Source organism: Ovis canadensis, chromosome 2 (assembly GCF_042477335.2).
Source record: "Ovis canadensis isolate MfBH-ARS-UI-01 breed Bighorn chromosome 2, ARS-UI_OviCan_v2, whole genome shotgun sequence".
Lineage (NCBI taxonomy): Eukaryota > Metazoa > Chordata > Mammalia > Artiodactyla > Bovidae > Ovis > Ovis canadensis.
In genome coordinates this window covers 113,109,283-113,397,640 of record NC_091246.1, presented here as the reverse complement: position 1 = coordinate 113,397,640, position 288,358 = coordinate 113,109,283, and the positions used below count along the sequence as shown (strand labels likewise).

At 41.6% G+C, this 288,358-nt stretch overlaps 2 protein-coding genes, 1 non-coding gene and 4 pseudogenes across 4 annotated transcripts; 4 read left to right on the top strand and 3 right to left on the bottom strand.

Moving 5' to 3' along the window:
* The first annotated feature begins 1,104 nt into the window (after positions 1–1,104).
* LOC138432410 (dentin sialophosphoprotein-like) lies at positions 1,105–6,059 on the top strand. Its single transcript, XM_069573751.1, has 4 exons — positions 1,105–1,309; positions 1,396–1,615; positions 2,997–3,222; positions 5,475–6,059. Exons 1-4 carry the CDS (start codon positions 1,105–1,107, stop codon positions 6,057–6,059), a joined length of 1,236 nt encoding a protein of 411 aa, XP_069429852.1.
* A 60,735-nt stretch (positions 6,060–66,794) lies between these two features.
* LOC138434643 (aminoacyl tRNA synthase complex-interacting multifunctional protein 1 pseudogene) lies at positions 66,795–67,807 on the bottom strand (annotated as a pseudogene).
* Positions 67,808–99,669: 31,862 nt separating this feature from the next.
* LOC138432409 (olfactory receptor 10AG1-like) lies at positions 99,670–100,631 on the bottom strand (annotated as a pseudogene).
* A 12,488-nt stretch (positions 100,632–113,119) lies between these two features.
* On the bottom strand, positions 113,120–114,025 carry LOC138434642 (olfactory receptor 10AG1-like; annotated as a pseudogene).
* A 9,773-nt stretch (positions 114,026–123,798) lies between these two features.
* TRNAR-ACG (transfer RNA arginine (anticodon ACG)) lies at positions 123,799–123,870 on the top strand. Its single transcript has one exon. It is a non-coding gene; the product is annotated as a tRNA-Arg (tRNA).
* Positions 123,871–138,954: 15,084 nt separating this feature from the next.
* Positions 138,955–257,640, top strand: MFSD14B (major facilitator superfamily domain containing 14B). Of its 2 annotated transcripts, none has more exons than XM_069576802.1 (12): positions 138,955–139,457; positions 185,615–185,710; positions 212,461–212,523; positions 227,645–227,772; positions 230,022–230,136; positions 233,985–234,203; positions 235,073–235,186; positions 239,767–239,838; positions 251,598–251,710; positions 253,172–253,269; positions 255,030–255,172; positions 255,891–257,640. In XM_069576802.1, the coding sequence occupies exons 1-12, from the start codon at positions 139,359–139,361 to the stop codon at positions 256,140–256,142; spliced, it is 1,512 nt and encodes a 503-aa protein (XP_069432903.1). In that variant the 5' UTR covers positions 138,955–139,358; the 3' UTR covers positions 256,143–257,640. The 2 variants fall into 2 exon arrangements, with proteins under 2 accessions (XP_069432903.1, XP_069432904.1); XM_069576803.1 differs by lacking the exon at positions 138,955–139,457 and adding an exon at positions 139,768–139,957.
* A 10,318-nt stretch (positions 257,641–267,958) lies between these two features.
* LOC138432408 (coenzyme Q-binding protein COQ10 homolog B, mitochondrial pseudogene) lies at positions 267,959–268,530 on the top strand (annotated as a pseudogene).
* The last annotated feature ends 19,828 nt before the right edge of the window (positions 268,531–288,358 follow it).

Sequence of the window (288,358 nt, the reverse complement as noted above, 5' to 3'; positions counted from 1 at the left end):
CCCCTGAAACACCAGTGGAATCCAGGTAAAAGTGGCACCTGTGACACCAGTGGCACCCAGGACAATAGTGGCAACAGAGACAACAGCCACACTCATGATACTCATGGCAATAGCGGCACGCATGTTAGGAGCTGCAACCAAGACATCAGCAGCACCCAGGGCAAGAGCAGCACCCGAGCCACAAGTGGCACCCAGGAAAAGACTGGTACAAGAGACAACAGCCACACCCATGACACTTGTGGAAAGAATGGCACCCATGGCAAGAATGGCACCCAGGACAAGAGGAGCACCCAAGACACCAGGGCACTCTACATAAAAGTGGCAACCAAGACCCCAGCAGCACCCAGGACACCAGCCACACACGTGGCACTCATGGCAAGAGTGGCACCCATGGCAAGAACAGGACCTATGACAATAGATATACGTGGAGCCCAGTGGCACCAAAGAAACAAGGGAGAGAAATGGCAACAGTGACACTGAGGACACCAGTGGCACTCATGAGAGAGTGACACCCGAGAGAGCAGTGGCACCCAAGAAAAGAGAGGCACCCAAGACACCAGCCTCACCCATGACACTTGCGGCAAGAAAGGCATACATGGCAAGAATGACACCCACGGCAAGAATGGCACCCACGACAAGAGCAGCACCCAAGACACTGGAGCACCCTGAACAAGATGGCTCCCGAGACACAGCAGCACACATGACTCCAGCAGCACCCGTGACATCAGAGGCCCCTGTGATACCAGCAAAACCAGTGGCACTCATGACACCCGAGACATCAGCAGCACTTACAACACCCACAGTAAGGGCAGCACCCATGTCAAGAGCAGGACCCGAGACACCAGCTGCACCCGTGACACTCACGGCAAGAGTGGCACCCTTGACAAGAGTGGCACCCATGGCAAGAGTGGCACCTGAAACACCACCAGCACCTGGGACACCAGTGGCAACAAAGATTCCAGGTACAGCCATGACAAGAGTGACACCTGGGACATCACTGGCACCTGTGGCAAGAGTGATGCCTGAAACATCAGCAGCACCCTAGACAAGAGTGGCACCTGAATCACCAGCTGCACTCCTGACACCCGTGGCAAGCCAGCACCCATGGCCAAAGTGGCACCCAAACACCAGCGACTCCCAAAACAAGAGCGGCACCAGAGACACCAATGCACCCGTGACACTTGGGGCAAAAGCAGCACCCATGGCAACAATGGCAGCCAGGACAAGAACAACACCCGAGACACCAAGGGCACCAAGGACAAGAGTGGCACCCGAGATAACAGTGGCATCCATGACACCAGCAGCACCCGTGAGAGTCGTGGCAAGTGCTGTAAACCCATGCCAGTAGAGGCAACCAAGACACCAGTGGAAACCAGGACAAGAGTGGCACCCTAGACACCAGTGGCACCCAGGCCAAGAGCCACACCAGGGACACCAGCTGCACCTTTGAAGCTTGGGGCAAAAATGGCACCCATGGCAAGAATGGCAGGCAGGACATGAACAACGCCCATGACACCAAGGGCATCCAGGACAAGAGTGGCACCCGAGATACCAGGGGCACCCATGACACTAGCAGCACCCATGATATCAGTGTCACCTGTAACACCAGAGACCAGTAGCACCCTTGACACCCGAAACACCAAGGGCGCTTATGACACCCACAGTAAGAGCATCACCCATGGCAACAGTGGCAACCAGAGACACCAGCCACACCCGTGACACTCGCAGCAAGAGTGGCACACATGCAAGAGCAGCATGCGAGACACCACTGGCACTCTGGACACCTGAGACCCCACCGGCACCCGTGACACCCGATCAACATCAGCACGCAAAGCAAGAGTGGCACCCGAGACACCAGTGGCATCTGTGACAAGAGTGACACCAATGATACTATTGGCACCTATGGCACTCACCCCGACAGCAGCACCCAGGACAAGAGCGGCAACTGAGACACCAGTGGCACCCATTACAAGAGTGGCACCTGACACCAGCAGCAGCCAGGGAAAGAGCAGCACATGAGACACCAGCCGAACCTATGACACTTGACGCAAGAATGGAAACCATGGCACGAACAGAACCCAGGACAAGAGGAGCACCTGAGACACCAGGAAAACCTGGATAAGAGTGCCCTCCGAGAACCCATCAGCACCCATGACATCAGCAGAACCCGTGAGACTTGCAGCAAGAGCTGTATACCCATGGCAATAGAGGCAACCAAGATACCAGCAGCACCGAGGACAATAGTGGCACCTGAGACACCAGCAGCAGCCAGGAAGAGAGTGACACCCGAGACACCAGTGGCACCAAGGACATAAGTGGCAACCGAGACACCAGTGGCAACCAGGAAAAGAGCAGCACCAGAGACATCAGCAGCACCCAGCTCAAGAGCAGCACCCAAGCTACCAGCCACACCAGTGACACTCATGGCTAGAGCGGCATCCATGGCAAGAGTGGCACCCAAGACACCAGTGGCACCCAGGACAGCATCAGCAGAGTTACCAGTGGACCTAGGACAGGAGCGGCAACAGAGACATCAGCTGCACTGTGACTCTTGCGGTAATGTTGGGACCTAACAAATGCCATGATAGGCTTCAGGGACTAAGGTAGGATTCACGGGAAAGGCTGAGTCATTGCCCAGTGAGGTCATCCCCATGGATGCCAGGACTTGGCTAATCAGCATACTCCCCATAACCTGGTTTGAGTTTATCAGGATGTAAAAGACATCCCTCTGCAGCCAATAAAGATTAGCCAATTAGTAAATACCAGGAAACCCCTGCAGCCAATAAAGATTAGCCAATTAGTAAATACTAGGACACTCCTGCAGCTAATCAGCCCTTGCCAACTCTCTGTTCTAAAACCTACAAATACTGCTGTAAATCTGGGCTCGGGGATCCTTGCTCCACTCAGCTGCATTGGATGTGGCAGGAGCCCTAGCTTGAGCTAGAAATAAAACCCCTTCATGCTTTTGCATTGCTATGGATGTCTTATTCTCTCAGTTTTGTGGACTCGGACTCTGGGCATAACAGCAAGTGTGGCACCCAGAGCAAGGGCGTCACCCAAGACACCAATGTCACCCAGGACAAGAGCAGAAGCCAAGATACCAGTGGCACACAGGACAAGAGCGGCACCCGAGACACCAGCGACACCGGGGACAAGAGTGGCACCAGAGACACCAGCCACAAACTTGACACTTGGGGCATGAGTGGCACCCATGGCAAGAATGCGCTCTGAGACACCAGCAGCACCCCGCACAAAAGCAGCACTAGAGGAGGCAGCTGCACCCATGACACTCACGGCAAGGTTTGCACCTGAGATACCAGTTGCACCCAGGACAAGAGCGGCACGAGACACAACAGCCACACCCGTGACACTCGTGGAAAGAGCTGCACCCAAGGCACCTGCAGCACCCATGGCACTGGTGGCAAGAGCAGCAACTGTGGCAAGAGCAGCACCTGCTGGGAGCCAGCATGTGGAATCCCGCCCATTGCAACGGTCATGAGGAAGAGGGCTGACAGGCAAAGGCGAGATCAGGCCTAGAGGGAACCCCCCTGGACCTTCTCGAGCATCCACCCCAAAAATAGAGTCTGTCCGCTTTATTACATTATGCCTTTCACCAACTCCTCTGACAGTAACAGGGGGCTGTCCCCTCACCACCTTTTTCTGGAAAAAGTTAATTTAGAGCTTCGGATAATAAGTCTCCTGGGCATAATAAGAGTGTTTCAATCCAAAAACCCCTCTGATGGCTTTCTAGCCTACCTGACAGCTTCTATCCAGACTCTTACAGCTATGCATGTGATTGTTTACATCCTCCTGACCACGAGAGGAACAGGAAGCTTAAAAAACATCCTAGGAATGTAGGGCCTTCTGAGGAGTCAAAATCATTAGAATAGGACTGATTAAGGGTTTCATTGTTGAGCCAATACTTGCTGCCAAGTTTTCATATCTTTTATTTGTTGACATAGTTGGTATGTAGAAAAAAACAGGTAGTAGCCCTGGCATTAGCAACATTAGATCTTTGAGTTAAGTACTTTCTTTGTTATAACCCACTGCACCTTTGTTCTACAGGAATGTAACCTTATTTAGTACTTTGAGGGTGATGGGGAAAATGAGTTTTCTGGTTGATAGACATTTATCTAGGAAGAGAGCCATAAAAATGTTAACAAGCCTCTTGGCCAGAAGATAATGTAAATCACCGGAGACCTTTTGTCTACGGGAAGGTATGCAAAAAAGAAAGCCTGGTCTCAATAAGGGCCAGGACTGCTGTCCTTGCATAATTCTGCGTATTCCATTATTTCTTTATGTACAGCTTGGGTTATATAAGCTGCCTTTGAAAATAAAGTTGTGGGTCTTGCTCCAATGCTTGGCTCCCCCATGTCGTTCTTTTCTTATTCTCCCTTTTCAGGCTGAATTCTCATCTGGGGCATAGAGGCTCACTGTGTCTATTTATTTGCCTGGGCTTCTAAGACCACGTGAGAGGGAGCCCAAGGTGGGACACCCTCTGCTATTCAAGTGGGCACCTGTGGCCTACACAGATGGTGCAAGTTCCTTGTCTTGAGGCTTTATTGGCTTTCTATGTAAACCAAGGAATTTCAGCTTATTTTCTCCTCTATTTTCTCCACTACACTATTCTTTCTTAATCTGTTTATATCTCTAATTAAATAATTCTTTCCTAATTGCTGACGCTGTCTCCCCTTCGAATTCCCTGGATCCACCGTGGCTGGATCCCAGCAAGCACCTGTGACATCAGATACACCCGGGACACCAGGGGCACCAAAGAAACCAGGGGAGTCATGATAGCAGTGACACCCAGGACACCAGTGGCACCCATGAGACAGTGACACCCGAGATGCCAGCGGCACCCAGGGAAAGAGCGGCACCCGAGACACCAGTAGCTCTTGGCACTCTTACCCATGGCAAGAGTGGTATGTGAGACACAGTGGCACCTGTGGCACTTGTGGCAGGAGAAGCACCCATGGCAAGAGCTGCACCCAAGAAACCAGCGGCTTCTTTGGCATCGTCACAAGAGTAGCAACCATGGCAAGAGCAGCACCTGAGACAACAGAAACAACCGGGACACCAGGGACACCAAAGACACCAGGGACAGCCAGGACAAAAGTGACACCCGTGAGAGAGTAACATCCAACACAAGTGGCAACCAGAACAAGAGCGGCAACAGATTCACAGCTGCACCTGGGACACTCATGGCAAGAGCAGCACCCATGGCAAGAGTGACACCCGAGAACTCAGTGACACCCAGAACAAGAGCGGCATCCCTGGACACCAGTAGCACCCAGGAAAGGAGTGGCACCTGAGACACCAGCTGCACCAATGACACTTGTGGCAAGAGGGGCACCCACGGCAAGAGTGGCACCCAAGAAACCAGTGGCCCCCAGGACAAGAGCAGCACCAGAATTATCAGCAGCACTCATGACACCCACGTCAAGAGTGGCACATGAGACACCAGTGGCACCCAGGACAAGAGCAGCACCAAAGACACCAGCCACACCCATAACACACGCAGCAAGAGAGGCACCCATCACAGCAGCGGTACCCAGGTCAAGAGCAGCACCCGAGACACCAGCAGTACCCAGGACAAGAGTGGCACCCGAGACACCAGCACTACCCATAACACTTGCAGCAGAAGAGGCATCCATGACAAGAGCGGCACCCGAGACACCAAGGGCACCCACGATAAGAATGGCACCCAAGACACCATCTGTACCCAGGTCAAGAGTGGCTCCCAAGCCACCAGTGGCACCCAGGACAAGAGCAGTACCAGAGACACCAGCCACACCCGTGACACTCGCAGAAAGCATGGCACCCATGGCAAGAGCATCACCCGAGACAGCAGCAGCACCCAGGACAAGAGCGGATCCCGAATCACCACTAGCACTCATGACACCCACGGCAATAGCAGAACCCATGGCCAGAGGGGAACCCGAGACACCAGCAGCAACCAGGAAAAGAGTGGCACCCATGACACTTGCGGCAAGAACAGCACCCATGGCAAGAATGGCAGCCAGGAAAAGAGCAGCACTCAAGACACCAAGGGCACCTAGGACAAGAGTGGCACCCAAGACATCAGTGGCACCCAGGTCAAGAGTGGCACCCAAGACACCAGCGGCACCACTGGCACCCAAGTCACCAGCAACACCTGGAACAAGAGTGCACCCAACACAAAAGTGGCACCTGTGACGCTTGAGGAAAGAGTGGCACCCAGAACAAGAGCAAAACCAAAGACACCAGTTGCACATGTGACACCCGAGACCCAGTGGCACCTGTGACACCTGAGCAATGGCAGCACGATGGCAAGAGTGGCAACTGAGACACCAGTGGCACCCAGGACAAGAGCAGCACCCGACACAACAGTGGCACCCAGGACAAGACCGGCACCTGAGACACCAGTGGCATCTAAGTCAAGAGCGGCACCAAAGACACAAGCCATACCCATGACACTCACGTTAAGAGTGGTACCCATGGCAAGAACGGCCTTGGAGACACCAGCAGCACCCCACACAAGAGCAGCACCTGAGGTAGCTGCCGCACACATGACATGGCAAGAGTGGCACCCGAGACACCAGTGGCACCAAGATAAAATCAGTTCCCAGGACACGAGTGGCACCCAGGACAGGAGCGGCATCTGAGACGCCAGCTGCACCCGGGACACTCATGGCAAAATTGGCATATGGGGCAAGAGCAGAAACAGAGACACCAGCAGCACCCAGGACAAGAGCAGCAACAGAGACACAAGCGGAACCTGGGACACCAGTGGCAAGAAAGACTCCAGGGGCAGCAATGACAATAGAGGCACCCAAGACACCAGCGGCACCCAGGACAAGAGTGGTACCTGAGACATCAACGGCACCCGTAAGGGAGCAACAACTGAGACACCAGTGGAACCCAGGACAAGAGCAGCACCCAGGACACCAGTGGCTCGCAGGACAAAAGCTGCACCAGAGAGACCAGCTGCATGCATGACACTCGCGGCAAGAGTGACACCCATGGAAAGAGCGGCACCCAAGACACCAGCGGCACCTAGGAAAAAGCAGCAGCCGAGACACCAATGGTACCCAGGACAGGAGCGGCAACAAAGCCATCAGCTGCACCCATGACACTTGCGGCAAGCATTGCACCCAAGGCAAGAGCGTCACCCGAGACACCAACGGTACTCAGGACAAAGGCGACACCCAAGACACCAGCGACACCAGGGACAAGTGTGGAAGAAGTGACACTAGCCGCACCCATAACACTCACAGTAAGAGCTGCACCCATGGCAAGAAAGGCCTCCGAGACACCAGCAGTATCCCAAACAAGAGCAGAACTCGAGGTAGCAGCTGCTCCTGTGACACTCATGGCAAGAGCGGCACCCGAGACACCAGTGGCAACGAGGACAAAAGCGGCACCGGAAACAACAGCCGCACCTGTGACACTAGCAGCAATAGTGGCACACATGGCAGGAGCTTCACCAAGACACCAGCGGTAACCATGGCACCCGTGACAAGAGAGGCATCCATGGAAAGAACAGCAGCTTTGACACCAGATACACCTGGGACACCAGTGGCACCAAAGACACCAGAGAGAGCCATGACGAGAGTAACACACAGGAAACCAGTGGCACCCATGAGAGTGACACCTGAGACACCAGCAGCACCCAGGAAAAAAGTAGCACCCGAGACACCAGCAGCCCTCTTGACACAGGGCAAGAGCAGCACCCACAGCAAGAGAGGCCTCCGAGACAAAGTGACACCACTGGCACTTGTGGCAAGTGCAGCAACCATGGCATGAGCAGCACCAGTGACACCAGAGATACCCAGGACACCAGTAGCACCAAAGAAACCAGGGACAGCCATGACATGTGTGACATCTGGGACACCAGTGGCACCCTTGAGACAGTGACACGCAACACACCAGTGGCACCCAGGACAAGAGAGGCAGCAGAGGCACCAGTGGCAGCCAGGCAAACAGCGGCAACAGAGGCAGCAGCCACACCTGAGACTCTTGTGCCAAGAATGACACCCATGGCAGGAATGACACCCGAGACAAGAGGAGCACTCGAGTCACCAGGAAAACCTGGATAAGAGTGGCCTCTGAGACCACTATCAGTGATTATATGCCAATAAAATGGACAATGTGGAAGAAATGGAAAATTCTTAGACAAGTACAACTTCCCAAAACTGAACCAGGAAGAAATAGAAAATTTTAACAGATCCATCACAAGCACGGAAATTGAAACTGTAATCAGAAATCTTCCAGCAAACAAAGCCCAGGTCCAGACAGCTTCACAGCTGAATTCTACCAAAAGTTTACACAATAGCTAACACCTATCCTACTGAAACTCTTCCAGAAAATTGCAGAGGAAGGTAAACTTCCAATCTCATTCTATGAGGCCACCATCACCCTAATACCAAAACCTGACAAAGATGCCACAAAAAAAGAAAACTACCGGCCAATATCACTGATGAACATAGATGTAAAAATTCTCAACAAAATTCTAGCAATCAGAATCCAACAACACATTGAAAAGATCATACACCATGACCAAGTCGGCTTTATCCCAGGGATGCAAGGATTCTTCAATATCTGCAAATCAATCAATGTAATTCACCACATTAACAAATTGAAAAATAAAAACCATATGATTATCTCAATAGATGAAGAGAAGGCCTTTGACAAAATTCAACATCCATTTATGATAAAAAAAAAAAACTCTCCAGAAAGCAGGAATAGAAGGAACATACCTCAACATATTAAAAGCTATATATGACAAACCCACAGCAAACATTATCCTCAATGGTGAAAAATTGAAAGCATTTCCCCTAAAGTCAGGAACAAGACAAGGGTGCCCACTTTCACCGCTACTATTCAACATAGTTCTGGAAGTTTTGGCCACAGCAATCAGAGCAGAAAAAGAAATAAAAGGAATCCAAATTGGAAAAGAAGAAGTAAAACTCTCACTGTTTGCAGATGACATGATCCTCTACATGGAAAACCCTAAAGACTCCACCAGAAAATTACTAGAGCTAATCAATGAATATAGTAAAGTTGCAGGATATAAAATCAACACACAGAAATCCCTTGCATTCCTATACACTAATAATGAGAAAGTAGAAAAAGAAATTAAGGAAACAATTCCATTCACCATTGCAAAGAATAAAATACTTAGAAATATACCTACCTAAAGAAACTAAAGACCTATATATTGAAAACTATAAAACACTGATGAAAGAAATCAAAGAGTACACTAATAGATGGAGAAATATACCATGTTCATGGATCAGAAGAATCAATATAGTGAAAATGAGTATACTACGCAAAGCAATCTACAGATTCAATGCAATCCCTATCAAGCTACCAGGGGTATTTTTCACAGAACTAGAACAAATAATTTCAAGATTTGTATGGAAATACAAAAAACATCGAATAGCCAAAGCAATCTTGAGAAAGAAGAATGGAACTGTAAGAATCAACGTGCCTGACTTCAGGCTCTACTACAAAGCCACAGTCATTAAGACAGTATGGTACTGGCACAAGGACAGAAATATAGATCAACGGAACAAAATAGAAAGCCTAGAGATAAATCCACACACCTATGGACACCTTATCTTTGACAAAGGAGGCAAGAATATACAATGGAGTAAAGACAATCTCTTTAAAAAGTGGTGCTGGGAAAACTGGTCAACCACTTGTAAAAGAATGAAACTGGAACACTTTCTAACACCACACACAAAAATAAACTCAAAATGGATTAAAGATCTAAATGTAAGACCAGAAACCATAAAACTCCTAGAGGAGAACATCGGCAAAACACTCTCCCACATACATCCCAGCAGGATCCTCTATGATCCACCTCCCAGAATACTGGAAATAAAAGCAAAAATAAACAAATGGGATCTAATTAAAATTAAAAGCTCCTGCACAACAAAGGAAACTATAAGTAAGGTGAAAAGACAGGCTTCTGAATGGGAGAAAACAATAGCAAATGAAGCAACTGACAAACAACTAATCTCAAAAATATGCAAGCAACTTACGCAGCTCAATTCCAGAAAAATAAACGACCCAATCAAAAACTGGGCCAAAGAACTAAATAGGCACTTCTCCAAAGAAGACATATGGATGGCTAACAAACCCATGAAAAGATGCTCAACATCACTCATTATTAGAGAAATGCAAATCAAGACCACAATGAGGTACCATTTCACACCAGTCAGAATGGCTGCGATCCAAATGCCTACAAGCAATAAATGCTGGAGAGGATGTGGAGAAAAGGGAACCCTCTTACACTGTTGGTGGGAATGCAAACTAGTACAGCCACTATGGAGAACAGTGTGGAGATTCCTTAAAATATTGCAAATAGGACTGCCTTATGACCCAGCAATCCCATGCTGGGCATACACACCGAGGAAACCAGAATTGAAAGAGACACATGTACCCCAATGTTCATCGCAGCACTGTTTATAATAGCCAGGACATGGAAACAACCTAGATGTCCATCAGCAGATGAATGGATAAGAAAGATATACACAATGGAGTATTACTCAGCCATTAAAAAGAACACATTTGAATCATTTCTAATGAGATGGATGAAACTGGAGCCGATTATACAGAGTGAAGTAAGCCAGAAAGAAGAACACCAATACAGTATACTGACATATATATATATATATATATATATATATATATATATATATGGAATTTAGAAAAATGGTAATATGACCCTGTATGCGAGACAGCAAAAGAGACACAGATGTATAGAACGGACTTTTGGACTCTGAGGGAGAGGGAGAGGGTGGGATGATTTGGGAGAATGGCATTGAAACATGCATACTATCATGTAAGAAACGAAGTGCCAGTCTATGTTCTATACAGGATACAGGATGCTTGGGGCTGGTGCATGGGGATGATCCAGAGAGATGCTATGGGGTGGAAGGTGGGAGGGGGATTCAGGATTGGGAGCTTGTATACACCCGTGGTGGATTCATGTTAATGTATGGCAAGACCAATACAGTATTGTAAAGTAAAATAAAGTTAAAATTTAAAAAAAAGAAGAGTGGCCTCTGAGACCCCAGCAACACCCATGACATCAGCCACACCCGTGACACTTGTGGTAAGAAACACACCCATGGCAAGAATGGCACCCAGGACAAGAGCAGCACCCGAGACACTGGGGCACCTTGGACAAGATGGCACACGAGAACCCAGTGGCACCCATGACACCAGCGGCACCTGTGACATCAATGGCACCTGTGATACCAGAGACACCAGCGGCACTCATGAAAACCAAGACACCAGCAGCACTTATGACACCCAAGGTAAAAGGTGCACCCATGGCAAGAGTGAGACCCGAGACATCACTGGCATCCAGGACAAAGCAGAAGCCGAGAAACCAGTGGCACCCACGACAAGAGCAGCACCAGAGACACCAGCCACAACCGTGACACTCGTGGCAAGGGTGGGGCCCATGGCAAGAGCATCACCTGAGTCAACATCAGCACCCAGCACAAAAGCAGCACCCGAGTTACCAGCCGCACCCACAACACTCCCAGCAACAGCGGCACCCGAGACACTAGTGGAACCCAGGACAGGAGCAGCAACTGAGACACAAGCTGCACCCATGTCACTCACGCTAAAGGGGCACCCACAACACCAGCAGCACCCGGGAACAGAGCGGCACCCAAGACACCAGCAGCACTCATGACACCCACAGCAAGAGCAGCACACATGGCAATAGCTGTACCTAAAACACCAAGGGCACCTGTGGCACTTGTGGCAAGAGTGGTAACCATCGAAAGAGCACCTGTGACACAGAGACACCTGGGAGACTAGTAGAAACAAAGACACCAAAGAGAGACATGACAAGAGTGACACCTGGGATGCCAGTGGAACCCATGAGAGTGTGACACCCAAGACAAGAGCAGTACCAGAGACAAAAGCCACACTCGTGAAACTCATGGCAAGCACGGCACCAGTGGCAAGAGCATCACCCAAAACACCAGCAGCACCCAGAAAAGAGTGGAACCCGAATTACCAGCAGCACTCATGACACCCATGGCAATAGCAGCACCCACGGCCAGAGCAGAACCCGAGACACCAGTGGCAACCAGGACAAGAGTGGCTCCAGAGACACCAGCCACTCGCCTGACACTCTTGGAAAGAGTGGCTTCCATGGCAAGAGTGCCACATGAGACACCAGCGGCACCCAACACAATAGTTGCACCTGCCACACCAGTGGCACACAGGACAAGCATGGTCACAGAGACACCAGTGGCAGCCAGGCAAAGAGCAGCAACAGAGACACCAGCCACACCCGAGACACTTGTGGCAAGAATGGCACCAATGGCAAGAATGGCACCCAGGACAGAGGAGCACACCACTCACTGGGAAAACCTGGATAAGAGTGGCCCCCAAGATCCCAGTGGAACCCATGACACCAGCCCCACCTGTGACACTTGCCATAAGAACAGCTCCCATGGCAAGAATGGCCCCCAGGACAAGAGCAGCACCCAAGACACTGGGGAATGCTGGACAAGATGGCACCCAAGAACCCAGTGGCACCCATGACACTACCAGGACCCGTGACATCAGTGGCACCTGTGATACCAGAGACACCACCAGCACTTATGAAACCCACGGTAAGAGGTGCACCCTTGTCAAGAGCAGGACCAGAAATAACAGCTGCACTCCTGACACTCGTGAAAAGAGTGGCACCCATGGAAACAGGGGCACCCGAGTCACCAGTGGCACCCGGGACAAGAGCAGCACCTGAGACACCAGCAGCACTAGGGACACCAATGACACCAAAGTCTCCAGGGACAGCCATGACAAGAGTGACAACTGGGACAACACTGGCACCTGTGACAAGAGTGATACCCGAAACACCAGTGGCACCCAGGAGAAGAGCAGCATCCGATTCACTAGTTGCACTCATGACACCCACAATAAGTCAGCACCCATTGCAAGAGTGGAACCAGAACACCAGCAGCACCCAGGACAAGAGCGGCACAAGAGACACCAGCAGGACCTGTGACACTACCAGCAAGAGCTGCAAACCATGGCAAGGGGGGCACCCAAGAGACCAGCGGCACCCAGGAAGAGAGTGACTCCCGAGATACCAGTGAAACTGGGGACAAGTACGGCACAGAGACACCAGCCTCACCCTTGACACTCAGGGCAAGAGCTGCACACATGGCAAGAACAGCCCCGAGACACCAGAAGCACCCCACACAAGAGTGGCACTAAAGGTAGCAGCCGCTTCTGTGACACTCATGGCAAGACTGGCCCCCGAGACACTAGTGGCACCCAGAACAAGAGTGGCACCAGAGACAACAGCTACACTCGTGAAAATTGCAGCATTAGTGGCACACATGGCAGGAGCTGCACCAGAGACAACAGCAGCACCCAGGGCAAGAGCAGTACCAGAAAAAAACAGCCACACCATGACATGTGTGGCAAGAACAGCACCCATGGCAAGAATGGCATCCAGGACTATAGGAGCACCCGAGACACCAGGGCACCCTGGACAAGAGTGGAACCAGACACCAGTGGCACGCAGGAAATGAGCAGCACCTGAGATACCAGCTGCACCCATGACACTTGCAGCAAGAAAGGCACCCAGGATAAGGGCAGAACCCAAGACACCAGGGCACCCTGGACAAGATGGCACCCAAGAACCCAGCGGCACCCATGACACCAGCAGCAACTGTGACATCAATGGCACCTATGATACCAGAGACACCAGCGGCACTCATGAAAACCAAGACACCAGCGGCACTTATGACACCCAAGGTAAGAGCTGCAACAATGGCAAGATTGGGACCTGAGAAAAGAGCTGCACCCATTACACTCATGGCAAGAGTGGCAGCCAAGACATAACTGGCACCCAGGACAAAATGACATCCAAGACACCAGTGGCAACCAGGACAAAAGCGGCACCAGAGACACCAGTCAAAACCATGACACTGCCACAACCGTGATTCCCCCTTCAATGCAAATGGAGGCCTGATTCCCCTGCTGTGACTCCAGAGCAATCCCATACTCCCCCTGCAACTCGAATGGAGACTTGACTTCCCTGAGGTAACACAAGAGGATTCCTGTGCACCCCGTGGTAACTGGAGAGGAATCCCAAGCCTCCCTCAGCAACTGGAGCAAAATCAGGTGACTCTCCCATCAACGTGAGATGAGGCCCTTTTTTTCCTGCAGTGCCTGGAGAGCAATCCCAAGTTCCCTCCCAGAACTCGAGAGGAGGCTTGACTCCCTCCACGCAACTCAAGGGGGCCCAGAGGTCCCGTCACAACTTGAGATGAAACCCGAGTTTCCTGCCACAACTCTAGAAGAGCCCTGGGTTTCCCATCTTCACTGGAGAAGAGGGCCCATTCCATACTTCAACTCGAGAGGAATCCCAACTTCTCCTCACACCACAAGAGGGGGCCTGTCTCACCTATTGAATCTCGAGTGGAAGCCCGCGGATCCTGCTACAAGGAAGGGCACTGTCTTCCCCCTCAGCTCGAGAGAAGTCTTGATTCCCCTGCACCGGCACCAATGGAACACCGAGTATCCCTTCACAATATGATGGGAGGCCTGACTCCACTGCTGATCCTCTTGAAAAAGCCTAAATTCCGGCCTGAAATCGACAAGAGGCCTCACATGCCTTTTAACTCTAGAGGAAAGCGGAGTTGCATGCCTCAACACCAGACGAGGCCTGACTCCCTAGTTGAACCTTGACAGGAAGCCCGAGATCCCTGTTGCTGCTGGAGAGGAACACTGAGTCTCCCACCGAACTCTAGACACGGCCCTATTTGCTGGCAGCAACTTGAGAGCAATCCCAAAGTGCCCCTCACACCTTGAAAAGAGACCTGACTTCTCGGTGGCAACACGAGAGGGTCCCTGATGTCCCCGTCACAACTCGAGAGGAACTCCAAACTTCCCACCGCAACTCGAGAAAAACCACGAGATTCTCCCCTCAACAAGAGATGAGGCCCTTTTCCAGAGCAGGTTCTGGAGAGAAATCCCACGTTCCCTCTTGAAACGCGAAAGGGGACTTGACACCCTTTATGCAACTCAAGAAGGTCCCCAAGATACTCGTCCCCACTCAAGAGGAATACCGAGTTTCATGCCCCAACTCAAGAAGAGCCTCGTGTTCCCCCTCCTCAACTCGAGATGAGGGTCAATTCCTGTCCTTCGTCAGGAAAGAAATCCTGATGTTCCTGTTGCATGTCAAGAGGAGGCCGGTCTCACCTTGAAAGTTGAGAACATCCCCGGGAGTTGGGCCTCAATTTGAAAAGACCCCAATTTCCCCATCCACTCCAGATAAGCCTGATTCCCCTGCACCAACTCGACTGTAACCCCGAGGATCAACTCAAAACACGAAGGGAGGTGTGACAGCCCTTTGGCCCCTGGAGATAAAGCTCCAGATCCCTATGTCACCTCGACAGGAGACCTGACACCCCTTTCACACCTAGATAGGAGAGCGGACTTCCATGTCTCAACACATGATGAGGCCTGACTCCCATGTTGAAACTCCATAGGAACCCCGTAATCCATGTCCAAACTGGAGAAGAACCCTGAGGTTCTTGCCTCAACTCAAGATGAGGCCCTATGCCACTGCAATGACTGGAAAGGAATCCTGAGAGGCCCCTCGCATCTCAAATGGTGCTTGACTTTCCTGAAGCAACACAAGTAGGTCCCTGAGGTCCCCATCGAAACTCGTGAGCAACCCTGCTTTTCCTGCCGCAACTAGAAAAAAGTAAGGAGATTGTCCCCTCAGTGCGGGATGAGGCCTTTTTCTGCTTCAGTGTCTCGAGAGAAATCCCCCCTTCCCTCTTGAGCCTCGAGAGGGTACTTGACACCCTGTATGCAACTCAAGAATTTCCCCACCATGCCCGTCTGCACTCTACAGGAACACTGAGTTTCCCGCCACAACTCAAGAAGAACCCCGTTTTCCACTCCTCATCTCGAGATGGGGAGTCCATTCCCCTGCTTCGTGTGGAAAGGAATCCTGACATTTCTGTCGCACCCCAAGAGGAGGCCGGTCTCACCTTGAAACTCGAGAGGAACTCCAGGGGTCATCCCACAATTCGAAAAGACCCTGATGTCACCATCGACTACAGATAAGCCTGCTTCCCCTGCAACAACTCGAATGTAACCCCGAGTATCAACTCACAACATGAAGGGAAGACTGAGAGCCCCGTGGCACCTCTAGAAATAGCCCCAGATCCCTACCTCAGCTCGACAGGAGGCCTGACACCCCTTTTACACCTCAAGGAGAAAGCAAAGTTCCATGCCTCAACACAAGACGTCGTCAGACTCCCCAGTTGAATATCCATAGGAACACTGAGATCCCTGTCAGAACTGGAGAGAAACTCTGAGTTTCCCGTCTCAACTCGAGATGAGGCCCTAGTCCCCTGCACCAACTTGAGAGGAATCCCGAGAGGCCCCACACAATGTGAAAGGATTCCTGACTTCCCAGAGACAACATGAGAGGCTCTCTTGGGACCTCGTCGCAACTCGAGGGAACCCAAACTTCCTGCTGCAACTCGAGAAATACCTTGAGATTCCCCCTTCAATGAGAATGGAGGCCTGATTCCCCTGCTGTGACTCCAGGCAATCCCACACTCCTCTTGTAAGTCGAATGGAGACTTGACTTCCCTGAGGTAACACGAGAGGCTCCCTGATTACCCCATGGTAACTGGAGAGAAATCCCAAGACTCCCTCAGCAACTCGAGCAAAACCGTGTGATTCCCCCATCAATGCGAGTTGAGGCCCTTGTTTTCCTGCAACGCCTAGAGAGCGATCCTGAGTTCCCTCTCAGAACTCAAGAGGAGGTTTGAATCCCTTCATGCAACTCAAGAGGGCCCAGAGGTCCCCATCACAACACGAGATGAAACCCGAGATTCCTGCCACAACTCGAGAAGAGCCATGGGTTTAGCATCTCCGTTGGAGAAGAGGGCCCATTCCATGCTTCAACTCAAGAGGAAACCCAACTGCCCCTCGAACTACAAGAGGAGGCCTGTCTCACCTATTGAATCTCGAGTGGAAGCCCGCGGATCCTGCTGCAAGGAAGAAGGACACCATCTTCCCCCTCAGCTCAAGAGAAGTCTTGATTCCCCTGCACCGGCACCAATGGAACACTAAGTATCCCCTCACAACATGATGGGAGGCCTGACTCCACTGCTGATCCTCTTGAAAAAGCCCAAATTCCAGCCTGAAACTGACAGGAGGATTCACACGCTTTTTAACTCGAGAGGAAAGCAGAGTTGCATACCTCAACACCAGACGAGGCTTGACTCCCTAGTTGAACCTTGACAGGAAGCCCAAAATCCCTATCGCCACTGGAGAGGAACACTGAGTCTCCCGACTGAACTCTAGACATGGCCCTCTTCACGGGCAGCGAGTCAAGAGGAATGCCAATATGCCCTTCACACCTCGAGAAGAGATCTGACTTCTCGGTGGCAACATGAGCAGGCCCCTGAGGTCCCCATCGCAACTCGAGAGGAACCCTAAGCTTCCCGCCACAACTCGAGAAAAAACACAAGATTCTCCTCTCAACGAGAGATGAGGCCCTTTTCCAGAGCAGGGTCTCGAGAGAAATCCCACGTTCCCACTTAGAACGTGAAAGGGTTCTTGACATCCTTTATGCAACTCTGGAAGGTCCCCGAGATACTCGTCCCCACTAAAGAGGAACACCGAGTTTCATGCCCCAAGTCAAGAAGAGCCCCGTATTCTCCCTCCTCAAATCGAGATGAGGGTCGATTCCCATCCTTCGTCGAGAAAGGAATCCCCACGTTTCTGTCGCACATCTAGAGGAGGCTGATCTCACCTTGAAATTCGAGTGCATCGCAGTGAGTTGTGCCTCAATTCGAAAAGACCTGGATTTCCCCATCTACTCCAGATAAGCCTGATTCCCCTGCACTGAATCGACTGTAACCCTGAGGATCGACTCAAAACACGAAGGGAGGTGTGACAGCCCTGTGGCACCTGGAGAAAAAGCCCCAGATCCCTACGTCAACTCAACAGGAAGCCTGACTTTGACACCTCGAGAGGAAAGCAGAGTTCCATGTCTCAACACGAGACAAGGCCTGACTCGCATGTTGAAACTCCAAAGGAACCCCGTGATCCATGTCTGAACTGGAGAACTCTGAGGTTCTGGCCTCAACTCGAGATGAAGGCCTATGCCACTGCAACAACTGGAGAAGAATTCCGAGAGGCCCTTCACATCTCGAATGGTGGCTTGACTTTCCTGAAGCAACACGAGTGGGTTGTGAGAACCCCGTCTTAACTTGAGAGGAACCCCATGTTTCCTACCGCAACTCGAGAAAAACCAGGAGACTCTCCCCTCAACGCGAGATGAGGCCCTTGTCCACTTGCAGTGTCTCGAGGGAAATCCCACCTTCCCACTTAAGCCTCGAAATGGTACTTGACACCCTTTATGCAACTCAAGAAGTTCCCTGACATACCTGTCTGCACTCTAGAGGAACACCGAGTTTCCTGCCGCAACTCAAGAAGAGCCCCATTTTCCCCTCCTCATCTCGAGATGAGGGTCCATTCCCATGCTTCGTCTGGAAAGGAATCCCGACGTACCCATTGCACCTCAAGAGGAGGCTGGTCTCACCTTGAAACTGGAAAGAACTCCAGGAATTGTATCTCCCTCTCTCTGTGTATGCCTCCCTGTTTGTGTGTGTTCTGTGTGCGTGTTTGTGTGTGTGCACTAGTGTCTGTCTCCCTCTCCCCATCTTTGAGTCTCTCTCTGAACTTCCGTCTCTTTCTGGCTCTGTGTCTCTTGAAACCGAGCCTCCCTTCCCTTCCTCTGGCCCTGGACTCTCACAGGTGCTGAATCTGGCTCTGGTTGACGAACTTGCTCTGGCTGGCTGTCTCACATGCGGTGGGTGCATGCGAGTGACTGTCCGTGTTCCTGCATGTTGCTCATCTGCTCTCTCAATAAGGCCCTGCACTTTTCAGGCAGCGTGGGGCAAGGGGGGCCTTGGTAGGGCAACAGGGTTGGGCTGATGCTCTCCAGTCGACCACTCTGGTGGCTCCCTGTTTGTTGGGCAGTGTGCAGATGCCAGGCAGGATGGGCGCTCAGGGTCCTGGCTGGGCTGCATCTCTGCCCACAGGAGGCTCAGAGGATCAGGGGCCTCAGGCAGCTATGGGTTTCCAAGACAGACACCTTGGGGGCCAAGTGGCCCTGAGCAGTGAATGGATGGGGGGGGGGGAAGAGTCACCTAGCGGGGACAGGCCTGGAGAGGCCCAGGCTGGGAGAGCAGGAGAACTCAGGACCCCTCACCCAAACCCCGAGCTCCTGCAAGAAAGCCCGGCTGCCTGCTCTGGGTCCCAGAAGCCTTCTGGGTCCAGGTGCTGGACAGGGGTGGTGGTGTGCAGAGGTGGATTGGCTTCAGCTGGTGGGTCCTGTAGGTGCAGATAGGGAGAAATGCACCCAGCTCTCCTGACCAGCAGGCATGTCAGAGCGAAACGGAGATGCAATGCAGGGCTTTCAGGGCACCTGGTGGCAGCCGCCTCTCTCTACAACCATACCACCCTGAACAGGCCTGATCTCATCTGATCTCAGAAGCTAAGCAGGGTCGGGCCTGGTTAACACTTGGCCGTGAGACCATTTGGCAATACCAGGTACTGTCGTCTTTTTGCCTCCCCTCTCCTTTTGCCCCAGGGCCCCAGGCATGGTTGGCACCACAAAACCCACTTGCCCCTGACCCCTGGAACCCCACCATGCTCAGAGCTGAAGCCTGCCTTTAGATTGGCCAGCTGGCTGGTCAGTCAGCCAGCCAGCCAGCAGGCCTGGCAGGTACTGGCATCTCTACTGTTTGGTCCCTAAAGCACTAGCCCCTCCCTGGGTGGGTGGCATGGGCTCTGGCTCCTGACACAGACCTGGGTTGCCTCTGCGTGGCCCACGAGCCCCTCCGCATTCATCTCCCAGCAACCCGTATGACCATCCTGTCTCTGTCTGAGGCTCCCTTGGCAAGCCTCAGGCAATCCCAGAGGCTGCCCCATCACTAGCCACATCCCTATCCCTAGCCCCATCCTCACACACTGTGTGTGCTTGTGGGCCCGTGCACAGGCACACACCCACAGAGACAGACAGACGCAAATACACACAAACACACCCTGCCTCCGAGATGGGTCAAGAGCCAGAAACCCCAGGTATCAGAGACGGAGAAAGAGAGAGCAAGGGGCATCAAGAGGATCACACAGGCTTCCCATCCCCCGACCTCCACACCCACACCCCATTCTGGGTATCCACCTGGATCTCGTCGACCTGACCACACCCTCGCCCACCGACACACTCACACACACACTCTCACTCACCCTCTGGCCTGGGGATGGGGTCTGGGTCTTGCCTAAGGTAGCCAAGCTGAAGGGGACCTTTGAGACCTCAGCTATGAAGAAGTCTTGGGGACCCTGTGGGTGACTGCCAGGCCCAGGGCACCGCATCCAGCCAGGGTTCGGCCCAAGGCTGATGCCCCCTCCCTTGGGGAAGCTGCTACTTCCCCATGGCCTCTCTCTGAGATGTGTCACGGTCTGTGCCAGCATGTCTGTTTCAGATCTGATACCATCCTCTCTCCCGTCTGTCTCCCATTTCCCTTCAGTCACTGGCTCTGTGTCTCCCTCTCTCTGTCTATGCCTCCCTGTGTGTGTGTGTGTCTGTGTGGGTGGGTGTGTGCGCATGACTGCGGGTCTCCCTCTCGCCATCTTCAAGTCTGTCTCTGAACCTTCTTCTCTTTCTGGCTCTGTGTCTCCTGAAACTGGGCCTCCTGTCCCTTCCTTCAGCCCTGGCCTCTCACAGGTGCTATGATTCTGGCTCTGGCTGATGAAATTGTGCTGGCCGGCTGTCTCACTTGGTGTGGGTGCGTGCAAGTGACTGTCCGTGTGCCTGCATGCCACTCGTCTATTCTCTCAGTAAGGCCCTGTGCTTGGATGGGGCTTGGGGTAAGGGGGGCCTCTGTAGGGTGAAGGGGCAGGGCTGATGTTCTCCAGTCGACCATGCTGGTGGCTCCTGGAATGTTTAGGCACCAGGGAGGTGCCAGGCAGGATGGGCACTCCAGGCTGGGCTGGGCTGGGCTTTGGCTCACAGCAGGCTCATAGGACCTCGGTTTACAGGCAGGTGCAGTCCACCAAGCCAGACACCTCCAGGGCCACGTGGCCCTGAGCAGTGAATGGGATGGTGGGGGTTAGAACAGCCTATCGGGGACGGGTATGGAGAGGCCCAGGCTGGGAGAGTGCGGAGACCTCCAGGCCCCTCACCCAACCCCCACCCCCCAGCCCCTGCCTTCTCTGGGTCCCAGAAGTCTTCCAGGCCCAGGTGATGGCCAGGGGTGGTAGTGTGTGGGGGTGGGGTGGCTTCAGCCGGCCTCTGGGCTGCTGGCCCTGGCTGGCTGGGGTTCGGTGGTGGGTCCTTTGGCTCATGTACAGATTGCGGTAAGGGGAGAAGTGTGCCCAGCTCTCCTGAACAGCAGACAGGTCAGAGCAAAATGGAGATGCAGCACAGGGCTTTCAGGGTGCCTGGTGGCAGCTGCCTCTGTCTACAACCTACCACCCTGAACAGACCCGATGTCATCTGATCTTGGAAGCTAAGCAAGGTCAGGCCTAGTTAGTACTTGGATGTGAGACTGCTTGGGAATATCGGGTGCTGTGGTCCTTTTGCCTCCCCTCTCCTTTTGTCTGCAGGCTCCAGGCACAGCTGGCCCCGCAAAACCCACCTGCCCCTGATTTTCCCATTTCTTTGCCCAGAAAATGAAACTAACTACAATATACCTTCAACCACAATAAGCACCCAAACATCCAGGCTGCTTTCCAACTATACATACATGCTATGAGGACATGACCACTTTTCAGTACATGTAAAACACAAAATGACATGCTCATATCATTAGGTATTTTTAAAATTAGATTAGCACTATGCCCTTCTTTACACCTCAGTCATGATTCCTTATCTCAATAGCTAGTTTCTATTTTGTGCCAGGAAGTATCTGCTAAGACAGTCACTGCTCATATTATTCTCTTAAGTCTGTACAGTGATGGAAGCCAACTCCCTAGCCTGGAAGGATGGGGTCCTGGAGACCTTATCTGACTGTTGATAGTTGACCTTGCACTTTCAATAAGAGATAATGTGCCCTCGCTAAGAGACACTGAGTGATTGTCATCTGAGACAGAATCTATGGGACTGCAGCTTCTTCACACTAGAAAACCTAAGGGATAGTCAACGCTGTTTCCTTCTGTTCTTTAAGCTAGGGGATGCTTTCTGTGAAGCTTACATGGAAGTTACAAAAATAAAGACAGAAGAGAGCCTCCAGGAACTACCAGCGATCATGGATTGGAGTCTGAGAACGACTTCTCCTATCCATCCTTGCTTCTTGGTGAGGAACTGAGGCCCAGACACAGCTGGTAGGGAGACAAAGACATGTATGTCTCCCCACTGTCCCACTTCTCCCGATTCCAGACTGGCACACAGACCAGATGCCTGACAACACATAGCAGTCACTCTGGGGGATACCTCAGACTTTTCTAACTTAGCAGCATTTTAGTTCACATATGTGACAATGCACAGAAAAAGTAAAATGCATTCATGGTTTAAATCATACAGTGTATTGTTAACCTTCATTGAAAGTTCATTTCACTTGGATTAAAGCATGGTCTCCACCTGGGCCCCACAAGCCTCCTTTGGGCGTCTCTCCTGACGCTCTGCCCTCTGTGCCGTCCCCACCTGCTAAGCACACTCTGGCCACACTAGCCTTCCTGATGCCCGGTGCACACAGTCCTGCTCCCTCCAGGGGATCTGGGTGCGTGGGGATCTCTGCACACACACCCTCCCTCTCCCTGCTCCATAGAGCACCCCATTCCCTGTTGTTCTCTCCATAAAGTCGATCCTCAAACAAAATGCTATAGAATTCACTTGTTTGTCGACTTATTTCTCTATCTTACTTGACTAAATCAAACTCTATGAAGACAGATACTTTGCAGATTCTTTTCCTTGTGGACTCCCCAGCACCTAGAACAGTGCCTGACACACAGTAGATGTGTGAAATATTTGTTGAGTGTTGTGGGAGGGGACAAAAGGTGAGACCAAAGAATGATGAAACCATGGAAGCAAAGCTGGAGCCCCAGGAGAGTGGGCGCTGGGCAGGGCACAGGTCGCCATGCCATTGCTAGGGCTGCACCTAAGCTCAGGGTACATCTTTCAGAACAAAATCACTGAGAACAGCATGGCATAATCATTCACCAACAGGTATCACTGTGGCAACAATACTAACAAGCACCTTTAACACACAAGAGTTTTCCCAAATACTATATTTCACTAAGTTAATCAAAAGATTTGTCTCTTATACTGACAGATCTCTATTTTCAACTCAACACAAAACCTGGCCATTTTTGAAGAAAGATCTTTAACATCAAAGCGAGGACAGTTAATATTAAAGCAAATCCAGGCTCTAGAACACTTCTGCTTTCTGCTGGTTTTAGTCATCTTCAAATCCTCTGAAACACAACAGACTTGAGACGAGACCCTGGGGCTTTGTAGAAATGAAGACATTTTCTTTTCATTGTCTGTCTATGCAGGCAATGCAGGCAGAGCCCACAGGGTCTCCAGGGGAGTCACAAATAGCCTTTCCCTTAGAGACACATGCAGTGTTTCCCATTTGTTTGTTTTTTAAATAGTCCTAGGTCATGCAGTCTGCTCCAAAAAGCAAACATCTGGATTCTGATGGTAAAAAGGATATTACCACCTCACCAAAACAAAGAACTAGACAGTGTTATCAATATTCCACTGTTTTGAACACCTACATCTAAACTTCGATCTGAATTGAGTTCATCCTCTCACCCTCACCTCTTTCACTACTTCCTTGAATCAGTGAGTTATGATGCCTAGGAGAAATCTATACATCAAAATATTCTCTTCGAGATCATAAGCTAGAGCACAGGAGTTCTAGAGGGTCCAGATTTTAAGGAGAAAGAAATGCACAGAATAACTACAAAGTAAGGGCAGGGAATGAGAATAACCAAGAGAAGAAAGCAAAACAAACGTCGAGAAGGGAAACAGAAAGAATAAGAAGGAAAAAGAAGGAAGGGGAAGCAAAGGAGTAAAGGGAAGCATGAAAACACATAAAGGGCTGCCCACCGAGGGATGACAAAGGGCTGTCCACTGAGGGATGACACAGGCTGGGCTGTGCCCAGTGAAGGGCTTCTGAGCATCGGGCCATTCAGGAGCTGGTGGGCAGGTGGGGGAGAAACCCGCCATGTTCCAGTGTCCTCAGAGTGTGGACCCCTCATGCAAACTACCAGGGCACTGGCCTTCCACCCTTGCTCTCAGAATTGGGTAGCTTTTCATAACTGCCTTCTGTCAGCCCTGCACCCGTAGACAGTCCCTCTTCATCATCAGGACAGGTATTTTAGGAGTGACCCAGGGAGAGCACTCAAGAGCACATCTCAAACTGCCAACTCCTCCACCCACCCTTCCTAAGGATTAAGAAACTCAGTTTAGTTCAGTTCAGCCACTCAGTCAGGTCTGCTCTTTTCCACCCCATGGACTGCAGCATGCCAGGCTTCCCTGCCCATCATTAACTCCTGGGACTTTCTCAAACTCATGTCCTTTGAGTCAGTGAAGCCATCCAACTAGAAGTCTAAGAAACTGGTTTTAAAAAAACATTACTGTCTGAACTAGAGTGGGAGAAAGGACATTCCTAACAAAAATTTAAATGTTCCATTTAAAAAAAAAACTCACAAAAATATTTGGGTGCTCCACAATTCCAAATATGCTTTAAAAATGATCTCTTTATCATCACAAATAAGCCAGTGACTTACAAAACAAAACACACCTGGATGAGATTTACATTTGTAAAGAGGACAGGAAGAAAAAAGGTAGGATATGCCACTCTGCTAGGAATGGAACCTAAATCAAATACCCTTTAAAATACAGAAAATTCACCTTCTAAAAATGAACTCAGTAGTATCTCAAAACTTTTACATTTTAATGAAAAATCTGCTTACATAAAATTACTAAATTACAGCTTCTTTAATGATCAATTTGATTCAAATCTAATCAATTTGATTGAAAGAAAATACCATGACATGATTAGCAGCCTAACCAACGGTAGATGTCTTTAGTCTGGTATGCCATGTCCTTACACAAATGAAGATGGGGTCAAAAATGTAATTTCCCTATAAGGGGTCAACCCTGTATTCTGCTTATTTGATTATTTAGTAGTCTGGATCTGTCCCTCTTTGCCAACAAAGAATGTTCACACAGAGGCATTAGCCTGCATATCTGAGAGGAAACGCAAGCTGTTCATGGGGTTCTCAAGGCACGAATACTGAAGTGGTTTGCCATTCCCTTTTCCAGTGGACCACACTCTGTCAGAGCTCTCTACCATGTCCATCTTGGGTGGCCCCACAAGGCATGGCTTAGTTTCATTGAGTTAGACAAGGCTGTGGTCCATGTGATCAGATTGGCTAGTTGTCTGTGATTCCGGTTTCAGCCTGTCTGCCCTCTGATACCCTCTCTCAACACCTACAATTTTACTTGGGTTTCTCTTATCTTGGATGTGGGGTATCGCTTCACGGCTGCTCCAGCAAAGCACAGCTGCTACTCCTTACCTTGGACCTGGGGTAGCTCCTCTCAGCCACTGCCCCTGAACTTGGGCATGGGTGTGGCTCCTCTCAGCCATGCTTGTGTGCAGAATCGAGGTGAAATCAAGATTTCCAGGAGAAATATCAATAACTTGAGGTACACACATGACACCACCCTTACAGCAGAAAGTGAAGAACTAAAGAGCCTATTGATGAAAGTGAAAGAAGAAAGTGAAAAAGTTGGCTTACAAATAAACATTCAGAATACTATGATCATGGCATCCAGTCCCATCGCTTCACGGCAAATACATGGGGAAACAGTGGCTGACTTTATTTTTCTGGGCTCTTGAATCACTGCAGATGGTGACTGCAGCCATGAAATTAAAAGACGCTTACTCCTTGGAAGGAGTGTTATGATCCACCTAGACAGCATATTAAAAAGCAGAGACATTACTTTGTCAACAAAGGTCCATCTAGTCAAGGCTATGGTTTTTCCAGTGGTCATGTATGAATGTGAGAGTAAGACTATAAAGAAAGCTGAGTGCTGAAGCATTGATGCTTTTGAACTGTGGTGTTAGAGAAGACTCTTGAGAGTTCCTTGGACTGTAACGAGATCCAACCAGTCCATCCTAAAGTAGATCAGTCCTGGGCGTTCATTGGAAGGACTGATACTGAAGCTGAAACTCCAGTACTTTGGCCACCTGATTCAAAGTGCTGACTCATTGGAAAAGACGCTGATGCTGGAAAAGATTAAGGGCAGGAGGAGAAGGAGACGACAGAGGATGAGATGGTTGGATAGCATCACCTACTCAATGGACATGGGTTTGGGTGGACTTTGGGAGTTGGTTATGGACAAGGAGGCCTGGTGTGCTGCGGTTCATGGGGTCACAAAGAGTCTGACACAACTGAGTGACTGAACTGAACTGAACTGAATGCGAGCTGATTTAACAAAAACTGAACATGGAAAATCATCGCCAGGAGACATGGTTGATCTGCTTGAGAGCATTTTATTCCTGAGTCAGGTGGCAGGGTGAGAGATAACATCCCCTGGCCCCTTACAGAATCTCTGCTTTTCCTCAAGTGAACATGGATTCAAGCATTAGGGCAAACCTGGAAATCAGTTGAGAATGTACTTCACACTATGTTTCATCCCACAGAAGCTCCTTTATTTAGAAGCCATAGAAACACTTCTTTTGGATACTAGAGGACAGAAGAGTTGTCTTTCTGAGACTATTGCTTTTCATCTCACAGCCACAGGGCATGATCCAGCTGTGTTCCCACTTCCCTTTCTACCTTAAACCTGAGGAATAAATGTCAACCACCTTTAAAAATTGCAAGTTCTTCTGAAATTCATTTCAGCATGCTGATTCACCTCAGTGCTACACTCAATTCCTTTCAATTTAACCTATTTCACTCTATCATCTTTTTGTATACCCCACACATTCATAAGCTGCTTATATATATATTTTTGGAACCAAGGTGGATTACCATTCTTTCAGCCAGCAAGTAAACACAGGTCTTAGGATTCCTATCCAAAAAGTTTATCATTTGTCCACCAGCTATCCTTCTATATTTTCCTCCAGGATTCTCTGTGCCCAAATTGCTTTTCTAAAATCAGTCCTCTGTTCAATGTCTTGACCATTCACATTTTTAACGAAAGATAATGGACTTGGACTTCCCTGGTGGTTCAGTGGTTAAGAATCGACTTGCTAATGCTGGGAACAGGAGTTTGACCCCTGGTTCAGAAAGATCTCACATTCCAAGGGACAAGTAAGTCCAACAGTTCCAATGATTGAAGCCAGAGTATCTAGAGCCCATGCTCCACAACAAAAAACCACTGCAATGAGAAGCTCCAGCACCACAACTAGAGAAAGTCTGCACAAAGTTACAAAGACCCAGCCCAGCCAGAAATGAATAAATGAAATTAATTTTTTTTGGAAACCATATTGAAACAAAGAAAGAAAGGGACTTTCCTGGTGGTCCAGTGGCTAAGACTCCATGTTCCCAATGCAGGGGGCCCACGTTTGACCCCTGATTGAGGAACTAAAAATCTCACATGTAGCAATGAAGATCTTTTGTGCTAAGACAAAAGACCAGGAACTAAGACCAGGAACAGCCAAATAAACATATATACTTTAAAAAAAAAAAAAAGGAAGATAACGGCCTTGATTTTCCAAAGATGCACCAAGAATGATCAAGTCACTCTTCACACCTTGACCCTGTTCTCTACAAATTCAAAACTAAAATTAAGTCTCTCTTTTTGTAAATCTATCAAGTAACCTTTGAAGCTTGGTGAGGAGCCCTTAAAATGGTCCTCGGGCTCTTTCAGCACACACAGAATTCCATCAAATATAATACTTTCATTCATGTGCTAAGAAGATCTTTTGTTAATATTTATATCTTTTTCAACAAAAGATCTTCATTTATTCACTCAATATTCAATTATATACTGTATTCAAAGATCTTGAAATGTTAGGAGTCTACACAGAAGACAGATAGTAGATACCGATCAGATCTAAACCTAAGTAATTCACATGATAGAGATATGAATAAAATGCCAGGAGGCTCCAGAAAAACCACCGTGGTGGGGGTGGGTTGCATCAAATAAGTAAAGGGAAATGAAGAGAGAGAAGCTAAGGAGAAAAGATAACTGAAAACGATCTCTTCTTATTAACGTTTCTGCTACAAACTTCTGGAGCAAGCACATTACTCTCTAACTTCCTTTCCAGCCTGTCCTTCTGGATTTCACTCTACAGACTTCAGATGGTCAGCCTCAGCACCTCAGCACCTCAGACTTCTCTGGAGGCAACACAAACACTGTAGGAACCAAGGATCCCCAAGAACCCACAAACTCTGAGGCCTCACTGCAGCGTCTGCACCTAGATTCACATAGAGGAATGTCTGTTTCTTCACCAGTAGAAGAAGGTGGAGAAAGCCAGTTTCACAAAATGGATTGTGAAAAAACAGAAGTGCAGTCCTCGAGAAAGGCAGAAAAGGCAGCACCACGAATCTGAATTAGCCTGCCATGCGGATTAGTGGGGTTCTCAGGGAATGCAGGAGACAAGGAGACCACAGTTTAATTCTTGGGTTGGGGAGATGGAAATGGAAACCCACTCCAGTATTCTTGCCTGGAGAATCCCTTAGACAAGGAGACTGGGGGATACGGTCCATAAGTTCACAAAGAGTCAGACACGACTGAAATGACTTAGCATGCACACATGGGGATTAGTAACCAGTGTAAAGAACAGCCAAAAGGCAAAAGAAAATTCAAAGAAAAACCAAGTTGTCAATTTCTTAAGATAGAACCGTAAGTCTTTCTTCAGAAAGAAAGAAAAATAATCAGTGAGTTCTTCTACTTTAAAACAAAGCTGAAAGGGACAACATGCTGCAAACAGCAATTTTACCTATGAAGGGACTACACACAGATCATAGTCAAGTACACTGGAAATAGTTTATCACTATTAATAATCACATTATCAGTATTTGCAATTAATATCTATTTTTCAAAAAATGTAGGGTCTATGCATGGTTTTCACTGTGTTACTGACATCCTCACTTGCCTGCTTAAAGCAAGGATGGTGAATGGTCCCAGAATGAGAATGCCCTGCAGAATCCCACCGAATCACAGTAGAAAAAGTTTTAACAAGTGTCATTAGACCATTTTGGACAAAACAGTTACTGGGCTTTTGGGTTTATTAACAGATCAGCTGGAGAAAACTAAGTCACTACATTAAACTATTTTCTACTTATCTCCATCATCCTCTTTAAGAATACACATTTTAAAAGGAGACAAGTTGTTATATTAAAAATGGCTACTCTGGCATTTTGCAAGTTATATCGAATAACCAAGAAAAAAATAGCTTGCAAACGTCTCGGCCTCAATTCCAACTATCATCTCTTACCAAACTAAAATTCATATTATCACTAATTAACTTTCCGTCTAGCATTCCTCCAGTTTACAAAAAAATTCAGTAACATAAAATGTTTCATAACTTTTTAAAACTGCCCTCAAATTTTAGAGGATAATATAAATGTTTCAGTTAAAGTTGAGAAGTTCACCCTAGCGATGAAAACAATCAAAACATCACCCTAATCACCTGTGTATAACACAAGATATGAACAAAATTAAAATAACTCCATATGAAATTGATTGATTCTACTGTAGCTACACCTAGCTATTTCCTAACCAGAGATCAGCCCTGGGATTTCTTTGTAAGGAATGATGCTAAAGCTGAAACTCCAGTACTTTGGCCACCTCATGCAAAGAGTTGACTCATTGGAAAAGACTGATGCTGGGAGGGATGGGGGGCAGGAGGAGAAGGGGATGACAGAGGATGAGATGGCTGGATGGCATCACTGACTCGATGGACGTGAGTCTGAGTGAACTCCAGGAGTTGGTGATGGACAGGGAGGCCTGGTGTGCTGCAATTCATGGGGTTGCAAAGAGTCGGACACGACTAAGCAACTGAACTGAACTGAAGTAACTTCCAGAGTAACATCTACTTCTGCTTTATTGACTACACCAAAGCCTTTGACTGTGTAGATCACAACAAACTGTAGAAAATTCTTAAAGAAATTGAATACCAGAGTACCTTACTGCCTCCTGAGAAATCTGTATGCAGCTCAAGAAGCAATAGTTAGAATGGGACATGGAACAACAGACTGATTCCAAATTGGGAAAGGAATATGTCAGGGCTGTATATTGTAACCCTGCTTATTTAACTTATATGTAGAGTACATCATGTGAAATGTCAGGGTGCATGAAGCACAAGCTGGAATCAAGATTGCTGGGGAAAATATTAGTAACCTCAGATATGCAGATGACACCACCCTTATGGCAGAAAGAAAAAAAGAACTAAAGAGCCTCTTGATGAAAGTGAAAGAGAAGAGTGAAAAAGTTGGCTTAAAGCTCAACATTCAGAAAACGAAGATCATGGCATCCAGTCCCATCACTTCATGGCAAATAGATGGAGAAACAGTGGAAGCAGTGTCAGACTTTATTTTGGGGGGCTCCAAAATCACTGCAGATGGCTATTGCGGCCATGAAATTAAAAGACACTTACTCCTTGGAAGAAAAGTTATGACCAACCTAGATAGCATATTCAAAAGCAGAGACATTACTTTGCCAACTAAGGTCCATCTAATCAAGGCTATGGTTTTTCCAGTGGTCATGTATGGATGTGAGAGTTGGACTGTGAAGAAAGCTGAGCGCTGAAGAATTGATGCATTTGAAATGTGGTGTTGGAGAAGACTCTTGAGAGTCCCTTGGACTGCAAGGAGATCCAACCAGTCCATTCTGAAGGAGATCAGCCCTGGGGTTTCTTTGGAGGGAATGAATGTAAAACTGAAACTCCAGTACTTTGGCCACCTCATGCAAAGAGTTGACTCATTGGAAAAGACTCTGATGCTGGGAGGGATTGGGGGCAGGAGGAGAAGGGGACGACAAAGGATGAGATGGCTGGATGGCATCACTGACTCGATGGATGTAAATATGAGTGAACTCTGGGAGTTGGTGATGGACAGGGAGGCCTGGGATGCTGCGATTCATGGGGTTGCAAAGAGTCAGACATGACTGAGTGACTGAACTGAACTGAACTGAATATGAAGATTATAATTTAAGAAATACTTGGAAGAGAAACCCAGAGTCACTACTCAGCAGGTGTTTCATGGATATTTGATGTTACTTTCAGAACATACACTCTTTCCACGGGCCTAACTGTGTCAGCATCTGCTGGGGTCCAGCTCTGGTGGATCCATGTTAATTCGAAAGGGAGACGGAATTGGCATCTTAGAAAAGAATTATTTAATTAGAAATATAAGATTAGGGAAAAAATAGTATAGTAGGAAAATTTAGTGGAGAAAAGAGGCTAAATAACTTGGTTTATGCGGAGAGCTAATAAAACCTCGAGACAAGAGTTTTGCACCATCTACGTAGGCCACCAGCGCCCGCTTGAATAGTGGAGGGTGCCCAGCCTTGGGTTCCCTCTCACGTGGGTCTTAGAAGCCAGGGCAAGTAATTATACATGGTGAGCCTCCACGCCCCAGATGAGAATTCAGCCAGAAAAGAGAAGGAGAAAAGACCACACAGGGGAAACCAGTCTTCCCAGTGACTGGCCCCTCCTTTATTGTTCAGGAAAGCTTTTTATACTTTTGGTTGTACACAGAGATCAACGGATAATACAAAGTTATGCAGCAACAGCAGCTCTGACTCTTATTGAGACCAGGCTTTCTCTCTGCATACCTAGCTGTATACACAAGTCTTAGGTGATTTACATCTTCTGGCCAGAAGGCCTATTAGCATTTTATGGCCCTTTTCTGATAAGGGTCTGTCAACCAGAAAACTTATTTAACAGTGTTGTTCTTCCCAAAGTCTGGTGCCACTCTCAGAAAGCACTAAATAAAGTTACAGTCCTACATAGCAAGGACACAACAATTTATAACAAGGAAAGAGGAGTACAGTGATTTATAACAGAGAAAATTAATTAACTCAAAAGTCTAGTGTTGCTAACATCAAAACTACTATATTCCTTTTTCTATATCCCGATTACATTGATTAATATCCTCCAGGTGCCTAAAAGATAAAGAATATGGAGGTCTGGCAGCAGTCATTGACTCAAAAATGAAACCCATCACCAATATAATTTTTAGCTTTTAGAAAAGGCTCTATATCTTTAAGATGCTTTAAGCTTCGTGCTTCTCACGGTTGGGGGGGCCATAAACAATTCACAAGTGTAGTTAAAACTGTCAGGCAAGTTAGAGAGCCATCAGAGGGATTTGAGCTGAAACATTCTTTTCATATGCAGGAGACTAATTGGAGCTCTAAGTTAACTTTTTCCAGAAAAAGGTGGTGACAGACAGCCCCTGTTAATTTCAGAAGAGTGGAAAGCACAGTACAATAAGGCAGGCAGACTCTTGTTTCAGGGGGTAGATGCTCAGGAAAATCCAGGAGAACCCCTGAAGCCAGATCATGCCTTTGAGTATGTCAGGCTTCCTTCCTCATGACCTTTACCACGGGCAGGATTCCTCACGCTGGCTCCCGGCAAGCATCCATAGGCCTGTGTTCTTCATCAGGAGGTTTAAATGGTGACCAAGCAGCTGGGACTCTTCTGGGAAACTTCCCTTCGATATAATCCAGTGAGTGTGTGGGTTGACTAACTGCAGACCAGGGGTAAAGTTGATCTTGCTATACTAAAAAAAAAAAATTAAGCTATTTTAATTCAATCATGAAAATGGAGTCTTCTTAATTGATACTTGCAACACCATTTCTATCATAAATATGTGTGGTAGGCATATATATAGATGCAAACATACATAAAACAGGAAACAGAATTTTATACTATTCAATGTAGATTCATCACATAAACTTTCTTTCATACATTTTGTTTTCATAACTATATGTGATTCAACTTCTATGGTAAAATTTAAGTCTCTTTCTTTGGAAGTCCAAGGCCATGTGGGTCTGCATGGAATTACAAGGTCAGAAAATCAACCCAATCACAGAGTCCCCTAACTGAGCATCTTCAATGCACTGGAATATGATGTCCCTTTGAAATCTGTGTAAACACTTGTGGCAAAATCAGAGAACAGGCATGGCTGGGCACTCACGGACAATAAACAGCTTCCTCGCCTTCAACAACAGAAAGCCCAGGAAACTAAATATCTTCAATCCAGGTCGGGAACAGTTTGGGAGAGGAACTATAATAAAGTAAGTGAACTTACCAAGAAAAAAATAACTGGACAGGAATCTGGCAAAGAAAGCTTTTCCCAGCTGGAGACCAACAGAATCTAGACAGAATGAGAAACAGGCTCATAGCTACACCTCGTGCCAGGAAGCCAAGTGGGAACCTTAGAAAGGAGGCCACTCTGAGGCTGTAGACACCCTCGGAAACTGCCCGCTAAGATTTCAGGGTAACAGGTGCTTCAGGATGCAGGCACCAATGTACACAAGCCCTGAGTTCTCTTCATGACATCCTCCTTAGTTCGGTTCAGTTCAGTCGCTCAGTCATGTCTCACTCTTTGCGACCCCTTGAATCACAGCACGCCAGGGCTCCTTGTCCACCACCAACTCCCAGAGTTCTCAGACTCATGTCCATCGTGTCAGTGATGCCATCCAGCCATCTCATCCTCTGTCGTCCCCTTCTCCTCCTGCCCCCAATTCCTCCCAGCATTAGGTCTTCTCCAATGAGTCAACACTTCACATGAAGTGGCCAAAGTGCTGGAGTTTCAGCTTTAGCATCATTCCTTCCAAAGAAATCCCAGGGCTGATCTGCTTCAGAATGGATAGGTTGGATCTCCTTGCAGTCCAAGGGATGCTCAAGAGTCTTCTCCAACACCACAGTTCAAAAGCATCAATTCTTCGGCACTCAGCTTTCTTCACGGTCCAACTCTCACATCCATACATGACTACTGGAAAAAACATAGCCTTGACTAGATGGACGTTAGTCAGCAAAATAATGTCTCTGCTTTTGAATATGCTATCTAGGTTGGTCATAACTTTACTTCCAAGGAGTAAGTGTCTTTTAATTTCATGGCTGCAGTCACCATCTACAGTGATTTTGGAGCCCAAAGAAATAAAGTCTGACACTGTTTCCACTGTTTCCACATCTATTTCCCATAGAGTGATGGGACCGGATGTCATGATCTTCGTTTTCTGAATATTGAGCTTTAAGCCAACTTTTTCACTCTTCTCTTTCACTTTCATCAAGAGTCTTTTTAGGTCCTCTTCACTTTCTGCCATAAGGGTGGTGTCATCTGCATATCTGAGGTTATTGATATTTCTCCCATCAATCTTCATTCCAGCTTGTTTCTTACAGCCCAGCGTTTCTCATGATGTACTCTGCATAGAAGTTAAATAAGCAGGGTGACAATATACAGCCTTGACGTACTCCTTTTCCTATTTGGAACCAGTCTGTTGTTCCATGTCCAGTTCTCACTGTTGCTTCCTGACCTGCATACAGATTTCTCAAGAGGCAGGTCAGGTGGTCTGGTATTCCCATCTCTCTCAGAATCCTCCACAGCTTATTGTGATCCACACAGCCAAAGGCTTTGGCATGGTTAATAAAGCAGAAATAGATGTTTTTCTGGAACTCTCTTGCTTTTTCCATGATCCAGCGGATGTTGGCAATTTGATCTCTGGTTCCTCTGCCTTTTCTAAAACCAGCTTGAACATCAAGAAGTTCACTGAACAAGTATTTGCTGAAGCCTGGCTTGGAGAATTTTGAGCATTACTTTACTAGCGTGTGAGATAAGTGCAATTGTGTGGTAGTTTGAGCATTCTTTGGCATTGCCTTTCTTTGGGATTGGAATAAAAACTGACTTTTCCAGTCCTGTGGCCACTGCTGAGTTTTCCAAATTTGCTGGCATATTGAGTGCAGCAGTTTCACAGCATCATCTTTCAGGATTTGAAATAGCTCCACTGGAATCCCATCACCTCCACTAGCTTTGTTCATAGTGATGCTTTCTAAGGCCCACTTGACTTCACATTCCAGGATGTCTGGCTCTAGAATTGTGATCACATCATCCTGATTATCCGGGTCGTGAAGATCTGTTTTGTACAGTTCTGTGTATTCTTGCCACCTCTTCTTAATATCTTCTGCTTCTGTTAGGTCCAGACCATTTCTGTCCTTTATCAAACCCATCTTTGCATGAAATGTTCCCTTGGTATCTCTAATTTTCTTGAAGAGATCTCTAGTCTTTCCCATTCTGTTCTTTTCCTCTATTTCTGTGCATTGATTGCTGAAGAAGACTTTCTTATCTCTTCTTGCTATTCTTTGGAACTCTGCATTCAGATGCTTATATCTTTCCTTTTCTCCTTTGCTTTTCACTTCTCTTCTTTTCACAGCTATTAGTAGGGCCTCCCCAGACAGCCATTTTGCTTTTTTGCATTTCTTTTCCATGGGGATGGTCCTGATCCTTGTCTCCTGTACAATGTCACGAACCTCATTCCATAGTTCATCAGGCACTCTATCTATCAGATCTAGGCCCTTAAATCTATTACTCACTTCCACTGTATAATCATAAGGTATTTGATTTAGGTCATACCTGAGTGGTCTAGCAGTTTTCCCCACTTTCTTCAACTTAAGTCTGAATTTGGTAATAAGAAGTTCATGATCTAAGGCACAGTCACCTCCTGGTCTTGTTTTTGTTGACTGTATAGAGCTTCTCCATCTTTGGCTGCAAAGAATATAATCAATCTGATTTTGGTGTTGACCATCTGGTGATGTCCATGTGTAGAGTCTTCTCTTGTGTTGTTGGAAGAGGGTGTTTGCTATGACCAGTGCATTTTCTTGGCAAAACTCTATTAGGCTTTGCCCTGCTTCATTCCACATCCCTAGGCCAAATTTGCCTGTTACTCCAGGTGTTTCTTGACTTCCTACTTTTGCATTCCAGTCCCCTATAATGAAAATGAAATCTTTTTTGGGTGTGTGTTCTAAAAGGTCTTGTAGGTCTTCATAGAACCGTTCAACTTCAGCTTCTTCAGTGTTACTGGTTGGAGCATAGACTTGGATTACCGTGATATTGAATGGTTTGCCTTGGAGTCGAACAGAGATCATTCTGTTGTTTTTGAGATTGCATCCCAGTACTGCATTTCGGACTCTTTTGTTGACCATGATGGCCACTCCATTTCTTCTGAGGGATTCCTGCCTGCAGTAGTAGATATAATGGTCATCTGAGTTAAATTTACCCATTCCAGTCCATTTTAGTTCGCTGATTCCTAGAATGTCGACGTTCACCCTTGCCATCTCTTGTTTGACCACTTCCAATTTGCCTTGATTCATGGACCTGACATTCCAGGTTCCTATGCAATATTGCTGTTTACAGCATCGGACCTTGCTTCTATCACCAGTCACATCCACAGATGGGTATTGTTTTTGCTTTGGCTTCATCCCTTCATTCTTTCTAGAGTTATTTTTCCACTGATCTCCAGTAGCATATTGGGCACCTACTGATCTGGGGAGTTCCTCTTTCAGTATCCTATCATTTTGCCTTTTCACACTGTTCATGTGGTACTCAAGGCAAGAATACTGAAGTGGCTTGCCATTCCCTTCTCCAGTGGACCACATTCTGTCAGACCTCTCCACCATGACCTACCCATCTTGGGTTTCCCCACGGGCATGGCTTAGTTTCATTGAGTTAGACGAGGCTGTGGTCCTAGTGTGATTAGATTGACTAGTTTTCTGTGAGTATGGTCTCAGTCTGTCTGCCCTCTTATTCCCTCTTGCAACACCTACCATCTTACTTGGGTTTCTCTTACCTTGGGCGTGGGGTATCCCTTCATGGCTGCTCCAGCAAGGCACAGCCCCTGCTCCTTAGATGAGGGGTATCTCCTCACTGCCACCCTTCCAGACCTTCAACATGGGAGTCTTCTGCTATTCCCCATAAATTCAATTTCTGGTCGTTTGAGCTTGCCTCAGTTTACTTCCTTTATTAGGTTGACACTACAAATATGTAAGTGATGTGCCAATATCTGCATGTGATACTTTCCCAAGGACACATGTGGTCACTATGAAGTGGCCATGAACCCAACAGCAAGTGGGCATGATGGACTCACCTTCATGAGTCCATGCCCATAACCATCAGAGATAGATACTATTACCATACATGAGAAATCTTAACCTGTGAGCCTGGGTAACAGTCCCAACCTCTTCAGTTAGTAGAGGAGATGGATCAGAATCCACAGTCTAGGACTAGAGTCTGCTCTAACCACTCTTGGAGACAAGATTCCTGCATTCATCATAAACATAGGGACACAGTACTGCAACATCAGGAGGGCACATCCATGGAAGATTTAGTGTGCATTGGGGGCATGCAAAGTGAGCAGCCTATTGACACAGGTTAGGTCCTCTGAGTGGAGAAGGGAATGGCAACCTACTCCAATGTTCTTGCCTGGAGAATCCCAGGGACGGGGGAGCCTAGTGGGCTGCCGTCTATGGGGTCGCACAGAGTTGGACACAACTGAAGTGACTTAGCAGCAGCAGCAGCAGCAGCAGGTCCTCTGAGAGAGAAAACACAGACACTGATGGCAAAGGAAGGTGTCTGAGGAGTGACATCTTACTCTGAAAGAGAGCAAAATGAACTAGGAAGTAACAGTTCAGGAGCAGAAGCAGGAGCACTCACTCAACCCCAGGGACCGTCAGAAGAAAGAAGCACTTCTGCATGTGAAGAATGGGATATGGAAGAACAGTAATGGAGAAGGTCACAAGGTGGAGAAGCATGAGAATGTTGAAACAGGAGGCAGGTCATGGAGGTCCAAGGAATCTGGTTTCCACTCTGACAGAAAAATCCCTGAGAAGTTTTATGTAGGAAAGTGATACAGTCAAATGCACATCACAGGTCTCTCAACTGCTGACACTGGTACTGAATACTCTGTTGGAGGAGGCACCCTGAGAAGTGCTTGGCAGCATTCCTGTCTCCTCTCACTAGATGCCAGCTGCACCTCTCCCCACACTGTGGTGACCAAATGTCCTCAGACACTGCCAGTCATACACTGAACTGAGAACCACAGGGCTGCAGTGAGGAGCCAGGATTGAGGACCCAAGGCTAATCAATGAGGTGGATGTGATAAGTAAGCAAGTGACAGCTGAGCTGAAGGGTGATTTTTCCTGATTCCTCTCTTGTAATGTGGCTGCACAATCTAGGCATCCAGTTCCACACAGAATGCCCCAAGCACACCTTGTGCTAACTCCTCTCCATCTCTGAAGCCTGTATCACCCACCGGTGTCATCACCGACCCACCTCATTGTGGACCCCTGCTGACTTACTCAGCAGAGCCTTCGACTCTCAGCCCCTCAGCCCTGTGTCTGCTTCTCAGTACATACTTCTCCATCGTAGGGGCATTCAATCTCAGCCGACACCTGAGCACCTCACTTCTAATCTCTGCATGGACTGCACTTCAGAATCAAAAGGTCAGCTCCACCCCTCAGATTTCAAACAATATCCTCCAGCCAAGCCTCCAAGGAACCATTCCCCCAACTCCCTCTACACCTGCTCCTCACTGTACTCTCCACTTTGTCTTCACTTATGAGATGGATTGTTGTTGTTCAGTTGCTCAGTCATGTCTGACAATTTTCAATCCCATGGACTGCTGCATGCCAGGCTTCCCTGTCCTTTACTATTTCCTGGAGTTTGCTCAAACTATGTCCATTGAGCCTATCCAACCATCTCATCCTCTGTCCCCCTGCTTCTCCCCCTGCCCTCAACCCTTCCCAGCATCAGGGTCTTTTCTGAAGAGTTGGCTCTTCGCATCAGGTGACCAAAGTATTGGAGCTTCAGCTTCAGCATCAATCCTTCCAATGAATATTCAGGGTTGATTTCCTTTAGGATTGAGATGGATATGCCCACCTTTTTAGCATATAACCCACCGCCTATGCTAGTAACCCCAGTTCCTCTGACCTCCAGTAACTGCCCAATTCTACCATGTCCCAAAGAATCACAAATGCTAGGTGTGAAAAAAAAAAGATCATCCTGAGTTAAACCTGTTCCTGCTTTCATATTCTGACACTTCATAGAGAATCACCACCCATCCACAGATGTGGGTCAGAAATCAAGGAAATCATCCAACCAAACATCAAGTTCTGAGAACTGGGAATCCTGAAAATTCCCCACATCTATCCCTTTCTTCCCCACAGCCCCTGTTTCAGTTCAGGATTGTTACTCACTACCCAGGCACTGATTTTAAATTTCATCAATCCATTCTCCATTCTGCCATCAGAATAATTTTTATTGTAATAAATGCCAATCCATTTATGGCTTAACTACTCAAAATTATTTAAAAGCATCACCAGGATGACACAAATGTCCTTGTTTACACACCTGGACTCCTTTCTACCCATCAGTCCCCCAGCTACAGTCCAGAACCATCTGTTCTGGATGCATGGTCAACCTGCATCTCCATGCAGAGCATCCGCACACTTCTTTCACAGACAGTCAACTCCTCAGGGACCCTCAGGTCCTGCCCCAAGTATTATCTCCTGAGCTACAAGGAGACTCAGTCAACTCTCCCTCTTGCTCCTCCTACTGTGTATGCCTCCATGGGGACCACATATACAACAATTGCATATATCGAATATTTACACATTGTGCAAAATAGTTTACTTGTTTTCATGCTTTCTTTTTATTCAGAATACTATATTACTCCTCATTTTACGGAAGGAACAAACTGTGAGAAATTAAGCCATTTACACAGTAAAGTCTACATAGTTAAGTGGAAAATTCAGGGCTTAAATCTAGGACAGTCTGATTAGTGGTCACTTCAACCACTAAGCTCTAATAATTTGTTTCTATGTTTTACTTAAGTCAGTTCAAGTCAGTTGAGAATAGAGGATTTCTTTTAATCCGTGTGTCCCTAGTAACAAGGGGTGGGGTAAGAGAAAAAGGAGAAGCTGAGAAAACAAATGGAAGTCCTAGTTATATATCAAGACCCTGACCTAAATGAAGAGGATCCATGTATAAAATAAATAAGCTACAAGGATATAATTTTCAACACAAGGAATATAGCCAATACTTCATAATAACTATAAATGGAATATAATCTTTAAAAACTATACACCACTATGTTGTACACTTGAAATCTATATATCAATTATATCTCAATAAAAATTAATAAATTAGAAGAGAAAATCAGTAGTTATCTTGGTGTTCTTACAAATATGTCTTAGAAACAAAGACTTTTTTTCAGTTCTGGAGACTAAAAGTCCAAGATCAAGGTGCCAGCATGGGCTCCTTATCTGGTGAGAGCCCTCTTCTTCCTGAGTATTGGTTGGTGCCTTCTGCCTGAGTCCTCACACTAAGATACTAATCCCATTTGCAGCAACATAGATGGAGCTAGATATTGTCATTCTGTGTGAAATAAGTCAGACAGAGAAAGAGATATGTCACTTATATGCTAAATTTCAAAACAAATGAAACAAAACTTATTCACAAAACAGAAACAGAATCACAGACTGAGAGAATGAACTTGGGGTTATCACAGGGGATATATCACAGGAAGGGATAGTTAGGGAATTTGGAATTGACCTGTACACACACACACACACAGCTCACTTTCCTGCACCTCTGGAGATGTCTGTGCACCAGCCTTCCGTGTCTTTTGGTTTTGTGTCCATAATACCGCTGTTGGAGTTTAAACTTTTAGAGACACTCCCAACTGCTGGCTTTACGGAATGTCCCTAGAAGGGCTGGGCTTCCAATGACAAGGGTTACTTTTCTTTCTCAGCTGACAAACCAAGGGAAGGACATTTTCTGGGTCCCTGGGGACAGCAGGCACCCCGGAAGGGGCAGCCCCAAGTCCAAGCATGCAGGGTCCTGGTTGTTGCCACTCCCTCTTCCTCTCCCCCTGGAGGAGCCAGGGGCCCGGCCTGCCTTGGCCTCTGCATGGCCTTGGGTAGCCCTCACTGCTCACCCCAGGTTCACCCGCATTCAGCAGCAGACTCATTTGACCCCCACAACCTGGAAGGAAGCTGGGTAAAGTGTCATTTCTACTACCCAGAAGAGGAAACAGGTGACTGGCCCCAGGTCACATGGCCCATCCATGCCAGCACCCAAAGCCTGGTCTCCAGCTCTCATTCCTTGAAAGTCGTTCAGCTCCTCTAGTCAAGAAGGAGGACTCCCTGGAGGAGGGGGTGTTTGGGGAAGGGGCTGCCTTGTGTGCCCAGGCACTACGCTCAGCAGCAGACTAGCCCTTCACTGGGGATCTCAGAGCTGGCAGGCACTGTAGAGACTACCAGCTCCGGATCAGCGCCTCAAGAGGGCCAGGCTGGCCAGCGAGACCCAGCAGGCCGTGTCATTTCCAGCCCTTCTACCCGCCTGTTCGCTGTTCCCCGTGGGGAAGCCGGCCGGGTTCAATCCCCTGCTCCGCCAGCCCAAAGTCCGAGCACACCTCCGAAGCCTTGGCTTCTTCGGAGCCCTGAGCGCTGCGTGTGCAGAAGAGATCCCGGCTCTTCTTCCTGGAGGGGCGGGCTTTGCACGGGGCGTGCCGGCAGTTTTCCGCGTCCTGCGCTCTCCTGGGGAGAGCTCTTGCTCTGGACCCAAGATGCGCGCTTGCCAGCTCACTTCCCAGCTGCGTTTTGTGTGGTCTAGCCCCTCGGCAGGGAGAGCCGGCTTGACCCAGGGCACTCCACTCCCGGTCAGGCACACGCGGGAGGGGGCGGCCCAGCGGTTCGACAGGTTCGGAGCAGGAAGACTCTGTCCCCACAATGTCCCTCGGTGCAGCGACCGGTCTAGGGCGCGGGGCCAGAGGCCGGGATGGGGACCGAGGAGGCTCCATCCACAACGTCCCCGCCCGCAGGCCAATGTGAGGTGGCAGCCAGTGCAGCTGCGTGGGCGTGGCCCTCTGTAAGAGGCCAGGTGAGCCTACTTGCAACTCGGGAGGGGCACGAGGAGGTGCGGTGCAGATGGGATGTGCGGCGGTCTGGCGGCATGTCGGTCAGCAGGAAGAACTGGGCCACTCTGTCCAGGTGAGCCGGGGTCCTGACTGTTGTAGGGGCCACAGGATCGGGGCCACACCGCTCAGCCACCCGGGGTTCCAGCCTGCCTTACTCCTTGCGGATGCAGGTCCGAGCAGGCTGCCTGCAGAGGGCTGTCCAGCCCAGAGAGGCCGCTCTAGGATTTGGGGAGGCGTTCAAGAGGTAAACGGCCAAGTCTCAGCTTCTGACCCACCCCTGACTGCCTGTCTTTCTCTGGAGAGTCTGAGAGGCCCCTCCCAGGAGGAGGTGGCCACACTGCTTCGCAGGGGAGAGCTGGCAGGTGCCCTGTCGGGAATGAGGCTCAGGCTCTGGGTGCAGTGTTTTGGGGTGCTGTCAGGGCTGGGGAACCTCATGCTTGGTGCTCTCCCTCTCTGCACTTCAGTCTTCACTCACGAACAGGTCCTTCAAAGGGTCCAGGGACTTGGTGTCTCGTCCTTGTCTGCTGGACATCTAGTCAGAGTCAGAGAAGCCCGTGGGGTGGGTGTCCAGGAGGCAGCACCCTCATGCAACTCGTGACCCCTGAACTCCTCTTGGGGTCCCCCAAAAGCATCTCCTTACCACCCCCCACCCCACCCCCAGAAGACTGAAGCCCATGTAGTGGACTGGCAGGAGCTGGGTCCTTACTCCTTGACCCAAAGGCTCTCACTGGTAGAAATTGGCCCCAGGCGGGCGTTTGGGTGATGAGGCCAAGCTGCCTCTGCAGCTGTGGGCAGCCCCTCCCATCCGGACCTTGACCCTCCCCTCCCCTCTACTACCCAAGGGCCCCAAGCTCCAGGGACCACACCCCCCCATGGCAGCAACCCCACCCCCCAGTGCTGGGATCCCCCTGGACTCTCTGTCCTCACTGCTCTGCAGCAGAGGTCTGTGGGGTCTGGAGAGGGGAGGATATGCCCCAAGAAAGGAGACACTCGGTGCTCTGGACAGGGGCCCATCATCTCAGAGGCCAGTCACACCCAGGGAGGGAAGGTGGGGCTGGCAGTCAAGGTCTTGGACTCTGCGTATGGGTCTGATGCAGGAGAGTTGGTGTTTCCAGGCAGGGTCTATCTGTGTTCAGGTATATGTGCACATGTGTGTGGGCCTTGCATAGTGCGGAGAACTCTGGATGGTTGGGAGGTTCTGAGGTTGCCGTTTGGGCCTTGGGCATTTGCGTCTGCTCAGATATCCATTGAGGATGATGGTGCAGGTTCTAATCTTTGCTGGCCCTCTGCTCAAAGGCCCCGGGCTCCTGTGGCTGCAGGGGTGGGCTCAAGTGCCCTGGGGAAGCTGCCCTGCCTCCCCAGCACCCTGGGCAGCCGCAGCTGTTGCCAGGGCTCACCCAGGAGGCAGCCGGAGCCAGGACCCTCTGCCCCCCTCCCGGGAACAAGCCCCAGCTGGCAGAGGGAAGGGCTGTGAGTCACTGTCAACCGAGCTTCCCAGGCAAGGGTGGGGGACGCTGAGGGGCCCAGGAGCGTGGCTCCAGGCAGGGCCCAAGTGGGCAGTGGAGGGCCAATGGGTCCCCCCCCCTTGGCACCAGGTCAAAATGCAGACACCCAGCCCTCGATGGACAACTGGTGCCCACTCTCTCCTTCCTGTGAGGTGGGGCAGGCCTATCCACAGGGGGTGAGGGTGGGCCAGGTGCCTAGGACAGAGGGGAATGGAGATTAATCATTTTCCTACCTGGCCTCCCACAGCCCTGCCACCTCCTAAGCCACCCAGTTCTCCCTGGCACCTCTCCCTAGACCATCAGGGCCAAAGGGGACCTCACTGGCCACCCAGAGTGGCCCCTCACATGGGGAGGTCAGCTCCCCTTGCGCAGCACACTGGCCCGAGGTCACAGGGCCTGGTGTCAGGCCTGCACCCCTTCTTCCCCTCCCAAGGTTTGCACGTCCTGCTCTTTGAGCCTGGGCCTCCACAGAATGCCCAGGGCCTCCCTCCCCGTGGGGCCCCACCCTCGGCCTCCCTCCCCACAGGCCCAGCCTCTGGCCTCCAGGCCGTCCTGTCTCCCCTCTGAAGTCCAGCCCTTTCCCCCCCTGTGCAGAGCTGGGCTCACTTCCCTTTCGGTATTTGGCGGGTGGATCTGTGACCCCACAGTTCCCAGTGGGAGGCTGGCCCAGGTCGGTTCCTCAGAGATTCTTTGCTCTTTGGCTAGAATGGGGGTGAGGCGCTGGGGGGAAGAGGGTGTGTGGGCAGGTGGGTGAGGATGACTGGTGGGAGGCTGGGGCAGGGTGCTATAGGGACACAGGGCTGGAGGCGGGATGGTGGAAGGCAGGGTCCAGGGGGTGGCTATGGCTCAGAGAGTGACTATGAGTGACTGTGAGTGACTCTGGCTGGGAGAGTGACCGGTGTGAGAGTGACTGTGAGTGACTGGCTGGGAGAGTGACTGGTGTGAGTGACTGGTGTGAGTGACTGGTGCGAGTGACTGTGAGTGACCACCCAGTGGGGGCTCTGGTTTCTTCCTCCACTGGGGCTTCCTGCCAGCTGCTGACTCCCTCTGCATCTCCTAGTTCTGGGAGTTGGGACAGAGACTGAGCTCAGGCTGCTGCAGAGCCCCCGGCCTACCCCTTCCTGGGGGAGGACCCCAGGCCCCCCTCCTTTTGCCCTCTGACCCACAGGCTTCCCCACGGCTTTCCCACTTGCAGAGCATCTCCACTGTGCTCAGGGCTGTCCCTCTCCTGATGGGTCATTGCCGGGGGCCAGCGTGAGGAATTCCGCCCATGGCAAAGGTCATGAGGAAGGAGGCTTGGCATACGCAAAGGCGTGATCAAGCCTCAGGAAACCCCCTGTTCCCGAGCATCTAACCCCAAAACCAGAGTCTGTTTTATGCTCTCACCTACACCTCTGACTTTACGGGGGGCTCTCCCCCATAACCGTTTCTCTCGGAGAAGGAGTAAATGTGCAGCTCCAAGGCAATAAAAATTCTTGGGCGTGACAGGAGTGTTTCAGCTTACGGACTCCTCTGAAGGTTATCTAGCCCACCTGTATAGGTTTGTCCAGCCACATGTGATTGCTTGCAGCCTCCCAACCTGAGAGGCACAAGATGTTTTAGACTTACTAAAGGCAAATTATTTTGGGGAGTTAAAATTATTAGTATAGTTGGTTAGGAATTATATTGGTGAAGGGTCTCTTCATTTGTTGTGTCAATAATTGCTGCTAATTCCCTGCTCTGGGTGGGACAAGGATGTCTCAGGTCAAACCTCTCTGCTGACAGACTAGCTTGTGTGACAGGATTATCCTTACTGCCGCCACTAGGCACATGACTGTTTACTACCTCTCAACCATAAACAGCACAGAGAGTTTTGGAGTATTTTGAGAGTCTTAATTAGCGTAGGACTTTCTCTTCTTGTTGAGTCAATGATTGCCACCAGGCCTCCATATCCTTAGGCACCTGGGAATATATTAATCAATGTATTTGGAATATAGCAAAGGAAATATGGTAGTTTTTGATGTTAGCAATACTAGACTTTTTGAGTTAATGGATTTTCTCTTTTGTAATAGATCACTGTACTTTGTTATATATCACTGTGTCCTTGCTGTGTAAGAATGTAACTTTATCATATCTTAAGACTAAATAGATCTTAAGGGGAGCATTGGTGAAAGGATTTTCATTTGTTGGGTTGATGTTTGCTGCTAAATCTCCATGTTCCCTACCCTTATAATGAATATAACTAGCATATAGGAAGAAATAAGTATTAACCTTTAAGCATATAGGAGAAATAAGTATTAACCTTTAAGACTAATCATGTTAACCTTGGGTTGAATAAATTCCTTTCTTGATTGTAACTCACTACACCCTCACCCTATAGGAATGTAACTTTATTTGGAGGGTGGTGCCTGGTTTAAGAAAAAACACCCTTGGAAGAAATAAGTTTTTTTTGGTTATCAGAAAGAAAGGATCATAAAATGTAAGCAGGTCTCACTCATGGCCAGAAGATGATGTAATATTCCTAAGACCTTTTTTTTTTATACATTTATGTGAAGCACCTGATTTTGATAAAGGTCAGGACTGCTGACCCCCACGTGACTCTGTATTCATCCCTATGTGTAACAAAAGGTATATAAGCAAACCCAAAAACAAAGAAATCGGATCAGTTTCCGGAAAGACTGATTCCCCCATGTCGCTTCTTTCTTGCTCCCGTTTTTCTGGCTGAATTCCCATCTGGAGCATGGATGCTATTCCACGTAATCCAAGTTATTCAGCCTCTTTTTCTCCACTAATCTTCCTACTACACTATCCATTTCTAATCTCTCTCTATCTGTGATTAAATATGTATTTTTCCAAAGACGCCGACTCCGTCCCCACCTTCGAATCACCCTGGATCCACCGGGGCTGGACCCCGGCAGGTCATCCTACTACGAGAGGCCTGCAGGGAGACTGGGGGCAAAGGGGCGCATGTGGTACCTCTGGGCTCTGCTGTGCTGACTCCTGGGTCCTGCTGATCCACAGGTTGAGCAGTGACATCTTCACCCCTGAGAGCTGCAAGGTCTCCTGAGAAGAGAGCTCCTAACTTGGGGCTGGAATGGCATCTTTAGAAGGACCCCTCACCACATCCACATGGCCAGGCCACGGGACCCTCCCCCAGAGCTGTGTACACAGCTGGGCTGGGGGCTCAGCGACAGGCATACCTGGGCCCTCGAGTCCACCACACGGATGCAGGAAAGCACGGAGTTGTTCCGCAATGCCCAGGCTCCAGCTCTGCAGACCCCAGGCTCAGCAGCCTGAAGATGCCTGGCAGGTGAGAGCCACTCACCTTGTGGCTGGAGGCTGGGCCCTCTCGGCATTTGCCCACCAGCTCTTTCTGGAAGAGGTGGCCCTTGCTGGTGACATCCACAGGAGCCATGAGGAACTCAGTGCAGGGCAGGTTTGCACACTTGACAGACTCTGATCTCTGGGAGCGGAGAGCACGGGCCTCTGATCCTGGAGGGTGAGGCCCCTGGTATGTAAGCACACTCCAGGGACCAGCCTGCTCAGCTGTATGGCTGAGTGATATCACTCCAGCTTCGGGCCTAATTTGAGCAAGCTGGCCGGGAGCCTCACGCTGGTGCTGCAAGGCAGGAAGACAGGGTGAGAAAAAGCAGGTGAGGCCCTGCCTGCCCATGGGACACTGAGCCTGAACCTGTGCCCCACCTCACTCTGGCAAAGAGAAAGTGGCCTCCATATACAGACTGTGGGGGCTCCCTGTCCTCCCGAGACACAGTCCATCCAAGACAGCAGCAGCAACCAGGAAAAGAGAAGCACCCGAGATACCAGCAGCTCTCATGACAGCCACGGTAAGAACAGCACCCATGGCTAGGGCGGCACCCAAAACACAGTGGCACCCGTGGCACTTGTGGCAAGAATGGTAACCATGGCAAGAGCAGCAACTGGGACACCAGAGATACCCAGGACACCAGGTGCACCAAAGGCGCCAGGGACAGCAATGACAAGAGTGACACCCGGGACATGAGTGGCACCCGTGAGAAAGTGACAGCCAAGACACCAGTGGCACCCAGGACAAGAGCAGCAAAAGAGATACCAGCCGCACCCGTGACACATGCGGCAAAGCAGCACCCATGGCAAGAGTGGCACCCAAGAACCCAGCGGCACCCATGACAAGAGTGGCACCCGACACCAGTGGCACATAGGAAAAGAACAGTACCTGAGACACTAGCCACATCTGTGACACTTGTGGCAAGAAAGGCACCTATGGCAAGAATGGCACCCAGGACAAAAGCAGCACCCAAGACACCGGGGCACCCTGGACAAGATGGCACGTGAGAACCCAGCGGCACCCATGACACTGGCAGCACCTGTGACATCAGTGGCACCTGTGATACCAGACACCAGTGGCACTCATGACACCCATGGTAAGAGCTGCACCCATGGCAAGAGTGGGACCCGAGACACAACCCACACCCAGGACACCAGTGGCACCAAAGACTCCAGAGACAGCCAGGACAAGAGTGACACCCAGGACACCACTGGCACCTGTGACAAGAGTGATACCCAAAACACCAGCGGCACCCAGGACAAGAGTGGCACCCGAATCACCAGCTGCACTCATGACACCCATGGCAAGTCGGCACCCATGTCAAGAGCAGCACCTGAGCACCAGCAGCACCCAGGACAAGAGTGGAACAAGAGACCCCAGCGGGACCCATGACACTGACAGCAAGAGCTGCAAACATGGCAAGAGGGGCACCCGAGACACCAGCGGCACCCAGGACAATAGCTTCACCCAAGACTCCAGCCGCAACCAGGAAGAGAGCGACACCCAAGACACCAGCAGCACCCAGCTCAAGAGTGGCACCCAAGCTACCAGCCTCACCCATGACACTCGCAGCAAGAGCAGCACTCAAGGCAAGAGAGGCACCCAAGACACCAGCAGCACCCAGCTCAAGAGTGGCACCCAAGGTACAAGCCTCACCCATGACACTCGCAGCAAGAGCAGCACCCAAGGCAAGAGAGGCACCCAAGACACCAGCAGCACCCAGCTCAAGAGTAGCACCCAAGCTACCAGCGGCACCCGTGACACTCGTGGCAAGAGCAGCACCCAGGGCTAGAGTGGCAACCGAGCCACCAGTGGGACCCAGAACAAGAGCAGCACTCATGACGCCCACAGCTAGAGTGGCACCATGGCAATAGGGGCACTCATGACACCAGCAGCACCCAGGACAAGAGAGACACTGGAGACACAAGCAGTATCCAGGACAAGAGTGGCACATGAGACACCAGTGGCATCCAGAACAAGTGCAGCACCAGAGACACTAGCAGCACCTAGGACAAGTGCACCATCAGAGACACCAGTGGCACCAAGAATAAGAGTGGCATCAGAGACACCAGCATCACTCATGACACCCATGGCTAGAGTGACACCCAGGACAATAGTGGCACCAGAGACACCATGGTACCCAGAACAAGAGTGACACCAGAGACACCAGCAACACCTATGACACCCATGGCAAGAGCGGCACCAGGAAAGACAGGCACCCAAGACACCAATGGCACCCAAGACAAGAGCAGCACCTGAGACACCAGTGGCACCCAGAACAAGAGTGGCACCAAGAAACCAGCAGCACTCATGACACCCACAGCTAGAGTGGCACACAGGACAAGAGCAGCACCAAAGACACCAGTGGCACCCAGAACAAGAGTGGCACCAGAGACACTAGCCACAACCATGACACTCATAGCAAGAGCGGCACCCATGGCAAGAGCAGCTTCCAAGACATGAGTGGACAAGAACGACACCCGAGACACCAGCAGCACTCACGATACCCGCAGCTAGAGCGGCACCGAGGACAGGAGCAGCACCAGAGACACCAGCCACACCCAGGACAAGAGTAGCACCCGAGACACCAGCGGCACCCAGGACAAGAGTGGCACCAGAGACACCAGCGGCACCCATGACACTACAGCAAGAGCAGCAACCATGGTAAGGCGGCAACTGTGACACCAGTGACACCCGTGACACCAGTGGCACCAAAGACATCAGGGACAGACATGACAAGAGTGACATCTGGGACTCCAGGGGCACTCGTGATAGAGTAGCACCCAAGACAGCAGCAGCACCCAGGACAAGAGTGGCACCAGAGACAGAAGTGGCACCCAGGACAACAGCGGGACCCAAGACACCAGTGGCACCCAGGACAAAAGCGGTACCTGAGACAGCAGCTGCACCCATGACACTCGCGGCAAGAGCAGCATCTGAGACTCCAGTGGAACGAAGGACAAGAGCACCACCTGAGACACCAGCAGCACCAAGGACAGGAGTGGCCTCTAGTACAAGAGTGGCACCAGAGACAACAGCAGTACCCAGAACAAGAGCGGCACCCCAGACACCAGTGGCACCGAGGACTAGAGCAGCACCAGAGACACCAGCCACCCCCGTGACACTCATGGCAAACGCGACACTCATGGCAAGAGCATCGCCTGAGACACCAGCAGCACCCAGGACAAAAGCAGCACCCAGGGCTTGAGTGGCACCCGAGACCCCAGCGGGACCCATGACACCTGAGCAACAGCAGCACGCAAGGCAAAAGTGGCACCCGAGACCCCAGCGGCACCTGTGACACTCACGGCAAGAGCTGCAAACCCATGCCAATAGGGGCTCCCAAGACACCAGCAGCACCTGTGAAAGAGCAACACCAATGATACTATTGGCACCCATGATACTCACCCCAAGAGCAGAACCCAGGACACGAGTGGCAACAGAGACACCAGCTGCACCCATGACATTCATAGCAAAGCGGCACCCAAGGAAAAAGTGGGACCTGAGAACCCAGCGGCTCCCAGGACAAGAGCGGCCACCGAGACACCAGGGGCACCCACGACAAGGGCAGCACCTGATTCCAGCGGGACCCATGAAAAGAGTGGCAAACAAGATACCAGGCATACCCATGATACTAGACGCAAGAATGGCACCCATGGTAAGAACAGAACCCAGGACAAGAGGAGCACCTGAGACACTGGGGAACCCTGGAAAAGAGTGGCCTCTGAGACCCCAGCCACACACATGACACCAGCCACGCCCATGGCACTCATGGCGAGAGTGGCAAGCATGGCAAGAACAGGACCTGTGACACCAGATACACTCAGGACAACAGTGGCACCAAAGAAACCAGGGAGAGCCACGACAACAGTGACACCTGGGACACCAGTGGCACCTGTCAGAGAGTGACACCCAAGACAGCACCCAGGAAAAGAGCGGCACCCAAGAAACCAGCAGCACTCACGACACCCTCAGTAACATCAGCACCGATGGCAAGAGCGGCTCCCAAGAATAGTGGCACCCGTGGCACTTGTGGCGAGAGCGGCAATCATTGCCCAAGCAGCACCTGTGACAACAGAGACACCCGGGCCATCAGGGGCACCAAAGACACCAGGGACATCCATGACAAGACTGGCACCTGAGCCACCAGAGATGCCAGCCACACCCGTGACACTTGCAGCAAGCATGGCATCCATGGCAAGAGCATCACCTGAGACAAGAGCAACACCCAGGAGAAGAGTGGAACCCGGGATACAAGCAGGACCCAGGACAAGAGCGGCACCTGAGACACCAGCCACACACATGACACTCGCGGCAAGAGTGGAACCCGCGGCAAGAGCAGCACTCGAGACACCAGTGGCACCCAGAACAAGAATGGCTAAAGAGACAGCAGCTGCACCTGTGGCACTCACGACAAGTGTGTCACCCAGGACAAGAGCAGCACCTGAGACACCAGGGGCACCCAGGACAAGAGTGGCACTCGAGACACCAGGGGCACCCAGGACACCAGAGGCACCAGTGACATCAGTTTAACCTCTGACATCTGAGAAACCTGCGCCACGCATGACACCCAAGACACCAATGACACTTTTGACAACCATGGCAAGAGCAGCACCCATGGCAAGAGCAGCACCAGAGACACCAGCGGCACCTGTGGCACCCAAGACACCAGCGACATCTAGGACAAGAGTGGCACACGAGACACCTTCAGCACTCAAGACACCCAGGACAAGAGCAGCACCCATGGCAAGAGTGGCACCAAGGCACCAGCAGCTCCTGGGGCACCCAAGACACCAGCGGCACCCAGGACAAGAGTGGCACCCGAGACTCCCGCCGCACACAAGACAAGTGGGACACCCAAGACACCAGCGGCATCTGTGGCACCTGAAACACCAGCCGCACCCGTGACACTCACAGCAAGACCAGCACCCATGGCAAGAGTGGCACCTGAGACACAAATGGCACCCAGGACAAGAGCGGCAACTGAGACACCAGGGGCACCCAGGACAAGAGTGGCACTTGAGACACCAGCAGCACCCATGACACCAGAGGCACACAATGCTTTTAAGTAAATGTTAATGCTAGATATGGAAAATATTTTCCAAGTAGAAAATATTATACATGAGAAATTCATAATTTTATATTTGATGGAGAACTGACACTTCTGGAGGAACATACCCAGACATGGTGTTAAGGATCATTAAGAATTTCTACTTAAAGATTTAGCATCCTTACAACTCCTAGACTTACCTTCTTTCCTTGGGTGGACACAGGTGAGGTGCTAGCAGTTTGAAAGAGCTTTCTTATTTTTGATTATCTCAAATTAAGAGGTCTGTCTAGTCTAAAAAAAAAAAGAAGAAGAAGAAGAAGGCAGGGAGAGGAATCTGTGTTCCTTCTACTTTTAGAAGGAAAGTTTATCTTTCCAAACTTCTCAGAGGCAGAAATGTTTTAGACCCAAGCTTACTTGATTTCCCATCTGCCTTTTATTATCAGCTACTTCAGTCATCTGAAGAATATATCATTTAGATGGTTTTCCTAGTTGCAATCTTTATTACTAACCAATAAATGAAACTGCTTGGATTTCACAAGTAAAATCAACTAGTTGATATTTACAGGGTGAGGGTTTTAAAGAAAAATAAACCTTTAAAACTATGGTTTATTTTGCACTGAAGTTAGGGATCAGGGCACTAAAGTGCTTTTCTAAGCCTTTAGTAGTGGGGAAAGGTGGAGTCACTTTAGACTTGCAGGTTTCACACTGGGATTACTTCAGATCGGGTTTTACCAAGGGGAGCACTGGGGTAACAGAAAGTAGACCGAATGGGCTGAGCCATGCAGTGTGGCCAAGAAACAGGCTGAGGATGACAGACCTCCAACAAGTTGAAGCTGTCGCAGGTGCCCGCATATTCCAGCGCTCTGTATCTGCCAAACTTTACTTTATTGAAAATCTGGGATCTCCAAACGAGGGTCAGTTTTGCTGAGGAGCTCCGGAGTACAGCAGCACGGACCGTTGGGAAGCAGTGTCCTGGGTGTAGAATTTGAGGGCACCCACGCTTAGATCCCAGGGTTGCTACCTCCTGGTGGCTACACGGTGGCGGAGGCGGGCACGAGACAGACGCCTCTAACTCCCTGAAACAACAAGGATTCAGGATCCCTACCCACACCAAGTACATCTAATTTTTCCAGAGTTTTTACATAGAGACACATCTGAAGAAACCAGCCTACACCCAGAAAAGTTACGCATTCTAACCCCAACTGCTAGTTAGCATCCCTCAATAAGGCAGGAGAGATGAACCTAGAGCTTGAAATTACCCTGGCACGGGCACCCCAAAGCAGGCTTCCCAAAGCCCAGCGGAGACTGGAGGGCACCGGGAGAATGGGACAGAAACAAGATTTAAATAAATTCTTCGGAGCCTTGCTCCATCCCTAACTTTTAACAATGTTAGGGCTTCTCCAGTTGGCAACAGCTAAGATTTCACAGCCCACCCCACCACCAGGAAAAAATAGGATGGCCCGGAAGAGCCGCCCACTACCTTGCTACAGCGCCAGGTGGACAGGTCTCCGAGGCTGAAAAGCACACGACCGGAGGCCAGGCACTGCCTGCAGGAGAAGCGCAGAGGCGGGTAACCGAGGCCAGAGCTGCGGCTCTGGCCCCGCACCCTGGACGCCACGCCCCTTGGCCGCCCGCAAACCCTCGGGGCTCGGTGGCCGCAGCCGCAGCTCGGTCACCCCGGGACCCCAACGCCCGATGCATTGTGGGAAGCCGGAGCCCGCCGCCGAGCTTGCACTGACCCCTGGCAGGCGCGTCCGAGAACTAACCCAGGGCTGGCGGGGAACGTGTCCGGAAACCGGCCGAGGAAGGAGAGGCGGCCGGCGCTCAGGGGGAGCACAGGGAGCTAGCACTGGTTGCCTATTGCTCCACATCTCAAAGATGAAAATAAATGATGCTTTCAAAGTGAGTAGGGCCCCCTCCCGGGTAGTGATATAGGTGAAAACCTAAGCAACTGTCAGTCTCAGAAGAGCTTTTTAAGTTAGGAAAAGTAATTTTAAAATCATAAAACTAAGTGACATGAAGATTATGGAAAACCTGCACAGTTAGTTTTTAGTGCTGGTGAAACCACAGATCAGCTCAATCTGTCTAGAGAATAACGGTAATACAGAACATAGACTACAAAAGTGTCTAATCCAAGACTTTTTCTTCTTGGTATACACCTCAAGGAAACAGTCCAAGTGGGGTAAAAATAAATTATACAAAAATATTCACAGTGACAAATTATAAAGTAATAAACAGCTAAAAATACGTGAAAGGCATAAAAATAATACGTGTGTGTGTGTTAGTTGCTCACTTATTTAATAAAACAACCCAGGGATCGAACCAAGGTCTCCTGCATTGCAGGCAGATTCTTTGCCATCTGAGCTAATACCATCTTTTGAAAAAATAATATGTAGCTACTCAAATAAAAAATGAATATCATCACTAACTGGAAATATTTCTATCAAATAATGTTAAAAACACAGAACCCAAGAAAGCACATGGCCTGTGAGTCTATGTGAAATATGAAAATATACATGTTAACAAATGTGAAAAGAACCTTGGGAACAATGTATAGAGAGTTTATGTCTTCTGCTTTATTGACTATGCTAAAGCCTTTGACTGTGTGGATCACAATAAACTGGGGAAAATTCTGAAAGAGATGGGAATACCAGACCACCTGACCAGCCTCTTGAGAAACCTATATGGAGGTCAGGAAGCAACAGTTAGAACTGGATATGGAACAACAGACTGGTTCCAAATAGGAAAAGGAATGCATCAAGGCTGCATATTGTCACCCTGCTTATTTATACACAGAGTACATCATGAGAAATGCTGGGCTGAAAGAAGCACAAGCTGGAATCAAGATTGCCGGGAGAAATATCAATAATCGCAGAAATGCAGGTGACACCACCCTTATGGCAGAAAGTGAAGAGGAACTGAAGATCCTCTTGATGAAAATGAAAGAGGAGAGTGAAAAAGGTGGCTTAAAGCTCAACATTCAGAAAACGAAGATCATGGCATCTGGTCCCATCACTTCATGGGAAATAGAGGGGGAAACAGTGGCAGACTTTCTTTTGGGGGGGCTCCAAAATCACTGCAGATGGTGACTGCAGCCATGAAATTAAAAGACGCTTACTCCTTGGAAGGAAAATTATGACCAACCTGGATAGCATATTCAAAAGCAGAGACATTACTTTGCCAACAAAGGTCCGTCTAGTCAAGGCTATGGTTTTTCCAGTAGTCATGTATGGATGTGAGAGTTGGACTGTGAAGAAAGCTGAGTGCCAAAGAATTGATGCTTTTGAACTGTGGTGTTGGAGAAGACTTGAGAGTCCCTTGGACTGCAAGGAGATCCAACCAGTTCATTCTAAAGGAGATCAGTCCTGGGTGTTCTTTGGAAGGAGTGATGCTAAAGCTGAAACTCTAGTAGTTTGGCCACCTCATGCGAAGAGTTGACTCATTGGAAAAGACTCTGATGCTGGGAGGGACTAGGGGCAGGAGGAGAAGGGGATGACAGAGGATGAGATGGCTGGACGGCATCACCGACTCGATGGATGTGAGTTTGGGTGAACTCCGGGAGTTGGTGATGGACAGGAAGGCCTGGCATGCTGCAATTCATGGGGTCACAAAGAGATGGACACGACTGAGCGACTGAACTGAACTGAAGGCTTTCCTGGTGGCTCAGTGATAAGGAACATGCCTGCCAATGCAGGAGATGCAGGTTTGATCCCTGATAAGGAAGATCCCCTGGAGGAGGAAATGGCAATCCCCTCTAGTATTCTTGCCTGAAAAATCTCATGGACAGTGGAGTCTGACAGGCTATAGCCCATAGGGTCCCAACAAGTTGAAAGACTGAGCATGCATGCAAGTTGTTTTATCTTTACTAAATAACTTTTTAAACATTTCTAACTTGTGGGGGACTAGTTCTAATTTGGATGGAAGTGCAAAATTTTAGTTTCCCTTCACTTAACATGAAAAAGAAAAAATTCTGAGGTTTTAGTGAACCAAGATAGTTTTGCTTATTCTGCAAATTCTGATGTGGCACAAAAGAAAAGTAAATTTAGTAGGGCAGTGTATTAGTTTACTAGAGCTAAAACTACCACTGACTGGGCAACTTAAGCAACAGAATTTATTGTCTCACAGTTCTAAAGGCTGAAAATCTGAGATCAAGGAATTGGCAGGATTTCTTCCTTCTGGGAGCAGTGAGGGGTTTGTCATTCAGTCACCAAGTCATATCCAACCCTTTGCAACCCCATGGACGGCAGCACACCAGGCTTCCCTATCCTCCACTATCTCCTGGAGTTTGCTCAAACTCATGTCTATTGCGTCAGTGATGCTATCTAACCATCTCCTTCTCTGCTACCCTCTTCTCCTTTTGCCTTCAATCTTTCCCAGAATCAGGGTCCTTTCCAATGAGTTGGCCCTTCGCATAAGGTGGCCAAAGTATTGGACCTTCAGCATCAGTCATTCCAATGAATATTAAGGGTTGATGTCCTTTAGGACTGACCGGTTTGACCTCCTTGCTGTCCAAGGGATTCTCAAGAACTTCTCCAGCACCACAATTGAAAAGCGTCAATTCTTCTGCATTCAGTCTTTTTTATTTAGTAATCCTGTATACAGTCTCAAACATATCAAAACTCTGTCAACTTGAACCCAGTAAAACTAAACTGATTACAGCATTCTTCTTTCTGTCTTCTAACACCTTTCAGGCTTCCCCAGTGGAACCAAAGATATTAATGGAAGAAGACAGCCTTTAGCTTCACAGCTAGTAGATCAGATGTGTCTGACCTCCTGCAGGAAGGGTTTGGAGAAGGTGTGTCCATGTGCCCAGGGAGGAAGGTGCCATCTCTTGCATTTGTGCCTCAAGAACAAGGTCAGCGAGGCTGTGGGTGGAGAACTGTAAGTAGGATCTCATCACTGGAAAACACACACAAACACCCTCCTGTGAATAACTCAACTTTCGTTCAGGAGGCCAGTAAGAGCCTCAGCTTGGGGATGTCGACCAAAAAAGATGCACAACTTGAGAACTGTTGAGTTTTATTGGGGACAAAATTAGGACTGCAGCCAAAGAGGCAGCATCTCAGATAACTCTGGGAGGCTGCTCCAAAAAAGTAGTGGAAGGAGTTCAATATATAAGGTTTTGGTGAAGGGGGAGTTCAGTACCATTAAGCACTCATTTTACAAAAGGTTTTTTTGCTAGTCATGAGGATCTGAAGTCACCATAAAGGGATTTAGTGCTTCTCTAGATATGAGGAGATGCAAGGATTGAGATCATAAAATCTGTTCCTAAAATCATCCATCACTTCATGACAAATAGATGGGGAAAGAATGGAAACAGTTACAGACTTTATTTTCCTGGGCTTCAAAATCACTGCAGATGGTGACTGCAGCCATGAAATTAAAAGACACCTGCTCCTTGGAAGGAAAGCTATGACCAACCTAGACAGCATATTAAAAAGCAGAGACATTACTTTGCCAACCAGGTCCATCTAGTCAAAGCTATGGTTTTTCCAATAGTCATGTATAGATTCACGTAAGAGTTAACCATAAAGAAAGCTGAGTGCTGAAGAATTGATGCTTTTCAACTGTGGTGTTGAAGGAGACTCTTGGAGAGTCCCTTGGACTTCATGGAGATCAAACCAATTAATCCTAAAGGAAATCAGTCCTGAATATTCATTGGAAGTACAGTCTCCCTGAGCTGAGCCAGCCTCTCCCAATTCACCTCACTACATGGTTTTGACAAGAAGCTTAAAATCATTACTGAGTCCTGCCTCTTGCTTTTGGAGATGTTTGGGACCCAGAAGATCTCTGAAAGAACAAAGCCCTAACGTCTCCAGTTCCATCTATTTGTTTGTTAATTCTTCTAAAAGAACCAGAAGCCCAATTAAGAGGTATACTGATAGAAACAACTAATCCTCTAGAAAGAAAAGCTCTAATTCATGGTGTTTGCAGATGTAAATAAAACTGAGCAGAACCCTGTGGGGCTCCTGGGCATGGAAAACTTTCTGTGTCCTCCTTTCTTGTTTGTAGGAAATAGGTTTAAACCTTCATGAAAGTGAAAGTCGCTCAGTCGTGTCTGACTCTTTGCAACCCCATTCTCCAGACCAGAATACTGGAGCGGGTAGCCTTTCCCTTCTCCAGATGATCTTCCCAACCCAGGGATCGAACCCAGATCTCCCACATTGCACGCAGATTCTTTACCAGCTGAGCCATAAGGGAAGCCCAAGAATACTGGAGTGGGTAGCCTATCCCTTCTCCACCAGATCTTCCTGACCCAGGAATTGAACTGGGGTCTCCTGCATTCCAGGCAGATTCTTTACCAACTGAGCCACAAGGGAAGCCCTAGCCTCCATGACCTTCCCTGAATCCCATAGGGCAGGTTCAAATAGCTGCTAATCAGTGAAGGGAGAGGCTGCAGAGACAAGGGAGGAGAGGCCAAGAAACAATAGTGCAGGTTTGGTATAGAATCCTAGTTCCACCCTAAGGGATACACTTACCAATATCTTTGAGCTCTTCTGCAGAACTAGAAGATGTTCTCCTCAAACAAACAGGAGATGTTAACTACTTGAAGCACTCTTCATGCCAGAGAGAAGGTCACAGTTTGATAACCTCAGGAATCAAAAAGCTCATCAGGGGATCCTCTGAGGCCAGATCAAAGAACTTGGACCCTGCACAAAGCCTGATCCTTATCAACAACCCCGCCCTTGTATCATTGCTATAAAACTCCTCACCAAATCCTCCTGGGTAGGGACATACAGATTTTCAGGTCATGAGCCTGTTGTGTCCCCCTTTGACAGGTGAAGCAATAAAGCTATAATTTTCTAATTCACCCAAAACTCTGTCTCTGAGATTCTATTCAGCACCAGTGCTGAGTGGCTGAGTTTAGCATCATAAATACTTACATATGGCTGATTTCAAGCGACCAACAGGAGGTCATTGAATGCAGAGTTGGAGCACCAGCACGCCCAATACCAAGCCCAGGTAATTGGTTTCAGGGTCTCAAAGCTGGGAGGCTGCCAGGGAGCCGTTTCTGGGAGCAGACAGAAGGTAGGCCTTGTGGGTTTAGAGCAGAGCCTCCAACTGGGCAGCAATGCTAGTGGGGAGCCATGGGCAGTGGGGCAGCGCCATGAGAATCTGGGCCCCCACACAGCCTCCAGGGCAGTGAGGGTAGGGAAAGGGCAAGTGCCAGGGTCCTGCCCCGGTGGATCCAGGGAATTCGAAGGGTGGACGGTGTTGGCATGAGAAAAACTTATTTGTTTATTAATATAAGATTAGATTAAGAAGCCATAGTATAGTAGGAAAATTAAGTGGAGAGAAAGAGGGCTGAATAACTTGGGTTACATGGAAGACCAATAAAGTTCCAGACAAGGAGCTTGCACCATCTAGGTTAGGCCACCGGCGTCCGTTTCAATATCAGAGACTGCCCCGTCTTGGGCTCTCTCTCTTACGGATCATAGAAGCCGGGACAAATAAGTAGACATGATGAGCCTCCCTGCTGCAGATGGGAATTCAGCCGGAAAAAGAAAAGAATGACATGGGGAAGACCAGCATCGGTGCAAGACTCCAAAAACTATTTTTCAAAATCAGCTTATATACCCCAAGTTGTACAAAAAGAAATAGAGTTATGCAGGGGCAGCAGTCCTGACCCTCATTGAGACAAGGCTTTCTTTTTGCATACCCTCCCGTATACAAAAGGTCTCAGGTGGTTTACATTATCTTCTGGCCAAGAGGCTTGTTAACATTTTTATGGCTCTCTTCCTGGATAATTGTCCAGAAAACTCCTTTTCCCTAGAAGTGTTTTTTCTTTACTCTGCATCACCCTAAAATTACAAAAAAGTTACATTCCTATAGAACAAAGGTGCAGTGGGTTATAACAAAGAAAGTACTTAACTCAAAGATCTAGTGTTGCTAATACCAGGTCTACTACCTGTTTTTCTATATACCAACTATCCCTAAAATAAAAGATATGAAAATTTGGCAGCAAGTATTGGCTCAACAAATGAAACCTTTAATCGGTCCTATTCTAATGATTTTGACTCCTGGAAGCCTCGACAGTCTTAGGATGTTTTAAGCTTCCTGTGCCTCCCAAAGTCGGGAGGCCTCAAACAATCATGTGTGCAGCTGTACGAATCCTGCAGGCAGGCCAGAAAGCCATCAGAGGGGTTTTTGGATTGAAACACCCTTTCAAATGCAGAAGACTAAAGCCCTGAATTGACTTTTTCCACAGAATGTTAGAAGAGTGGAAAAGCAGGCAGATTCTTATTTTTTTTGGCGGGGGGGCGGGGGGGTGGATGCTCAGGAAATTCCAGGGGGAAAACCTGAGGTCTGATTAGCTTTGCCATCAGAGCTCTGCCACATGACCTTGTCATGGGTGGAATTCCTCACGCTGGCTCCCAGCAAGAAAGGAGACCAAACCTAGCAGGAGAAAGTGCATTCTTTCTGAGCTTAGATAGGCTCACTCAATCTGGGTAAGAGAAATAGAACAGGCACTAGTGAAACAATCAGAATGTTCTCAGCTTGAAGGAAAACACCCCTCTTTCATTTCCCTTCTTAGGGTGTTCACCCTGAGATGACCTTGGCAGGAAGAGGGACATTTAGGTAAGAGTTTCCAAGGCTCACCCAGATGTTGTGTCACTGGGCTTACATTCCACAAGGTTGTTCTCCCACTTGAGGGACTTGGTATGAGGCTGAGCCCTGTGCAGGACACACGTGGCTCCTGTTATAGCTGAAAAAGCTTGTGTGAAGGCGGGCAGAGTACATCATGAAAAATGTTAGGCTGAATAAAGCACAATCTGGAATCAAGATTGCTAGAAGAAAATATCAATAATTTCAGATATGCAGATGACACCACCCTTATGACAGAGAGTGAAGAACTAAAGGGCCTCTTGATGAAAGTGAAAGAGGAGAGTGAAAAAGTTGGCTTAAAGCTCAACATTCAGAAAACAAAGATCATGGCATACGGTCCCATCCTTTCATGGCAAATAGATGGAGAAACAGTGGAAACAGTGGCAGATTTTATTTTGGGGCGCTCCAAAATCACAGCAGATGGTGACTGCAGCCATGAAATTAAACAACGCTTACTCCTTTGAAGGAAAATTATGACCAACCTAGACAGCATATTAAAAAGCAGAGACATTACTTTGTCAACAAAGGTCCATCTAGTGAAGGCTATGATTTTTCCAGTAGTCAAGTATGGATATGAGAGTTGGACTATAAACCAAGCTAAGCACTGAAGAATTGATTCTTTTGAACTGTGGTGTTGGATAAGCCTCTTGAGGGTCCCTTGGACTGCAAGGAGATCTAACCAGTCTATCCTAAAGGAAATCAGTCCTGAATGCTCATTGGAAGGACTGATGTTGAAGCTGAGACTCTAATACTTTGGCCACCTGATGCCAAGAGCTGACTCATTTGAAAAGACTCTGATGCTGGGAAAGATTGAAGGCAGGAGAAAGGGGGATGACAGAGGATGAGATGGTTGGATGGCATCACCGACTCAATGGACATGAATCAGAGTAAGCTCCAGGAGTTGGTGATGGACAGGGAGGCCTGGCATGCTGCAGTCCATGGGGTGGCAAAGAATTAGACATGACTGAGTGACTGGACTAAACTGAAGGCGGATAAGACAACCAAGAGATACTGCTGGGTCTGCATCACTCCAGCTGGCTCTCAGGGGCTCTGTACCTGTTTACAGTGCAGACTAGGGGTGCACCTGCCCTCCAGCCTGACCCAGAGGTTGACTCTGCTATCAGTGTTTTCCTTTGTTAATTCAGTCGTTCATTTGGCCGCATCAGGGCTCAGTGGCGGCACGCAGGCTCTTTACTGCATCGTGCGGGGTCTTTTGTTGGGGCACATGGACTCCCCAGTTGTGTCACACAGGCTCCAAAGCACTTGGGCTTCAGTAGTTGTTGTGCACAGGGTTAGCTGCTTCTCCGCAGGTAGGATCATACTTCCCCGACCAGGGATGGCACCCGTTCCTCCTGCATTGAAAGGTGGATTCTTAGCCACTGGACCACCAGTGAAGTCCCCTTAATGGTGTTCTTGTACAATAATCCCCCACTCTTGCTGGGGTGATTTTTCCCATGAGCAAAGCTGATACGTGTATGTTCCTTTCTGCTTAAAAACCCTTCCCTGGGTTGGGTTGACTCTCTTTTGCACAAGACAGAGGCTTTTCCTTATCTGGCATCTACTCACCAGCTGTATCTGCCTCCCCACTCCTGGTAACTTCACTTTATCTAAGTTGCCATTCCCAAACAAGCCATGTTTGCTTGATTTTAGGCCTTAATACTTGTTTTTCCTGAGTTTTTACTCTTTTTCTGGCCCTATGGGTCTCTTCCCATGCCAGGAACCTTGAGTCACATCAATAGTTTTATTATTAAACTCCCAGGTTTGGGGTTTGTTCTTTTTACTATCTTTTATTGTGGCAAAAGACATGTAATATAAAATGTGCCATATGAACCATTTTTAAGTGTAGAATTTGGTGGCATTAGTGACAGTCTCAAATTATACAACCATTACCACTACTTTCATGACTTTTCATCACTCTAAACGGAAACTCTGAGCCTATTAAGCAATAATTTCCCACTTCCTACTTTACCCACTCTCCACTAACATCTAATGTCTAATTTACTCGGTCTCCAGGAGTTTGCTATTCTAGGTATTTTCTATAAATGCAATCATACAATAATTGCCCTTTTGTATCTGGTGTCTTCTATTTAGCTTATTCCAAGGTTCATCCATGTTGTGGTGTGTGTCAAAATTCTATTCCTTTTCGTGGCTGAATAATACTCCACTGTGTAAATATACCACATTTTGTTTATCCATTCATATGTTAATACACACCAGGGTTGTTTCCACCTTTGGGTTATTGTGAATAATTCTGCTCTGAACATTGGTTAACACGTCATGTTTTTGCCTCCACATAGTCAGATCTTATTATTCAGGTAGAACTGGCTAAGTGTCATTTATCTTACAGAATCATCTACAAGTGGAAAATGATGGAACAGGAGTTCAGGCTCAAACCTCTGGCCTATTTCCAGGATGTTTCCACTTTGACCCACTGAGTTACAGACTTTCTCAGATGGACTATCATGTGGAAGTGGGAGGACTGAAGAGAGCAGAGCCTGAAGAGGTTACTTAGGAGGCTCCAGTAAGCCTCCAGTTACACCTAGGGCTTTACCCAAGGGAGGTAAAAATGGGTCCACATTTGATGCCCATAAATGTTCATATGCAGTCATGCTCAGAAAGTAAAATGGTGTGGAGACTGCTGTGGGTATGTGGATATTAACTGGTTGAGAGAAGAGTGGAGAAGAATGGAAGATAAGATTTTTAAAAAAATTTTTAAGGGACTTCCCTGACAATCCAGTAATTAAGTCTGTGCCAATGCAGCAGGCACGAGTTCAATCCCTGGTCAAGGAACTAAGATTCTGCATGCCACTTGGTACAGCCAAAAAGATAATTAATAAATAAAATTTAAGAATGGGATATAAATGGAAAGAAGGGAGATTAGAGTAAGTGGTCATTTGTACTCAGCAAAGCTTTAGTCAAGCTACCAAATCACTACCATATAACACATTTAGTCCAATAAAGACAGAGTGGAATAGATGCCAACATGCAATCTTATTTCACATGCTTTTACATGACCTGAATACAAATAAGGGTATACAATGGGTCATGTGTAGAATGCCATGATCTAGCCTACATTTGGTCAAAACCAGCCCATTGCTGTTAACCTGCTTCCTAAGAAATAATCACTGAAAGCCTCTTTGATTTTCTCCCCCTGCCCCAAAGACTTGAGACCTCATACTGAATTTTGTCAGCATTTATGAGAAGTTGCAAGACACTCCAATTCATACACTCAGAAGCCCCTTTATGACCGTAATCCTGGGCCACTTCCAGGCAAAACTAGGAAGTAAAGAGCCAGGTGTCTTTCCTTTCCAGGCACCAGGTGTTAACAACAGGTATGAATCATCAAGGATAGGATTTTAGGCATGAGTAGGGAAGAAATTTTTTGAATGTGGGAACCCTGTGGGTGCTCCTCAAATCACACCATCAAGACACACCACATACTCAGCTTGGCTGAAGAGTTAGTCCTGCCTGGACAGATCCTCTCAAGACTGAGACTCTCTGACAGGAAGTGGGCTTTGAAAGAACATCCCACTTCCTGGAGTTGAGCATAACTGGGAACACTAGGCTACCTTGATGCAGTCCAAGTAAAAAAGGTTTGAGATGATGTGGCTTAAGGAAGGAAGCAAAAAAGGAACCTTGGGGAATAAGCCTGTAAATTAATTTTGTTTCCCTTCAATTTCATATACCTAGAGATCAAAACCACAACAAGTTCTAAGACAGACTGTATGGAGCCACTAGGTGGTCACTAGGTTGTTCCTGGGAGCCCTCATGTGTTCCTAGCTCCTGCTCCATATCCAGGTCCACACTCAGTACACAGCTACTGGTGAATTCACCTAAAAAGGAAAGCTCCTACACATTCAGGCACTATCAGACTTGAGCAGAAATCTTAAGGAGCACAAGGTGAAGGTGAAATCACTCAGTCGTGTCCGACTCTTTGTGACCCCATGGACTGTAGCCTACCAGGCTCCTCCATCCATGGGATTCTCCAGACAAGAATACTGGAGTGGGTTGCCATTTCCTTCTCCAGAAGGAGCACAAGATTTGCCTTTTACATCTGACTACCTCTCCTTTCTCTGTGTAGGGCTTCTATCTCCTTTCTCAGCTACTGACTCATCATCTCTTACAGCTTCTCCAGTTCCTTCCACATAGAATTGTCCATATCTGTTTACTGAAAGGAGCTTATACACTGACTTATACTAAGGTGTGAATGACTGAAAATGGCTTACTATCCTGCCTTTTGCAAGAGTGGTTACATTCTTCAAAGTAATAATTTCACTGGTGATAGATGTGATATAATAGTTTTTTTTTTAATCCAAGAAATGGAGAAAGATACACCTCATTAATACTAATCAAGATAATTAGTATTATACATACTAATAATATAATATATTCTTTTTAAGATTCTTTTTCCATTATATGTTATTACAAGATATTGAGTATAATTCCCTGTGCTATACAATAGATCCTTATTACCTATTTTATATACAATAGTTAATGATAATCTCAAACTCCTAATTTATCCCTCCCTCCCTTTCCCCTTTGGTACCATAAATTTGTTTTCTATGTCCATGAGTTTATTTCTGTTTTGTAAATAAGTTCTCTTGTATCATTTTTTTTTAGATTCCACATATAAGCAGTATCATACGATATTTGTCTTTGTCTGACTTACTTCACTTAGGATGATAATCTCTAGGTCCATTCACGTTGCTGCAAATGGCATTATTTCATTCTTTTTATGACTAAGTACTTAGCAGCAGCAGCAGCAGTATTCCATTGGGCATGTATATACCACATCTTCTTTACCCATTCATCTGTCAATGGACATAGGTGGCTTCCATGTCACAACTTAACAAATCTTTTTTTAAAAGAGAGAGAGAGGGAGAGAAACCAAAGTATGCTCTCAAACCACAGTGGAAATAAACTAGAAATCAATAACAAAAAGATTGCTGAAAAATTCTAAAATATTTGGAGACTAAACAATACACTTCTAAATACCACACGGGTCAAAGAAGTCTCAAGAGAAGATTTAAAAAATTTAAACTAATTGAAAATACAACTTATCGAAATTTATCATATACAGAGAAAGCAGTGCAAAAAGCGAAATTTATAGCATTTAATACATTTATTACAAAAGAAGAAAGATCTAAAACCAGTAACCTAAGCTTATACTGTGCATGCATGCGTGCTCAGTGACTTCAGTCGTGTCCAACTCTTTACGGCCCTATGGACTGTGGCCCATCAGGATTCTCTGTCCATGGGATTCTCCAGGCAAGAATACTGGAGTAGGTTGCCATGCCCTCCTCCAAGGGATCTTCCCGACCCAGGGATCAAACCCATATCTCTTAAGTTTCCTGCATTGGGAGGCAGATTGCAATTAGAATAGAAATAAATGAAATTGAAAGCAGGAAAGCAATAGAGAAAATCAGCAAAACCAAAAGCCAATTCTTTGAGAAGATCAATAAAATGGATACACCTCTGACCCAGCTAGTAAAGAGAAAAAGAGAGAAAATAGAAATTACTAATATCAGAAATGAAAGTGGGGCTATCACTACACCTCTCATGGATGTTGTGAGTAATAAAGGAATATAATGAACAAACCTATGCCTACAAATTTGATAACTTAGATGAAATGGGTCAATTCCTTGAAGATGCAGGTCTTTTTTTCCAAAACTCTTTTCAACCAAGACTCACACAAAGAGAATATATAACCTGTACAGGCTTTTCTCTATTAAAGGAAGTAAGTGGACAGATAATTAATAACCTTCTAAAACCGAAAGCATTAGGCTCAGATGGTTTCACTGATGACTTAAAAAAAAATTTAAGGAAGAAATTGTATCAATTCCCTTAGCATCTTTCCCAGAAAAGAGAGGCACAGGGAACACTTCCTAAGTCATTCTGTGAGGACAGCAGTATCTCAATACCAAAACCAAAGACTTCACAAGAAAATAAAATAAAACTAGTATTTCCCATGAACACAGAAGCAAAAATCTTTAAAGAATTATTAGTAAGTTGAAGCCAACACTATATGAAAAGAATTTTATACCATTCTTTTGTAATGGTATAAGTAATACCAAGTGGAATTTATCCCAGGTATACAAGGCTAGTTCAAAACTCTAGCCTTGCATACCCTCCAAAATCAATGAATGGAAGGAACCCAGCATATCAATCTAGAGAAGAAAAATCATATGAACATACTAATAGATACAGCAAAGGTACTTTACAAAATCCAACCCCCATTCATGATATATTTTATGCAAAATTAATAATAACAATTCTTCATAAATAGATAATTGTCAAGAACACTAAGAAGATTCATCTTTTAAAGTTTTTTTTTTAGCTATGAGTGGCAAATGTTATTTCTTCTTATTGTTTTCTCTAATGTATTTCAGAAACTGAAGTGTTTTATTTTATTCCACTGTTGGCCATAGGTTGAGCCCTACACACTCCCTTCCCTTTCACCTCAAAGGGAGGGCCTTTGTATGTAGCCATGCATACATCATTAGTGTAAAGATCAGGCTGGATCTGCTCCCAAATCTTCTTCTTAGGATTCAGCTCCTTGGGCTCTCCAGGGAAAGCATCAAAAGTAATTCTGTCCCCAGGAACAGATCCATCAGGAGGTACCAAGATTTCCACTTTCTCTGGTGAACTTGCACACATCACCATTGCCTGAGATACTACTCCCCTCATCTTTGCAGGTTTCAGGTTACAAAGTAAAACCACCATCCGATTTTGCATCTGTTCAAGAGGAACATGATTCACCAGGCCACTGACCACCGTTCTTGGGGCTGTTTCTCCAACATCTACTTCTTCTACATACAAAGAATCTGCATCAGGGTGTTTTCTGGCAGTGATGATACAACCAATTTGAAGATCCAGACGGGAAACATCAACAGGCTTAGAGTCAGCACTTCCCGCTACTGGTTGCTGTTTTTTCTCCTTTTTCTCTCCTTTCTTTTCAGCTTTCTCTTTCATCTTCTTTTCTTCTTCTCCTCCTCCTTTTACTTGCTCTTTCGCACCAGAAGATATGATTGTTATTGGTATAGATTGTATCTCATTTTCAAAAACTGTAGAATCCGTTTTTAGTGGAGTACCAGATGGAAATGGTATTTGTTTTACTCCATTTTGAATTTCTGCCTTAATTAGCTCTTGTTTCAATACCAATTTCTTTCTTCAATTTAGCATTTTCAACTCGAAGTTTCTTCTCTTCTCTCAAAGTTGCCTGCAAAATCGCTTTCTCCTTAAGAAGAGCAACTTGCTGCTTAAGATATTCAATAATTTGATCTGCTTCTGCACCCTTCTGCTCCAATCCCTTCAGAACAGCATCACCAGTTGCCATTTTTGCCAAGAAAAGGCAGAAAATCATGTATCGGTGGACTGAGGCACCTCAGCAGCTTCGGCCGGGAGCCTCATCTTGCTAAAGTTTTAAAACATGTTATAAATGGACAACCACCCAAAGGGATGAGATTAAAACACCATGAGAATTTCTGCAGTGAAGATAGATTTTGACCAAAACATCATGCTGCCAGCCAGGTGCTGCCTTTCCTCTATACCATCAGAATTCTCTTCAGGATCCAGACAGGCAAACATCAATTAAGAAAGAACCCTTTGCACTTTGCTGTTGGCAAAGGAAGTGGTGATCCCAGAATGCCAAGCCTCTGCTCTCAGTAGGATGATAAGATCTAGGGTGACAGTCAGGCTACTGCAGCTCAAAGTGAACAGAATCAATTCCATATTTAACCCATTTTTCCTTTGACATTTCTCTGGCAAAATTGGTCTTCAAAGCACAAAGATTTAGAAAATGAGAAGCATTTTCCAGAGACAAGAAAAAAGAAGAAGAAACCAAGAGCTATAAATAAGGGGAACAAAGAAGCTATGTCAGTACCCTTTCTGTGTCTAAGTGGCCTTTCATTCCTGGGTGTCAGGGTAACAAATCCACTCCACAAGCAAGGTCAATTATCCCCTCTTGCAGTGAAAGGGTGAAAGTCACACTCTGGCTAAAGCATGTCACTCACAATATGATTCAAAACTCTTGCTTAGAAAAGTGGAAAATTAAGCATTCAAATGCATTTACAATCCAGAATATCAGAGTTAGATGAACCCATAAAAATAAAAAAAATCACGTTCAGTTTAATAAATGGAGACACTCTAAGGCAGAGAGGTTAAAAATCTGGCCCTTAGGGACATGACAAGGTGGAGCAATACAGGACAATAATGTCCAATAGATCAGGGCTTGATTCCCAAACACCAAGAAGTCATTGCACCCGTCTGAGCCCTTGTTTCTTCATCTGTAAAATGGGCATAATAGGAATCACTTCACAGGATTGCTGTTAAAATTAAGACTGAAACCTGAAGAGCACTGGCACAGTTTTGCCACATAAGAATCCTCAATAATCATTTTCCTTCTTTCTTTCGGATCTCAGGGTCAGAGCTAGAGCTCAGTGCTGGGCTCTGGAGTCGCAGTTCATTCGTGTTTCCTCTGGTCCCAATGACAGCAACAGGCAGAGTATTTGCAGGTATCAAGTTCAGGCTGGGGATGAAGGGACCCCTAGGTGTGTTACGATGTCTCTGTAGCTCTGCTCTCCAGCAAATGAGATACAGAATGGGGTTTAGTTTCTGCCTCTACCCTGATAAGCTGTACATGAAAACCTAGATCCACCTGCAGATCAGTTTTTGTATCAGAGAAATAAGGTGTGGGTCTGTTAGTTGCTCTGGCATGTCTGACTCTTTGTGACCTCATGGACTGTAGCCTATCAGGCTTCTCTGTCCATGGAGTTCTTCCAGCAAGAATATTAGAGTGGGTTGCCATTCCCTTCTCCAGGGCATCTTCCCTACCCAGGGGTCGAACATGAGTCTCCCACATTGCAGGCAGATTTTTTACCTCTGAGCCACCAGTAAAGGTCATTAAAAATTGATATTATCTTTTGATATTGATATTTTGGAAGCCTCCCCAACTGCTCAATTCCATGAGCGTTCCTTAACTTGTATTTACATATATATGCTGTAAGATCCAGAAGTGTGTGTGTCTGTGTGTGTGTGTGTGTGTGTGTGTGTGTGTGTTTGTATAACTGGGGATAGTGGAGGGTGATGGGAATAGATGGGAATGTGGTCTTATTCCCATATTTCCAACATGGAAAAATGATCAGGGTCAATAAGGACTTTGGTCAGCCTATGTTGTCATACATACAAAGAAAAAGCCAGTAAACCAAGAAAAGAAGCCTGCATGGTCTTAGAAGAAAATGTGGGCAGAGGAAGACAAAAAGGAAGGAAAGAATTAGTTGCTCAATCATATCCAGCTCTTTGTGACCCTATGGACTGTAGCCTGCCAGGCTCCTCTGTCCATGGAATTCTCCAGGCAAGAATACTGGAGTGGGTTGCCATTTCCTCCTTCAGAGGATCTTCCAGACCCAGGGATCAAACCCAGGTCTCCTGCATTGCAGGCAGATTCTTTACCATCTGAGCCACCAAGGAAGCAGAGGAAGATAAATGCAATAGCAATTTAAAAAACAGCACTAGGGGATCCTCCCTACAGCCCAATGGCTCCCCAGATTGATATTTTCAGCCCTGACCTCTGCCCAGAACTCTAGATGAAGACTTGAACAGTTTCACAGGCAAGTTCATCTCAAATGAACTTGCTCAGAAGAGAGTTCTTGACTCTACCTTCCCACATCCAGACTGGCTCCTCTTTCAAGCACCCCATCTCAGAAAAGGGCAACACAATCCACTTGGTTACTTAAGCCAAAAATCTAGGGATGTTCCTAGGTCTCTTTCTTTCATCTCCCTCAGGGCCTTCGATGCTACATTCACAATGCACCCTAATCCATTCTCTTCTCCACACCTCTACTACTACAACTCCACCACCATCAAGTCTGGGCCACCATGAATTTCTGTTTTACCATTGTGGTATCCACTCTTATCCCAAACTTGTTCCCTCTTCACAAACCCACCAGTGACCTTTAAAAAATATGTGTGTGCATGTGTTAGTTCCCCAGTCATGTCTAACTCTTTTACAACCCTATGAACTGTAGCCCATCAGGCTCCTTTGTCCATGAGATTTCCCATGCGAGAATTCTGGAGTGGGTTGCATGCCCTCCTACAGGGTATCTTCCTGACCCAGGGACCAAATTTGCATTGCAGGCAAATTCTTTACCATCTGAGTCAATATAGACCAGATCAAATTATCCCTAAGCTTAAAGCTTTCCAATGATTTCTCACTGCACTCGGAAAAATATTCCAAATTCCTTCTTTTGAGTCAGAAAAGCCTCAACGATCCCCCCTACCTTCCACTGTCTTTCAAACTCATCCCACTCTGTTCATTCACTGGGCTCAGGACAAGTTAGCCTTGTCTCTGTTCCTCAAATGTTCCAAGGTTAGCCCTGGGCTGGGGCCTTTGCATCAGCCTGCAATGTGTCCCCTCATATCTTGGCAGGGCAGGGGCCTCTGGTACTCCAAGTGATGTCACCAGCTCAGACGACTCATGCCAGAAGACCACCCATTCACTCACTATTACAGCGACTTATTGTAATTCTCTGTGTAGCTCAAGTTACTTGCTGATAGATTTTTTGTTTATTTCTTTGCTTACTGCCTGTCCTGCTCTGTGAGAAGAGAATCTCTGTGAAACAGTAGGGATCTTTCAATCCACCCTGTTTCCTGTTCTGGAATGTGGAAGTCATGCAACAAATACTTGCTGTTTGAATCGAAAAAGGAATGAACTCCAGACCACCAAAAGTGAACTAAAGAGCCTTATCTTGGAGGAGCATTCATTTCAACTGAATCTCAAGACTGTCCCACAAAAATCTGCTGATGTTCAGAAGTGCACCAACCAGGTCAAAGGGAATGAGGAGAGACTGGTCAAGCCCAGCACAAAACCCTGACTCCTTTCCTAAAGGATCCCCATTGTCTGTACCTCCAAAGGCTTCAAGACACCCTGGAGAAGGAAAGGGCAACCCACTCCAGCATTCTTGCCTAAAGAATCCCATGAACAGAGGAGCCTGGTGGGCTACAGTCCATGGGGACTCAAAGAGTCGGACACGACTGAGCGACTAAACAGCAGCAGTGACTCATGAATTACCACAAATTCCAGAGCAGAAAACAAGCCATGCTCTCCTCCTTTCCCCCACGTTCTAATTTAGCTGCAGCTTCTTGGGCTCGTGCCAGGATAGCAGACGATGGGTGCTGTTAGCATATGATTTGGGGAGATGTGAAAAGCAAGCAGACAGCCTGGCAGATGGAAGCACACTCACCTTGCAAGGGGAACAGATCTGGACCTTCCTTCTGCAGTTTCCTCTGCTGTGGGTATAAAGGATGAGCACATGCTCTGAGAAAGATGGTGGAGTCAGCAGTTTCTCTAGGACCCTTTTCCCTGGATTTCCCCCTCACCTTCCACCTCATAGGCAAGGAAAACTTAAGGTGCTAAACTAACACCCAGGCTTTAATTCTACCCACTTAAGTCATTCCGGGCACGTGATACAGGAACCATTATGCCTCTTTTCTTTCCCTTTTCTCGTCACTTTTTCACCCTCTTTTCCTCAGGTCAAACTCTGCCCTCCTCCCACTATATCTTCCTTATCTTCCTACTTCTTTTCTACCCCATCCCTCTGTGTGAACCCCTCTCTCTTCCCAATCTTCCCACTTATACCTTCCCTCTTATCATGTGGGGAAAAGATCCAACTATTTTCTACAACATTCTGGATCATTTAGTTTTTAAAAGGAATTTGGAAAAAGGCTAGATTTTGTTTTATGAAACACTTTTCCCATTAATTTAGACACATATTTACGTGCTCACCCAGAAATTGGCTTTTTAACTAGCTGTCACTCTAAAAGTTAAAAAGCAAGGCCTGTTGTAATTCTAGTATGGTGGGCTTGCTATTTTCCCCCTGATGAAACAATTTCCAGCAACGTTGTTATTAAGGACTGAAAAGATTTACCCAAAGTGAAGGTTACATAAAATTATCAAATAACCTCCATGGACAGACATGACAACAAAGTGCCTAGTGGTGGAAAAGCAGTTACAGGAAGTTTCCTTCATTGCTTCCTTATGATCCTCAGAGAGAAGAGCAGGAGCGGGTGAGCGTGGAGGGAGGGGGGACAGGAGAAAGAAGAAGACTGGAGAAATGAAAGACATGCGGATCGAGACCAGGCTGGGGCTAGAGCTGTGCGGTGGGTGTGGACGGGTCTGGGGTGCAGGCAGGAGCGAAGGGCGCCCTCTGGTGGCAGCCTCTCCGCCTTTCCTGCGAGGTCCCAAACCTTCCGCTCTCTCTAACCTTGGTACTACCTCAGCAAACCAGAGTCATGAGTTAATCACTGCCCTCTCCGCATTCCAGAAGGACGGCTAGGAGCCAGGGGTTATAACTCCACTTCACCCCCAGAAGCCCATCGACAATTTCTTACAGCTTTTTATTGTATTCTCCCTAAGAGAAAGTGCAGGGTGGGGGTGGGTGTGGGAGTGAAATTAATATTCTCCACGTTACTACATTCCAGCAAGGATGGCGAGTCCTTAGAGAGTGATGTCTGGGCAACTACAGCTCACCGCACCTTTGATTCAGCTTTGCAGGGAGTTACTGTGGGATACTTCAGAAAATTCATCATAGGAACATGAAAAAATCATGCCGTTTAACCTGATTCTCAAGTTCTTGATTCTTGAAAACTAGGGCTAATACTACCTACCACCCAGAGCTGTTTTGAAGGATAAATGAGAGGCAGCGAGTGGCATACAGTAGGTACTCAGTAATTGTTAGTTCCCACTCCCATCTCACACCACCTCATCCCATGTCCCTTAAAAAAGATGAGACGGTAAGTTCATTTCTTCCCACTGCTTGGCCTGCAATCAATATAAACTGCCCCTACATGGTTCCCTCCCGGCGCCTGGTAACTGCGTGTTTTACTAGGTTTCTGAGAGTTCGGTGCAGCTGCTTTGAGGTAGCATTTTGACAACAGCCTCTAACACCATCGTTGTTTCTCACCTTCAAAACCATCTCCTCCCTTGGTCTCTGAGGCTCCCATGGATGCTGCCCTTCTCCCATCCCTGGATGGATCTCAATTTTGCACATTACACAGGAACAAGATGAATTCCCCGAGGAACAACAACGATTTTACATTTGGACACTGTAGAATTCTGGGGAGGGAGGAACCTCCCTTTGCACTTCTGTGTAGAGCAGTCTCATGGTTAAAGAAGGTGGATAGCTGTGTTGAAACCTTCCACCTGAAGTGTCTAATGCTGACCTTTGCTCTAGGCTTCTTCCCTTTCCTTGGAGTGTCATCTGGGGCTGGTCCAAGGAAGGTACTCTGGAATTAAGCTCCACAAATTCCACCTTATCTTCCAACTTTATTGTGAACTCCAAACAGATAAGCATGGCTCTTGTGTTTTTATTCTAGAGTTCTACCAAGAGATAAAGAGTTCCAAGAAAAAGGTACTTCAGGGGGTTTGAAGCAGGGATAGTCACTAAGTCATATCTGACTCTGTCACACCATGGACTGTAGCCTGCCAGGCTTCTCTGTCCATGGGGTTTCCCAGGCAAGAATACTGGAGTAGGTTGCCATTTCCTTCTCCTGAAATAATACGAGAAATGAAGTTTCTAAAGTCTGAAAATAGAGACTCATTCTTGCAAGAGATTCTCTGTCAGTTGATTTTCTTTCTCTTCTTGAATGTTATACAGGCATAAAAGAACACTTTCCAGATGAGTAAACTTTACCATTTGAAAATTAATGCAGTGTCTAACTCTCTAAATGTATCTCAAGATGCGTTTCAGATTTTTTACATTACCATAATGGTAGCATTATGCCAGCAAAATACTGGAATATTAATATATAAAAACATCGAAACACCAGTAGGTAGGATTGCAGTCTCTACTCTTTAAGAACAAAGATCCACTCTATGTAATGGTTGAGGAGTCTTGTATAGCTCCAATGACAAAGAGTCAAACCCTTCTCTGTTCCTTGTGCCTCTTTCTCTCTGAAGCCCCCCATTCAGGTAGACCAGCAAGCTGCTGAAAGCAATCCTGTTCATGGATTCAAATTCTATTAAAGAATTAGATTTCTTGCCTTTGGAGGTACCTTCCTCATCTAACGCAACATGCAATCTAAAACTATGACTCTAAGGGAGCGTGATTGCCCTCACGATGTCTGATTAGACCCTGGGCAGGAAGCTATGCTCTCATTCACAACTGAGGGCTCACAGTGGGTAGAATGAACCATCACAGATGACTTTTAAAATAAGTAGCCAACAATTACCCCTCGTGAATTTTTTTTTTTTAGAGAAAAATATCCAGTTCAGTGGCTTTTAAAATTAAGAACATAACCAGGGAAATTAAACCTTCATTTACTGAACATTGTCCAATATGTAACAATTATTAGTATTCACTTTTTATATATCCTATTTTCAGGGAAAAAAAAAAAGATGGCATGAGGCAATAAGCCAAAGACAGAAGGAGAAAGAGAGAAGGAAGGAGAGAATAAGGGCTTTCCAGATGGCTCTGGTGGTAAAGAACCTTCCTGCCAAAGCAGGGGACATAAGAGATAGGGATTTGATCCCTGGGTCAGGAATATACCCTGGAGGAGTGCGTGGCAACCCACTCCAGTCTTCTTGCCTGGAGAATCCCATGGACAGAGAAGCCTGGCGGGCTATAGTCCATGGGGCCCCGAAGAGTCAGACACCACTAAGCGACTTAGCACCTGAGCACATGAGAGGAGAAACGGGAGAGACACGGATCAGGGAGCAAGAGTCATAACAGAGCAGGAGACAGAATCCTTAGGGGCAGCGAGAGTGTCAGAGAGAGGAGAGGGAGGCAAAGTTTAGAATGGTCGTTCTTTTTTCTCAGTCCACTTTGACAATGTGAAAACTGTGGGCTTTTCCCCATAAAATAGACATATTCTTGTATATTCAAGGGATCCATGAACCATAGGTTCAGAACTCCTTGTTTAATAGGGTTCCCTGGTTGCCTAGTGGTCAGGATTCTGGGTTTTCACTGCCATATCCTGGGTTCAAGCCCTGCTGAGGGAATTAAGATCTCACAAGCTGAGTCAGTTCAGTTCAGTCGCTCAGTAGTGTCTGACTCTGTGCAACCCCATGAATAGCAGCACCCCAGGCCTCCCTGTCCATCATCAACTGCCGGAGTTCACTCAAACTCACGTCCATCGAGTCAGTGATGCCATCCAGCCATCTCATCCTCTGTCATCACCTTTTCTTCCTGCCCTCAATCCCTCCCAGCATCAGAGTCTTTTCCAATGAGTCAACTCTTTTTATGAGGTGGCCAAAGTATTGGAGTTTCAGCTTCAGCATCATTCCTTCCAAAGAAATCCCAGGGCTGATCTCCTTAGAATGAACTGGCTGGATCTCCTTGCAGTCCAAGGGACTCTCAAGAGTCTTCTCCAACATCATAGTTCAAAAGTATCAATTATTTGGCACTCAGCCTTCTTCACAGTCCAACTTTCACATCCATACATGACCACAGGTAAAACCATAGCCTTGGCTAGATGGACCTTAGTCGGCAAAGTAATGTCTCTGCTTTTGAATATGCTGTCTAGGTTGATCATAACTTTCCTTCCAAGGAGTAAGCGTCTTTTAATTTCATGGCTGCAGTCACCATCTGCAGTGATTTTGGAGACCAAAAATATAAAGTCTGACACTGTTTCCACTGTTTCCCCATCTATTTCCCATGAAGTGATGGGACCAGATGCCATGATCTTCATTTTCTGAATGTTGAGCTTTAAGCCACCTTTTTCACTCTCCTCTTTCAATTTCATCAAGAGGCTTTTTAATTCCTCTTCACTTTCTGCCATAAGGGTGATGTCATCTGCATATCTAAGGTTATTGATATTTCTCTTGGCAATCTTGATACCAGCTTGGATTTCTTCCAGCTCAGCGTTTCTCATGATGTACTCTGCATAGAAGTTAAATAAGCAGGGTGACAATATACAGCCTTGACGTACTCCTTTTCCTATTTGGAAACAGTCTGTTGTTCCATGTCCAGTTCTAACTGTTGCTTCCTGACCTGCATACAGATTTCTTAAGAGGCAGGCCAGGTGGTCTGGTATTCCCATCTCTTTCAGGATTTTCCACAGTTTATTGTGATCCACACAGTCAAAGGCTTTGGCATAGTCAATAAAGCAGAAATAGATGTTTTTCTGGAACTCCCTTGCTTTTTTGATGATCCAGCAGATGTTGGCAATTTATCTCTTGTTCCTCTGCTGTTAAAAAAAAGAAGAAGTATTCATCTTAGGATTCACTAGGCTCCATGGACCTAATGATTATTGTCTTTCAACAGTTCTAGAGATTTCCTAGCAATTGATACTTCAAATATTTCTTTGTTCCCATTATTCTTTCTATAATGTTGGTAATCTCATTTAATGTTTCCTATCACTTTCTATCCCTATGCTGCCTTTAGGGTAATTTCTTGAAAATACTATTATATTACTTATTTATTGCTGTATAATAAATTACCCACAAACCTAGCTGCTGAAAGCAACAAACATGTATTACTTCACACAGTTTCTGGCAGACAGGAATCCAGGAATGACTTAGTTGGGTGGTTTTGGCTCAGTGTCTTTCACAAGATGAAGGTCAGGTGACCCTAGGTCTGTCATCAACGGAGGGTGGGACCAGGGCTGGAGAGAAAGCTGCTTCCAGATTGGCTCACGTCCGTTCCTCCCCACAGGGGCCTCCCGCAGGGCTGCCTGAGTAGTCTCTGACAGACCAGCTGGCTTCCCCAGGCTGAGGTAAGAGAGAGGGGAAGCAGCAGCAGGAAGCCACAGCGTCCTTTATGACCCAGTCCCCGAATCACACACCTTCAGTTCCGCTTTATTCAGTTTCTTAGAAGCAAATCAAGAAGGCTGATCTATGCTTAAGGGAAGGAGAATGAAGCTCCACCTCCTGAAGAGGAGACTATCAAAGAATTCTAAACACTTAAAAATCACCACACAGGGCTTCCCTGGCAGTCCAGTGGTTAAGAATCCACACTTACACTGCAGGAGGCAGAGGTTCCACCCTTGGATGGGGAAGTAAGATCCCACATGGGATTCTTAGCAGCATAGCCAAAAAATAAATTTTTAAAAATCACCACATATATTTCTCCATGGACAGAGGAGCCTGGTGGGCTACAGTCCATACGGTTGCAAAGAGTCAGACTTGACTGAACGACTGAGCAGGCGTGCTCCAGTTCAGTAGTCTCTCATCGGTTGTGTTTAATCTGTTGTTTCTAATTTCAGTTACTACAACATTCATATCTCGACATTCAGCTAGCCCTCTTTTTTTCAGACCTGACTAGTGATTTTTCACAGTATCGTGCTATACATCTAACACCTTCTTTGATTTCTTTAAGCATGTTAAATTGTTATTTTATATTGTGTGCTAACTCTAAAAATTTTCAGTCTTTGGAGAATAGACTCTCACTCCTGATATATTGTTCTTTAGTGTGTATGTTGCTAGCTTTCACTATGAACTGCTCCTTTCCCTTGGAAATTTCTCTGTGGAAATTCCTTGGCACCTTAATTAACGTTGTTGTTATTGTTGTTGCTTAGTCACTAAGTCATGTCCGACTGTTTGCAACCCTGCAGACTGCAGCACGCCAGGCTTCCTTGTCCTTCACCATCTCTCGGAGTTTGCTCAAATTCATGTCCATGAAGTCAGTGATGCCCTCCAACCATCTCATCCTCTGTCGCTCCCTTCTCTCCTGTCCTCAGTCTTTCTCAACGTTAGACTGCTTTCCCTCCAAAGATGTACATTTGCTTCTGACAACTGCCTGGAGTAACAAGCAATCCAGGACACTTTGAGTTATATTCTTGGCTTAAGGTGCAGGTCACATGCAGGATATATTTGGACCAAAAAATGTATTGTGAGGGCCATTACATGTTCTCAGGGGGAAATTCCACCATACTCCTGCCAACCAGTGCTAAAGTCGGATTCAGAGTTCTTTGATGTCTCGTTCAGTGTGACTTTGTTTTCTTCCATCTCCTTTACATTGAAGGTATAACCCATTGAAGTCCCAGCTTTCTGCAGAGATTTATCACAGTCTCCAACTGATATTGTGACCTAAAGCTTAATTTCTTGCCCCCCAAATATGGTACGGTCTCTAGGGTTCAGCAAAAAACTCAAGAGAAGCTGGCGTTGGTGCTACCTTATCACCAGTGTTTCTTGCTTTCACTTTGTTTTTGACCATTGTTAAGACCATGCCAGTTTAGCAGTACAATCACAAAGATGATTTTTGACTGTTTACATTGGGAGGGTCATTAACAGTATCTAATCTTCCAAGTGCTAAAAATGCAAGTTCCCGATTGACTCTCCAGTCCACTCCAGGCTGCCTCCCTTCCCACTCCATTTGTTGTTGGTGGTGATGGTTTTTTGTTTTTGCTACACCACACTAGTCCCTTGACCAGGAATTGGAACTGGGCCCCTGGCAGCGAAAATGTAGAGTCCCAACCAATGGATGGCCAGGGAATTCCCCTTAAGTGGTTCTTTTCAGTATCCTCCACGTTGTCCAATCAAATGGTCTTCCTTAGTCATCATCTTACTTGACCTTTAAGCATCGTTTGACTAGCCTAAGGACTCCTTCCTTCACACAGCATCTCTTGCTTCTTCAACACATTCCCTGGATATTCCTGTGTCACTGGCCTCTCCTTCTTAGTCTCCTTTCCTGACCTTTTGTCTTCTACACAGCTTCTCTCTATCCAGTCTTCCCAAGGTGGTCTCCTATAACTTGATGGCTTTATATCTTACCTACATCTCGATGATTCTCACATTTTGGTCTCAGGCCAAAATCTTGAACTGAGCTCTAGACTTATATCCAGCTGCTTACTTGGCATCTTCTCTTGGGTAGTGTTCACTTTAAGCCTGTCCAAAACAGAACTCTTGGTTTTCCCCTCCAGCATCTATTCTTCCTCCAGTTTTCTCCACCACAGTAAATGGCCCTGACTCCACCTTGCAGCTCTAACCAAAGAACTAGGAGTCATCTTTCATTCACCCCCTTCCTGTCACTATCACATCCAGTATGTCAATCTTACTGATTTCATTTTTTATCTTGAAGTATTTATTTATAAAATTTTATTTAACACCAAAAGCATTTTTATTGGGATACAGACAATTAACAATGTTGTGATAGTTTCAAGCAAACAGTGAGGGGACTCAGTCATATATATACATGTATCCATTCTCCCCCAAACCCTGCTCCCATCCAGCCTGGTACATAACATTGAGCAGAGTTCCATGCGCTATACAGTAGGTCCTTGTTGGTTATCCATTTTAAATATAGTAGTGTGTGCATGACATTCCCAAGGTACTTAACTATCCCCTCCCTCTGGCAACCATGAGTTCATTTTCTAAGTCTGTGGTACCGACTCTACTTTTAAGACATCCTGAATTTTCCCTTTCCTATCCATTTCTACAACTGCCACCTGAGTCTTAGTCATTATTATCTCTAACCTGTACTAATGCAATTGCCTTTCTATTGGCTTCCATGTGTGCATTCTTGATTTTCATAATCCATTTTCATAGATCCAGCAGAATACTTTTTTAAAAAGGAAAATTACTCATGTTAATCCCTTAATCAATATGCTTCAATGGCACACCTTTTCACTTTGAATAAAATCCATATTGTTTACCAAGACCCTTAAGCCTTTCCTTACAGGACACTTAGTTGTATCTCATAACACTTATTACTATCTGAAACTAATCTGTTAATGTCTTTACTTATTGTCTGCTCCCCCTTTTTAGACTCAAAATTTCCATTATAGTACTATAAAAGGACAACTGTCTATTTGTTCCCTACGATAACCTCAGCAATTATTAGGTGATTAATACATTCCTATTGATTGGATCTTTCATATTCTAATAGTTCTCTGAACACCTAGTCTTCATGGCAGGAGTAACTACTTCCACATTTGTGCTCAAATAACACTTTGAACACACCACCATTATAGTACTCAGGTGTCTACAAGCTTATCTCCTTACTAGAGTGTGAACTTTGCAGGAGTATAAATCATGACATTTTCTTCTTCACATTAGAATTCTAGGGTCTTATTCACTACCTAATAAGGAGTAGGTAAACAAATGCATGTTTACTGAATAAATGAATGAATGAATGAATGCTAATGAAGAGTCACAGAAACTTGAAAAATCATTTTCTAAAATTACTTTCATCAACAGACAAGAAAAACAATACGAACATAACCTTTGGTTCTGGAAAACAATTAAAACTGTGACAACAAAAACAAGTCTCTAATTAAATATGTCATGCTTCTGCAAAAGAACTCCTAACAATGATTAGGACAGAAGAGAGGAAGAAAAGGACTTTCCGGTTAAATGACTTTGTTCTCCTCTGTATTTGCTCATCAATTTTAGTGCTGCAGCAATGGCTCTAGAAATAAGCCAATTTCTGACAGTCATGTGGGCCACATAATTTTTGGAATTTTCAGAAATGCTTATCATCACATTGGAAATGAAAGAGACCTCTCTCCTTGTCTTTGTGCTAAGGGTTCATTTGGAATCTATTAAATTGATGACTGGGGTAATACCTGTGCCCTTGAGATTATTACCAATAGTGCTCCTAAACTGGCTCCACCAAAAGCCCAATCTGTCGCCAGAGAACAATCTGTCTGCCTTTGTAGCCAGCAGGACATGTGGGAAATCAAAAGCTTGCACATAGACGTTAGAGCATGGATCTTAGTCATCATACTCAGAAAACACTTTCCTAAAGTATCTGGTGCCAAACAATTCTTAACATTAAAATGCACATGCTTCTTTGATTCACTTAAGTGTTTAGATACTTCTATTGTTCAGTAGCTCATCTAATGTTACTTGAAGTTGATGAAAACCTTCCCTTAGCTCCTTAAGGCCTTAGTTTTGAGCTTAGAGATAGTGAAAAGGGCTCAACATAATTTTTCAGCAGCAAAATAGGAGACAGTCACTAATCGGTACCTTAGTAAAAAACCTTTTATTATTTTCAAAATACTTTTGAGTTCCTGCTTAGGTTTTTTTTCTAATAAATGGATTTGTATATAACCCTCATTTGTGAACTCGTGTGCTGTACTGGAGTATTCAGAGACCAGGTGGCAAAGCTGCATTCCTTACCTTTTTAATTCTTGGCATGCTGGAAAATCTCAACCTTCTCCCAATGCTCCTCTCACATCCTGCTCCTTATCTCCCTCCAACAAACTGGGTGGGTATGCTAGTAGGAGTGTGAAGTTGATAAAAACATACACTTGATTAGCAGATAAAAATAAAGAGCACTGTTTAACAAAGGAGGAAAGTACGATGGAGGAGAAGATAACGGAGAAGTGGGAATAAAAAGAAAACTGGACAATAATGGTGAAAAAAAACTGAAGGATAGTATTGGAAGAAGGGCACCAGAGACTCATTGCTCATATTAAGCTCAGTACCTCCAACTTCTCCAAGCCACCTCAACAGTCTGTTTCATGACAACAGGCCAGTTCTGTGCAATGTTTCTGGTCTTTAATGGATTCCTTGGGCCATTTTCCATTCTTCACTTGTTCATTGCCCATGCTTTGCAGATGTGCAAGTGTGAGGTGGAATATTTTAGTTTTCTACTGCTGCTCTAATAAATTACCCTAAATTTATGGGCTTAAGCAACACTTAAGCAATGTATCACCTTCTGTAAGTTAGAAGTCTGACATGGTTCTCACGGGGCACAAATGAAGATATCAGCAGCTCCTTTAAGAAGCCTTTGAAAGAGAAAGTTGCTCAGTCATGTCCAACTCTTTGAGACTCCAGGGACTATATAACCCATGGAATTCTCTAGGCCAGAATACTGGAGTGGGTAGTCTTCTATGAAGACTTTAAGGGAGTGTTAATTTCCTTGCTCACTTTGCTCGTTTTGGTTGTTGGCTGACTTCAAAATGGAATGGAAGGCCTTAGAGTAGTAAGCTTCTTGTTACTGAAATCATTCAAGCAGAGGCTTATAAAAGATGGTTTTGGAGTATGTTGGTACTGGGTTCGAAGTTGAACCTTATGATTTCTAAGGTCCCTTCCAACTAAAGAATGCATGATTTAGGCAAAAAACACTCTCAGTTCAGTTCAGTTCAGTCGCTCATTCATGTCCGACTCTTTGTGACTCCATGAATCGCAACACGCCAGGCCTCCCTGTCCATCACCAACTCCCAGACCAGTTTAAGTCTTATCAGCTGTCCTGTGTATGGAAAAAAAAACTGATTTGCTTATATGGGTAGAACTTCCTATGGGGGAAATTGATATAGGTACTTTAATGCTTTCATCTTTTTCTCCTGTTATGTACCTGGTAGTGATATGCATGGGGATATAATAATGGATAGAGATGGGATAGCATTCAGAATGATGTAGCTATATTCCAGAGATATAATACAGAATGATGTATCTATATTCCAGATTACTGTGGAGTCTATGCTATTGTGAATGAAAAAAAATAGTAATTAGAAAAATATAAAATATGGAACCTAATTTAAAGATATCAATGTAGCTGATGTAGAAAATTACACTCAATCAGGTTCTGATGACAAAATAGAGAACATATCATTTAATTTTTATTACAAATTTCCAATTTATAACCAAAATATACAACCACTACATTTAAAATCAGTTTGTACAATCATAGTTAAAGTGCTAAGTAAAAACACTTACAAAAACTTGACATCAGTCTACTGTAAACAAATTAAATCTACAAGAGCAGGGTGCAAAGCACATCAGCTAGTGTGAAAGTGCAGTTCATGCTCTAATCAAGCACATTTGCCCTCTATATAGCTCAACAATAGTAAATTCTCCACTCATTTGAAAATTAACAATTGATTTTAAACACATAAAAAAGAAACATGAAGAACTAATGCCACAAAATACAAATCTTCATCAGCACAGTTTCCAACCAGATGCTTATATGATAAAGCAAGATTAAAACTTTAGATCAATTTTAGGATCACCTCCATCAACGTAATTCAGATTAGGGTCTAAAAACTAAACTGCTAAGTGCCAGCAGTTCAAAAACAATGGCTTTTAAAAATAATGAAAAAGGAATATCTCTTCTACCTTTATATTTCTTGAAAAAAAGAGAAGGTGATGGTCATTTCTCATAACAATAAAATGAGTAAAGACTTTTAAAAAAAGAACAAGAATGGAGAATGCCCACCTGTAAATTTAGTATGAGGGAGCAGAGCTGGAAGACAGACTCAGCTGAAGATAGGGCAGACTGAGCCTGAAATAGCCAGCCTTTGAACACTGTGGGTGGCGGATAATGTAAGATGTTCCAGACACAGTTTTTGAACTGAAAAGCATGAGATCAGCAAAGCCCCTAGTTCTTACGACCCCGAAGAAGAAATGACTGGCCCCCTTCCTCAAGGTCACTGAAAACACACAGCACTTTCAGTCATCACATGGGCTCTTCAAAGAGGAGCAGATTCCCAACTTAAGTCACCTAAGTGAAATCTCTTTTCTCAAAATAGTTTCGCCAACACTGATTGAACTATTTCCACTTTTGCTTTAAAGCTAAACATATTTATTCTATTAATTAATAGTCATCTGTGCTAACAACAATATATTTGTTTTTTAAAAACAGGTGAAAGGGCTATAGTCATGAACACTTTTTTCCAAAAGACCCTAAGTTAATTTTGGAGAGCATTAGGTCAGCTCTTGTTGGCTATCTGCTACCCTTATTATTCATAATACTATATATATGAGGAGATATAGTCTGACTTTGGAACAACCCAATCCGCAACCTTTCAAAACACAGTTCTATTTAAAACTGGGGATTCCCTATGTAGGAGCTTCTAATTTCTATATCCTTTTTTTATACTCATACCTTTTAACTTTTGTAACTTGAAACACAGGTAGAAAGAAAATCTTTAAATGGCATGTTTAGGCAAATTTGTTGGCTACGTAACATAATATTATTATTTTAGAAAGCATACTAAGAAGACAAAATTCTATAGCTGGCAAAATTGAGTCCATATTAGATATTGGCAGGGGGTAGTTATTTTGCCTTCAAATGATATTTACAGATTAAGCCTTTGATATATGACAATATCTCAGTGAATGAAAGCTGAAAAACTATACACAGATTTAATGAAAAACTTACATACCTTAAGCATTCCCAAAAGATATTTGCTTCAATTATTGAAGTCATTGTGATCAAATACTTTTGAAAACTGGGCAATTTGACAGCAAAACAAAGCAGAACTTTCTTGATAGGCCTCTGGTTATCTGTAGTTTGAATCTTCATAAAGCCTCTGGTAGGTCCATTAAAAGAGTTGAATTGGAAGTTGAAATATCTCTTCTAAAAGATCTTTTGTTTGGTTGTTTCTTGAATATGCACTATGAAACTGCTAACATTTGATGAACAAAACCAGCAACTTCACATAGCTCAGAATAATACTACCTAGCTATGGCCACGAAACTCCTTGGGCTGATTCTCAAAAACAAAAAAACCATCTACTCAAGAGCTTTCTACTGAGATGACCATGATAACTTAACATATACAATATTGTACAACACTAAGAAAATAAAAGCCAAAACAAAAAAAAAGGAGCTCAAAAAAAAAAAACAAAAAACCATTCACATTATATAAATGTGAGCATCATGTGTCTTGTATTACAGAAAGTGAAATAACTATTAACTATGATAAACTGTAGACATATATACTTGTATAAATAATCCCAATTCACTATCAGATTAAAATACAGCAAAGTTGGCATTTTCTTAGAAAGTTTAAATGAAAAGAAACAGCTTCCATAGCTTTTTCAAATAAAAATAAGACAATTTAACAGCTTTTAAGCATCAAACAAACTTTTCTTTCTGGGAATGGCAGAAAGCGACTATGGATGGTGTAGCTCTCTTTTCATGCCAAAGTAAATGTTCAAACTGCACTCCTTCACACAGTTGTATGTTTAAACTTCAGTGTGAAACTAAAACTTTAAAATAGAGTCCGGCATTTGAAAATAAAAGCAGAAAATTTGTTTGAAGTTGGTATTAAAGATTTGTGGGGGGAAAAAAAAGATTTGTGAAATGGGATCATTCTAGAGGCATTAACTTTTTAAAAAAGATGAAAGATAAAAAATTCAGATTTATTATGATAATTCACAGCTAAGGTAGAAATAGCACCTGATAACAAGAGAACTTCCAAACTAATGTTTTCAAATCAGAGAGTCATTTTCATGATTAAAAAAATTATTTTAAGTTCACATATAAAGAAACTGCAACATTTTCAAGTACATGTTCACCTCAGCTCAATGTAAAGAACTACTATGTTGATCTTGTCTCAGAAACACAGAATTATTTCATATTAAACCTTTCTGCCAACAAGGGTAGTTCAAAGAAAAATTATCTGAGGCAGGGCTAAGGGAGAGATGGAAGATATTTATAAACTTAATTTTCAAAACTGAGGAGGGGTCAGTTAAAAAAACAGAAAAATAGTGGATGGATAAATATAAATTAAACCATCCTAGGATTATCTGTTTTACCTTATAGAATATCCCAATATCAAAACCCAGAAAATATTCAATGAAATGTTTAGACCTCAGACTCAAGGTTTAACAAATATAATAGCAAAACACACAGAGTCAGAGAACTGAAAAGAAAGTTGTGGTGGTTGTTCTCAACAGGTGGTTAATATAACACTGTAATATAGCAATGTGTGAATGAAAGACGCTGGGCATCTAACTGAACTTCTGGATGTCAGGAGAGCTGCCTGATCCAGTGGACTGACCAAAGACAAGGAATCAAGCACAGCCAAAAAAATTACATCAGACACCAGTGCACCTTCCTGTATCCATTTCCATTATTCTTCTCTACCCACCAGACACCAAACCCAGTACCTAGATTGTGAATCTACAGACCAAGGGTTCAAGAGATTGATAGCAGTTAGTGAAGACAATTAGAACAAAGACAATGATCTTTCAGCATAACAGGAACCTCTATAACCTGGTTCTCAGAGAACGTAATTATCAATAAATCTACAAAAGAACTCTGTCGAGAGATGGAAGTAATAGAATCTCTACATTGTATTACAGAAGGAGGCTTCACAGAAACATCTTCTGCAGAGCTGAAAAAATAAAACAAACAGGCCATATTTATCTCCAAAGATATTTTAAAGCAGGACATTCACTTGCTTGTAGCAATCTGGCAACTGTAGTTACACAAAGAATCTAAGAATTCAGCTTATGGGTAATTATTGAACAAACAAATTTCAATCCTGTCTTCAATTCTTTTTGTATTTTATAATTGTTTTAATGTCAGCAAAACCTAAAAACTTTTTAATTTGTTATATGGGCCATATAACTGTTACATGCTTTGTTTACTAATTTTACCTTAATACATTTTGTTTAAAAGTTTAGCCTAATTAGCTATGCTCATGTTTAAAAGAACAAAGACCACAAAATTTTAGATGTTATATTTTTCTGTACATCAGTTTTAAAGTACTTATATTGGTTCCTTAGGAGAGTTTTCCCTTGGGAGGGAAAAAGGTCATGTCGATTATCTGTAACCTTTTTTTTTACTTTTACAATCTGTAATATAATTTTCCTCCTTTAAAATTACCTAAAATCAAGAATGAAAAACAAAATCAGCAACATATCTGAATCCTATCAATTTTAGTGCAACTTGCATTAACATTGCAGGCTGATCTAGTAAATGGAGTTCATGGGAGGAATACCGAGAATAAGATAATGATTATAAAATAGTCAAGGGGTAACCAAACCAGAGACAGGTGGAATCTGAGACATGACTTGGTCTAATCCCCTTTTTCTTTCACTTACAGACGGTTAAACTGAGGTCCCAAGAGATAAAATTGCAAAGTTCCACAGCTCACTGAAAACAGACACAACACTACAAATCAGCCCTCTGATACAAAGTTCTGACAAATTTAAAAATTAACATACTGTATTTTTACTAAACATTCAAAAAATCTGCCAATTTAGAAAAAAAGAAACTATTAAGCTCTAAAGTTCTTTCTTTTATGTCAAAAGCATGTCAACACAATTAAAGTAATAGCTGCAAGTTAGCAATACAAACAAGTTGACATATAACAAAAATCCCAGGGCTATAATAAAAATATAGCTCATCCTACTCAGGAAATATGATTTAAAAAAGCTTGAAAAATATCACTGTCTTATAAAAATTAATGTTATTAATGAACAGTAATTATGGAAATAATGAAACCCTGAACTTTCAAGGTCTTAATTGCTCTAAGGTAATATTTGCTTTTCTTGATCAGGGAAAACTGCTGACAGTGGCCAATGAAATGATTTTTTTTTAAATCACACCAGTGAAAATGTCCAAGAAAGGACATAACAGATATCCTGAGAAAACTGATTATTTTTTTAAAAAATTCTGAAGGAAACTTTTCTTAAATACATTTAAGTAGATTGAACTACTCTCTTTTATAGGAGGTAATGTTGTACTGGCATGGGATTTGAAAGTGAATTTAAGTGAAAATTTACTTTCTTTTATCTTTATGGCAACAAGAATGTTACTTTCTAATTAGAGATCACAGAATAAGAAATATGCTTATTAATTTACTGTATTAAATCTTTACAAATCAACCAAATAGAAATGTCTACAAAGATGGCTAGTTCTGGATAAACCTTAATATTTTCTTTCCCAGAAGACTTTGGATCTTGAGAGAAATTATTATAATCCTATCAATTTGGCTACTAAGGAAGTATAGAATTTAAATTAGGAAAAAATCCAGGAGAGTAATTACAATAAGATGGTAGGTAAAGGTTGCTTTGTTTTCCCATTCCTTTCTCAAAAATCATATAACTGGGGCAAAACAGAATTGAAGTGAATTAAAATAGGAAGAGATGCCAACATAATTTTTTCATAAAAAAACATAAAAATGACACAAGAATAATGTATAAAATCATACAGCTACTAAGAAACATAGCTGAATTAAACATAAACACCTTTCCATAGTTGTAAAAAGGCATAAAAGCAGTTTAAAAGAATTGTGAGTTACTTTGTACATCAAAGTTCTATAAAAATGCCCTTTTGTGTGTTTATGTGTGGAAGAGTGGAGAAATCCTTGCTTTATGCAAGTTTAAAAATTACATATACAAATATAAAAGTATCATTTAAAATTTAAATTTTTGCCATGATGAAAACCAATAAGTTACAGTAATCACTAATAAAAAAAAAAATTGTTCCTAATTGGAAGTAATTAGGCATATGAAAGACCTCAAAGGAAAAAAAAAGTAACAAGGCCTACACTCCTCTTTATATCTTTCTTGCCAAACTAATGTAGTTATGCCATTCCATATCAAAGGAGACATATAATGGATATCCTCAAATTTTTGTTGAAAGTGACCTATAAATTCAACCAATAAATTTTCAGAGCATATTCTGGTATAACATGTAATAAAGGGCTAATACAATCTAAGGGCACAGTCATTCTCGAAAAAAGATCTCATTTTTAAAGGGTCAATTGGATTGCTGATTTAAACACTGTGTCAAATGAATACTGACCTAACCGCCTATTCTGTTTTTACTACTCAATACCACTATGCTTGCTTTCTGTAACCCCCAAATTCTAACAAAAACAAATACTATCAGTGTTTTTTTAAAGAGGAATATAATTCTTGTTAGCTCATTCGATCCTCACAATGTCCTGTAAAGCAGGTCTCAGAGCCCCAAATTACCTCATCCTCATTTTACATCAAAGAAATTGAGACAAGAAAATTTAAATGACCTGTTCCATTTACATCATTATTATGGGTCTTTTGAATTCCAAGCCCAGGGCAATTTTCATTACACTAGACTATGTTGGTCATCCAAGTATGATAATATATAAGTATACCTTTGGCATGTCAAAAGCAATATAAATATCATAGTGAAAATTTGGTACATTAACATTTTCTAACCTCCAGCCAATGATCCACTATTTTATCAAAAAAATTTAAGTACTTCCTTTTATTTCATGGGGGTATAGTCTACACCAGTAAAGTTACAACTTCAGCTATTTCTAGCTATTATCACAAAGAAACTAGTGAGGTAGGTTAAAATGTAGTTAATTCTACTCATTTGAAGAGATTCTTAGAATTTTCCTAAATCTGCTCTAAGAAACAGTTTTAGAGAAAGAAAATCATCATCAATAAAAGTTCACTTGAATATTCATTCACCCAACTAGTATCAGTTCAGTCGCTCAGTCGTGTCCGACTCTTTGCAACCCCATGAATCACAGCAGGCCAGGCCTCCCTGTCCATCACCAATTCCCGGAGTTCACTCAGATTCGCGTCCATCAAGTCAGTGATGCCATCCAGCCATCTCATCCTCTGTCAGCCCCTTCTCCTCCTGTCCCCAATCCCTCCCAGCATCAAAGTCTTCTCCAATGAGTCAGCTCTTCACATGAGGTGGCCAAAGTACTGGAGTTTCAGCTTTAGCATCATTCCTTCCAAAGAAATCCCAGGGTTGATCTCCTTCAGAATGGACTGGTTGGATCTCCTTGCAGTCCAAAGGACTCTCAAGAGTCTTCTCCAACACCACAGTTCAAAAGCATCAATTCTTTGGCGCTCAGCTTTCTTCACAGTCCAACTCTCACATCCATACATGACCACAGGAAAAACCACAGCCTTGACTAGATGGACTTTAGTCAGCAAGATAACGTCTCTGCTTTTGAATATACTTTCTAGGTTGGTCATAACTTTTCTTCCAAGGAGTAAGCATCTTTTAATTTCATGGCTGCAGTCACCATTTGCAGTGATTTTGGAGCCCCCCAAAATAAAGTCTGACACTGTTTCCACTGTTTCCCCGTCTGTTTCCCATGAAGTGATGGGACCGGATGCCATGATCTTCGTTTTCTGAATGTTAAGCTTTAAGCCAACTTTTTCACTTTGGCATAGTCAATAAAGCAGAAATTGATGTTTTTCTGGACCTCTCTTGCTTTTAGAGCAACCCCACGTCCAAGCAGCAGTGCCTGCGTGGGTGCAGGAGGGCCTAGAGAAGCCATACCAGGTTGAAGGTCAGGAAGGGCAGCGGTGGGGAGATACCCATCATCCAAGGTAAGGGGCAGCAGCTGCGCTTTGCTGGAGCAGCCGTGAATAGATACCCCATGCCCAAGGTAAGAGAAACCCAAGTAAGATAGTAGGTGTTGCAAGAGGGCATCAGAGGGCAGACACACTGAAACCATACTCACAGAAAACTAGTCAGTCTAGTCACACTAGGACCACAACCTTGTCTAACTCAATGAAACTAAGCCATGCCCGCGGGGCAAGCCAAGACAGGTGGGTCATGCTGGAAATGTCTGACAGAATGTGGTCCACTGGAGAAGGAAATGGTATTTTTGCCTTGAGAACCTCATGAACAATAGGAAAAGGCAAAATGATAGGATACTGAAAGAAGAACTCCCCAGGTCAGTAGGTGCCCAATATGCTACTGGAGATCAGTGGAGAAATAACTCCAGAAAGAATGAAGGGATGGAGCCAAAGCAAAAACAATACCCAGTTATGGATGTGAATGGTGATAAAAGCAAGGTCCAATGCTGTAAAGAGCAATATTGCATAGGAACCTGGCATGTCAGGTTCATGAATCAAGGCAAATTGGAAGTGGTCAAACAAGAGATGACAAGAGTGAACATCGACGTTCTAGGAATCAGCGAACTAAAATGGACTGGAATGGGTGAATTTAACTCAGATGACCATTATATCTACTACTGCAGGCAGGACTCCCTCAGAAGAAATGGAGTAGCCATCATGGTCAACAAAAGAGTCCGAAATGCAGTACTTGGATGCAATCTCAAAAATGACAGAATGATCTCTGTTCGACTCCAAGGCAAACCATTCAATATCACGGTAATTCAAGTCTATGCCTCAACCAGTAACACTGAAGAAGCTGAAGTTGAACGGTTCTGTGAAGACCTACAAGACCTTTTAGAACACACACCCAAAAAAGATTCCCTTTTCATTATAGGGGACTGGAATGCAAAAGTAGGAAGAAACACCTGGAGTAACAGGCAAATTTGGCCTTGGAATGTGGAATGAAGCAGGGCAAAGACTAATAGAGTTTTTCCAAGAAAATGCACTGGTCATAGCAAACACCCTCTTCCAAATAGTATACAAAGATCTAATTTCACATAAAACCAACAAGAACCTACTTACTCCTAAAAACTGTTGTTCACCTTTTAAAATTAATATAAAATGTTGGTATAAGTTTGTATATATGTTTAATTAAAATAGTAATATGTGCTGTTACTCTAGGAGAAATAAACTTTATCTGGTGCAGTTCATCAATTATTACTAGCCACATATTATTCTGGAAAAGCAGAGACTCATTTCACTTAGCTTAAATTTAGACTCTTCAAATTTCTTTGAACTGAGACTATCACTACCAAAGTGAGTTTCATAACACTCATTCATTTAAATATTTTTTGAAAACCTACCATGCCCTCTTCTAGTTGCTGAGTTATTAACTATTCTTTGAAACTAATTATTGTTTCAAGCTTAATATTGCTTTGAATTGTTCGCTTTAATCACTGAAAAAATTCAATACAATATTTCTGAAATCAGAGTACTTTTTGAAAACTTTTTGGTTGTATGTTAACATTCTAGAGAGAATTATTATTTTCTCAGTTGTCAATTGAACAAATAAAATACTAAATATTATCATCTACCAATCACAACACAAATTAAACATTTAGTAAGAAACCTATCTGGACTTGTTCAAGTTGGTTTAGCTAGTTGAGACTTGAAATTTTTGTTTTAATATAGTTCTTCCACTGTCTCTTTAAAGAAAAAAGTTTTAATCAGGAGAACTAGTTTGATAAATAACACAACCCAAACTAAATACTGTTATTTAAAGTGACGGATTAACAATATTAAGTAAATTCTGTGAAGCAAAACTAAGACAGTGAAAGTAACTGAAAGGCCAATAAAAACATTTACAAATATATCAACAGTTTAATAGAGAAGATACAAATGAATATTTAAAAATCAGGAAGCACAGGGTTAAGATTTTCATATTGATGTTCACTTAACTGTCTATGGATGTGAGAGTTGGACCGTGAAGAAAGCTGAGTGCTGAAAATTAATGCTTTTAAACTGTGGTGTTGGAGAAGACTCTTGCAATATATGAGGCAGTCATTAATTGATTCTCTGTTTTTTCAAGTATGTTGGCTGTCACAGAATAATAATCCTCAACGTCACATTTTATAAGGAAGGCTGGGTGCCAAAGAATTGATGCTTTTAAGCTATGGTGTTGGAGAAAACTCTTGAGAGTACCTTGGACTGCAAGAAGATCAAACCAGTCAATCCTAAAGGAAATCAATTGTCAATATTCATTGGACGGACTGATGCTGAAACTAAAGATGCAGTACTTTGGTCACCTGATGCCAAGAGCTGACTCATTAGAAAAGACCCTGATGCTGGGAAAGATTGAAGGCAGGAGGAGAAGGGGACAATAAAAGACAAGATGGTTGGATGGCATCACCAATTCTGTGGACATGAGTTTGAACGAGTTCCAGGAGATGATGAAGGACAAGGAAGCCTGGCATGCTGCCGTCCATGGACTCACAAAGAGTTGGATACGACTGAGCGACTAAATAGCAACAACTATATATATATATATATATATATATATATCAACCTTGTGTGTGCACGCTAAGTCACTTCAGTTGTGTCTGATTGTGCCACCCTATGGACTATAGCCAGCCAGGCTCCTCTATCCATGGGATTCTCCTAGCAAGAATATTAGAATGGGTTGCCATGCCCTTCTCCAAGGTATCTTGCCAATCCAGGGATCAAACCCACATCTCCTGCAGCTCCTGCACTTCAGACAGATTCTTTACTGCTGAGCCACTGGGGAAGGCCATATATGACAACCTTCAGTTCAGTTCAATTCAGTCGCTCTGTGGTGTCTGACTCTTCGAGACCCAATGAATCACAGCATGCCAGGCCTCCCTGTTGTTCACCAACTCCCGGAGTTCACTCAAACTCATGTCCATAGAATTGGTGATGTGATCCAACCATCTTTTCCTTTGTTGTCCCTTTCTCCTCCTGCCTTCAATCTTTCCCACCATCAGGGTCTTTTCTAATGAGTCAGTAATGCCATCCAGCCATCTCATTCTCTGTCGTTCCCTTCTCCTCCTGCCCCCAATCCCTCCCACCATCAGGGTCTTTTCCAATGAGTCAACTCTTTGCATCAGGTGACCAAAGTATTGCAGTTTCAACTTTAGCCTCAGTCCTTCCAATGAACACCCAGGACTGATCTCCTTCAGGATGGACTGGTTGGATCTGTTTGCAGTCCAAGGGACTATCAAAAGTCTTCTCTAACACCACAGTTCAAAAGCATCAATTCTTCAACCCCCAGCTTTCTTTACAGTCCAACTCTCACACCCATACATGACCGCAAGAAAAACCATAGCCTTGACTAGATGGACCTTTTTTGGCAAAGTAATATTCTGCTTTTGAATATGCTATCTGGGTTGGTCATAACTTTCCTTACAAGGAGTAAGTGTCTTTTAATTTCATGGCTGCAATCACCATCTGCAGTGATTTTGGAACTCCCGAAAAGAAAGTCTACCACTGTTTCCACTGTTTCCCCATCTATTTCCCATGAAGTGATGGGACCAGATGCCATGATCTTCATTTTCTGAATGTTGAGCTTTAAGCCAACTTTTTCACTCTCCTCTTTCAATTTCATCAAGAGGCTTTTTAGTTCCTCTTCACTCTCTGCCATAAGGCTGGTGTCATCTGCATACATGAGGTTATTGATATTTCTCCCGGAAATCTTGATTCCAGCTTGTGCTTCTTCCAGCCCAGCATTTCTCATGATGTGCTCTGTGTATAAGTTAAATAAGCAGGGTGACAGTATGCAGCCTTGACGTACTCCTTTTCCTATTTGGAACCAGTCTGTTGTTCCATGTCCAGTTCTAACTGTTGCTTCCTGATCTGCATATACGTTTCTCAAGAGGCAGGTCAGGTGGTCTGGTATTCCCATCTCCTGAAGAATTTTCCACAGTTTATTGTGATCCATACAGTCAAAGGCTTTGGCATAGTCACTAAAGCAGAAATCGATGTTTTTCTGGAACTCTCTTGCTTTTTCAATGATCGAGCAGACGTTGGCAATTTGATCTCTGGTTCCTCTGCCTTTTCTAAAACCAGCTGGAACATTCCGAAGTTCACGGTTCACGTATTGCTGAAGCCTGGCTTGGAGAATTTTGAACATCACTTTACTAGTGTGTGACATGAGTGCAATTGTGCGGTAGTTTGAGCATTCTTTGGCATTGCCTGTCTTTGGCATTGGAATGAAAACTGACCTTTTCCAGTCCTGTGGCCACTGCTGAGTTTTCCAAATTTGCTGGCATAATGAGTGCAGCACTTTCACAGCATCATCTTTCAGGATTTGAAATAGCTCAACTGGAATTCCATCACCTCCACTAGCTTTGTTCACAGTGATGCTTTCTAAGGCCCACTTGACTTCACATTCCAGGATGTCTGGCTCTAGATGAGTGATCACACCGTCGTGATTATCTGGGTCATGAAGATCTTTTTTGTACAGTTCTTCTGTGTATTCTTGCCATCTCTTCTTAATATCTTATGCTTCTGTTATGTCCATACCATTTCTGTCCTTTATCGAGCCCATCTTTGCATGAAATGTTCCCTTGGTATCTCTAATTTTCTTGAAGAGATCTCTAGTCTTTCCCATTCTGTTATTTTACTCTATTTCTTTGCATTGATCACTGAGAAAGGCTTTCTTATCTCTCCTTGCTATTCTTTGGAACTCTGCATTCAAATGCTTATATCTTTCCTTTTCTCCTTTGCTTTTCACTTCTCTCTTTTACAGTTATTTGTAAGGCCTTCTCAGACAGCCATTTTGCTTTTTTGCATTTCCTTTCCATGGGGATGGTCTTCATCCCTGTCTCCTGTACAATGTCACGAACCTCATTCCATAGTTCATCAGGCACTCTATCTATCAGATCTAGTCCCTTAAATCTATTTCTCACTTCTACTGTTTAATCATAAGGGATTTGATTTAGGTCATACCTGAATGGTCTAGTGGTTTTCCACACTTTCTTCAATTTCAGTCTGAATTTGGCAATAAGGAGTTCATGATCTGAGCTACAGTTAGCTTCTGGCCTTGTTTTTGCTGATTATATAGAGCTTCTCCATCTTTGGCTGCAAAGAATATAATCAATCTCATTTCGGTGTTGACCATCTGGTGATGTCCATGTGTAGAGTCTTCTCTTGTGTTATTGGAAGAGAGTGTTTGTTATGACCAGTGTATTCTCTTGGCAAAACTCTATTAGCTTTTGTCCTGCTTCATTCCATATTCCAAGGCCAACTTTCCCTGTTACTCCAGGTGTTTCTTGACTTCCTAATTTGCATTCCAGTCCCCTATAATGGAAAGGAAATCTTTTTTGGGTGTGTGTTCTAAAAGGTCTTGTAGATCTTCATAGAACTGTTCAACTTCAGCTTCTTCAGCATTACTGGTTGAGGCATAGGCTTGAATTACCGTGATATTGAATGGTTTGCCTTGGAGACGAACAGAGATCATTCTGTCATTTTTGAGGTTGCATCCAAGTACTGCATTTCAGACTCTTTTGTTGACCATGATAGCACTTCATCTCTTCTGAGGGATTCCTGCCCGCAGTAGTAGATATAATGGTCATCTGAGTTTGGAGATCCAGCCAGTCCATTCTGAAGTAGATCAACTCTGGGATTTCTTTGGAAGGAATGATGCTAATGCTGAAGCTCCAGTACTTTGGCCACCTCATGAGAAGAGTTGACTCATTGGAAAAGACTCTGATGCTGGGAGGAATTGGAGGCAGGAGGAGAAGGGGACGACAGAGGATGAGATGGCTGGATGGCATCACAGACTCGATGGACATGAGTCTGAGTGAACTCTGGGAGATGATGATGTGCAGGGAGGCCTGGCGTGCTGCGATTCATTGGGTCGCAAAGAGTCGGACACAACTGAGCAACTGAACTGAACTGAGTTAAATTCACCCATTCCAGTCCATTTTAGTTCGCTGATTCCTAGAATATAGACATTCACTCTTGCCATCTCCCATTTGACCACTTCCAATTTGCCTTGATTCATGGACCTGACATTCCAGGTTCCTATGCAATATTGCTCTTTACAGCATCGGACCTTGCCTCTATCATCGCTCAAATCCACAGCTGGGTATTGTTTTTGCTTTGGCTCCATCCCTTCATTCTTTCTGGAGTTATTTCTCCACTGATCTCCAGTAGCATATTGGGCACCTACAAACCTGGGGAGTTCAACTTTCAGTATCCTATCATTTTGCCTTTTCATACTGTTCATGGGGTTCTGAAGGCAAGAATACTGAAGTGGTTTGCCATTCCCTTCTCCAGTGGACCACATTCTGTCAGACCTCTCCACCATGACCCACCCCCCCCCCCCCCGCATCTTGGGTGGCCCCACATGGCAAGGCTTAGTTTCATAATCATTCTAAATATAATTACTTCTATGAATCCACCTAGAAAAGTTCACATCTGTGTTACTGCATGCACGTATACAAACTCTTGCCCTCTTTTTATCTATGTATCTATCCTCTATCTAAATGCTTTAAACACGAAATATAAATATACATATATAAATATGTACATCTTGTGTGTGTAAAGCTTACTGTGGCAAAGCTCAATCATCTTCCTTTTTGAAATTTCAACATCATCTCACTAAAAGTTTGTTTCATAATTTATATTTTTTCCAACTCTTCCCTTAGACTATCTGTTCACCTTCTCTTTATCTTCCAGTCTATTATTCTGTTTCTGTATATGTTCTCTGTACTAATTATGTGGTAGTGAAATAAGCTTACATGCTTTCATGTCACAGCTAAAGAAACAGTTAAGCAACATAACGGTTACATATAGCAATACACTATTCCAAGAAACAATTATATGTATGGTACCTATATAAATATAAATATGCAGATACCTTTAAAAGAAGGAAAGAAAGAGAAGATGTCTATCGTTATTCCCTGAATATTCTTTTGTAGCAAAGAATCCATAGCTATTAATACAATCCAGATGCGCAATGAAGACATATTCACTTTTCACTTTTGCCGAATCAGGCTACTAATCTTGGAAAGAATTTGCACATATTATTGACCTTCCCATCCCTCATTGTCAGTTGACTTCAGTCCACAAGAGCAATATTCTCCTAAAGTACACACACAGACACACACAGACAAGCATGTATACGTACGTAAATGAATATCTGTTTTTGTGTTTCTAAATAATAAAATTGTGTGTGCTTAGTTTCTCAGAATTATGAGTGACTTGTTCTGGGAATAGTACAATGCAAAGTAGCAACAAAAGATTATCTTGCTAATAAAGATATTTATAATTTACAAAGCAGTGGTAGTGTTTGCACACATTCATCGTGTTTTAAAAACAAGTGATACAGATACAGATTTTTAGCAAGCTATTACCACTAAATGTGATAACTAGTTTAAATATGGTTTGTTAGTTGCCAAACCAAAGAGAAAATAATTTCTGAAGCTGTCCACTGACATTTTTAGCTTGTGGAAATTCAGTATCTACCCAAAAAAAGTTATAATGCTCCAAGATATCACTCTTATTTGCCCTTTTCTATAAAAGGAGAGAGATCCAGTCACATCTGTTTGATATATCAATATTTTTTAAATTTTGTCTCCCCACCCCCCCGTTAGTTATCTCTTTTCCCTAAAAAAAAAAAAAATTTTTTTATTAGGCAGGAGGGAGAGAAAAAAGAGAGGATTTCTTAATTTTTGTCTCAATCTTTTCAACATATGATACTTTCAGGGTTTATCCAACTTCTGCCTAGAAAATTTCCTGGAATTTTGTTGTTGCTGTTATTATAGTTCTCTTTCTTTAAACCTTCTGTATTCAATTGTTTCCATCAGATTTTAGTAGGTTATGATGGCTGTATTATCTGAGAATCTTGGTGATTTATTGTTTACTTGGTTCTCAATAAAAGTTGGTTTTTCCTTCTTCACTTTATTATCAGAATTGGTCACATGTCATCTGGTTGTTTTTTCCCAAGGAGAAAGTGGTACTTCACCTTCCTATCCATCTGGAAATAGCCAGCTCCATATAAATGTGAACGAAACTGACATATATTTTTATGGGAATAAACTTTAAAAGCAACTGTTCAAGCTTCATCATATTTTTTAACTTTGAGTACTGGTGACAAGTCATAGTTCTGCAATGATCTGTCGCCTGTCTATATGAAGAATTATTGTATATACATGGAATTTTGAAAATTATATAACTACAGAAATAGCACACACAACTAATAATTTTTATTTTCCTTGTCCAGAATGAATACAAATTTATTGTTTTTTATTTTGATTACCTGAGTAGCACGAACTTATTGTAATAAACTGCACAATTTCAATAAAACAAAGGGAAAATAGAATGATTTACTCTGTGATTTCTATAATTAACAACAATGATTATTTTTGTATTGACTCTTTCTAATATGTGTATGTATATAAGGTTTAAGGTGTACAATGCTTGTGCTTTTATAGCAGATACTTACTTTTACAAAAATTTAAATTTTTTCTTTTCCCCTAACTTTCCTATCCCCACTATCATCCCTAGAAAAATATATTTTAAAAAAACATGACTTGTGAATATTCCCATCGCTTTTTCCAAGCTCATCTTATTATATGTAAAGATTTCAATAATATCTTTTGTTTTATCAACTCAACAAATCATATTATGGATTTAATCTGATATACACATAAATGATTCCTAATAATTACTAATATCATTGTACATCATTTATTAAACTACATTCCCAGTGAGAGCTACTTTTCACTCTAAGAAATTATTTCTCTGTAGAATAATTGCTAGGCCAAACTATACATAACATTTTAATTAATGCCCATTACTAACTTAGTTTTTAAAATTTCTGTGACAGCTCTATGGAACTGAATAATATTCTTTCAAATAAGTGATATAACTGAGTCTGTATTACAACTGGGCCTATTATAGCAATTCTTGTCTAAAGTTCTTACTACAAGAGAACATTTCACAGTAAGGTTATAGAATTCCCAAGTGAATGATTTGCTATTTGTTGACCCATACACAACTGTATAACTGGAGACAGCAAGATTTCTCAGTGTTACAAGTAATTTTTATTTTGGTAATAACTAACCCACTCCAGTGTTCTTGCCTGGAGAATCCCAGGGACCGGGGAGCCTGGTAGGTTGCCGTCTATGGGGTCGCATAGAGTCGGACACGACTGAAGTGACTTAGCAGCAGCAGCAGCACCACGTTATAGACAGATAAATTGAGTTTAAGATAAATATTGAAAATTTATAACAAATATATAAGAAATCAACTGCTGAAATACAAGTCAGTTTTTCAATGAACTAAGATATTTGCATGGCCATTGTCTCAGTGCCATCATGACATCCTTGTTCCTTAGACTGTATATCATGGGGTTAAACACAGGCGTCACAATCCTGTAGAAGAGAGAAAATACTTTGTCAGTTCCTGCTGAGCCTTGGGTCTTGGGTCTTAAATATGTGACAAGGCCTGATCTGAAGAACAATGCCACAACCATAACATGAGAGGAGCAGGTGGAAAAGGCTTTGCCCCGACCTATGGCTGACGGCAATTTAAAGAATGTGGAGATGATTTTGCCTTAAGAGACAAGTATCAACAGAAATGGAACCAAAACAAACAGCGCAGCAACTGTGAAGACCAACATTTCATTCAGAAAAGTATCCCCACAGGCCACCTTGAGTATGGGAGGGACGTCACAGAAGAAGTGGTTGATGAGGTTAGAACCACAAAAGGGCAGAGAGAAAATCTGGCCTGTCTGGCCTGTTTGGACTGGGATTCCACTGATCCAGGAGCCAGCCACTAGCTGGATACACACCTTGTAGTTCACCACTAGAGGATAGTGCAGAGGGCTACAAATGGCCGTGTAGCAATCATAGGCCATCACGGCCAGAAGGAAGCACTCGGTGGCCCCAAGTATAAGAATGAAGCACATTTGTGTGGCACAAGCAACTAAAGAAATTGTTCTTCTTTGTGTCCAAAGACTCGTGAGCATTCTGGGGAGTGTAACAGACACATAGCAGATTTCCAAAAGGGAAAAACTGCCAAGGAAAAAATACATGGGGGTCTGTAGACCAGGATCTAGTTTGTTATCAGAGATATGATGCCATTGCCCATCAAGATAGTTATATAGATGAATGAGAACAGTCCAAATATAAACCCCTGGAGATGAGGAACATCAGCAAAGTTCAGGAGAACAAACTCCATCAGTTTAGTGAGATTACCTTCTGCTGCTTTTTTTTGGTGCTCCATGTGTGAAAAAGGGTAAATGTATTATCTGCTTTTTATTTTTACCATCAGGGGTCAGTGTCTGTTTTATAAATTGTATCAGGATACCGAGACTGATTTCCATGATCAATGCAATTGTTTCTAATTTAAGAATTTTATTATGTACGCATTTCCCCTTTCTCAGTTTATAATCCATGTGTTATCACCATACACACTTCCTTGAAATATTTTTTAGGGCATTCTTTCCGAATACAGTCCAATGTCAAAAAAGTTAAAGTGTTAGTTGTTCAGTCATGTCTGACTCTTGGATCCCATGGACTATAGCCTGCCAGGCTCCTCTGTCCATGGGATTTCATAGGCAAGAATACTGAAGTGGGTTGTCATTCCCTTCTCCAGGGGATCTTCCCTACCCAGGGATCAAACCCGATCATCTGCACTGCAGGTAGATTCTTTACTACCTGAGCCACCAGGGAAGCCCCAAATGCCCTGATTGGCACAGGCATTGGACAAATTGATAGTTATTGAAGATAGAACTACAGCTTTGCCATATGATCTCAGTTTTAAATACTTACATCATTTTGTGGCCATGTTTCATGGTTTGTGGGATCTTAGCACCCCAACCAGATATTGAACCTCAGGCTGATGGCAGTGGAAGTACAAAGTCCTAACCATTGGACTGCTAGGGATTTCCCTTAAATATTTACATTTTCTGACAATTTTATTGTATTTCTCTATGACTTTACATACTTCAGTAGAACTATTAATATAACAGAAATTATCTTCCTTATGTATTTTCAGCTATGTATTTCAACTCTTCATTTCCCTTCCCTCACTTGATGATCTTGATCATACATGTTCTTATATACAATTCACATTATTAGGCAGTTTACAAAAAGAATTAGAGAATATTTTTATTTTATTGTACATAGAGGAATAAAATACATATATTTCAGTAAGATACTATGTGGGGGCTATCAGAGGGTTTCATTCTGGAAAAGTTGTGTGGGAATAGATACAGATAGAAGTAATTAAGAGGGTCACTCTGGGAAAACAGGGGTCACCTGGACTGTGTTCACTAGCTGTGTGAGATACTTCCTGTCATGCTTTACCCTGTGCTCTGTATGCATCTCTGATGTCTTTGTTGTTCCTCAAAAAATAATAATATTTCAGATAACAGTTTCTAAACTCACTTTTCTTGAGCTAGGATATTGAGATTTAGCAATGATGGATACATTGATCATTTGCACATTGGTTTTGTGACTGCAAATCAGTGTGTTTTTTCATATTTTATTATTATTATTTTTTTTACTTTACAATATTGTATTGGTTTTGCCATACATCAGCATGAATCTGCCACAGGTGTACATGTTTTCCCAATCCTGAACCCCCCTCCCACCTCCCTCCCCATACCATCTCTCTGAGTGCGTATTTTTTAAATCATACTTAAGTTTGAATCCTAACTCCATTATTTATCATCTGTTATATTAAGTAATTGTTTAAATTTTCTGTTTGCTTTCTTATTTGAGATAATTAAATATTAATTGTTGATAAAATTACCTATCAGTTTTAATTGTTTATGTATAAATTATGGTCCTGTAATTATAATTATTAATACGGTATAATGTTCTTAAATCTTTAGTTGCCAAGGTTGTAACACACTCCCTAGAAAAACTCTTTTTGGTAGAGTTAGTGAGTTACTCACTGATGATAATTTTTTTCCATTTTTTTCCTTTCATCAGAGCCAGTAGTAGAATATGGTCTTACCTAAATAAGGAATGAGACTCCTCTGGTACAGAATCTCAGAGCACACACTCAGCTTCAGGGCTGACTCTGCATTGCACCATTGTTAAAGTGACTGCCTCCTTAAATATTACACTCCAGGCATCACTTGACTCACCATGAGTCCCAGCCCTGCTTCTCATTTCCCCACCCTTTATGTTTCAAGGTTTTCCATGCAAGCATAGTCTAAACATAGTGTCATGAATGAAAAATACAATCCTGACAAGATGGCCTGCAATCGAATCGTGGCTTCACTTGCCAGCTGTGTGACAATGCAAAGTGCTTAATCTCCTGTGCCATAGATCCCTGGGCTGCAAAACTGACTAACACTTGTACCAACAGTTAGGATTGCTATACAAATTCATTCATTTGATACATGTAAAGAAACTTAAAGTTGTTTTGGCATTCATAGAAAATCTATTTGAAAGCTAGCTATTATTGTTTTTATTAAAAGCGAAATTTTATTCTTCTAAATTTCACTCTTTGCTTTAAACAGTATGAAAAACTGCTCTCTAATTTACTTTGCTTGGTATCACATGGTTAATGTGGGAGTGAAATAAGATATTAAAACAATCATCACAGTGTTATAAAAATCCCAGACTCTTAGATGTGAATTCTCTATGAATTTTCTGCCAATAATTTAATAATATTATCACCTCCACTCTGTAGAACCAAAAGGGAGAGCACCCATGACTTTGTAGCACACAGTGCTGCAATTTGGCTCATTCCTTTCATACACCATTTTTCTTTCCCACTGATATTACATGATCTAGGATCTAAGGACTGAGATCTAGGAAAATAGTCCTAGTTTTCCTACTTGAAAGCAATATAGATCTTAGAAAATGCTTGTTTACTTAATATAGTGTTCATTATTTGACTCTGAAATTGAGTAAAGGAACAGACACTTTTAATTTAAAATTGTCAGTCTTAAAAGAGAGGAAAAGATTAATATACAAAAGAACTGTAATCTTTATCATTTTTATGAATAAAATCATTTAGTATTTCACTCATTACCTTAATAAAATTCTTTCCAGTGCTATATAAAGTATAATTTCTAATTGTACAGATATGTCATTTTGGTGATGAAATCTTGTATAACATGAAATAGGTAAGATTTGAGTTTGAATTTCTCAAGAGTAAAACAAGGTGTACTTCAAGTATATTTGTATATTTGATAAAAATTGGTAATTCAATCCTTGAAAATAATTTAAAAACATTGTTGAAGCTAAAGCTATCTTTATTATTTTATAAATCCTGAATTCTATATTTTTTTAAATAATTGTTCTTTGAATTCCCCAATGGTTAAAATTTTATTTTATGTATTACTTTACTTTAAATCTCTTATTATAATATCAAACTGAATAGACATATGTAACCTTTTTTGTTACAATATGTGGGCTCAAATGAAGTTTCTTTAATATTATCTATACCTAGATTTGAGCTATTATATTTTTTGGCATTTCAAAGTGACTTAACACCATTATTTATTATCATTATTTGATTGTAAATTTTATCTAATAGAATAATAAATATATAGAAGTTGCTTTAATGAACAAAAATTTTGCTACCATGTGTAAAATTAATAATTTACACATTAAAAACCTGTGTACATGATTAACTTTAAATTTAAAATAAGAATTAAGCCTTACTTTCATTTTCATATTTACCTTTCTTACTTAAAATGTTGCTAATTTTTCTCATTAAAGAGACTCTGAATATTTACTGTAAGTGAAATTACTTGTTTCATCAAAGTAATTCAATTGGCCTTTAAATATTCTATTATTTCTAAACATAAAGTGCTCTTAAATAAAAGTAGTTATCTCTACCCAAGGGATCTCTGCCACCTGGCACATTTAAATTTCTAATTAAAATCATCACTTTCTGAATTTTCTGATTTGTTGTATTTTTTTTAAATTTTTCCCAGATAGTTCTCACTCCACTCAGAATGTTTTTTTCTTCTGCCTCTCCAAGGAAGAGGACACAGAGCATTTTATTTCTTAGATGTGAACAGGGTACTAATATTATTTGTGGGCTCCCCAGGTGGTACAGTTGGTAAAGAAATGGCCTGCCAGTGCAAGAGATGCAAGAGGCCAATGCAGGAGATGCAAGAGACACAGATTTGAAACCTGGGTTGTGAAATTCACATGGAGTAGGAGATGTCAACCCACTCCAGAATCCTTGCCAGGAGAATTCCATAGACAGAGGATCCTGGAGGGCTACAGAGTCGGACATGACTGAACACGGGCACACACACACACACACACACACACACACACACACACACACACATACACAATATTATTTGGGTCGATCAAATAGACACACATTAAATTCTTACCTTAACTGTTATGAATGCATTATGCAGAGCCTCTGTATGATATGTTCCTTGATTCCTAGTTAGAGGACAGATCTGTGTAATAGTTACAATACATATTCTGATGGTAAATATGTGCAAAATTAATGTGTTATCAATTTCTCAAGCAGCCTGAGATTTAGCTGATGAACATTCATCAAAATTAAACATACATCAAATTTAAAAATTTAACCTAAGGTTAATCATAGTAGGAGAAAATTTTTCCTCTCTTTTGCAGCCTGCCACCAATTTTCCCCAAATTTATTTTACATGCTCAAGATGTGAATACCTTCAGACTCTAGTTACAATAAAATGAGAATCTGGAATAAGTCCAGCTAAGATCATGGGAAAGATGCTAAGCAAAAAGTTTGTGAGTTATACGTTTTAAATGTGGAGAAATTTCTGCAACATAAAGATTGTTTAAAAATTTTGGCTTAGAGCCAGTTTCTCATGACCCCCGAAATTGGATATTGTTTCCTGCTGCTGCTGCTGCTAAGTCGCTTCAGTCGTGTCTGATGCTGTGCGACCCCATAGACGGCAGCCCACCAGGTTCCTCCGTCCACAGGATTTTCCAGGCAAGAATATTAGAGTGGGTTGTCATTTCCTTCTCCATATTGGTTCCAATTATTTATTAAATAGTGATTTCTTAAGGTTTATGATTATGAAGAGAAAATATCTACAAGAAGGAACACATATAGTAATGTGACAGTGTGAATGATTTGGAACGTTAATTTAAAAGCATCAGGAGCCTCAGGGCAAAGATCACAGAAGGCCCGTGAGTAGTGGGTGGTGGGACAGGCTTCTCACGGGGACCGGATGTGATGAGGACAGAAGGGGAGCGAGAGGCCAGCCAGGCTGAGCTCCTGCAGGAGCTCATCCAAGGAATAGCTAGTGCTGGGAAGGAGTTACAAGACCTCGTGACCCGCAGAGTCAGTATTATGCATGGGCTTCTCGGGTGGCTCAGTGGTAAAGAATCTGCCTACTAAGGCAGGAGAGGCCAGGGAAGCCTGGCGGGCTATCGTCCATGGCTCTGACAGAGTCCGACACAGCTGAGCGACTGAGCACAGCTCAGCGCAGTATCATGCGTAAATAAAGAAGCCTTCTACTGGAATAGAATAGAAATTCCAGAAAAGGCTCAAATATACATGAAAATTTGTAATAGCCTACCAAATTGGAAAAGCGTGCGCATTTAAAAATAACTGTTATTCTCTCTGGGTCATCCCAGTGCACCAGCCCCAAGCATCCTGTATCCTGCATCGAACCTAGAGAGATGGTATGGGGAGGGAGGTGGGAGGGGCAGTCAGGATTGGGAAACTCATGTACACCCGTGGCGGATTCATGTTGATGTATGGCAAAAGCAATACAGTATTGTAAAGTAAAATTTTAAAAAATAAAGAAATAAAATAATAATAATAATAAAAATAATAAAAATAAAAATAACTGTTATTTGGACAACTGGGCAGGCTTAGAGGGGAAAAAAAACAAACAGTATATGTATTTTTGATAACTATCCCACAGCAGGATAAACTCCAAATGATACACAATTTTGTATATTTTAGAGTGAAATGATGAAAGTATTCTAAGAAATGTGTTTTATAATTTTGAAGTAAAGCGAGTTTAACTCATTAAAATTTAGAATGCAGGACACACACACACACACTGTGTAAAAATAAATGATTCTAGATGATAAAAAGTAGCAAGCCCCATAAGTATCAAATATGATTAATATAAGGGGAAAATTGTTACAACTCATTTCAAATAAAGTAATCTTGGCTCGATTTTTAATACAGAGGAAAAGTCCAAAGTATAAATTTTAAAAATGGGTAAAACAGATGAATTAACAATTCACAGAAGAAAAGTATTCTTTCAACACACAGACAACAGCTTCATCTGTTTAAAAAAAAAAGTTAATTGTAATCTGAACAATGATACAGTAGTAAAAACTCTGAGACATTTTCCTATGCGTTGTGTATGTGTGGAGAGGAATATCCAATTGACCAATATTACAATTGTGATCATCCTCTGAATTAATCAGTAAGCATGCACACACACTAAGATATGCAGTAACATGATACTGCAACAAAGTGGCTTGAAAAAGTGTGAATATTTTATGACTTAACGAACCTTGTTTTCAATATTGTCATCTATTTTTTTTCTCCCACAGTTATATGATACCTTTAAAATATGTTCTATAATTTATCAAAAATGTCTAGTGCTTGAAACTAGACTGGCTTGTTGTGACCCAGTGCCTCTTAAACACAAATGAAAGTTATTTTGTTGCTCTTGTTGTTTTAGAGGTTGGAAAATTAAACTTGGCTTTAAGTATGTCCTTTTATAAAGATGTTAATTTATTTTTTGAAGCAATTCAGTGGCATCAGCAGTCTTGAATCATATTTTTGTTGCTTGATTACTACTTTTTTATAATAAAAGGTAATTCATTTTTCTGAATAAGTTTCAGGAAAAAAATAGAAGCATAGCCAAAACTAAGAAAGCATAATAACTTTTTTCCATGATAGAATATGCTCATTAAATAAAATTTAAGAAATAGGGGGAATTATGTATATGCATATGATAAATGGTGTTCTAAATATGGCTTTTTAGCTTAACAAAAAGGATATGTACATATGATTATGATTTGGTTTGCTTAAAAACATGCTTAATCCATGCTGTATGTAATTGCATTTTATTCATTTCTATAACTCCTTGATTTTCCTCTGTGTGAAATTATCACAATTACATATAATTCTAGTTTGATAAAGACTTGACATTATGAGTGATGTAAAATGAGCATTCTCAGATGCATCCCTTGGCACGCATGTGTACACATTTCTTCTGGTACATGGTTAAGGGTAAGGTTTTCTTCATGAAGGCTAATATGGTGTACAATTCACATACCAGCACCAGGCAAGAGCTTTCATTACTCCACATCTTTTACGTACGTGATAGAGTGAGTCTTTTTATTTATTTCATCCCTGTAATGAATGCGTCATAGATTTCATTTGGTTTTAATTTGCATTTACTGGTTGCTAATGAGTTATTAGCATATTCAAAAGCAGAGACATTACTTTGCTGACTAAGGTCCGTCTAGTCAAGGCTATGGTTTTTCCTGTGGTCATGTATGGATGTGAGAGTTGGACTGTGAAGACGGCTGAGCGCCGAAGAATTGATGGTTTTGAACTGTGGTGTTGGAGAAGACTCTTGACAGTCCCTTGGACTGCAAGAAGATGCAACCAGTCCATTCTGAAGGAGATCAGCCCTGAGATTTCTTTGGAAGGAATGATGCTAAAGCTGGAACTCCAATATTTTGGCCACCTCATGTGAAGAGTTGACTCATTGGAAAAGACTCTGATGCTGGGAGGAATTGGGGGCAGGAGGATAAGGGGACGACCCAAGATGAGATAGCTGGATGGCATCACTGACTCGATGGACGTGAGTCTGAGTGAACTCTGGGAGTTGGTGATGGACAGGGAGGCCTGGCGTGCTGCAATTCATGGGGTCGCAAAGAGTCGGACACAACTGAGCGACTGAACTGAAGTGAATGAGTTATTTTCTCCTTTTTTCTTGGCATTTAGATTATCCTATCTTGTGAAATGCAGCTTTAAGTCTATTGTTAATTTTTCTCCTGAATTTTTGATGCTTTTGATTTAGAGCACTCCTTTAACTATAGTGTATTTAAAATTTTTATATTGAAAATTTTCACTCTGCATAGCAGTATTTCTTAGTCCAGGAAGTTCAACTGATTAATGTTTACATTATGACTAATAATTTTATCAAAAATACTCTTCTTGCATGAAGAAAACGTCATGAAGTTAATAAACATTATCCTGGTAAAGACTCATTGTTATGCATTTTTACTTAAGTTTACAAATTTTCTGAGATTACATTTTAAAATAAATTTTGTGAAGTGAGGGTCAACTCTCTTTTTTTGCATCTTTATATATATTTAAATTAATATCATTTATTAAAAGACCATCTTTTCTACATTTTCTGCAGTATGAACTTTTGCTTATTCAAGTATGCCCATGTTCTATAGTCATTCAACAAGTATTTTCTAAAACTTTCCATATGCAGTAATCTTTGCTAGCTGAAATCTTTTGATTTTAAGTAAATTATAAAAATACAGAGGGAGACAAATTAGAATATACATTATGAATTTTGAATAAAAATATCATGAGGCCAATTGATAGACAAAATATACTATATTGTTTTAGTACTTTGGCCACCTGATACAGAGAGCCAACTCAATGTAAAAGACCCTGATGCTAGCAAAGATGAAGGCAAAAAGGAGGAGACAGCAGAGGATGAGACGGTTGGATATTAATAGTGTCACTGACTCAATGGACATGAATCTGAGCAAATTCCGAGAGACAGTGGAGGACTGAGGAGTCTGGCATGCTGTGGTCCATGAAGATACAGAGTTGGACATGACTTACCAACTGAACAACAACAACAAATCAAATAAGCAGTGAATTTTTACTGACAGAGACTACTCCATTAAATATGAGACCAGCAAAAAATTAATTTCTTATAAATACAAACACTAGGGAGATAATCGTGATATCAGAAAGTCAAGCATAAAACAGCAGGATCATGAGGATAATCAACTTATATTAATGTAGGAAGCAAAATTCCAAATAATGTCTGATTAAGACACTGTAGAACTAAGTGGGGAAAAGATCACTAGCTCAAAGCAGTGGATAAGATGTTAAACATTAAGGCAGTCATTTTCTCAAAGCTGTCATGACATCCTTGTTCCTCAGAGTATATATCATGGGATTAAACATCAGGGTAGCACAGTATAGAAAGGAGAAAAAAAATATTTCCTGTAAAAATGTTGGAATCGTGTCATAAATACGTAACGGTTCTGGGTCCACAAAATAAAGGCTCAACTATGGTGCTTCTCAGGTGGCGCTAATGGTAAAGAGACATAAGAGACACAGGTTTGATCTCTGTGTAGGGAAGATCCCCTGGAGAAAGGCACAGCAGCGCATGCCAGTGTTCTTGCCTGGAGAATCTCATGGACACAAGAGCCGGCTCGGCTATGGTCCACAGGGTAGCAGAGAGTCGGACACAACCGAAGCAACTTAATTCACACGCGTGGTGTGAGGTGAGCAGGTGGAGAAAACTTTGGCTCATTCCGTTGCCGATGGCAACATAGGATGGAGAAGTGATTTTACTGTAGGAGCCGAGTGTCAACTGAAAAGGGATCATGACAAACGATTCACTAATAGTACAACTATAGAGACTGACATCTCATTCAGAAAAACATCGCCACAGCCCAGCTTTAGTTAGATCCGAAAATGACAGAGGGAAAATCTGGCATGTTTGCCTTATCCTGGCTGTAACACCACTGATCTAAGAGCCAAGCATCATCAGCTGAATACAGAGCTCCTGGTTTATAAGTAAGGGAAGCTGCGGAAGTTACAGTTGGCCACATAGCAGTCACAGGCCGTAACTGTCAAGACCAACTATTCTGTGTCCCCAAGAATACAAATAAAATACATCTTTGTAGTTCCTTTAAAAAAATGTGTGTATATATATATATATATATATATATATATATATACACACTGACTGAAGGTTTATGGATATTCTAGAAAGAGTGACAGATACATAACAGATTTCCAAAAAGGAAAAGTTACTGAGGAAAAGATACATGGAAATTTGAGAGCCTGGTCAACTCTGTTTATGAGAATATTGACGTTGCTTCTCACCAGTATAATCACATTAAAAAGCAAATATTACAAAAAGAAACACTCAGATATTGGGAACACAGAAAAATCCCCAAAGAACTAATGTTATCACTGAAGTGAGATATGCTTCTGGGTTGTGTGTGTGTTTCATGTTCTCTCTGTGAAAAGAGTGAAGTCAGTCATTTTTCTATTTTTGTATAGCTATATATAAATATATATTTGTGGTGGTTGTTGTCCAGTCTTCCAACCGTGTCCAACTCTTCACATCCCTATGGACTACAGCACTCCAGGCCACCCTGTTTCTCACCATCTTCTGGAGTTTGCCTAAGTTTATGTCCACTAAATCCATGATGCCATCCAGCCATCTCATCTTCTTTTTTTTTTAATATAAATTCATTTATTTTAATTGGAGGTTAATAACTTTACAATATTGTATTGGTTTTGCCATACATCAACATGAATCTGCCACAGGCATACACGTGTTCCCCATCCTGAATCCCCCTCCCTCCTCTTGATGCCCTCTTCTCCTTCTCCCTTCAATCTTTCCCAGCATCAGGGTCTTTTCTAATGAGTCAGCTGTTTAACTTTGGCTTCGGCATCAGTCCTTCCAATGAATATTGAAATATATATGTTTATATGATATATAATGTATATTATACATATGCAATAGTGCCTATGTACATATATATCCATTTCATAATCTTAAACGTATCTCTATTTGTAACTATAATTAAAGCTATTTTAGTCCTTTTTTAAAATAAATGATCAAATATTATATATTCTGATTCTGTTTAGTTCATTAAAAATGTGTTATTTCTTTAAAATATCAAAGATTATTTGGCTGATATTGACATTTCTCTGTTAGCTGCTAAATATTCTGTAAAATATTGGGAGTCAATAAGAAAAGAAGAAATCCAGTAATTTTCTTCCATATGTAGTTACGTTCTGAATAAAATTTATTATTTTTGTCATATGTATATTATACTCTTTTTAATAAATCCACATTCCAAAAAAAGTAAAAATAAGTCAGACATTTTCTGAACTCCTGTCACTGTAAAGCAGTCCTTTCTCTCTTCTAATACACATTCAGATATTGCTGACATATATGCACACCAACTAGAAAGGTGCACATGTGAAATGTTATATGAATATATGGATGCTATCTCCCTTTGTTTTGCAAAAATAGAGTTATGTTTTATACATGTATTTATGTGCTTACTTACATGCCTGAAAAACTTGGGATTTCCTCACTGGAGTGGCTCTAAAACATTGTCTTGAGAGACTGTGCAGCATCACATGGTAAATTGGCACCCGTGTCTACTATGCTCCAAATGAGAACAGCTTACCTTTGCTTCGCTAGTGTTCTCTTTTGCAGTATTAAAAAGCTTTTAACAAACATTCTTGAACAAACACAATTAACCATCATTCTTGGGCAAATATTTTTATGAGTCTTCTTGATATAGTTTTTAAAGTAAAAAAAAATCTAATTTTTAAAATCACTGTTCCCAAAAGACACAGAATTTATTCCAGATGATTAGAATAAAAACGCCTTAATAAAATGACTGCATGCGCAGTGTATTGCTTTCCTGGATCTATTGTAACAAATTGTCACAAATTGCGTGGTTTAAAGAACAAAAGTTAACTTTCTCACCTCTTTAAAAGCCAGCGTCCCAAATCACAGTGCTGGCAGGGTTTTCCTCCACAGACTCTAAAGGGATAGTCACTCCTTGCCTCTTTCAGCTTTCGGTGATCCCTGGCCTCCTTTGCTTCATGGCTGTGTCATGTGTCCCTCCCGGTTGCTTCCTCCATCTTCACATTATACTCTTCTATGTATCGCTGCATCTCTATTTTTAACTTAATCTCTCTTCCCCCCTTATAAGAACTAAGAACACTGATCATAGGATATAGTGCCCTTCCCTTAGATTAAGATAATCTTATTTCAAAGTCCTTAACTGAATTAAATCTGCAAAGGCTTTTATTTTCCTAATAAGTTCAGGTTTGCAGGTTGTAACCTGACATATATTGAGAGGATCAACATTCAACCCAATGCAGTTTATAGTTTAAATTCCTAATATTCCTTATACTAAGAAGACACTACAAAAGCAAAACATGAAGCTACAAGATGGAGGAAATGACGTCCCCAGAAAACAATCAGCATTGAAGTAACAAGGATCCTTTCAGGGTTTGTACTCTGAAAGGGATATGGACAGTTGCAAAACAGAGAAAGAAGGAAAAACTGCAAGAAAGCACTCAAATTCCCCTACTCCCACCAGCTTGGATGTGGTTGTTGTTTTCTCATCATCTAAATCCAATCATTAAGTACAGAAAAGGACAGTGATTATGCCTGAAGGAATGGGAAGTTTCAAGCAAATTTCTTACAGGGCATGACCATAATCATTAGTTATATAGCAGTTAACTATCATTTTATTAATAAAGAAATCTCTTAACTCACTCTATCCTAGTGAGAGGAAAGATAGGTCTTCAAAATAGATCATTGCCATGGAGATAATGTGTGCTTTGATAACCCAGAAACCCTTAACTCTTTGAAACTAAGGTCCTTTCACATAATCTGAGATGGCAGTGATGATACTATCATTTTATAGGAACATAGAAATAAACTAGATATTTTCTGATGTATTTACATGAGAAACATAGAAACAAATAATTGCTTCTGTAAGTTCTGTAAGTCAAGTTGATAATTTACTTAGTTGTTTTCTCAATGCTACAGTGGTATATTTGTTCCTCAGAGTAAATATAATGGGATTCAATGTTGGGATCCAAACTGTATAGAAAAGAGATCAGCTTCCCAGTTTCTTCAGATTGACTTAGTTTGGGCTATAAATGGGTGGTAGAGGCTGTGTGGTAGAATAAGACCACCACTGTGAGGTGAGACTAGCAAGTGGAGAAGGCTTTAGCCCTTCCCGCTGGCAGATCACGGTTTCAGAAAGTTGGAGATGATTTTGCCATAGGAGACACCAATCAACAGAAATGGAACCATGATGAATACTGCTATTTCGTTCACAAATGTGTCCCCACAGCAAGCTTGAATACTGGGGGGAGGTCACAGAAAAAAATGATTAATTGTGGTAGACCCACAAAAGGGCAGAGAGGAAACCTGCCATATTTGCCCCATTACAACAGGAACTCCACAGACACAGGCGGCAGTGACCAGCTGGACACAGACCTGGGGGCTCATGATCAGACCATAGTGAAGAGAGTTACAAACGGCCACATCAAAATCATAGGCCATCACGGCCAGGAGGAGACACTCTAAACCTCCAAACAGAAGGACCAAACATGTTTGGGTAGCACAGGCAATGAAACAAATGTGCCCTTTCTGGCTCACTAGGTCTGTGAGCATTCTTGGGATAGTGACAGTTACGTAACAGATTTCTGAAACGAAAAAGTGATTCAGGAAAAAAGCACATGGGGGTCTGGAGAGTAGGGTCAATTCTTGTTATCAGTACAATGACACTATTGCACATCAGGATGGTCAGATAGAGGACTAAAAAATCCCCCCAAAAAATCCATTGGAAATTGGGAATATCAGAAAACCCGAAGAGGATAAATTCCATCATTGTAGTGATGTTTGATTTTTTGGTTCTTAATTTGTGCTCCATCTGTAGATATGGTAAATTCAATATGGTCAATTTATTAATGCTTTTGAGTAACGTTTCCCTTCTGTTAAATGAATTAGATGCATGAACTTATTTACATAATCCATGCAAGTATTGCTGCCTTTGCCTTGCTCAGTTCCTAAGAAATGAGATTTAAAACATCAGCAATGAACTGATGTGCAGTTAAAGTCAGTTAGAGATATAAAATCCTCATTTTCTTATACTTGGTTGTAGTGATACCAGAAGGCTTCCCTGGTATCTCGGAAGTTAAAAAAAAAAAAAGGGGGGGGGGCCTGAAATGCAGGAGATACCGGAGATGTAGGTTTGATCCGTGGACAAGGAAGATCCCTTGGAGGAGGGTAAGGCAACCCACTCCAGTATTCTTCCCTAGAAAATTCCATGGGGTATGGTCCATGGAATCACAAAGAGTCAGACATGATGGACGTGACTGAGCAGCAGCAGTAATGATACCAGAGACAATACGATGTGTGCATTTTTATTTAGAGCTGATTGTACAGGAATAGTATTAAATTATTTCACCCCTTTTAAAAGTGAAATTATATATGACACAGGCTTGCTATTGATTTTCTTTGGGTTCATCAATTTCTTTTTCTGTACCTATTGACTTATTCCATTTCCTTTCAATTCAAAGCTTTTCACCTAAAACTTTTGCTTAATTCTTATTCAAAACATTTTAAGCCCTCCTATTTCTACTCCAATGAGGACTGACTTTCTTAAACTCATTCCTTGTTCCTGGGGGAACAGATACGTGTAATAGTATTGTTCTCTACTGCGTATCTCACCCATCAATTATGCTACATATGGAAAGTATGTTACATCATGGGATCCAATAACATTCCCTATTAATACCCATTGTACACTGCATTACAAATACCAATTAACCTTTAACTCAGTCCATAGATATGACCCATTCTTCATGATATTGGGGTTCCCTGATAGCTCAGTTGGTAAACAATCCACCTGCAATGCAGGAGACCCTGGTCTCATTCCTGGGTTGGGAAGATCCACTAGAGAAGGGATAGGCTACCCACTCTAGTATTCGGGCCTGGAGAACTCTATGGACTGTCCATGTGGTCACAAAGAGTCAGACATGACTGAGTGATTTTCACTCTCATGATATTTTAATATAGTCTGTTCTTAACCTATGGAATTCTCTGATCCATTGTCATCTGCTTCTCTTACAACCAAATAAAATGCTCCCTATATAATCCCTTTGTAATTTTATCTAATAAATGTAACTTTATTTAAACCCTATGATTGATTATTTTAGGAATGCAAATGGCAAAATCATATGAATGGGACTAACACACACACACAGAGGCCTGTTATCTTGCTTCACTTCAAGTTCATGTAATCAGATATCAGGCAGTCAACACTGTGTGACAATTTTCATAATGCTTTCTTAATGTTTGTTCTCTGTGTTTTCATATTTCATTAAATCTACTATGTCTGTTCCCAACTTCCAGCTCCACAAACTATTGTTTTGGCATTAATACTTTGATTTTTTAAAAAAATTGAGTCAACAAATGTTCTGTCTTATTTCTCTATTTCCACTAGAATTAGTTTTCAAAGTTACCTCAAGTGAAAGTTTTATTATAAATATTGTTATTATTATTGCTATTTCACTTATTTCTAATTTTATTTTATCATTTAAAAAAGCTAAGAAATATATTGGTTAATTTAACTAATTTTCAGATAAAGATAGAAGAATTTCATATTTTCCTGTTTTATCCTTTTTGTCTTAAACCTCATATTCAGAACTACTTTTAAATAAAACCATCTAACTTACCTTCATGGATTTACATGAAGTTATCTATGAGAATATAGATGTTTTGACCCTGTAAATTTTTACTATTCTTTTGAATCAGGAAGCCACTGTCATTCTGGAGTATTCTTCAAAGATCAGCTGCTCTTATGCAGGAAGTAGTCATGCTCACCCTGAGGGACATTTTCTCTTGAGTATCAGTTTAGTTTCTAGAAGACTGCTTCTGTTCGGTAATCATCTGGGTTTATATTTTAAGACTACTTTTTCTGTAGATGATTTGTCCTCTGAAGCTCCTTCTTGGCATAAATGTTCCCCTCGGTGGGGGTGGGAAAATGACACTTAATTATCTAGTACCAATAGTACTTTCTGGAAAAAAAATTAAAACTTTCAATTTATTGCATTTCAGACCATTAGTAATTGCTGTGTTTTCCTTCCTTAATTTTATTCCCATAATTCATTCAGAGCTCATCTTTCACATCTTTAGAAAAGTGTGTCGCTTACTAATACATGAACGTGATATGGTTGTTCTTTCCACTACACTGCGAGGAAGATTAGATCCCTTTTCAGAAGTAGAACACTGTTCCTAGGTTAACTTTTGTGGAAATTAAAGCATGTTGTATATGCTGACAAAAATCTGGGTAGTTTTATTCATGTTAGGATATCTAGTTGGTCATCAATGTAGGTATCTAGCAGATTCAAAATGAAAGGCACTTTAAAAATAGCCTAGAGCCTGTTATGCAGAGTGAAGTAAGTCAGAAAGAGAAATACAGATATCCTTTATTAACACACACACACACACACACACACACACACACACACACACACATATATATATATATATATTCGAGAAAAATGATACTGAAAAACCTATTTGCAAGGCAGGAATATAGACACAGACATAGAGAACAGACTTGTGGACACAGCGAGGGAAGGAGAGGGTGGGACAAGCTGAAAGGTTAACACTAAGACATATACACCACCGCATGTAAAGCAGAGAGCTAGTGGGAAGTTTCTAAATATATAAAACAGGGAGCTCAACCTGAAGCTCTGTGACAACCTGGGGGCGATGGGGTGGGGTGTGGGAGGGAGGTTAAAGACAGAGGAGATGTATGTACACCTATGACTGATTTACTTTGTTTAATGGCAGAACCAATGCAACACTGTAAAGCAATTATCCTCCAATTAATAATTTTAAAAAATTTAAACCCAATTATTTAAGACAGGAAAAAAAAAAAAAACCCAGGCAGGTTTGTAGGCAAAATTATCAGGAATGAGGTTACAAGGCTAATATCCACTTCTACTCATAAGCACATTTTTTTCTTTCTGTTTAGAGATTCTTTGACAACTTGAAACACTATTCATGTTTCTAAAATTGTGGGGGTTTTTTGTATTTTAAATTTGTTTCTCTTTATTACAGCATGTTCCTCATAAATTGGACTTATGTACTCTTTTTTAGAATTGATAGTGTATCCATGTCATTTAGTGTCATGTTTATTTATAAATGAGAATTGCACTGATGATTTGTTTCAAATAAGTTTTACTTACAGGATAGAGCATGGGTCACCCATCACCCATGTGATTAAACTGATATAATCCTTAAATCTATAGTTAGGATTGAGAATTGAATGTTTCTGTGTTCAATTCAATATCGTCATCACCTGAAAACAAATCTGCATTCTGGGATAATGCCTCAAATATATCAGTGTAACAAAATAAACATTTTACTATCATATTACAGCACACGTTTGCAGTCAGTAATGAAGAAACCCTGGTTGTCTTCATCTAGGGGTCCCACTGTTCCTATTTCTTCTTTGTAGTTTCCTACTGGATCTTCAGCATGCAGAGACCTGAGATGCCAGACAGACGGAACAAAAGGAAGCAAATACACTATTCAGAGCCTCTATATGTAATAAACACATCACTTCTACCCATATGTCACTGTAGAAACTAATCACCTGGTCCAATGTGGCTCTGAGAAGGTTAGGGAATGATGTTCACTGTATATCAATAAAACAGGCATATTTGAAGAGCATAAAGCGTAAAGAGGACTGCCGCAGTCCTCACTTTTGATCATTAAAAAAGGGTGCTATAGCATGCTGCAACATGCATACCTTTAGACTGATGACTTAGCATGACACACAATGGAATAAGTATTCATGGTACATATTTATGCATATTAATTTGTTTTATAGATATATTTGAGCCTAACAACACAACGTCATTATTATTTTCATTAGGCTTTGATGCTTAAATTAGTAATAGTGCTGAGGCATAATTTACATAACATAAAGCATGACCTTTAAAATTCAGTGATTAGATGAGATCTACTTGACTTACAGCATTATATTAACATCTGCTGCACAACATAAATATATTTTAAACGATCATTACAGTGTCTAATGTTAATATCCATCACCACCCAAAGTTATACATCTTTTTCTTGTGATGTGAATTTTTAAAAATTTCTCTTAGCAACTTTCAAATATGCAAAATTATTTAACTATAGTCACCATAAAAGTAAAGTAAAGTCACTCAGTCGTGTCCGACTCTTTGTGACCCCGTGGACTGCAGCCCACCAGGCTTCTCAATCCATGGGATTCTCCAGGCAAGAATACTGGAGTGGGTTGCCATTTCCTTCTCCAGGGGATCTTCCCGACCCAGGGATCGAACCTGGTCTCCTGCATTGGAGGCAGACGCTTTAACCTCTGAGCCACCAGCGAAGCCCATAGTCACCATGCTCTACATTATGTTCTTGGGCACCAAAACCAGTGTGGATGGTGAGCAGCCATGAAATCAAAAGCCGTTTGTTTCTTGAAGGAAAAGCTATGACAAACCTAGAGTGGGTATTAAAAAGCAAAGGCATCACTTTGCTGACAAAGCTACGTATAGTTAAAGCTATGGTTCTTCCAGTAGTCACGTATGGATATGAGAGTTAGAATATAAAGAAGGCCGAGTGCCGAAGAATTGCTGCTTTCAAACTGTGGTGTTGGAGAAGACTTTTGAGGGTCCCTTGAACAGGAAGGAAATCAAACTGGTTAATCCTAAAGGAAATCCACCCTGAATATTCACTGGGAGGATTGGTGCTGAAGCTGAAGCTTCAATACTTTGGTCACATCATGCGAAGAGCCAGCTCACTGACAAAAGGAGAAGGGAACGATGGAGGATGAGATGATATCACTGACTCAATGGACATGAGTTTGAACAAACTCCAGGAGATAGTGAAGGACAGGGAAGCCTGACGTGCTGCAGTCCATGGGGTTGCAGAGTCACATGAGATTTAGCCACTGAACAACATCAACACCATACTGTACATTGATTGGATTGCTATACATTTTAATAGTGGTTTTATAAATATGACTAAATTTAAATTTACTGCCTTGCTGTTTGTGTTTTGTTTCTCCTATACATATATTTTCTCTTATACATATATATTTTCACTGTTTTTTCTTATTATTTTTTTGTGATTTTAATATATTTTTAGTATTTATGTATCACTTAGACAGCATATTAAAAAGCAGAGACATTACTTTGCCAACAAAGGTCTGTCTAGTCAAAGCTATGGTTTTTCCAGTAGTCATGTATGAGTGTGAGAGCTGGACTATAGAGAAAGTTGAGCACTGAAGAATTTATGCTTTTGAACTGTGACTTTGGAGAAGATTCTTGAGGGTCCCTTGGCCTGCAAGGAGATCCAACTAATTCATCCTAAAGGAAGTCAGTCCTGAATATTCATTGGAAGGACTGATGCTGAAGCTGAAACTAATATTTTGGCCACCTGATGTGAAGAACTGACTCATTTGAAAAGACCCTGATGTTGGGAAAGATTGAGGGCAGGAGGAGAAGGGGACTACAGAGGATGAGATGGCTGGATGGCATCACCGACTCAATGGACATGAGTTTGAGTAAACTCCGGAAGTTGGTGATGGACAGGGAGGCCTGGCATGCTGCAGTCCATGGGGTCGCAAAGAGTTGGACACGACTGAGAGACTGAACTGAACCATTTTTTAAATCCAATGCTCCTTATTAATTTTTAGCTGTAACTGTAGAGTTTGCAAAATAAAATCTGCCTAATACAATCTCTCATTAAATAAATTATATAGTTTAATGTGCAAAATGTTGAGATTCTGAAAAGAAAATACTATTTGGACAATGTTATCTTTTGCTTTGTATTATTGCTTTACACTTACTCTTTTTAAATTAATTTTTATGGGAATACAGTTGATTTCCAATGTTATTTAGCTTCTGCTATATAGCAGAGTGAATCAGTCATACATAAACATAGTTTGACTCTTTTTAAGATTCTATTCCAATATAGATTATTGCAGAGTATTGAGTAGGGTTCCTGTGCTATACAGTAGATTCTTAGTAAAGTTGCCCAGTCATCTCCAACTCTTTGCAACCCCATGGACTGTAGCCTACCAGGTTCTTCTGTCCATGGGATTTTCCAGGCAAGAATACTGGAATGGGTTGCCATTTCCTTCTCCACGCACTAGGTTCTTACTAGCTATCTATTTAGACAGGTTAGTTTGTATATTTCAATCCCAATCTCTCAGTTTACCCCTCCCTTCTACTTTTCCCTCTTGATAACTTTAAGTTTGTTTGCAATGTGTGTGATTCTATTTCTACTTTGTTTCAGTTCCAGTTCAGTTGCTCAGTCATATTCGACTATTTGCAACCTCATGGACTGCAGCATGCCAGGCCTCCATGTCCATCACCAACTCCTGGAGTTTACTCAAACTCATTGAGTTGGTGATGCCATCCAGCCATCTCATCCTCTGTAGTCCCTTTCTCCTCCTGCCCTCAATCTTTCCCAGCATCAGGGTCTTTTCAAATGAGTCAGCCGTTTGCATCAGGTGGCCAAAGTATTGGAGCTTCAGCTTCAGCATCAGTCCTTCCAATGAAAATTCAGGACTGATTTCTTTTAGGATGGACTAGTTGGATCTCCTTGAAGTCCAAGGGACTCTCAAGAGTCTTCTCCAACACCACAGTTCAAAAGCATCAATTCTTCGGCACTCAACTTTCTTTATATTCCAACTGTCACATCCATACATGACTACTGAAAAATTCATAACTTTGACTAGATGCGCTTTTGTTGGCAAAGAACTGTCTTTGCTTTTTAGCCTGCTGTCTAGGTTGGTCATACTTTTCTTCCAAGAGTACGTCTCTTTTAATTCCATGGCTGCAGTCACCATCTGCAGTGATCTCGGGGCCAAAAATAATCTGCTACTGTTTCCACTGTTTCCCCATCTATTTGCCATAAAGTGATGGAATCAGAAGCCATGACCTTAGCTTTCTGAATGTTGAGCTTTAAGCCAACTTTTTCACTCTCCTCTTTCACTTTCATCAAGAGGCCCTTTAGTTCTTCTTCGCTTTCTGCCATAAGGGTGGTATCATCTGCATATCTGAGGTTATTGATATTCTTCCCAGCAATCTTAATTCCAGCTTGTGCTCGTTCTAGCCCAGTGTTTCTCATGGTGTACTTTGCATATAAGCTAAATAAGCAGGGTGACAATATACAGATTTGATGTACTCCTTTTCCTATTTGGAACCAATCTGTTGTTCCATGTCCAGTTCTAACTGTTGCTTCCTGACCTGCATACAGATATCTCAAGAGGCAGGTCAGGTGGTCAGGTATACCCATCTCTTTCAGAATATTCCACAGTTTGTTGTGATCCACACAGTCAAAGGCTTTGGCATAGTCAATAAAGCAGAAATAGATGTTTTTTTCTGGAACTCTCCTGCTTTTTTGATGATCCAATGGATGTTGGCATTTTGATTTCTGGTTCCTCTGCCTTTTCTAAAACCAGCTTGAACATCAGAAAGTTCATAGTTCACGTATTATTGAAGCCTGGCTTGGAGAATTTTGATCATTACTTTACTAGCATGTGAGATGAGTGCAATTGTGCAGTAGTTTGAGCATTCTTTGGCATTGAGTTTGTTTGGGATTGGAATGAAAACTGACCATTTCCAGTCCTGTGGCCACTGAGGAGTTTTCCATATATGTTGGCATATTGAGTGCAGCACTTTCACAGCATCATCTTTTAGGATTTGAAATAGCTTAACTGAAATTCCATCACCTCCCCTAGCTTTGTTCGTGCTGATGCTTCCTAAGGCCCACTTGACTTCGCATTCCAGAATGTCTGGCTCTAGTTGAATGATCATGCCATCATGATAATCTGGGTGGTGGATATCTTTTTTTGTATAGTTCTTCTGCGTATTCTTGCCACCTTTTCTTAATATCTTCTGCCTCTCTTAGGTCCATATCATTTCTGTCCTTTATTGTGCCCATCTTTGCATGAAATGTTCCTTTGGTATCTCTAGCCTACCAGGGATTCTCCAGGCAAGAGTACTGGAATGGGTTGCCATTTCCTTCTCCATAAGAGAGAGATTTCTAGTCTTTCCCATTGTACTGTTTTCCTCTATTTCTTTGCACTTATCACTGAGTGAAAGGTTGTTGTGGAAAAGACGCAGGGATTCTTGGCCTCTGGAGGAGAATAATTCAATCCCGGGCCAGAGACGAGGCTTGATCATTCAGAGCTTTTGTGTAATAAAGTTTTATTAAAGTATAAAGGAGATAGAGAAAGCCTCTGACATAGGCATCAGAAGGGGGCAGAAAGAGCACCCCCTTGCTAGTGTTAGCAATGGAATTATATACTCTCTAGTTATTACAGTGAATCAAAAGAATGTCTGGAGGTTGTAAAGACCTCACTAGACCTACTCCCATAATCTACATTTTAAGATAACAGAATTAGCCAGAAGTTTTTTTCCAGAGACTGTCCTCAAGCAGGATACCTTGTTGTTATATAATTCTAAGGAATGTGGAGGGGGGGAAACGTTTGTTCTTTCTTCCTCCTTGAGAACTCCAGACTCCTCTCTCCTCAATCTGCCTAGGAAATGACTCTTTCATTCCCCCCTTTTCTTTTAGGAAAATTATGTTGCCAAGGGAAAGGGGTGTTGTTTTTGTTCCATAACTACTTCCTCTTGTTTAGGGGCATGGTCCCTAAATTGTTAAGGCAACATATTCTCCTAACCCTCATATTGAGGGTCTCTGATCCAGAGGCCCCAAGTAATAGTTGGAGGAGGCTGTGGCACTTGTAGGAGCTTGGACAACCATTTGTAACTTAAAAGCCTTCATGCGACTAGTTCAGTTCCGTTCAGTCACTCAGTCAGGTCCGATTCTTTGCAACCCCATGAATCTCAGCACTCCAGGCCTCCCTGTCCATCACCAACTCCTGGAGTTCACTCAGATTCACATCCATCGAGTCAGTGATGCCATCCAGCCATCTCATCCTCTGTCATCCCATTCTCCTCCTGCCCCCAATCCCTCCTAACATCAAAGTCTTTTCCAATGAGTCAACTCTTCGCATGAGGTGGCCAAAGTACTGGAGTTTCAGCTTTAGCATCATTCCTTCCAAAGAAATCTCAGGGCTTAAACTGTAATTACACAGTTACAGATGCAAGGCAAAATAGTCATAAAACAAGTCAAAATCAAAATTAAAAGTCATATTATGTCCATAGTCACATCAATCCATCTTAGGATTGTTAGATGTCATCAGGTTAAGAAGACAACTCTCTCAATGTCATCTGTGAAATCCTTGGATAGTGTACAGTAAAAGGTGGTTGATGAAGCAATTCCTCCTATTCCCATACTATTCCAGCCGTAATTCCCAGGCCAATTAGTAGGGGTATAAACTGGATGGTTCTTTTTGACCACATATGTGCTGCCAAAGGTATGGTGAGAGTCTGGTTGTTAGGAACGATATTCATCTGCGGAGTGAGGAAAGGTAAGGAAACCTAAGGTCCATCCATTTGACTGGTATACATAAGTAAGCATCTGTCCCACAAACAAAGAAAAGGCCTTGATGGGGGTGGCACCATATTGTGTTTGTGGGAGAACGAATGGGCCACTCACCTTTTAAAGTTTGATTATATTGGTCCCTGGCTAAATTGCCTACAGGTTTGGACTTCCCTGGTGGCTCAGACGGTAAAGCCTCTGCCTACGATGCAGGAGACCCAGGTTCAATCCCTGGGTTGGGAAGATCTTCTGGATAAGGAAATAGAAATCCACTCCAGGTTTCTTGCTTGGAAAATACTATGGAAAGAGGAGCCTGGAAGGCTATAGTCCATGGGGTTGCAAAGAGTCAGACATGACTGAGCAACTTGATCATTTGTAAAGCATTCTGGAGCCTTTTGAGTTAACTCAATTGTCCTTAAGACTGGCCCTTGTCAGTGTGGATATGTAGGAGTTCCCATGGCTGTTGTATGATGGCACTGGTGTAGCTAAGTACCATGGAGCTCCTAAGGATAGGCAAACCCAGCAACCCCTGGCCAGCTGGGTGTTGCTGTTATTAAGAAGGCGACGAGTTGTGTTGAGAAACTGGTACAGACAAGGATCTAAGGGGGAGTTAACTCTGTAACCTGGGTCATACTGCCAACAGTCAGAGACTGGTTTTTAGGGCAAAGTTGGTCCCTGATTTCATTTGTCTGCTTTATTGTCCCTGTCCAGTAGGTTTTTCCATTTTTTTTTGTCAGACAGACACCTGTAATGGGTTGTAACAATCTGCATGGCATTTGGGGGTAGATGGAGGCACAGGGGCATGATGGCAATGCCACAGTGTCAGATCCTCTGAATGGGCACCAGTTTGGATCCTCTAGTGGGGAAAAGGTAGCACCCATAGAGGGCATAACTTGAAAACATTTTTTGGCACCCAGGCCCCTGGATATACATCACAGAGTTATGAAGGCAGTAGGTGGTTGGCCTATAGGGTTGGCTATCTATACATTCTTCTAGCTGATGGTCAAGTAAGCGTTTTTCAAAGGGTTGACTGTAATGTTGACAGGTGCATGATGGATAAGGAACGGCACCATCTGTTACAGCAAGGGCACCAAAAGACTGCACAGCAGCCTGCACATAACAGATAACTGAACACTAGCAAAAGGTTTTCTCCCCATCTTTGGGTGGTCACGGCTATAGCAACTGAGCTTATTGTGAAGGGGGATCAGCTATACTGTGGAGCAATTTAGTTAGTAGGGAGAATCAATCATCAAAGACATCTAAAAAGAATGAAGTTTCCCACTACAACAAGATAACAGACAGCTAAGCACAGCTTCTGACCCAAATCCCAGTGTAGGGAACTAGGTTTAAAGAAGGTTGAGAAGTGCTTGCAAACGAGACTCTCAACCAGGGCTGGACATTCTTGCAAACGAGATGTTCTGCCCAGTGTAGGGAACTAGGTTTAAAGAAGGTTGAGAAGTGCTTGCAAACGAGACTCTCAACCAGGGCTGGACATTCTTGCAAACGAGATGTTCTGCCCAGTGTAGGGAACTAGATTTAAGGAAGGTTGAGAAGTGCTTGCAAACGAGACTCTCAACCAGGGCTGGACATTCTTGCAAACGAGATGTTCTGCCCAGTGTAGGGAACTAGGTTTAAGGAAGATTGAGAAGTGCTTGCAAACGAGACTCTCAACCAGGGCTGAGCATTCTTGCAAACGAGATGTTCAGCTAAAAATCCTATTTGTTCCCATGGGAAAAGAACATTGTTTGCACACAAGGATGTTTCTCTGATTCCTCAAAAGGAACAGACCTTGGGACAAAACGGATTCTAAGTTGATAAAGAAGTTCCCCAAAACAAAGTCTTAGCTGCAGTAAATAAGCCAAGGTAAAGGTTATCTCGCCCTGCGCCTGCGCACTGTATAGTCTCTGAATCATAGTGCTTGGCAGCTTGCCCTGTAGGGGGTTGTGCAAAAGATATAAAATAAAGCAGCTGTAAGAAGCAAGTGTTAAAATATAAAGATTTAAACCACTCTGCAGTGTTGGTGTGTCATTCCGTCGCCGGCACCCAGTCTTGAGGTGTGACTGAAGCTAGTCCTGTAGTGAAGAGCACAGCAATAATACCAATCAGGGATACAGGCCAGGGTAGACAATGAAAATCCATTGAAATTTTGATAGCTGGATCCTCAAGCTTCTGCCGTGCATTGACTAGTCAGCTTCTAGAGTGACTAGAACACGGCTCAGTGTCCTTGGTGGGTGAGGGCTGTTCTTTTCGCAACCCCCTCTTGAGAGGTTTTTTGGGGTCCCAAAATGTTTTCCAAGTGTCCTCATCACAGGAAGCTGCTGCCTTCTTGACTCTGGTGTGGTGGATCCAAGGGGTGACACCTGTAACTTTTAACAGCAGTAGGGGTCGACAGGACAACGGTGTGAAGGCCTATCCAAACTGGCTGAAGTGGTTCCTTTTTTCAGTCTTTAGCCCGTATCTCATCTCCTGGCTAATAAGGAGGAACCCAGTTGCCCAAAGGAATGGGTGTCCTTTCTAAGGTTTCTCAGGCAATATGGTGGAAGACTTTTCCCAGGGCCTGGAGGTGTCAGGACATCTCCAGGTCAGCTAGTTGCTGGGGGTCTCCCTTGAGTTTTCCTATCACTCGGGGTGTTCTCCCATATAAGATCTCAAAGGGAGACTAGGACCTTGGGGTGCATCAGAGTCTGAGTAAGGCTAGGGATAACATGTTGACCCAAGATAACTGGGTCTCCTGACAGAGTTTAGCTAATGTAGTCTTGAGGGTCCAATTCATGCATTCAGCTTTCCCTGAGCTCTGTACCCTGTAAGCAATGTGAAGCTTCCATTTGATTCCCAGTATCCTGGATAAAGTTTGGATTCTCTCAGACACAAAAGCTGGCCCACTGTCAGACCCTATAGAGAGAGGCAGCGCATATCTCGGGATTATGTCTCTTAGTAAGGCCTTGGCCACTTCTCGTGCCTGTTCAGTGCACACGGGGTAGGCTTCTGCCCATTCCTAGTGGGTGCAGACTACCACAAGTAAATACTTAGAGTCCCTATAGGGCTTGACTTTAGTAAAGTCCACTTCTAGATCTTCAGAGGGCAGTGTCCCAACTGTCTGCCCCCCTGGGTTGGGTCTTGGTCCTTGGCTGGCTTTGCTTTGTGCACAAGTCACACATCTAGCACTGGACTGGGCACACAGGGTTGGGAGCTTAGGAATGAAAGAGTAGGGGCTCAGTAAACTCTCCAGGTAGTTTTTCTTGAATGAGTTGTGTCATGATGTTGTTTTACCAGCTGGACTGCTATACTGCTGGAGACAAAGAGTCTGGTCTGGGAGCTTCCAGCAGCCCTCCTTTGCTTGTATCCCTCCCTCATTTAGAGCCCACTGATCTTCTTCCTTGGTATACCCTGGGTATGGAGGCAATTCTGGTGACAAGAAGACCTTAAAGATTGACTCAGGGCCCACTGTGGGGTTCAGTTGGGTCACCGCCTCCTTGGCTGCCTGGTTGCCAACCGATTCCCTTTGCTGAATGCATCAGTTCCTCACTGACGGCCTTTACAATGGATGACTGCCACTTGGGAAGGCTTCCAGACTGCTTCTAACAGCTGAAGAATTTTTTTCTGTTTTTAATCTCCTTTCCCCCTGCTGCCAATAGTCCCCTTTCTTTATAAATGGCTCCATGAATGTGTAAAGTAGCAAAGGCATACCTTGAATCAGTATAGATGTTGACACGTTTCTCTTCGGCATGCCTTAGTGCCTGGGCTAGTGCCCATAGTCAGCCCATTGTGCTGACCACCCTGTGGCAAGGCCTCAGCCTTCACTATCTTGTCAGTTGTTGCTATGGCAGAGCCTGCTTTGCACTGTCCATCTTGGATGAAACTGCTTCCATCAGTGAACAGTTCCAGTTCTGGGTTGTGGAGGGGAATGTCTGTCAAGTCCTGCCGGCTCAAGTAAATTTCATCTATGACCTCCTCATACTTTTGATCCCACTTCAGTAGGTTAAATGGTGGTGGGGTTCAGTGTCCACACAGTCTTGAGTTGGACCTGAGGGTTTTCGCAAAGCAGTCCTTGATAGTGAGTCATCCTGCAGTTGGTCAGCCACTTATGCCCCTGGGTGTTCATCAGGGCAGAAACAGCATGGGGAACCTTTAAATTTATATTTTGTCCTAGAGTAAGCTTATCTGTTTTTCTGACCAAAATCACAGTAGCAGCTCAGGCCCGGATGCCTGGCGGCCACCCTGCAGCCACTGGATCCAGTTGTTTGGACAGGAATGCAACTGTGCACTGCCATGGCCCAGCTGTTTGTGTGAGGACCCCCACTGCCGTGGGATTCTTCTCACGTATAAAGAGGTTAAAGTCCCGTGTCACATCTGCAGCCCTAATGCTGGAGCACTGGTCAAGAGTCTATCTCCTCGAAGGCCTTTCCCTGCTCTGGTCACCACTCTAGGCAGTCCTTACCAGACCCTCTGTGGCTTTAAACAAAGGCTTGGCAATTTCAGAGAAACCCAGTATCCAGATCCAGCAGAATCTGGCAGCCTCAAGCAACTCGCAGACTTCTTTCTTGGTGCTCCACTGAGGTATTGAACAGATGGCTCGTTTCCTCTCATGCCCGAGTGTCCGAGTGCCCGAGTGCTTTTGAGATGACAAACCCCAAGTGCTTGATCTCCTGTCTGCAGATCTGAGCCTTTTTCCATGACACCTTGTACCCTGTGGTGGAGAGTAGAGCCAGCTCCAGTAGTTTGGTGCCTCTCCAGCAGTTCCCTTGGGTGGGACTGGCTAGTAACAGGTCATCCACGTACTGGAGTAGGGTGCAGTTTAATGTTTCTCTGGGCAGCAAGGTCCGCAGCCAGGGCTTCACCAAACAGGGTAGGCGAGTTTTTGAAGCCTTGTGGCAGTCAAGTCCAAGTCATCTGTGTCTTTCTCCCAGTGTGTGGATCTTGCCATTCAAAGGCAAACAAGGGCAGCTGGAGGCAGAAGAATGAGTCCTTGAGATTGACGCATGTGAACTGGCTTGTCTGAGCAGATAAAGAGACTCAGGAGAGTGTAGGGATTTGGGACCACTGGTTTGATGGTGATCACTGAACTGTTGATGGAGTGCAGGTCCGGGACAGGGCCATAATCGATTAGTTCCCTCCAGACTCTTTGACTGGTAAGAGCAGAGTGTCTCAGGGAGACAGACATTCTATTAGGATCTCGGCATCTCATAGGCACTGGATGTGGTTGGAATTCCCAGGCATGCCTCCTGTGGTACTGGATATTGTTTCTGTCTAACAGGAGTGGCTCCTGGCTTCAGGTCCACTACAAAGGGGGCATGGTTTTTGGCCAAACCTGGGGGTCCCTTCTCTGCCCAGACATAAGGGAATTATTTAGCAGGCGGGGGGCGGGGGGGGGGGTTATTTGTTCCCTCCCTGAGGAATAGAGAAGCCTTCACCTTCCCTGGGCATGGGCACGACCGTCATCAGAGCCGATTGGCTCCCTAGAGTGAGGCTGACAGGCTTTCCGGGGACAAAGGTGATTTGTGCCTCCAGTTTGGTCAGTAAGTCTCTACCCAGCAGGTAATGGGGCATTCCGGTGAGTACAAAAATTCATGAGTCACCAGATGGCTCCCTAGGGGACAAGAACAGGCCTTGCAAAATGAGCGGGCTGCCCTGTCCCCTGCGGCCCTGACAATAGTTGCTGTTCGGCCTGTGAGGGGAGCCACAGGTGTGGTTACCACGAAGTGTTCAGCTCCAGTATCCACCATAAGAGTCGATGATTGGCCCTCTACTTTCATCGTGACCGTCGGCTCCCGAGGGTCCAGGATCAGGGAGCCCTGTCTTCCCTAGACTGATTCTGCTCCAGCCAGGTCGATAAGGTTTCAGAGAGCGAGATTTCTTTGTTGGGTTGACTGAACTGCTTTGACCCTTTAGATGTCCCTCTGAGATGGGGGCACTCATCTCTCCAGTGTCTGGTCTCTTTGCAATGGGCACACTCGTTGTAGCATAGTGGTGGTCACGGCTTAGTTTCCCCTTTCCACGAGGGAATGGTCTGTTTCACTGGATCTGAGCTCCTCCGTGCTGCTGCCAGCCAGGCTGCTTTCTGTTTGTTTTTTAATCTGTTTCTTGTTGGGCTTCACAGTTTTGGTTCACAGAGACTTTATTTGCTACCTCCAGGAGCTGTGTGGCATTCATCACAGAGAAGCTTTCCAGCTTTTGGAGCTTCCATTGGATGTCTGCACAGGATTGAGCCGCAAAGGCAGCGTTAATCATCCATTGATTCTCGGCTGTCTCAGGGTCAACCCGGGTGTATGTCTGGAATGCTTCACACATTCTTTCACAGAAATTAGTGAGGATCTCATCCGCTTTTTGAATTATTGTTGTAATTTTGGACATATTGCTGGGTTTTTTGTCTCCCACTCGAAGTCCATGTAAAAGGGCATCATGGTAGTGACTCAGGATTTCTTGTCCTTCTCTGGTTTGAAATCCCAATTAGGTCTCATCTCTGGCTTCTGGTGCCCATTCTTCCACATCTAAGACCTCTGGGGGGCTTGTCCTCGGAGCCATTTTTGGGCTTCTGTTGAGACGCATTGCCTTTCTTCAGTGGTGAAGAGAGACATAAGGGGCTGGCAACAGTCGTCCCATGTAGGCTGATGGGTGTGGAAAATGTACTCTAGGAGGTCAGTCATAGCCTATGTTTTATCAGAGTATGCTGGGTTACGCTGTTTTCAGTTCAGATCAGTATTGCTGAAGGGCTGATAATAGAGGATGGAGCCATCAGGCTGGACTGAGCCGTCCTTGTCCACTTCTTGAGGACCTTGAGTTTCTCGCAGTGGCATCTGCTGGGCAGCAGCCAGCTAGTTAGATTGTTTGGCTGAGCAGAGCCACTTCCCTACTGGCTCAGGGCTGGAGTCTTGCTCATGAGGTGGTGCAGGGGACACCGGGGGGTGGTGGGGTAGACTGTCTGGCAATGAGTCTGGCGCTGGCTGTGCCGGAGCTTGCGGAGTCAGGGTAACATATGGCGGGGGCAGTAGTGGGTCTTCCACTGGATCTCCCTGGAATATAGGTTTTTTTCCTTCTTTCTTTTTTTCTGAGTGGTTGTGCCACAAATACCCTCCTCTGTCCCTGTCTGTTTATGCAAAATCTTGCCCATGGGGGAAGGGCCTGTGCTATTAGAAGCCAGGAATCTACAAATGGAAACTAATCTGGACGTCCTGGCGTCCCGGTGACTACCTGGAGCACAGCTTGGACAGTGGGCAGGTGGAAAGTGCCCTCTGGCGGCCATCCAAAGTTAACGAATGACCAATGGAGCTCACATAAATTACGAAGCTTCCTGGGGGTCATCCTGACTCAGTAATCTCCTACAAAGCCCTTCTTAAAGTTCTTTATCATGCGATCTAAAACTGTTGGCTTAGAGGAACTTCCCCCCATGTTGACAAATGTACTCTACCTGGCAGGATTTTGAGGAAAACCTAATCCCTTAGATATCAGCTTAAGGAGTCAGTCCACAGAAGAATAGCAGGTAACCAATAATTTCTCCCTCCCTGTGTATCCTGCCCCGAGTCGGTGGCACAAAGACAAGCAAGGGTGGGTGCACCCTCAAAGGAGGAGGCCGTTGAGGTGCCCACTTGGCTGCATTCCCCAGGGGGAACTTAGGTGCCTCTTAGCATTGGTGGATCAGTATAAACCCCTGATCCAGATCTGTCTCACAGGGAGGGACTGGGTCCCCCAGAGGCAGACACCGCCTTGAGCCATATGAAGTCACCATGGAACTGCAAGCTAAGGCCCACTCAGACTCCATAGCCATGAAGGCCGTGAAGCCACACAATCAAACCTGAAGCGCAAGTGATTCAGGCCTCACGCTCATTCATGTTCATTTTTCTTCTACCTGGCCGCTCTCCCGAGGGAGATCTAAGACACTTCTTAATATTGGCAGGTTGGTATAAACCCCCTCACCCAGACCAGCCTCACTAGGAGGGATCAAATCCCTCAGAGACTGGCACCATCTTTGAGCCTTATGAGGTCGTCATGGAACCACATGTTCTGGACCCTCTCAGGCTCCCTAGTCTGAGGACTGTGGAGCTCACTTTTACTTCCTTCAATCAGCAATCATGTATACACAATCATTCAGAGGTTATCACAATACTTCCCTTTTCCAGAGTCCCCAGGTCTCCTTCTCTGATGCTCCTTTCCTGCGAGCTCCAAGGAGGTGATCAGTCTCCTCTTCTACCCGTTAGGGTAGGATTTCCTGCTTGGGGATGGGCCCTGGGGTCTTACCTTTACCTGTGGCTGATCCTGGTGAGTTGATCAGGTCCTCCAATGACCCTGGTCAGGGCTCGGTCCTCTGGAGTGTCAGAACACCAGTCCAAAAGAGAATCCGGAATACCGTCAGGTGACGCGCCTCCTCGTTCATCTTGGGGCTCCTCTACTGAGCCACCAGTCCTGTGACTCAAAGGGGCCAGCGTGGTTGGAATCTCGCTGGGGCCTCCAGAAATGCTTCAGGAACCAGTACTCAAGAAACCAAGCACCACACTTAGAGAGTTGGAGAACTCTGGTTTATTATGCCAGCGGGCCCAGAGGAGTTAACACTCCAAGCTCTGAGCCCCAAACAAAGGGATTACAGAGTTTTTATACACGGACAGGCATGATTAAGTGGGTTTATGGGTTGGGGGCTAGGGCGATTGCAAAGATTAGGACAAGGGTGAGTGAGATAAGCTCCAGTTCCCAGTATTGTGAGTCCCCACTTTCTGAGACCTATGTGATCTAGACTTTGCAAGGAGCAAGCTGAGTTACAGAGGCAGAAGGAGAAGGAGGTAAAATTTTAACTTTTCTTCTTCAATAAAAGAGACCTCAGTCAATGTTTTGTTGTTGTTGTTGTTGTTGTTTTGTTGACTCTTTGTGACCCTATGGACTGTAGCCCACCAGGCTCCTTCATCCATGGATTTCCCAGGCAAGAATACTGGAGTGGGTTGCCATTTCCATCTCCAGGGGATCTTCCCGACCAGAGATTGAACCCGTGTCTCCTGCAAGTCTCCTGCATTTCAGGCAGATTCTTTACTACTGAGCCACCGGGGAAGTCAAGTTAATGGATCCACTATAGCAAATCAAACAAAAATCTTTTTACTATTGATTTACATCTTATATTGTTAGTGTTTCAAGTAGGTTTTCTACAATCCTAAAGATTTTTGTTTGATTTGCTATAGTGTATCCATTGACTTGGCTTCCCTGGTGGCTCAGTAATAAGGAGAAAGACGTAAGTTCTTCAGAGTCAAAGTGTTTGTCTTCGTTCAAGGAGGCATCAAATGCTGGAGACTAAAACATATTTTCACAACGTGAAAGTAGAGTGTTATTTTAATTGGTGGAACTGTTTAGGACTCCGAAACTGGGAGATAGCACCTCAGTAACTCTGAGAAAACTGCTCAAATCAGGAGGGAAAGTCAGGCTGTATACAAGTTTGCAACAAAGGAAGCAGGTAGACTGAACATCAAAGATCAGGTATCAAGTTAAGGAATGTAGCATTCTATGTATTGGAGGAGGCAAGCCTCTGGTCTCACAGAATTCATTCCTTTCATGTGCACCTCAGCTATCTGGGGTCAATCCTGTTTCTTTGTTCACCCTGTTTCTTGCATTCCCCCAGCTCCTCAGCAATCACCATGGGGGAGGGGGTGTCAGCATCCACTGGATCACAGTTTGGGGAGCCCTCATTCACATTTGGAGGCCAGAAATCGCTGATGGCTGTGACATTTGTTGTTTACTGATATTCAGGAGATATTTTCATTTCACTGCTCAAACATCTAATAAAAAATATTCTGACTATATTTGTATCCCAAATTTGTGGAGATTTTGTCTGTTACATTAGCTCTTTAACTAGCCAAGCCACTTTGCTTTTGAAACTTGGGTTGGCATCTGCAAAGTAGAATGTATTATCTCACAAGGTCCTTTCCAGCCAGTAATCATAACAATAGCATCTATGGAATCACAACCATTAGTGTTACCTGGTCTCTGTACATCAGCATTTTATCCAAAGAGGATCTGAGCCTTTGAGTAATTGTTTCAGTGGAAAAAAAAAAAAGATGAAATGAGTTTTTTGTTTCATCTCCTGAAAATAATGAAGATAAAGAGAACAGTGAGCAGGCCTGAACATTCTTACCGTTCTTAGTTTAACTGATCCTAACTCTGCATGCCTGTAAGTAAGTTTGCTTTTCTGCTCCCTAACTCTGCAGGAGCTATATTTTGCACCACAAACTGTATCTGGTGCTCATCTTTATAGCAAACTCTGCCCCTTGTAGTTCTTCTTTCTTACATATCAGAAAGAAGGCCACAGTGCCACAAATTGTCAAACCTGATTACTGGGTTACTGACACCAGCCTATGACTGATTTTGAAACAAAGCAAGAGGAAGAAAACAAGCTCCTTACACTTTTGTTCCTCATCATTGACTCCTGACTACAAGCCCTGATCTTGGAAGATCATGTTGGAGAAGGCAATGGCACCCCACTCCAGTACTCTTGCCTGGAAAATCCCATGGACGGAGGAGCCTGGTAGGCTGCAGTCCATGAGGTCGCTAAGAGTCTGACACGACTGAGAGACTTCACTTTCACTTCCATGCATTGGAGAAGGAAATGGCAACCCACTCCAGTGCTCTTGCCTGGAGAATCCCAGAGATGGGGAAGCCTCGTGGGCTGCCATCTATGGGGTCTCACACAGTTGGACATGACTGAAGCGACTTAGCAGTAGCATAGCGTTCATGAAGTGAGGGCACAGTTCTTAAGGCATGAGCCTACTGTGTTCCCCTCTCCACTGGCTGAGCATTAAAGCCATTTTTCTATTTCCTCCAAACTCTATCTCTGTACTTTTTATTCAGCTTCATTGGGCAAAGAAAGCCAATTTTTTGGCCAGCAAAGTAATCAGTTCATATTCAACGTGTTGGTACCATCAAGTAGCTCTGAGCTGAAACAGGGACCTGTATGTCCTCCCAATAATCCCACAGCCCAGGTAAGCTCTTGTCTGCTTCAGATTCTGAATAGGAACAAAATATGATGGTTATAGTTCCCATTTCAGGATTTCAGAATTGGGAGATATTTCCATATTAGAACGATCAAATCAGCGAATCTGAAGGGAAATCAGTCCTAAATATTCATTGGAAGGACTGATGCTGAACCTCCAATACTTTGGCCACCTGATGGGAAGAACTGACTCATTGGAAAAGACCCTTATGATGGGAAAGTTTGAGAGAAGGAGGAGAACGGGGCGACAGAGGATGAGATGGTTGGATAGCATCACCGACTGTATGGACATGAGTTTGAGCAACCTCTAGGAATTGGTGATGGTCAGGGAAGCCTGGCTGTGCTGCCCATCAGTTCAGTTCAGTCGCTCAGTCGTGTCCGACTCTTTGTGACCCCATGAATCGCAGCACGCCAGGCCTCCCTGTCCATCACCATCTCCTGGAATTCACTCAGACTCATGTCCATCGAGTCCGTGATGCCATCCAGCCATCTCATCCTGGGTCGTCCCCTTCTCCTCCTGCCCCCAATCCCTCCCAGCATCAGAGTCTTTTCCAATGAGTCAACTCTTCGCATGAGGTGGCCAAAGTACTGGAGTTTCAGCTTCAGCATCATTCCTTCCAAAGAAATCCCAGGGCTGATCTCCTTCAGAATGGACTGGTTGCATCTCCTTGCAGTCCAAGGGACTCTCAAGAGTCTTCTCCAACACCACAGTTCAAACGCATCAATTCTTCGGCGCTCAGCCTTCTTCACAGTCCAACTCTCACATCCATACATGATCACAGGCAAAACCATAGCCTTGACTAGATGGACCTTAGTCAGCAAAGTAATGTCTCTGCTTTTGAATATGCTATCTAGCTTGGTCATAACTTTCCTTCCAAGGAGTAAGCGTCTTTTAGTTTCATGGCTGCAGTCAACATCTGAAGTGATTTTGGAGCCCAAAAATATAAAGTCTGACACTGTTTCTACTGTTTCCCCATCTATTTCCCATGAAGTGATGGGACCAGATGCCATGATCTTGTTTTTCTGAATGTTGAGCTTTAAGCCAACTTTTTCACTCTCCTCTTTCACTTTCATCAACAGGCTTTTTAGCTCCTCTTCACTTTCTGCCATAAGGGTGGTGTCATCTTCATATCTGAGGTTATTGATATTTCTCCTGGCAATCTGGATTCCAGCTTGTGTTTCTTACAGTCCAGCGTTTCTCATGATGTACTCTGCATAGAAGTTAAATAAGCAGGGTGACAATATACAGCCTTGACGTACTCCTTTTCCTATTTGGAACCAGTCTGTTGTTCCATGTCCAGTTCTAACTGTTGCTTCCTGACCTGCATACAGGCTTCTCAAGAGGCAGGTCAGGTGGTCTGGTATTCCCATCTCTTCCAGAATTTTCCACAGTTTATTGTGATCCAGACAGTCAAAGGCTTTGGCATAGTCAATAAAGCAGAAATAGATGTTTTTCTGGAATTCTCTTGTTTTTTCCATGATCCAACGGATGTTGGCAATTTGATCTCTGGTTCTTCTGCCTTTTCTAAAACCAGCTTAAACGTCAGGGAGTTCATGGTTCACATATTGCTGAAGTCTGGCTTGGAGAATTTTGAGCATTACTTTACTAGCATGTGAGATTAGTGCAATTGTGCAGTAGTTTGAGCATTCTTTTGCATTGCCTTTCTTTGGGATTGGAATGAAAACTGACCTTTTCCAGTCCTGTGGCCACTGCTAAGTTTTCCAAACTTGCTGGCATATTGAGTGCAGCAGGCGAGAGGAGCTACCCCATGTCCGAGGTCAGGGGCAGCGGCCTAGAGTGCCAGGCTGCGACAGCGCAGGAATGGCCGAGAGGAGCTACCCTGAATCTGAGGTCAGGGGCAGCAACCAAGAGGAGCTACCCTGCGTCCAAGGTCAGTGGCGGCGGCTGGGAGGAGCTATCCCACATCTGCGGTCAGGGGCAGTGGCCGGAAGGAGACACCCTGCGTCTGAGGTCAGGGGCGGTGGCCGAGAGGAGCTACCCCATGTCCGAGATCGGGGTGGCCAGGAGAAGCCACCTCGCGCCTGAGGCCAGGGGCAGTGACCTTGAGGAGCCACCCGGTGCCCGAGGCCAGGGGCTGTAGCTGGGAGGAGCCACCCGAGAAGTGGTGGCTAGGGCCTAGAGGAGCTATCCCACGTTGAAGGTCAGGAACGGTGATGGTAAGGAGATACCCATCGTCCAAGGTAAGGAACAGCAGCTGTGCTTTGCTGGAGCAGCCGTGAAGAGATACCCCACGGCCAAGGTAAGAGAAACCCAAGTAAGATGGTAAGTGTTGCAAGAGGCCATCAGAGGGCAGACACGCTGAAACCATACTCACAGAAAACTAGTCAATCTAATCACACTAGGACCACAGCCTTGTCTAACTCAATGAAACCAAGCCATGCCCGTGGGGCAAGCCAAGATGGGCGGGTCATGGTGGAGAGGCCTGACAGAATGTGGTCCACTGGAGAAGGGAATGGCAAGCCGCTTCAGTATTCTTGCCTTGAGTACCACATGAACAGTATGAAAAGGCAAAATGATAGGATACCAAAAGAGGAACTCCCCAGGTAAGTACATGCCCAATATGCTACTGGAGATCAGTGGAGAAATAACTTCAGAAAGAATGAAGGGATGGAGCCAAAGCAACAACAATATCCAGTTGTGGATGTGACTGGTGATAGAAGCAAGATCCAATGCTGTAAAGAGCAATATTGCATAGGAACCTGGAATGTCAGGTCCGTGAATCAAGGCAAATCGGAAGTGGTCAAACAAGAGATGGCAAGGGTGAACGTCGACATTCTAGGAATCAGTGAAATAAAATGGACTGGAATGGGTGAATTTAACTCAGATGACCATTACATCTACTACTGTGGGCAGGAATCCCTCAGAAGAAATGGAGTAGCCATCATGGTCAACAAAAGAGTCCAGAATGCAGTACTTGGATGCAATCTCAGAAATGACAGAATGATCTCTGTTCGTCTCCAAGGCAAACCATTCAGTATCACAGTTATCCAAGTCTATGCACCAACCAGTAATGCTGAAGAAACTGAAGTTGAATGGTTTTATGAAGACCTCCAAGATCTTTTAGAACTAACACCCAAAAAAGATGTCCTTTTCATTATAGGGGACTGGAATGCAAAAGTAGGAAGTCAAGAAACACCTGAAGTAACACACAAATTTGGCCTTGGAATGCGGAATGAAGCAGGGCAAAGACTACTCGAGTTTTGCCAAGAAAATGCACTGGTTACAGCAAACACTCTCTTCCAACAACACAAGAGAAGACTCTACACATGGACATCACTAGTTGGTCAACACTGAAATCAGACTGATTATATTCTTTGCAGCCAAAGATGGAGAAGCTTTATACAGTCAACAAAAACAAGACCAGGAGCTGACTGTGCTCAGATCATGAAATCCTTATTACCAAATTCAGACTTGAAGAAAGCAGGGAAAACCGCCAGACCATTCAGATATGACTTAAATCAAATCCCTTATGATTATACAGTGGAAGTGAGAACTAGATTTAAGGGCCTAGATCTGATAGATAGAGTGCCTGATGAACTATGGAATGAGGTTCATGACATTGTACAGGAGACAGGGATGAAGACCATCACCATGGAAAAGAAATGAAAAAAAGCAAAATGGCTGTCTGGGGAGGCCTTACAAATAGCTGTGAAGGGAGGTGAAAAGCAAAGGAGAAAAGGAAAGATATAAGCATCTGAATGCAGAGTTCCAAAGAATAGCAAGAAGAGATAAGAAAGCCTTCTTCACGATAAATGCAAAGAAATAGAGGAAAACAAAAGAGTGAGAAAGACTAGAGATCTCTTCAAGAAAATTAGAGATACCAAGGGAACATTTCATGCAAAGATGGGCTCGATAAAGGACAGAAATGGTATGGACCTAACAGAAGCAGAAGATGTTAAGAAGAGATGGCAAGAATACACAGAAGAACTATACAAAAAAGATCTTCACGACCCAGATAATCACGATGGTGTGATCACTCATCTAGAGCCAGACATCCTGGAATATGAAGTCAAGTGGGCCTTAGAAAGCATCACTACGAACAAAGCTATTGGAGGCGATGGAATTCCAGTTGAGCTGTTTCAAATTCTGAAAGATGATGCTGTGCTGTCCATAGGGGGTCACAAAGAGTCGGACACAACTTGGCTACTGAACTGAACTGAGAACATGCCCATCCATATAACTGTTGGGGGCATCAGAAAAAAATAGTTCGGCGGTTTGGCTTCCAAACCAAGGCCAAAAGTACAGTCACTAACAATATACACCGACACTCTCACTTGCCCACACCAGCTCAGGAAAAAGAAAATACGATTGGAGGCCCTAGGTGATGACGCATTTCCGGCGCGATGCGGAATCCGGAAGCCAAGGAGGCCCCGGAAGCGTGGAGGAGGGGCCTGGGGTGGGCGGGCGCCTCTGAGGCTTCAGGTGCTGGCCCGCAGCTTCTGGCGGGAGCTGAGATCCGGGCGGAGGCCTCCTTCCCCGCGGCAGCTTGTGGGAGAAGCGGGGGCGGGGCGGGCCGGCCGAGGAAGAGGTGGGCAGCTACCTGAGTTGTGTTCGGTTCGGCGGCTGTGGTTGCAGTCGCGCTCTTGCTGCCTCCGCATCCCTCACAACCCACGGCCTTGCTGCTGGCCTGCCGCTTGACCTACGGCCGTTTTGGGCCCCAGAGCCCATGAGAGCGCGGGCCCCGCCACCGCTTTTGCAGCTAAGCTGTAATCCAGGGGCGCCCGGAGCCGGCGGAGGCATGACCGCAGCATGAACGCGGAACCTCCGGAGGAGAAAGCAGCGTCGGAGGCGGAGGCAGGAGCCATGCCAGAGAAGCGCGCGGGCTCCCGGGCCGCGGGCGGCAACTCGGTGAGCGTGGGCTTGGAGGCCGGCCGCATCGCCCAGCCCGAAACCCGGAGTCAGGGGAGGTCGGGCCGTGTTCGCGGCCGGAGTCCAGGGCCACCCATTGCGGGACTGGGATCTGGTTCCCCTTGGGGGTGAGGCATTGACCGTCAGCTCGGCGTAGGGGCTCTGGCTCTCGGAAAACTTTTCCGACTCAGCCAGCCGACTTCATCACTGCTCTAGCGTTGCTCACCGCTAGATTAAAAATTAGGCGACTTGGTTGTTTCAGAAGACGCCCGATGTGGGATTGTGAGTATAAGTAATTTGATTTTTTCAGAGTTCTCCATACACGTGACAGCCGGTACTGCTTTCATGGTGCATCTCTGGCTTGAGCCAACTTAGAAGATGTGCGGAGAGCATTCAGAACCTGCCTTGGGCCCTGGATCCTGGACCCGGAAGGTTGAGTGGATGCTGGGCAGGTCCTTCCTGTTCCTTCTTGGTTCTCTAGGCTGTCGCTGCAGCGTTTGGTGAGCAGGATTTCAGAGGGAGCTGCCGGTCCCAGGGCTCGGCTGAGGAGTTTATTCAGGCCAATCTCTTTAACAGTTTCACGTGAGATTCAGATGACTTCTGAAGCACTGGTTTTATTGGCCTGGGTTGGCAGACAGGCTATGTTCGTGGCGTTTAGATGTCTGACGGTGGAACTCTAAGCATAGAGTGTCATTTTTTTTAAATATTTTTTGGAGTTTATTTTAGACAGGAGACATAGAAATGGTACAATGAATACAAACTAATGCCAACGAGACTTCCAAAGAAAAATAGAAACTTTAGGAAAATTAAATTGTATGCAATCGGCTTCGAATTTAATTTGCTTTTAAAAGAATGCTAAATAATGTTGAAGACCCCCTCCTGCCCAAATGACTTTTTATTTTTGGAAAAACAACCCTTAAGGGTTCCTCATTTCAAAGATAAGATTTCTGGAAAGTGGGAAGGTTTTTCGGTAGGAGGGAAATTCTGTAGAATTGGGTTTTTCTCGTTTTGTTTTTAATTACATAAAAAGTAGACTTGTCTTCCTGCCGCTTAGAGGAGACCAAATTGCCAGCTCCTCCTCCTGTCTTTGAATCAATAGACCATAATTACTGACCATTGGCCAAGGTACTAAGCTTGGAGGTAGCCTCCTTCATCCTTTTCCATCTTTTCCTCTCATACATTAATAAGTCTATTTACGTTTACCCGGTAAAGATTTTAGGTTGTTTTTTTTTTTTGTTTTTTTTTTTTTAATCCTTTCTGCATTCCTGTGGTTCAGTTCCTCAGCATTTTTGAGCTAGATTTTGACTTTGATACTGTTGCTTTACCATCAGGTTGCTCTCCACCTTATTGATTAGTGGAATCAAGAATGTAAATATGATCATTACTGCTGTCCTTAAATATTTTCATTGGCTTTCCTTGGCTTATTGTATAAAAAAATAACCTGACAACTTGACACATTGTAGCATAATGATTAGATGAACATGCTTGGAATTTCCCTTTCCACCTTTTATTACCTATATAACTTAGGGCAAGTTATACAACCTTTCTCAATATTTTGAACATAAATGATTGGTCAGAATGTATAAGTCATCCCTGACTGATAAAAAGCGTTCAGTTCTCTCCCATGTACTAATCTATACAGTAACTAGAGCCCAACCCAAAAATTAAAATTGCTAAGTTTATGTGCTTAGAGCAGAAACTTTTGAGAGATGTGTATTCAGTGAAACTGATAGGAGTCTTGCTGCTAATTAGGAATAAATAGATTCCTGTCCAGTCTTTCCTTGTCTCTGAGGGTGCAGTTAGTCAGTGTTGATCAATTGCAGTGAATCCTGACAATGAGTTTTGGTGCTTGCTCTGTTTAGTGAGATCAGTAGAATGGGCAGGTGACAGAGTTCAGCCAGTGGCACGTTTTGTAATGTGTGTGGCCTGGGAAAGAAGTGAATGCCTTGAATATGCTCATGTCATATGCCAGTACCTCAAATCATAAGTCTTTCCTGCTTGTAGTTTCTTTCTAGGTTGCTAACAGGTGCTACATTCTTTGCCTCCACCCCGCCCCCACACCCCCAGTTGTTTAGCAACTAAACAACAAGAACTGATTCATTTTGATGTGTTGGAATTTCCTTATACCTTGATTCTATAATAGTGTATTCATCGTTTCAGGTTTTTAGATGCTACTAATAATCACAAGCAAGACTGCCCATGTCCAGGGATTTGGTTGAACCGTTTTCTGTCTTGTTTGGCAAGAGATGTATTGACCTGAATAATAGAAGGGAATCACGTATTTATTCTAAGAGATCATTGCATTCTAGAAAAGGGAGGTGTCTGTAGCAAATAAGTTCTTGTTTTAGTGTCCTTTCTTTGCTCTGTCTCTCCCTAGTTGTATGTGTATGTAACACCTTGAAACATTGTGTCAGAATTATTTGCATTATCATTGAAAGCATATTTCCTGTTTCCAGGTAAAGGGAAATCCCTTTTGGAGTCATTTACCTTTGAGCATCTAATGAGAATTAAAGATTTCCTGCAAAGAAAACACAACTGAATTTTGCATACTAGGTATTTCACAGTGTTCATGAACTACATAGAAGCAAACTTTCTGTCCACTGACAGATGAATGGATATAGAAATTATATGTATGCATGGTGGAATATTACTCAGCTATAAAAACACATTTGAGTCAGTCCTAATGAGGTGAATGAACCTAGAGCCTATTGTGCAGAGTGAAGTCAGAAAGAGAAAGAAATATTGTATATTATTACATGTGTATGGAATCTAGAAAGATGGTACTGATGAACCTGTTTGCAGAGCAGCAGTGGAGATGCAGACATAGAGAACAGACTGGTGAACACAGTGGGGGAAGGCGAGGGTGGGATGAATTGAGAGAGTGGCCTGGAAATGAGAGGGTAACAGGCAGGAAGGCCAGGGGTCTCCAAATGGAGGAAATAGCCTGCAACTGTCAGACATTTTTATCTCTCTTAAGCGGCAGGAGGAAACAAACTAGCGATATTTTCTCCTTCTCTATACAAATTTAAAAGGTTTCTCTTAAAATTCTGTGTTGCCATAATGACACCTGGTTTCACTTGAAGTTAACCAGTGCCTTTTTCTTGTGGAAATGTTTATCTTAAGCTATGCTAATGTACTATGCATTTACCCCAAACTCTGTCTTTTAGTTGGTTCCACCTTTTGGGCTCAGAACCTACTTGATAAACCAGTATGTTATACCCTGATATTGTTCCTCTAATCTGTGTAAATGAAACTATTTGTATGGTGCTCTGCCCTTCTTCAAGATTCAAGTTAATCCTTTTATGGCCCAAGATAAACCATTTGGTGCCAAGATTATCCCAAAATACATCTTATGGGTGAGGGGCCTGGTGCCATTCTAAGTTTTGAGACATTCCTTTCTTTCATTAACAGACTGCTGGTGACTGTATAACATCCAGCTGCAGACTAGCAGGGGATACTCTTTCTGCCCCCTTCTGATGCCTATGTCAGAAGCTTTCTCTATCTCCTTTATACTTTAATAAAACTTTATTACACAAAAGCTCTGAGCGATCAAGCCTCGTCTCTGGTCCCGGATTGAATTCTTCTCCGGGGGCCAAGAATCCCGGTGTCGTGATTGAACAACAACCTTTCAGAAACACGTACCTCAACATGTGTTAAATAGACAGCCAGTGGGAATTCGCTGTATGACACAGGGAGCTCAACCCAGTGCTCTGTAACAACCTAGAGGGCTGGGAGATGGGAGGGAGGGAACACATGTATGCCTGTGGCTGATTGATGTTGATGTACCAGCACAATATTATAAAGCAATTAGAAGGAAATGGCAACCCACTCCAGTACTCTTGCCTGGAAAATCTCATGGATGGAGGAGCATTGTAGGCTACAATCCATGGGGCCACAAAGAGTTGGACATGACTGAGCAACTTCACAAACTTAAAAAAAAAAAAAGCCAGTACTAGGATACCAGTTAAGATCCCTGATGGATGGCTTCTCAGGATCAGTGCCATTCTGGTTACATTTGATGTCTGTTTAGTTGATTTTCCTCAGATTGTTTCAGAGAGGGCCCTTGTAAAGACTAATTTTGATTTACAGGAACAAGAATGTCATATGGGCAAAATGGAAGTAATATCAAACAGCAGTTTGTTACCAAAACAGACAAACAAAGGCTGAAATCACTAGATATGTTTTGTTTGTAAAAAATTAAAGAGAGGACTTCCCTGGTGGTCCAGTGGTTAAGATTCCTTGCTCCCACTGTAGGGCAGCACTGGTTTGATCCTTAATCAGGGAACTAGGATCCTGTATCCCACAAGCTGAGTGGTATAGACAAACACAAAACAAAAACAAAAGTGAAAGAGGTCCTAGGGACATTTTAGGGGAAATTTATCTTAAAATTAGCTTTTGGTTCTTAACGCTATTAGGAATTGGTATGTCATTTTAGTAATAAAACAGTACTGGGACAGTGGTGCAACCAACCTCTGTTAAATAAATGAGAGCAGAAAAAAGATTAAAAGCATTCATGGGTAGTTGACCTATTGCAATTTATGAGTAACTGCATCATGCTTTCATAGCAGAGACATTTATGTTTCATGTTTAGAATTATACAGATGTCTAGACAGCTTTGTTATTAAGCCCAGTCTTTATCAGAACACAGACTTAGAGTTGTTGTTTTATTGTTCTTAGGCCTGATAAAGGCAGGATTTTTTTGCTTCTTTGGGTATCTAAGCATCCTTTCGCTCTGTTTGTCTTAACAGATTAAGTCTTTGAAGATAGGGACTACAGCTGTGTATCTTTTAATCTAAATATTTAGGCAATCATCAGTAAATGTATTCGGAGAAGGCAATGGCACCCCACTCGACTATTCTTGCCTGGGAAATCCCATGGACGGGGGAGCCTGGTGGGCTGCAGTCCATGGGGTCGCAAACAGTCAGACACGACTGAGCGACTTCACTTTCACTTTTCACTTTCATGCATTGGAGAAGGAAATGGCACCCCACTCCAGTGTTCTTGCCTGGAGAATCCCAGGGACGGGGGAGCCTGGTGGGGTGCCGTCTCTGGGGTCACACAGAGTCGGACATGATAGTGTATTAGAGAAGTAAATCAGTTCAGTCTCTCAGTAGTGTCCGACTCTGCAACCCCATGAATCGCAGCACGCCAGGCCTCCCTGTCCATCACCAACTCCCGGAGTTCACTCAGACTCATGTCCATCGAGTCAGAGATGCCATCGAGCCATCTCATCCTCTGTCGTCCCCTTCTCCTCCTGCCCCCAATCCGTCCCAGCATCAGAGTCTTTTCCAGTGAGTCAACTCTTCCCATGAGGTGGCCAAAGTACTGGAGTTTCCGCTTCAGCATCATTCCTTCCAAAGAAATCCCAGGGCTGATCTCCTTCAGAATGGACTGGTTGCATCTCCTTGCAGTCCAAGGGACTCTCAAGAGTCTTCTCCAACACCACAGTTCAAAAGCATCAATTCTTTGGCGCTCAGCTTTCTTCACAGTCCAACTCTCACATCCATACATGACCACAGGAAAAACCATAGCCTTGGCTAGACGGACTTTTGTTGGCAAAAATAATGTCTCTGCTTTTTAATATGCTATCTAGGTTGGTCATAACTTTCCTTCCGAGGAGTAAGCATCTTTTAATTTCATGGCTGCAGTCACCATCTGCAGTGATTTTGGAGCCCAAAAAAATAAAGTCTGACACTGCTTCCACTGTTTCCCCATCTATTTCCCATGAAGTGATGGGGCCAGGTGCCATGATCTTACTTTTCTGAATGTTGAGCTTTAAGCCAACTTTTTCACTCTCCTCTTTTCACTTTCATCAAGAGGCTTTTTAGTTCCTCTTCACTTTCTGCCATAAGGGTGGTGTCATCTGCATATCTGAGGTTATTGATACTTCTCCTGGCAGTCTTGATTCTAGCTTGTGCTTCTTACAGCCCAGCATTTCTCATGATGTACTCTGCATAGAAGTTAAATAAGCAGGGTGACAATATACATTACTCCTTTTCCTTTCTGGAACCAGTCTGTTCTATGTCCAGATCTAACTGTTGCTTCCTGACCTCCATATAGGTTTCTTAAGAGGCAGGTCAGGTGGTCTGGTGTTCCTGTCTCTCTCAGAATTTTCCACAGTTTCTCGTAATCCACACAGTCAAAGTCTTTGGCATGGTTAATAAAGCAGAAATAGATGTTTTTCTGGAACTCTCTTGCTTTTTCCATGATCCAGCGGATGTTGGCAATTTGATCTCTGGTTCCTCTGCCTTTTCTAAAACCAGCTTGAACATCAGGATGTTCACAGTTCATGTATTGCTGAATCCTGGCTTGGAGAATTTTGAGCATTACTTTACTAGCGTGTGAGATGAGTGCAATTGTGTGGTAGTTTGAGCATTCTTTGGCATTGCCTTTCTTTGGGATTGGAATGAAAACTGACCTTTTCCAGTCCTGTGGCCACTGCTGAGTTTTCCAAATTTGCTGGCATATTGAGTGCAGCAGTTTCACAGCATCATCTTTCAGAATTTGAAATAGCTTAACTGAAATTCCATCACCTCCATTAGCTTTGTTCGTAGTGATTCTTTCTAAGGCCCACTTGACTTCACATTCCAGGATGTCTGGCTCTAGGCGAGTGATCACACCATCGTGATTATCTGGTCATGAAGATCTTTTTCATACAGTATATTCTTCTGTATATTCTTGCCACCTCTTCTTAATATCTTCTGCTTCTGTTAGGTCTCTACCATTTCTGTCCTTTATTGTGCCCATCTTTGCATGAAATGTTCCCTTGGTGTCTCTAATTTTCTTGAAGAGATCTCTAGTCTTTCCCATTCTGTTATTTTCCTCTAATTCTTTGCATTGATTGCTGAGGAAGGCTTTCTTATCTCTCCTTGCTATTCTTTGGAACTCTGCATTCAGATGCTTGTATCTTTCCTTTTCTCAGTCAAGTTTAAACCAGCAATTATGACTATCAGTGAAATTAACTTGTTGCTGTTATATGATGTTTTGGTTGACTTTATAAAACAAATTGGAGAGTTCTGTTTTATTCTCTGAAGAGTTTGTGTAATATTGAAAACACAGTTATAGAACTTCGTAGTTCTTCACTTTTTTGGACTAACATAGTTTTAGAACAATTCAGATTTTCTGTTTGATTTTTTATTTTTTTCAGTTAGTTTTAGTAAGTTGTATTTTGCTAGGAACTTGTCCATTTCATCTAAAATTTCAGATTAATTGGCATAAAGCTGTGCCTAACAGCCTCTTAGGCTCTTTTAAATTACTATTGGATCTTTAGTCTTTTCTTTTTTATTGCTGACATTGGTAATTTTTACCTTTAAAATACATTAATTCTCTGATGCCTTCTGGATAGTCACAAGTTTTTCAAATGGCAATAATTTCTTGTCTTAGTCCTATATTTCTGTATTATATGAACTACACTATTGAGGAAAACATTCAGTAGTGATGATAAAAGTGTACAACTGTCTCTGCTTAACAGGAGTATATATATTTTTCCACTGTCATATATGGATATGAGAGTCTGACCATAAAGAAGACTGAACACCGAAGAATTGATGCTTTAGATCTGTAGTGTTGGGGAAGACTCTTGAGAGTCCCTTGAACTGAAAGGAGATGAAATCAGTCAGTCCTAAAGATGCTGAAGCTCCAGTACTTTGGCCACCTGATGCAAAGAGCTGACTCATTAGAAAAGACCCTGATGCTGGGAAAGATTGTGGGCAGGATGAGAAAGGGGCGATATAGGATGAGATGGTTGGATGGCATCATTGAATCAATGGACGTGAGTTTGAGCAAGCTCTGGGAGATGGTGAAGGACAGGGCAGCCTGGCGTGCTGCAGTCCATGGGCTCACAAAGAGTTGAACATGACTGCATGACTGAACAACAACAACAAAGTGTTCAATTGTATGGATATATCACAGTTTGATTTTTCATTCATCCCTTGGTGAAAATTTCATTTATCACCAGTTTTGGGCTGCTGCTGCTGCTAAGTCACTTCAGTCGTGTCTGACTCTGTGCAATCCCATAGACGGCAGCCCACCAGGCTCCCCCGTCCCTGGGATTCTCCAGGCAAGAACACTGGAGTGGGGTGCCATTTCCTTCTCCAATGCGTGAAAGTGAAAAGTGAAAGTGAAGTCGCTCAGTCGTGCCCGACCCTCAGCGACCCCATGGACTGCAGCCTTCCAGGCTTCTCCGTCCATGGGATTTTCCAGGCAGGAGTACTGGAGTGGGGTGCCATTGCCTTCTGCAATGAGCAGTCATCAACCAATCTTTGTATGAACTATACCTTATTTTCTTTTAAGTAAATGTCATACTTAGGAGTAGAATGGCTAGCACATATGATAGGTGTATTGTTTTATATTTTAAGGAACTGCCAAACTATTTTAAAATTTTAATTTAAAGTTTTCTATTGCCACCAGACCTGTGCCCTTGGTCAGTCAATTTTTGCCCTTCTGTTAGATGTGTAGTGGTGTCTTACTGTGCTTTTATTTTGCATCTTTCTGTGGCTAATTTTGTTCAGCATCTTTCCAGAAGCTTACTTGCCATGGTATATCTTCTTGGTGAGGTGTCTGTTCACCTCTTATGCCTTTTTATTTGTTGTTTTGTGCTATTATCTTATAATAGAGATATAATGTTTATTTATTTTTATTTATTTGGGCTACAAGTCTTTTATCAGATATACATTTGCAAATATTGTGAGCAGAAGTTTTAATTTTGATGAAGTTTTAATTTTATCAGTATGTTCTTTTAAGGATTGTTTTTGTTTTCATATCTAAGAAATCCTAACTCAATATCACAATTATTTCCTTTTATATTTTTAGAATCTTTTTAGATTTTACAGTTAGTTTTATGACCCATTTTGAGTTAATTTTTATATGGTGCAAAGTATGGATGGGAGTTCTTTTTTTGTATATGGCAATGAATTATTGTATCATCTGTTGAGAAAACTTATTCATTGAATTGCCTTTGTACTGTTGTCAAAATTCAGTTTTCCCATATGTGTGTCCATCTGTTCTGGATTCTCTATTTTGTTTCATTGATCTCTTTATCTTTACATGAATACCATTCAGTCTCTATCACTGGAGATTCATAATAATATTTGAAACAAGTCGAGTTTGTCCTACATCCTTGTTTTTCTCTTTAAAATGATTTTGTCTATTCTCTTGTCATGTCCAACTCTTTGCGACCCCACGGACTGCAGCATGCCAGGCTTGTCTGTCCTTCACTCTCTCCCAGAGTTTGCTCAGACTCATGTCCATTGAGTTGATGATGCCATCTAACTGTCTTCATCCTCTGTTGTCTCCTTGTCCCCCTGCCCTCAATATTTCCCAGCATCAAGGTCTTTTCTAATGATCAGGCTCTTTGAATCAGGTAGTCAAAGTATTGGAGCTTCAGCATCAGTCCTTCCAGTGAATATTCAGGGTTGATTTCCTTTAGGATTGACTAGTTTGGTCTCCTTGCTGTCCAAGAGTCTGTCAAAGTCTTCTACAGCACCACAGTTCAAATTCTTTTGGGCTCGGCCTACTTGATGGTCCAACTCTCACATTCATACATGACTACTGGAAAAACCGTAGCTTTGACTATATGGCCTTATGTCAACAAAGTGATGTCTCTGCTTTTTAATATGCTGTCGAGATTTGTCATAGCTTTTCTTCCAAGGAGCAAGTGTCTTTTAATTTCATGGCTGCTATTCTGAGTCCTTTGCATTTTAGAATTATAAAATCAGCTTGTCAGTTTCCACAAAAAAGTCAGCTGATATTTTCAATGGGATTGTGGCGATCCAGAAAATCAGTTTAGGAAGAGTTGAAAAAGTATAGATCCATAAACAAGGTACTCTCCATTTACTTTATGTCTTTAATTTCTCAGCTGTGCTTTATAATTTTTAATAGTTCTTCTGTGTCACTTGTCACACTCATACCTTATGTGTATGAAAGTGAAGTGTAAGTCGCTCAGTTGTGTCCGACTCTTATCGGACTTGCTATAAGATAGGACTTACTATCTTAATTTTCATATATAACATACAGTGGTGTTCATTATGTGTATCATTGTATGTTATATTCCTAGTACTTATAACTGGAAATTCATACCTTTTGATCTCCTCATGCAATCCCTCCCCCCAATCTCTGGTAACCACAGATCGGATCTCTTTTTCTATGAGTTTGTTTCTTTGTTTTTGAAGTAAAACTGACCTGCAACACTGTAGGAAGATCCCTTGTAGAAGGGAATGACCACCCACTTAAGTATTCTTGCCTGGAGAATCCCATGGTCAGAGGAGCCTGGCAGGCTACAGTCCATGGAGTTGTAGAGTTGGAACGACTGAGTGACTCTTTTTTTCTGTATTTAATTTGCTGATCTCTTAAGTTTAAATGCATCTTAATAACCCTGCATTTTTACTCCTGCTACCCTACACTTACTGTTTTTGACATTCTATTTTACATCTTTTTGTTTTCTATATTCCTTATCTGCTTATCGTAGATAGATGATTTTGCTAATTATTGCTAGCTAATTTTGCTAATTATCCCTACTGGCTTTATACATGGCTTATTTATTAGCTGCTCTGTGTTTATCTTTACAGATGAGATTTTTCCTTTTACCTTTTCTTGTTTCTAGTTGTGGCCTTTGTTTTCTCGCTTAGAGAAGTCCCTTTTAATACTCTTGTAAAGTTGATTTGGTGGTGCTGAACAAGCTTTTGCTTGTCTGTAAAACTTTTGATCTTGCTGATCTTGCCAACAATTCTGAATGAAATTCTTTGTGGGTCTTTTTCCTTTCATCATTTTAAGTATTGTGCCACTCCCTTCTCATCTGCATAGATTAGGCTGAGACGTCAGCTGATAGCTTTATGGTAGTTCACTTTTAGTCAGCTGATAGCTTTATGGTAGTTCACTTGTGCTTAATTTGTAGCTTTCGGTATTCTCTTTTTATTTTTGCCATTTTAATTACTAATTATCTTGGTGCGGTCCTCTTTGGGTTGACCATGTTTCAGATGTCCATGATTCCTGGACTGTGTGGGATGTCTATTTCCTTTTCCCAGTCTAGGAAATGTTCAGCTATTGTGTCTTCAAGTAAGTCTTTCTTTTCTCCTTTTGGGCCCCTGTAATACTTGTATTATAGTATGCTTGATGTTGTCCTAAAGGTCTTTTACATTGTGCTCCTTTCTTTTTGTTCTTCTTCCTTCTTTCAGTTGTGCTTTAGTTTTTTCTGCTACTCTTTCAGCTTGCTGATCCATTCCTCTGTACCATTCAGTCTATTGTTGATTCCTTCTAGTGGATTTTTCATTTCATGCATGGTATTCTTCATCTCAGGTTGGCTTTTCTTTATATTTACTTGCTATTATATATGCATAAAAGTTTAACTCTTTGTTAAACAAATTTTTAATTTTAATGGAGTCCACCATAACTTTCTCTTGCATGGATGGTGATGATAGTGTTGTGTATACAAGCTTATCATGAAACTAAGGGACCTAATTTTGGAGTCTGTGATCTATTTCGAATTACTTTTTTAAAAAAATTCATACTGTATATATATACATAACGTAAAAATGATCGTGTTGGCCATTTTTAAATGTATGCTTCAGTGGCATTTGAGTACATTAGAATTAGTGCAACCATTACTATTGTCCATCTCCAGAACTTTTCATTATCCCAACTGAACTCAGTCAGTACCCATTAAACTGTTAACTCCCCATCTCCCTGTCCTCCCAGCCCCTGGCAACCACTGTCTACTTTCTGTCTTTATGAAGCTGACTACTTTAGGTACCTAGTATAAATAGAATCATACAGCATCTGTCCTTTTATGACTGGCTTATTTCACTTAGCATAGTCTTTTCAAGGTTTATCCATGTTGTAACATGTCAGAATTTCCTGTCTTTCTTGCTGAAAAATATTCCATTACATTCATATAGCATATTTTGTTCATACATTAATATACCAGTGGACACTTGGGGGGCTTCTACCTTTCGGCTGTTGTGAATAATGCTACTATGAATGTAGATGTAAATACCTCTTTGAGACCCTGCATTCAGTTCTTTTGCATATAGAAAGTAGAATTACTGGATCTATAGTAAGGCTTGGAGAACCGCACTCTGAAAAGGACACTCAGGGACAGCCTCTAGTGGACTGACAAAGTTTATTATCCAATTGTGTAGTTTTATAATTTTTAGGGAATAGAGCATAAGGCTGACTTGCACGTAGCCATTCTAGATAAACATTAAAACATTTAAGCATAAAATACAGTTCCCACCGCCCAAGCCATAACATAGCTTTGGCGAAACTCTAGAGAGAGTCTTATCATAAAACAACAGTCCTTGCTCTCAAAAACAGGTGGTCAAAAAAAAAAGCCTTCAAATGCCTCAAGGCCAGGCATGTAACCCTTCGTTATCCGTTCCCAGCCTTGGGCACTCGGTAAATGCTCATAACCCTTTGTTATGCTCTTCCCAGCTTCCAACCTTCGTCATGAGTGGAGCAAATACATTTTCAGTATTTGCTCAAAGCCTTCGAGCTCCTCCACACTGGATCTGTTTTAAGTTTTCTTAGAAACCCCATACTGTTTTTCACAATGGCCATAGCATATTACATTCTGACTAACAATGCACCAGGGTTCCAATTTCTCTATATCTTTGTAAGCACTTGTTATTTTCTGGTTTTAATTTTTGTTTTTCAGTCTTAGGCATCCTAATAAACACAAAGTAATATCACATTTTTCTTTTGGTTTTCATTCCCTAATGATTGGTGATACTGAGCATCCCTTCATGTATTTATTTCTTCTTGCCCAATTTTTGATGTGTGTGTGTGTGTGTGTGTGTGTGTTCTTGAGTTGTTAAAAATATACTCTGGATATTAATCTCTTATCTGATATGTGATTTGCAGATTCTCCTATGAGTTGTCTTTTCCTTCTGTTAATAATGTCCTTTGATACAAGGACATTAAATCCAACAGGTTTGTACTTTTTTTTTGTAGCGTAGTTATTTTTATTTAGAGTTTTAAGTGAGGCTATCAACATATGGATTTCTTGTATTACTTTAAAAAGAATTTAATTGGACAATAATTACCTTACAGCCTTGTGATGGTTTTTGCCATACATGAATCGGCCATAGGCATACGTATGTCCCCTCCCCTGAACCCCCCACTTCCCACCTTCCTCCCCATGCTATCCCTTCAGATTGTCACAGAGCAGCGGAGAGGTTTGTGTTTTGATCAAGTTTAGTGTATCTGTTTTTTTCTTTTTCTCTCTGTGTTCAGTTCAGTTCAGTTCAGTCGCTCAGTTGTGTCCAACTCTTTGCAACCCCATGAATCACAGCACGCCAGGCCTCCCTGTCCATCACCAACACCCGGGATTCACTCAGACTCACGTCCATCGAGTCAGTGATGTCATCCAGCCATCTCATCCTCTGTCGTCCCCATCTCCTCCTGCCCCCAATCCCTCCCAGCATCGGAGTCTTTTCCAATGAGTCAACTCTTCACATGAGGTGCCCAAAGTACTGGAGTTTCAGCTTTAGCATTGTTCCTTCCAAAGAAATCCCAGGGCTGATCTCCTTCAGAATGGACTGGTTGCATCTCCTTGCAGTCCAAGGGACTCTCGAGTGTCTTCTCCAATACCACATTTCAAAAGCATCAAGTCTTCGGCACTTAGCTTTCTTCACAGTCCAACTCTCACATCCATACATGACCACTGGAAAAACTGTAGCCTTGACTAGACAGACCTTTGTTGGCAAAGTAATGTCTCTATTGCCAAGTCCAATGTCATGAAGCTTTTGTTTTGTGTTGTCATCTAAGTTTTATAGTTTTAGCTCCTATGTTCAAGGCATTGACCCATTTTGAGTTTGTTTTTTGCACATGAGAAAGTGAAAGTGAAAGTCACTCAGTCATTTTGGACTTTTTGGAATTCTCCTGGCCAGAATACTGGAGTGGGTAGCCTTTCCCTTCTCCAGTGGAATCTTCCTAAAGCAGGGATTGAACCCTGGTCTCCCGCATTGTGGGCAGATTCTTTACCAGCTGAGCCACCAGGGAAGCCCTTTCTGTACATGATGTAAAGTAAAAAGGTCTCCTGCATTCTTGTGCATGTGAATATCCCACTTCCCTAGCACTGTTCATTGAAGAAACTGTTCTTTCTCCGTTGAATGGTCTTAGCACCCTTGTTGCAAATTATTTGACCATTGTGCAAGTGTTTATCTCTGGATTCTCTTATACTAATTTGGTCTATATGTCTGTCTTTATCACAGTACCACACTGTTTTGATTATTTTTGTATTGGGTTGGCAAAAAAGTTCATTCTGGTTTTTCCGTAAGATGGCTCTAGTAGTGCTTAGTTGTCTTTAAGTTCATTTAGAACAAGTTTGTTAGATTTTATTGTGACAGATGTTATATCAGCATGCATCTAATAAAAAAAAACAAAATTGGTGAATTTTTGTGTATCCGTTTTAATATTGAAGATGGAAAAAACAAATTTTGGACATATTATGCTTTATTATTTCAAGAAAGGTAAAAATGCAATTGAAATGCAAAAAAAAAGAGAAAAAAAATACGTGCAGTGTATGGAGAGGGTGCTGTGACTGACTGAATATGTCAAAAGTAGTTTCCAAAGTTTTATGCTGGAGATTTCTTGCTGGACAATGCTCCACAGTCAGGTAAACCAGTTGAAGTTGAAAGCAATTAAATCAAGACATTAATCGAGAACAATCAATGGTATGTCATGCAGGAGATAGCTGACACACTCAAAATATCCAAATCAAGTGTTGAAAACCATTTGTACCAGCTTGGTTATGTTAATCACTTTGGTGTTTGAGGTCCACCTAAATTAAGCCAAAAAAATCTTGACTATATTTCTACACGTGATTCTCTACTTAAACATAATGAAAACATTCTGTTTTTAAAACAAATTGTTACAGGTGATGAACAGTGGATAGTGTACAATAATGTACAAGTGAAGATATTATGGGGCAAGCAAACTTAACCACCAAGCAAATGAAAACCAAGGCTGGTTTTCATGCAAAGAAGGTGACGTTGTGTGTATGGTGGGATTGGAGGGAGTCTTCTATTATGAGCTCCTTCTGGAAAACCAATTGATTATTTCCAACAAGTACTGCTCCCAGTTAGACAAACTAAAAGCAATACTTGACTAAAAAGCATCAGGAATTAGTCAACAGAAAACACATACTCTTCCATCATGATATTGCAAGATTGTATGTTTCCTTGGTGACCAGGCAGAAACTGTTACATCTTGGCAGGGAAGTTCTGATTTCTCTGCTATATTAGCCAGACATTGTACTTCCAGATTTCCATTTATTTCAGTATTTATAAAATTCTCTTAATGGAAAAAGTGTCAATTCCCTGGAAGACTGTAGAAGGCACCTGGAGCAGTTCTTTGCTCAAAAAGATAAAAGCTTTGGATGATGGAATTTTGAAGTTGCCTGCAAAATGGCAGAAGGTAGTGGAACAAAATGGTGAGTACATTATTCAGTAAAGTTCTTCGTGAAAATTAAAAAAAAAAAAAATGTCTTTTATTTTTTAACTTAAAAGCCAAAGGAAGTTTTTAGCTAACCCAGTAATGTTTTCAGATCAGGAATTGTGAGAACTACAGGTTTGTTCTAATTTTTCTAGATTTATTTTGGCTATTTAAGGTTCCTTGAGATTTCCATATATGATCACAACATCTTAAATAGAAATAATTTTGATTCTTCCTTTCCATTTTGATTTTTTTTTTTCCTTCCCTAATTACTCTGGCTAGAACTTCCACTACTGTGTTGAATATAAACTGTATAAACTGTGAAACTGGGCATCCTCCTGATCTTGGATAAAAAGTTTTTTCCACCTTTGACTATTTTGATGTTAGGTATGGAGTTTGCATATGTGCCCTTTATTATATTGAAATAGTTTCCTTAGATGCTTGTTTTGGGGATCTTTTTTTTTAAACCATAGAAAGGTGTTAATTTTGTGGAACGCTTTTTCTGCATCATTTGAGGTTGAGCATGTGAGTTGTTCCCCCTTCATTTTGATATGGTATATTTCATTGGTTGCTTTTCATATATGACATATTTTTACATTCCAGGAATAAATCTCACTTGGTCGTGGTGTATAGCTCTTTTAGTACGCTGCTACATTTGGTTTGCCAGTATTTTGTTAACCACCTGACCTGCCTCTTGAGAAATCTGTATGCAGGTCAGGAAGCAGCAGATAGAAGTGGACATGGAACAACAGACTGTTTCCAAATAGGAAAAGGAGTACGTCAAGGCTGTATATTGTCACCCTGCTTATTTAACTTCTATGCAGAGTACATCATGAGAAACGCTGGGCTGGAAGAAACACAAGCTGGAATCAAGATTGCCGGGAGAAATATCAATAACCTCAGATATGCAGATGACACCACCCTTATGGCAGAAAGTGAAGAGGAACTAAAAAGCATATTGATGATAGTGAAAGAGGAGAGTGAAAAAGTTGGCCTAAAGCTCAACATTCAGAAAACGAAGATCATGGCATCTGGTCCCATTACTTCATGGGAAATAGATGGGGAAACAGTGGAAACAATGTCAGACTTTATTTTTTTGGGCTCCAAAATCACTGCAGATGGTGATTGCAGCCATGAAATTAAAAGACGCTTACTCCTTGGAAGAAAAATTATGACCAACCTAGATAGTATATTCAAAAGCAGAGACATTACTTTGCCAACTAAGGTCCGGCTAGTCAAGGCTATGGTTTTCCTGTGGTCATGTATGGATGTGAGAGTTGAACTGTGAAGAAGGCTGAGCACCAAAGAATTGATGCTTTTGAACTGTGGTGTTGGAGAAGACTCTTGAGAGTCCCTTGGACTGCAAGGAGATGCAACCAGTCCATTCTGAAGGAGATCAGCCCTGGGATTTCTTTGGAAGGAACGATGCTAAAGCTGAAACTCTAGTACTTAGGCCACCTCATGCTAAGAGTTGACTCATTGGAAGACTCTGATGCTGGGAGGGATTGGGGGCAGGAGGAGAAGGGGATGACCGAGGATGAGATGGCTGGATGGCATCACTGACTCAATGGACGTGAGTCTAAATGAACTCTGGGAGTTGGTGATGGACAGGGAGGCCTGGCGTGCTGCAGTTCATGGGGTTGCAAAGAGTTGGACATGACTGAGTGACTGAACTGAACTGATTACATCAACAACATAGGAAAACTACTCTCTAGTTGTCTTTTCTTGAAGTGTGTTTGTCTGACTTTATACAGGTAATGCTGTCATCATAGAGAGGCTTCATAAAATGTGTTCAATTGTGAGAAGAGTCTGAGAGGGATTGGTGTTCTTTAAATGTTTGGTTTAAAGTGAAGCCATCAGATTCAGGGCTTTTCTTTGTCAGGAGGTTTTTGATCGCTGATTCATTCTTCTCACTAGTTCTAGGTCTGTTTTTATAATTTGTTCTTGATTCAGCCTTAGTAGATTTTGTGTTTATAGGAATTTGTCCCTTTCAACTAGTTTATCCAATTTGTTGGCATGCACATGCCTGAGTACTGAGTAATCCCTTGTGACATATATTTTACTTTTGATTTTACCAATTTAAGTCTTCCCTCTATTTTTCTTGTTACTTTTGCTAAAGATTTGTCAGTATTTTGATATTTTCATAAATATCAACTTTTGATTTTGTTGCTTTTCTATATTGCGTTTACTTTTTCTATAATCTGTTCTTTCTTTCCTTTTTTTTTTTTTTTTTTGCTTTGTGTTTGCTCTTTTCTAGTTTCTTACAGTGAAAAGCTAGATTATTGACTTCACATCTTCTGTTATCAGGCATTTACAGCTATAAGTTTGCCTCTAAACAGTGCTTTAGCTGCACTCAAGAAGATTTGATATGTTATGTTTTTCTTTTCCTTCGTCTGATAGTTTGGTAACTTGCCTTGTGAGTTCATCTTTCACCCATCATCATTTTTAGGTATACATTGATTAATATTCACACTTATGAATTTTCCAAATTTTTGTATGTTACTGACTTCTGGTTTCATTTCATTGTGGTCAATATACTTTGTGTGATTTTTAATTGTTTAAAATCTATTCAAAGTTGTTTTATAGTCTTTTCATGTGCACATGAGAAGAATGTGTATTCTGCTGTAGTAGGGTAGGATACTCAACATCTGTCTTGTCTAGTTAGTGTACAGTGTTGGTGAAATCTTCTGTTTGTCAATCTTGTCTAATTGCTTTATCCATTATTGGAAGTGGATAGGGAAGTCTCCAGTTAATTGTTGATTTTTCTGTTTGTGCCTTTTGTAAAAGGTGTAGGTGCCAGTGGATGAGGGGGATTGACTTAATGTTGCACACTATAAATATCTTTGATATTGATTGTGAGTGAAGTTTCTCAGTGATGTCCAACTCTTTGCGACCCTGTGGACTGTAGCCTGCCAGGCTCCACCATCCATGGGATTTTCCAGGCAGTAATACCAGAGTGGGTTGCCATTTCCTCCTCCAGATCTTCCCAACCTGGGGATCAAACTCTGGTTTCCTGCATTGCAGGCAGAATCTTTACCGTCAGAGCCACCAAGAAAACTATATTGATTATAAAGGGGTCCTGTAAATAAATATGATATATCACACTTTTAATGAAAAGTACAAAAGGTAAACAATTCATAGAAAAAAATGCAAATACCTAATAACCATAGGAGGAGAAGGCAATGGCACCCCACTCCAGTAGTTTTGCCTGGAAAATCCCATGGACAGAGGAGCCAGTCCACCAGGAGGCTGCAGCCCATGGGGTCGTTAAGAGTTGGACATGACTGAGCGACTTCACTTTCACTTTTCACTTTCATGCATTGGAGAAGGAAATGGCAACCCACTCCAGTGTTCTTGCCTGGAGAATCCCAGGGACGGGGGAGCCTGGTGGGCTGCCGTCTATGGGGTCACACAGGGTCAGACACAACTGAAACAACTTAGCAGCAGCTACAGCAATAACCATAGGAAAGAAGCTCAATTTCATTTGTAATCAGGGAAATCCAAAGTAGAATGAGATAATCATTTTTAAAAAGTTTAACAAAAATGTGAAACTTATTTGTAATATTAGAATATAAGGAGACAGGTACTTTCAAGCACTGTTGATGTGGCAAGTTGTTTTTTAAATTTTTGGTGACAATAAATTTTTGGTGTTTTTACTATTTTGTTATGAATATACCCGTGTATTCATCACCTTATTCTAGATGAAACACTATCTCTCTTTTTTTAGCTATAAATTTATTTAATTTTTTAGTTGAAGGATAATTGCTTTACAGAATTTTGTTGTTTTCTGTCAGTTCTCAATATGAATCAGCCATAGGTATACTTATACCCCCTCCCTCCCATCTCCCTCTTCATCCCACCCCTCTAGGTTGATACAGAGCCCCTGTTTGAGTTCCCTGAGACATAACAGCAAGTTCCCACTGGCTATGTATTTTAGATATGGTAATACAGGTTTCCATGTTACTCTCTCCATACATCTCACCCTCTCCTCCCCTCTCCCTGTGTCTGTAAGTCTATTCTCTATGTCTGTTACTCCACTGCTGCCCTGTAAATAAATTCTTCAGTACCATGTTTCTAAATTCCATACATTTGCATTAGTATATGGTATTTATCTTTCTCTTTCTGACTTACTTCACTCTGTATGATAGGCTCTAGGTTCATCCACTTCATTGACTCAAATGCATTCTTTTTATGACTGAGTAATTCTCATTGGAAAAGACTCTGATGCTGGGAGGGATTGGGGGCAGGAGGAGAAGGGGACGACAGAGGATGAGATGGCTGGATGGCATCACCAACTCGATGGACATGAGTCTGAGTGAACTCTGGGTGTTGCTGATGGACAGGGAGGCCTGGCGTGCTGCGATTCATGGGGTCGCAAAGAGTCGAACACGACTGAGCGACTGAACTGAACTGAACTGAATATTCAATTGTGTTTATGTACCACAACTTCTTTATCCATTCCTCTGTCGATGGACATCTAGGTTGCCTCCATGTTCTTTACCAGCTGAGCCACAAGGGAAGCCCCTTCCATGTTCTAGCTGTTGTAAATAGTGCTGCAATGAATAGTGGGATACATGTGTATTTTTCAGTTTTGGTTTCCTTAGGGTATATGCCTAGGAGTGGGATTGCTGGGTCATATGGTGGTTTTCTTCGTAGCTTTTTAAGGACTCTCCATACTGTCTCCTATAATGGCTGTATGAATGTGCATGCCCACCAACAGTGCAAGAGTGTTCCCTTTTCTCCACAACCTCTCCAGCATTTATTATTTGTAGACTTTTTGATGATGGCCATTCTGACCAGTGTGAGGTGATACTTCATTGTAGTTTCAATTTGCATTTCTCTAATAATGAGCAATGTTGAGCATCTTTTCATGTGTTTGTTAGTCATCTGTATGTCTTCTTTGCAGAAATGTCTGTATAGGGCAGAAATGTCTGTATAGGTCTTTTCTCACTTTTTGATTGGGTTGTTTGCTTTTCTGGTATTGAGTTGTACGAACTGCTTGTATATTTGATATTGATCCTTTGTCAGTTGTTTCACTTGCTGTTATTTTCTCCCCTGAGGGTTGTCTTTTCACCTTGCTTATAACTTCCTTAGCTGTACAAACACTTTTAAGTTTAATCAGGTCCCACTTGTTTACTTTTGTTTTTATTTCCATTACTCTAGGAGGTGGGTCATAGAGGATCTTGCTTTGATATGTCATCAAGTGTTCTGCTTATGTTTTCTTTTAAGAGTTTTATAGTTTCTGGTCTTACATTTAGGTCTTTAATCCATTTTGAGTTTATCTTTGTATATGCTGTTAGGAAGTGTTCTAATTCCCATCTTTTACATGTTGCTGTCCAGTTTTCCCAGGACCATTTATTGAAGAGGCTATCTTTGCCCCATTGTATATTCTTGCCTCCTTTGTCAAAAATAAGGTACCCATAGGTGCATGGGTTTATTTCTGGGCTTTCTATTTTGTTCCTTTGATCTGTATTTCTGCTTTTGTGCCAGTACCATATTGTCTTAGTGACTGTAACTTTGTAATAATAATCTGAAGTCAGGAATGTGGATTCCTCCAGCTGCATTCTTTCTCAAGACTGCTTTGGCTGTTCAGGGTCTTTTGTGTTTCCATATGAATTGTGAAATTTTTTGTTCTAGTTCTATGTAAAATGCCATTGGTAATTGGATGGGGATCATATTGAATCTGTAGACTGTTTGGTAGTATAGTCATGTTCACAATATTGATTCTACTCAGGAACATGGTATATCTGACCATCTGCTTTTGTCATCTTTGATTTCCTTCATCAGTGTCTTATAATTTTCTTTGTACAATTCTTTTGTCACTTTCGGTAACTTTATCTCTAGATATGTTACTCTTTTTGTTAAGTGGTGAATGGGATTGATTCTTTCTCTTTCTGATTTATCATTGTTAGTATATAGAATGCAGGTGATTTCTCTGTATTGATTTTGTTTCCTATGACTTTGCTAAATTCACTGTTTAGATCTACTAATTTTCTGATAGTATGTTTAATGTTTTTGGTGTACTATCATGTCATCTGCACACCGTGAGAACTTCTTTTCCAATCTGGATTCCTTTTAATTTTTTTCTTCTCTGATTGCTGTAGCTAGCACTTCCAAAACTATGTTGAATAATAGTGGTGAAAGTTGACACCCTTGTCTTGATCCTGACCTTAGGGGGAATACTTTCAGTTTTTCACCATTGAGAATAATGTTTGCTGTAGGCTTATCATGTATGGCCTTTACTGTGTTGAGGTAAGTTCTTCTGTGCCCATTATTTGAAGTGTTTTAATCGTAAATGGGTGCTGAATTTTGTCAAAGGCTTTTTCTGCACCTATTGAGATTATTATATGGTTTTTCTCTTTCAGCTTGTAAATATGGTGCATCACATTGATTGATTAGCGTATATTGCGTATGTTCCTTGCATCTCTGGAATAAACCCAACTTGATCATGGCGTATAAGCTTTTTGATGTGTTGTTGAATTCTGTTTGCTAAAACTCTTTTGAGGATTTTTGTTTCTATGTTCATCAGTGATATTGGCCTTTAGTTTTCTTTTTTGTGTGTTGTCTTTGTCTGGTTTTGGTATCAGGGTGATGGTGGCCTCATAGAATGAGTTTGGAAGTGTTCCTTCCTCTGCAATTTTTTGAAAGAGTTTTAGAAGGATAGGCATTAGTTCTTTTCTAAATAATAGAATTCTCCTGTGATTCTGGTCCTGGGCTTCTGTGTTTTGGGAGATTTTTCATCACAGTTTCAATTTCAGTGCTTGTAATTGCTTTGTTTATAATTTCCATTTCTTCCTGGTTCAGTCTTGGAAGATTGAATTTTTCTAAGAATCTATCCATTTCTTCCACGTTGTCCATTTTATTGCCTTGTGTTCGTTCATATGGTCTCTTAGACTCCTTTGTATTTCTTCATTGTCTGTTGTAACCTCTCCTTTTTCATTTCTGATTTTGTTAATTATTCTCTTTTTTTTCCTTGATTAGTCTGGCTGAAGTTTTGTCAATTTTGTTTATCTTCTCAAAGAACCAGTTTTAAGTTTTATTCATCTTTACTATTGTTTCTTTCATTTTCAGTTATTTCTGCTCTGATGTTTATGATTTGTTTCCTTCTGCTAATTTTGCAGTGTGTGTGGGGTGGGGGGGGGGGGGGGTGTTGTTCTTTCTCCAGTTGCTTTAGGTGTAAACTTAGGTTGTCTCTGATGTTTTTCTTCTTTCTTTAGGTAGGATTGTATTGCTGTAAACTTCCCTCTAAGAACTATTTTTGCTTCATCCTATAGGTTTGAGTTTTGTTTTCATTGTCATTTATTTCTAGAAATTTTTTGATTTCCCTTTTGATTTCTTTATTAACCTGTTGATTATTTAGAAATGTATTGTTTAATCTCCATGGGTTTGTGTTTTTTACAGTTTTTTTTTCCTTGTAATTGATATCTAGTCTCTTAGCATTGTAGTCAGAAAAGATGCTTGATATGATTTCAATTTTCTTAAATTTACTGATGTTTGATTTGTGACACAAGATGTGGTCTATCCTGGAGAATATTCCATGTGCACTTGAGAAGAATGTGTATTCTGTATTTGGATGGAATGTCCTGAAGATATCAATGAGATCCATCTCATCTAATGTACCATTTAAGACTTGTGGTTCCTTATTACTTTTCTGTTTTGATGATCTGTCCAGTCCATTGGTGTGAGTGGGGTGTTAAAATCTCCTATATTATTGTGTTACTGTCAGTTTCTCCTTGTATGTCTCTTATTGTTTGTCTTACATGTTGAGGTGCTCCTATGTTGGCTGGATAGATATTAACAGTTGTTATGTCTTCCTCTTGGATTGATCCCTTGTTCATTATGTAGTGTTCCTAATCTTTTGTCATAGTCTTTATTTTAAGGTCTATTTTGTCTGATATGAGGATTGCTACTCCAGCTTTCTTTTGCTTTCCAATTGCATGGAATATATTTTTTCCATCCTCTCACTTTCAGTCTATATGTGTCTTTAGGTCTGAAGTGGGTTTCTTGTAGACAGCATACATATGGGTCTTGTTTTTGTATCCATTCAGCCAGTCTGATTCTTTTGGTTGGAGCATTTAATTCATTTGCACTTAAGGTAGTTATTGATATTCCTATTGCCATTTTCTTAATTGTTTGGGTTTGATTTTGTAAATTGTTTTCTTCTCTTGTATTTCTTGACTATGAAAGTCCCTTTAATATTTGTTTTAAAGCTGGTTTGGTGGTACTGAATTCTCTTAACTTTTGCTTGTGCACAAAACTTTTGATTTCTCCATGAATTTTGAATGAGATCCTTGCTGAGTAGAGTAGTCTTGGTGGTAGATTTAAAAGGGAATTTCAGTACTTTAAATATATCTTACCATTCCCTTCTGGCCCACAGTTTCTGCTGAAAGGTCAGCTGTTAAACATATGGGGTTTACCTTGTATGTTACTTGTTACTTTTTCCTTGCTGCTTCTAATAAATTCTTTGTGTTTAATCTTTGTTAGTTTGATTAGTATGTGTCTTGGCGTGTTTCTCCTTGGGTTTATCCTGTATGGAACTCCTTGTGCCTCTTGAATTTGACTATTTCCTTTTCCATGTTGGGGAAATTTTCAATTATAATCCCTTCAAATTTTTCTCATACCCTTTCTTTTCTCTTCTTCTGGGACCCTCTTTTCGAATGTTGGTGTGTTTGATATGGTCCCAGAGGTCTCTGAGACTATCCTCAGTTCTTTTCATTCTTTTTACTTTATTCTCCTCTTCAGAAGTTATTTCCACCATTTTATGTTCCAGTTCACTGATATGTTCTTCTGCTTCAGATATTCAGCTATTGATTTCTTCTAGTGTATTTTTAATTTCAGTAATTGTGTGGTTTGTTCTTTAATTCTTCTAGGTTCTTGTTAATTGGTTGTTGTATTTTCTCCATTCTGTTTTCAAGGTTTTTAATCATCTGTACTATCGTTATTCTGAATTCTTTTTTCGGTAGCTTGCCTATTTCCTCTTCATTTATTTGGACTTCTGTGTTTCTAGTTTGTTCCTTCATTTGTGCAGTATTTCTCTGCCTTCTCATTATTTTTTTAAAACTTACTGTTTGAGGTCTCCTTTTTCCAGGCTTCAAGGTTGAATTCTTTCTTCCTTTTGATTTCTGCCCTCCTAAGTTTGGTCCATTCGGTTGTGTAAGCTTCATGTAGTGTGAGATTTGTGCTGAGTTTTTTGTTTGTTTTGTTTTCTTCTGTATTGTTTTTCCTATGATGGACAAGGCTGAGTGAGGTGGCAATCCTGTCTGCTGATTATTGGGTTTGTATTTTTGTTTGTTTTTGGATGAGGCGTCCTGTATGGTGGTTGGGTGATGCCAAGTCTTGTATTCAGGTGGTTTCCTTTGTTTGAGTTCTCACTATTAGATACTCCTTAGGATTAGTTCTCTGGTAGTCTAGGGTCTTGGAATCAGTGTTCCCACTCCAAAGGCTCAGGGCTTGATCATTGGTCGAGAATGAAGATTCCACAAGTGGTTTGTTATGGCATTAAGTGAGATTAAAACAAATACCCAAAGATGAAAAACCAAAGATGAACTCCAGATAAATGGCAGTTGCAAATCAGGCAAATAAAAATTAAAATAATGGAATAGAAACATATACATTCAAAAGCAAAATTAAAACAGTCCAGCAAAAATAAAGTACAATAAATTGACTCAGCAAACAAAGGAAACCAAAAATTTTATCTACCAGTTAAGAATAAAATTAACTAAGCACAAACTGGAAAACAAAACTAAAGCAAGTTGCCAAGGTGGGAATAAAGCAATGAAAACGAAACTAACACATATGTTCAGGGAAAAGGAAAGAAAGAAAAGAATAGACATGCAAAGTTAAATAGAGGTAGATTAAGAATATTTTTATACAGTAAAGAATAACCACAAGAGGGAAAGATCTGTAGGAAAAGCAAACAAATAAGTGTAGAAAAAAAAAAAAATAATAGGTTTTTAAAAGTTAAAAATTAAAATTTAAAAAAGAAAAGAAAATAAAAAAGAAAAATGGAAACTCCATAGAACTACAAAAGCCCAGTGTAGAGGCAGAAGTTTATAACAACACTAAAAAGTGTAATTTGACAACAACAAAAACTCAAACACTTAATTAGATTTCATCATGCCAATAAAATCAACAACTACAACAGAGGGGGGAAAAAAAGAAAAAATCCAAAATAAACTATGGAACAAGTCAAAACATAATAATAATCAATATATTTCTAGAGTCACTGCCATCAGAGTCCTTTCCCTCGCTGGGAGTCACATCCATCTTACCTCCCTAGGGTGCCCTGTGCTGATCTCTGGACCTGCTGTGGGGGCAGCTCAGATATGAATCTGGCCCTGCCCCTATGTGTTCTTGCCAATAATGTCCACAGCTATCAGAACTAGTGTTTTCTTTGGTGGGAGTTCTCAATGTCCTTTTATGACACAGACACAGAATCTGCTTAGTTGATCATGTGGATTTCTCTGTAGCTTGTACAGCTGGTGGGAAGGTTTGGGGTCTTCTCTCTTAGGCACAGTGCACCTGGGTTTCAACTGTGGCCTTATTTCCACCTCTGCACTGGGGTTTGCTCCTGAGGCTGCCCTGGAGGACTTGGTTATGCCCCAGTGAGGACCAGGTGTGAAGCTGGTGCAGGTGCTTAGGTTGCAGGGGTCTGGCAGCACCAGGTACTCAGGGGGATTGGTGGCTAGGGCAGCAGGAAATATAGTGCTCTAGAAGGGTATGGCAACCAGTTTTGGCCTGTACACTCCAGTATTCTTGCCTGAGAACTCCCCTGACAGAGAAGCCTGGCAGGCCACAGTTCACAGAATTGCAAAGAGTTGGACACAACAGAAGCGACCTCGCTTGCATAGATGTCAGAGTATTTTTGCATGTGGCAGCTTTGGCCCAGTGAAGGTTGAGCATGAAGGTGGCATAGCTGCCTGGGTCACGGGGACCCTGGCCGCTCCCAGTGTGCTTGGAAAGGACTGCCTCTGCCTCAGGAGTTATGGCTCTATCAGAGTGTTTTTTCGAGCCTCTGGTAGCTAGTGATCAGAAGGCCTCTTTGGCTAGTCTTTCTCTGCAGCCCTGCCCATTCAGGTAACTAGAGGGCCCCTTTGCTGGGGATCCCTGTCTGTTTTTTGTCATGTCAGGCACATAGAGGGGTTCCCTGGCTGGAGTCCTACTCTGTAGATTGACATGTCAGATACTTAATGGGGCACGCTGGGTGGGGTCCTACTCTGTGGTTCACCCTATCAGGCAGTTGATGGGCCAGCCTCTGTGTTGTTCAGCTGCCAATGCTGGTGTTTGGAGAGAGAGAGGCTATGGTGATGGCTCCATGCCCAATGCGTGACTCAGCAGTATTACCTTTCTCCCATGGCTGCCTAGCTTTCCTCTACAGGCATGTCCTACCACGATCTCCTCCTCACATCCCCTCTATCCATCTCTGCACAGTCAACAGCAGGCCTTGCCCTGGGATTGCTCCACAATCCCTAAACTCCAGCCCCCAGCTGCTGTGCCTTCTAGGGCACCTGCATCCCTATCCAAGGTATGTATGGCTGTGGCAAGGCCTGATCCTCATTCCATTTAGGCTGCCACAGGTCAGGTTTTCACTCTAAGCCTTAAATGTTTCTCCTCTGACTCAGTTACCCCAATGTGGTGTTCAGATCCATGCTTCAGTTCCCCCATCCGCTGAAGGCAGGTCCAGTTTTACTAACGCTCCTGTTTTTCCCCCTAGTTCATTCATTCTGCCGAGGTTTGCATAGTTCTATATATTAGTTTCTGCTGGTCAGGTACTCCTGTCCCCTCTCAGCTGGTGTGCTGCATGCACTTCTGTGTCGAAGGTGCATTCCTGATGTATCCATGGAAAGAGATGTTCTCCATGCCCCCCTACTCCTCTGCCATCTTGTTCTTGAAACATTATCTCTTTTTCACCTAAATTTTGTGTAAACAGGTCTTTAAATATCACCTTCCAAGCTTTTGTTTGTTTTATTTGATTTTGGAAAGAATAATTTATAAGTGGTATTATTTCTTGTTGTATCATGTCATGCAAGAAATAATGTTTGACTCTCTTAGCGATGTTATGAATGGTCAGGTTTCAGGTATCAGTCTGTTTCTTCCCCTGTGAAATCCTTTATTCACTTTTACCAAATGACTCTGTTGTTGTTGTTTATTTGCTCAGTCATGTCCGACACTTGGCAACCCCATGGACTGCAGCACGCCAGGCCTCCCTGTCCTTCATTATCTTCGGGAGTTTGCTCAGACTCATGTCCATTGAGTCAGTGATGCCAACTCATCCTCTGCTGTTCCCTTCTCCTGCTGCCTTCAATCTTTCCCAGCATCACGGGTCTTTTCCAATGAATCGGCTCTTTGCATTGGGTGCTCAATGTATTGGACCTTCAGTTTCAGCATCAGTCCTTCCAATGAACATTCGGGGTTTATTTCCTTTAGGAGTGTCTGGTTTGATCTCCTTGCATTCCAAGGGACTCTCAAGATTCTTCTCTAGCACCACAATTTGAAGTCATCAGTTCTTTAGCACGAAGCCTTCTTTATGGTCCAACACTTACTTTCATACGTGACTACTGAGAAAACCATAGCTTTGACTATACTGATCGTTGTAGGCAAAGCGATGTGTCTGCTTTTTAGTACTCTGTCTAGGTTTGTTGTGATACTACTTCCCTCGTGGCTCAGACGGTAAAGCATCAGTCTACATTGTGGGAGACCTGGGTTTGATCCCTGGGTTGGGAAGATTCCCTGGAGAAGGAAATGGCAACCCACTCAGTACTCTTGCCTAGAAAATCCCATGGACAGAGGAGCTTGGTGCAGGCTACTGTCCATGGCGTTGCAAGAGTCGGGCACAACTGACTAGGTTTGTTGTAGCTTTCCTTCCAAGAAACTAAGGTCTTTTAATTTCATGATGTGCAGTGATTTTGGAGCCCAAGGAAATAAAGATAAAAGCTATCACTGTTTTTACTTTCTCCCCATCTATTTTCCATGAAGTGATGGGATTGGATGCCATGATGTTGGTTTTCTGAGCACTGAGTTTTAGGCCAGGTTTTTCTACTCTCTGCTTTCACCCTCTTCAAGAGGCCCTTCACTTTCTCTTTACTTTCTGCCATCACAGTGGTATCATCTGCGTATCTGAGGTTATTGATATTTCTCCCAGCAATCTTGATTCACCCAGCCCAGCATTTCTCATGATGTACTCCTCATATAAGTTAAATAAACAGGGTGACAGTAAACAACCTTCTAGTACTCTTTTCCTAATTTCAAGTCAGTCTGTTGTTCCATGTAAGGTTCTAACTGTTGCTTCTTCACCCACATACAAATTTCTCAGGAGACACATAATGTGATCTGATATTCCATCTCTTTAAGAATTTTCCAGAGTTTATTGTGATCCACACAGTCAAAGACTTTAGCATAGTCAATGAAGCAGATGATTTTCTGGAATTTCTTTGCTTTCTATGTGATCTGATGAGTGTTGGCAATTTGATTTCTGGTTACCCTGCCTTTTCTAAACCCAGCTTGTACATCTGAAAATTCTTGGTTCATCTATTGCTGAAGGCTAGCTTGGAAAATTTTGAGCATAAGCTGACTAGCATTTGAAATGAGTGCATCTGTATGGTAGTTTGTACATTCTTTGGCATTGCGCTTCTTTGAGGTTGGAATGAAAACTGACCTTTTCCAGTTGCCACTGGTGAGTTTTCCACATTTGCTGACATATTGAGCATTAGCCTTAACAGCATCATCTTTTAGTATTTGAAATAGTTCAGCTGGAATTCCAATACCTCTACTAGCCTTAGCCTTGCTTGTAGTAATGCATCCTTAGGCCCACTTGACTTCATACTCCAGGATGTCAGGCTCTAGATGAATGACCACACCTTCATGGTTATCTGGGTCATTAAGACCTTATTTGTATAGTTCTTCTGTGTGTTCTTGCCATCTCTTTTTAATCTCTTCTGCTTCTGTTAGTTCCTTACCATTCCTATCCTTTATCATACCCACCCTTGCATGAACTATCCCCTTAATATGTCCAGTTTTCTTGAAGAGATATCTAGTCTTTCCCATTCTATCATTTTCCTCTATTCTTTGCACTGTTCCTGTGAGAAGTCCTTGTTATCTCTCCTTGGTGTTGTCTGGAACTCTGTATTCAGTTGGGTATATCTTTCCCTTTCTCCCTTGCTTTTTTACTTCTCTTCTTTCCTCAGCTATTTGTAAAGCCTCCTCAGATAACCACTTTGCCTTCTTTCATTTCTTTTTCTTTGGGATGTTTCGGTCAGTGACTCCTGTACAATATTATGAATCTGTACATAGTTCTTAATGCACCCTGGTCACCAGGGCTCATCCCTTTATTCATCACTTCCATGTATAATCATAAAGAATTTTATTTAGGTTGTACCTGAATGGCCTACTGGTTTTCCCTACTTTCTTCAATTTAAGATCTGAGCCACAGTCAGCTCCAGGCCTTGTTTTTGCTGACTGTATAGAGCTTCTCCATCTTTGGCTGCAAAGAATATAATCTATCTGATTTTGGTATTGACCATTTGGCGGTGTCCTTGTGTAGGGTTGTATCTCGTGTTGTTGGAAGAGGTGTTTGTTACGACCAGTGTGTTCTCTTGACAAAAATCTGTTAGCCTCTGCCCTTCTTCATTTTGTACTCCAAGGCCAACTTGCCTATAATTCTGGGTATCTCTTGAGTTCCTACTTTTGCATTCCAATCCCTTATGATGAAAATGACATCTTCTTAGGTGTTAGTTCTAGAAGGTCTTATAGGTGTTCATAGAACCATTTAGTTTTAACTTCTTCAGCATCCTTGGTTGGAGCACAGACTTGGATTACTGTGATGTTGAATGGTTTGCCTTGGACATGAACTGAGACCATTCTGTTATTTTTGAGATTGCACCCAAGTAGTGCATTTCATTTCAGACTCTTGTTGACTAACCTAATATTCCAGGTTCCTCTGTGTGCTGCTGATCCTGCTTACAGTGCCAGTGGTCTTACTCATCCTGTTCATCTTGCTCATCCTGTTCATCTGTCTGCATTGTTTGCAAGGTGTGAGCTAAGAGGCTGGAAGAAAATGCTAGAGTCCATGGGAACTGCAGATGCATTTATTCTCTCCTGGCTGATGCAGCAGCCATAGCATTAGACAGAACACAACATAACTGCACACAACCCTTCAGGGCTTTCCCAAGTGAAGTTTTTACTGGTGTACCACACAGAGTAGCCCATGACCAAGCAAGTACCTCGTGATGCACATGTGCAGCGCTGTAAGTGATCTTAGATGTTCCGTAATTGTGCAGGGGCATTGTTTACAGAGCATGGGACGAGAGAGCCTGACCACACCATCCTGGCTACTGTGCTCTTTCCCCACACTATGCAGTACTGTTCTTTACAGCATCAGAGTTTACTTTCACCACCAGCCACCATCACAGCTGAGCATTATTTCTGCTTTGGCCCAGCCACTGCATTCTTTTTGGAGCTATTTGTAATTGTCTTCCACTCTTTCCCAATCATATTGTGAAGTCACTCAGTCGTGTCCGACTCTTTGTGACCCCATGGACTGTAGACCACCAGGCTCCTCCATCCATGGAATTTTCTAGGCAAGAATACTGGAGTGGGTTGCCATTTCCTTCTCCAGTGGTGTATTGGACACAGTCTGACCTGGTGGGCTCATCATCCGGTGTCATATCTTTTTGCCTTATATTGTTGATGGGGTTCTCGTGGCAAGAATACTGGAATGGTTTGCCATTCCCTCCTCCAGTGGACCACATTTTGTCAGAACTCTCCACTATGACCCTTCCGTATTGTGTGGTCTTGCATGACATAAGCCCCATTGCCATGACAAGGCTGTGATTCATGAAGAGACGTAATGACTTTAAGGCCATTAATAGTTATTGCCTGGATTTACTATTTCATTGAGCTTACACAACTTGAGTGACTGAACTGAACTGAACAAAGTGTGAAGATAATAAGTTAATCATTACTTTTTCATTCACTATCAAAATTCTTAAAAAGAACTTTAGCTAATCAGTGTTTGGTTATCCTGAGATGTAGAAAAGGGGAATACATGCTTCTTTCTCATTTTTTCCCACATTTACCAGTTTTCAGAATAATAGCTTAGTTTTCTAACATCCACCAAAGATCTTACATTTCAATTCATGCAGATATTGCTCTTCTTACTCAGTCCTTCTCCAGTGGGGGTTCCTTTAGATTAGTTCCTGAATCCTTTTGATATGACTATAGTTGTCTATAGCATCTTTGCTTTTGCCAAAATATGTTCCAAGATCATGTACATTTTTTTTTTACCAAAAACCTTTAATCAACTTATTGTCCAAAAATTTTAATTTTCTTTTAGTGGGAAATGATGTTTCAAGACCACAATCTGTGCTCTAGGAAGTGTTCACTCCTGTTAGGTCGCTCACTTTTTTGTACACCTTTTCAGTGAATAGAATTAGGAAGTGCTATTTTCCTTTAAGGTAATTATACCACAATCTATATTGATATTTTTAAACCAAATTTAAGATTTCAAGATTTTACTTCTTTCATTTTACATTTGTATCTTTCTTTTACTATGAAAATCTTAGTTGCTAGAGATAATAGCATAGTAACTTATTTACTGTGTGCTACTAGATACATTTGAAATTTCAGAAAATAAAAGTGTTTCTAGTACCAACATGATTACTTTAAAACAGCTTAGTGTTTTTTGTTTTTTGTTCTTTTTTTTTTTTTTTTTTTGATCCTTAGGACATGCATTCAAATTCTGTATTTTAAAGCAACTGAACAACACCTTGATACACAAGTTGATTTATTTCATTTGGATTTAATTTTATTTTAGGTTCAGATGGTAAAGAATCTGCCTGCAGTGCAGGAGACCCAGGTGAGATCCCAGGGTTAAGAATATCCCCTGGAAAAGGGAATGGCTACCCACTCCAATTATTCTTGCCTGGAGAATTCCAGAGACAGAGAAGCCTGGTGGGCTGCATGGGATCGCAAAGAGTAGGACATGACTGAGTGACTTTCACTTTCAAAGCATCTATAATCCTTCGTTCCAAAACCAAATACATAAAACAAGATACGAAATCTTACTTTCATCTGTCACTCCCATTTCTCTCCCTCCTTCTCACGTGTGTAACTGGTTTTCTTTGGCTACTGCTTTGGATGCTTCCTTCCACCTGTGTTTTGATTTTTATTATAAGCAAATATATGTGTGTGCATAGGTATTAATGGTATTAGATCTCTTAGATTACAAAGTACTGTATGTACCTTGCTTTTTTTTACTTAACAACATATTCTGATCATTGCTCCAAAGCAGTGTGTAATTACTGTATAATACTCTAGTGTGTGGATTTACTATGTTCTATTCTGGTATGATATCTCTTCGTTTCCAAGGCAAACCATTCAATATCACAGTAATCCAAGTCTATGCCCCAACCAGTAATGCTGACGAAGCTGAAATTGAGCGCTTCTATGAAGACCTACAAGGCCTTTTACAACTAAAACCCCAAAAAGATGTCCTTTTCATTATAGGGACTGGAATGCAAAAGTAGGAAGTTAAGAAACACCTGCAGTAACAGGCAAATTTGGCCTTGGAATTCGGAATGAAGCAGGGCAAAGACTACTCGAGTTTTGCCAAGAAAATGCACTGGTCATAGCAAACACCCTCTTCCAACAACACAAGAGAAGACTCTACACATGGACATCACCAGTTGGTCAACACTGAAATCAGATTGATTATATTCTTTGCAGCCAAAGATGGAGAAGCTCTATACAGTCAACAAAAACAAGACCAGGAGCTGACTGTGGCTCAGATCATGAACTCCTTATTACCAAATTCAGACTTAAATTGAAGAAAGTAGGGAAAACCGCTAGACCATTTAGGTGTGACTTAAATCAAATCCCTTATGATTATACAGTGGAAGTGAGAAGTAGATTTAAGGGCCTAGATCTGATAGATAGAGTGCCTGATGAACTATGGAATGAGGTTTGTGACATTGTACAGGAGACAGGGATGAAGACCATTCCCATGGAAAAGAAATGCAAAAAAGCAAAATGGCTGTCTGGGGAGGCCTTACAAATAGCTGTGAAAAGAGAGGTGAAAAGCAAAGGAGAAAAGGAAAGATATAAGCATCTGAATGCAGAGTTCCAAAGAATAGCAAGAAGAGATAAGAAAGCCTTCTTCAGCAATCACTGCAAAGAAATAGAGGAAACTAACAGAATGGGAAGGACTAGAGATCTCTTCAAGAAAATTAGAGATACCAAGGAAACATTTCATGCAAAGATGGGCTCGATAAAGGATAGAAATGGTCTGGACCTAACAGAAGCAGAAGATATTAAGAAGAGGTGGCAAGAATACACAGAAGAACTGTACAAAAAAGATCTTCATGACCCAGATAATCACAATGGTGTGATCACTCATCTAGAGCCAGATATCCTGGAGTATGAAGTCAAGTGGTCCAACATCCACTGGATCATGGAAAAAGCAAGAGGGTTCCAGAAAAACATCTATTTCTGCTTTATTGACTATGCCAAAGCCTTTGACTGTGTGGATCACAATAAACTGGAAAATTCTGAAAGAGATGGGAATACCAGACCACCTGACCTGCCTCTTGAGAAACCTATATGCAGGTCAGGAAGCAACAGTTAGAACTGGACATGGAACAACAGACTGATTCCAAACAGGAAAAGGAATACGTCAAGGCTGTATATTGTCACCCTGCTTATTTAAGTTATATGCAGAGTACATCATGAGAAACACTGGACTGGAAGAAACACAAGCTGGAATCAAGATTGCCGGGAGAAATATCAATAAACTCAGGTATGCAGATGATACCACCCTTATGGCAGAAAGTGAAGAGGAACTAAAAAGCCTCTTGATGAAAGTGAAACTGGAGAGTGAAAAAGGTGGCTTAAAGCTCAACATTCAGAATACTAAGATCATGGCATCTGGTCCCATCACTTCATGGGAAATAGATGGGGGAAGAGTGGAAACAGTGTCAGACTTTATATTTTTGGGCTCCAAAATCACTGCAGATGGTGATTGCAGCCATGAAATTAAAAGATGCTTACTCCTTGGAAGAAAAGTTATGACCAACCTAGATAGCATATTCAAAAGCAGAGACATTACTTTGCCGACTAAGGTCCATCTAGTCAAGGCTATGGTTTTTCCAGTGGTCATGTATGGATGTGAGAGTTGGACTGTGAAGAAAGCTGAGCGCCAAAGAATTGATGCTTTTGAACTGTGGTGTTGGAGAAGACTGTTGAGAGTCCCTTGGACTGCAAGGAGATCCAACCAGTCCATTCTGAAAGAGGTCAACCCTGGGATTTCTTTGGAGGGAATGATGCTAAAGCTGAAACTCCAGTACTTTGGCCACCTCATGCGAAGAGTTGACTCATTGGGAAAGACTCTGATGCTGGGAGGGATTGGGGGCAGGAGGAGAAGGGGACAACAGAGGATGAGATGGCTGGATGGCATCACTGACTCGATGGACATGAGTCTGAGTGAACTCCGGGAGTTGGTAATGGACAGGGAGGCCTGGTGTGCTGCAGTTCATGGGGTTGCAAAGAGTCAGACATGACTGAGTGACTGAACTGAACTGATTCTGGTATTACTTTAGTGAATGAACTGAGTCTGTTGAGGGGGAAACCCTATTCAAGTGTCCAGAGCCCTGTCTATATGACACCTCATATTATTCCTCTTTTGTCTTTGGGGCAGATCTCTAAAGTGGAATTCTTGCTTTGAAGGAAAATATGTAAGTAATTTTGCTAGATGTTGCCACATTGTATGATTTTTCATGCGATTAGCAATATGAGGGAATACTGTCAAACTTTGGAAGACTGCCTGAACTGACAATGAGACATTATCTGAGTAAAGCTCAATTTGCAGTTTTCTTTTTATGAATGAAGTTGTTGAAGGGCTATTTGATATAATACCTTATTCTAAGAACAGTTTGTTTTTTGCCCATCTTACTGTTGGGTTTTTAGTCTTCCTTGATTTTTTTTTTTTTTTTTAAAAGAAGCATTGTGTGTGTTAGAGACATTTGTTGATTAGCTATGTAATCTGAAGTGATTTTTTTTCCACTAACAGTTTGTATTGCTTTTTATTATAATTATTTCTTATGGATTATAATTTAAAGTGTGTTTAACCTTTGGCCCTACTATTCCACTTTTAGGAATTTACCTTAGAATGCTGTACATTTGCATATATAAAAGGACATTTTTGTCCCATCAGTTCTTCTCCTCAATGCATAGCCAAGAGAATTATGTTCTACAGAAATTTGTATATCAGTGTTTATACTAGCAGTATTTGTAATAGCCAAAGGTAGAACAAATTCAAGTGTCTATTAAACTGATAAATGAATAAGCAGAATGCAGTACCTTCTCACAGTGGAATTTTATTCGGCCATAGAATTGAATAACGAACATTGATGAACTTTAAAAATATTATGCTGAATGGAAGCAGCAAGACACAATAAGCCACATGTCATATGAATCTATTTGTGAATTCTGTTTATAAATGATTCTAGAGTAGGCAAATCTGTGGAGACAGATTTAGAAGTTTGATTGTTACCAGGGGATGGGGTGAGGAGAAAATGGGGAGTGACTGCTCATGACTATGGGACTTCTTTTTGGGTGATGGTTTTAAAACTTTGTGAATATATGGAAAGATGAATTATATCTCAATAAACATTTTTAGTGATTATCACTAACCTAATCATGAGAGAACATTAGATGAATTCAAATTGAAGGACATTCTACAAAATAACTGGTAAAGTATATACCAATATGTCTTGAAAGTGTCAAGATCATGCAAATATAAAATAAAAATCTTAGGAATCATCTCAGATTGGAAAAGTCTAAGGAAATATAAGAACTAAATGCAGTGTGAGATCCTTAACTAGATCCTAAACTAGGAAAAATAAATTAGTGGGAAAAAAGTGAATTCAAATAAGATTCGTGAATTAGCTAAAGTAGTGTAGTGATGTTAAGCATCCAGGTTTGAATAATTATACCATAGTTATTTAATATGTTATCATTTGGGGAAGCTCGTAAGGGATATACAAAGACTACTGGTTTCTGTAGGTTTAAAATTATCTTTAAAATGTTTTAAAATAAAAATTATTATTTCAACAACATTGAAAAAGACAAAACTCCATTGATATCCATCAACATGGAATGGTTAAAATAATGGTATTTTCATACAGTGGAATACAGTGTATCAGTTACAGAGAACAAGAATTTGTATACAGTGACATGGAAAAATAGGTTAAGGTATTCATAAAGAAGAAAGAAGATACATATTCTGTTACCATTTATGTAGAAGAATGTTTTTACCTATAATGTACATGTATAAAAATATTGACACATTTCTAGCATTGTGATTGCTTATGCAGAGTAGAACATATTAATTAATATATTCCCTTACTTTAATGTTTTATGACTTTCATATGTTCATGTAAGAGTTGTAATGTTTTTATGTATGTCTATTCCATAAAAAGGAATGCAGAAAGATAATTAACTCATTAGTGATAGCTTACGGTGAATGGTGTTGGAATTCGAAGCAGAAGGTCTCTGAAGGAGAATTCACTCTGGGACAAAAGATGCAGCCTCAGTCTTTCAGAGCTTTATTTAGCAGAGATTTTATTAAAGTGAAAGAATAGAGAGGCGCTTTCAGGGAAAGGCACTGGAAGGGGGTAGGAGTGTACCCACCCTTGCTGCTTTATATATATTATATAATATTTATATAATATATTATATATTATATATATATACCTCAAGGTATATATACCTCAAGGCTGTGAAAGTTTTACCAGGCTCCTCTCCCTCAACATACATCTTGAGATAACATCAAAACAAGATTAACCAAGGGGAGCAGGTCTCTGAACAAGATGTCTTTGGTTGGGATATATTGTATCCATATAATCAAGGGCATAGGTTTTTGAAGAAAAACAGGTTTCTGAATAAGATACATTGTTTTGTTGTATAATCATTAGCCCTGGGGTTAGAGTTAGTCTTAGGCAAATAGATTGTTGCCATAGCAACTCAGAGGCCTAAGGGGAAAGAATGTAAAAAAAGGGTTGCCTCCTCCTCTTCCTCAAGGGTCCTGGACTCTCTTATCAACCTACCTAAAAATTAACTCTCTTAGTATTGAAAGTTATGACCAACCTAGATAGCATAAGACATTACTTTGCCAACAAAGGTCCATGTAGTCAAGGCTATGGTTTTCCTAGTAGTCGTGTATGGATGTGAGAGTTGGACTGTGAAGAAAGCTGAGCGCTGAAGAATTGATGCTTTTGAACTGCAGTGTTGGAGAAGACTCTTGAGAGTCCCTTGGACTGCAAGGAGATCCACCCAGTCCATTCTAAAGGAGATGAGTCCTGGGTGTTCATTGGAAGGACTGATGTTGAAGCTGAAACTCCAATACTTTGGCCACCTCATGCAAAGAGTTGACTCATTGGAAAAGACCCTAATGCTGGGAAGGATTGGGGGCAGGAGGAAAAGGGGATGCCGGAAGATGAGATGGCTGGATGACATCACCAACTCAATGGACATGGGTTTAGGTAGACTCCAGGAGTTGGTGATGGACAGGGAGGCCTGGTGTGCTGCGGTTCATGGGGTCACAAAGAGTCGGACACAACTGAGTGACTGAACTATTAGTCTCTACTGTTTAACTCTCTTACTAGTCTCTACTGTTATATAAAACATTAAGAAAGAGATGTGCTAAGTCCAAGTATTTAATTCCCTTAATAATGCCTTTCATGTATTTGATATTTTGGCTTTTTGTGTTAAGCTCATTAGGTAATTTTAGGATTATATGTGCAGTGATTGGTTGATTGCTGTGTCTGGCTTTGAATGAAGTCCAGGGAGTACTTGTTTTGCATTGTGTATTGCACAACAGTACAATACACAATGCAAACTCCTGTGGTCAGAGGTAAAGAATCTGCCTGTAGTACAGGAGACACAGGTTTGATCCTTGGGTTGGGAACATCCCCTGCAGAAGGGAATTGCTACCCACTCCAGTATTCTTGCCTGGAGAATTCCGTGGATGGAGGAGCCTGGCGGGCTACAGTCCATGGGTCACAAGAGTCAAAGACAGCTGAGTGACGAACATTTTCACTTTTTTTACAAACTCCTGTATAGCCAGAGTGATGTTAAACCTCTAGGCATGTCTCCTGAGGAGAGAATCACAATAGGCTTAATTAAGAGAGCTGAGAGTTGAAGTTGTTTTCCTTCTTAAGGAATACAATGTTAATTCCTCACATTAAAAAAAAAAAAAAATGAGTGCTTACTCTTTTCCTATAATGGGTAATATACAGTCTTTTAAACAGAAAGTTATGGACAGTGCCTTTTATTTACCTACAAGCTAATTTTGAATATCCTAGGAAAATCATCACTACGTTATAAAAAATAACTCCTGTAGTAAGCACCTTGGAGCCCCCTGTATGTGAATGGAAACTCGAAGACATGTCTAGACCTTTGGCTGCTCTTGGATGTCTTTGTTTGGGGTTTATGTTTGAAAGAAATAGGTCTTAATCCATATGGTCCTCTCATCATCTTTAATAATATAAGCTTCCTTTCCTTCAGTTTCAGCCACTTTTGCAGATCTTCTTCTCCAAAGGAGGAAAAAAATGCTCTTTGGAGGTCTCTTACATGATTTTGAATATCCACATGCATATATATATATAATCTACATATATACGTGTGTATAAGTGAACTCACTCAGTCGTGTCCTACCCTTTGCAACCCCGCAGATTATAACCTACCAGGCTCCTCTGTCTATGGAATTTCCAGGCAAGAGTACTGAAGTGGGTTGCTATTTCCTTCTCCAGAGGCTCTTCTGACCCAGGGATCGAACCCGGGTCTCCCACGGTTGCAGGCATAAATATATGTACATATAAACTTTCTTTAATTGTGGTAAAATATAGATAATATAAAACAAGAAGTTAAATTTTAAGTGTACAGTTCAATAGTATTAAGAATATTTGCATTGTTAACAGAACATTTCATCTTCCAAAGTAAACTATACCCAGTAAGTAACAATTTCCTCTTTGGCCCTATTCCATCTGGCATCCACCATTCTACATTTTGTTTCTATGTTCAGCTACTCTAGATACCTCGTATAAGTGGAACCATAAGGTATTTGTTTTTCAGTGTGTGTGACTGGTTTATTTCACTTAACATAGTGTCCTCAAGGTTCATTCATATTGTAGCCTGTTTCACATGCTTATATTTTAAGTCCAGATGTCACCCTCGTTCCCCTGCTCCCACCACCACTGTTACTTTGAACTAATTTTTTGTAGCTTAGTGTTCAAAAAATGATTTCTCAGAAATTCTTGTTTCTCTTTGTAACCACAAAAGTGAAAAGTGAAAGTGAAGTCGCTCAGTTGTGTCCAACTCTTTGCAGCCCCGTGGACTGTAGCCGACCAGGCTCCTCCATCCGTGGGATTCTCCAGGCAAGAATACTGTAGTGGGTTGCCATTTCCTTCTCCAGGAGATCTTCCCAACCCAGGGATTGAACCGGGTCTCCTGCATTACAGGCAGATGCTTTACCATCTGAGCCACCAGGGAAGCTCATAACCGCAAACATCTATAATAAATATAATGATTACTCCATCTACTTTTTAAAATAGAAGTAAAAAAGGATGTTTGTGATAGAGGTTATTCTTTAATCTCACACATTTTTCATTGAGTTATGTTTGGACTAAGGGTGAGATTGGGGAGCTACAGAGGATACTCAAAACAGTCTTGAGTTTAATCATGAGGGCAAGGGGGTGGTGGTTATATCAGTTCCTATTAGTATTTGCTTTTTATAAGGAACTACCCTAAAATTTAGTGACTTAAGACAAGTATTCTTTGGATTAGCAGTTTTAGTTCATCTCAGTGTGGGTTTCTTCACTGCATTTTTCTTTTGGGGGGGGGGGGGGTGGAGGGAGTTACTCATAATTTTTCAGTCATCTGCTGGCTTGATCGGAGTTGGATGATCTCAGCTGGCCTTGCCCGTATCAGGCCCTTGGTTGATCTAGACGGCCTCATAGGGAGAGTCTCATATGCTCTCATCCTTGTATGCTGAGATGGGATTTCTCTGCGGTCTTGAAGGCCTTTGGAGGCCTTCGTCAGAGGTCTGTGTTGTTACTTTATCTGATATATGTTGGTTAGATCAAGTTGCTAAGCCCCTCCATATCTTACGAAGTGGAGAAATAAACCTAATAGAATTTACAGCACAGTCATAACTGTTAAAAGTTTTGGTGTACAGGAATAGGAAGAATCTGTAGTTCATTTTTTGAAGTCTTCTACAGGACTTCCCTGTAGCTCAAATGGTAAGGAATGTGCCTGTGAGACAGGAGACCAGGGTTCGATCCTTGGGTTGGGAAGTTCCTCTGGTGAAGAGAATGGCAATCCACTCCAATATTCTTGCCTGGAGAATTCCTTGGACAGAGAAGCCTGCCTGGGGTCAACACTACTGAGCAACTAATACACATACACACACAGGAAGCTCCTGGAGTTGGTGATGGACAGGGAAGCCTGGCATGCTGCAGTCCATGGGGTCACAATGAGTTGGACATGACTGAGTGACTGAAGTGAACTGACTGATGACTGAAAATGGAGAGGGGAGACATTGAACTGATCCAGAGAGGCTTTGCTATATCATGTTCAACTGGAAATAATTAAAAGTTTAATTAAAAGTCTAGTAACTTTTTTAGTAATTTAAGTAAAACTTTTAATTAATTAAAAGTTTAGTAAGTCATTTCTAATTAGCTCATAATTTAAAGAAGTATGTGCTGCTTTTTTCATCAGCATACTAGACACGGAGAACTTAAGGAGGAATTGGAAGGAAAGCAGATTTATTTTTGTCACTGTCTCCTATACAGTTGCCCACACAAAATTCCCGCTATATCAAGGCCTGGCTGTCAAGCCACATTCGTATTTGCTAGGGATGAATGATAATTAAAGTAGTTTACATAGAGATGAAAGAAAGTGTTCGCATTTTAGAAGAGATGTTAATTTAAACAATTTTTAACTGACGGATATAAACATTTACTATTTGAATAAAAGGCGGGTTGTCTGTTTCTTTGCAAGGCGTTAAACATAGCATAATTGTCAAATGATATATGCCCACAAACTGAGTGCCTGTTTTTATATTTAATTAGCATTGTAGCCATGTGGATCTCTATCCCAATGGTCTTCATAAATAGAACTTGCCTGGGAAAGAGTACTACACTAAACCACAGAAACTGCAAATGAGAAAAAGATGACCCTCCTTTGCTTCTTATGTGAGCAGTTATCAAAGATTTTGGGTTTTTTATTTGCTTTTTTTAAAAATTCTGTGTGCATGATAATTGATAAAATGAACGATTTATAATGATAGTTATGCAATTTGTTGGCATATATTCATCTGCATTTTGAGATAGATTCTTTGCAGTGTGGGGTGGGTAATTTAGTCCTAGATAATTTGGAAATTATTGGTAAATGCATATAAGCTATTTGCTTCTTAAAATTTATTTTTATCATTACCTCTGCTTTTGTTTTCATTTTGTAGATTTTAAAACAGATTACAATTATCTTCTGTTTAAAAAATTTAATACATTAGCTTGTGACTCTAAGATTTAAGGACTTAAAGAAGTCTTTAGTACCATTATGATGAGTATAAGTCTTGAGTATCACTTAATACCTATTCTATTTTCAAATTTCTATGATTGGGTTGATGAAAACTTAATTGCTCTAAGAAAGAAATGAAAAATTTTTTGAGCTAAGCATGAGGTTTTTAACCAGGAGGAGCATGTCAGAAAACTCTGAAAATCGTTTGGTCCGTACACAGTTACATCATTGCACTTCTTCAGAGGTCAAGACACAGTTATATCCAGTGTTTTTGAGACAGAGGGGCTATACATCAACTAACATGTTATTTACAGCTTACACAATCCATTTCTGAGAGCCATGTGACCTTATCAAGAAAGAATATTATATTTAAGGTGTTATCTTGGGAGAATGTTGCCATTTATGCATGAGGGGAAATTTCTACTGATGGGAAAGGTTTGGTTGATGCATAAGGCAAATAAACGATCCACAGTGGGGAGAGGGAGGCCAGAGGGCAGAGAAGATTTATTATGTTTAATTTTTTCTTATCTTAGTTTAAAATGTGAGTTTTACTTCACAATTGACTCAATTTTTCCTTTTGGTCAAAACCCAAAATCCACATGTTGTTTTGGCTAGTATTGCTCAAATTTGTTTTACTCTGTATACTAATGTAGTATGTGGTTCTCCTTTTTATCTTCTCCATACCATGTCTTTGAGGAATATGGGTCATTTTTTCTAAATTGTAGATTTTGTGGTTTAAGAGACCAGAGAAAAACCATTATTTTCCAAAGAGCTTCTTCTTCCATCTCACCTGCATTTTCTTGAGTGCTTGCTATAGTGGGTTGTACTATTTGGAGTACATCTCTGAACAAAATAGATGTTAAAAACTCCATTTCCTTCATGGCATTTACATTTCCAGTCTAGGGGAGGTAGACAGTAAACAGAAATGAAGTTTGTTCGACATCTTCTAGAAAACCGTAGCAGATAACAAAGGAAATAGGGAGTGTAGGACCCTGTTGGATGTGCCAGATGTGTGGCTCCGGGCAATAGGAGCCAGGGAGGGTGACGAAGAGGATCAGTTTACATTTAAATGGTTGCTCTGGCTACCTTGCAAGAGATGAAGGAGCTAGGATGAAAAGCTACCCTATAATTGGTGCAGTTACAACTCAGATGGGACTTGAACTCACCTCTCTTTTAACTGAGATTCCACACCTGGGCTCAGGGCTTAATGAAGCTTGGGTTCTTAATGTTGTGTCACAGAAAGAATTCAGTGATGGACAGACAGAGTCATGTCCAACACTGCAACCCCATGAGCTATAGCTCGCCAGGCTCTTCTGTCTTCCACTGTCTCTTGGAGTTGGCTCAGGTTCATGTCCATTGAGTCAGTGATACTATCTAACCATCTCCTCTGCTGCCCCCTTCTCCTTTTGCATTCATTCTTTCCCAGAATCAGGGTCTTTTCCAGTGAGTTGGCTTTTTGCATCAGGTGGCCAAAGTATTGGAGCTTCAGCCACAACCCTTCCTATGAATATTCACAGTTGATTTCCTTTAAGGTTGACTTGTTTTATCTCCTTGCCATCCAAGGGACTCTCAAGACTCTTCTGTAGCATCACAGCCAGAAAGCATCAATTCTTGGATGCTCAGCCTTCTTTATGGACCAACTCACATCCTTAGATGACTACTGGGAAAACATATCTTTGGCTATACAGATCTTCGTTGGCAAAGTGACGTCTTTTCTCTTTAATATGCTGTCTAGGTTTATGATAGTTTTCTTCCCAGGGACCAAGTGTCTTTTAATTTCATGGCTGCAGTCACTATCTGCAGTGATTTTGGGACCCAAGAAAATAAAATCTGTCACTGTTTTCACTCTAACCTCTTATATTTGCCATGAAGTGATGGGACTGGATGCCTAATCTTAGTATTTTTAATGTTGAGTTTCAAGCCAGCTTTTACACTCTCCTCTTTCACCCCCATCAAGAAACTCTTTAGTTCCTCTTCACCTTCTGCCATTAGAGTGGTATCATCTGCATATCTGAGGTTGTTAATATTTTCCCCTGCAGTCTTGATACCAGTTTGTGATTCATCCAGCCTGGCAGTTCACATGGTGTACTCTGTGTGTATATAAGTTAAATACACAGGGTGACAATATATGGTCTTGTCATGCTCATTTCCCAACTTGGAACCAGTCATTACATGTCTGGTTCTAACTGTTGCTTCTTCACCTGCACATAGGTTTCTTAGGAGACCTAGTTGATTCTAACCAGTTTATGTTCTGTATATCCTAGGCTATGTGATTCTTCTAAAGATTGTGCCCTCTACCCTCCTGTTTCAAAACCTGGTTTGAAGGTTGTGTTATAATAAAGATCTTTCTTTGTTTTAATTGTTTGGTACTTAAATGGTCCTTTTTTGTTTTTAAAATTTTGTAAAATGCTTTCTGTTTTGCAAATGTCTTATTTAAGTGGCATTTAAAACTACTTATTATTTGTTGTTGGAAAAATCTAGAAATTTACAAGTTTGGATTTTTAATAACAATGTTCCTGGCCTGAAATTTTTGAAAATTTTCAAAACAATAAAAAATTAGAAGAATAGTAAAATGAATAGTTATTCCCTTCATCAAGGCTCGACAATTAACAAAATTAAATTTTGTGACATTTGCTTTTGAAAGTATACATGTACCTTCTTTTTTGTTAAATTATTTGATAGCCATAAGTTCAGTAACATTAATGCCATATGATTACCTAATATATATTACATATTCAGATTTTTTCCTCTCGTGTCCTTTTTATCCAGGATCCAGTCCAGGATCCCCCATTTGGTTGTCATGACTTGTCTCCTTTAATCTGTACTAGTCTCCTACCTTTACTTTGGTCTTTTATGACATTGACATTTTTAAGGAGACCAGGCTGGTTGACTTATAGATGTCTCATAATCAGAATTTGATCATTTACTCATGGTTAGATTCTAATTAAACCATGCAGATATGCTTTTACCTTTTAAAGTATGAAAAGCATGGGAAGAGGGGATTTTACAGAGTCTTTTGTAAGTATCACTTCCAATACAAAATGCTAATAAAGCATTTGATCTTGTAATAACCATTGTCACAGAGTCAAAGAACGTTAATTCAGTAGACTTTTAGATTTTATCTCCAGAAATCATAAATTGAAGAAAATTATCAGAATAGGCACAGTTTTAAAACAAAAGGGAAACAGAAAGCTAGATTTTGACACCTTTATGTATCAAAGTGTGTTTTCAGATTTGACCTAATCCTTATTGTTCTTCCCCCAGCTCCTATCATTTTAAATCATCTATGCTGCCCCTGAAGCTTTTTAGTGTTGACTCCCTGTCTTCCTCTCTCATGTAACAAGGGTAACTTCAGACTTGGGCCAAATGGCTAAGGAACCCGTAATTAGTGTCTTTAGACAGAATATTCAGGTCCTGGAACCTGAGCCTCTTGAAGACCCAGTTGATTTTCTACCAGAGTTCCAGTTATTTACATTGACAGGCCAAGTAGAAAATATATAATCTTGACATCTTCCATAAGGGAAGATGAAGAAATCAGGGATACCACAGAATGAAGCTTTATCTTAAATAATATCAGTTCAGTTCAGTCGCTCAGTCGTGTCCGACTCTTGGCGACCCCATGGACTGCAGCATGCCAGTCTTCCCTGTCCATCACCAACTCCCATAACTTGCCCAAACTCATGTCCATTGAGTCAGTGAGGCCATCCAACCATCCCTTCCTCTATTGTCCCTTTCTCCTCTTGCCTTCAGTCTTTCCCAGCATCAGGGTCTTTTCTAATGAGTCAACTCTTCACATCAGGTGACCAAAGTAAAGTAGCTTCAGCTTCAGCATCAGTCCATCCAATGAACATTCAGGACTGATTTCTTTTAAGACTGACTGATTTGGTCTCCTTGCAGTCCAAGGGACTCTCAAGAGTCTTCTCCATCACCACAGTTCAAAAGTATCAATTCTTTGGTGCTCAGCTTTCTTTATCATCCAACTCTCGCATCCATACATGACTACTGGAAAATAGGTAGGACCTAACCATATTATTAAATATTATTTAATATGGGTAGGTCCTAAGTTTATACAGTTTGTGTGTGTTAAGTACCATTTTAGGATGATGGGTTTCTTTTAACTGTTTACTGTTTTTCATAATAATTTTCCTCTTTTTTTTTAGCTACAAGGCTTTGGCCGACCAAGTGTATACCATGCTGCTGTTGTCATCTTCCTTGAATTCTTTGCATGGGGCCTATTGACAACTTCAATGTTAACTGTAAGTATTGCTGAATCAAGTCCTTGTTTACGAGAGCAGGGACATCCTTAAGCATATGAGCTATATATCTAGGTATGTGTTTGAGAGTAGCTCTTGACAGTAACTTAAGACTGTTTAATTGTGTTGTTTCCACTGTAGACTGTGAACCACCTGCAACAAAATATCTCCTTATTAAATATTCTTGGGTAGCAGGACTACTTCCACTGAACCAGAATCTTGGGAGTGCTTGTGTATGAACTCTAGCCTGCATAGTTAGGAAAATCTTTTAGAAGTCCTAGAGGAAAACATTGCAATGCTTTGTTGAAGTTTGTAACTTAGTATGGGTGTAACAGCCTTTGAGTTAAGAACATAGTAATAGGAGATCGGTAAGTGCTATATAACAGTGACAGTGATGAATGAAAGAAGGAAGAATTTCCATTTTTGGTAGCTGACCTATAGCCATTTCTTTGCAGAGGCCATTTAATCCCGAGGTCTGATATGTGATGTGGTTAGAGGAAAGGGAGATGCTGAAGAAAAGACTGGGGTGCAGACTTTAAGTGCCTAGTAACTATTGACACTCAGTTTTAATAAAGGCATTTTAATTGCCCTTAAGAGTTCAGTTGTCTTAAATTGTTTTATAAAAATCGTCGTTGATTAACTCTTCCCAGTCACTATTTTGCCTTACCAGAGGATCCCTTTGCATCCAGGTAAACTTTGTTCCCAAATTAGGTTTAGAAAATAGAGAATTTGAGAGGGTGACTATTACCTTTACTTATTACATTGCTATACACTTTTTAAAGTTTTTAATTCTTCTAGCACATTTAAAATTACATCTTGGATGAAATAGTAAGGTTAAACTGCCTGTGTTTTTAATCCTCTGTTTTATTCTTTTTCATTGCATTGCCTTTTTCTTCATCAATCCTTTACTGTCGAAGGTTATTGGTTATTAGTTACTGAGGGATGAGTGGTCTCCATTTCAAGTTTCATGAGATCCTGCCTGCCATGTTCTTCACTATGTCCCTAGTGCCTAGGGCTGCCTGGGACAGAGGTGTAAAATGCGCATTTTCTTTGAATAAATGTACGTGTTACAGGCACATGTGTCTTGAGTGATTGCTTCTCTAAGACATATTTTTAATATAAATATAGACAACCAGTCTATTCATTTTAACAGACTGTTATAATTTAATTTTTGACCCATGTTTTCTGATTCCCACCCACCCCTCCTCAAGTGTCTTTAGGTTGCAAAGTTCAGAGTTTCAAAATAGTGCTTTTCTGATGCAACCAGTTGTCTATACTTGTAGTTGTTCATCAGGTTTCTCAATGCAGAAGTTATTCTGTAACCATTCTTTATTTGATAAAAATTCAAAGTGAAATGAGGAATACTTTAGTCTTTTTGATATCATATAAGAAATTCTAAAACCACCTTCCAGACAGTTAAAATCCTTGGGAAATTTTGACCCTATACCAGATTATAAGTCAGTCAGTCAGTTCAGTCGCTCAATTATGTCCGACTCTTTGTAACCCCATGAACCGCAGCATGCCAGGCCTCCCTGTCCATTACCAACTCCCAGAGTTTACCCAAACTCATGTCCATCGAGTCAGTGATGCCATCCAGCCATCTCATCCTCTGTTATCCGCTTCTCCTCCTGCCCTCAATCTTTCCCAACGTCACGGTCTTTTCAAATGAGTCAGGTCTTCACATCAGGTGGCCAAAGTATTAGAGTTTCATCTTCAGCATCAGTCCTCCCAATGAATACCCAGGTCTGATTTCCTTTAGGATGGACTGGTTGGATCTCCTTGCAGTCCAAGGGACTCTCAAAAGCCTTCTCCAACACCACAGTTCAAAAGCATCAATTCTTCTGCCCTCAGCTTTCTTTACAGTCCAACTCTCACATCCATACATGACCACTGGAAAAACCATAGCCTTGACTGGACGGACATTTGTTGACAAAATAATGTCTGCTTTTTAATATGCTGTCTAGGTTGGTCATAACTTTCCTTCTAAGGATCTTTTAATTTCATGGCTGCAGTCACCATCTGCAGTGATTTTGGAGCCCCAAAAAATAAAGTCAGCCACTGTTTCCCCATCTATTTGCCAAGAGTGATGGGACCAGATGCCATGATCTTAGTTTTCTGAATGTTGAGCTTTAAGCCAACTTTTTCACTCTCCTCTTTGACTTTCATCAAGAGGCTCCTTAGTTCTTTTTCACTTTCTGCAACAAGGGTGGTGTCATCTGCATATCTGAGGTTATTGATATTTCTCCCAGCAATCTTGATTCCACCCTCAGCTTCATCCAGCCCAGCGTTTCTCATGATGTACTCTGCATATAAGTGAAATAAGCAGGGTAACATTATACAGCCTTGACATACTCCTTTCCCAATTTGGAACCAGTCTGTTGTTCCATGACCAGTTCTAACTGTTGCTTCCTGACCTTCATACAGGTTCCTCAAGAGGCAGGTCAGGTAGTCTGGTATTCCCATCTCTTTAAGAATTTTCCACAGTTTGTGGTGATCCACACAGTCAAAGGCTTTGGCATAGTCAATAAAGCAGAAATAGATGTTTTTCTGGAATTCTCTTGCTTTTTTGATGATCCAGTGGCTTTGGCAATTTGATCTCTGGTTCCTCTGCCTTTTCTAAAACCAGCTTGAACATCTGGAAGTTCATGGTTCATGTATTGCTGAAGCCTGGCTTGGAGAATTTTGAACAATATTTTACTAGCATGTGAGATGAGTGCAATTGTGCAGTAGTTTGAGCATTCTTTGGCATTGCCTTTCTTTGGGATTGGAATGAAAACTGACGTTTTCCAGTCCTGTGGCCACTGCTGAGTTTTCCAAATTTGCTGGCATAATGAGTGCAGCACTTTCACAGCATCATCTTTTAGGATTTGAAATAGCTCAACTAGAATTCCATCACCTCCACTAGCTCTGTTCATAGTAATATTTCCTAAGGCCCACTTGACTTCACATTCCCGATGTCTGGTTCTAGGTGAGTGATCACACCATCGTGATTATCTGGGTCATAGAGATCTTTTTTATATAGGTCTTCTGTGTATTCTTGCCACCTCTTCTTAATATCTTATGCTTCTGTTATGTCCATACCATTTCTGTCCTTTATCGAGCCCATCTTTGCATGAAATGTTCCCTTGGTATCTCTGAAGAGATCTCTAGTCTTTTCTATTCTGTTGTTTTCCTCTGTTTCTTTGCATTGATCGCTGAAGAAGGCTTTCTTATCTCTCCTTGTTATTCTTTGGAACTCTGAGTTCAGACAGGTATATCTTTCCTTTTCTCCTTTGCTTTTCACTTCTCTTCTTTTCACAGCTATTTGTAAGGCCTCCTCAGACAGCCATTTTGCTTTTTTGCATTTCTTTTTCTTGGGGATGATCTTGATCCCTGTCTCCTGTACAGTGTCACAAACCTCCATCCATAGTTCATCAGGCACTCTATCAGATCTAGTCCCTTAAATCTATTTCTTACTTCCACTGTGTAATCATAAGGGATTTGATTTTGGTCATACCTGAATGTTTTAGTAGTTTTCCCCAAGTCTGAATTTGGCAATAGGGGTTCATGTTCTGAGCCACAGTCAGCTCCTGGTCTTGTTTTTGTTGACTGTATAGAGCTTCTCCATCTTTGGCTACAAAGAATATAATCAATCTGATTTTGGTGTTCACCATCTGGTAATGTCCATGTGTAGAGTCTTCTCTTGTGTTATTGGAAGAGGATGTTTGCTATGACCAGTGTGTTGTCTTGGCAAAACTCTATTAGCCTTTGCCCTGCTTCATTCTGTACTCCAAGGCCAAATTTGCCTGTTAACTCCAGGTGTTTCTTGACTTCCTACTTCTGCATTCCAGTCCCCTATAATGAAAAGGACATCTTTTTTTGGTGTTAGTTCTAAAAGGTCTTGTAGGTCTTCATAGAACCATTCAACTTCAGCTTCGTCAGCATTACTGGTCGGGGCATAGACTTGGATTACCGTGATATTGAATGGCTTGCCTTGGAAACAAACAGAGATCATTCTGTCGTTTTTGAGATTGCATCCAAGTACTGCATTTCTGACTCTTTTGTTGACCATGATGGCTACTCCATTTCTTCTAAGGGATTCCTGCCCACAGTAGTAGATATAATGGTCATCTGAGCTTAATTCACCCATTCCAGTCCAGTTTAATTTGCTGATTTCTAGAATGTCGATGTTCACTCTTACCATCTCCTGTTTGACCACTTCCAATTTGCCTTGATTCATGGACCTAACATTCCAGGTTCCTGTGCAATATTGCTCTTTACAGCATCAGACCTTGCTTCTATCACCAGTCACATCCACAACTGGGTATTGTTTTTGCTTTGGCTCCCTCCCTTCATTCTTTCTGGAGTTACTTCTGCAGTGATCTCCAGTAGCATATTGGGCATCTGTTGACCTGGGGAGTTCCTCTTTCAGTGTCCTAACTTTTTGCCTTTTCATACTATTCATACGGTTCTCCAGGCAAGAATACTGAAGTGGTTTGCCATTCCCTTTTCCAGTGGACCACATTCTGTCAGACCTCTCCACCATGACCCCTCCATCTTGGGTGACCCCACACAGAATGGCTTAATTTCATTGAGTTAAACAAGCTGTGGTCCGTGTGATCATATTGGCTAGTTGTCTGTGATTGTGGTTTCAATCTGTCTGCCCTCTCAGCACCTACCGTCTTACTTGGATTTTCTTACCTTGAACGTGGGGTATCTCTTCACGGCTGCTCCAGCAAAGTGCAGCCACTCTCCTTACCTTGGATATGGGGTAGCTCCTCTTGTCAGCTATCCCTGAGCTTGTGCGTTTGGTAGCTTCTCCCAGCTGCTCCTTGGATGCGGGGTAGCTCCTCTCGGCCGCCCTGACCTTGAACGTGGGGTAGCTCCTCTCAGTTGCCGCCCCTTAGCTTGGGCATGGGGTAGCTCCTCTTGGCTGCTGCCCCGACCATGGATGTGGGGTATCTCCTCTCAGCCGTCCCTACCTTGGACGTGGGGTAGCTCCTCTTGGCCATCCCTGTGCTGTTGCACAGCTGACGCCCTTGCACCTGCACTGTCGCCAGCTGCTGCCAGATTATCAGATCCCTGTTGGTAGCTCTGACTGTAAAGCATCTGCCTACAATGCGGGAGACGTGGGTTCGACCCCTGGGTTGGGAAGATCTCCTGGAGAAGGAAATGGAAACCCACTCCAGTATTCTTACCTGGAAAATCCCATGGACTTAGGAGCCTGGTAGGCTACAGTCCATGGGGTTGCAAAGAGTCGGACACGACCGAGCAACTTCACTTCACTTTAAATTTAATTGATTAGCTAAAGTGCCCCAGGGGTCTAGTATATCTTCTTTCTTACTGCCCAAAACAGATAATTTTCTTAGGGTTTCTGTGTCCCTATTAGATCTGGAATGCAATCTTAGAAGGCAGCTAAAATGCTGTTCAAGTGCCTCTTTGCAGATTCTGAGCAGTTTTACTGCTTGCAAAGGTTTGGTTAAAATGATTAGTTATGTGAGAAGTACAGATTTGCTAGTGTCACTCTACAGTGTCATAGACAAAGTATTGCTCAGTTAGTGAAAGTTGCTCAGTTGTGTCCAATTCTTTGCAACCCCATGGGCTATACAATCCATGGAATTCTCCAGGCCAGAATACTGGAGTGGGTAGCCTTTCCCTTCTCCAGGAGATCTTCCCGACCCAGGGATCAAACATTGTGGGCAGATTCTTTACCAGCTGAGCCACAAAGGAAGCCCATGTTCTCATGCTTTTTCTAAGCTTTTGGTGTTTCTAAATTAAACTAAATGTCTTTTACTTTATTGTCTCCTCCAGACTTTACACCATAGTTGGGTAACTTTGTTGGTTTCTTTGTTTTTTTTTTGATGTGGGAGAACTGGTTTACTCCTTTTTTTAAAAAGAAAGATTTGCTCTGGCATACACCCTCCACTTTCTGCCTTGTCTGGTTGGACAGAGAAGTGATAGTATTCAGTTCAGTTCAGTCACTCAGTCGTGTCTGACTCTTTGTGACCCCGTGAATTGCAGCACGCCAGGCCTCCCTGTCCATCACCAACTCCCAGAGTTCACTCAGACTCATGTCCATCGAGTCAGTGATGCCATCCAGCCATCTCATCCTCTGTTGCCCCCTTCTCCTCCTGCCCCCAATCCCTCCCAGCATCGGAGTCTTTTCCAATGAGTCAACTCTTCGCATGAAGTGGCCAAAGTACTGGAGTTTCAGGCTTCAACATCATTCCCACCAAAGAAATCCTAGAGCTGATCTCCTTCAGAATGGACTGGTTGCATCTCCTTGCAGTCCAAGGGACTCTTAAGAGTCTTCTCCAACACCACAGTTCAAAAGCATCAATTCTTCAGTGCTCAGCTTTCTTCACAATCCAACTCTCACATCCATACATGACCACTGGAAAAACCATAGCCTTGACTAGACAGACCTTTGTTGGCAAATTAATGTCTCTGCGTTTTAATATGCTATCTAGGTTGGTCATAACTTTTCTTCCAAGGAGTAAGCGTCATTTAATTTCATGGCTGCAGTCACCATCTGCAGTGATTTTGGAGCCCCAAAAAATAAAGTCTGACACTATTTCCCCATCTTTTTCCAGGAAGTGATGGCATCAGATTCCATGATCTTTGTTTTCTGAATGTTGAGCTTTGAGCCAACATTTTCACTCTCCAGTTTCACTTTCATCAAGAGGCTTTTTAGTTCCTTTTCACTTTCTGCCATAAGGGTGGTGTCATCTGCATATCTGAGGTTATTGATATTTCTCCCGGCAATCTTGATGCCAGTTTCTGCTTCTTCCAGCCCAGCATTTCTCATGATGTACTCTGCATATAAGTTAAATAAGCAGGGTGACAATATACAGCCTTGACGTACCCCTTTTCCTGTTTGGAACCAGTCTGTTGTTCCATGTCCAGTTCTAACTGTTGCTTCCTGACCTGCATATAGGTTTCTCAAGAGGCAGGTCAGGTGGTCTGGTATTCCCATCTCTTTCAGAATTTTCCACAGTTTAGGTTGTTCAAAAAGGAAGGGGCAAATACAGGGTTTGTTTCATGATAGCTGGAGTTTGTTATTCTCTTCCTTTATGGTGGAGTTTACTAATATCCTGTTTCCAGTTCTTGGAATCTTGATTCTGTCATCCACCTTGGTATAATTTCAGGATGATGGTTCACGTGTATTGCTTACCCCTGCCCCAACTTCTCCTGTAGCTAGTAGATAGCAAGTACTCTGTTCTGTTTCCAAAGCAAGAAAAAGTCCTGAGATCAGAGTTTGGAGATATACTGTGGTATACACACAATCATATTTTGTAGTCTGACTGCATCCTAGCATTCATTAGGACTGATTTAAGTAGTGTAGAACAATTTATGACTTTTTAAAAACATTTTTTGTTTTGTTTTGTTTTTGCTAGTTGTGGCACACAGGCTCTTTATTGTGGTATGTGGCCTTATCTCTAGTTGCTGCATGGCATCTGCAGAGCACATGGACTCCAGTTGTGACATGTGCATGCGTGGGCTTAGTTGTCCATGGCACGTGGGATTTTAATTCCGTGACAAAGACTGAATCTGCATCCCCTGCACTGGAAGGCAGATGCTGAACCACTGGATCACCAGGGAATTCCCAAGAATTTACCTATTATTTTCTCTTGAGATTTGTTGCCTCTCTCATGTGGTCATGTCCTAGATTACAGCTTTAGTTTGTTAATTAGGCACCATCAGAAAGGTCTCCACCCCTAATATACTGAAGCGAAACCACAAAGTTGGCTTTACATAATGGCCTTAACCTTCCAATAGTACTATTAGCTCATACATAAAAATGACTTCTCTCTTGTCTTACATTCCTGTTTGATATTCTACCCTCTCGTCAAAATGTGTATCCTTTTAGAGTGCCTGATCTGATTTTAATATAAAGTCATCTGATTAAATTTCTTTAAAAGTCTTAAAGTCTATTTAAATAGAGGATGTATTTCAATAAAGATGTGCTTAATATTAATTCTTATGAGTGAAGAATTTTATTTTTTGCAATTTGCATATTTTCTTTTGTAAACTCACATTTCAGAAATCCTGCTAAAAATTCAAGGACTCAATATTTCTTCCTACCACCCCATCGCCACATTCAGTTTTCCTATACCTCCTTACTTACTCTCAACATATATGTTCATATAACAGACATGTAGCCTATCTCATCAGCTCCACAGTCCAGCCCATTTGCTTCCTTTGCATAACCAGTGTTTTCTCTTGAGAAGTGAGGTGGATGGATGGATAGAGTTGTTTTTCAGGCATTTTTGGCAGAGTACACAGGCACTTTGAGGCATGATTTGCTCTGCACTTGAAAAGGAAGTAAAGTTCTGACTATAAGCAAATTGACATTGTTTGCTTCATAAGGTGTTCCAGTCTCATTTTATATGATTTTGACAATTTCCTAATGGTGTTTTTGACCATGGTACCAAGAACGTACTGAAAGGTTGCTGCTGCAAGCCGTGAGCTACGCTGCAAATCGTGACCTTCGGAGGAGAGGATATCCATCCAGGGTCAGAGATGAGACTTGATCACTTGAAGCTTTTGTGTAATAAATTTTTTTAAAGTATAAAGCGATAGAGGCAGCCTCTGACATGGGCTTCAGCAGAGGGCAGGAAGTGTGCTAGTTTTTAGCAAGGAGTTATATATCTGTTAAAGAATCACCTGAAAACTGAGAGAGTTGTATCAGTCCTCTCTCCCACAACATGCATTTTGAGATGGCATTTGCACAAAGTGAACATCCCTGGCCATAAAACAATTGACATGAGTCTTAAAGAAAGGCAGATTTCCAAGCAAATACATAGTTAAAAGAAAACTTTTTATTTGTATAGAGAAGGAAAAAACAAACAAAATCCTCCACTTGCAGTCTATTTCCTCCACTTGGGGTCCCCTAGCCTTCCTACTTGTTACCCTCTCACTATGCTTTTGTGTGTCATATAATTATTAAAATAAGTACCATTCACTAAAAGTACTTGTATAAAAGTACATGATGTATATTTGTGTGCTCAATCCCTCTGTCGTGTCTGACGCTTTGCAGCCCTGTGGACTGTAGCCCACCAGGCTCCTCTGTCCATGGAATTGTTGCAGGAAGGGGGACACCTTCCAGGCCCCAGTAGTGGTCTCTTATCTAACACTTGGAAATGAATTGTCCGAGAAGATACATATGCTGACAGAGAAAGATTTTTACTGGGAAGGGGTGTCTGGGCGGAGAGCAGTTGGGTAAGTGAACTCAGAAGAACTGCTCTGCCACATTGCTCGCAGTCTTGGGTTATATGGTGATGAGATTAGTTTCCAGGTTGTCTTTGGCCAGTCATTCTGACTCAGAGTCCTTCCTGGTGGTGTACACATTGCTCAGTCAAGACGGATGCCAGAGAGAAGGATTCTGGGAGGTGGTTGAATACGTGGTCACCTTTTGACCTTTCCGGAACTCTTCTGGTGGTTGGTGGTGGTTGCTGAGTCAAGACGGATGCCAGAGAGAAGGATTCTGGGAGGTGGTTGAATACGTGGTCACCTTTTGACCTTTCCTGAACTCTTCTGGTGGTTGGTGGTGGCTTCTTAGTTCCGCTTTCCTTTCCAGGACCTCCTGTCTTAAAACAACTCATGCAAATGGTTACTATGGTGCCTGGCCAGGGTGGGCAGTTTCAGTCGGTGTGCTTCTCCTAACAGAATTTTCCAAGCAAAAATACTGGAGTGGGTTGCCATTTCCTACTCCAGGGGATCTTTCTGACCCAGGGATCGAACCTGCATCCCCTGTGTCTCCTGCACTGGCAGATGGACTCTTCACCACAGAGCCACCAAGGGAGCCCAGTGCATTAATACGATGACATTAAATCTTCACCTTCCTTTGCGCAGCTGACAGTCACCATGTCTCAGCTACTCAGATGCAATGATCTTTTTTTGGCATTTATTCCTGTCTTATTGTGTGTTGTATGTTGTAATCTGTAGCATGCTTTTATATCTATAAACTTGTGAATGCTTTAAAAAATGCTGATTTCCAGCTTACCAAGTTAATATAATTTTAAGAAGAGTTGACATGAAAATATCAATGCAGGGTGACTGTTGTTGGGTCTCTTTGTCTTAGAATTTGGTATATAAAATATTTGGTGTGCATTCTAGATTTTTAAATAATTTTTTCAGCACTTTTTATATATCATTATATTGCTTTCTGGCATCTATTACATCTGATGGGAAGAGAGTTGTTAATAAGTATTTTAGTCCACTTGATGTCAGAGGGTCTGTAAACTATGGTCCACAGGCTTAATCTGGCACACTACCTGTTTTTATGTGATCTGTGTACTAAAGTTTTTTTTTTTTTTTTTTGGCATTTCTAGAAAGTATGTTTTTGGTTCCACATGAAAACTGTATGAAATTCAAATGTAAAATTTTCTTGGACCACAGCAGTGCCGACTGAATGTGAAAGCTTTTGTTCTACAGTGGCAGAGTTGAGTAGTTGTAACACAGACCATCTTATCTAAAATATTTGTCTTATATTTATGTTCCTTTACACAGTAAATTTGTTGGGCCCTACTATAAGTAGTAACTCATTTTCTTTTTCATGCTGCTTTAGAGATTTTCTCTTTGTCTTCAACAGTTTTTGCTGTAATGTGTCTAGGTGTAGAACTGTGTTGTGTTTGTTTCTTTATTTGTCTTTTAGCCATGTCTTGCAGCTTGGAGGATCTTGGTTCCTTGATGAGGGGTTGAACCTGGACTGTGGTAATGAAAGTGCAGAGTCCTAAGCACTGGACCGCCAAGAAATTCTCTCTTTTGATTATTTACTTGTGGCTTGTTTAGCTTCTGAGGTCTGTAGATTTATATATGGCTTCCCAGGTGGCACTTTTGAAACCACTCTTTAAGCAATTTTGATGTAGCAATCCACTGATGCTTTTGAACAGTGGTGTTGGAGAAAACTCTTGAGAGTCCCTTGGACTGCAAGAAGATCAAACCAGTGAGTCCTAAGGAAATCAGTCCTGAGTATTCATTGGAAGGACTGATGCTGAAGCTGAAGCTTCAATACTTTGGCCACCTGATGTGAAGAACTGACTTACTGGAAAAAACCCTGATGCTGGGATAGATTGAAGGCAGGAGGAGAAGGGGATGACAGAGGATGAAATGGTTGGATGTCATCACCAACTTGGTAGACATGAGTTTGAGCAATCTCCAGGAGCTGATGGTGGACAAGCCTGGTATACTACATTCCATGGAGTTGCAAAGAGTCAGTCATGACTGACTGACTGACTGACTGAACTGAACTGAGGTGGTGCTAAGTGGTAAAGAACCCACCTGCCAGTGCAGGTGGATGTAAGAGATACATTCCCTGGATAGGAAAGATCCCCTGGAGAAGGAACTGGCAACCCACTCCCATATGTGTGCATGTGTGTGTGTATGTGTGTATTTTAATCAAATTTGGGACGTTTTGGCCATTATTGTTTCAAATATTTTTGCTGCCATTTCTGTCTTTTCTGGGGCTTCCCTGGTGGCTCAGAGGTTAAAGCGTCTGCCTGCAAGGCGGGAGACCCAGGTTCAATCCTTGGGTCGGGAAGATCCCCTGGAGAAGGAACTGGCAACCCACTCCAGTATTCTTGCCTGGAGAATCCCACGGACAGAGGAGCCTGGTAGGTTACAGTCCATCGGGTTGCAAAGAGTCGGACACGACCGAGTGACTTCACTTTCACTTTCACTTCCGTCTTTTCCATTCGGGACTCTCATCATACTTGAATTGTCACAGGTGTTAAGGGACTTGGAGGTGAAGTTCATCTCACCTGCGCCACCAGAATTTTCACTTTTTTCAGAATTTTACCATCAGAATTTTCACTTTGGTATGGGATGGAACAGACGGTCAACAAATTCTGTCCTAATAAAGTTGGACAAAACAATCACAAACAACCATTTCAGTACTCTGGAATTCAACCAGAGGAACACAACAAACTGAGAAGCACTTACTTATTAAGCTATTCAACTTCAGGCAACAACAGTGTTTTTGCAGTTCTGAGCTATATATATCCTTTTGTTAAATTGTAACTATGAATGTAACAGTTTCTGAGTCCTGAGATTCCTTTTGGCAAACCACAGAAATCCATTCTTTTGTTGATGGACATTTGGGTTCCCTGTATTTGCCTATTACGCATACTGGCTTTATGGTATTTCCTGTATATGTCTGTTGGTGACTGTGTATATGTTTTTTTTTTCTTGTTTCTACCTAGGAATAAACTGCAGAGTTTCATTCAGTTTGCTATATACTGCCAAAATTTTCCAGAGTGGTTAAATCAATTTACCCTCCAGTAAACCAGGCTCTACATCTTCACCCACATATGGTATTTCATTGTTAATGATTCTGATGTGTACAGTGTGGCCTTATTTTCCATCTTCCTAATGATCGATGAAGTTTATATCCTTTTTATATATTTGTCTTGTGACTGTGTTTGTGAAGTGTCAGCTCAAGTATTTCATCCATTTTAAATAATTGTGTTGTCTATTCTTTTTTCATTATGTGTAAGATTTCTTTATATATTCTGTATATACGTTTGTTTGTTTTTTACATGTATGTATGTATGTTTGTTTTCCCTTCATGGATCACAGCCTTGCTGTGTCAAAGAGGCTTGTGTAACTCCATAAATTTATGAGCCATGCACTGCATGGCTGCCCAAGGTGGACAGGATATAGTGAAGAGTTCTGACAGAACGTGGTCCACTGGAGAAGAAAATTGCAACCCACTGATTCCAGATAGGAAAAGGAGTATGTCAAGGCTGTATATTGTTACCCCATTTATTTAACTTATATGCAGAATACAACATGAGAAATGCTGGGCTAGAAGAAGCACAAGCTGATAACAGGATTGCCAGGAGAAATACCAATAACCTCAGATATGCAGATGATACCACCCTTATGGCAGAAAGTGAAGAAGAACGAAAAAGCCTCTTGATGGAAAAGAAAGAGGAGAGTGAAAATCTCCTTGAGCCTAAAGCTCAGGATTCAGAAAACGAAGATCATGGCATCTGGTCCCATCACTTCATGGGAAATAGATGGGGAAACAGTGGAAGCAGTGTCAGACTTTATTTTTTGGGGCTCCAAAATCACTGCAGATGGTGACTGCAGCCATGAAATTAAAAGGCGCTTACTCCTTGGAAGAAAAGTTATGACCAACCTAGATAGCATATTAAAAAGCAGAGACATTACTTTGCCGACTTAAGGTCCATCTAGTCAAGGCTATGGTTTTTCCTGTGGTCATGTATGGATGTGAGAGTTGGACTGTGAAGAAAGCTGAGCGCTGAAGGATTGATGCTTTTGAACTGTGGTGTTGGAGAAGACTTTTGAGAGTCCCTTGGACTGCAAGGAGATGCAACCAGTCCATTCTGACAGAGATCAGCCCTGGAATTTCTTTGGAAGGAATGATGCTGAAGCTGAAACTCCAATACTTTGGCCACCTCATGCGAAGAGTTGACTCATTGGAAAAGACTCTGATGCTGGGAGGGATTGGGGGCAGGAGGAGAAGGGGACAACAGAGGATGAGATGGTTGGATGGCATCACCAACTCAGTGGACATGAGTTTGAGTGAACTCTGGAAGTTGGTGATGGACAGGGAGACCTGGCGTGCTGCAATTCATGGGGTCACAAAGAGTCGGACACAACTGAGCGATTGAACTGAACTGAAGAGTATTCTTGCCTGGAGAACCCCAGGGACAGTATAAAAAGGCAAAAAGATGGCCACCCAAATTGGAAGGTGTCCAATATACTACTGCAGAAGAGTGAAGGTCAATTACTGATAACTGCAGTAAGAATGAAGTGGCTGGGCCAAAGTGGGAATGACGTTCAGCTTTGAATGTGTCTGGTGCTGAAAGAAAGTCCAATAAATACAAAAAAATATTGCATAGGGATCTGGAATGTTAGATGCATGAATTAAGATAAATTAGATGTGGGTAACCAGGAGATGGCAAGATTGAACATTGACATCTTAGGATTTACTGAATGAATGTGAACAGGAATGGATGAAGTTAATTCAGATGATCATCATATCTACTACTATAGGCAAGAATCCATTAGAAGAAATGGATTAGCTCTTGGAAATGCAGTGCTTGGATGCAGTCTCAAAAACAACAGAATAATCTCAGTTTGTTTCCAAGGCAAGCCTTATTCAACATCACAGTAATCCAAGTGTGTGTCCCAACCAATGATGTGAAAGAAGCTGAAGTTGACCACTTCTATGAAGACCTACAAGATCTTCTAGAACTAATACCAGAAAAAGATGTCCTTTTCATTATTGGAAATTGAAATGCAAAAGTAGGAAGTCAAGAGATACCTGGAGTAACTGTCAAGTTTGGTGTTGGAGTACAAAATGAAGCACAAGAAAGATTAACAGACTTTTGCCAAGAGAACACACTGGTCATAGCAAACACCCTTTCCAGCAACCCAAGAGATGACTCTACACATGGACATCACCAAATGGTCAATATGGAAATCCAGTTGATTATGTTCTTTGCAGCCAAAATTGGAGAAGTTCTATACAGTCAGCAAAAACAAAACATGGAGTTGACTGTGGCTCAGGTCATGAGCTCTTTATTGCATAATTCAGGCTTAAATTGAAGAGGGTAGGGAAAACCACTAGGCTGTTCAGTTCAGTTGCTCAGTCATGTCCAACTCTTCGTGACCCATGGTCTGCAGCAGCCAGGCTTCCCTGTCCATCACCAATGCCCAGAGCTTGCTTATCACGTCCATTGAGTTGGTGATCGCTTCCAGCCATCTCATCCTCTGTTGTACCCTTTTCCAATGAGTCAGTGCTTTGCATCAGGTGGCCAAAGTATTGGAGCTTTAGTTCAGCATCAGTCATTCCAATGAATATTCAGTACTGATTTTCTTTAGGATTGACTGGTTTGATCTCCTTGCAGTCCAAGGGACTCTCAAGAGTCTTCTCCAACACCACAGCTCAAAAGCATCAATTATTTGGTGCTCAGTTTTCTTTATGGTTCAACTCTCACATCCATACATGACTGACTACTAGAAAAAACATAGCTTTGTTCAGTCCTTGCTGTTTCTGTCCTTTATTGGGTCCATTCTTGCATGAATTATTCCCTTGGTATCTCTGATATTCTTGAAGAGATCTCTAGTCTTTCTCATTGTATTGTTTTTCTCTATTTCTTTGCATTGATCACTTGGGAGGCTTTCTTATCTCTGTTTGCTGTTTCTGGAACTCTGCATACAGATGAGTATATCTTTCCTTTTCTGCTTTGCCTTTTGCTTCTCTTGTTTTCTCAGTTATTTGTAAGGCCTCCTCAGAAAACCATTATGCCTTTTTGCATTTCTTTTTCTTGGGGATGGTCTTAATCAGTGCCTCCTATACAGTGTCATGGCCCTCCGTCCATAGTTCTTCAGTCACTTTGTCTACCAGATCTAATCCCTTTAACTTATTTGTCACTTCCACTGTATAAAATCATAAGGGATTCGATTTAGGTCATACCTGAATGGTCTAGTGGTTTTCCCTACTACGTTCTTCAATTTAAGCCTGAAATTGGCAATAGGGAGTTCATGATCTGAGCCACAATCAGCTCCCAGTCTTCTTTTTGCTGACTGTATAGAGCTTCTCCATCTTCAGCTACAAAGAATATAATCAGTCTGATTTTGGTATTGACCATCTGGTGAAGTCCATGTATATAGTCTTGTCTTGTGTTGTTGGAAGAGGGTGTTTGCTATGACTAGTGCATTCTCTTGGCAAAACTCTATTAGCCTTTGCCCTGCTTCATTTTGTACTCCGAGGACAAACTTGCCTGTTTATCCAGGTATCTCTTGACTTCTAACTTTTGCATTCCAGTCCCCTGTGATGGGAGATACCCATCTTCCAAGGTAAGGAGCAGTGGCTGCACTTTGCTGGAGCAGCCGTGAAGAGATACCCCACGTCCAAGGTAAGAGAAACCCAAGTAAGACAGTAGATGTTGCGAGAAGGCATCAGAGGGCAGACACACTGAAACCATAATCACAGAAAACTAGCCAATCTGATAACATGGACCAAGCCTTGTCTAACGAAATGAAACTAAGCCACGCTGTGTGGGGCCACCCAAGACAGATGGGTCATGGTGGAGAGGTCTGACAGAATGTGGTCCATTGGAGAAGGGAATGGCAAACCACTTCAGTATTCTTGCTTGAGAACCCCATGAACAGTATGAAAAGGCAAAATGATAGGATATTGAAAGAGGAACTCCCCAGGTCAGTAGGTACCCAATATGCTACTGGAGATCAGTGGAGAAATAACTCCAGAAAGAATGAAGGGATCAAGCCAAAGCAAAAACAATACCCAGTTGTGGGTGTGACTGGTGATAGAAGCAAGGTCTGATGCTGTAAAGAGCAATATTGCATAGGAACCTGGAATGTCAGGTCCATGAATCAAGGCAAATTGAAAGTGGTCAAATGGGAGATGGCAAGAGTGAACATCAACACTCTAGGAATCAGCGAACTAAAATGGACTGGAATGGGTCGATTTAACTCAGATGACCATTATATCTACTTCTATGGGCAGGGATCCCTTAGAAGAAATAGAGTAGACATCATGGTCAACAAAAGAGTCTGAAATGCAGAATTTGATACAATGTCAAAAACGACAGAATGACCTCTGTTCGTTTCTAGGCAAACCATTCAATATCACAATAATCCATGCCTATGCCCCAACCAGTAACGCTGAAGAAGCTGAACGGTTCTATGAAGACCTATAAGACCTTTTAGAACTAACACCCAAAAAAGATGTCCTTTTCATTATAGGGGACTAAAATGCAAAAGTAGAAAGTCAAGAAACACCTGGAGTAACAGGCAAAGTTGGCCTTGGAGTATGGAATGAAGCAGGGCAAAGGCTAATAGAGTTTTGCCTAGAGAATGCACTGGTCATAGCAAACACCTTCTTCCAACAATACAAGAGAAGACTCTACACATGGATATCACCAGATGGTCAACACCAAAATCAGATTGATTATATTCTTTGTAGCTGAAGATGGAGAGGCTCTATACAGTCAGCAAAAAGACCGGGAGCTGACTGTGGCTCAGAACATGAACTCCTTATTGCCAAATTCAGACTTAAATTGAAGAAAGTAGGGAAAACCACTAGACCATTCAGGTATGACCTAAATCAAATCTCTTATGATTATACAGTGGAAGTGAGAAATAGATTTAAGGGACTAGATCTGATAGAGTGCCCGATGAACTATGGATGGAGGTTCATGACATTGTACAGGAGACAGGGATCAAGATCATCCCCAAGAAAAAGAAATGCAAAAAAAGCAAAATGGCTATCTGAGGAGACCGTACAAATAGCTGTGAAAAGAAGAGAAGTGAAAAGCAAAGGAGAAAAGGAAAGATATACCCGTTTGAACGGAGAGTTCCAAAGAATAGCAAGGAGAGATAAGAAAGCCTTCCTCAGATATCAATGCAAAGAAATAGAGGAAAACAATAGAATGGGAAAGACTAGAGATCTCTTCAAGAAAATTAGGGATACCAAGGGAACATTTCATGCAAAGATGGGCTCGATAAAGGACAGAAATAGTATGGACCTAACAGAAGGAGAAGATATTAAGAAGAGGTGGCAAGAATACACAGAACTGTACAAAAAAGATCTTCATGACCCAGATAATCATGATGGTGTGATCACTAATATGAATAAGAGTCTTGCCGGGTAGAGTATTCTTGATTGTAGGTGCTTCTCTTTCATCACTTTAAATATATCATGCCTTTCCCTGCTAGCTTGTATAGTTTCTATTGAGAAACTAGCTTATAACTTTGTGCAAGTTCCCTTGTATGTTATTTGCCATTTTACCCTTGTTGCTTTTAATTTTTGTCGTATTGATTGCTGTGTGTTTTTCTCCTTTGGTTTATCTTGCCTTAGACTCTGTGTGTTGCCTGAACTTGACGATTTCCTTTCCCATGTTAAGAAAGTTTGCAGCTAATATTTCTTCAAATATTTTCTTGGGTCCTTTCTCTCTCTCTTCTCCTTCTGGGACACCTATAATGTGAATGTTGGTGTGTTTATTGTTGTCCCAGAGGTCTCTTCATTCTTTTTTCTGTAGTCTGTTCTGTGGCAGTGATTTTGACCATTCTGTCCTCCAGGTCATCTATCCATTTTCCTACCTCCATTATTTGGCTATTGGTTCCTTCTAGTTTTTTGTTCATCTGTTATTTTGTTCTTCAATTCTTCCAGGTCTTTGGCAAACACTTCCAGCATCTTCTCCATTGTTTTCCCAAGATCCTGGATCATCTTCACTATCATTATTCTCAATTCTCTCTCTGGAAGGTTCAGTTCGGTTGCTCAGTCATGTCAGACTCTTTGTGACCCCGTGGACTACAGCACTCCAGGCCTCCTTGCCTATCTTCATTTAGTTGTTTTTCTGGTGTTTTATCTTGTCCCTTAATCTGGGACATAACTTTCTGCTCTTTCATGCTGAATAACTTTCTATAATGTGGTTTTTCTTCTAGCAGCTGTAGAGTTGTGATTATTCTTGTTTCTTCTGTCTGCACTCTAATGGAGTTGGGTAAGAGGCTTGTGTAAGCTTCCTGACGGGATAGACTGGTTGGGAAAACTGGGTCTTGCAATGGTGGGCAGGGCCATGCTCAATAAAACTTTAATTCAGTTGTCTGCTGATGGGTGGTGGAGTTGTGCTCCTTCCCTGTTTGCTTTTTAGCCTGAGGCTAGCCACCTCTCTGGTAGGGTTAGTGGCAACCTCCAGGAGGACTTATACCAAGGGTCCATTTCCAGGACTGCTGCTGCCAGTGCCCCCATTCCCACGGTGAGGCCCTGCTGACCCATGCCTCAACAGGAGGCCCTCCAACACTACCAGGTAGCTCCGGTTCAGCCTCCAGTGGTGTCACTGCTCCTTTCCCCTAGGTCTTGGTGCACACAAGGTTTTGTTTCTGCCCTCTAGGAGTGCAGTCTGTTTCCCCCAGTCTTGTGGAAGCCCTGTAATCAAATCCTGCTCGTCTTCAAAGTCAGACTCCCTGGGGATTCCCAGTTCCTTTGCCAGATCCCAGGTTGGGAAGACTGATGCGGAGTTCTGAACCTTTACAACAGTGGGAGAACTTCCTTGGTATTACTGTCACCAGTTTGTGGGTCACCCACCTGACAGGTATAGGATTTGATTTTATCACAACTGAGCCCCTCCTGGCACCTCCTTGTGGCTTTTTCTTTGTCTTTAGACATGGGGTATCTTTTTTTTGGTGGGTTCCAGTGTTCTCCTGTCGATGGTTTTTAACAGCTAGTTTCAGTTTTGGTGCTCTCACAGGAGTTGCACGCTGGTCTTTCTACTCCACCATGTTGACCTGAAAGTCAGTATACTTTTTAAAAATTAATTAATTAAAATTATTATTATTATTATTATTTTGCTGTGCTGAGTCTTTGTTGCTATGCAGGCTTTTTCTACTTGCAGTACAGGCTTTTTCTAGTTGCAGCATGCCAGCTTCTCATTGCAGCAGCATCTCTTGTTGCAGAGCACGGGCTCTAGAGCATGCAGGCTTCAGTAGTTGTGGCACACAGGTTTAGTTTCCTGACAGCATGTGGAATCTCCCGGGATCAGGCATCAAACCCACGTCCCCTGCATTGGCAGGTGGATTCTCAACCTCTGGACCACCAGAAAAGTCCTAGCATTAGGTTTGTTGTGATAACAGTTACTGTTGTAGTATAATTATTTATATACTGAAAAAATTTTTTGAATTTGAAAAGTTTGGAAAAATTTTCTATTTTCTTTATAGCTGCTTTATTTTATAAAGGTTTAGTCCTTAGCTTAGTAGAAAATAAATTATTGACTTATTTTGTTTTACTTATTTCTTTAATAAAACTTTACTATTTCATTATCTTTTTTTAATAGGAAAAAGTAGGAAAGTTTTAAAAAGCACATACTAAAAAATTTTAGAAGAACTTCCTACATCATTGCTTTATTACCCAGAAACAGTTTCTTATACTGCCAGAAATTCCATTGCCCTGCCATGCCTGCTGCTCATTTCAGTTCAGTTCAGTCGCTCAATCGTGTCTGACTCTTTGCGACCCCATGAATCGCAGCACGCCCGGCCTCCCTGTCCATCACCAATTCCCGGAGTTCACTCAGACTCATGTCCATCGAGTCAGTGATGCCATCCAGCCATCTCATCCTCTGTCATCCCCTTCTCCTCCTGCCCCCAATCCCTCCCAGCATCAGAGTCTTTTCCAATGAGTCAACTCTTCTCATGAGGTGGCCAAAGTACTGGAGTTTCAGCTTTAGCATCATTCCTTCCAAAGAAATCCCAGGGCTGATCTCCTGTATCTGATTCCTGTAGAACTATATATTCTAATATGCAGTTCAGTAAATCCATGTTCTGTCATTCATACATGGATATGTTGTTGTTGGTTTCTCAGTTGTGTCCAGCTCTTTGGAACGCCATGAACTGCAGCACACCAGGCTTCCCTGTCCTTCACTTTTGCACACACTCATGTCCATTGAGTCGGTGATACCATCCAACCATCTCATCTTCTTTCGCCCCCTTTTCTTGCCCTCAGTCTTTCCCAGCATCAGTCTTTTTCAGTGAGTCAGCTCTTTGTATCAAGTGGCCAAAGTATCGGAGTTTAAGCTTCAGCATCAGTCCTTCCAGTGAATATTTAGGGTTGATTTCCTTTAAGATTGACATGGATATGGTCTTGCCAAATTAAAGATTTAATTTCTTTATGCTAGATACATTACCTGCATAAATGAATGCATATTTGGATCATCTTGAATGTAGAACTGTTTTTAGGGGACACCAGAGGTCTGCAAGGTGAGGATTAAGCTGGAGGCAGCAGAGGTGAACAGAATTACTGTCCCTTTGACAGAGTGAAGGCAGTCCTGGAGTTACTGGTGTAGTGTTCACCAGCACTCCCCTGAAACCCATAGAGAAGGGGAGTTTGAAAAATACCTGTTAAGCTCTCAGCCTTGGTCTGACAGTGTATAATAGGGAAAAAGTGGGGCTAAAAGACTGGATAAGAGAAACATTTTTCTTATCAGAAAATATTTTTGATACACCAGGGATCAGAGAAACATTTTTTAAAAATATACTGTTATGTTTTGCTATTTTACCATATTTCTATGATGCATATGATAAATCATTAAACAGCTCTAATATTGATTAGTATTCCCTTTGAAGATTACTGTATCTCTATTCTATGAAATTTGTTATTAGAAAAGATTTTTCTGAAAACTTATTTTGCACTTGAGTTATTTGTTGTCCTTTATCTTTTCTATTTTTTTTTTGTTTGTTTGTTTTTCAGTACAGTGAGTAGAGTTCAAATGCCACTAGCTGCGATGGCAAATCTTTTCTAACCTATAAAAATTATGTTATTAAGGGATAGATTTGAAATCATTTCTATGGATACATCTTACTTTCATTTTTTGAAAAATCTGTGGAGGTAAACTTTCTAAAGTTAGAGGCTAGTCACTCTTTCCTTCCCTCTGTTTTTGTAATTCATAGGATTTCAGGTGCATAGAAATAGATTAATCGTAACTGTCTTCATGATACATAGATTTGTTTCACTCATGGAATGAAACATTTAATTAAACATTCATCCCCCATTTGTTTTATCCTTCTTATTGTGTTTTTAAAATTTATTGCTGCAGCATAGTTTTTAAGGATGTGTTGAATACTGGTGAGCCCATGCACAACCCAAGAACAATTTATTTCTGTGTCCTCTTTGCCTATCTCTTTCCCTACTCCTCATCCACAAAATTAACTACAATTCTGAATTTTTTTTGTTGTTTGTTTGATTACTTTCTAGATTTAGATCACATTATTGTATATATAAATACACGGATGTGTCTGTGTTATTTGATTCTGGTTATTTTTGAACTTCTAAAAAGGGCATAATGTATAACATTCATGTTGTCTTCTGGGGCTTTCTTTTTTCTATTGTGCACTGTTAGTGCAATTTATGAATATTTGTTTCTAGTTTTTCCATTGTTCCTACAATGCTGCTATAAACATTCTGTACATGTCTTGATGTTCATGTGCTTGATTTTCTTTTTCTGGCTAAACATTATAGGATCTTAGTTTATGCAAAAGTTCAGTTTATCCATTTTTATCTAGTTCCATTTAGTTGCTTTTAACTTCATTAGAAAGTTTTGTAAAATTGTATTGTGATGGTTGTCATAGCAGCATGAATTTTTGAAAAAAAATCAAAATTGATGAATTTTTTTGTAGCCATTTTAATATTGAAGGTGGAAGGAAAAAAGCAACATTTTTTGGACACATTATGCTTTACTATTTCAAGAAAGGTAAAAACAGAACTGAAACACAGAAAAAAGAGCAGTATATGGAAAAGGTGCTGTGACTGTTGAATGTATCAAAAGTGGCTTGCCAAGTTTCATACTGGAGATTTCTTGCTGGATGGTAAAGTCAATGTTATACCACGTGGGAGAGAGCCAACATACTCAATATCCAAAACCAGGCATTGAAAATCATTTGCACTAGCTTGGTTATGTCAGTCACTTTGATGTTTGGGTTCCACACAAGTTAAGCAAAAGAAAAGCCCTTCTTGACTGTATTTGCACACTGGATTCTTAACTTAAATGTAACAAAAATATACCAGTTTTTAACATTGTGATGGACAATGAAAAGTGGATACTGTACAATAATGTGAAATGGAAAAGATTGCTGGGCAAATGAAATGAACCACCACCAACCATACTGAAGGCTGGTCTTCATCCAAAGAAGGTGATGTCATGTATGTGGCAGGATTGGTAGGAAGTCCTTTATTATGGACTCTATATGGAAAACCAGACAATTAATTCCAGCAAGTACTGCGCCCATTGAGACCAACTGAAAGCACACAATGAAAAGCATCCAAAATTAGTCAACAGAAAATGCTTAATCTTCCATCAGAATAATGCATGTTTCTTTGATGACCAGGCAAAAATTGTTATAACTTGGCTGGGAAGTTCTGATTCATCCACTGTGTTCACCAGATGTTGCACTTTCAGATTTTGTCTATACAAAATTATCTTAATGGAAAAAAATTTGAATTCCCTGAAAGACTGTAGAAGCCACCTGTGACAGTTCTTTGCTCAAAAAGATAAAAAGTTTAGGCAAGATCAAATTACGAAGTTGACTGGAAAATGGCAGAAGATAAGTGGAACAAAATGGGGAATACATTATTCAATAAAGTTCTTGGCAAAATGAAAAATGTGTCTTTTATCTTTACTTAATAACTGAAGGAATTTTTTGGCAAACCCAGTATGAGTGAAGTTATCCTTTGGTTCCAAATCCTGTGATTCAAATTCTGGTTTTAGGCTACACTATTTTTGCCTTTTAACTGGTGTATTAAGTCTTTGTGAATTCAATTACTTCATTATTTTTTTCTATGTACTGCAGTTCTAAGTTGTCATTTTGTTCCTTTTTGCCTTCATTTGCATTGAATAGTTAGGCTATTTTTTCTTCTATTACATTAGAAGTATTCTACTCTATTCCTGTTATTTTTGTGGTTTCTCTAGCATTACATGTAAACTTATCAAAGTCTACTCTTAATCCATATCTTTAATTTTATATAATATTAACATGTTATTGTTCAGTTGTTAAGTCATGTCCAACTCTTTGCAACCCCATGGACTGCAGCATGCCAGGCCTCCCTGTCTCTCACTGTCTCCCATTGTTGCCCAAGTTCATTTCCATTGAATCGGTAATGCTATCCAGCCATTTCATTCTCTGCCTCACTCTTCTCCTTTTGCCTTCCATCTTTCCCAGCATCAGTGTCTTTTCCAGTGAGTTGGCTCTTTACATCAGGTAGCCAAAGTATTGGAGCTTCAGCTTCCGCGTCAGTCCTTCCAGTGAATATTCAGGGTTGATTTCCTTAAAGATTCCTTTAGGATGTCCAGCATATTAGCATAAATGAGGTAAATGAATATTGTTAAGTATTCTGTTTTTGTTGTTTAGTCACAAAGAGTTGTTTGCCTTTTTGTGACCCCTTGAACTGTATAGCCCACCAGGCTCCTCTGCCATGGGATTTAGCAGACAAGAATACTGGAGCGGGTTGTCATTTCCTTCTCTAAGCTTTTTTTTTTTTTACTTCAGACTTCAAGCTTTTCATTTTATATTGGCATATAGCCAACTGATTAACAGGGTTGTGGTAGTCTCAGGTGAATAGTGCAAGGATTCAGCCATATATATATACATGTATCCATTCTCCCTCAAACCTCCCTACCATGCAGGCAAGCACGTAATATTGAGCAGAGTTCCATGTGCTATACAACAGGTCTTTGTAGCCTATCCATTTTACATAGTCATGTACACACTGTTCTATGTAAAATCCAATTAAATATTTTACTTCTGTATAATAAAAATAAAAACTATAAGACCTGTTATTTTTGTTTTGCAGCATCCCTGTTCATTTATATACCATTTTCCATGATCTTTATTTTATTTTGCATCTTGAACCTTAATTATACCTCTATAATTTTCCTTCTCTTGAAAGTATTTTTTAAAATATGTTCAGTTCAGTTGAGTTCAGTAACTCAGTCATGTCCAACTTTTTGCGACCCCATGAATCTCAGCACTCAAACTCACGTCCATCAAGTCGGTGATGTCATCCAGCCATCTCATCCTCTGTCGTCCCTTTCTCCTCCTGCCCCCAATCCCTCCCAGCATCAGGGTCTTTTCCAATGAATCAACTCTTTGCATGAGGTGGCCAAAGTACTGGAGTTTCAGCTTTAACATCATTCCTTCCAAAGAACACCCACGACTGATCTCCTTTAGAATGGACTGGTTGGATCTCCTTGCAGTCCAAGGGACTCTCAAAAGTCCTCTCCAACACCACAGTTCAAAGGCATGAATTCTTCGGTGCTCAGCTTTTTTTACAGTCCAACTCTCACATCAATGCATGACCACTGGAAAAACCATAGCCTTGACTAGACGGACCTTTGTTGGCAAAGTAATGTCTCTGCTTTTTAATATGCTGTCTAAGTTGCTTATAACTTTCCTTCCAAGGAGTAAGCGTCTTTTAATTTCATGGCTGCAGTCACCATCTGCAGTGATTTTGGAGCCCCCCAAAAATAAAGTCTGACACTGTTTCCACTGTTTCCCCATCTGTTTCCCATGAAGTGATGGGACCAGATGCCATGATCTGCGTTTTCTGAATGTTGAGCTTTAAGCCAACTTTTTCACTCTCCTCTTTCACTTTCATCAAGAGGCTTTTTAGTTCCTCTTCACTTTCTGCCCTAAGGATGGTATCATCTGCCTATCTGAGGTTACTGATATTTCTCCTGGCAATCTTGATTCCAGCTTGTGCTTCTTCCAGCCTACCGTTTCTCATGATGTACTCTACATAGAAGTTAAATAAGTAGGGTGACAATATACAGCCTTGACATACCCCTTTTCCTATTTGGAACCAGTCTGTTATTCCATGTCCAGTTCTCACTGTTGCTTCCTGACCTGCATACAGGTTTCTCAAGAGGCAGGTCAGGTGGTCTGGTATTCCCATCACTTTCAGAATTTTCCACAGTTTATTGTGATCCACAAAGTCAAATTAGCAGAGTCTATAAGTTAGTAAACTCATTACTATAAGTGAATAAACTTGTTTTTGCCAAATCGAAAAATGTGGAGACTTGCCTTTGTGTCAGAGGACATTTTAACTGGGTATACAATTTTAGATTGGCATTTGTTTTATTTTTCTTACTGTCCTGATGATAGAATAGCACACTCCTTGTCTCAGTTCAAAAATGTTAGTCTTAAGAAATCTAACTGTTGTTCCTTTGAAAGCAATCTGTTATTTCTGTTTTAAAGAATTTTTTTATGGTTCTCTATAATTTTAATTTGATTGCAAATGTGGATTTCTTTTTATACTGCTTAAAATTTGATAGGTGCTTTAATCTCTTCATTGATGTCTGTCATTGATTCAACTACATTCTCAATTACTGGCTTCTAAAATATTATCTCTGCCTCACTGTTATTACTGGACTAGTTTACATTGTTAGACTTTCTTATTGGCTTCTCTGTGTCTTTTACTTTCTGTCTTATATCCTGTCTATTTGTCTCTGCTGCATTCTGGATAACTTCTCTTAACCTACCTTTTGGTTCAGTTAACTGTCAGTTAACTGTCTTAAACTGTGTTTAATCTTGTTAAACATACCCATTGAGTTTTTAATTTAGTATTTTCTCTTCTAGACTTTCGTTCTTTTAATCTGCTGCAAAGTTTCAAGGTTACTTTATATGTCTTGTAACACAGTAAGCATGCTATTTTTAAAGTCTGTTAAATAATTCCAAAACATGAGGTCTTTGAGTGTTTGTTACGTACTGTTTGCTGTTTTCTTGTTCATGGTGTCTTATTTACTTTTGTATCTGATTACCTTTGATTATGTCCTTGTCATTATATTTGAGAAAGTACATGTATGGTTGATGTGAAGCCTGAGTGATGGCCTTTTCAGAAATAACTTTAGATTTTTTTCTTCTAAACATCTGGAGAGGCTATCAGTCTGGATCAGTATAATCTGAATTTAAGGTTTGAGGTTTCCTGGACCATGTACATGCCATGAAGCTGGGCTGCAGGTTCATAACTGAGTTTGAGTAGCTATTTGTAGTACATCCTTTAAATTGTTTGTGCTTTTGTAGCAAAAGCAACTGAATCCTTGGCATACGTTTTTAGGTTCTTACTTCATTATCTTGTTACCTTTTCATACTTTTAAGACATTTTCCATATTTCATTATTCCTTAACATTTTTCATTCCAGGGTTTAGTTACCTAGTCTGCCATTAACAAGAGTCAGAAATCTTTCCCTTTCATTTACTTTAGAATTTTTCTTGATGTTTGTTTGCTTTTTGTAGGTTCTACATGAAACGTTTCCTCAACACACATTCCTCATGAATGGTCTCATTCAGGGTGTAAAGGTAAGAACAAGTTTTGTTTGGCCCACAACAAACCGAAGCCAGGAGTCCTTGATAGCTTAACTCTGGAAGTTTAAATAGGACTCTGGAAAACTATTACCATTTGTAAATTTTGTAAATCAAATTTTTAGTTGAATTATCAAAGTCAAAATAAAATACAACCCAAATCCATAAGGCACTGCTTTATTTTTATTAACATGTACAGAGCAGAATATGAAGGGTATAATTGTGTGAATTTTAATTCCTCTATTAACAGAATAAAGTCAATCTTAAAAATAGGTCAAGTATTAATGTCTTCTTTTAAGATAGACTTTGAGATTGAAGATGGAGTCATCAAGATTTAGTTGGATGTAAAGTCTTATGTCAGGGCTGGTGTTCTAGACACAATTTTCTGAGCTCTCAACCACTCGACATAATTAACCTTAATTCATTGTTTAAATTTTAATGTGATTTCTTCCAGTCCCAATTTGTAGTAAAGTATATGTGTTCTGCATCTAATTTGTTCTTTTCAACTTAGGTAATATCAGTCTACATAATTTTATGTTGTTTTGAAAAGCACACTTAAAATTATGCCATAGTACTTTGCTAAATTCAGTCAGAGGAATGCTTTGAGCAACATTAATTGTAATGAATACTGTTTATTCTTTGTCTATTTTCAAAAAGAATTGGAGAATGCTTACAATAATAACATAAGTAAAACAGAACAATTTAAATAAAGTAAAATAAGACATTTTTAATACTCATTGAGAGGAGGAATATTATCAAGAATCTGGTGTGTTTTTATTTAAGCACTAGTTTGTGAGCAGTTTTATCTACATGAGCAAATGAAAAACTAAATGAGAGAGGGCATTGATTACAAATACTACATAAGTGTATCATTACAGTGGAGTCTTTGAAAGTCACTCTGTAGATCTTTTTCTTTAATCATGTGGAGCGAATAAAATCTATATTAGTCTGGTTCTGCAGAATAAATCCAACTTGGTCTGTGTCTGAAAGCCAAGTGGCAAGCTCTTCATACTTCACTTAGAGATACCCACAATATTATTGTAAAAAAACATAGAACATAAAGTATTTAAGTTGATTCAAGGGTGTGGACCAGGACTTATAAATAACTTCAGCAACTATTGAACTTCAATTTATTGAGCTTAAGGAGTTACATGTTTTAGTAACTGGTCGTTGTTTCTCAGATGAGGATATGAGAGAACCCTACAGCCAAGCATAGCTCTATTAAAATGTCTTAATATGGATATGAGCACAGTGGAACAAATATGGCTTTTATATTGCTTTTGCTTTAAATTTCTGTTCTGCATCTTATTAACGGTTACCTTAGTCATATAATGTAATCTTCCCTTCACTGGAGAGCTATGAGAAAGATAAAAGATCTCTTGTAGGGTGATTGTGAGGATTCAGTGAGCTAGTATATGTAAAACTATTAGCACTCTACATTCATGTGTTAAATACTTAGTAAATGTTGCAAAGAAAAATAACAGAAACTGTTACAAGGAAAGTCTGATGATCACTTTTCTCACCAGTCTGGGGAAAGATTTTCTTTTTTAGAATAAGAATTATACATAAATGAAAAGATTGAGTCATTTATATCAATCTTTAAATTTTGGTAAGTCAAAGCCACCATCATCAAACTTAAAATACAAATGACAAACTGTTTTTTGTGATAGAAGAAGGAATACATATAAGCATTCTCAAAGTAAAAGCGTAGGAAAATGACTAACATCCCAGAAGGGCAAAGAAGGATGTAAGCTGGCAGTTTACAAAAGACGTCAATGTGAAAATAAGTTTATCACTATTAAGAAATGAGTCCCAAATTAAATAAGACAATGTTTTTTCATGCACATTGTTAAAGAATTTTAAACTGACAAGAACTAGTTCAATTTTTGGTAAATTGTGTCCCCTTGCACTGTTGATGAGAGGATAAATTGGTATAGCTTTTCTGGAAGGCAGTATTTTTAGAGTTAAAAAAATATTCACATATTTTAACAAAGTAATTGCATTTCTAGAAATTTGTTCTTCTCAAATCGAGTTATTCAGGATTCGGCTAAAGGACTATTTGTAATAACAAACCTGTAGAAACTTTATAAATTCCTTAAAATTAGAAGAATAGATATGTGTGGTATAGCCATATAATGTAATATAGTATGGTTTCAGTTTTATTTTGACCAAAATAAATGTAAGTAAGCGGGGGGGGGGGGGGGGGGGAATGATTAAAAAGGAATCACCTGAAGTTTGAAAGGATGTGGATTTATGGATGATTTTTAATTTTCTTCCTTATACAGTTTGTTCATCTTTGTAGATTTTCTACAGTTAACTTTCACTTTGTAAGTTTACTATCATAATAGATTTGGGGTGAGCATCAATAAAGTAAGTATACAAGAGTAACCAGTTCTGTTCTGTGAATTCTCCAGTTGGGCAGGGGGTTGTTTGTTTGTGGTTTTGGTTACTGCAGCAGCTTTACTGAGATATAATTCACCTACCATGCAAGTCATCCATTTAAAGTGCATGTGTGGTTTTTTCATTATACTCAGGGTTGTGCAGCCATCAACACAGTCAATTTTATCACATGTTCATTGCTACAAAAATGAATCCTGTACTCCTCATTCCTCCCTAATCTCAAGTATAAATCTGCTTTCTGTCTCTATTGGTTTGTCTGTTCTGGACATTTCACATAAATGGAATATACAGTATGGTCTTTTATGACTGACTTCTTTTCTTATGGTGTTTTCAAATTTCACCTGTAGTACTTATGAGTACTTTATTCTTTTTACGGCCAAACAGTATTTCACTCTGTATCCATGCCACAGTTTATCCATTTATCAGTTGATAGACATTTTGGGGTTGTTTCTGGTTTTTTATATTATTGTGAATAATGCTGCTTTGAACATTTGTATACAAGTTTTGATATGGACATTGTTTTCACTTTATCATAGGTACATTGCTAGGAGTAGAATTTCTGGGTCATACAGTAATTTGAGTTTCTAAAAATTGTGTTTTCAAATTAATTTCTTTCTTAACCCTGTTTCTGACAAGTAATTTATGTTCCTTATCTCCTAGACTTCTGACAGATAAAGGGGCTCAAGCCAGGGACAATTTCTTTTTTCTTTCTATATTTAACTCCCTTAATGATATCATCAGACTTAAGACTTCAAACTCTCAAATAAGTATCTCCCTAAACCTTGAGCTGGAACTTTAGACTTTGTATATTCAGTTGCCTAATTGACATCTCTACTTCCTTGCATAATAAGTATTTGAAAGTTAACAGCTCCAAAACTAAATTCCTGGTCTTCCCCTCCAGCCTGACCAACTCACAAGTCTTCCTCATATTAGTTACTTGTCATGCCATTCTTGCTTATGCCAAAATTCCTAGAATCAGTCTTCTTTCTCTTCCATACATATCCGGAACCCAATCCATCAGCAAATTCTGTTGTTCTACTTCAAAATAGAACCATCATCAAAACTCTACTTGTTCCCCTTTCAGTGCTGTGTGTACTGTGCTTAGTGGCTCAGTTATGTCTGACTCTTTGCAGCCTGATGGACTGTAGCCCACCAGTCTCCTCTGTCCATGGGAGTCTCCAGACAAGAATACTGGTTTGGGTAGCCATGCCCTCCTCCAGAGGATATTCCTGACGCAGGGATCAAGCCCAGGTCTCCTGCATTGCAGGTAGACTCTACCTTCTGAGCCACAAGGGAAGTCCAAGAACACTGGAGGGAGTAACCCATCTCTTCTCCAGGGGAACGTCCCAACCCAGGAATCAAACCAGGGTGTCCTGCATTGCAGGTGTATTCTTTACCAACTGAGCTACCAGGGAAGCCCTTTGGTAGAGATCATGATAAAATATAAACCAGTTGGTGGCATTCTTCTTCCTTTCTTTTATACACACACACACACACACACACACACACACACACACACACACACTGTGCTAAGCAGCGTGTGGAATCTTAGTCTCCTGACCAAGGATTGAGCCTTTGTCCCCTGTGTTGGAGGCGCACAGTCTTAGCCACTGGACCTCTGGGGGTCCCTGTGGTGCTCTTCTTAACCACCCAACCCCAGCCCCCATTTTCTCTTGACAGCACCCTTCTACTCTGTTCCACTTCCTACTGACCTTGCTGCAGCCACAACTTCCTCAGCCTATTTCTGCCTGAAGGCTCTGCAGGTACTGTTTTTTTTTCTGCTTGCTTTTCCCAGGTTTTGAAAGTCTTTACTAACCCTCAGCTCCTCACCTGGATGTTATTTTGTCAGTGAAGGCTTCACTGACCGCCATCTTGAGTAATGTATCCAGTGCTCATCACTCTTAATCCTCTTACTCTGCTTTTTCTCCAAAGCATTATCTCTCCTTTGACATGCTGTATATTTTGCTTTATCTTTATCTTGTTATTGTGTTCTCCTCACTGCTCTTGTTTTAGACTGAAAGTTTCTTAAAGACGTGGATTTTTGTCCGCTTTGCTCACTGCTATCCCCAGCATAGTTCTTAGCACTCAGCTTCCCTGGTGGCTCAGATGGTAAAGAGTCGACCTGCCAGTGCAGGAGATGTGGGTTTGATCCCTGGGTCTGTAAGATCCCCTGAAGAAGGAAATGGCAACACACTCCAGTATTCTTGCCTGGAGAATCCCGTGGGCAGAAGAACATGGCGGGCCACAGTCCATGGAGTCACCAAAGAGTTGGGCACAACTTAGCGACTAAGCAACAACAAATACTGTCGAATTAAAAGTTCCTCCAGGCTTTTTTATAGTCCTTTTGATAAAGTCAAGATCCAGCTTACTTAGAGACTATAACTATGTTTCTTTTCCCCTTATATCAAGCATTTGCTAATTATACCTTCTAATTTCCCCATGACATTAAAACCACGTGAAGTACAAGCAGCCCTCTCTTTGCATGTTGTAGTACACACAAATTTCGGTTGCCACAGTTCAGTTAAATGGCATGAGTCTCCCAACACACAATTCAGATTTCCACTACCATATGTATTAACTGTGAGTAGTTGCATAAATTATAAATAACTGCTAACTCCTCAGTCCACAAAACACTATGTCAATAACAGATGCACGTCATAACCCATTGTGACATTTCAAAGTGTTGATGACCTGGTCACTGTGCATCTGTTAGTTCATGCATGTAAAGCAAAATGTGTATTGTGTTGCCTCTTTGATCCAGTGATATGTTGGAATCTGATCCAAACCTAGAAATGCTTATGACAGTTTTCCAGTTCATAAAAGATATGTGCATCATGTAGGACTTTCAAAGAAGAAAAGTGCTAGTCTTATGACTCTTAATGTTTTTTTTTTTTACAAAGAACATTTTAATTATTAATGCTTTAAATTACGGTGTACTAAATAAATACTAGTTTTTCTATTTCTTTCATTTCACTAGACATTTATAAGTGATAGTAAAAGAATTTTCAGTGTTCTGACAAAAATTTCTGAAAGTCAAAGAATAAATCAGTTTTTCCCATTGATTAGAATAACTACAAGGTTTCAGCTTGCAGTCATTTCTTTCAGTTCCATACTACCATGCAAAGTAAAAACTATGTGTATTGTCTGCAATGGTTATATGATACTCCATTGTATTAATATTCCATAATTTGTTTATCTATTTCCCTGTATAAGTGGTTTCTAATTGTAAACTATTGAAGATAATTCTGAGTAAATTTTTAAAATAAATCTTTATATATTTTTATTGTTTCCTTAGAAATAGAGTTGTAAAATTATAACTAGTGAGTAGAAAAGTGTGGGCATTTTAAGAAATCTTGAATATATAGTACCACATTATCTCCTAGAGCAATTGTGCCATTTCACACACCCATCAGCAGTATGTATATCTGTTTCACCATCCTCTAATACAAGTATTACTTTTCAGATCTTTACCAATTTGATAGCTTGAGAATGATGTCTCACTGTAATTTTATTTGTATTTTTTTAATTACAAGTGAGGTTAGGTATTTTTACATTATTTGCTGGCTACTTTTATGAAGTGTCTTCAAGTTCTTTATTTTCCTAATAAAGATTGTTCAATTCTTAATTTTTCAATAATGAAATTTATTTTGCATTAATCCTCTCATTTTAATGATTGTTAATTTAGTACCTGTTCATCTTAACAGTTATAAAGGGAAAAACTCATACTTAATCATACTTCTCAGGTTTTCAAAGTCCTACTCAAAAATTTTTTCACTAGCAATTTTTATCTTTATGAAATTGAAATATATGGCAGACATTGTTATATGACTAGCAATAAGTTGTGTTAGAGTTCTCCAGAGAAATAAGACCAATGGAATATTTGTATAAAGAGGCTTACTTTAAGGAATTGGCTCACATGATTGTGGGGCTAGCAAGTCTGAAATATGTAGGACAGGCTAGAAATTTGGCCAGAGTTGATGTTACAGTCCTGAGGATGCTACAGTCTGAGGCAGAATTTTTTCCTCTGGAAACCTCAGATTTTCCTCATAAGGCCTTCAACTGACTTAAATGAAACTCCCATATTATTGAGGGTACTACCCTTTACTTTGGTTTCCCTGGTGGCTGGCTTGTTGGTAAAAAATTTGCCTGCCAATGCAGGAGACATGGGTTCAATCCCTGGGTTGGGAAGAGCCCCTGGAGGTGGAAATGGCAACCCATTCCAGTGTTCTTACCTGGGAAGTCCCATGGATAGAGGAACCTGGCGGGTTATAGCCCATGGGGTCACAAAGAGTTGGACATGACCTAGCAACTAAACAAAAATACCCTTCAAAGCCATTTAATTGTAGATGTTAGACCACATCAACAAATTAGCTTCATGACAACACCCATGCTAGTGTTTGACTAAATAACTGGGTACTATAGCCTAGCCAAACTGACACATAAAACTAACCACTAAAGTAGTTTTGGCTACACTTCATTGGAAGTATAACCAGGCTGAGATGCTGTGGTTTGACTTAGTAGATGAAGTCAAGTTATTACTGCTGGATTTAATATAACCAGATGGACTGACTAATAATATTATTCATGAAGACAGTTGGTCTGATTGCCCAGTGTCCACCTTGAAACTTCTTTTAGCTTTCTTCTTTAGCTCATTTTATACATATTTAAAAACTAGATATCTTCATCAGTGTCCCAAACTAACTAAAACTAAGTTGGCTGGATGTCCAGGATTGGTATATAGCTGGGTCAATCAGTATGAACAAAGTGCCTCTAAAGCATGCTGCTTTATTCTTGTCTAGCTTTAACATCACAGCAAGAGGCTGAAAGAGGGGGAAAGTGGAAGACCCAGCAATCCATCCCAGGGCTTGACCACAAGGATTCACATGGAATGCTTCTTCTCAGTCTAGACTGGATGGTTAAGTCTGATCAAGGACATGGTCATGTAGAGCCTCTGCCTGAACACTCATACAGGGACATTTAAGATGTCAAGAGTTTATCTGAGCCTAGGAATTACTGCCAAACTGTCTCATCCTGCAATGTCATGAATTAAATCATCAACCATTGCATAGCACAAACACACAGAGAAATTGTTGACTGATGTCTCTAAGAATTAAAAAATAAAAAACAAGATACCTTTAAAGTCCCCTTTTAGCTATTCTTCAGTATTACTAAATACAGAAGTGTTTTTCATACACACACATACACAATCTTGCTTCCTTAATTTGGACAGGAAGTTGGATAAAAACTATCCTTTTAATTATCTGTAAACAATATTGTAAAGCAAACTGCTTGAGAGAGATGACTTCATAAATTTTAAATATCATTTTATAACAGACTGGTAATTTATACATTTATTGAAATGTGCTTAAGAGAATTCACCAGTAGGTAAAGTCTAGTACTTTGTGTGCTTCAGGACAGAGACACTAAAATGTTAGTAAGAAAAATAGTGTGATAATTGATTTGAATTATGGGCCGGGTTAATCTCAGGTCTTAGGGCCACCTCAGCCTGAGCTGAATCCTGGTTCTACTGCTTATGAGCCCTGAGCCTTAGGCTAGTTACTTACTTACCCTAGTAGTACCCTTCTCATAGGGTAAGACACTTGTGTGAAAGCCATAGAACAGATTGGCATATAGATGTGCTGTTATTTTTTCTTGGAATCAATTTGAAGTAATGGCCCTATTACTTCTAAGATTAAGGGAAAACCTGTGAAAACAGTCTGTTTCTTTATATTTTAATTAAAATTTTGTTTCAGTGGATCTTCCCTATATCCATCTCCTTTTCTCCCTTAATCAAAAGAAAACATTTCAGCCCTCTTGCCCGTATTGGTCTCTCCCAGAAGTTTCAGAATTACTAGCTGTTCTTAGACCTTCCTCATGCTTTGCAAATCACCTTTCCTAGATTTTAGTGTGTCATATTTGTCATTTGTCCTATAAAACTGATTGTTGTGCGTCCTGGAAAGAAAAGCTGTGTACTGTGTAGGGTATAATGTATCCTAGGTCTGAAAGGTGCTTCTTGTTTTAGGACTATTTTTTATGTGAAAAATTTGCATTTGTCAGTTATATAAATAAAAACAATCCCATCAGTGTGAAAATTTCTCTTTGATCTCCTTTTAAAAAATGAAAGAGATGAAAGTCATTATTAGTAAAATACTGTATGCAAAATCAAAGTGAATGATATAATTTGGGGGTAATCTATGTCTATATGTTCTGCGTCCTTGTGGCTTACAAAGGATGTCATAAGATGTGAACTTTTTCATTGAAAAATTAAAGTTTTCAAAAGCAGTTAAATGACTATATCTTATTTTTCATGGGTACCATTTTTCTCATACTGAGTTACAGAGTTAATTAAAATATTTGAAGGAAACAAAACAAAATTTTTAGTTTTAAAACTTTAACAGTATTGACACATTTATTTAGTCAAATATTTGTCAGCTGCTTATGTTAAGGACACCTTATGCTTAATACTTTTATGATAGCTGTATAAAGTATAAAATTCATGTATTTTTGCTTCAAGTGAGTTGTAATTGCCATTCTTTATATGCTTTAAAAAGTTTATAGATAATTGTATTTAATTCAACAATAAGCTTTAATTGCTATTTTGTCAAATTAGAGCCTGTAAGGCCATGTCTACCATTATGGCAGAAAGAGAAAAGGAACTAAAGACTCTTTTGATGCAAATGAAAGAGGAGAGTGAAAAAGCTGGCTTAAAGCTCAACATTCAAAAAACTAAGATCATGGCGTCTGGTCCCATCACTTCATGGCAAATAGATGGGGAAACAATGGAAACAGTGAGAGACTTTCTTTTCTTGGGCTTCAAAATTACTGCAGATGGTGAATGCAGCCATGAAATTAAAAGACTTTTGGTCCTTGGAAGAAAAGCTATGACTAACCTAGACAGCATATTAAAAAGCAGAGACATCACTTTGCCAACAAAGGTCCATCTAGTCAAAGCTGTGGTTTTTCCAGTAGTCATGTATGGATGTGAGAGTTGGACTATAAAGAAAGCTGAGAGCTGAAGAACTGATGCCTTTAAACTGTGGTGTTGGAGAAGACTCTTGAGAGTCCCTTGGACTGCCAGGAGATCAAACCAGTCAATCCTAAAGGAAATCAGTCCTGAATATTCATTGGAAGGACTGATGCTGAAGCTGAAACACCAATACTTTGGCCACCTGATGCAGGGGACTGACTCACTGGAAAAGACCCTGAAAGATTGAAGGCAGTAGTCAGGAGAAGGGGATGGCAGAGGATGAGATGGTTGGATGGCATAACCAACTCAGTGGATGTGAGTTTGAGCAAGCACTGGGAATTGGTGATAGACACAGAAGCCTGGTGTGCTGCAGTCCAGAGGGTCACAAAGAGTCGGACACGACTGAGCAAATGAAGTGAACTGAAGGCCATGTTAGGATTACTGACCAGTTAATTATGCCACCTTAAAAATCTACTGGACTGGGAAGCTCATTTACAAAACTGACATACTAATTCTTGGTCCACACTGGACTCTGCACACCATGTTTTATCCAGTAGTCACTGAACCCTGATAGCATGGCTTAGCACATTCAGCCTTTGTTACTTCCAGATTTCTTATTTGCAGAATCTGCCTACTCACTAAATTCACCTGCAACCTCTGAGTCAGGACAGTGCTTTCATGTTCATGCATGTGTGGCATGAGGAAGCAGTCTGAGTTGCCCAGCTGCATGTTTCCAGCTCAGGCTGGACAAAGGACACTCTTTGTTTCAGGTCTCATACTGTGAGCATGTCCATTTTGCAGTCCATTTAGTGCTATGCATCTTGCATTTTTGTTCCTTTTATTGACAATTTTCCCGTTTAAAATGACCAAGTGTTGTTAAGTGTTTCTTAGTGTAGGGGAGTGTTGATATACATTATGGAGAAAATACTGTGTTAGATAAGCCTCATTCAGACATGAGTCATAGTGCTGAGGCTGAGACTTCAGTGTTAATAAGTCAGCAGCCTACATATTAAATAAGTCATCTTTCAAGAGAAACACACATAAACCAAGGTTATATATTGATCAGTTAATTAAAATATGTGACCAGAGAATGGTGGGAATACAACCTTCTGTTTCCTCTACAACAGCAGTTCCAGATTCTCTTAATTCGGTGTTCGTGGAAAACTTACAGAACATAACCAGTGTAGATAATGAGAGCTAACTATATTTATGCTAAAGGCTAAGATTTTGATGTCACTCTGGTGTTGTTGTTGTTTGCCCATGCTTTGTGGCATGTGGTATCTTAGTTCTCAGACCAGGGATCAAACCTGTGTCCGCTGCATTCGGAGTGTGGCGCCTTAACCACTGGACCACCAGGGAAGTTCCAGCCTGGTTTTAATCTTTAAATATTTTCTCATTTGCAAATCGTGCTCTTCCTCTTTAGGGCTGCGGCAGTACTTGCCCAGTCAAGGTACAGATATCCCTCTCAATCTGCTGTTCTAATAATGTGTCATGATAGGATCTAGGATGGACTGGGTGATGAAGAAGTAATTCTGAAACAGCAGAAAGTCTTTGATTTTTGAGAAATACAAGTTTTCCAAAGAGGCAAGTATTTTATTAGATTGTATTTCAGCATCATAATAAATGTAGGTTCTCCCAGAGGCTATTTTGAGTATCTATTGTCACTGAGAATTATTTTTAAAAAATATAATGATCTTTTAATGATTGAAAGATTGAGGTCAGGAGGAGAAGGGGGTGACAGAGGATGAGATAGTTGAATGGCATCATCTTTTCAATGGACATGAGTTTGAGCAAACTCTGGAGATGGTGTAAAACAGGGGAGCCTGGTGGGCTGCAGTCCATGGGGTCACAAAGAGTCAGACACTACTGAGCAACTGAACAACAGTTGTCACTGAGCATTATTTTAAAATAATAATTACTTAATAGATTAAATTACAATTGAAATCCAGAATCTAGATAATAGTATCTTTTTTTTTTTTTTGTAAAAACTGCATTATTTTAAATAAAACTTTAATTCTTGGCCTTCTCATGTCCTTTGTTTTAATGGCATGCATTCCATATCTTATTGTATGAAATATAAAATCAGAACTGTCCAAAAAATTTTCCAGGGTTCTTTGTGTTTAGATTTTGTTACTGTTTTTGAGATGATTCTTATTTCTATTCTTTTGGCCTCTTAAATTTATTACCATGTTTTTCTTGACCAGTTCTATACTACCCAAGAACTCAGGTATTTGATATTTTTAGAGGATTTTAAAGCAACGTAAAAGATTTGCTTTTCTAAATTTATAAAACTGATGTTGCAGGGCATGAATTTCAGCCCTGCTTCTGCAGTTGTTTGGCTCTGCAGTTAAAGAGATCATTTAACTCTTTTGATGCAAAAACAGACCAAATGCTAGAAATCCAATGTGTCTTATAAATTGCACAGTTTGATGCCTTGTTGTTCAGTCACTCAGTCTTGTCCAACTCTTTGCAATCCCATGGACTGCAGCATACCAGACCTCCCTGTCCATCAGCATCTCCCTGAGCTTGCTCAAACTCATGTCCATTGAGTCAGTGATATCATCCAACTATCTAGTCCTCTGTCGTCCCCTTCTCCTCCCGCCTTCAATCTTTCCCAGCATCAGGGTCTTTTCTAATGAGTCAGCTCTTCCCATCAGGTGGCCAGAGTATTGGAGCTTCAGCTTCAGCGTCAGTTCCTCCATTGAATATTCAGGATTGATTTCCTTTAGGATTGATTGGTTTGATCTCCTTGCAGTCCAGGGGACTCTCAAGAGTCTTCTCCAGCACCACAGTTCAAAAGCATCACTTCTTCAGTGCTCAGCCTTCATTAGGGTCCAACTCTCACATGCATACATGACTACTGGGAAAACCATAGCTTTGAATGTAAGGACCTTTGTTGGCAAAGTAATGTCTCTGCTTTTTAATATGTTGTCTAGTTTTGTCATAGCTTTTCTTCCAAGGATACGCATAGATTAATAATAATTAATAATAATAAATAAATAATAAATAATATTAATAATAAATTAATAATAATTAATTTATTTCAGAGGAGTCAAATGCTTTTCTCCTAAGCTTACCTCCCCTCCACTGAGTCTTAGTCTTACCTCCCCCTTGCTTCGGTTTACCTGTCTCCTGGCCCATTGTCTCTGGGTTTACTAGTGGCTGATAGCGGATTAGAATCCTGTTGTTTCTCTTCTCAGCCTTAGAAACATGAGTTGATTTCCTCATAAAAGTTCTATTCAGGTTACCAAACTTCTTTGCAAACCTTTATCACCAGACTGTGTGGTAGGTACCAAGGGTACAGAGATGAAAGAAGATCATTCCTCTAACCTTAATCTCAATTTCTAATCTAATAAAGAAGATAGACAAGTAACAAGTAATTGTAATAGTGTATTATAGTTACAATAGAAGAGATATGTGCCAGAGTGGAGACAGGAGTTATTTGTTTTGCACCCCTCAGAAACGAGTGTGATTAATTCTGTTTGAGTAGCTAAGAAAATAGAGGAAGAGGTACTCCTGGCCCAGAGTTGAAAAGAATGACTAGTAGTTTACCAGGTCCAAGTGTGGAAAATGCCTACAAGCACAGCAAGGGCCTTGCAAATGCCCATTTGCACAAAGGAATGTAGTATGTTCAGAAAACTAAGAAGTATTGCATATAGCCAAAACGTAGGATGTGTGCTAGGTACTACATTTTGAAGGATTCTATCTGTATGCTGTGCTGAAGGGTTTTTTTTAATATATTATGAAAATTCAGATATACAAAAGGAGATAAGATAATAAACACCCATGTACTCATCATCTAGTTTCATTATTTATCAACATCTCCCCGCTTTTATCTCATCTATCTTGGTTTTCCACCACTCATTTTTAATTTTACTATTTAAAAGCAGAGTTCAAACACTTGAAGAATTTCAATTCTGTACAGTTGGGATTTTAAACAGGGGATCAAAGAACTGAAGTCTGCAGCTCATCAAGGTTTCTCTTGGGATTATGTGGAGGACAGGTTGAAAGGAAGTAGAACCAAGGGCAGGGAACAGAGGATTTTTTTATTTAAATCCAGACAAGAAATGCTGAAATGCATCACAGCTGGGGATAGACCAAGAGAGGTCATTATAAGAGAATGGTCTGAAAAATCACCTTGGGGAGCAAAGGAATGATGGGGAAGGTCTGGACAGCTTCTTAGCCAAGATAGGAAGTGTGGGTGTTTGGTCAGGTTTATAGGGAACAGTGTTCATGTTAAATGTCCAAGTAGGAAAGTCCATTTGACTATAGACACAGAACTCAGAAGAGAGATTGGAAAACTATTCATAATGTAGGTGGTGGTGGCCATGCATATAGGCATAGCATCTAAAGGGAGGACAGTGGCACCAACAGAGTCTGAGAGGCAAGCCTGTGGCCACCTCAGGGGGCCCTGACATCAAAAACGAAATTGATATGGAAGTGGTCAGCCAGCAGAGTGACTAGCAAATTATGAGGAAGTGATAAATGTGAGGTTTTTTTACTTTCTTTGCTTATGTGTGGTGGTGCTCTTGCCTCCCTTTAGCCTCAACTCTTGTGCAACTTTTCATTATCTCTATCCTAAATTCATGGGAAATAGATGGGAAAACAGTGGAAACAGTGTCAGACTTTTATTTTTTGGGGCTCCAAAATCACTGCAGATAGTGACTGCAGCCATGAAATTAAAAGACGCTTACTCCTTGGAAGAAAAGTTATGACCAACCTAGATAGCATATTCAAAAGCAGAGATATTACTTTGCCGACTAAGGTCCATCTAGTCAAGGCTATGGTTTTTCCAGTGGTCATGTATGGATGTGAGAGTTGGACTATGAAGAAAGCTGAGCGCTGAAGAATTGATGCTTTTGAACTGTGGTGTTGGAGAAGACTCTTGAGAGTCCCTTGGACTGCAAGGAGATCCAACCAGTCCATTCTGAAGGAGATCAGCCCTGGGATTTCTTTGGAAGGAATGATACTAAAGCTGAAACTCCAATACTTTGGCCACCTCATGCGAAGAGTTGACTCATTGGAAAAGACTCTGATGCTGGGAGGGACTGGGGGCAGGAGAAGAAGAGGATGACAGAGGATGAGATGGCTGGATGGCATCACTGACTTGATGAATGTGAATCTGAGTGAACTCCGGGAGTTGGTGATGGACAGGGAAGCCTGGCGTGCTGCGATTCATGGGGTCGCAAAGAGTCGGACACGACTGAGCGACTGAACTGAACTGAACTGATCCTAAATTCATCAGACAAATAGAATCTACTTCTTTTATGGACATTTAGTATATGCACATTCATCCTGTTTATCCCTATTAGCTTACAAGCCCTTTAAGAGCAGAAAGTACATATTCATCTGAGTGTCTTCCTTTCACCACTTAATTCAGAGCTTTGCACGTAATAGATATGCTGTATGTTTTTATAAAATGAATTAAGTGTCTGGGTTCTTCCCATACCTTTGGTGTGTGTTCACATTAAGGGCCAGCTATGAGTATATATATTTCATATCACCTCACTTTTCCAGTTTCACCCAGAAAACAAGCTTTTATCCTTTTCTTCCCTCTCAAATAGCATGCTTACAAATTTTGTTAGAATCTTTTTTTAAAAAAACAGGTTGTATTTAATGTTACAAATTATTCTGTTTCAGAGCCACTAAAATGAATTAGAGCATTTAGAAATTCATTTAGAAAATGAAAATTATAAGTAATTGGGGGAATCACATTATAAATTTGACCCTTGCTTCTGCTTTCTTCTCCAGGGTCTGCTCTCGTTTTTGAGTGCCCCACTCATAGGTGCACTGTCTGATGTGTGGGGAAGGAAGCCCTTTCTTCTTGTCACTGTCTTCTTCACCTGCTTCCCAATTCCACTGATGAGAATCAGTCCATGGTGAGTGACTAGGCCCTCCATCATGACTGTCTGTTTGGAGTCACATATGGACAATACATCTACAGTGCACTTTTCAACCTTTGCAGAGCAATTGTTCCTGTATTTTCATTTGAACTCTTTGCTAATACTGAAAACAAGTAGGCAGTTGCCATCATGCCCATTTTATAAATGAGGACATGAATGTCTAAGATAGTTACTTAGGTGAAGAAATAGAAATAAAAGGTGTCTCTAAGGGCAGTTGTTTTTGTCATGAGGTAAGTTACATGATTGGGTCCTGAGAGGGGGCAGTCTCTGTACTCACTCAGTTGTGGCTCATTTGACTTTGAAGATATGTTGTTTTTGTCAGCTCATGCAGCAATCCCCAAGCTTTTTGGCACCAGGAACCAGTTTCATGGAAGACAATTTTTTCACAGACAAGGAGGGGTGGGTGTGTGTTTCTGGTTGTAATGAGAGCATTGGGGAGCCATGGGGAACAGCAGGTGAAGCTTCTCTTGCTCACCTCTCACTGGGTGGCCCGCTTCCTAACAGGCCACAGTCCACTGCCTGGGGGTTGAAGACCCCTGTTCTAGGGCACTGACATGAACATAGTTTACATCAAAAGTCAAGAGTCCAACTTTCCTGATGGTCCAGTTGGAATTCTGTCTGCCAGTGCTCGGGACACGAATTTGATCCCTGGCCCAGGAAGATTCCACATGCCACTGGGCAAGTAGGCCAGTGTGCCACAGCTATTGAAGCCTCGTGCCCTAGAGCTGGTGCCCCACAATAAGCCACCGCAATGAGAAGCCCACCCACCACAACTCGTGAAAGCCTGCATCCAGCAACAAAGACCCAGTGCAGACAAAAATGAATTAATTTTTTAAAAGGGGGCAGGAGTCACTTTAGTGTGTACTGTATTATGTCCAGCAGCCTATTCTGAATCATAATGTGAATTTTAATTTGACCTTATTTTTTCATAATAAATAGGGAAAGAATAATTAGCATGTAATAACCAAAGTCATTTGGTTAATAAAAATGTGTTGAAATTTGTACCTGACTTGTAACTTAGTTTTTATTGAGCCCAAAGAATGAATGATATTTTGGTCAGAATTCCTGTTGCTGAGATGCTATTCCTATGTGAATAACACAGTTTAGAATGGAAGGGTCTTTTGTGTTTCAGTCATTTTGGGTTTAAATGCAACTGATAGATTTGGGGGATACTCAATGTGAATACTCTCGTTTGGTTATCTGATAGGAATTTTATGTCAATATTTGTCATGTTCTAAATGTGTTGAGTACCTATAAGGAATCATTTTGGTTCCTACCAGATAGATTTTTATAAAATACTTTTTGGTATTGATTCTTTCTGTTCAAGAACAAGTCCTACTTTTCTGATGCATTAGGTTTTTTGTCCTCTCAATATCTTACAATTTTTTTCTTTAGGATCTTAAAATGATTTTACCTCTTCTCTTCCAGTTGTCATGCAGCTGCTTCTATTGCTTGTATTGACTAATGCATAAAATAAAAATCTTTTATTATTGTTAAATAAAATTGATGATTATGGGCCTATCTTCCTCATGTATATGAAGGAAATTTTATGTTTCATCCTTGAATATCAAGCTAGCTTTTGGGTTGAAAAATACTAGTTCCTATTTTGTTTAGAGATTTTCTTTTTTAAAATCAAGGGAATATCAAGCTTTGATGCCATTAGTATCAGTGGAGATTATTTGAATTTTCTCCTTAAATCTGTTACCATGATTAATTATATTAATAGATTTCTAATATTGAAACATCATTACATCCTAGAATTAAAATACTACATTTTGTTCTATGAGATTCTGTTGGCTAATATTTTAACTAGATTTTTGTTAAGCATCTATTTTATATGGTAGAAATTTTTTGTCTTATATTAATTTTTAAAATGCTTCCTGCTTTTGTGTATATGTATTTTTCTCAGCTAAAACTCAGAAATTTAGAAAGTTTTAATTTCTGTTCTGGCTACCATTAAAACTAACTTTACTGCATACTCCTACTTTTTCTTTTTTTTAAACTGCATGTACTAACACCCCTTGAGCAATGACAATATTGGTATGTTTCTACTTCCTCTCCATCTTGATTATAATTTTATTAGTTGTCCTTTATATCTTTAAATATACATGTATTTTTACAATTTATATTTTGGTGTATAACCTTTACATAATATCGTTGGTTTTGATTATAAAAGTGTATATACACTACTTCTCTCATGAATGCTTAAAATAATCTTTTTATAGGTGGTATTTTGCAATGATTTCCATATCTGGAGTCTTCTCAGTCACGTTCTCTGTGATATTTGCGTATGTAGCTGATGTCACTCAGGAACATGAGCGAAGTACTGCTTATGGATGGGTAAGATAATAGATTATGGTTTTTAACCAGAGAAATAATAAACATTCTACTAAAAATTTACTAGAAAGTGAGCTTTTATTAAAATAGTGTTAATCATGTAAAGAAAATCCAAAACAGTTGAAATAAAAAAGGAGACTTGTGAGAAACTAAAAATAGCAAGGTAGAAATTGCTACTGAGTTATCCTTTGGTTTTAGTAGTGTTGGAAGATTGGCAGGATATGTGAGTTGTCACTTGCAAAGTTTTTTTAATTTGGTTTGATTTGTTTCTTGTTAGCTGATCTCTTGAGGAACCATAAACAATAAACAGTTGCTACAATCATAGATCTCTGTGCACCTAATTAGAACTGGAGAGGTGATAGAACCTCAGTTATGTTAATTTATTGTCACTGTATTGCAGGTTGTATGACTCAGACACTTATTTGGAATGTAGTACTACAGAAAAAGGACTACATTCATTCAGGAAATAATTGTTGAGTCAATAACAAAAGTTATAGGAGACATTTTTGGGAAAATTGAATATTAGAAAGTCACTTCTGATTTTCTTAGGCAAGATATTGCCATTGTGATTATGTAGGAGAAGAAAGACCTATGAAAGATGGCAGTCTGAAACCATTTACGTCAGAGTGTCACAACCTTGAGAAATATTTAAGTGGTTCAATGGGGGAAAGTGACAGCTGAGCATTTGTGGGCATGTGTTCAATGTCTGAACCTCTTGGGGTATGTGGGTATGAACAGGGAAAGTTTTCCCTTCTTCCCTTTTAGGTTCTTTGAGTTAAGGGAGTGAAAGTCGCTCAGTTGTGTCCAGCTCTTTGCAACTCCATGGACTATACAGTCCACTGAATTCTCCAGGCCAGAATACTGGAGTGGGGTAACCTTTCCCTTCTCCAGGGGATCTTCCCAACCCAGGGATCAAACCCAGTTCTCCCGCATTGCAGGCGAATTCTTTACCAGCTGAGCCACAAGGGAAGAGTGAGCAAAATAATTTAATTGACATAAAGTTGGGGAGAACCTGTAGAACAAAATGGCAACCCACTCCAGTATTATTACCTGGGGAATCCTGAGGAGCCTGGTGGGCTACAGTCCATGGAGTTGCAAGAGTGAGACACGATTTAGCAACTAAAACCAAAGATAGATTAATAGGAGAAAAAAAATTTAATTTCATATGTGTGGGAGTCTCACAAAGATGTGAAAGGCTCAAGAACTGTCAGTGGATGAGGCTTATATACCATCCTGAGCTAAGGAGAAAGACTATAGGGGTCTGGGACTTCAAAGGGGAGGAACATAATTCACAGGAAGACAAGGAGAGCAAATCAGATGTTTGCTATTACATGTAGGTAAGTCTTTCTAATATTAAAAATTTATCTTTAGTACTTAGTATCTTTATCATAATATTATCTTTTAATACAAAAAGTTATCTTTAGTATTTAGTATCTAATGTAAAAAGTTATCTAGTATTTACCAGTATTTCTTGGTATAGGCCTCCTTTCTAAGCTCTTTCAGGTTGTTATCAGCTAAGTTCAGTCACTCAGTCGTGTCTGACTCTTAGACCCTATGGACTGCAGTAGGCTATTCTGGGAAAGGTAAAAAGCTTTGCCTGAGTCTCCTGGGTCATAAATTGCCTTCTGCTTGAAACAATCCACATGCCAAAGTGGCACATTTTGGGGTAGCTTATTTTGCTCCCCTTTAGGGTACGTTTTGTTCTTCTTTCAACTCTCCTGTGTTTGAAATGTTTATAGTAAGAAGATGGAAGAAGAAAGGTGACCTGACTGGATTGTTGAATGGTTGGAGAGGGACTGAATGCCAGAAACTCAGGTTACTTCTCTCCTGAGTCTTATTCTTTCTGTTAAATTCCACTTCCTGAAAGACAGTAAGCAATCATTCAGTGTTGACTGAATGAATAATTGTATGGCTCAGTGATGGACATATATGCCAGTTACTGTTGTTCCACAAAACACAACAGTCATTTTTAGTTTGTTGACTTTAGACATCAGTAGTTTAAAAACTTCTCCAAGCCACTTGCCCTCTAGCTATTACTTGCTTCTCCATCCTTCCTTCTTCCTACCTCCCCTGAATGTTTCTCATGTCATGTCCTAAAACAGGACATCTCCTGAATGCTGTGGAGGAGGACAGAGGGAGAAACAGATAGGAAAGCTTCAAAGAAGGCAGGATGTTCAAGGTGGGCTTTTTAGGGGTGGTCAGCAGAGTTGAGGGGTGCCAGAAGCCTCATTTATCACACTTGTGAAGCTTTTCTCAACATTGCAGGAAACACTGTTCCTCTTTAGTTTTATTAGATTTTTGTTCTTTTGCCTTCATCAGAAAAATCCCTCACAAAGCTGCTGTGCTAAGCAGTAGTATTTAAGGAAGGATTTCAGAGAGAGAGAGTTCTGGAACCAAAGTGGTCATGACTTAGTTTCCCTGTCTCTAGCTCGGTTCTTCATCTGTAAAATGCCAGTTATAATAACGCCTGGTCATAGGTATGTTGAGAGAAGTTACTTAGAGGAGTGCCCTGCTGAAATATGCCCTCCAGGCCATAAGGCTGCCTGGACTGGATCATAGGACTCAGGGTTTGGCCAATGACTAACCTTTGCATTTAACTCTGTGTGTTAGATGTTGAGATGGCAAACCTGAAAAAAGAAAAAGAAAAAAAGTTTGCAAGCTATCTTACAGATACAGAATAATTAAAAATGTCCTTTTGACAAATACTGAGATATTTGTATGCTCCATGATCTTTAGTTCTTTACTCTTGGAATGCTATGTAATTAAGGGCAGGAGCTCTGTTTTCTTATTTTTCTAGCACATATAAATACTCAATAATTATTGAACCAGGAAATTCCTATTCCTCAAATTGGAGTTCTATGTACTTCCTTTTTTCCCCCAGAAATTTTTAACTTTTGGCTTTTATAATTTTGGTATAATACTAATTTCCAATACATTGTATTTTTACAGTCACTTGGGGGTTATGGATAAAGGAAGAATATCATTGGTTACCCAGGAGTCATAATTTCAGTCATAGTTAATGATTTCTGTAGTTGCTATTAAAATCCATTAGAAGTTTATATGACCAGCTTATAAATGTGCTTTTCATACCCAGTCTGGTTATAATTTGGAGGCTGTCCACTTAAGCTTCTGAATATTCAGACTACATTTCAAAATAAAGAGAGCCTTCTACATGCTTATATGGATTCAAGTTGTAAGTGTGATCAGCTGACTCAGTGGTCTTTGGTATTAGGATGTTGGGGGTGACAGCATAACAGAAACTCCTAGCCCAGGGATTTCTCTAATTACAAAGCTTTTGAGGTCTCCTTCAACAAATCTTTTTGCATTTTTGTTGTTGTTATATAGCTTTTTCTAAGACTGCCAGGGATTTCCACCCCCAGTTAGTGCTAATGAAATGGTGAAATGGTGCACAGTTTTGGAAGATGAAATCAAGCCTAGTTTCTGAGTAGTTTGTAGATTTTTTTATCAACCCTGCAAAAACTTTTTTGTTCCTTTCCTTCTATATCCCTGTTCCCTAATTACAGAAGATTAAAATATGTATGGTTTATTTGTGGGGAAGATTTTACAATTTTTTATTTCTAAATAAATCATTTTTTTGTTTGTGTAGCTTTCTAGAGTAAAGCTACAAGAATTAGAAAGTTATTCAAATTAGTTAATAACTTGTGAGCAAATTCTTAAAAGAAAATTACTTTTAATTCTTAAAAGTTGTATGCAATACAGTCCTTTTGTATTTTTAAAGTTAGAGAAGGATGGCTTTAGATATGCACCTGTGGGACCCTGGTTGGAAACAGGAATGTAAGTGCACACCCGCTGTAGATGCAACCCTGGGTGAGAGTGTTCTTTCTCCATAGGTCTCAGCCACTTTTGCAGCCAGTCTGGTTAGCAGCCCAGCCATTGGAGCGTACCTTTCTGCCAGTTATGGAGACAGCGTTGTTGTGCTAGTAGCCACAGTGGTAGCTCTTCTAGACATCTGCTTCATCTTGTTGGCTGTTCCGGAATCTTTGCCAGAGAAAATGAGACCTCTTTCCTGGGGAGCCCGGATTTCTTGGAAACAAGCAGACCCTTTTGCGGTAAATAAAAACATGAAAACACTTACTTTCCTAAATATCTTTCTAAACCATGCAAATAAAAGTGCATTTCTGCAGATTCAAGCATCCTAGCAGTTGCTGGTTTATTTTTTTCTCTAGTAAAAATAGAAAAAATTAATTGAAAATAAGGGACAGAGGTGAACTGTACACCAAGGAATATATAAAATTGATAATTCTTAAGATTTGGACATGACTGATTGACTGAACTGAAGTATGTGGTTACCATGAGAGACGAGATGCACTTTTGGTGCAACTTTTGGTCTACTCAGACATCCTGTGTAGAAAAGGGTGTAAAGATTTTGGGCAAAGGTATAATATTGAAAAAGTTGTTACTAGTCAGAGAATCTTGTCACTGACCCCATGCCTGGAGCACATTTATTTTTCTGCCAATTGTATGGGCAAATTATTAATATTTTAAAGAATAAATTTATGTGTAATGAAAACCATGTAATGTTTGTGGCTTTAAAGGAGTTATTATGAGTGAAAAGAGATGAGATTTTCCTAAAAGGTTCTGTAGCAGTGTGGGTTTTTTTATTTTTCAGAGTCTGTTCATAGTATGTCCAGGATCTGTTTCAGTATATGAACCAGTATTCATATGAGATGAGCAAAAATGTTTTTTTAAAAAAGAGAAAAGACTGTAATATATGAAATATATACCTTTGAAATTAGGACTTGTAATGTCCTTAGAGAGGTGGTAATTGATTTTATGTTAAGGCTCACTTCCTTTTTTAATCCATTCATCTTTTGTTATCCACCCTAAGAAATCAAAAAACAGTGACGCTAATATCCCAGAATATCAGTGACATCAGTATCTATTTGCTTTTTATGTTTCTGTTTCTGCTTATTTCTAGTCACTGAAGAAAGTTGGAAAAGATTCTACCATTTTGCTAATCTGCATCACTGTTTTTCTTTCATACCTTCCTGAAGCTGGACAGTATTCAAGTTTTTTTCTCTATCTCAGGCAGGTGAGTAAGGAATGCCGGAAAATCAGAGACTGGGATCGGTCTTGAAGTGTTTTATGGAAAAACCCCGGGTAACTCAGCTGGTAAGAATCCACCTGCTATGCAGGAGACCTCGGTTCAATTCCTGGGTTGGGAAGATCCCCTGAGGAGGGCATGGAAACCCACTCCAGTATTTGTGCATAGAGAATCCCCATGGACAGAAGAGCCTGGTGGACTACAGTCCATGGAGTCACAAAGAGTCAGACATGACTCAGCAGCTAAGCACACAGCCTGTAAGAAGAAAAAATGTGTTGACTTACTTCTAGTTGTAAACGTAGGTGCTGACATATAATTAGTAGTCAGGAGAACTCTAGTGCAATAATTTTTTAAAATAAAATGTTCACTGTGGGAAAAATTTCCTTGAGAATTACACAGAAATAATTAGTAGAAACAAAATTTATTAAATCTTCAATAATACTCATTAAATTTCAGAGAGGTAAAATTTATTTCAGAAGAACTGTGACCCCTGGGTCTGACTGATCACATTCAGTTTGCCTAGCCATCTACGGTAGGCCACTGTAGGAACTTTCCTGGCAGTCCAGTGGTTAAGATTCCATGCTTCCAGTGCAGATGATGTAGGTTCGGTCCCTGGTTGGGGAAGTAAGATCCCACATGTTGCAAACCACCCCCACCTGCCCCTGACACACTCCCCACTAAAAACAAAAACAAAAAAACACCACTGTGGACTTCAAGGTAGGTCATAGATAATGACCAAAGTAATCTTTTCTGTCTTCTGATTTTTCTCCCTTTAAAAGTTTATGCTTCACATTTTCCCCCAAAAGGCAGTTGACTTAAGGCAATTTTAAAAAGTTTGCTTTTCCAGCTGCTGTCTCAGGTCTCTTGGGTTGCTAAGGTCTGAACTGCCTTTCATTGTAATCCTGCCTTGGTCTGTCACTGATTTCACTGAAGTCCTTCTTCTAGTGGTTTACTCCACTTTGTCAGAGCAAGCCTCCCCCCTAAGATAAATTCCTCTATCTTTAGAGATATTTCAAATAAAATTTGTTAAGTTTGCCACTCATAGTTTTCCTGAGAGTTTGAGACTGTAGTATTTTATATGGTAGCACATTTAAGTAAAGCTTTTTTTTCAAGCAGTTCCTTTTTTGTTTTTCTCATTTATGGTTGGAGGATGCTGGAGATTTAGAGGGAAAAGTAGTGAGATACTGTGTTTTGTGTGTGTGTGTGTGTACGTGCTCAGTCAGTCTGTTATGTCCAACTCTTTGTGGCCCTGTGGACTATAACCTGCCAGGCTCTCTGCCCATGGAATTTTCCAGGCAAGAATACTGGAGTGGGGTTTTTCCTAACTCCAGGGAATCTTCCTGACCCAAGGATCAAACCCATGTTTCTTGCATCTCCCACACTGGCAGGTGGGTTCTTTACTACTAGCGCTCCCTGGGAAGCCCAGGTGTTAAATGTAGAAAATTACATATGCATCATTAAATGTACATGTAATGTGGAAAATAATGTAGGAAAAATGGGAAAGCCCAAGGAAGAAAGTAAAAAAAAAGTCTCCTTTCTTCACATGTATAGTTAACAACAGTGAATATTTTCTTCTGTATCCATTTTTCCTATCAGTTCAGTTCAGTCACTCAGTTGTATCTGACTCTTTGCGACCCCATGAATCACAGCACGCCAGGCCTCCCTGTTCATCACCAACTCCCAGAGTTCACTCAAACTCAAGTCCATCAAGTCGGTGATGCCATCCAGCCATCTCATCCTCTGTCATTGCCTTTTCCTCCTGCCCCCAATCCCTCCCAGCATCAGAGTCTTTTCCAATGAGTCAGCTCTTCACATGGGGTGGCCAAAGTACTGGAGTTTCAGGTTTAGCATCATTCCTTCCATAGAACACCCAGATCCCCTTGCAGTCCAAGGGACTCTCAAGAGTCTTCTCCAACACCGCAGTTCAAAAGCAGCAATTCTTCGGCACTCAGGTTTCTTCACAGTCCAGCTCTACATATGCTTATATCACCATCAACAACAACAGTTAAAACAAATCAGAATAATTCTGTTATTCTGTATTTATGCTCACTTTTTAGAGCTCACATATAATTAACACATATATTTTTAGTTTAAATTGTGTTTACTTATAAATCATCTATTTTATAAGAAATTTAATATCCAGTATATATTTAAAACTTTATTCAACAATAAAAAGACATATAACTCAACTAAAAAAGTAGGCAAAAGATTTTGAATACATATTTCTTCAAGGAAAATATACAAATGGCCAATAAGCACATGAGAGGATGGCTAACATCAATACCCATCAAGGAAACCAAACACACCTGGTAAGAAAGCTGTAATAAAAAAGAAACAACAACAACTTAGGATATGGAGAAATGGCAACCCTCATACATGCTGGTGGGAATGTAAAATGGGGTAGCTACTGTGGAAAAGAGCCTGGTGGTTCCTCAAAGTGTCCAGCATAGGGTTCCCAGCAAATCTATTTCTAGGTATATAGCCAAGAGAATTGAAAACACCTATCTGTACAAAAACACTTAACAAAAATTATTATTCGTATAGCCAAAAAGTAGAAGCAAAGTAGAAACAGCCAATCTGCCTATTAACTGATGAAATGGATCAACAAACATGATACATCTGTACAATGCAATGTTCAGGTTTTGTTTTTTTTTTGGCAATAGCAATGAAGCACTGATACATGCTACAAGATGGGTGAACTTTGAAAACGTTATGCTAAATGAAAGAACCCAGAACCATATATAGTGTGATTCCATTTATATGAAATGCTCCGAATAAATAAATTCAGAGAGACAGGAAGTAGATTACTGACTGGGTGTGGGAATGGGACTCCTGATGGGATACCATGTTTCTTTGAAGAGTAATGAGATCTTCTAAAATTGATCATGGTAATAATTGCCCAACTCTGTATTAATACTGTACTGTGCTATACTAGTTGCTCAGTTGTGTCCAACTCTTTGGTACCCCATGCACTGTAGCCCACCAGGCTCCTCTGTCCATGGGGATTCTCCAGGCAAGAATACTGGAGTGGGTTGCTGTGCTCTCCTCTAGGGGTTCTTCCCAACCCAGGGATCGAACCCAGGTCTCCCACATTGCAGGCAGATTCTTTACCATATAAGCCACCAGGGAAACCCATATCAATACTAAAACCATTGAATTGAATTGTGTGCTTGCAATGGGTGGATTGTATGGTATTTTTAATTCTACCTCAATAAAGATGTTTTAGAAATATATTTATTGGGGAATGAGCGGGGATGGACTAGGTTTTTAGGGTTAGTAGATACAAACTTTTACATATAGAATGAATGGACAACAAAGTCCTACTGTATAGCACAGTGTATATAGCACTCTGTATATTCAGTGTCCTGGGAAAAGAACATCAGAATGTATAGTATGTATAACTGAGTCACTTTGCTATATAGCACAAGTTAATACAACATTGTAAATCAACTGTACTTCAATTAAAAAATACATACATGGGCTTCCCTGGTGGCTCAACAGTAAGGACTCTCTGCAGTCCAGGAGACGTGGGTTCTATCCTGAGTTGGGAAGATCCCCTACAGAAGGAAATGGCAACCCACTCTGGTATTCTTGCCTGAGAAGTCCCATGGACAGAGGAGCCTGGTAAGCTACAGTCCACGGGGTTGCAAAAGTAAACATGACTTAGCAACTAAACCACCATAGATTCCATTTTTTTAAATTGCATTCAATTGGAGAGTGATAGGATAGTGTTAATGTCAGCAGCACTGGTTTGGGAACCAGAAGTTCTGGCTCTCTTTCATTAGCTAATTGTGTGATTTGAAGCAAGATAATCATTTATGAAATGTGAAGATTATTTACAATAATTTTTACAGTTTTTTTTCTGGATTTTATAGTTTCAATAGATGGCAAACTAACTTTAAAAACTTGATGTTTAAAACTTAAAATTTCAGGCATTTCATAGCTGCTCTTAAGCTTAAGAGGCTTAGACATCATTGCTAGCTAACTTTGGCTGCTCATTGGAATAACCATGGGAGCTTTTTAAAACATACCTGTGTCTGGGCCCAGAGAGTCTGATTTAATTGATACCAAGTGAGTTCCAGCATCTCTTTTCTCCCCTCTCCCTTTCTCGGTTGCCCACATGATTTTAATATGCAACCAAAGTTGAGAACCATTTAACTTTCCAAGTGAATATATTCTGTGTTGATAGCATCAAAAATCAAATTTTTCTTTTCTTCATTTTTTTCCCTAGTAGTGGATAATGTTACATAGCTCTTGGTGGATTGTAGTGGGGAAAGCATATGAAAACAGTAGGGAGACCTGTAATAGAAAATATTGTGCTAGTCGTTAATCTTAGTTATATTAAGTTGTGCCTGCTTACAGTGATTTCTCATGACAGGTTTAGCTATAAATTATTAGTTAAATAGGTTTAGCTTTGAGCACTGCCTAAATTTCCATTGTCAAAGTTTCATGAACTTTCCTCAACTATTTTATTCTATAGCTTTAATGGAACATAACATTTCTTATTATTTATATAATGCAAAAAATTTATATTATTTATACATTGCAAAATGTGTTCATTTTCACAGGTCATAGGATTTGGATCTGTTAAAATTGCAGCTTTCATAGCTATGGTAGGAATTCTGTCTATTGTGGCTCAGGTGAGTGTTATTTTACCCATCCACCCCACTTTTTTTTTTTTTTAAACATTTTTAATCTGAAATAACTTTAGATTCACAGGAAGCTGCAAAGAAATATTTGTGAAGGTCTCTTGCACCCCTACATCAGTTCTGTTCCTTCCCTGCCATGGTAGCATGTTATACAGCTGTGAACAATATCATACCCACTGTATCCACTAATGTGGATACGGATCATAGAATTATTCTCTTTTTAATAAAATCTGGAGGTTGTGATATAGGAAGAATTTAATATAAATATTTTAAAATTAATTTCTTAATTGAAGGATAATTGCTTTACAGAATTTTATTGCTTTCTGTCAAACATCAACATGAATCAGCCATAGGTATACATGTGTTCCCTCCCTCTTAAACCTCACTCCCACCTCCCTCTCCATCCCAACCCTCTAGTTGATGCAGAGACCCTATTTGATTTCCCTGAGACATACAGCAAATTCCCATTGGCTATCTATGTTACATATGGTAATGTAAGTTTCCATGTTACTCTCTCCCTACATCTCACCCTCTACAGCCCTCTCCCTGTGTCCATAAGTCTGTTCTGTATGTCCATTGCTTCTTCGCTGCCCTCTAAATAAATTCTTTGGTACCATCTTTCTAGATTCTATATATGTGCGTTACTGTACAATATTTATCTTTCTAATTCTGACTTACCTCACCCTGTATAATAGGCTCTAGGTTCATCCATCTCATTAGAACTGACTCAAATTCCTTTTTATGGCTGAATAATATTTCATTATGTTTTATACCATAACTTCTTTATCCATTCCTTTGTCGATGAACATCTAGGTTGTGTCCATGTTCTAGCTATTGTAAATAGTGCTGCAGTGCACATTGGGGTACATGGCGGTTTTTTTCAGTTTTGGTTTCCTCAAGGTATATGCCCAATAGTGGGATTGCTGAGTCATATGGTGGTTTTATTCCTAGTTTTTTATTCCTACCATCTTCCATCATGTCTGTGTCACTTTACATTTACATCAACAGTGCAAGAGGGTTCCCTTTTCTCCACATCCTCTGTAGCATTTATTGTTAGACTTTTTGATGATAGCTCTTCTGACATGTGTGAGGTGATATCTCATTGTATTTTTGATGTGCATTTCTCTAAAAATGAGTGATACTGAGAATCTTTTAGTATGTTTGTTAACCATTGGTGGGTCTTCTTTGGAGAAATGTCTGTAGGTCTTTTCCCCACGTTTTGCTTGGGTTGTTTGCTTTTCTGGTATTGAGTTTTTCCTTCTTCAGTTCAGTTCTGTTCAGTTCAGCTCAGTCGCTCAGTCATGTCTGACTCTTTGCGACCCTATGACCGCAGTGTGCCAGGCCTCCCTGTCCATCAGCGACTCACGGAGTCCACCTAAACCCATGTCGATTGAGTCGGTGATGAAATCCAACCATCTCAGCCTCTGTCGTCCCCTTCTTCTCCTGCCCCCAAACTTTCCAAGCATCAGGGTCTTTTCAAATGAGTCAGCTCTTCGCATCAGGTGACCAAAGTATTGTAGTTTTAGCTTCAACATCAGTCCTTCCAATGAACACCAGGACTGATCTCCTTTAGGTTGAACTGGTTGGATCTCCACACCACGGTTCAAAAGCATCAAATCTTCGGCACTCAGCTTTCATTATAGTCCAACTCTCAAATCCATATATGACCACTGGAAAAACTATAGGCTTGACTAGATGGACATTTGTTGGCAAAGTAATGTCTCTGCTTTTGAATATGCTGTCTAGGTTGGTCATAACTTCCCTTCCAAGGAGTAAGCATCTTTTAATTTCATGGCTGCAATCACCATTTGCAGTGATTTGGGAGCCCAGAAAAATAAAGTCAGCCACTGTTTCCACTGTTTCCCCATCTATTTGCCATGAAGTGATGGGACCAGATGCCATGATCTTCGTTTTCTGAATGTTGAGCTTTAAGCCAACTTTTTCACTCTCCTCTTTCACTTTCATCAAGAGGCTCTTTAGTTCTTCTTCACTTTCTGCCATAAGAGTGGTGTCATCTGCATATCCGAGGTTTTCTATATTTCTCCTGGCAATCTTGATTCCAGCTTGTGCTTCATCTAGCCCAGCGTTTCTCATGATGTACTCTGCATAGAAGTTAAGTAAGTAGGGTGACAATATACAGCCTTGACGTATTAGTCAATAAAGCAGAAATAGATGTTTTTCTGGAACTCTCTTGCTTTTTCAATGACCCAGCAGATGTTGGCAATTTGATCTCTGGTTCCTCTGCCTTTTCTAAAACCAGTTTGAACATCTGGAAGTTCATGGCTCATGTATTGCTGAAGCCTGGCTTGGAGAATTTTGAGCATTACTTCACTAGCATGTGAGATGAGTGCAATTGTGTGGTAGTTTCAGCATTCTTCAGCATTGCCTTTCTTTGGGATTGGAATGAAAACTGACCTTTTCCAGTGCTGTGGCCACTGCTGAGTTTTCCAAATTTGCTGGCATCTTGAGTGCAGCACTTTCACAGCATCATCTTTCAGGATTTGAAATAGCTCAACTGGAATTCCATCACCTCCACTAGCTCTGTTCGTAGTGATGCTTCCTAAGGCCCATTTGACTTCACATTCCAGGATGTCTGGCTCTAGGTGAGTGATCACACCATCATGATTATCTCGGTCATGAAGATCTTTTTTGTACAGTTCTTCTGTGTGTTCTTGCCACCTTTTATCTTCTGCTTCTGTTAGGTCCCTACCATTTCTGTCTTTTATTGAGCCCATCTTTGCATGAAATGTTCCCTTGGTATCTCTAATTTTCTTGAAGAGATCTTCTAGTCTTTCCCATTCTATTGTTTTCCTCTATTTCTTTGCATTGATGGCTGAGGAAGCCTTTCTTATCTCTCTTTGCTATTCTTTGGAACTCTGCGTTCAAATGGGTATATCTTTCCTTTTGTCCTTTGCTTTTTGCTTCCCTTCTTTTCACAGTTTGTAAGGCCTCCTCAGGCAGTCATTTTGCTTTTTTACATTTCTTTTTCTTGGGGTTGTTCTTGATTCCTGTCTCCTGTACAATGTCACCAACCTCCGTCCGTAGTTCATCTGGCACTCTTGTCTATCATATCTAGTCCCTTAAATCTATTTCTCACTTCCACATTATAGTCATAAGGGATTTGATTTAGGTCATACCTGAATGGTCCTTCTTAGTACTTTAAATATATCCTGCCATTCTCTTCTGGGCTGCAAAGTTTCTGCTGAAAGTTCAGCTGCTAAAACATATGGGGTTTCACTTCTGTGTTACTTGTTGCTTCTCCCTTGCTGCTTTTAATATTCTTTCCTTGTGTTTAATCATTTTTAGTTTGATTAGTATGTGTCTAGGTGTGTTTCTCCTTGTGCAGGACTCTTTGCACCTCTTCTTGAATTTGATTGGCTATTTCCTTTTCCATGTTGGGGAAATTTTCCAATGTAGTCTCTTCAAAAATTTTCTCATCCCGTTTATTTTTCTCGTCTTCTGGGATTCCTATTATTTGAATGCTGGTGCTTTTGATATTTTCCCAGAAGTTTCTGAGACTATCCTCAGTTCTTTTCATTGTTTTTACTTTATTCTGCTCTTCAGAAGTTATTTCCACAAGTTTATCTTGCAGCTCACTGATCCATTCTTCTACTCCAGATATTCTGCTATTGATTCCTTCTAAAGTGTTTTTAATTTGAGTAATTGTATAGTTTGTCTCTGTATGTTTATTCTTTAATTCTTCTAGGTCTTTGTTAATTGATTCATCCATTTTCTCCATTCTGTTTTCAAGGTTTTTGATCATGTTTACTATCATTATTCTGAATTCTTTTTCAGGTAGGTTGCCTATTTCCTCTTCATTTATTTGGACTTCTGTGTTTCTAGTTTGTTCCTTCATTTGTGCAGTATTTCTCTGCCTTTTCATTTTTTTTTTTTTTGAATATGTTGTGTTTAAGGTCTCCTTTTCCCAGGCTTCAAGGTTGAATTCTTTCTTAGTTTTGGTTTCTGCCCTCCTAAGGTTGGTCCAGTGGTTTGTTTTAGCTTTGTGTAGGGTGAGATTTGCACTGTTTGTTTTACCTGATGGGCGAGGCTGAGTGAGGGGGTACTCCTGTGTGCTGATGACTGGGCTTGTATTGTTTTGCTTGTTTTTTGGATCAGGCGTCCTGCACAGGGTACTACTGCTGGTTGGGTGATGCCAGGTCTCGTCCTCAGGTTGTCTCCTTTGTGGGAGCTCTCACTGTGTGATACTCCCTAGGATTAGGAGTTCTCTGGTAGTCTAGGGTCTTGGGGTCAGTGCTCCTGCTCTGAAGGCGCAGGGCTTGATCTCTGGCCAGGAACAGAGATTCCATAGGTGGCTTTTTTATGGTGCTAAATGATATTAAAACAAATACCAAAAATGATAAACCAAAGATGAACCCCACACAAATGCCAGTTACAAAATCAAGCAAAGATTAGTTAACATAATGGAATATACATATACACGCATAAGCAAAATCAAAACATTCCAGTAGAAATAAAGTATAACAGATTGACCTGGTGAACAAAGGAAACCAAAAATGATATCTACCAGTTTAGAGCAAAACTAACTAAAGCACAAACTGGACAACAAAACTAAAGCAAGGTACCAACTGGGGAATAAAACAATGAGAATAAAACTAACAAATATGGTGAGATAAAGAAAGGAAAGAAAGAATAGAAATGCAAAGTTAAATAGAGGTAGATAAAAAAGATTTATATATATATTAAAGATTAAGTTGAAGGGGAAAAGAACAGTAGGAAGAGCAAACAAAGGAATAAATGTAGAAAAGTAATAGGTTTAAAAAAATTTTTTAACTAAAATTACAAAAAGAGGAAGAAAAGAAAACACCACAAAACTGCAAAAGGCAGTGTAGACCCAGAGGTTTATAACAGCAATAAAAAAGTGTCATTGTGATTGAAAAAAAAAAAAAACTCAAAAGCTTAACTAGATTTCATAGTGCTAGTAAAACTGACAACTACAGTAGAGGGGGGAAAAAACACAGGGGCGGGGGCTGGGGCAGAATCCAAAAGAAACTACAGAGCTAATCAAATATAGGAATAATAAATGTCTTCACTGAGTATCTGCTGTTAGCATCCTTTCCCTCTCTGGGAGTCACAGTTCACCTCACCTCTCCAAGATGCCCTCAACATTGCTCTGGTCTCTGAATCTGCTGTAGGGCAGCTCAGACTCTCATTTGGTCCTACTCCTGTGTGTTCTTGCTTCAGATGTTCACAGCTGTCAGAACTAGTGCGTTTTCTTTTGTGGGAGCTCTCAATGACCTTTTTTATATTCCATAGGCACAGAATCTGCCTACTGAATCATGTGGACTAAATCTGCAGCTTATACAGCTGGTTGGAAGGTTTTTGGTCTTCTGCCTTAGCCACACTTCCTCCTGGGTTTCAATTGTGGTTTTATTTCCACCACTGCATGTGGGTCTTCTGCTGGGGTTTGTTCATGAGGCTGCCCTGGAGGGCTTGGGTTTGCCCCTGTGAAGGCCAGGCATGGAGGTGGTGCAGCTGCTTGGGTCTTAGGGGCTCTTGCATCACCAAGTATTCGGGGAGTTGGTTGTAGGGCAGCAGGAATATAGTGTTCTAGAAGGGTATAACAACCAGTATAGGCCAATATACTCCAGTATTCTCACTGGGAGAACCCCCCTGACAGAGAAGCCTGGCAACCCACAGTCCACAGGGTCAAAAAGAGTTGGACACAACCAAAGCAATGTTCGTAGATGCAAGATTTTTTTTCCTGTGGCAGCTCTGCCCATTGAGAGTTGAGCATGAAAGTGGCTCATCTGCTCTGGTCCTGCGGACCTTGGCAGCACCAAGTGTGCAAGGACATGGACTGCCTCAGCCACAGGAGTTATGGCCCTGTCAGAGTCTTTTTTCAAGCCTCTGGTAGCTGGTGGTCAGAAGACCTCCTTAGATATTCTTTCTCTGTGGCTTCATCCATTCATGAACTTAGAGGACTCCCTTGCCTAGGGTCCTTTTCTGTTGTTCTACACATCAGGCACATAGAGGGGCCCCCTGGCTGGAGTCCTACTCTGTAAATCTGCATGTCAGGCACATCGAGGGGGCCCCTGGGTGGGGTCTTACTCTGTATTTCGACACATCAGTCACTCATAGGAGCACACTGGGTGGGGTCCAACTCTAGTTCAGCGCATCAGGCACTTGATGGGCAGCCTCTCTGTTGTTTTGTGCTGATGCTGGCATTTGGGGAGAGAGGGCTATGGTGATGGCTCCACCCTCTAGGTGTAACTCAGCAGTATTGCCTTGCATTCCATGGCTGCCTGGCTTTCCTCCACAGGCATTTCTCACCACAGACTCCTCCCTCACGGCTCCTCAGCCTGTGTCTCTGCCGTCAACAGCAGCCCTCACCCTGGGATTGCCCCACAATTCCTAAACTCCAGCTCCAAGCTGCTGCGCCTTCCAGGGGACCAGTTTCCCTGTCTGGGGTATGTATGGCTGCAAGGACAGTCTGATTCTCATTCCATTTAGGCTGCCACAGATCAGCTGCTTCAGTCTCAGCCTTAAGTGTTTCTCCTCTGACCCAGCCAATTGCCCTGATGCCTGGATCCCTGTTTCAGTTCCCAACCTGCCAAGGCAGGTCCGGTCCTACTAACACTCCTGTTTTTCCCCCTAAATCCTTCACCCTACTGAGTTCTGTGTAGTTCTATATATTCTTTACCATTGGTCAGATACTCCTGTCTGCTCTCAGCCAGTGTTCCACAAGTACTTCTGTGTCTGAAGGTATATTCCTGATGTATCCGTGGAAAGAGATGTACTCCACATCCACCTACTCCTCCACATCCACCTACTCCTCCACCTTCTTGTTCCTTTTAGAATTTAATATAAAATTTTAGTGCTTTTTAGAATATGTGTGGTTACCCCTAACGCGTAGGTTTGGCACGTAAAAATTTGCTTATACAGCCACCAACCAGTCTTTCTCCACTATTCTAAAATTAACCAGAAGAATGTTTCAATATTATTTTAATACTGAAAAATAGTGAAAGGGAAAAACAAAATTTGAAAATTTGTAAATATTATAATTTTTGCTATCCATAAAACTGAAGAAATATGATAAGTCAGTACATTAGGATTATATGTAATTACTTCATGGCAATTAGAGGGGGAAAAGGTGGAAGTAGTGAGAGATTTCCTCTTCCTGGGCTCTAAAATCACTGCAGATGGTGACTGCAGCCATGAAATCAGAAGATATTTGCTTCTTGGCAGGAAAGCGGTGACAAACCTAGATGGTGTGTTGAAAAGCAGAGACATCACCCTGCTGACAAAGGTCCGTATAGTCAAGGCTATGGTCTTCCCAGTGATCACGTACAGTTGTTAGAGCTAGACCATAAAGAAGACAGAGCACCAAATAACTGATGCCTTCGAACTGTGGTGCTGAAAAAGACTCCTGAGAGTCCCTTGAACAGCAAGGAAATCAAACCAGTCAATCTTAAGGGAAATCAACCCTGAATCCTCTTCGGAAGGACTGGTGCTGAAGCTGAAACTCCAGTATTTGTTTATCTGATGTGCACAGCAGACTCGTTGGAAAAAGCCCTTGGGAGAAATTGAGGGCAGAACTAAAAGAGGGCTTCAGAGGATGGATGGCTGGATGGCATCACTGATGCAATGGACATGAACTTGGGCAAATTTCAGGAGATGGCGAGGGACAGGGAGGCTGGTGTGCTGCGGTCCATGAGGCTACAGAGTTTGACATGACTAGGCAACTGAACAACAATAATTAAACGTTTCCTCATCTTTTATAAATACAGGACCACAAGAAGAAGAGCATATGTGTTTCGACTTAATTCATTGTTATGCTTGGGTACATTCACTATATTGTATGGGACTGCAGAGAGGCTGTTTCCCTGAAATAGCTATGTTGTTCAGTTGCTAAGTCATGTCCAACTTTTCATGACCCTGTGGACTACAGCATGCAAGCTCCTCTGTCCTCCACTATTGCCCAGAGCTTGATCGAATTCATGTCCATTGAGTCAGTGATCCTATCTAATCATCTCATCCTCTACAGCCCCCTTTTCCTTTTGTCTTCAATCTTCCCAGCATCTGGATCTTTTCCAATGAGTTGGCTCTTCCCATCAGGTGCCCAAACGATTGGAGCTTCAACCCCAGCATTGGTCCTTCCAATGAGTATACAGGGTTGATTTCCTTTAGGATTGACTTGTTTGATCTTCTTGCAGTCCAAGAGACTCTGAAGAGTTTTCTCCAGCACCAAATTTGAAAACATCAATTTTTCAGTGCCCAGCCTTCTTTATGACCCAACTTACATCCGTATGTGACTACAGAAAAACCATAGCATTGACTATATGGACCTTTGTCAGCAAAGTGATGTCTCTGCTTTTTAATATGCTGTCTAGGGTTGTCATAGCTTTCCTTCCAAAGAGCAAGTATGTTTTAATTTCATGGCTACAGTCACTGTCCGCAGTGATTTTGGAGCCCAAGAAAATAAAATCTGTCACTGTTTCCACTTTTTCCCCTTTTATTTGCTGTGAAGTGATGGGACTGGATGGCTTGATCTTAGATTTTTAATGTTGAGTTTCAAGCCAACTTTTTCACTTTCATGAAGAGGCTCTTTAATCCCTCTTTGCTTTCCTACCATTAGAGTAGTATCATCTGCATATCTGAGGTTGTTGATATTTCTCCTAGCAGTCTTGATTTCAGCTTGTGATTCATCAATCTCAGCATTTCTCATGATGTGCTTGGCATGTAAATTAAATGAGCAGGGTGACAATATACAGCCTTCACGTACTTCTTGCCTGATTTGGAACCAGTCAGTTGTTCCATGTCCGATTCTTACTTTGCTTCTTAACTTGCATACAGGTTTCTTGGGAGAGAGGTAAGGTGATCTGGTATTCCCATCTCTTTAAGAATTTTCCACAGTTTGCTGTTTTCCACACAATCAGAGGCTTTAGAATATAGTCAGTGAAGCAGAAGTATATGTTTTTCTGGAAGTCCTTTGCTTTCTCTATGATCCATCAAGTATTGGCAATTTGATCTCTCATTCCTCTGCCTTTTCTGATCCCAGCTTGAACATCTGGAAGTTCTTGATTCGTGTACTGCTGAAGCCTCGCTTGAAGGATTTTAAGCATAACTTTGCAAGCATGTGAAATGAGTGCAATTGTATGGTAGTTTGAACATTATTTGACATTGCCCTTCTTTGGGATTGGAATGAAAACTGACCCTTTCTAGTCCTGTGGCCACTGCTCAGTCTTCCAAATTTGCTGATTTACTGAGACAGACTTCTTATCTCTCCTTGCTATTTTCTGCACTCATTTGGGTATATCTCTCCCTTTCTCCCTTGCCTTTCACTTCTCTCCTTTCCTCAGCTATTTGTAAAGCCTTCTCAGACAACCACTTTGCCTTCTTGCATTTCTTTTTCTTTTGAGATGGTTTTGATCATTGACTCCTATACCGTGTTACAAACCTCCATCCATAGTTCTATAGTTACTGTATCAGATCTACTGAATCTATTCATCGTCTTCATTGTATAATCATAAGGGATTTGATTTAGAGCTTACCTGAATGGCTCAGTGGTTTTCCCTACTTTCTTCAGTTTAAGCCTGAATTTTACAATAAGGAGATGATGATCTGAGCCACAGCCAGCTCCAGGTCTTGCTTTTGCTGAGTGTATAAAGCTTCTCCATCTTTGGCTGCAAAGAATATAATCAATCTGATTTCAGTATTGACTATTTGGTGAAATCCATGTGTAGAGCCATCCCTTATATTGTTGGAAGAGGAGGGTGTTTGCTACGACCAGTGTGTTCTTTTGGCAAAAGTCTGTTAGCTTTGGCCCTGCTTCATTTTGTACTCCAAGGCCAAACTTGGCTGTTACTCCAGATATCTCTTGACTTCCTACTTTTGCATTCCAGTCCCCTATAATGAAAAGGACATCTTTTTTGGGTGTTAGTTCCAGAAGGTCTTATAAGTCTTCAGAGTACTATTTTACTCCAGTTTCTTCAGCATTAGTGGTTGGGGCATAGACTTGGATTACTGTGATGTTGGAATGGTTTGCTTTGAAAATGAACTGAGATCATTTTATTGTTTTTATGATTGCACTCAAGTACTGTGTGTTGGACTTGTTTGTTGACTATAAGGGCTAACCCATTTCTTCTAAGGGATTCTTGCCCACAGTAGTAGATATAATGGTCATCTGAATTAAATTCACCTGTTCCAGTCCATTTTAGTTTACTGATTCCTAAAATGTTCACTCTTCCATCTTGTGCTTGACTACGTCCAACTTGATTCATAAACATAACATTCCAGGTTCCTATGCAGTATTGTTCTTTACAGCATCAGACTTTTCTTTGATCACCAGATACATCCACAGCTAAGTGTCATCCCTGTTTTGTCCAACCCACTTAATCCTTTCTGCAGCTATTCATAATTGCCCTCTGATCTTCCCCAGTAACATACTGCATTCCTTCCGACTTGGGGGGCTCATCTTCTGGTGTCATCTTTTTGCCTTTTCATACTGCTCGTGAGGTTCTCCAGGCAAGAACACTGAAGAGGTTTGCCATTCCCTCCTCCAGTGGACCACATTCTCTCAGAACTCTTCAATATGATCCATCCGTGATGGATGATCCTGCAGGGCATGGCTCATAGTTTCATTGAGTTATGCAAGCCTCTTTATCACAAGGCTGGGATCCATGAAGGGGCTATATGCTGTTTTAAAGCATGGTAGGCCATGTGAAACACTCCCCTGTGATAAGTCTGTCTGGAAGAGAAATGAGAATGCCACAGAATTGTTTTCCCAAAATATTAGAACTGATATACCTCATAGGAATACATTAGGTAAATGCCTTTTACTTTTTAACTATATCAGTCAGTGTAAATTATGTTAAACTTTCAAGTTGCTTATGATTTTGTTTTTTAATATTAACTCTAGTTAGTTGGCCCAGATTCATTATCTTATCCCCTTTCAGTCTATCTCACCTACTTTTTTAGCAGAGTGGTGGCTCAGACAGTAAAGAATCTGCCTGCAGTGTGGGAGACTCGAGTTCAATTTCTGGATTAGGAAAGTCCCTGGAGAAGGGAATGGCAACTCACTCTGGTATTCTTGCCTGAAGAATTCCATGAATAGAGGAGGCTGGTGTTCTATAGTCCATGGGGTTGCAAAGACTTGGAGATGACTGAGTGACTAACGTATTTTATATTTGTTAAAATCATATTTGTATCAATCCAACTTTGTGAAACTGTTAACTCCCACTAATTGGACTACAAAAAGGTCAAAGCAGTTAGTCCTAAAGGAAATCAACCCTGAATATTCATTAGAAGGAGTGAAGCTGAAACTCTAATACTTTGGCCACCTGATAACAAAGAGCCAACTCATTGTAAAAGACCCTGATGCTGGGAAACATTGAAGGCAGAAGGAGAATGGGGCAACAGAGGATGAGATGGTTCAGTGGCATCAACGACTCAATGGACATGAGTTTGAGCAAACTCTGAGATATAGTGGAGGACAGTGCAGCCTGATGTACTGCAGTCCATGGGGTCAAAGAGTTCGTGACTGAACAGCAACAAGCAACACATAAACAGATTTTTGGGGAGGAGGCTGAAGGCCCTGAGCCCAAGTCAGTTTGGGAAGCCCTTGAAGCTTCACTTCTTTTGGAGCTACATCAGTACTATGTGGTTTCCGAGGTGTCAGGTCAAGTGGGCTGCAATTAGAGGTTCTTGGTCACCATTAATGGGCTTTTCTACAGAGCTTGCATCAAATCTCTGTGCTTATATTTCTAATGATTATCCCCTTTGCTTTGCAGACGGTCTTTCTTACTAGCTTGATGAGATCATTAGGGAATAAGAACACTGTTCTCCTTGGTTTGGGCTTCCAGATGTTCCAGTTAGCCTGGTATGGTTTTGGATCTCAAGCATGGTAAGTTTCTCCAATAGATTCTCATGACAGATTTATCTTTTAGACGAGCTTGAATTAGTTGAGTGTTCATGCAAAAGAAGCAGGAGTTACTTTACTAGCATAGTGTATTCAAAATTTCAGAAACTCTTTAGCCTTAGTTTGAGGAAGGGTACAGCTAGATAATTCTGCATTATTCAGACAGATTGCCCTTCACCTCAGCAAGCTTTCAGTGAGATGTTACTTAACTAAATATATGTATCTCTTTCTCCAACCCTCCAAAAAAAGTTTTATGCCTAACTGTTAAACACATTTGTCACTTTTTGGTGACAGTACATATAGTCAAAAACAAAACAAGAAAACAAGGAAAAATGACTGATTATGGCAGGATTTACCACTATAATTAGCTGAATGACATTGGACAGTGACATAATCTTTATAATATAAAGTATATGAGTTATATGAACACTAAGATCTCCTTCAAAAGCTTCTGTACCCAGAGGCAGTGATTACTTCTAACAGTTAGATTCCTGTTAATAGGAAAGGAAGTCAAATTAAGCCCTGTGGAATAAGAAAAAATAAAAAGAAGTGAGTACTGTTTGTTGTGTGGCAAGTTTCCTTATGTGCCTATTACCAAATACTACAGTTCATATCTTCATTTAAAATGTTTGACTTGGTCCTTATTTTTCAACCAGAAATGAATGGCATAGTTTAGAACCTGAAATGCTTTAGGTGGTTAGTGGTAGATTCTTCTTGTTCTTGGAAACCTTAATTTTAGTCCTATTAGCTTTGGTTCAATAGCTGATTCTATCGACCTAAAGGGTTTTTCCTTTTAAGTAAGGTTATTCTTGTCATCCGCAAGACAGTCTGGCCAAACAGCATTTTAGCTCAATTGGCCCTGGACTTTGCTCACACTCACGCTTAATACTAACACACACATAAGGAACATAGGTTCCTTTCATTGAGACAAAGGTCTAAAGGAAACAGACTTGGAAGTCTGCAAGATGCCATCCTGAACTCCAGGTCTCCATTTTTCTCAGTTGGTTGCACACAACACTTTATTGAGGGTAGGAAACTGAGCAGCCTAAGGGCAGTATGGAGGCGAGCCTTTGAAAAGTACAAAGAAAAAAAATGGAAAATTGGTGAGAAAAAATGTGGATTTACAGAAACAAGAAATACTTTTGAATTTCATTGAGCTTGCATTTAAAGATGGCAATAGATAAACCAGTAAGAAAAAACATATTTTGACAGGTAAGATAAAGAAATGAAACTTTCCCAGCTCATGAAGTGATCAGTATTAGTATTAACAGTGTGCTGTGTAACGTTCTAGGTTTAAAGAAAAATTTTTTTCAAAGAGGAAAAATAATAAATACAACTTAACGTAAGACAACAGAAAGCATTTTGTGCTTTTGCTGCTTGTACTCTGAACAGCTCTCTCACTGGGGCTGGCCTGCCTCCTGACCACAGCCTGACCTGTCATTGCAGGATGATGTGGGCAGCAGGGATTGTGGCCGCCGTGTCCAGCATTACGTTCCCAGCAGTCAGTACCCTCGTCTCTCAGAATGCAGAGTCAAATCAGCAAGGTGAGGTCACTGTCCCCCTCACTGTTTCTTTCCCTCAGTGGAGATGTACCTGCCAGAAGCATGAGCATCTCTGAGCCTCTTTCCACATCAGCCTAGAAATAGGTTACAGCTGTGTGGTCCCTGCTGAACAATCATACCTCTTTACTTTGGCAAATAGGAAAATTCTCTTTTCCTTCCTGCTTTGATTTTATACTCACATTTTTGAAATCTGGACACAGCAAGTCAGAATACTTAGAAATACAACTATCTAATTCCTCTTTTGACTCTTATTTTATGTTACTGTCAGAATTTACTAGACTATACTCAAATATTTTAACAAATATCTGTTAAATAATTGATAGACTAGCTAGTAAAACAATGAGTTCTTTATTTAATCACTGTAATCACTGAAGTTTCTTTAATTTGGAATCACTCAAAGTCCACTATTTACTCAGTTTAGAAAATGATTCTTTGAACAGATAAATCTGCGTAGTTCTTGATATTTGGATGCAGAATGAGAAACAAAAGTAAGATAACTGTGTAGAGTAGCGCTGTAAATGTCTAGACTCCTCATCCTTCTTGTGCCTCTGGCTTCCCTATCAGGTACGTCTTACTGCTGAAATTAATTATTTTCCTTCTCCATCACTTAATGGTTTACCTGACAATAGTCAGGAAATAGTGAATTTTAGAAAAAAAAATTATGTCTTAGAGCTCTTTAAAAAGTTTCAATTAAAAAAAAAAAAACTAGACTGGAAAAGATAGTTTATTGGTTGCACTTATGTTTTCACATTGGAAATTAGCCATTTTATTCATATCTACTTTTGTTTTTTAATTTTTTTTTAACAACAGATCCATGCTGGTTATCTATTTTAAATATAGCAGTTATCATTTGAAGACTTCAAATCTGTGTGTTATCCTGTTATGGTCACTTAGCTGACTGCATCCTTGGGAGACGCTGTGGTTGAAGTAAAGGCATGAGCTATCTGTGAAGGATGGGCATTGACTGGGCTCTAAGAGACTCTTACCTTATCTCTCAGGGCATTAATTTGCTTTGGCTTCTTTTATGCTTACACGTATTAATACATATGTTTCTAAATGTCAGCAAATAAACTTATTAGAACACAGTATATTAGGTTGAATTATATTTGACTGATTTTGACTTACAGAAACATCTATCTCATGATTCAAGCTAATTTTTTACCTGCCACATGAGACACCAGAGATACCTAGAAATTGACTCTTCTGGGATTTTTCAGTACAGGTGTACTTGGAATACAGCCATCACCGTGAGGAACAGAATCTGTCAGAAGGTGCTAGAAGCACACAGGTTCAGGACCCCTGTGACTGACACTTGGGCAGGGATCCAAGATGCAAAGGACAGATTTTTATTGTAAAAGCACCATTAAATAAGTAGAAGAGGAAAATCTCAATCCGTAAAAAAATAGAAATTGCCTATAAATTGAGAGTATTAAAAATTTTCATTTTATCATTCCCTGTTTATAGGAAGATCTGTTGTTCAGGGGGAATTCAGCCTCACAGGGATTTTAGAAACATCGGTGTCATTTCATATCCTTATAGATCTTAGGACAGGTAGTGAGGACAGTATTATAAGGGCATAGAAAAGGACAAGGAGACATTTGTACAATGAATGGATATCAGTATGATGGGTACTCAGTCCAGCTTAATCAGTATTTTATAGTTTGAAAGAAAGGACTCTTAAGTCTCCAATCTTGAGATGCTTTTCTGAGAAGACTGCCTCCCTTCTCTTTGTTCTGATTTAGGAGTTGCCCAGGGTATCATAACTGGAATAAGAGGACTCTGTAATGGACTGGGGCCAGCCTTGTATGGCTTCATATTCTACATGTTCCATGTGGAACTGACTGAGTTGGAACCAGAATTGATTTCTGACAATGCTGCCCTACAGGTAATTTGGTAATAAGCCTAGTTTTTAACAATTGTATCTGATTAGAACAAAATCTTGTGACCTTAAGTTTGGCAACTGTTCTTATTTTTATAATATTACTATTGTATTCAACAGTAGTGTGTGTTCATTGCTTCTTGGGACTAGGGCAGGATCATTTCAGTGATAATGTCTTATGTAAAATATTTGTCTTGCCTTTGTTCAGATTCTGTTTTCTACATAATTTCTCTGGTCAGAATGCTGTCCTCTGGTGAAACTGAGGCCAAATAAAAGATGAAATGACCTAAACTTCCAACTACAAATTGAGCTAAAGTGCTTTTTCTACCTTTTATTTGCTGTTACTTCCCTCCTTCCAATCTTTGTTTAATGTAGATTTCTGTATAAAACTGTAATTAATGTTCTTACGTATACAGACTGCATGATCTCTGGTCACAGGGCAAGATTAGAGATAAACAGTTGTGCTTACATAATTGGTTAAGCTGTTGGAAAGTGTTACACAAAGTAGTGATTAGTTGCCCTCCATTGTATTCCAGACACCAGGCTTTGTTAGAGTTTCCCATGACAGTTAATGAACATTTGCTAATGAGAAAATAACTCACTTTTCAGTGGTGTTTTGTTGTGGGTTTTTTTTTTTGTTTTTTTTTTTTGGCTTATCCAGTACTAATTTTAGTTTGAAAGGCTAACCGAATTCTTCATCTTCGTTTGTTTCCACACCCACCAGGCAGCTGTCATCCCAGGCCCCCCATTTTTATTTGGGGCATGTATAGTTCTTATGTCCTTCCTGGTTGCTGTATTCATCCCTGAGTACAGTAAAGGCAGTGGAGTTCACAACCACAGCAACAGGATCAGCGGCAGCCTGGCCAGCACTCCAGAACGGGGCAATGATGAGGACATTGAGCCACTACTGCAGGACAGCAGCATCTGGGAGCTTTCTTCCCTCGAAGAGCCTGGGCATCAGAGCACTGAGCTATAAATTCTGCAGAAAAGATTCTGTGGACGCCATCTCTGAGAGCCATGGTGGAACCACACCACATGGAGACTTCATGGTGCTGGAACAGAGATACTAGTAGCACCCTTCAGGGCTGAGTTTGAGAAGTAACCACCTCCATCCCTTTGTCTTCCTCCCCTTCCTCCTCCTGTGCCTCTTCCACCATTCTTTTCCTTTTCATTATACATTAGAACTAAATAAGATTTGAAATATACTTTTCTGCAAATAATATGCAACTCTCAAAGTTACCTGGGATCCACATTCAGAAACTCAGAATCTGTGGTAGAAATGATGGCTTTCCTTTAATAATGTCAGTGTAGGAGTGATCATGTCCTTTTCAAAAGGTGCAGGATTGTAATACAACTGCTGTCTCTGACAAAATTTAAGATAAAAAATCCCGTATTTTCTCCTCTCCTGTTCCTCTGAACTGTGTGCATTTATCACATGACTGTTTGTGAGTGGCTGCTTCAGGAGTCACTCAGTATCAGAGATCTGTTGCCTTTGTTCTAAGGTCAGCAAAAATCTAGTCTTACTCTCCTTTCCTTCTCTGCTTCCTATTCTTGGCTAGAATGAAATTCAGCATATACACCTCTGGATAGTAACAATACTGATTAGTATTACTTAATACCTTTACCAGAGGAAGGAAATTTTTTTAATAAATCTAAATCATGAAGAACTAGTAGCTCAGATTCCGGACCTAATGTCTTGGTTAGATCCATGGTGATTTTACAGAAGAAAAACATACATCAAGCATTCTGGTGGCAACATAGAAATTGGAGGGCGCTTGTAAGAAGGTTTTCAACAATGTAAACATTCCTAAGTGCAGATGAGAGTTAGTAACTGGATACCAGTGGAGTTAATCTCCAAGTTTAGACTCATGTAATGTTTTATTACTATTTACTCCCACCCACATATCCTGTGTCCTGCTTTTCACTGTATCACATCCCTATCTTAACTGTTATATGTAGGCATTTGTTTCCAGTCTTTGTTTTCATCTGTTATCTGCCTTTTAAATCTCATAGGAATATGCGCAGCAAATCCCTTCCTAAAATATGGGTTTAAGAAGCTCAGTTTCACAAGTGTCTTGCTAACTTTTCAAGATGTTTTATGGACAAAGAAAACTTTATAGATTTATGTGTGTTTTGCTGCACAAGTAAGTGGAGCATTAACTAGGGCCCATCTTTAACACAGCACTCCTTTGAAAGTTTTATAGGTATGAAATATATGTAGCTATATCATAAGGAGTTTTAATTTTTTTTTGATGGGGTGCTGTGTAAATCTTGTATTTATAAATATAATGAAAGTATTGACAGAAAAAATATATATACAACTTTTATAAAGGATTGTGTACTGACTGAATACACTTTAAAAAATATATATTTTGAAACCTGTTCTGCTATGAACAAAGATAACATATCTTTTTTTACTATGCTGTTGGTTTTTAAGTTAAGCTTCCTAATGCGTAATAAATTTGCAATGAATACTTTTATGTCTTTTGTATTTCTTTAAAGCAAATGGTACCATTGATCTTTAGGTTCTCCTTTGGGTGACTTTCAGCTAAAATAAGTTTTTAGTCCATAAGTTAATGCAAAAGATATGTGTATTTTCAAAATTAGTTTCACTTCACAATCTTCAAAATGAGTTCACAACTTTTTAAAAATTTTTTCAAAAAGCAGGGATACCAACAGTTACTTGTACACCCGTGTTTATTAGCAGCATTATTCCAGTAGCCAAAAGGTGGAAGAACTCTAGTGTCCATTGTTGGGTGAGTGGATGAAGAAAATATGGTATATACACAAATGGAATATTATTCAGCCTTTGAAAGGATTCTAACACATGTTACAACATGGATGAACCTTGAAGATGTTATACTAAGTGAAATAAGCAGGACGCATACTTTTGTCACAAAAGGACAAAAACTGTATGATTCCACTTATATGAAATATCTAGTCAAATGCACATAGAAAGTAGAATAGTGGTTGCCAGGTCTTGGGGGAAACAAAAGTGGGAAGTTATTATATAATGGATAGAGTTTTAGTTTTGAGCTTTCCCTGTGGCTCAGTGGTAAAGAATGTGTCTACAGTTCAGGAGATTCAGGAAATATGGGTTTGATCCCTGGGTCGAGAAGATCTCCTGGGGGAGGAAATGGCAACCCACTCCAGTATTCTTGGCTGGAAAATCCCAGGGACAGAGGAGCTTGCAGGCTATAGTCCATGGAGTTGCAAAGATTTGCGAGAAAAGTTCTGGAGATGGATGGTGAGGCTGGTTGCACAACAAGGTAAATGTACTCAATGGCATTGAACCAACCTAAAAATGGTTAAAATGATCCATTTTATTATTAGGTATATCTTGTCACAATTTTTTTAAAACTTACATAAATTTTTAAAATTGAGATAGAAGTCACTATTTTAACCATTCTACAGTGTACAATTCAGTGATGTTTAGTTTATTCACAAAGTTGTGCAACAGTTAGCATCAATTCCAGAACATTTCCATCATCCCAAAAGATAGACCCCATCCCCATTAGCAATCACTACCAATTTCCCCATCCCCATCCCCTGGAAATCAGTAATATACTTTCTGTGTCTGTAGATTTGCCTAGTTTGAATGTTTCATATAAATGGAATCATACAGTATGTGACATTTTGTGTCTGGCTTCTTTGACATACAGTGTTTTCAAGGTTCATCCATGTTGTATCATGTGTCAAATTTTATTCCTTTTTAAGGGTGAATATTTTGTGCATATACCAAATGCACAAAATGGAATTTTCCTTTATTCACTTATCAATTAATATCATTTGGTATTTGGATGGTTTTCACTTTTAGGTTAATATGAATATTAACCCACTGTAAACATTCTTGTCCATGTTTTTTGGTGAGCATATCCTCTTAGGTATATATCAGGGAGTAGAATTGCTAGGTCATTTAGTACTATTTTACCATTTGAGGAAGTGACACATCAGCTCCACATTTTACCGTCCTATCTGTAATGTCGGAGAGCTTCATTTCTGTATATCTTTAAAGATACTTGCTAATTTCTATTTTGTTGCCTGTTTGTAGACATTCTATTGGGTTTAGAGTGGTATCTCATGCTTTTGATTTGCATTTCCATAATGACTAATCATACTGAGCATCTTCTTGTGTCTTTATTTGCCATTTATATATACTTTATTTTTTTTTAATGTCTATTCAAATCCTTTGCCTATTTTTGAATCAGGATGACTGTCCTATTGTTGAGTTGTAAGAGTTGTTTATAAATTCTGGACACAGTTCAGTTCAGTCGCTCAGTCATGTCCTACTCTACAACCCCATGAACCACAGCACGCCAGACCTCCCTATCCATCACCAACTCCTGGAGTCCCCCCAAACCCATATCCATTGAGTCGGTGATGCCATCCAACCATCTCATCCTCTGTCGTCCCCTTCTCCTCCTGTCCTCAACCTTTCCCATCATCAGGGTCTTTTCAAATAAGTCAGCTCTTTGCATCAGTGGCCAAAGTACTGGAGTTTCAGCTTCAACATCAGTCCTTCCAATGAACACCCAGGACTGATCTCCTTCAGGATACACTGGTTGGATCTCCTTGCAGTCCAAGGGACTCTCAAGAGTCTTCTTCAACACCACAGTTCAAAAGCATCAATTCTTCGGCACTCAGCTTTTTCCACAGTCCAACTCTCACATCCATACATGACCACTGGAAAAACGATAGCCTTGACTAGATGGACCTTTTCTGGCAAAGTAATGTCTCTGTTTTTCAATATGCTGTCTAGGTTGGTCATAACTTTCCTTCCAAGGAGTAAGGGTCTTTTAATTTCATGGCTGCAATCACCATCCCCAGTGAGTTTGGAGCCCAGAAAAATAAATTCAGCCACTGTTTGCACTGTTCCCCATCTATTTGCCATGAAGTGATGGGACCAGATGCCATGATCTTCGTTTTCTGAATGTTGAGCTTTAAGCCAACTTTTTCACTCTCCTCTTTCACTTTCATCAAGAGGCTTTTTAGTTCTTCTTCACTTTCTGCCATAAGGGTGGTGTCATCTGTATATCTGAGGTTATTGATATTTCTCCCGAGAGTCTTGATTCCAGCTTCTGCTTCATCCAGCCCAGCATTTCTCATGATGTATGCTGCATGTAAGTTAAATAAGCAGGGTGACAATATATAGCCTTGAGATACTCCTTTTCCTATTTGGAACCAGTGTGTTGTTCCATGTCCAGTTCTAACAGTTGCTTCCTGACATGCATATTTGCATGGAATATCTTATTCCAGCCCTTCACTTTCAGTCTGTATGTGTCCCTTGTTTTGAGGTGGGTCTCTTGTAGACAACATATATAGGGGTCTTGTTTTTGTATCCATTCAGCCAGTCTTTGTCTTTTGGTTCGGGCATTCAACCTATTTATGTTTAAGGTAATTATTGATAAGTAAGATCCCGTTGCCATTTACTTTATTGTTTTGGGTTTGAGTTTATACACCCTTTTTGTGTTTCCTATCTAGAGAATATCCTTTAGCATTTGTTGGAGAGCTGGTTTGCTGGTGCTGAATTCTCTCAGCTTTTGCTTATCTGTAAAGCTTTTGATTTCTCCTTCATATTTGAATGAGATCCTTGCTGGGTACAGTAATCTGGGCTGTAGGTTATTGTCTTTCATCACTTTAAGTATGTTTTGCCATTCCCTCCTGGCCTAAAGAGTTTCTATTGAAAGATCAGCTGTTATGCTTGTGGGAATCCCCTTGTGTGTTATTTGTTGTTTTTCCCTTGCTGCTTTTAATATTTGCTGTTTGTGTTTGATCTTTGTTAATTTGATTAATATGTGTCTTGGGGTGTTTCGCCTTGGGTTTATCCTGTTTGGAATTCTCTGGGTTTCTTGGACTTGGGTGATTATTTCTTTCCTCATTTTAGGGAACTTTTCAACTATTATCTCCTCAAGGATATTTTTCATGGTCTTTCTTCTTGTCTTCTTCTTCTGAGACTCCTATGATTTGAATGTTGGGGCGTTTAACACTGTCCTGGAGGTCTCTGAGATTGTCCTCATTTCTTTTAATTCGTTTTTCTTTTTTCCTCTCTGATTCATTTGTTTCTACAATTCTATCTTCTATTTCACTAATCCTATCTTCTGCCTCTGTTAGTCTACTATTTGTTGCCTCCAGAGTGTTTTTTTATCTCATTTATTGCATTATTCATTATATATTGACTCTTTTTTATTTCTTCTAGGTCCTTGTTAAACCTTTCTTGCATCTTCTCAATCCTTGTCTCCAGGCTATTTATCTGTGATTCCATTTTGATTTCAAGATTTTGGATCATTTTCACTATCAATATTCAGAATTCTTTATCAGGTAGATTCCCTATCTCTTCCTCTTTTGTTTGGTTTGGTGAGCATTTATCCTGTTCCTTTACCTGCTGAGTATTCCTCTGTCTCTTCATCTTGTTTATATTGCTGAGTTTGCGGTGTCCTTTCTGTATTCTGGAAGTTTGTGGAGTTCTCTTTATTGTGGAGTTTCCTCACTTTGGATGGGGTTGTACAGGTGGCTTGTCAAGGTTTCCTGGTTAGGAAAGCTTGTGTCAGTGTTCTGGTGGGTGGTGCTGGATTTCTTCTCTCTGGAGTGCAACGAAGTGTCCAGTAATGAGTTATGAGATGTCAATGGTTTTGGAGTAACTTTGGGCAGCCTGTATATTGGAGCTCAGGGCTGTGTTCCTGTGTTGCTGGAGAATTTGCATGGTATGTCTTGCTCTGGAACTTGTTGGCCCTTGGGTAGTGCTTGGTTTCAGTGTAGGTATGGAGGCGTTTGATGAGCTCCTGTCAATTAATGTTCCCTGGAGTCAGGAGTTCTCTGATGTTCTCAGGGATTGGACTTAAGCCTCCTGCTTCTGGTTATCAGTCTTATTTTTACAGTAGTCTCAAGACTTCTCCTTCTGTACAGCACCATTGATAAAACATCGAGGGACACCCAGAGAAGTTCACAGAGTTACATGGAGAAGAGAAGAGGGAGGAGGGAGTTAGAGGTGACCCAAATGAGATGAGATGGAATCAATAGAGGAGAGAGCAAGTTAGCCAATAATCATTTCCTTATGTGCACTCCACAACTGGGCCACTCAGAGGTATTCATGGAGTTATACAGAGGAGAAGAGGGAGGAAGGAGACAGAGGTGACCAGGAGGATAAAAGGGGGGAAATCAAAAGGAGAGAGACAGATCCAGCCAGTAATCAGTTCCCTAAGTGATCTCCATCGTCTGGAACACACACAGATTCACAGAGTTGGGTAGAGAGGAGACACAGGCAACCTGGTGGAGAAAAAGGAGAGTCCAAAGAGGGGGAGTGCAGTCAAGCCAGTAATCTCGCTCCCAAGTAAAAATGGGTACTGAAGATTGGGTTCTTAAAGGTACAGAATTGATAACAAATACCAAAAAGCAAAGATTAAAAATCTAGAGTAGAGTTTGGAATTTCAAAACTACAATATTAAAGAAAAGAAAAAAAAGAGAAAAAAGTCACAAAAATTATATATGAAATTTTCTTTAAAAAAATGGGGTCTTTTTTTTTTTTTTTTTTTTTGCAAAGTAATAGTAGGTTATAAAAGTGAAAATTAAAGGAGTAATAGAGGACTTAAATTTTTTTTTTAATTAAAAAAAAAGAATGATCTTAAAAATAGTAAAAATATATCTAGGACTTTCTCTGGTGTTATTGTGGATATTGTAGGGTCAGTTCATTTTCGGATAGTTCCTTGGTCCAGCTTATATTTCTCAAGATCTATAGGCCCCTTCCTATGTAGTCAGTACTGCTGCTGCTGCTGCCAAGTCACTTCAGTCGTGTCCGACTCTGTGCGACCCAATAGACAGCAGCCCACCAGGCTCTGCCGTCCCTGGGATTCTCCAGGCAAGAACACGAGTGGGTTGCCATTTCCTTCTCCAATGCATGAAAGTGAAAAGTGAAAGTGAAGTCACTGAGTCGTGTCCAACTCTCAGCGACCCCATGGACTGCAGCCTACCAGGCTCCTCCATCCATGGGAGTTTCCAGGCAAGAGTACTGGAGTGGGGTGCCATTGCCTTTTCCTATGTAGTCGGTACTAACAACAGGGTTTTAATCTATAGCACCTGTCTCTTCCAAGGCAGTTCCCTCTGATTTAGCTTCTGTTTGCTGGTCTCTTCAGTGTTTGATTTCTGCTCTGACACAAAGGGGGCGGTGATGAACCCTTTTTTTAGGCTCACTTGTTCAGTCACGCTGTGGGGAGGGAGGGACACTGCAAACAAATAACACTGGCATGTGCTCGCAGTGCCTCAGCAACACTGGGCCTACCCCTACTCACGGCACATGTACCTTCCCTGCCCACACTGCTCAGGCTCTAGGTTGCTCTACCAGGAGCCGTCTGAGGCCAGCCCTGGGCAGCATGCACCTCCCAGGTCTAAGCCGCTCAGGTTCAGGCACTTGGGTAGTCCTCAGAGGCGCAGACTCTGTTAGGCCTGCGTTTTGTGCCCTTCCCAGGTCCGAGCAGCTCAGGTGATGAGGTTTTTGATGAGCGCGGTCGCTGCTACTTATCACCTCCCCAGTCCCTGCTGCTCGGTTTTCTGGGTGTACAACCAGCGCACCTTCTCAGGCGGATGATGACTGTCCAGAACCCCATGAAATCTTAGTTAGCAAAGAAGCCTACTTACAGTTTTGTAGATAATGTCTCTCTGGGGCTGCGATTGCCCCCTTCCGGCTCTGGCTGCCTGTCACCAGAGGGGGATGATCTGCAGCTGGCTATCTCTGTTCAGTCCGTTGTTCTGTGCGTGGGCCTGGTGGTGTCTTAGGTTAGGGCTGGTTTTTCACGTGGTAGTTATCCCACAGTCTGGTTTGCTAGCCCAAGTTAGTTCGCTCAGATTGCTCTCAGGCATTCAGGCCAGATCCTTAGTCTAAGCAATGCAGCCCACATCTCCCTGCCCAGCCCCCGCTTGCTAGTGGCAGATGCAGGTGTCTGTGCTGCTTCTCTGCTGGGGGAGTTACCATTGGGCTCATAATCTGTGGGATTTAATTATTTATTTATTTTTTCTCCCTGTTATGTTGCCTTCTATGCTTCCAAGGCTCGCCACAGACTCGGTAGTGAGAGTGTTTCTTGGTGTTTGGAAATTTCTCTCTGTTTAAGACTCCCTTCCTGGGATGGAGCTCCGTCCCTACCTCTTTTCTCTCTTTTTTTGCCTTATATTTTTTCCTACCTCCTTTCGAAGACAATGGGCTGCTTTTCTTGGTGCCTGATGTCCTCTGCCGGCATTCAGAAGTTGTCATGTGGAATTTACTCAGTGTTTAAATGTTCTTTTGATGAATTTGTGGGGGAGAAAGTGGTGTCCGCATCCTATTCCTCCACCATCTTTGAGAAATCTGTTCCCATCTCTTTCAGAATTTTCCACAGTTTATTGTGATCCACACAGTCAAAGGCTTTGGAATAGTCAAGAAAGCAGAAATAGATGTTTTTCTGGAACTCTCTTGCTTTTCCCATGATCCAGCGGATGTTGGCAATTTGATCTCTGGTTCCTCTGCCTTTTAACCTGCAATAAAACTTGTATAAAACCAGAAGAGAAGAAAATGCTAACTCTACATGTACACGCACACCAGCAAAAGGAAGGAGATGATAGTCACCTGCTCTGTCCTCGCTTCTGTGACTGGTCATGTGACCTTCAGTTCAGTTCAATCGCGCAGTCATGTCTGACTCTTTGCAACCCATGGACTGCAGCACACCAGACTTCCCTGTCCATCACCAATTCCCAGAGCTTGCTCAAACTCATGTCCATCAAGTCTCTGATGCCATCCAACCATCTCATCCTCTGTCATCCCCTTCTCCTCCTGCCTTCAATATTTCCAAGTATCAGGGGCTTTTCCAATGAGTCAGTTCTTTGCATCAAGTGGCCAAAGTATTGGAGCTTCGGCATCAGTCCTTCCAGTGAATATTCAGGACTGATCTCCTTTAGGATGGAGTGGTTGAATCTCCTTGCAGTCCAAGAGACTCTCAAGAGTCTTCTCCAACACCACAGTTCAAAAGCATCAATTCTTCAGTGCTCAGCTTTCTTTATAGTCCAACTCTCACATCCATACATGACTACTGGAAAAACTATAGCTTTGACTAGGCGGACGTTTGTTGGCAAAGTAATGTCTCTGCTTTTTAATATGCTGTCTCGGTTGGTCATAACTTCCCTTCCAAGGAGCAAGCGTCTTACTTTCATGGCTGCAGTCACCATCTGCAGTGATTTTGGAGCCCAAGAAAATGAAGTCTCTCACTGTTTCCATTGTTTCCCTATCTATTTGCCATGAAGTAATGGAACCAGATGCCATGATCTTTGTTTTTTGAATGTTATGTCAACTTTTTCACTCTCCTCTTTCACCTTCATCAAGAGGTTTTTTTGTTCCTCTTCACTTTCTGCCATAAGGGTGGTGTCATCTGCATATCTGAGGTTATTGATATTTCTCCCAGCAATCTTGATCCAGCTTCTGCTCCATCCAGCCTGGCATTTTGCTGATGTACTCTACATATAAGTTAATTAAGCAAGGTGACAATATACAGCCTCAGTGTACTCCTTTCCCAGTTTTGAACCAGTCCCTTGTTCCATGTCCAGTTCTAACTGTTGCTTCTTGACCTGCATACAGATTTCTCAGGGGGCAGGTAAGATGGCCTGGTATTCCCACCTCTTTCAGAATTTTTCACAGTTTGTTGTGATCCACACAGGCAAAGCTTTTGGCATAGTTAATGATGTAGAAGTAGATGTTTTTCTGGAACTGGCTAATATTTAAAACTTCTGCTTCTACCCATTCCATTTCCTTGACCTTCAATAAAACTTCAGCTTGTTGGGGTTTTCTGACAGTTAACCAAGATCTAAATTACTAACGGATCTGCACCCTCAGTAGTTGTACCAACATCATCATCATTATCATTAGTATCTGTAATTTTTCAGTAATTATACTACTAGGCATGGAGTACTAAGAACTACCTCAGAGAACCCCTGAAGTTCTGGACATAGCTTTCCTTTCCCCTCACTGGCAGCACAACCCCTTTGTCTCCTGCCTCAGTGGCATGAGAAGGCCAAGTAGGAGTCTCATCTCCCAGTGCAGTGGAACCATAGATGTTTCACCTCATAGCAGCATTACCCGCTTCTCCGACTGACATCTCTCAGAATTGCAAAGAGGGTTAATGTTCTTAGGTGTGATGGAAAGAGAAGCCCCTCCACTTCCTCCCTTGCATCTTAATTCCTTAGATTCTTGCTCAGAGTACACTATATCATTTCCCATGCAAAGCTATGGAGCTTGGATTTTATTCTTTTTAGCTTTTTTCTTTCTCAGTGCTGTGATTAAGTCAGAAGGAATGACCATCTTGGCTAGGTCTCCCTGTCTCTTTCTAGCTTGCTTATATTTGAAAACTTTTTCTTCCTTTCTTTTTATGTTTAATGTTTATGTGTTTGTCTAATCCTCCTTGATATTGAGCCCAGAAATCTGTCTCGTTCCTATTACCAGTGCAACTCCACTGGAATGGCCTGAGCTGTGAGGTTCTCAGCAGTGACTCTCACATGTCTTATGTGTCAACTAAGAATAACTGTGCATGTTTGTCTTTGGGATACTAAAATACATGGATCTCTAATACTGGTTGTTATTATTTTAGTTCTAATAACTTGATTTTATATTTTGGTCATTTGGGCTAAGAAGAATAAAAAGGCTTATATTTTCTAAGATTTTTAAAAGGAACATAACTTGTAAAAATGTTATGGACAACTGCATGAGATTTGAGGGGCAGAGATGAGGTGACATGGAGATTATTAGTCTGTTCATACTTAAGTATGAATTGAAGTTTTCTTTTCAACTCTACCTAAGATTAGCTTCATTAAGTTGAATCATTTATAATGTTCAAGAACATGAACAGGTAAAGATAAATGTATTACAAAATATTAAGATACATTAGATGTATTAGGGTACTTCAGTATGTTAGCTATTGGGGGATTTTTTAATGGGTTATGTGTGTATAGCTGCTTTAATGGCCATCAGGGCCATTTTTTAAAAGCTGTTACTTGTCTTGGAAAGAGGGTAATGATGATTAGAGTCATTGTGTTTTAAAATATTATGACCACTAGATGACAGTGGTTAGACAGTGGTTTTCAAGGTTAGGCCTATTAGAATTTTGACTTGTAAAGAAAAAAGAATTTTGTGACAATGGGCATTTTAAAATATCTGCATACCAAAATTCTTGAGCTGTAAATAAAAAGAAGAGTGAAAGGAAAGAGTGGTAAGAGCATAAAAAGTACATTCATCTATTTTCTTTTCTGACTGTATTAATTTTAGAAGACAGCATGTCCTCTTCTGTCATGTAAGAATACTTGAGCTTTCCTTGTTCTAGTCTGACTTTTCTATCAGTGTGACAAGCTGCCAAAATTTCACTTAGGGAAGTTCTAAGTCTCGCCAATTGCTGGTTTCAAACTTGAGAGTTTAGAATATCAGCAAAGATAATTGTGAATTTTCCATTGTATGTTGTTGCTTTGTACTTATACAAGAATCAAAAAGCCTTTGTCTAAATAGATTTAAAATCTACTTTCCTGCCATTAAAAACACAAGAAATATTCTTTCCCTCAGAGTTTTTAGGAGACCAAAATTCACTTGAAAAGATGATAATTGGGGCCTGGTCCCAGCTTACTGGTGACGGGCTTCACTAACATGATCATGGCAGCTCAGACAGGTAAGAGAGCCCAAAGGTGGTCTCGGGATGCCATCCAAAGTCGGCGCAGCCGCCAGAAGCCTGGCTCTAGCACAGTGCCTGCGAGGAATGTCAGTTATGGTTCAGTTATGTCAGTTCCTATGGTATACTGATGAGCACAACTCTTCCACTACATACCTCAATTTTGCCTAAAAAGATACACGCAAAAACCTTCAGAATTGCTGCACCATTAATAAACAAAAGAATATTCAGAAAGGAGAATTGTAGGTTATTCTATGCAGGAAATGTATGATGGAATGGAGAATTACACGCATTTTGTTCTTTGGTGCAAAAAATCAGATATAATACCAAGGAGATCTGAATACTGCAAAACACGATTAGAAATTGGGTTTCCACTTGTACTGAAGTGCAGTATATCAGTAGTAACCTTGGTGAAACCACATTTGGTGAAGGTATCCTGTACTGATGGGAAGCTCTTCAATCATTTGGAGACTATTTGTCATTTTCACCCAGGTCTTCCTGACTACCCAAGAACTTGTACTTTGGATTTTTCAATTTCTTTTGAATTTTGCTCACTTCTACACTCTCAGCTTACCACAGTAGTTTTTCAGTGAAGTTGTAAAGCAGACGGTGGCTGCCTTTGAAAGAAGAGCATGTAAGCTGTATGTTCCAGAAACAAACATACCTCAGGAAATGATGCTTCATGAAGTTCATCACTTGTAAAGAAAAAAATGAAATGGTCACCTATTGTATCTAGTTCACTCACTTTTAGGAAGTGCTTTAATCATTTGCTTTCAGAAGTCAGAAAGCATTTGTCAAACTCAGCTTTGATTATAAACCCATACCGTTGAAAATTTACACTTGGAACATGGAACCACATGTACATAGAATTCAATCAAGTATAATTCAGAGAAGTATGTATGTTAGCATATTTACAATAATACGATGTCATCACTGTTGCTAGAATACTGACATCACTCTTTTGAGCAGAAATTGAAACTGTAAATTTAAACCTTTTAATTATTACCTCACCTGAAAGAGGTTGGTTGAGATTAACCATGTCACATTTACGTTACTAATTTCAGACTATTTATAATTTATTGCCTTAGGGCCTGCCTCATGGCTTAGAATATTTGAGTAATAACCAGATACTTAGAGTAAAAACTGACTTAAAAATACTGTTAGAGAAGGTTCCCTGGCACTTTTCTTATTTTTAAATTGTCCCTATGGGTAGTAGTAGATAATTCAGTATTATACTAAGGTTAACTTCCAGATAAACAACAATATTTTTCTTTCTTTTGGTGAGTGATCCAGAGGGGGTTTTTTTGGTCCAGAATTTTAAGCTACTTTTCTCATAGTTTGCAACCCTCACCCTGATACTCTGACTGCTGTGTCAGTAATGCTGAATCCATGTCAAATTTTGCCTACAGCAATGGCAATAAATCAAGATAAGTTGGTTTATATGTCTGCAGCACCATGCATCCTTATTTTCTATTTATTGTGTATATTCACTTTCAATAATGTATTTCAAACTGATATTTTTATAAACAATCGACATAAGGACTGAAGTGGTAACTTAATAAAGTTAATTTGTTTATTTTTTGTACAGTTAAAAAAAAAGATGAGGGGGAACAGATGGCGGAGGAGTAGGTGGAGGTGGAATACATCTCTCTTCATGGATGCATCAGGAATACACCTTCAGACACAGAAGTGCATCACCAGCTGAGATCGTACAGGAGGACCTGACCAGTGGAAAAGCGTATATAGAACCACACAAAACTCAGTAGGATGAAGGAAATAGGGGGGAAAACAGTGTTAGTAGGAGTGGACATATCCTCGGCAGGTGGGGGGACGGAAGCAGGGGTCCGATCCCCACAGCGGGGCAATTGTCTGAGTCAGAGGAGAAACATTTAAGTGAAACAGCTGATCTGTGGCAGCCTAAATAGAATGAGAATCAGACAGTCCTTACCAGAGCCATACATACCCTGGACAGGGACACAGTTACCCTAGAAAGCTCAGCAGCTGGGAGCTGGAGTTTAGGGATTGTGGAGCAAACCCAGTGCGAGGACTGCTGTTGACTGTGCAGAGACGGATTGTGGGGATGTGAGGGGGAAGATCATGGTGGGAAATGCCTGCAGAGGAAAGCTGGAGCAAGGCAGTACTGCTGAGTCATGCACAGGATGTAGAGCCATCACCATAGCCTCTTTCTCTGCACACACCAGCATTGGCAGCTGAACGATAGAGAGACTGGCCCATCAAATGCCTGAGGCACTGAACTGCAGAGTAGAACTCCACCCAGGGTGCCCCTTTAAGTGCCTGATGGGGTCTATGGAGTAGGGCCTCAGTCAGAGGGGGGGCCTCTATTGCCTGATGTGTAGAACCACAGAAAGGGACCCCAGGCAAGGGATTCCCTCTAAGTGCCTGACCAGGTGGAGCAACGGAGAAAGACTGGGCAAAGAGGCCTCCTGATAGCCAGCTGCAAGAGGCTCGAGAAAAGACTCTGACAGGGCCATAACTCCTGCCACGGAGGCAGTTTGTGTCCCTGCACACTTGATGCTGCCAGGGTCCCTGCAAGCCAAGCAACTGCACCACCTTCATGTTCAATTCTCACTAGGGCAGAGCTACCACACGCAAAATAATAATAATAACAAAGTCTTGTGTTTATGTGCACAGGGTCACTTTGGTCCTGTCCGGCTCTTTGCAACCCTGTAGACTGTGGCCTGCCAGGCTTCTCTGTCAGAGAGGGGGGTTCTCCAGGCAAGAATACTGGAGCATATTGGCCAAAACTGGTTGCCATACCCTTCTAGAGCACTATGTTTCCTGCTGCCCTAGCCACCAACTCCCCTGAGTACCTGGTGCTGCCAGAACCCCTGCAACCCAAGCAGCTGCACCACCTCCACACCTGGCCTTCACAGGGGCAAACCCAAGCCCTCCACGGCAGCTTCAGGAGCTAAACCCTACTGGACGACCCACATGGAGAGGTGGAAATAAAACCACAGTTGAAACCCAGGGGCAGTGTGGCTAAGGAAGAAGACCTAAAACCTTCCCACCAGCTGTACAAGCTTCAGATTAAATCCACATAATCAACTAGGCAAATTCTGTATTTATGGAATATATAAAAGGACACTGAGAGCTCCTGCAAAGGAAAACGCACTATCTCTGATAGCTCTGGACACTGGAGGCAAGAACACACAGGAGTAGGACCAGATTAGAATCTCAGCCGCCCCCGCAACAGGTCCAGAGATCAGCACAGTGTTGGAGGGCGTCCTAGCGAGGGGAGGTGGACGGTGATTTGCAGCACGAGAAAGGACTGACAGCAGTGACTCAAGAAAAATATTTATTATTCTTATTTTTTTATTTGTTCTGTAGATTCTTTTGGATTTTTTTCTCCGCACTCCCCTCCACCCCCCGTTGTAGTTGTCGATTTTATTGGCACTAAGAAATCCAGTTAAGCTTTTCAGCTTTTTTTTATTCCTTTCTCTTTCCTCAGGCACATTTTTTATTGTCGTAAACCTCTGTCTCTGGGTTGGGCTTTTGCAGTTCTGTGGAGTTTTCCTCTTCTTTTCTCTTTTTTTAATTTTAATTTTTATACCTATTATTATTTTTTCTACATTTATTCCTTTGTGTGCTTTTATTACTGTTATTTTCCCCTTGCAGTTAATCTTTAATATATATAAATCTTTGTCTACCTCTATTTTACTTTGCATATCTATTCTTTCTTTCTTTTCTTTCTCTCATTTCCTCACAACATATTTGTTAGTTTTCTTTTCATTGCATTATTCCCCAATTGGCACCTTGCTTTAGTTTTGTTTTCCAGTTTGTGCTTTAATTAGTTTTGTTTTGGTAGAAATAATTTTTGATTTCCTTTGTTCGCTGGGTCAGTCTATTGTACTTAATATTTTTTCAACTGTGTTCATTTTGCTTTTGGGTGTATATGTGTATATTCAGTCACACTTTTTATTGTTATAAACCTCTGCCTCTGCACTGAGCTTTTGCAATTCTGTGAAATTTTCCTGTTTTTTCCCTTTTTTCTTCTTCCATTTTTTTTCTCTTTTCTCCTTTTTATGTTTTGATTTTTTTAAACCTATTATATTTTTTCTACATCTATTCCTTCGTTTGCCTTTCCTACTGTTCTTTTCCCCTTGCAGTTAATCTTTAATGTATATAAATCTTTTTCATCTATCTCTATTTAACTGTGCATATCTACTCTTTCTTTCTTTCCTCTCTTTCCTCTCCACTCTACATATTTGTTAGTTTTGTTTTCATTGCTTTATTTCCCACTTGACACTTTGCTTCACTTTTGCTCTCCAGTTTGTGCTTAAGTTACTTTTGTTCTTAATTGGTAAGTAAAAATTTTTACTTCCATTGTTCACCAGATCAATCTACTGTATTTTATTTTTGTTGGACTGTTTTCATTTTTTTCATGAGTGTATATGTACCTGTGTATATTCCATTATTTTAATTATTATTTGCCTGATTTTGTACATGCCATTTGTCTGGGGTTCATCTTTGGTTTCTCATTTTTGGATATTTGTTTCACTCTCCCTTAATGCCAGAAAAAAACACTTGTGGAATCCTCATTTCTGACCAGAGATCAAACCCCTGAGCCTTTGGAGTGGGAGCACTGACTCCAACACCCTAGACTACCAGAGAACTAACTCTAGGGAGTATCACATAGTGAGAACTCACACAAAGGAAACCACTTGAATACAAGACCTGGCATCAGCCAACCACCAGTAGCACCCTGTGCAGGATGCATCATCTAAACAACAAACAAAACAAAAATGCAGACCCAGTCATCAGCAGACAGGAGTACCACCTCACTCAGCCTTGCCCATCAGAGGAAAAACAAACAAAAACTCAGCACAAATCTCACCCTATAGGAAGCTCACACAAACCACTGAGCCAACCTTAGGAGGGCAGAAACCAAAAGGAATAAAGAATACAGCCTTCTTCAAGGAAAGAATTCATCTTTCCTTAAAGCCTGGGGAACTTAAAAAATATATGAAAAGGCAAAGAAACACTGCACAAATGAAGGAACAAATTAGAAACACAGAAGTCCAAATAAATGAAGAGGAAATAGGAAACTTACCTGAAAAAGAATTCAGAATAATGATAGTAAAGATGATCAAAAACCTTGAAAAACAAAATGGAGAAAATGCAAGAATCAATTAACAAAGACCTATAAGAATTAAAGAATAAGCATACAGAGACAACACAATTACTGAAATTAAAAATATTCTAGAAGGAGTCAATAGCAGAATATCTGAAGCAGAAGAATCAATCAGTGAGCTGGAAGATTAAATGGTGTAAACAACTTCTGAAGAGCAGAATAAAGTGAAAAGAATAAAAAGAGCTGAGGACAGTTTCAGAGAACTCTGGGACCACATCAAACACACCAACAGTTGATTTATACGGGTCCCAGAAGAAGAGAAAAAGAAAGGGTATGAGAAAATTTTTGAAAAGACTATACTTGAAAATTTCCCCAACATGGAAAAGGAAATAGGCAATCAAGTACAAGAGGCACAAAGAGTCCCATAAAGGATAAACCCAAGGAGAAACATGCCAAGACACATACAAATCAAACTAACAAAGACTAAACACAAAGAAAGAATATTAAAAGCAGTAAGGAGAAACGACAACTAAAATACAATGGAAACCCCATACGCTTAACAGCTGGTCTTTCAGCAAAAACTCTGCAGGCAAGAAGGGAATGGCAGGATATATTTAAAGTATTGAAAAGGGAATATCTACAACGGAGATTACCGTACCTGGCAAGGATCTCATTCAGAACTGATGGAGAAATCAAAAGCTTTGCAGACAAGCAACAGTTACGAGAATTCAGTACCACCAAACCACCTTTACAACAAATGTTAAATGGATTTATATAGTCAAGAAATACAACAGAAGAAAAAAGATGTACAAAAATCAACCCCAAACAATTAGAAAATGGCAATAGGAACATATATATCAATAACTGCTTTAAATGTAAATGGATTAAATGCTTCAACCAAAAGACACAGACTGGTGAATGAATACAAAATCAAGACCCATATATATACTGTTTACAAGAAACCCACTTCAGACTTAAAGACACATATAGACTGAAAGTGAGAGGGTGGGAAAATATATTCCATGCAAACGGGGAGCAAAAGAAAGCTGGAGTAACAATCCTCATATCAGACAAAATAGACCTTAAAATAAAGAAGATTACAAGAGACAAGGAAGGACACTACATAATGATCAAGGGATCAATCCAAGAAGAAGACATAACAACTGTAAATATCTATGCACCCAACATAGGAGCACCTCAAAACATAAGACAAACACGAACAGACATAAAATGAGAAATTGATACTAACAAAATAATAGTAGGAGAATTTAACACCCCCACTCACATCAATGGATAGATCATCAAAACAAAAAATTAATAAGGAAACACAAGTCTCAAATGATACATTAAATGAGATGAATCTCATTGATATCTTCAGGACATTCCATCCAAATGCAGAAGAATACACCTTCTTCTCAAGTGCACATGAAACATTCTCCAAGATAGGCCACATCTTGGGTCACAAATCAAAACTCAGTGAATTTAAGAAAAATTGAAATCATACCAAGCATCCTCTCTGACCACAGAGAACATGGAAGCAACCTAGATGTCCCTCAACAGATGAATGGATAAAGAAGTTGTGGTACATATACACAAAGGAATATTACTCAGCCACAAAAAGGAATGCATTTGAGTCAGTTCTGATGAGATAGATGAACCTAGAACCTATTATACAGACTGAAATGAGTCAGAAAGAGTAAGATAAATATCGTATTCTAACGCATATATACAGAATCTAGAAATATGGTACTGAAAAATTTATTTTTAAGGGCAGCAGTGGAAAAACAGACATAGAGAATAGACTTATGGACATGGGGTGAAGGGAGGAGAGGGTGATGTATGGCAAGAGTAACATGGAAACTTACATTACCATATGTAAAACAGATAGCCAATGGGCATTTGCTGTATGGATCAGGAAACTCAGGGTCTCTGTATCAATCTACAGGGGTGGGAAGGGGCAGAAGATGGGAGGGAGGTTCAAAAGAGAGAGGATATATGTATACCTATGGCTGATTCATGTTGAGGTTTGACAGAAAACGAAATTCTATAAAGTAATTATCCTTCAATTAAAAAAATAAAAGGAGATCCACATAGTCAAAATTACAGTTTTTCCAGTAGTCACGTATGGATGTGAGAATTAGGCCATAAAGAAGTTGTGTCCGACTCTTGTAGCCCTCTGGGATCTCCCGTCCATGGGATTTTCTAGGCAAGAATACTGGAGTGGGTTGCCTCTCCAAGCAAGTGGAATCCCCTTGCTTTTTCTATGATCCAACAAATGTTGACAATGAAGAGAGAAATGAACCAACATGTTTTTCTGGCAGGTTCAAATCTTCAACTCTCAAGCCTCAACAATGGACATATGCTTCTTTTGCCATCAGACCCCAGTTCCAAGGTTCATAAGAACATGTTGCCCTACGTTTTCAGAGCTTTGTAAAGACACTCCTAGGAAACAATGTACCATTCCATGAGAAAAAAAAAATGTCAGGGGATAGTGTTCTGTGAGTGTTGACTGCCATTCTTGTTACTCTGATTAGGTACTGTCAGATGACTTCCCAGCAAGAAGTCGGAAGCATGCTTTTTGTTTCAGAAAACTCAAAATCATGACCAAAGGCGTGGTTGAAATGAAAAGGAAAATGAAGAAGTATGTTTTTCTGGCAAGTATGAGGCTGAAACTACCCAGATTTCACTGGGTGAATATACTTCTTTTGCCATTAGGCCCCAGTGCCCAGGTTCACAAAACCATGTTTCCCTGCAGTTTCAGAGCTGTGTGAGACACTTCTAGGACTTATTGTATCATTCCATGAGAAAAAGTGTCAGGGGGGAGTGTTCTGTGAATGTTGACTACCATACCAGTTGTTACTCTGATAAGGGTAAACTGTTCTGTCAGATGACTTCCCTGCAAGAAGCTGGAAGCATCCTTTTTGTTTCAGAAAACTCAAAATCATCACAACCAAAGCTATTATTATAAGGAAGAGCAAAATAAACCAGGGAGTTTCTGGCAAGTTTAAGGCTGCAACTCTCCAGCTTTCACTGGGGGGAAATGCTAATTTTGCCATCGGACCCCAATTCCCAGGTTCACAGAAATGCAGTGTTCCCTGTAGTTTCGGTGCTATTTGAAGATGCTCCTAGGACACAACATGTCATTCCGTGAGAAAAAAAGCTGGGAGGAGTGTCTGTGAGTGAGTGTTGACTGCCAAACCTGTTGTTACTCTGGTTAGGTGTAACTGAACTGACAGATGACTTCCCAGCAAGAAGGGGCAAGCAGCCTGTTTCTTACATAAAACTTGAAAACTTGACCAAAGTTGTTATCATGAAGAGAAAAATGAACCAGTCTTTTTCTTGGCAGGTTTGTGGCTGCAATTATCCATTTTGTAAATGTGGAAAGGATAGCTTTTCCTTGTTTTTGCTTGTCTGCAGATTCACAAATGCATGTTTCCTGGCATTTTCTGAGTTGTGTGAAGACATACATAGGACCCATTGTACCATCATGTGGAAAGATGACAGTACAGTGTTCTGTGAGTGTTGACGGACTTACATGTTGTTACCCTGATTAGGTGAATCTGTACTGTCAGATGACTTCCTACCAAGAAGTGGCAAGCAGCCTGTTTCTTTCAGAAAACTCAAAAACTAGACCAAAGATGTGGGTGTAATGATAGAAAAGAACCAGAGAGTTCTTTGGGCAGGACTGATGCTGTTGAGCTGTGGTGTTGGAGAAGACTCTTGAGAGTCCCTTGGACTGCAAGGAGATCCAACCAGTCCATTCTAAAGGAGATCAGCCCTGGGTGTTCTTTGGAAGGAATGATGCTAAAGCTGAAACTCCAGTACTTTGGCCACCTCATGCAAACAGTTGACTCATTGGAAAAGACTCTGATGCTGGGAGGGATTGGGGGCAGGAGGAGAAGGGGCTGACAGAGGATGAGATGGCTGGATGGCATCACTGACTCGATGGACATGAGTCTGAGTGAACTCTGGGAGTTGGTGATGGACAGGGAGGCCTGGCGTGCTGCGATTCATGGGGTCACAAAGTCGGACACGACTGAGTGACTGAACTGACTGACTGACTGATGCTGCAGTTCTCCAGCTTTCACAGTGGGAATATACTTGGTTTGCCATCAGGCCCCAGTTCCCAGGCTTGTAGAAGCATGAACCTGGAGCTTTCTGAGCTTTGTAAAGACACTCGTAGGAAGCACTGTGCCATTCCATGAGAAAGAAACGTCAGGGGAGAGTGTTCTGTGTGTGCTGAAACTGCGCTGTCAGATGACTTCAGCAAGAAGTGGAAACCAGCTCCTTATTTTCAGAATACTCAAAAACTAGACCAAAGCTGTTTCTGTAATGAAGAAAACAATGAACCAATATGTTTCTATAGCAGATTTTAGGCTACAACTACTCAGCTTTCACAGTGGGGCAATATTTCTTTTGCCATCAGGCCCCAATAACCAGGTTCAAAGAAGCATGTTTCCCTTCATTTTCAGAGCTTTGTAAAAACAGACCTAGGAAACACTGTACCATTCCATGAGAAAAGAGGTCAAGGGAGAGTGTTCTGTGGTTGTTGACTGCCATACCTGTTGTTTCCCTGATTAGATGAAACAGTACTGTCTGGTGACTTCTGAGAAAGAAATAGCCTGCACCCTGTTTCTTTCAGAAAACTCAATAACTTGATCAAAGATGTTGTTGCAATGAAAAGAAAAATAAATCCATGTGTTTTCCTGGCAGCTCTGAGGCTGCAATTATCTAGCTTCCACAGGTGGAAAATACAGCTTTGGCCATAAAGGCTCAGTTCCCAGGTTCACAAAAGCATGTGTTTCCGGGCTCTTTCAGGGTTGTGTAAAGACACACTCAGGACACACTGTACCACTCCATGAGAAAAATGGCAGAGGAGAGTGTTCTGTGACTGTTGACTGCCATACCTGCTGTTACTATGATTAGGTGAAAATCACTAGAAATTACTGTCAGATGAGTTCCCAGCCTGAAGTTGGCAGCATCCTTTTTATTTCAGACAACTCAAAATCATGGTGAAAGCTGTTGTTGAAGAGAATAACGAACCAATGTGTTTTACTGCAAGTTTAAGGCTGCAGCTATCCAGCTTTCATAGTGGGAAAATACTTCTTTCGCCATCAGACCTTATTCCCAGGTTCACAAAAACATGTTTGGTGCAGTTTCAGAGCTGTGTAAAGACACTCCTCGGATACAATGTACCATTCCATGAGAAAGGATGTCAGAAGAGAGAGTTCTGTGGGTGTTGACTGCCATACCTTCACTTCCTAATTAGTGAATCTGTACTTCAAATGACTTCCCGGCAAGAAGTGACATGCAGACTGTTCCTTTCAGAAAACTCAAAACTAAACCAAAGTTGTTGTGGTAATGGAGAAAGAAATGAATAAGTGTGATTTTCTGGCAGGATTGAGGCTGCAACTATCAAGCATTCACATGGAAAATACTTCTTTAGTCATCAGAGCCCAATTCTCAGGTTCACAAAAACATGTTTTCTGGTGTTTTCAAAGCTTTGTAAAGACACAGCTAGAAAACACTGTACCATTCCATTAGAAAAGAGGTCATGGGAAGGTGTTCTTTGAGTGTTGATTGCCACGCCAGTTGTTACCTGAGAGGGTTAGCAGCCTCTGTAGGAAGGCCAGAGGTCCCTAATTAGCAGGAGGAAACAAAATGCAAGTGACAGACATTTTTTTCCTTCTCTGTACAAAGTTATAGGAAACTTCTTCTAATCGTGTGTTGCCATGATGACACCTGGTTCCACCTGAACTTAACTTTTCTCAGACCTTCACCTAAACAATGTGTTTTCCTTATGGAAATGTTCTTTTTAAACTATGTAAATAAAACTATGTATTTGCTTTAGAATATGTCTTTAACATTCATGTCAATTGTTTTACAACCAGAGATGACTCCCCTTGTGCCAATGCTATCTCAAAGTGTATGTTGTGGGAGAGGGACCTAGTGCAACTCTCTTAGTCTCAAGGTGTTTCTTTTATCTGGTTAGCAGCTTGCTAACAGGTATAAAACACCTAAAAAACTAGCAAGGGGGCACTCTTTCTGTCCCCTTCTGATGTCTATGTCTGAAGCTTTCTCTATCTCTTTTATACTTTAATTAAACATTGACACAAAAGCTCTGAGAGATTGTGCTTTGTCTCTGGCTCCTGACCAAACTCCTCTCTTCCAGAGGTCGTAAATCCTGGCATCATTCATGGCTCATAGCCACAACCTTTCATACCCTGATTAGTTGAAACAGTACTGTCAGGTGACTTCCCAGAAAGAAGTAGCAAGCAGCCTATTTCTTACAGATAATCCAAAAACTTGACCAAAGCTGTTGTTGGAATGAAGAGAAAAATGAACAAGAGTGAACCGGCTTCCACAGGCGGAAAATATTGTTTTTCCCATAAGGGCCCAATTCCCAGATTCACAAAAGCATGTTTCTTGGCTATTTCAAACTCTTGGCTAGTACAAACTCTACATCCCTACTTTTGAGGCTGAAATATGGAAAATTTCAAATTTTAGGTGGGAAACTGCACCACATGTTTCTGGGATGAAATATGGAAATTCTCGTTTCGGGCATGAAAATTTGCACTCCATGTTTCTAGGTGAAATGAGGAGAATTTCATATTTCAGACAGGAAACTCTATAGCCCAAGAACCTGGGCTGAAATGCAGAGAATTTCATATTTCAGGCAAGAAATTCTGTGCCCCGAGTTTCCAGGCTGAAATGCGGAGAATTTCATGTTTCAGGCAGGAAACTCAGCACCCCAAGTTTCTGGGCTGAAATGCTAAAGGTGTCACATTTCAGGCAGGAAATTATGTGCCCCAACTTTCCAGGATGAAATTTGGAGAATTTCATAATTCAGTCAGGAAACTCTGTGCCCCCAGTTCCCAGGCTGAAATACGGAGGATTTCATTATTCAGGCAGGTAATTCTCTGCCCAAGTTTCCAGAGTGAAATGCAGATATTTTTAATATTTTATGCAGGAAACTCTGTGCCCCAAATTTTGGGGCAGAAATGCATAATGTGTCATACATCAGGCAGCAAACTCTATACACCAAGACTCCAGGCTGAAATGCAGACAGTGTCATATTTCAGGCAGGAAACTCTGTACCCCAAGGCTGAGGGCTGTAATGTGTAAAATGTCATATATGTCAAGCAGGAAAATCTGTGCGCCGAATTTCTGAGCTGAAATGAGGAAAGTTTAATACTTCAGGCAGGAAACTGTGCCCCAAGTTTCCGGGCTGGATTACAAAAATTTCATGTAACAGGTGGGAAACTCTGCCCCAATTTTATAAGCTGCAATATAGAAAACCCCATATTTGGGGCTGGAAAATCTGCTCCCCATGTTTGCCAGTGAAATGAGAATTTCATTTTTCAGACAGGAAACTCTGTGCCCCAGGTTTCCAGACTGAAATGTGGGAAATGTCAGATTTCAGGCAGGAAACTCTATGCCCTGAGTTACTGGCCTGAAATGAGGAAATTTTATTTCAGGCAGAAAACTATGCTCCCCAACTTTCTAGGATGAAAGGTGGAGAATTTCGTATTTCAGGCAGGAAAATCTGCACCCTGAGTTACCAGTCTGAAATGCGGAAACTGTCATATTTAGGCATGTAACTCTGCGCCCCAACTGTAGGGTAAAGGAGTCAGAGAAGGCAAGGTTTGGAAAAAGAATGAGAACGACACTGTACCGGAACACATCACCTTTAATGAGGCGAGAAAGAGCAGCAATCACTAACCCAAGAAAAGAGCAAGTATATATAGGCATATATGTAGAAATCTACTGTCTTAAGGGGGCCTGTTCTTCTCCAAAGTTGTTCCGGTTAGTTATCTCTTAAATGGCTGTGGCAAGGAATTCTGGAGATCAGCCAGAGAGGCTGGACTGGCTGGGAGCTGGTCGTAATCAGCCTTAATGTCCATTTTTCTCTTCAGGTGAGAGAGTTCTTTGTTTTGCATAGAATGGTGGGGAGGACCCGGAGGGGAGTTTTAACTCCAGGCGATTTTGAGCCGTGTAACTTTCCTTCACCTAGAGCCCACAACATGCTTCACAACAACAAAAAAGCAGCCACCTCAAGGAGACACCCACACACTTAACGGGGAACTAGAGAGTAGCCCCCACATGCAGCAGGTAGACGAGGCCTGAGTGCAACAATGAAGACCCAGAACAGCCAAACATAAAGTAGAAACCAAACAAGCAAACAATAAGAGGTCCGTGATATAACTCTTAAATAGCAAAACTATGACTGTCTTGAAAAGTATGAATAACACATTTATTGATTAGAGTGACCTACTGTGTGGATCACAATAAACTGTAGAAAATTCTGAAAGAGATGGGAATACCAGACCACCTGACCTGCCTCTTGAGAAACCTTTATGCAGGTCAGGAAGCAACAGTTAGAACTGGACATGGAACAACAGACTGGTTCCAAATAGGAAAAGGGGTACGTCAAGGCTGTATGTTGTCACCCTGCTTATTGAACTTATATGCAAAGTACATCAAGAGAAACGCTGGGCTGGAAGAAGCACAAGCTGGAATCAAGATTGCCAGGAGAAATATCAATAACCTCAGATATGCAGATGACACCAGCCTTATGGCAGAAAGTGAAGAGGAACTAAAAAGCCTCTTGATGAAAGTGAAAGTGGGGAGTGAAAAAGTTGGCTTAAAGCTCAACATTCAGAAAACGAAGATCATGGCATCTGATCCCATCACTTCATGGAAAAAGATGGGGAAACAGTGTCAGACTTTATTTTTGGGGGCTCCAAAATCACTGCAGATGGTGACTGCAGCCATGAAATTAAAAGACGCTTACTCCTTGGAAGGAAAGTCATGACCAACCTAGATAGCATATTCAAAAGCAGAGACAGGAGAGGGAGGGAAAGATGGCGGAGGAATAGGATGGGAAGATCACGTTCTCCCTCACAAATTCCTCAAAAGAACATTTCAACGCCGAGCAAACTCCACAAAACAACTTCTGTAGGCTGGCAGAGGACATCAGGCAACCAGAAAAGCAGACCATTCTCTTCAAAACAGGTAGGAAAAAATATAAAAGACGAAAAAGGAGACAAAGGAGGTGGGGAGGGAGCTCCGTCCCGGGAAGGGAAGCCCGTCCCAGGAAGGGAATTTTAAGAAGAGAGGTTTCCAAACACCAGGAAACACTCTCCCTGCCGAGTCTGTGGCGAGCCTTGGAAACACAGAGGGCAACATAACAGGAAGGAAAAATAGATAAATAATTAAAACCAAGAGATTACAAGCCCACCAGTAACTCCCCCAGCGGAAAAGCAGCACAGACGCCTGCATCCGCCATTGGGAAGTGGGGGCAGGGCAGGGACGCGCGGGAGGCGCAGGCTGCAGAGCTTTGTAAGAATCGGGCAGGAATGCCCCACGCGCAACCAGAACGATCTAACCTGGGCTAGCAAACAAGACTGTGGGATAGCTACCACGCGAAAAGCTCGAACATAAGACACCGCCAGGACTGAGCACAGAACAAAGGACGGAGCAGAAAAAGCCGGCTGCAGACCATTCCCCGCCGGGGACAGGCAGCCAGAGCCGTAAGGACTGGAAAGGGGCAATTGCAGACCCGGAGAGACTTTACTTACCTAACTGCAAGCAGGCTCCTTTGCTAAGACTTCTGGGGGTGCTGGACAGTCACAGTCTACTTCACGGGGTGCGCCAGCGGTCCACCCAGAAAGCTGAGCAGCAGCGGCGGAAAAGGTGACAAGCCCCGGCGATTGCACTCGCCAAACTCCTGAGCTGCTCGGACCTGGGAAGGGCACAAAGCGCAGTCCCAGCCGCATTTGTGCCTCTGAGGGCTGCCTGAGGGCCGAACCTGAGCGGCTTGGACCGGGGAAGTGCACGCAGCCTAGGGCCGGCCCCAGACGGTTCCCGGCTGAGCATCGTAGAGCCGGAGCGGTTTGTGCGCCGCGAGAAAGGACAGGTCAAGCGGGGCAGAGATACTGTGTACACACGACAGTGCTATTTGTTTGCAGCATCCCCCCTCCCCACAGCGCGACTGAACTAGTGAGCCTAAAAACCAGCAAACAGAAGAAGTTAAACAGAGGAAACCACCTTGGAAGTGAGCCCACACGGCCAATAACATCAGAGAAGAGCCAGATATATTTTTAATTTTTTAATATTTTTAAAATCATTCTTTTTTTTTTTTTGCCTTTTGCTTTTTTTTTCTTTTTTTCCAAGCTTTTTTTTAATTGTTAAGTCTTCTATTTCTCCTCTAATTTTTATTTCTATAACCTAGTATTACTATTTTTTTTTAAAAAAAATTTTTTTTTTTTTTTTTTAAGGCAAACACCATATATACTCTTTGGATGGTTGTTGGTGTTTTGGTTTTTTTTGTTTGTTTGTTTGTTTGTTTTTTAATAATTCTTTTTTTTTCTTTCTTCCTTTTTCCTTCTGCTTTTCTTTAATATTGTATCTTTGAAAATCCAACCTCTACTCCAGATTTTTAATCTTTGTTGTCAATTTTGTACATTTAAAAACCCAAACTTCACTACCCAAGTTTACCTGAGAGCGAGATTACTGGCTTGTCCACTCTCTCCTCCTCTGGCCTCTCCTTTTTCTCCACCAGGTGGCCTCTGTCTCTTTTCTCCCCCATCTCTTCTCTATCCAACTCTGTGAATCTCTGTGTGTTCCAGACGGTAGAGAACACCTAAGGAACTGGTTACTGGCAGGATTTGTCTCTCTCCTACTCATTCCTCTCTCTTATCCTCCTGGTCACCTCTGTCTACTTCCTCCCTCTCCTCTTCCCCGTATAACTCTGTAAATACCTCTGAGCAGTCCAGACTATAGAGCGCACATAAGGAAGAGACGACTGGCTAGCTTGCTCTCTCCTCTCTTGATCTCACCGCATCTCATTCCAGTTACCTCTAACTACCCCCTCCATCTTCTCTTCTCCTTGTAACTCAGTGAACCTCTCTGAGTGTCCCTCAAGGTGGAGAAACTTTTCATCTTTAACCTAGATGTTTTATCATCGGTGCTGTATAGATGGAGAAGTCTAGAGGCTACTGTAAAAATAAAACTGAAAACCAGAAGCAGGAAGCTTAAACCCAAAGCCTGAAAACATTAGAGAACTCTTGAATTCAGGGAACATTAAGCAATAGGAGCTCATCAAATGCCTTCATACCTACACTGAAACCAAGCTCCACCCAAGGGCCAACAAGTTCCAAAACAAGACATACCACGCAAATTCTCCAGCAACACAGGAACACTCCCCTGAGCCTCAATATACAGGCAGCTCAAAATTATCCCAAAACCTTTGATGTCTCATAACCCATTACTGGTCACTCCACTGCACTCCAGAGAGAAGAAACCCAGCTCCACCCACCAAAACTCCAACACAAGCCTCCCTAACCAGGAAACCTTGACAAGCCACTGATAGAACCCCACCCAAAGTGAGGAAGCTCCATAATAAAGAGAACTCCACAAATTATCAGAATATAAAAAGGCCACCCCAAACGCAGCAATATAACCAAGATGAAGAGACAGAGGAATACTCAGCAGGTAAAGGAACAGGAGAGTTGCCCACCAAACCAAACAAAAGAGGAAGAAGTAGGGAATCTACCGGAGAAGGAATTCCGAATATTGATAGTGAAAATGATCCAAAATCTTGAAATCAAAATGGAATCACAGATAAATAGCCTAGAGACAAGGATTGAGAAGATGCAAGAAAGGTTTAACAAGGACCTAGAAGAAATAAAAAAGAGTCAAAATATAATGAATAACACAATAAATGAGATCAGAAACACTCTGGAGGCAACAAATAGTAGAATAACGGAGGCAGAAGATAGGATTAGTGAAATAGAAGATAGAATGGTAGAAATAAATGAATCAGAGAGGAAACAAGAAAAACGAATTAAAAGAAACGAGGACAATCTCAGAGACCTCCAGGACAATATGAAACGCTCCAACATTCGAATTATAGGAGTCCCAGAAGAAGAAGACAGAAAGAAAGATCATGAGAAAATCCTTGAGGAGATAATAGTTGAAAACTTCCCTAAAATGGGGAAGGAAATAATCACCCAAGTCCAAGAAACACAGAGAGTCCCAAATAGGATAAACCCAAGGCGAAACACCCCAAGACACATATTAATCAAATTAACAAAGATCAAACACAAAGAACAAATATTAAAAGCAGCAAGGGAAAAACAACAAATAACACACAAGGGGATTCCCATAAGGATAACAGCTGATCTGTCAATAGAAACTCTTCAGGCCAGGAGGGAATGGCAAGACATACTTAAAGTGATGAAAGACAATAACCTACAGCCCAGATTACTGTACCCAGCAAGGATCTCATTCAAATACGAAGGAGAAATCAAAAGCTTTACAGACAAGCAAAAGCTGAGAGAATTCAGCACCACCAAACCAGCTCTCCAACAAATTCTAAAGGATATCCTCTAGACAGGAAACACGAAAAGGGTGTATAAACCCGAACCCAAAACAATAAAGTAAATGGCAACGGGATCATACTTATCAATAATTACCTTAAACGTAAATGGGTTGAACGCCCCAACCAAAAGACAAAGACTGGCCGAATGGATACAAAAACAAGACCCCTCTATATGCTGCTTACAAGAGACCCACCTCAAAACAAGGGACACATACAGACTGAAAGTGAAGGGCTGGAAAAAGATATACCACGCGAATAGAGACCAAAAGAAAGCAGGAGTGGCAATACTCATATCCGATAAAATAGACTTTAAAACAAAGGCTGTGAAAAGAGACAAAGAAGGCCACTACATAATGATCAAAGGAACAATCCAAGAAGAAGATATAACAATTATAAATATATATGCACCCAATATAGGAGCACCGCAATATGTAAGACAAATGCTAACAAGTATGAAAGGGGAAATCAACAATAACACAATAATAGTGGGAGACTTTAATACCCCACTCACACCTATGGACAGATCAACTAAACAGAAAATTAACAAAGAAACGCAAACTTTAAATGATACATTAGATCAGTTAGACCTAATTGATATCTATAGGACATTTCACCCCAAAACAACGAATTTCACCTTTTTTTCAAGTGCTCATGGAACCTTCTCCAGGATAGATCACATCCTGGGCCATAAATCTAAACTTGATAAATTCAAAAAAATCGAAATCATTCCAAGCATCTTTTCTGACCATAATGCATTAAGATTAGATCTCAATTACAGGAGAAAAACTATTAAAAATTCCAACATATGGAGGTTGAACAACACACTTCTGAATAACCAACAAATCACAGAAGAAATCAAAAAAGAAATCAAAATATGCATAGAAACTAATGAAAATGAAAACACAACAACCCAAAACCTGTGGGACACTATAAAAGCAGTGCTAAGAGGAAAGTTCATAGCAATACAGGCATACCTCAAGAAGCAAGAAAAAAGTCAAATAAACAACCTAACTCTACAACTAAAGCAACTAGAAAAGGAAGAGTTGGAGAACCCCAGAGTTAGTAGAAGGAAATAAATCTTAAAAATTAGGGCAGAAATAAATGCAAAAGAAACAAAAGAGACCATAGCAAAAATCAACAAAGCCAAAAGCTGGTTCTTTGAAAGGATAAATAAAATTGACAAACCATTAGCCAGACTCATCAAGAAGCAAAGAGAGAAAAATCAAATCAATAAAATTAGAAATGAAAATGGAGAGATCACAACAGACAACACAGAAATACAAAGGATCATAAGAGACTACTATCAGCAGTTGTATGCCAATAAAATGGACAACGTGGAAGAAATGGACAAATTCTTAGAAAAGTACAATTTTCCAAAACTGAACCAGGAAGAAATCGAAAATCTTAACAGACCCATCACAAGCACGGAAATTGATACTGTAATCAGAAATCTTCCAGCAAACAAAAGCCCAGGTCCAGATGGCTTCACAGCTGAATTCTACCAAAAATTTCGAGAAGAGCTAACACCTATCCTACTCAAACTCTTCCAGAAAATTGCAGAGGAAGGTAAACTTCCAAACTCATTCTATGAGGCCACCATCACCCTAATACCAAAACCTGACAAAGATGTCACAAAAAAAGAAAACTACAGGCCAATATCTCTGATGAACATAGATGCAAAAATCCTCAACAAAATTCTAGCAATCAGAATCCAACAACACATTAAAAAGATCATACACCATGACCAAGTGGGCTTTATCCCAGGGATGCAAGGATTCTTCAATATCCGCAAATCAATCAATGTAATTCACCACATTAACAAATTGAAAAATAAAAACCATATGATTATCTCAATAGATGCAGAGAAGGCCTTTGACAAAATTCAACATCCATTTATGATAAAAACTCTCCAGAAAGCAGGAATAGAAGGAACATACCTCAACATAATAAAAGCTATCTATGACAAACCCACAGCAAACATTATCCTCAATGGTGAAAAATTGAAAGCATTTCCCCTAAAGTCAGGAACAAGACAAGGGTGTCCACTTTCACCGCTACTATTCAACATAGTTCTGGAAGTTTTGGCCACAGCAATCAGAGCAGAAAAAGAAATAAAAGGAATCCAAATTGGAGAAGAAGAAGTAAAACTCTCACTGTTTGCAGATGACATGATCCTCTACATGGAAAACCCTAAAGACTCCACCAGAAAATTACTAGAGCTCATCAATGAATATAGTAAAGTTGCAGGATATAAAATCAACACACAGAAATCCCTTGCATTCCTATACACGAATAATGAGAAAGTAGAAAAAGAAATTAAGGAAACAATTCCATTCACCATTGCAACAAAAAGAATAAAATACTTAGGAATATATCTACCTAAAGAAACTAAAGACCTATATATAGAAAACTATAAAACACTGATGAAAGAAATCAAAGAGGACACTAATAGATGGAGAAATATACCATGTTCATGGATTGGAAGAATCAATATAGTGAAAATGAGTATACTACCCAAAGCAATTTACAAATTCAATGCAATCCCTATCAAGCTACCAGGCACATTTTTCACAGAACTAGAACAAATAATTTCAAGATTTGTATGGAAATACAAAAAACCTCGAATAGCCAAAGCAATCTTGAGAAAGAAGAATGGAACTGGAGGAATCAACTTGCCTGACTTCAGGCTCTACTACAAAGCCACAGTCATCAAGACAGTATGGTACTGGCACAAAGACAGACATATAGATCAATGGAACAAAATAGAAAGCCCAGAGATAAATCCACACACATATGGACACCTTATCTTTGACAAAGGAGGCAAGAATATACAATGGAGTAAAGACAATCTCTTTAACAAGTGGTGCTGGGAAAACTGGTCAACCACTTGTAAAAGAATGAAGCTAGATCACTTTCTAACACCGCACACAAAAATAAACTCAAAATGGATTAAAGATCTAAATGTAAGATCAGAAACTATAAAACTCCTAGAGGAGAACATAGGCAAAACACTCTCAGACATAAATCAAAGCAGGATCCTCTATGATCCACCT

Coding starts and splice junctions, on each gene's coding strand:
- LOC138432410 (XM_069573751.1), top strand. CDS start 1,105: ATGGCCAAAGTGGCACCCAAACACCAGCGACTCCCAAAACAAGAGCGG. Junction 1,616..2,996: donor ACCTGTAACACCAGAGACCA/GTAGCACCCTTG, acceptor TTATTCTCTCAG/TTTTGTGGACTCGGACTCTG. Junction 3,223..5,474: donor GTGGCACCCATGGCAAGAAT/GCGCTCTGAGAC, acceptor AGTGGCACCCAG/GACAAGAGCAGCACCAAAGA.
- MFSD14B (XM_069576802.1), top strand. CDS start 139,359: ATGAACGCGGAACCTCCGGAGGAGAAAGCAGCGTCGGAGGCGGAGGCA. Junction 239,839..251,597: donor TTCTGTCTATTGTGGCTCAG/GTGAGTGTTATT, acceptor TTTGCTTTGCAG/ACGGTCTTTCTTACTAGCTT. Junction 253,270..255,029: donor TGCAGAGTCAAATCAGCAAG/GTGAGGTCACTG, acceptor GTTCTGATTTAG/GAGTTGCCCAGGGTATCATA.